We start from the raw sequence: 274,855 nt of genomic DNA on the forward strand, positions 1-274,855 counted from the left end.
GAGTTGATGAAAAGAAGCACCTGCGTAGTCACAGGTGGGCAGAGGGAGTGCTGCCGTTGCACTATGGTTTTGTAAGATCTTACCATCAGGAGAAACTGGGTAATGTATACATGGGCTTTCTCTGTATTATGTCTTACAACCGCATGTGAACCTAGCTCAAAATATTTTTCATTAAAAAAGAAAAGAATTTCCCACTTCTCTGTTTAACTTCTCTTGGGTCCTGGTAAGGTGTGAAGCTAAGTCATCTTGAGGCTGGTGGCGTAAGGCGTTAAGCATCTGCACTACGAAGCTATCGGCAGCTACTGCAGCAGGAGTTCGATCCCGGGCCAGGGAGCTACCAACATGGTGCAGCAGACCTCTCCTGTTTCACTTGCTGCTCCCCTCAGCAGTGTATTTTGGTAGACCTGCCTGTTCTGTTCCCCACTCTGTCTCTGGTGAATCCTCCCACCCTCCACACCTCTGGCCTGTACCCCAGTTCTTGTGTGCATAAATAAATAAATCTTTGAAAACAAAGAATAGAGAGGGGCTTTCATATCTCACTATTTTATACCTTTGTGTGCTGATAGAATTTTTCAACCATTGTTTCCCTTTCTTTTGGGGTGTTATTGGAGGCCAGCTGCCTGGCTATGTGCCTTTCCCTGTTTCACTGACCAGTCATTCAACTCAGGATGCTAGTGGCCTGGGAAGAAGGGCCAGGAACTCCGGCAGGAGGATAAGTAGTGAAGGAAATGAAATGACAGCGGGAGGTTGCTTGGGCAGCCAGCGTGACTCACTGATTCCAGACCAGGGGGTTGCTTCACGCCAGCTGCCTGGGCAAGGCGGCCAGAACAGCTGTCCAACAAGGAGGTAAAAATCCCACTTACTGTGCCAACCAAGGCTCCTCCTCCAGTGGGGTTGGTGTTTGCAGGGCTGGTGGTTGGGCGGAAGGTGTGTGTGGGCTTTGGACAGGCCTCGGGTAGGGGAAGTGCAGCTTGCTGGGATTTCTGACCCCGGAGGTAGCAGCTGTGGGGCCCCAGGAGCTTCACCCTCCAAGCTCCGCTAAGTGAAGTGTGAGTGACGAAGGGGTATGCTTTCTATTTCCTGGTGATTTTCACATTGAAGGTGTGACTGAGGAGAGGGAAAAGAAAATTCGATTCCTTCTCCTTCCTGAGTGCTGTCCTATCGCCGGGATCTGGAGGGCTAGGGAGCTGGAAAAGTGGAGGGAATCATTTTGGACTTTCACACAGCCGGAAGAGAGGAAGTGAAGGCATCTAACATCTTGCCACCTTCACTCACAGCGTCATTGGCACCATCGAACTCCAGTTTCCACTCAGGAAAGGGAAACTGAAGCACAGGCAAGACAAGCAGGCAGGCTGTGGAGGGGTGTTTGTTCTGAAACATTGCATGAAGTCTGTTTGCAAGCTCTTCTCATCACAGGGCAATCAGGCAGGTCCCCTGGGACCACACCTGGAGCCAAGTTTGTTAAGTTATTGGATTCTTAGCCTGCAAGTAAGAAACAGATGTTGGGGGTGGGGTGGACCCTGCTCTACCAACTGAGGCTATCCTCCATTCTCTTAGTGATAGCTAAGAGATAGCTGGCTCTGTTGACCTTTGGTTTCAGAATTTCATTTGGTCCCAGCCTCCCTGGGTTTTTGTGAGGGCTGAGATTCTGCAGGCCCTCTGGGCTGCCTAAATGAGTGGCTCCACAGAAACCTTAAGTCAGCTCTCCAGCTTAGCGTTCCAGGCTTTGTGAGCTGCCATTACGCCCAGGATGCTACCCTCAGCAGGGTCACGGGGATTCAGACGCTGAACTAAATCCTAAATCCACCACTTCTTTGCTAGTATTTACTGGGAACTTGGTCAGTGAGCCTTTACTTCCTAAGTAAACCAGGGTAGAGGGAAAAAGGAAAGGAATAAGACAAGGGGGAAGAGAGGAGAGACAGGGACTGAGAGGAACCTTCTGGAATGCTTTGCATCTGCTCAGAAGTGAGGGCGTGTCACCATTTCCAATTCCAGGTTCTAGTGATTACAGTTTTTCAAAAACCAGATGTTTAAAAGTCTTGGCAGGATTTTGAAGTCAGTCTTGAAGGTTTCCGGTGAATTTACCTTGGATGTTCTAGAATCACTGGGATTATTGGTTAGCACTGGGAAGATCAGATTCTCTCCAAAAGCTATAAAGGCATTTATCCAAGAACTTGGGGGGTGGGGGACAGTCACTTCAAGTGTTTGTATTCTCCCTTTTGTTGGGAGGAAGCAGCTGTGCCCTGTCACCTCTGGAAATCTGCCACACTGGCCTGTTATCCTAAAACTGTGCCCAATTTGCTTAGTAGCGGTCATCGCCATCCTGAAAGGTAAGTAATGGAATTTGCCCCCTTGGCATGCTTACAAAAAAATAGACACTTTTTTGGGGGGGAGGGAATGACACACCAGAGGGGGCCTCTTCCCCACACAGTAGATTCCTGAAGGGGTGAAGAGAGAACCCCCTAGGGCGCGGACTTGGCTGCGGACTGTGGCAGAACACGCCCATAAGGGCTCCCAGGAAGTGTGGAACACAGACCCCCTGGGAGTGGAGCATGGGAGTGAAGGGGGTGTGTGCAAGTTGCGGGGGTGAAGGAGGGGGTTCTGCAGGACTGATGGAGGGGTCCCGGGTGGACATATTTTCCAAAAGAAAATTCTGGCTGTGCATGAAGATATCTGCTTTCAATTTTAAGAATTAAAAAAAAATCAATTTCCCCAAAGAAGCTTTTTTTTTTTTTTTAGCCCCATCTTCTTATCCAGCTTCCATTCTATGCTAGGATTCTCTTTTACCTGTCTGTCATAAATGAGTGCCCTGGGGGGGCATGTGATCCTTTTCTGGTCAATGCCATTAACTCCAGATCCCATAAGAGGATGGAACTTCAAAGTTAACTGGGTAGTCTCTTCGCTGTCTATGACTGAGGCAGTGCTGTGGGCTATTGCGATAAATGCAAGAAATTTATCTGGCCTTCTAGAGATAGGATTTGTTCATTTGAAACACCCTGAGAACAATAAAGACAATATATACCACAAGGATAAATGACAGTAATAACAGTAATTCCTGTCAGCCATGGAAGCCTTCCTCAGGGAATGGCAGGTGCTGTGCACATTCTTTATATGTTATCTCTTCTGAACTCTCGTGACAATCATGTGGGGTAGTTTTAATTAATGTCTCTACTTTATTTAATTTTTTTTTTTTGCATTTTGGAAGAACAGGTTTCTTAGGAAAAAGAAAGATGCTTGCACAGACAGGAGCTGCAGCTGCTGCATTGCCAAAGGAAAAGGGTTGTGAAAAGAAACAAATACCTGCTTAGTGATAGGTGGGCAGGAGAGCAGCTAATGTCTCCACTTCAAAACAAAAGAAACTCACATCAGCAAGGAGTAACTTATCTGCCTCATAGTTGAAAAGGGCCTGCAAGGGCCAAGATTTTATCCCCGTTTATGCTTGAAAGTTCTTCAAAACTATAAGGAGGTTGAAGGGCCAGTATAATGAAGACCTAGATATGGATTCTTGAACTGTTAATTTCAATCTCTCTCTCTCTCTTTCTCTCTCTCTCTCTCTCTCTCTCTCTCTCTCTCTCTCTCTCTCACACACACACACATCCCAGCACATTTTTTTCCTGGCCTATTTGAGCATAAACTGCAGACATTGTTATATATCATCTCTAAATATTTCAGCACAGATGAGACTCAACAACAACAAAGAAAATAATCCAGTCAAAAAATGGGCAGAATAGCTAAAAAGAAACTTCTCTGAAGAGGAAATGCAAATGGCCAACATGCATATGAAAAAATGTTCAACATCACTTGCAATCAGGGAAATGCAAATCAAAACTACCATGAGATACCATCTTACACCAGTGAGAATGGCACATATTAAAAAAACTAGCAACAACAAATGTTGGCGAGGTTGTGGAGAAAAAGGAACTCTCCTGTGCTGTTGGTGGGAGTGCAAACTGGTCCAACCACTATGGAGAGCTGTGTGGAGATTTCTTGACCTACTAAACATAGAGCTTCCATAGGATCCAGCAATTCCACTCCTAGGGATTTACCCAAAGGACACAGAAACATTCATTCAAAAGGGCACCCGCACCCCTATGTTTATAGCAGCACTGTTTACAATAGCTAAGCTATGGAAACAACCCAAATGCCCAAAAATAGATGACTGGATCAAGAAGATGTGGTACATATACACCATGGAATATTACTCAGCATTCAAAAAAGATAAACACATGCAATTTGCAGCAACATGGATGGCGCTGGAAGGGATCATGCTCAGCGAAATAAGCCAGAAAGAAAAAGAAAAATACCAGATGGTCTCACTCATAGCAGGAATCTAGAAAACTTAAATAAGGGACCAGGAAAATGAATAACTATAAGAAAGTGAAAATCAAAATCAACAAAACACTATGAACCAGAGACACTCTATGGGGGGTAGAGGGCGGGAGGGGAGGGATTGGGGTCAAAATAAGGGTGTTGCAATTGTATGGGGAATATAAAAATAAAATTTATTATAAAAATAATAAAAAAATAAATATTTCAGCACAGATCTCCTAAGCACAAAGCCATTTTCCCATAAAGTCTCAATGTAGTTATCACACCCGGGAAACTTAACCAGAGTCAGGATTTGAACCCCCAGCTCTGATTCCAGAGCCAGGACCACAAGTGCTGTGATTTCAGAAGGAGCCAGAAGTGCAGCCTGGGAGTTCCAAGGATGAACTTTCTGTAGCAACTCTACACCTGATTATTCATAGTAATGGCAGAAGGGAGTTGGCCAAATAATCACAAAGCTCATAAAATTAAAACCCAAAATCTCATGGTTTGGAGAGTGTGTTCTATTTGGGTAGGAAGGGAATGATACATATTTACTTTCCTAATTCTTCTCTGGCCATTATTAAAAATGATCTTTCCTTAGTACCCACTGACATGATCAGTGGGGTAGCTACTCCAGAATCCACTAAGGGCCACAAACGAGAAATAGAGAGCTGACCACAAATTCTAGCTGGAAAAGAGTTCTAGCTAGAAATCTTAGCTACAGGTAAGGATTCATCATCTACAATATAAATCTCGTTCTTGATCAGGTACACTGCCCACCCTGCCCCCATTCAAGAAGAGTGGGTTCTGAGCATTGCCAGGACCCTGTGTACTCACCCTGCGAAATTCCAAAAGCAGGATGTATCTTATTGCAGACTAAAGTAGAAAGCAGGCCCTCAGCTACCAAGTTAGCAAAGGCTCCGTGGGGAGCCCCCACCTTGCCTTCTTTTTTTCTAATTTAGGAAAGCTGGATTTAGAAAGGCTGTGGTTTAGACCCAGTATTGGGGTGCCCTGGTGGAGACACACGGGAGAACTATTGCCCTTTTAAAATCTTTGATTTCTCTCTGTAATTAAAAAAAAATCCAAAAGCCTGCAGCTGCATTTGTTTTGCTTTTCACATTCTCACTAGACACCTCAAAAATAAAAACATTGTAAATCTCTGCAGCTGCAATGCTGACGGTCGGGTTGAAACCTACGGCTTTGCCCCCGTCTCTCGCTAACCCTCATGTTTTATAAACACCCTCCTCCCGCAGTTCTCCCATCTCCCCCTTGAGTCATTTCTCCCAACTCTGGCAAAGCCAAGGCTGCGGAGGCGCCCTACTGGATCTTCCAGGCGACCAGCATTAGGCCACATTTTTGCTAGTTCTCAGGTTTTTTTTTTTTTGGTTTCTGGAGATACGCTGATCAGCAGTCTCTAAGTATTGTAAACCACGTTATAACTGAATATACACACAATCTTGGTGGGGCCTTTCACTTGCGCTTGATATTTCACAACTTTTAGGACAATCTTGCATCTGTCTGTGTGTGTGTGTGTGTGTGTGCATTCACATGTGTGACACCAGACTTCCTTTAAATCGTTTATCTTAGGTCTGAACAAGAACCCCAAATAGCGTTCAGATTGAGGTGGGAATGCTTGTAGCCTGGCAATTTAAAATCCCTTCCCTTGAATCTGTATGTTGCTTTGAGTAAGATGGCAAGTGCCTGAAGGCGGAGATTCTACACCTCTAAAACACAAACACCGTGGTAAACCAATGTTATCTCAATGCAAAAAAACTAAGAAATTAAGCTGGAATAGGGCGATAACAGAGGGAGGGAAAGATTTCATTATGGGACGTCATAAAAAAATGGTCCTTTGTCAATTGCCTTGCAGCCTCCTATTCCCCTGTGTCCCTCCACCCCTCCGCCCCCGCCCCCCACCTCACCTCTCGCCAAGAATCTTAATTGCCTGGAAGGTACTTATTTACATTTTGTTTCCAAAGCCAAGTCCGGATAGTCTGTACTAACACCTTGGGGGGAGGGGGGTGCGGGGGGAGGGCGCTCCAAAGGACGGCTAGAGCTGGTTAGCCCGGCAGGCAAACCGGCTGCAGAAGCTGAGCGTCTGCTGTTGCATTCGAAGGCTGCTGGGGTCGCGGGGAAGCTGGGGGCAAAGGGAAAAGCGGAGAGAACAGTATGTAACCGCGTTAGGAACGGGCTCAGCCCATCTTGAACCAAGTTTAGAAGACAGAAAAACTGCATGTGTGACTGGCTGGGCCCGCGGGTTTGCGGCTGCGTGCGTGTGGGTGCTGGCCCCGCGGAGCTGCGAGCACGCCACAGCGCACCCCCAGGGCAGACCCGTGGGGCGGACCCGGCAGGTACAGCGCGTCCCCGACGGGCGGCTCCCTCGAAAGCGCCGTAGCTGGGTTTTACCGTTGCCTGAAGATTCCAGAGTAAGTGGCGGGCGCAGCAAGTGCTCCACCTAGACTCCGCAGACTGGAGGGGGGCAGAGCGCCAGCCGGCGGCGCAGGGCTTCTCCCACCCGAGCCGGCGTTCGCAGCCAAGAGCCGCTGCGCGTTGCGACCCTGAGCTGGGGGGCGGGGCGCGCGCCGTTTTGGGGCTCGAACTGGCGGAGTCGCGCCCGCGGATGGGGCGGTGAGCTCCTGGGAGAGGGCGCGCACGTGGCCCTGCTTGTGCGTGGGAAAACGGCGGCGGGAGAGGGGGTGCGGGCTTCCCCGGCCAGGTTTCCAGGACCCCGCCGACCTGTCACGGCTCAAGATTCGCAGGCTTCCTCCTTGCGGCCGTCACCCCTGCCTGACTCACCGGGCAGCCGGGGGCCGGCCGGCCTGGCGGGGCGTACTCCCGAGGCCGTTTGTGGACTAATTTCATTGTAGACTTTAGGAGGGAGACACTGAGCGCAAAGTTTCACCCAGCCACAGCGAGTGACGTGCGATAACCTCGATCTTCCCGGCGTTTCCCTTCATGCGCACGGTGATGCCCGACCTCTTGGTGCACGGGTGCTTTGTGGCACCTCCGCAGCCTTGGCTTTGCCAGAGTTGGGAGAAATGACTCAAGGGTCCGAGGTGGGAGAACTGCGGGTGGAGGGTGTTTATAAAACATGAGGGTTAGTGAGAGACTGGGGCAAAGCCGTCGGTGCCAACCTAGCCCACGTGGTTTAAAATAAAGCGCCCCGGGCCTCCCCGGTGGCGCAGCGGTTGAGCGCTGGGTTGCGAAGCTGCCCGCAGCCTCTGCAGCGCCGGTTCGATCCCCGGCTGCTCCCTGGCCGCCGAGCGAGGGTCCCACATGGCGCGCAGACCTCTCCTGCCGCCCGCTGCTCCCCTCAGCAGTGTACTTCGGTCCTTCTGCCTGCTCTGCTCCCCGCTCTGGTTCTGGTGAATTCTCTCACCCTCCCGCGCTTCTGACTGTACCCAGCGCTTGTATAAATAAATAAATCTTTAAAAAAATAAATAAATAAAACGCCCCATTTTAAAATAAAGCGCCCCACAATCCTGGATTTTGCAAGGCTAATTTTCATTGACCAGTAACACCATTAATGCCAGCAGTGACAGTTCAGTTAAATAATGTGCTTGATACACTGAGACATTTTGTTTTGACACCACTTAGCATGATTGCAAATAAACCGACTGGTGAGATATAAAGGGGAGAGGGGTGCTGGGGGCAAGAAATGGAAGGGACCCCAGAGGTAGTAGGGCAGAGGGTGGAAAGAGAGGGGAATTTGGATGAGTGGGAAAATTACCTTAAATATTCCAAATTCTCTTAATTTTCTAAATCTGTTCCAAGCGGCGCCATCTCCCAGTTCATTGATGTGGCATGAGTTCCAAATGGCTTCTCTTACTAAGGTATTAAGCAATGTGAGTCATATGGTTAATTAGTGGGTGTGTGAGTGCACATGATCATTTTCTATTGTCATTCATGAAGCTAACATCTGTACCTGGAATCACAGCCAGTCACTCACCCGGCTCTGCAGGTCTCCCACAGTTGTGGTTGCTTGCCTTCCCTTGCCCCCCCCACCCCAGCGCAGTTCTGTGCCCTCATGGAAGAGCATTGAATGGGCAGGGACTGGCAGCCTTTGGCCTGCAGGCCCAAAGTGTAATATTCCATGTACTTTTCAGTGGCACTTCCTTTGGAATGCTAAAGAGAGGTGGTTTAGGCATGGAGCTTTGGGTAGACTAGTTGTCCCTTCTGCTTCCTCACAATCCACAACATGCTGCCATTTTTCTGGTTGTAAAAATTATTTTATTACTACAGCTCCAGGAATCACCTCGCTGTTGTGCCCTCAACCTATGGCCTTGGGTGTATGTTGTAACTCATGGTAGCACCAGATGACAGAAGTTGATATTGACGACTTGGAGAGGAGAAAGATGGCATGAATGTTCGTTGAAGGAATGTTACTGCTTTCTTAGGTAGTGGCCTACCCAGTAAACAGCAGTTTGTGAGAGATCGGGGGAGGCATAAGCTCAGGAGGAGAGAATGTAGAGGGAAGGGAAGGAGCAGAAGGAGGACCTGGGGGGCAAGACATGGAAGAGAGACAGGAGGAAAGAGAGATATAGAGAGTGGAATTTGTGTGAGTGGAGAAAATCACCTTACGGTTTCTGCATTGCCTTGATTTTCTAAATTTGTTCCAAGCTGTATAATATGCTGCCTCCTCATTATTTGTTAGGGTCCCCTTCTCTGAGTTTTTTCCAGAGCTCTGGGGTTAGGGGGAGAGGAAGGCCAGAGGGAAATCAGGCTGCTCAAACATTTACTGCTCCTTATGTAAGTTTTTGGTTCTTTTCTACCCTCTGTCACCCCCCAATACCTTCCACCAGGGGGTATCTTAGAATCACAACTTGGCCATATAAGGTGGGTACAGCCTTTCAAGGAACCCCAGAAGGCCTTGCAAGTTGAATTTGGGTGAAAACACAGAATTGGTTCGATTCCCTCTCTAGATCACCACTGCATTTAGATCTTATAAATAGGAGTATACATTTATTAACTTTTAGAAGTGTTTGGCCAGTGGTGGCAATGGGTGTATTCAGAGCCACCTATGTCCTTATAGGCTTGACTCCATGCCATGAGCCTCCTGACACTTTGCTCTAACCGAGTTGCTAGGGCACCTGCTTTGGTGTTTAAATTCTGAACTGGTTCTCCTAGATATAGCTCTTGCTTAAGATACTAGCTATTAAGTTCCATTACTTTCATAGACATCAAATGACAAGCAAGTGACAGGACAATTATCAAAAGATCAGTGAATCTGCTCATTAGTAGAAGAGAGAAAATAGTAGTAACCCCAAGGCTAAATAGTGAGTTAAGGCACCTTTGTTTTTGGCCACCCCAATGTCTCCTGTTACACCCCTTTTTCCCATGTCAGTACCCCTTCCCCTCCAGGTGTTCTGGACCTGGACCATGACTTTCTCTGCAAGTCCACATTCTCTGACCTGGCTGCAGACCGTGGCGCCCCTGGCTAGCACATCACCATCCTGAAACCCAGGGGCCAGCTTTCTGCCAATTTGCTGGCCGGTGTCGATAGGCTAGGGGGCCCGAACCGATTACCACCCGGCAATGTGCATTCCGATAGGAACTGGATGCTTTTGTGTCGCTTTGCTGCTTGGCCATGTGAGGAAGCTTGCAGGTTGCTGGGTTCCTCACATCATGCTAGTCAGCGTCCCCCACTCTCAGAAGAGGATTTGGGAAGGTGAGGCTGAGAGCAGACCCGGCATGTTGAGTGGATAGGATGACAGGGACCTCCATCATTAGAAGGTCTTGTTACAGAGACATCTGCGTAAGAAGGAAGGTACCATGTTCCCTGCCCTTAGGAGAGTGGGGAGCTATATAACAAGGAGTCAGGGGCTCTGGGGAAGAAAGGGCTGTTCCTGTGGCTGACTGCACGCTGGTACTGCTATGAAGGAGGCAGGTGGAGGAGAGACAGGAAGAGCCACTTGGAAGAGATTTGGGTGAGAGAGATGGCAGCCCTTATCTTGACTTGTGTTTTGATTTTGCTCCTTTGTTTCCAAAATTGCCTGGCCCTGTCTGCCCCTTCCCTATGGTTCTAGAAGGTGCCTTAGACTTGTGGCAAGTTTTCAGGCCTGAGCTGCCCTGCTTCAGGCCACCTCTGTTTGGCTGGGTACTAGCCCACGAAGGGATGAGTCATTTTGGGAGTTTTATTGGGAAACTATTATTATTAAAATATTTTTTCTCCTCCTCTTTCTCTGTGCACACTAATTCTATTAAAGAACTTTCACATTAGGAGTCTTTGACTTTGTGCCCATGGGTGGCAGGATCCCTTTAGAGCATGCAAGTTTGGGGGTACTGGGGCATGCCTCTGGTGCACCCTAGTAGTCTTCAAAACACTGGAGATAAAGAGGACTCCTGGAGCTAGCCAAAAGATGAAGAATCAGAGCAGCATCCAATGCCAGTAATAATATATTTATCAAGATGATACAGATCGTCCTGATGTGTTGGAATGCAGCTGTCCTGGGAAGAACTGCTGTAAATGAATGAAGTACCAGCCTATTCTCCTGGACTGCAGAACTTCTGAGACTCAGCAACGTGGGCCGTTCTTTGAGAACTGGAGTCCACAAAGATGGACTTTTTGTGAGTTCCTCTTGCTGGTGGTCAGGGGAGGAGGAGATGCCTTCGCTCTAGGCCCCAGCTAGACCCCTGGCACCTGGAGGCTGGAGGACAGCCAACTGCACCTCTTCCTCCAGTGGCTGTCTCCCCATCTGCAACCAGTTCTCCCGAACCCCAGGCCAGTGTGCACTCAGGGAGCAGTGAGAAACACACAGCCTGGCTCTTTGTGAGCTGCCTTTTGGGGAAGGCGAATACAGGCTGGCAGAAAGCACCAGAAATGTGTAGCTGCAGCTACTCAGCTTGCCAGCTCAGACCCAACTTCCATCCCTCACTGTCATTAAATGTTGAATGTGGTCACTAAATATCCTTGTGGCAGTTCCCTTCCTTCTCTCCTTCCCTTCTTCCCTGTTTTCTTTGTATAAAACAAAATCCACTTAGGAGGGTATGGTTTTTAAAGCTCTAGTTTAGCGGCATTCTAAGCAGAGTTCCATTCCTTGAATTTTCTTCTAGTTTTATGAGAAAGGTGGTTAATGCCAGTTCCCTGGCAAGAGGCCGAGAGTGGGTACTGCATTTTACTAACTTGTGTGCACCCTGGGGGCATCTGCCCTGAGGTTTTCCTTTCATGAGAGGATTCAGAGCACCCAGGGACTAGTGGGGGGGAGGAGAATGGAGGGGGAGAGCAGGCAGGGAGGCTGTGGGGCGCTGTCCCAGGCCGTCAGACTCTCCTTCTGCAGGATGTGTGTGCGTTGGGGGGGCGGGGGGGCGCAGGGAAGGCTGGCAAGGTTTTGAATAAACTACTTGCCATATTTACCAGCTTACCAAAAGTTTATCTCTCAACTATTTCTTTGTATAAAACAAAATCCAGGGCCTCCCCGGTGGCGCAGCGGTTGAGCTCTGGGTTGTGAAGCTGCCCGCGGCCTCTGCGGCGCCGTTTCCATCCCCGGCTGCTCCCCGTCCACCAGAGGGGGGTCCCACATGGCGCGCAGACCTCTCCTGCCGCCCGCTGCTCCCCTCAGCAGTGTACTTCGGTCCTTCTGCCTGCTCTGCTCCCCGCTCTGGCTCTGGTGAATTCTCTCACCCTCCCGCGCTTCTGACTGTGCCCAGTGCATGTATAAACAAAAACAAAACAAACAAATAAATAAATAATATATGCCTCTTTAAAACAAAACAAAACAAAACAAAACAAAATCCATTTAGGAGGGTATGGTTTTTAAAGCTCTAGTTTAGCAGCATTCTAAGCAGAGTTCCATTCCTTGTAGGGCGGTTTTGTTCCCTGGGAAATATTTAAAATGTGGAAAAAGTATTATTTCATCCGTAACCAAAATGTCAGCACTTTATATGGGGAATGTTTGTTCTGGTTTCTTTTGACATCTTCAATAGTCCATTTTCTATTGCGTCAACTTTAGCATTTGGGGGATTCTTTCACCAATTTCTCAAGCAGCACAATTGTTTTGTTGTTATTTTTGGAAATTAGTAGCCAAAATATAGTGTGCAGTGTGGTTGTTCAATCCTCTTGTTTCCTAGTCGATCTGCTTTAACGTTCTTTTTATTTCTTAAAGCAATTCATTTGTTTACCCTTCCTTTGCCATTTCAGAGTTAGGCTGTGCATAGTCATCCTATGGTACACTGTAGTCATCCCTCAGTATCTTCATATCCTACCACTTAAATGGTTTTACCCCTTCAGCAAGTCTTCACTAGCTATGGACACCAGCCATTCAATGCATGTTGCTATAATGGGCTTCCTTGAACAGGCTCGCTTTTGGAAGGCCAGGCAGAGTTACTGAAAAGATCTGCCATTTGATTACTTCATGTACATATAGGGATGGGGAGCAGTTTTGCTCTTCAGGGGGTGTTCGGCCCTGTCTGGAAATATATTTAGTTGTCAGAACTAGGGGGAAGGTGCTTTACTGACATCTAGTGGATAGAACCCGGGCATACTACTCAGCATCATACAAGGCACAGGAAGAGTCCCCCACACAAAGAATTTTCCAGCCCCAAATGTCAGCAGTGTCAAATTGAGAAACCCTGCCTTAATCAAATAACATTTTACCGAAATAAAAATCTGAGGAAGACCACCGTAAGTGTTCAGACCAGTACTTGCCAATAGGAATTTCTGTGGTAATGGAAATTTCCATGGTGTTCTGTAAACATGCTGTCCAACATGAGAGCCACGAGGTACGCATGGCTATAGAGCACTTGCACTGCAGCTAATATGACTGAGAAACTGGGTTTTAATTTTATTTCATTTAAATTAACATAAAATTAAATACCCACACGGGGCTAGCTGCTTCCAATGTTTGAGGCCCTGTAGTCTAATAGAGCATGGTTCTGGGATCACAGCGTGCTAGCTTTGTGTCCATGGCCTTCTACTTCCTAGCTTTGGGATCTTGGGTGTGTCATCTAAGTCTTCTCAGCCTCAGCCTCCTCATCTATAAAATGGGGATAATAATGGGACCTAGTCCTCAGAGGATTGAGAATAGCTGAGCTAATGCAAGAGCAATAAAGCTTGTACCCAGTGCCCAGTACAGAAAGTAGAACCCTAGCTCTCAGCCCTCATAGCATCACTGTAAGCTTGTTGCCAGGTCTCTTTGAATCTTGGTTTTCTCAGCTATAAAATGGGAGTCATAAAAATGATGTAATTACATTCCCGGTACTTCCCTAACTGTATGTCAACAGAATTTGGGGGAGGACCTTTAATGAGTATGAAACTCTATGTGTGTAAGGTTATAGGGTAAGGTTTATGTTCTGAGTTTGCTTTTGTTTAGATTCTGTGCATAAGTTCTGCCTTGGGAAGGTTGTATTGGAAAGCAGCAGGGAGCCAGGAGCACCTGACAAAGTTGGGTCCTCCTCTGTTGTCACCTAGCCAGTAGTGTGGCTGTTGGCCCCGGGGGCCATTTTAAGGAGGCATGGAAGATGGTGCTGGGGTGGGAAACCCAAAGCAGTGTAGGGACCAGCCTGGCTCCCAGGCTTCTCATAAAGGAGGACGGTTCTTCTGGCCCAGGTGAGGGAGAAGAAGCCCATCATTGAAATGCACACGTGTTCCAGGGCTCCCTCACTCAGCATCGAGTCTGGCCTGAGAGGTCCCCACCCACACATGCTGAAAATGTTTGGCATCATAGAGGGGAGAGAACCTGGGGCTTTGGAGTCAGTCATAGGTTTGAATCCTCATGGTGCTACTTACTGAGTGGCCATGACTTGCCTTCCTGTGCCTTAGTTGTGACATCTGTGAAATGGACATGATTGGTTCCGTCAGGCACATAGGTCATCCTCAATAAGCATGAGTTGCCTTGTCACCAAAAGTGATAAACAAAGAACTTTTAACTGTTGGCTGAAAATGAAGTCTCAATGATAATTAGACAAAGAGATTATTAAATAATTAAAGCAAGGACACAAGGTTGGGAAGGAGTCCGAAGATTTTACCGTGAGAGCTATTCCATGAAACACAAGTTTGAATTTAGTTTATATAGATAGGAACAGTGAGTCATGGGCATTAAGAATGTAATTATTCTTGGCTAGGGTGGCTTCTGGCTCTAAGTTGTCCTGACTGAAGATACGCAGATGCTAGAGGAAGACAAGGCAGGATTTAGTTTCTTCCTTCCTAAGGAATGCACTGTGGAGGTACCATTGTTAAATTTTCTTTATGTGACTCCTGGCTTTAACTTTTGGGTCATAGAATCCCTACGTAAGCGACAGGATAGAACACATGCTTTAAGTCTATGAAGACAACTTTGTCTCTTTCCTGCTAGACTTGGGGGTGGGGGGAGCCAGTAAATTTTGCAATATGTTCACATAACCAATTAACTAGTCATAATCCCATTTCTGTTCATGGGAAAATGAAAACGAAAGTTTGTGCTGTTGGCATGGAACAAGAATGCTAAATAAGAGTCTTTTCGTGGGAGGAGAAAAGGGGAAAGGATTCTCCTTGCTCTGCCATCACTGTGTCCAGAAGGGTTGTCTGAACTGTTTTGATGGGCTAGGATGAAAGGTAAAACCTGGGGCTGAGTCACAAATGCAGTGTTAGTAAGGAGCCTCAGCAGCCTCATCCGGCCTGGGAGTTACCTGTAAGAAGTCACCGTGTGCCCATGTGTCCGGAGAGAAGCCTCCTGGGGCCAGTGGGTTTCCCAGGCCTCTGGAGTTGAAACTCAAGCCTTATCTGTGACCAGTTAATCCAGTGGCAGCTAATGGGCCCTGGACACAGGTTGAATCCCACACAGCCATGGGCCCCAGACCTCGAGGTTTGTGGATAACCACTTTACAAAGCTTTAGGCCACCGAAGGGTTACTGGAGACAGCGTGGAGAACTGTGGGAAATCTCATCCCCATGTTTGGGAAACAGATGAAGAGCAGGGAGCATAGGCCATTCACACCATGGGAAGGGAAGCCTTTCGGTCGAGGAGGGAGTGTAATAATGAAAATATCAACAGCTAACATGCGTATTATGTGTTATACTTCACATGAAGAGCATTATGAGTTGATTCACCCAATTTTCTAGAACAGCCCCCTTCTGTTTTTGGAACACAGTTCTCTTAGCACACAGTAGGCACTCAACAAACAGTTATCAACTGAGTGATAGTCTATGCTGAAGGTTCAACTCTTAGCCCTACTTAACAGCTAAGGAAATTGAGGTTATGAAAAGTTCAATGACTTGCTCATGAACATTGATAAGAGCCAGGATTCAAACCTAGATTTATTCAACTCCATAGCTTAACCTTTTTGCAGCTACATTATGCCTGCTTCTCGGAACCCAGATTTCTCTTTGTGCGATAAAGGAATGTCTGCTGAGAAAACAGTGGAAAAGATAATCAAGAACACTGCAAAAGACACGATGTTACGATGTCCTACCTACTCCCTCCATCTCCCAAATTCTGTCCCCAGACAAGGTCTTTTTCTGGAAAAGAAACTGAGGCATGAAGAGGTTGTATGACAAGCCCCAGGTCACACAGCTTGTCAGGATCCTCACTAGTTTTAGATTTTAATCCTCCAAAGAGTCAGAACCTGACAGGGGAGGGAGGAGTTTCATCCACTGGGGCAGAGGCACAATAGGAAATATCGAACAAAGAGCCCTATTTTCTTAAAGCAACTTGATTCTTTTTTTTTTAAGTAGAAACATAAAATATTTTATTCATCTAAGTTGAACATTTGGAATTTTCCTTGTTACAAACACAGCAAAGTATAACAATATAGTTTGGTTATCTACTCTAACGCGTAAGGAGATGTTCAGAATGAGGGCTGGGAACAAGAGTGGTGCAGAAAGAAGAGATACACACGTTGGGAAAGTGCAGATATGGGGAAGAAAAGAGCAACAAGAGGTGGGCCCTGCAGTTCACAGAAGTTTGCTGCTAAAGATGGATAAAGTCTTGTATTTTTATATCTGCAAGGTCATTATCCCTTTTCTCTTGTGCTGTGGACCTCTGGGGCCCCGGAGCAGCCTATCCCTTAAGTTGTGCATTTTGTTATTGGCCCTTTCTTTTTTGTTTTTTTAAGATTTATTTATTTATTTATACAAACACTGGGTACAGTCAGAAGCACGGGAGGGTGAGAGGACTCACCAGAGTCAGAGCGGGGAGCAGAACAGGCAGACTGACGAAATACACTGCTGAGGGAAGCAGCGGGCACGGCAGAAGAGGTCTGTGCGCCATGTGGGACCCTCGCTGGCAGCTGGGGATCGAACCAGCACTGCAGAGCCTGCGGGCAACTTCACAGCCCAGCGCTCAACTGCTGCGCCACCGGGGAGGCCCTGTTATTTGCCCTTTCTTACTGTACTCAGATCTCCCCTTAAGCCCAAATGTCCAGGAAAAATGGAGAGGAGGGTAAGTCAAAGGGTGACTTTTCTGAGACCCCTGTGGCTGAGGGAAGGACAGGGGCCTATTCACGTGATAGGCCAAAGCCAGTAGGTAAAGCAGGAAAAGAAAAGTCTGTTCTCCTGAGTTTGCATAAAGCACGCGGACAGAGGAGTCAGCGCTTGTTCCCTGCTCGCTGGGAGGGTATCTCTCGGCACCCATTCAGACAGTGAGGTGGGGAAAGTGCCCAGTAACCCCCAATAAGTCTCCTGTTTTTGAAGGACATATTTTCACTTTCACTGGTAAGAGGTATTTCTTCTGTGCCTATGACTCCAGAAACAAAAGACCAATGGCTCAAAGAATCGGAGGGAGGAGGGAGGAGCACAGGGGACTGAGGTGATGGAGCACGGGGGCACTGGGGAAGGAAACTCTAGGGGGACTACACCCGAGGGGGTGGGGGGAAGCAAATATTGTTTAAAAAGGAACAATGATGTAAAAAACTTAAAAAATAGATAAATAATTTTAAAAGACCTTATTTCCTATACAAACGGCTTCTGTTTGCTTATTCAGAGTTGGAGGAAGAAGGAAACGCTCTAGGATGAGGGGTACTTATCAGTAGTTCTCTGACAGGGATGAACTCCTGATCTGAATCTTTTTTAAAAGATTATTTGAAGGTAGAGAAAGAATGGGTGGGAATTGAAGTTAAATTTAACTCCAGCAACCCTATGCATTTTTTAAAAGGGAAAAATGCCTTAGGTTTCTAAAGAGGTTGGAGGGTTTTCTGAACATATGGGCGAGCTTCTGAAAGCTGGTTTTTTGGCCAAAGGCCTGTAGTGAATGGGCCTCTGCAAACTCAAGCCTCTCTAGGGATGAAATGGGCACTTTGAAGATGGCTCCATGACAGCTCTTATTTCTCGTCCTGGGCTGAAAGGAAACCCTAGGCCCCAAGTCCAGTTCAATCCCATGGTTCTTAGGTAAGGAAACTGAGGTCCAGAGAAAGGACTTGGTGTCCTCAAGACCTCACAGCTAATTTAGAGCAGAGCAGGAAGTGAGGAATAAATGAGAGAATGCTTGCTGTTTTGCAAGCATTATCTCAGTTATTCCTCACTTTGTGGAGGTGTGCCTCCCTCATACTCTCAGGTGGACAACAGAGCAGTGTCCAGTTGGGAAGGAGGCAGTCACCTCCCTACCACTCCTAGGGTGGTCTTTATTTTCCCAGGCCATTCTGACTAGGGCTTAACGTGCCTTCAAGTTTAAGGAAGCCCAATAGATATATGGGCTCTCCTGGTTCTTGCTGCCTCGTTTCCACCTTGAGGTAGTTACCCTCATGGGGTAACCCACGTCATTCTCATTTACTTCTTCAGAGTGGTAATGTCATTCCTCTCCCTGCTTGGGAATGGCGTGGCTTGAGGGGATGAGTGTGAGGATGCTTGAGTACTGCCTCTCAGGATCCTCTCTGCTTCTGCAGCTTGAAGTCCACACAGAAGAGGGAACCAGGGCTCTCCTTTGTGCCCTTGGCCCCCTGGGCCTTTCTCTCTTCCCCCATTAACTGCCATCTAGGCTAACCCAACTCCAGGCCCTCTTTCTTTTTTTTTTTTTTTAAAGATTTATCCATTCATTTATTTATTATTTATTTATTTTATTCTGGGTACAGTCAGAAGCGCAGGAGGGCGAGAGAATTCACCAGAGCCAGAGCGGAGAGCAGAACAGGCAGAGTGACAAAGTACACTGCTGAGGGGAGCAGCGGGCGGCAGGAGAGGTCTGCGCGCCATGTGGGACCCTCGCCGGGTGGCCGGGGATCGAACCGGCGCTGCAGAGGCCGCGGGCAGCTTCGCAGCCCAGCGCTCAACCGCTGCGCCACCAGGGGAGGCCCTCCAGGCCCTCTTTCATTTCATCTCTTTCTCTTGGTGTCTTATCTAATCCTAGACCCTGGGGCACTCCATTTTCCTGTCTGTCACTCTCTGGTGTCCCTGGTCCTAGAGCCACCTTCCTATGACCTGCCAGTATTGTTCCAGAAGTTTCTTTTCTGGGCACTGGGCCAAAGAAGTATGAGAGTCAGGTGTGAGAGCAGAGTTGACCCTGGGTGAAAGGGATGGCAAGTCTCATTTCCCCAAGCCCTTCACTCCAGAATCCTCAGGCTCTTCCTGGTTACCTAGGGTGTAGGGGTGTCATTTGTCCTCTCTGCCCCCATCCTCAACTCACCTGTGCTGACTCTTAGTGTCTTAAGTGCTCAAGCTGTCAACAGACTTGTTTGTCACACCAATGGGCCATCTTAAGGTAAGCTTCCTCTACCAGGCCTTTCCTGATTATGCCTGCCCACACCGACAGGACTCCTAGTTCCTTTCACTGCTGTAAATGGAGCTGCCACAAAAGCACCCTCTAAGACCTCCAGTGAGGAGACTGCCTCCTACGCCCATCCTCCCGCACTTCATGCTCCCCTTCCCTTGTTCTGGGACCTCATTTCCATCCAGATCTCAGTTCTCTAGACTTGCTTTTTGGTTTCTTGCCCAACTTGGTGTTGCAGTGTATTTTGGACACACTTCTCTGGCTTCATCTTTACTCCCCCACCTCATTTCTACCCTCTGACCCCCTGGATCCCAGGGATGAGGAATGCACACTCCAACTTCCTGTTCTAAAACTTGGGGCCCCTCCTATATATCCTATGTATAGTCAATACCTTAGGGTTTAGCCTTGGGTCTTTGTCGTAAAATGATTCCTTGCCGTAAAATATCATAAGAGAATACATAAGTTTTGTCTTAGCCCTCAATTTTGCAAAGGTGGGAACTGAGGCACAGCCAATAGCTAGGGGCAAGGCCATAAGGCTAATTTGTTGGAAGGGCGGAGTCAGAACCCAGGCCTTCTGATTCCCTGTCAAGCACTGTGGTACATTTTTAGTGTGTGTTGTTTTCATTGTCATCAGGGAGTGGACTGATTTCATGTAAAACTTAATGACTCTGGACTCAAATTGCCTTGGTTCGAATCTTGCCTTCTCCAGGCCCCTGTGTGACCCAGGAAGCCTTTCAGTTTCCTCATTCCTACAAAATGTGAGGGGTGAGGAGACACAGTTGCTGCGTCAGGATTGCTCTGAGGATTTGAAATGAGATGATGCAAAAACACTTCTCACGGCTTCTGCACATATGAAATGTCCAGTCAATATTAACAATTTTATTTTGTCACGGCCTCTGTAGCACCTAAAATAGGTCTGAGCATGAAGGTCTGCCCAATTAGTGGCTACCAGGAGAGGGTGATCAAAAAAAAGGGTGACGGATGTGGCCACGGATAGAATTGGACTTTTACTGGTGAACTTGAAGTAGTATAGATGCATGGTGATCCTCAACGGTGCACCCAGAATTTATATAATGTTGGAACGCAATGTCACTTCAACTAAAAAAAAAAAAAAAACAACAACAACAATAGACTTTTGGAAACTAAAGAGAGAGAGAAAAAAAGAGAGAGCCCATGGGAAATAATGTTCTGACTTTGTTTTCTGGTTCAAGGGGACTGATTATCATGGTGGATTTTTTAGACCTTGTAGAAAGAGGAGGCAGCATCGCAGCTGGGGTCAAGGGAGAGAATTGAGGACCAGAGAACCCTTGGTTAACTCCCCACAACTCCAAGCAGTCAGCTGCCTTTTTGTCTGCCCACAGGGCTCTCAATGAGAATAAAGGGACTGAAACCTGACATCTTTTTTTTTTAAAGGAAATTTCTCTTTTTTTTTTTTTTATAAAGAGGCATGTGTTTTTATTTATTTATTCGTTTGTTTTTGTTTATACAAGCACTGGGTACAGTCAGAAGCGCGGGAGGGTGAGAGAATTCACCAGAGCCAGAGCGGGGAGCAGAGCAGGCAGAAGGACCGAAGTACACTGCTGAGGGGAGCAGCGGGCGGCAGGAGAGGTCTGCGCACCATGTGGGACCCTCATCCGGTGGCCGGGGAGCAGCCGGGGATCGAACCGGCGCCTCAGAGGCTGCGGGCAGCTTCGCAACCCAGCGCTCAACCGCTGCGCCACCGGGGAGGCCCTGAAACCTGACGTCTTAAAGGCTCATATCTTTTTTAAAATAAATTTTATTTTTATATTCCCCATACAATTGCAACCCCCTTATTTTGACCCCAATCCCTCCCCTCCCCGCCCCCCACCCCCCATAGAGTGTCTCTGGTTCATAGTTGCTTGTTGATTTTGATTTTCACTTTCTTATAGTTATTCATTTTCCTGGTCCCTTATTTAAGTTTTCTAGATTCCTGCTATGAGTGAGACCATCCAGGCTCATATCTTGATTGAGCCACAGCCCTCACATCCTTGGAGGCATTCTTATCTCCCGGGCCTTTCAATCACCCCTCGTGCTGCCCTTTTCCTGTCCTGTTCAGACACAGTTCGCTCCAAGACCTCTGTTTCACCCCAGAACTGGGAGACCAAGGGCTGTTTATCATCACCTCAGGGTGATACAGAGGCTGCTTCTCCCACTTCCCCTGCGGTGGGCCCACAGATGAAACTGAAAAGCTACAAGTTGCGTTCACAAAAGCCACCAGCAGGTCAGCTTGGGGTGGGGATACATCCTTAAGGTCCAGAGCGCTTCCTCCGTTATCTTCCCTACCTCCTCCCTAGGGAATAACTACCGGTGACTCCTTTTCTAGAAGCATCTGGGTTGTCGTCCACAGACTTTAACAAGCCATGTGAAATTTACACCCTGCAGCACCCCCCCCCCCAACTCTTCTGCCTTTTCCCTGACCTTGGAGATGTTTCACCTCCACCCCAGAACAAATACATAATAAAAGAAAGCCTCAGATACACTCGCTTGGACTGTCCAACTTGGAGCCATTTTGACTAACTTTTAGGACTTCTGGAGCTCAGGGTGTGATGGGGGCAGCCGTCTCCATCCTGCAGCGCAAGGGTTGTATCGGGAGATCTGGCCGGCGACCCTTGGGTGCTCTCCTGTCAACCTCAGGCAAGGAAGTGAGGACGGGGGAGGCATCCCAGTTGCCTCTCCACTGGAGATTAGCCTGTTCTACTATTAGTAGGGGGCACAGCAACCCTTTTTGATATTTTCCACTCGGGGGCTCAGGTTCCTCAATGAGTTGGCATTTTGGCAACAGACACTACTTCCCGAACTAGCTGGGCAGTATCGAGGAGGAATGCACTCCTCATCCTTCTCTGCCCACACTGAGTCTTAGAATCGTCAAGCCTGGGGCTCTTCATCCACTGCTTGGTGGCACACACATGGAGTATGACAGAGCGTAATGCAGAGTCTAACAATACTTTCAGTGGGCTTGGAGACACTCTTGCTGGTAGGGACATCCGGGTCAAACACAATCAGCCTGCAGGGGGCTTTTGTGTGTGCTGAGATCTTGGCGGGGTCTAGCCTGTTCAGTGGACAACTCTCTTGAGAGAATAGCGACCTATATTCTTCATGAAGTGTTTGCAGTGGGCATGCTGGGGCGGGGAGCAGCCTGTCCCCCTGTGTTCACGGTTCTGTGTTACATCTTGCACGGCTCCAAACCTGCCCCACTTTTGATTTCTTCCTCGGTGAGAACTGGGGCCTGTAGGGATTGTAGTCATTTTCTGTTGCTGTGTAACAAATGACAGAAATTGCAGTGTCTTAGAACCACACCAAGTTCCTATCTCTCAGCTTCTTTGAGTCCAGCTGGTTTCTCTGCTCAGTGTCTCAAGGCCGTCATCAGCCTGTGAGCCTGGGCTGATGGAGCATCTGAGGTTTCAGGTTTTCCTCCAACTGACTGGTACTTGGCAGAATTCGGTTCTCTGAGGTTGTAGGTTTGAGGGTCTCTGCTCTTTTGATAGCTGTCAACCTGGGATTGTTTTCAGCTACTGGAGTTGCCTGCTGTCCCCTGCCACGAGGCCCTCACAGCATGGTTGTTTGTTCCTTCAGGGTCAGTGGGGAGGGCATTTGCCGTACGTTTGACCCTCTGATGTTGGTATGTGACCTCTAGATTCTTTTTCAAAAGTGCTCACCTGATTAGGTCAGGCCCACCACCACTCAAGGGGAGATTGACGGGCATACACACAGGGGAGGAGGGATGTGGGGGTGCAGTCTTGGGGGCTATTTCAGAATCTGCCTACCACACACTATGAAAAATATTTTATCCTTTTAGTTTTTTCTTTTTTAAATGAGGCCAGCTGCTTTCCATCGGCATTTCCCACTCTGGGAAGGCAACAAAGCCATCAAGCAAAGTCTCTTGAATCTTTGAAGCTGAACCAGACTTTGGTTAAAAAATTTCAACAGGGGCCTCCCTGGTGGTACAGGGATTAAAGTCTCAGCACTGTCAAGCTATCACCAACCACTGTGGCATTAGTTTGCTCCCCAGCCAGAGAGCTAACCCACATATGGTGCAGCAGACCTCTCCTGTCTCACCTGCTGCTCCCCTCAGCAGAGTATTTCTGCTCCCCACTCTGTCTCTGGTGAATCCTCTCACCCCCCCCCCCATAACTCTAGTGTACACCTCAGTTCTTTTTTTTTTTAAGATTTATTTATGCACACAAGAGCTGGGGTTCAGGCCAGAGATGTCGTGGGTTGAGGGAGGAGAGGATTCATCAGAGAGTGGGGAACGGAACAGGCAGACTGACTGAAGTACACTGCTGAGGGGAGCAGTGGGAGAGACAGGAGAGGTCTGCTGCACCATGTGGGTTTCTCCTTGGCTGGCCGGGGATCGAACTCGTGCTGCAGAGGCTGCGGATTGCTTCATAGTGCGGTGCTTAACCCCTTGCACCACCAGGGAGGCCCCACCCCAGTTCTTCTATGCATAAATAAAATCTTTAAAAGAAAAATAAATCCCCAAGAGTGGAATTGCAGGGTCATACAGTATTTCCTCTAAAAAAATTTTTTTCAGCAAACTCGGAAGACATGATTTTCCCCCTTGCTTTTTCTCTCTTCCTACTGGCCACCCTCTAGAGTCCTTGTTCAGCCCTCAAGTCCAGACAATCTGAGAAGGAAAAGGTGGCTCTGAGGCTTTCAGCATCAGTTTGGCCAAGACCAAGTAGGCATTTAAATAATGATTGATAATAAAACTTTATATCTCTGCTGGGCCAGGCCTCCTGATGACCCTTATTACACGACGTTATGCTGCTTGGATGTGAAACTTTATACTGAAGACTGAAAACTTTATCGATTTACTGGATGAAAACTTATACTATTTTCTCTTTCCTTACTCAGCCTGCCAGCTTTTTCATGGGACCTCTTGCAAAGGGGTCTTTTACTGAAAGTATCTTAAATTGTCCCCATAGGGGACATTACTACTGATTCTTGCCACTGCAAACACCCCCTGCCACCTCCCCCTGCACAACTGCTGCAGTCATCCATCAGTAAAAACAGAGCGACCCCCTTGTGTGCCTGGTATCACACAGGTGAGGCGCTGGTGAAATCCAGGTACGCAAAATGTGGTCCCTGTTTCAAGTCATAGCCGCCATGACAGAGGCATGTGCAAAAGGTCAAGGGTGGGGTGTGGGTGGAACCTTTGAAGTATGTTTCCAAGGATTTCAAGGACATGGGGGTTAGGGAGGTGGTGTTCCAGTCAAGCAGACAGCTCTGTGAAGAGTCCAGAGAACATGAAAGAACACAGTGTGTTTAGGGAGAGACTAGTGATTCTGAGGGACCATGACATGAGGGTGTAAACTCCTGGTAGAATGAAGGGGGTGGCAGGGAACACCAGATTTGGAGGGCCTTGACTATTGAGAACTTGGTTTTCACCCTGCAGGCAGCAGGAGGGATGTTGAACTAGTTAAGCAGGACAGGCTCCTGGTCAGATTGGTATATTAGAGAGAACATTACCAAGTAAGGTGACAGTTGTTCTAAATATCTAAATATCATGAAAAAAAGTGAAGACCAGGGGAGGCAATCCCCAGGCCACTATCAAAGATCCCCTGGTATAATTAAAGAACCAATTCACTATAAACTTATATTAGCCATAGGTGATACATGAAAGAAATATAGCCATTCCTCTATGAGGAGAAGCTTGGGGAGCCAAGTTCTATTTAATCAGTTCAGCCGGAGGGCAAAGAGAAAGAAGTTTTGTCTGTGGTGGTGGTTGTAAAGTAGGAAGGGCCAGGGCATCTGTTCCTAAAACCCCCTCCACGAGGGCCTAACCCAGCCATATGGACTCCACACCAAGGGTTCTTCATTGCCGGGACACCTGGGAATACAACAAGAGGGGCCCGAGACCTCAGTTCTACACAGGGGAATAACCTGGGGGTGGGGCCCACCTTGTTGGGAGGGAAATCACATCCTGCTAAGTTGGGAAGCAAGGAGGTTCCTCTTCCAGGACAAGTCTTCTCTGCCTCATAGCTTGCCTCCATTTCTAAGATGTTTCTAGGCTCCACCTTAGCCTCCCTGTTGTCCACTCAGTACCCACATCAGTCACATCAACCCTTGCTTACAACCCCTAGTGACTTGCCATCATGCTGAGCAAAATCCCAGAACCTTACCCTGGGCCTTATGGGATCTGGTCCCATTATTTTTATAATAATTATGACTTGAAATACTACTTTGTTCCTACTGAGTTTAATAAAATAGTGTTATAAGTAACTTGCTTCTTTTCGCTCTTTCAAATGTCGACAACTAGAACATTTAAAATTACTGTGTGGCCAAAAATCTACAAAGAGCTAGCGAGACTCAACAAAAACAAAGTAAATAACCCAGTCAAAAAATGGGCAGAAGAGCTAAAAAGAAACTTCTCCAAAGAGGAAATGCAAATGGTCAATAGGCATATGGAAGAAGGTTCAACATCACTGATAATCAGGGAAATGCAAATCAAAACTACCATGAGATACCATCTTACACCAGTGAGAGTGGCACATATTAAAAAAAACTAGCAACAACAAATGTTGGCAAGGATGTGGAGAAAAAGGAACTCTCCTGCACTGCTGGTGGGAGTGCAAAATGGTCCAACCACTATGGAGAGTTGTGTGGAGATTCCTCAGTCTGCTAAAGATGGAGCTTCCATATGTGATCCAGCATTTGACTCCTAGGTATTTACCCAAAGGACACAGAAACATTCATTCAAAGGGCACCTGCTCCCCTCTGTTTATCGCAGCACTATTTACAATAGGTAAGCTATGCAAACAACCCAAATGCCCCAAAATAGATGACTGGATCAAGAAGATGTGGTACATATACACCATGGAATATTACTCAGCAATCAAAAAAGATAAACTCATGCCATTTGCAGCAACATGGATGGAGCTGGAAGGGATCATGCTCAGTGAAACAAGCCAGAAAAAAAAAAAAAAAAAGAAAAGAAAAGAAAAATACCGGATGGTCTCACTCATAGCAGGAATTTAGAAAACCTAAATAAGGGACCAGGAAAAAGACTAATTATAATAAAGTAAAAATCAAAATCAACAAGCAACTATAAACCAGAGACACACTACAGTGGGGGAGAAGGGAGTAGGATCAAAATAAGGGTGGTGGGAATTATACGGGGACTATAACCAAGATGAAAATGCATACGTTGTACAAAAATGAAAAATGATGTACAAAATATACAAAATTTAAAACCCCTCCCCCAAAATGTGTGGTTTGCAACAGTGGCCCACGTCAACATTTTTCATTAGTGGCGCAGTTCTAGAAAACTTATAGATAAAGAAGAGGTCCAAGGACAGAGCCCTTGGGTGCTACAACATTGCAAATTCAAGCACAGGAGAAAGATCAAGCAAAGGAGACTGAGAAAGGATTGGCTGATGAGGGAGGAGAAAATTAGGGGGTGGGGGTGAGGCGATTTGAAAAGGCTGGCGACACAGTTATTCAAAGTGCAGGTAGTGATCGACTGTGTCAGATGCTGCTGGCAGGTCAAATCACCAACCATTGGATTTGACAAGACCAGTTTTGCTGGAGTGATTTGGAAGTAGTTGGTTTGGAAGCTTGACTGGCGAGGGGAGAAGGGAAGACATAAGGACAGTAAGTATCCGTCTACCTTTGATGTAGATGCTTTGAAGAGATGCAGAGAAAGGTGATGGTAACTGGAAGTGAATTTCGAGTCAAGGAGAGGTTTGTGTATTTTACTGCAGTTGTTGGTTTGTTTAGAGGGGGAGGCAGTTGTGCTGATGGTGCTGTTACCCTGGGGCTCTTAGGATTCCTTTGGGGAAGTGAGATGAGAGCGCCTGAAGGAATTTGAGCCAGTCTAAACTTGAGTTTGTTAAATTGAATGATTCTGTTGGTGCTCTGGGGAGGCAGATGCCACCATATACCGTCGTTCTTTATTGTCCTTTGAGTCTCTTGCATTTTTTTTCTCTTTGGTGGTGGTTTTCCTTTCTTCTACCCCTGGCAGTGGTGGGTCAAGGACGGTGTCTGCTTACTGTGGTCTGGTACTCTGGCACTTTTCTCTAAAGCTCAGAGAGCGTTTATTTCCCCAGTGTGCACAAAGCTGTCCTTCATTGCAGGGTGGGGGTGATGCCGTGTTTATTGCAGTGTGGGGTGCCGCCGTGTTTATTAAGAAGGTCCAGGAACTCCCCCGTGCCAGGCCCAAGGAATTTTACTGTTCTCCCCCTGAATTTCTGAGAAGTTCTTGCATCTCCCCACTTCCTTGCTCCTTCCAGAGCTCCAGATGGGTGGTGACGAATGAGCATTGTGTGGGTCTGCGGCTGAGTCATTTTTGAACAGAATTGTGATATTGACTCGTAGAGTTTGAGGGCTTGAACAATGTGTCGGTACCTGGTAGCCAAGCCCACATGAGAGTACACCTGTCGTCGAACAGTTTGGGTTTCTGCCTCATTGCACTGAGAAAGCACACAGGCTGTGGGGCTCCGGGGACTTCTCAGCAGGAGGGTCTAAAGCAATCTTGACATCAGGGCCCTCTCAGCCCTGCTGTCCTTTGGAAACTTATGCTTTCCAAGCCCTTGCCACTCTGACTGGGTGAGCTCTCAAGTTCTCTTTAACCTCACAGCCTATAGTCACCCCTCTTTGCCTTCACAAATGTATTAGGGGCTTACAGCTGGACAGCAGGACAGAATGGGCCTGGAGTCCATCCATGAAGCAACAATGGCAGCTTGATGATATCTGGGAGCAGAGCAGATGGGGGCAGGGGGATGGCTCTAGAATCTAGGCAACCCCATTTGATGGTACTTCAGTCACATCCAGACCCCAAGGGCAGTCTCTGCTGGTCTCTACAACACTCCTGCTGTGTGAGTATAGCCCCCTTCCTCTGGCTTATGGTGCTCATGAGATGCCCCTCACCTGCCACATGCAAATTCCCAGCCAGAATGTCAGCACTGATTTATAAAGGTTTGATCCTCCACTGACATGTGCCCCTAGACCTGTCACCCCTAGCTTTTGCTGGAAGGCTAGATTGAATGGAAAATTTACAGTTGGATCTCAGCTGAGCATCTGTACTGATGGAACAAAGCACAGGATGGATAACTCTCCCGTGACATAGGATCTGAGTCATGGGAGAGTGATCCTTTTGATGGTCACTTTTTTTTCCCCATTGGGAGCTATTTAAAATGATGCTGTGATAAATATTCTTGCATGTTTATTTTTGTGTACAAGTGTTGAGTGTATCTGCAGGGTAAAGTTCAGTGATGCTACTGGATCAAAAGGTATGTGCATTTAAAAATTTTTGAGATTGCAAAACTGTTGTTCAGAGAGCAATGTGCACTCTGAAATGAATGAATGTGTCTGTTTCCCATCCTATCAGCAATGGAATATCATCAAAATGAAATTTTTTGGACAACTGATACATGAAACTGTTGATATTTTGACTTGTATTTCTTTAATTATGAATGAGTCTGAACTCTTCTTGATGTGGTTATTAACTTTTTGTGTTTCTTTTCTATAAACAGCCTGTTGGATTTTTTGCACCATTTTATATCAGGTTAATTGTGTTTTATTGATTTGTAGGAGCTCTCGACAAATTAAGAAAATTGGTCCCAGTATCTTTATTGTGGCAAATATTCTTTCCTTGTTTCTTATTCTTCTGTTGACACTTAGGTATTTGGCCAAACGTCTTAAATTTTTATGTAATCAAATACCTCAATCTTTTCCTTAATGGCTCTGGCTGCTTATCAAGACAATGTTGCCTCTCTGGGAGTTATCATCAGTAAACCAATAGACCCCCAAAAGTAATGGACCCCAACACAAAGCAAATGACCAGATTTTTTTTTACACTTGTCTTCTTCAGTCATAGCTTTATGGAGATATAATTCACATATTATACAACACACCCATTTCAAGTGTACAGTTCAGTGATTTTTTATTATGTTCAAAGATTTCTATAACCATCGCCACAGTTAATTTTTGAACATTATCATTACTTAAAAAAAAGTGATCTTCACTTCCTCCATCCCTGAGCAAGATACTTTCCATGTCTATGTATTTGCCTGTTCTGGACATTTCACATAAATGGACTCGTCGTCTTGGTATATGTTTTCTTGGATCATTTAAGAATCTAACCCAAGGACGAGGGGTAGGGTAAAATGATTGTGTTATGCTGTGGATATCAACCAATGATCTTTTACTTTTCCACTCTATTTTATTTCAGTGATGCTGCTATGGCTGACCCACTAAGGGATGTTTCCCACGTGGACGTTCCAGAGACCAGTGATGAGGGTAAGTAGCCCAATAAAATCTCTATAACTATTGTAGAACAGGATTTGGTCACTATGCTTAACCTTTAGGAAGAGGAACCATGTCACAAGAGAACAAGTTCATTTTAAATTTGTAATAACATGAGCTTCAACCCACATGCACTTTTCAGTCTTCTAACCCCTTGTCTTTCATCTCCAAGTCTGATGGTCAAAGGCTTTTCTGAGACCCTGCTGTCTTCCTTGGTTATGGCTACCGGGTTCTCTTTACTAAGGCAGGAGAAGTATCTCCACTTAATCAGGAAAAAAATCAGAAAAGACTGTGCTCTGAGAAATTCAACTGAGGTTTTACTGTAGATAGTAACCCAGCTTTAACAGATAATTTTGTAATTTGAGGAGTATAGGAGGGATAGAGACAAAAGATGCTACCATAGGCCTCTGTGAAATAGGATTCAACTGACAAAAAAAAATTTCTTCTTGTAAAACTCAGCTGTGTATGCCATACTTAGTGTATCTATCATCTAAACTATGGTGCCACCCATGTGTGGTAGGTGACCATGAACAAAATAATAAAAAGGGAGACAAAATCAGTGCTTAACAATGATAAGCTAAATAATGATAATCTTTATTGACACCAAAAGAAAAAGAGAAAAAAGTAAGAAAAGGGACCTAAAAACATAAACTAAGACATTGAATTTAAAGACTGAGCTGAAATGAACAATTTACTGGTTGTTTTCCCATCTTTGCTGAGTTTTTGCAGTAGTGTATGGTGCTGCAGACTTGGCCTGGAAGGACACAGGGGAAGCTTTGTGTAGCTTCCTGGAGGCCTCACTGCACTGAAGATGTTGGAGAGGGGCATGCTGAGTGTGGTACACAGGTTTTTGAGGACAGAGCTTGGGTCTTTCTCTCTGCCTCACCATTGTTTATTATTAGGCCTCAGAGAGAGAGAATGATTACACTTTCAGGTAAATCTTGTGGATGAAAGACTAAATCACGAAGGGTTGGCCTCCTCACCAAGGCAGCCTCATTGATCAATCCAACTGTGCTATCTTTTTGGATATGAGCTAGACATAGGCCTGCAGAAGAAGGCGGCCATGAGGTACACCTTAATAAAGAGTGGAGTTAAGGAAATGTTTTTTCCTCTGTTCCCCAATTTTTTTTTGAAGCACCAAACATTCTTGTATGTTTTTAGAATTCATCATTGCTAGCCAGAGTGAGAATAAGGTGACTGGAGGCTGAAGGGAAGAAAGGCTTGTTAGCAATGCTTTCTTTTAAAGCAGCAAATGCAAGAGAACAAGGTCACCATTATGTGATGAATTTTCAATGTTCATTAAGTTCAACCTGGATGGGCTGCCTGTGCACACGGTGGATAACAAATATACAACCTAGAAGCAATGAATTCCTCGTTAGATTCAGCAGTGTTTTCTTCTGTGAGTGCAAACACAGACTTCCATGGGTGGTTTTCTGGCTTGGGACACACTGCAGTCCCTCAATGGAAGAGGATGTTGAAAGCTCGTGGCTGGGTAGGAATACACAGTCCTTGGGTTTGGACAGGGAGATCAATGGCTTTGTTATAGGAAAAATCCAGAAAGCTGCCAACTGGTCAGCTCACTGACCGCCATTGCTGTCCCTTGTGGGGGCGTAAATTACCCAGGGTATAGGTGACCTGCCCAAACATTGTTGGCTACCAATGGGAATTTTGACCCTAATCTGGTATCGATTTACCCTTGGCACTTTTAGCAGCTTTTGAAAGCCAGCCTGCCCAGGGCTTAGCTTCTGGCAATTTAAAAGCACTTCTTTATGAAGGAAAGCTTGAAAGGCCAATTTATGCACTTGAATATATGGCAAGTGTTTGGATTCATTTAGGGATTCAAAGTATTATCATAGCATGTGGACAGTTCCCAGATTTGTATCTTCTTCCCAGGGCTTGTCTGATGTGGCTGGGGGTTGGCATGATCTCCTAAGCCAAAGCAGGCTGAAGGTTTGGACTCTTGATATTGGATGTATGCCGATGCATTGCTTAATAAAGCTCTGTCCAGCTTCCAAGTCACTGCCCAAGACCACGAGCAGTGAACCAGCCATGGGTGGCAGTTACCATCTCTAGGTGCCTCCCTAAGTCCCCACCAGTGGAGCTATCCCACCACCACACTCAGCGACCCCCCAGGGAGGAATGCAAACATTCTTTTCCTTCCAGTGCCCATGGTTGAAAAAGAACATACATTGCTTAAGGTATTCTGCATCCTCATGGGAAAATAAGTTGTTCCTTTCCAAAAATGGCAAATTGGAGCAAAACTGGAATATAGAAACACACACATACATAACGTGTGTGTGTGTGTGTGTGTGTATACACACACACACACAGCATTTGTGACAGTTCTAAGGTCACTAGTCATGTTGTTAATTTAGGGTCAATGCATAATTTTGTCTGGTTCTACAATGATTATGTTTGCTGTATTCGGTTTCACAGCCTGAATGTTTTATTTACTAGAGATGTTTTTATTCTGTTATTGTTTGTAGATTGTGTCACAAATGGAGCTACCAGTGGGGGATTCTCCCCTCTCTTTTTGCTGCTTTGCTTGTTTATGAGAAGCAGGCTTGCAACTCCAAACCCTCTATCTTTGCCCTCCTCCCTTTCATGCTGGTGATTTGAGTCCAGAGGGGCAATAATCACTATATTTCCAAACACTCTGCAGATAAGGTTTTTCCCTTTTCACAAAGCCAGAAGGAGATATCCACCACAAGAACCTTAGTCCTTCTGTTTGAAAAATGGCAATGCCTACAAAAGCCAAAGTACAGTGTGGTCCTCCCTGTTTGTGAGAGGACACTTCCCAAGTCATCCTTACTGGGCAGGAATTATTTAGTGATAGGTGGGGCTGGCTCACACTGGCTTGGGAAACTGGACACATCTCTTCCCAAATATTGGTAGCTTGAAATTGACCCTGGTGGTAGTGGTTTACATTGTAGGAATGGGCAAATACTAAACATAAGGGCATTTCCCCCAGACATCCAGTTAGTAAATGTTTTTCCACCAAAAAGAATTGATTTTAGTAATAGTATTCTAATTAGGATCTTCAAAATCTCACTATTTCACAGAACTTAGAAATCACCTGGGAATGGGAGATTAAGAAAGAAAGCCAGGAACAAAATAAAGATAGAAATAGCCTGTCTTTCTCTCTCCAGGTAGAGAGATCTCTAGAGAGAGAGAAATAGATTGAGAGAGCTAATAGATCTGTTCTACAGGTAAGAAAGCCAGGGAACAAAATAAAGCCAATCTGCTTTGTGCTGTATGTTTTTCAGCACGCTCACATGAAATTTTCACAGTAGTTCAGGGTCAAGCTTCCTTTTAAGTAATTTAATTTATCATAGAAATTAGTTTACTTTTTCTGAAAATTAAAGACGGGATCTTGGAAAACTATATTTCCTGTTGTATCTTCATTTTTTAAATTCTGTCTTTAAGTAGAATTGCCACATTTGTCCCAACTGTGACCCTGTATAGGTGCTTCCTATATAGATGAGAAATTGTCCAAGTCACGCCAAACTGAAATTACTTAGGTGGTAATTATCAAGCAAGCAGTCCTATAGTTTTCTTCCATTGCCTTACCCCATGCTGGTATCTGCTCTTTTAGTCATGTATATTTTAGATCTAGTTCTTTCTTGAATTATAGTGACAGAGCTCCTTCCCCTTATCTACAGAGAGATAGATTAAATAGAGAGAATTGATAGATAACTTCTACAGGTAGAATTGGATCTGTTTTAATAAATAAGTAATTATTAATCCCCTATTACTAGCTCACATTTATTAGCACTTACATTCCAGTTTCTATGCTAAACTCTTTACCTACATTATTTATAAATTCAATCTGCCCTAGTAAGGGGACAACTTTTTTTCAGTGAACTCAAATTAATGGAAGTGACAAGCTGTGTTGGTATTCAATGGACTCCATTGTCCCTTGATTGTTACTGCTTATCTTGTACTGTGTTGGTTTCTAACAGAGATAAAAACGAGGTCCTTAGGGAGTAGGCATTGTAGTTAAGACATAGAACACTATCTTACTCTTTTCTCCTTGATACCCAGAATATAGTAAGTGTTTGATCTTAATAAATAGTTGTTGAATAACCAAATGAATGAACAAACGAATGAATGAGCAAGCAGACCAGAGAGCACTTAGATGCAAGCCAGCAGTCAAGTTATAGGTGTGCAAAGAAAACATGAATGTGGCCTTAAGGCCTTGAAGTTTAGAAACCTTTCTAATCAGCAGACCCAGGCGTGATCAACCTGGACATTTCAGAGCTAGCATTCCCCAAAGTATGTTGGTCAGACATTCTACTTAAATGCATTTGGGAGACAGTTTTGTCCAGTTTGTTCATTACACACTAGTGTAATGAAGTTTCAGAAAAATCTTGTTGGAAAGCAGATCCCTAAGCTTGGTCTAAATTAGTATTTTCCAGATTGATAGAACTGCAGATCCCTTTTTTATGTACTTGACTTATGAATAGCCTACAAGTGTCCCTCTGAACATGCTTTGGAAGTTGCTGATTAATGTGATCCCCTCATTTTCCTGCTGAGTTTGAGTGATTTACCAAAGGTCCCATAGCTAATTAATAATAGATTAAAGCCATGGATACCAGAATTTTCTGACTCTTAGGTGGTGCTTTCCATGACACTACTAAACCTTTCTAATGGCAGCTCCATTGGCAACAGCCTTGGCTGGCCCTTCACTGATGGTGCAGCATTGCTGAGCTGGCAAGAGGCCGTCCAGAGACCAGACTGTTGGGAATTCGAATGAGACACCTGAGTTGGTAAATTACTGCATGTGAAAACAGTAAGAGCTGATTCCCTCGGAAGAATGCAAGCACAAACTCCCCTCCCCACCTCCCCTCATCTACTGGACCCTCATAGAGATATATGTGCCCAAACAAGAGCATTTGTGTAGAACTGGGGTGTAAGCCAGAGGTGGAGGGAGGGTGAGAGTATTTACCAGAGACAGTGTGGGGAGCAGAACAGGCAGATCCACTGAAATATACTGACTGCTGAGGAGGGGAGCAGCGGGCGAGATAGGAGAGGTCTGCTGCGCCATATGTGGGTTAGCTCTCTGTCCAGTCATCAAACTCAGGCCATAGTGGTGATTGCACTGAAACTTAACCCCTAGGCCACCAGGGAGGCCCCCCAAATAAAAGCATTTAAAGCACACATCCTCACTGCTGCCCTGGTAGTTATTATTCTAGACAGAGTGAACTTTCAATTGTCCGCACATGCTCAGGACAACAACCCTGTAGATCATCTGGACTAATTGGCAGCCAGTTCAAGAACGCACACAACATAGACACACACACACACACACACACACACACCCTTTGCAAGACCTTTTGGATCTGATTTTGTCATGCCTTTTGCACAAGCTTCTCTGCCTGGCAGCCCTTACTTCTTTCTGATTTCCAGCCTGTCTTCTTCATAAATGTCTTCCTCAAGGAAGTCTTCCCTGACTATGCCAATCGACTGGTCTGCATCCTTTCAGCACACAGGCTGGGCTGTACCCACTCCCACATGGATTTCCAATGGTCCTAAAGTGGTTTTCACATGTGGAAGCCTGCCCCCACCCCCAACACTGACTTGACTCCAGTCATCGGTGTAGAGTCGGGAGGGTACCGGGTGCTTGTGCTGGCCCAGTACTTGCTGTCCATGAATGAAATTCTTCAGGTCAGAAAGAGGTGTGTGCAGTAGCTGGGGCCTGGGCTTCTGCTTTCACCAGAAACTCAGGACACTTTGTGACTGAGCTGTGAAGAAGAGGACAAACCAAGTGAAAGGTGGTGTGGGCATTGGGGGTGAGGGCCGATATCTGCACCTGAATTCTCAGTCCTCGTTCCAACACAAACACCCAGCTTCCTCTTCTGTCTTCCCTTCCACCATCACACTCTGCCTCGCTCTCATTTTTAACTTCCAGGAAAGAAGAAATCCAAATTTAAAGCCTTAAGGAGTTTTTTTGGCAAGAAGAAGAAAAAGGAGGCTAAAGATGTCCAGGGAGGGAGCATGTTGAAACCGAGTTTGTCCAGCAGCAATACTAACGTCACTCCTCCGAAGCCACTTCCAGAAGTCCAACAGATTAAGCCTCAGTAAGCTCATGTTGGGCGGAAGGGGATGGGGATGGGGTAAGGGACACACAACTGGATCCAGGTCACCCTTTGGCAACCAAATCCCAATGGGCCTTTGGTCCCAGGGACCCTTGGCCTCCCTTCCTATGGGGAACGGCTCTGCAGCCATTGCTGAAGCAGCCATGTTCTGGTGCCCTTTCTGCCCACCTGTATGCTTGTCTGGGCTGTGCAGCACAGTGGGCTGGGCATGACAAATGCACACTCCATGCCCCATGAGCACTGGGTGACAAAGTGCAGCTAGATCAGGGGACCTCTCTATCACAGCTACACTAACTTGAGGCCCGGGGCCTGCCACTGGTGACAGCTGGGTCCTTGTTTCATAAGGGAAGGAAGACCTACATCAACCAGGTCTGGTTTGCCTGCCCAGCCTTCAGATCTCATAACTCACAATTAAAACACTCAGGTAGGGCCTCCCCGGTGGCGCAGGCAGTTGAGCGCCGCACTGTGAAGCTGTCTGCAGCCTCTGCAGCATGGGTTTGATCCCGGCCGGCCGGCGAGAATCCCACATGGTGAAGCAGACCTCTCCTGTCTCTCCCGCTGCTCCCCTCAGCAGTGTATTTCATCAGTCTACCTGTTCTGTTGCCCACTCTGTCTCTGGTGAATCCTCTCACTCTCCCGTGCATCTGGCCTGTACTCTAGTTCTTGTATAAAAATAAATAAAATCTTAAAAAAAATAAAATAAAAGACTCAAATAGTGAAACTACCAAGCTGGGTTGGGGCATAAACATGAAACTTGATTGGAGCCAGCAGGCCACAGAGAAGCAATGACAGGAGCTCACAGTGACTGGGCTCCAGCAGCTAAGGTTTCTTCCCACTGGTTCCCACACAGCGTGCTTCCCTGGGGAGAGTAGGCTGGGCTTCTGGTGACACCAAGTACCTTTCTCTTCGGCTTCCTTTTTTTTCTGAGCATTTTCTTTCACATGTTTCAGGAAGCTACGTTGGCTCTTAGAATGCGTAATATGCTCGATTCAAGCATTAATTTTCTTGGCAAGCATCCTGCCCGTGTGTGTTTACAACAATGCTGAGTGCAGGCTGGGAGGCACTATAGACTCTTCCAGTCTAGCCATGGGGGTGCTCGTGGGGCGTTCCTGTGTGAATGGGATCCATCCCCTGGATGGCTACAATATCACCTTTTTTTGTAGATTCGCATATGCATGGCCAAAGGAACGACCCCAGGTTTTTGAAAAGGCCTAGAGAGCATATGGTGGGCGCCTCTCCCCTCTCCCTTCTTGTGGGTCATTTTGGAGACTTACTGGAAAATGGTGGTTCCAGATGAAAATTCTTTGATATATAAGATCATAACTGTGATTAGAGATAATGTCATGTCTTTCTGTCCAGTATGGATGCCTTTTTCACTTTCTTACCTAGTTTCCCTGGCTAGAACTCCTAGTGCAATATTGAGTAGAAGTAGTGAGAGGAGACATTCTTGTCTTGTTCACGATCTGAGGGAGGAAGCATCCTGTCTTAAATCACTAAATATGACCTTAGCTGTGGGTTTTTTGTTTTTTGTTTTTTGGTGGGACCCCCCGTGCCGGTGGCCAGGGAACGAACTGGCGCTGCAGAGGCTGCGGGCAGCCTTGCAGCCCAGCGTTCAACCGCTGCACCACCAGGGGAGGCCCCAGCTGTGGGTTTCTTATAGATGTAGTCTTTGTGAGTGCATTCATCAAGAGTGGGTGGTAGACTTTACAAATGCTTTTTCTGCATCTATTAAAGTGACTGTTGATTTTATTTTATTCTATTGATAGAGTGTATTACATTTATTGATGGTTGTATGTTAAAGTAAGTTTGTGTTGCTTGCAGACCATACTTGGTATACTGTAGAATTCTTTTTACATGTTGCTGGATTCAGATTAATATTTTATTGAGGATTGTTGGAACTCTATTCATAAGAGATAATGGTCTGTAGTTTTTTTTTCTTGTGATGTCTTTGGCTGAAGTTTCTTGGGGCCTCCCTGGTGGCACAAGAGGTTAAAACACAACACTATGAAGCAATCTGCAGCCACTGCAGTACGAGTTTGATCCCCAGCCAGGGAGGTGACCCACATGGTGCAGCAGACCTCTCCTCTCTTGCCTGCTGCTCCCCTCACCAGTGTATTTCAGTACATCTGTATGTTCTGCTCTCCACTCTGTCTCTGGTGAATTCTCTCACCCCCACATCTCTGGCCTGTACCCCAGCTCTTATATGAATAAATAAATGAATCATTAAAAAAATAAAGGCACATTTGTGTAATACATTGTGTTTATGTATGTAATAAGTATATATTAAATGAAACGAAGATAATATTTTTTTACTTACTGTGTCATGGATAATTTTCTGTGTCAGCGCAAATGCATCCCACCCTCCTTCTGAGGTATCTATGGTAGGCCATATTATGGGTTTACATGTGTTTTCAGTTCTTATGGACCTGGGATTGCTTTTACAAGACCTATTCCTTCTTGTCCAGGGTCAAGAGAACCCTGGGGAGCAAAGCTCTGTCCCACGACAGCATCTTCATGTTGGAGCCCAAGGTTGAAAAATCAGCAAGTAAATTACACTCCTCTCCAGTACCCCGCAGAGGCAGATCTATGCAGGTAATGTGAACTTCAGCATCAGTATCTAGTTGAACTACTCCACCTCTTCATTGCCCTAGTCCCACCCCACCAAAAATTAAGGATGAATATGGCCCTGCTTTTCAGCTGATTCTTACAGTGCTGTTGTAAACATTGAGAGAGTATAAATATAATGTGCTTACCTAATGCCCAGTGCACATTGTTGGCTGGTGTTACCATATGCACTTCTCTTGGTAAGAATATTGCCAGTAGTATGACGTAATATTTCACTGTCAGTGTGCACCCTCTACCCCCCATATATTTTCTTTCTTCCACAGAGGAGATATAACCTTTCCAGAACTCTACCTAGAACTGGGCCTGGTGGTACGCGTGGACATCTTTCTGGAGTTGTATTTGGAGATGTGACCCCAAGTACGCCCAGAAGTGAAATGTGGGTTGCAGGCTCCAAGATCACTGAGGTAATGGAGTGGAATTACTGAAAGCATAATAGCTGAATCAGACAGCCCTATGCTTGAATTTTGCTCTGCTTCTTACTGGCTCTGTGACCTTGGGCTAATTGCTTAACCTCTCTGGGCTTTCTTTTCCTCATTTACTGTGGTTATAATAGTAACATCTAGGTCAAAGTCCCAGCTATACTGTTCTGTTAGAAATGCCAAGGCTGAGCCAGAGCTTGTGACGGAAACAAGCATGTCACCTCCATGACTGGAAGACCTTGGTTTTGTTCCTTATTCTCGGCCTAGTGCTTGCAATGAAGTATGACCCATTGTAGATATTTACCCAGTATTTGTTAAAGGTAAAAAATCAGGGATTCTGATCCACATCAAGAGGACCAGGGCAGGAACTAGACTCAAATTCAAGTGTACCTCGAGCTTCAAATTAGAATCAACTAGTCTGCTGAAGCCCAAGGAAAACCCAAATGATCAATTTCATCCCTGTAGGGAAACTAGTAAAGCAAATCTAACCTGAGCTACTTCTGTAATTTTCTAAAAATCCCAGAAAATCAATCTTGACAGGATTGAGATAAGAATACTAACACAGTCAAGATCCAATCTAGACAATTTCTGAAATAAGAGCAAGGATTGTACTTTTGATGCCAAGCCCAGATCATAACCCCAAAACTCACCTCCATAACAACCAGACTTTCAAAGACATGGCCAAGGTCAAAACAGTGGTTGGAATCAAACAAGATTTATAGTTAGCTTTGGCAGAAAGATAAAACCAGAGTTCTGGTTTTGATCGAACAAGCAATTTGAAGTTTCTACTTTTTGTTTGGGGACTGGCAACCCAGAGTGTGAATCAAGGTTGTTGGTTTGGATTAAGTAAGTACTAGAAGTGAAGACACAGACATAGACAATTCTTTCCTGGGCTTGTTTTTTTTTTTTTTTTTTTTTTTTAACCTTGGGTTATCAATCCCTTGACCATTAAGCAAGACACCAGTAAGCGAAAGAATAGCCCACAAATTTAAAAAATATCCTTCTGTCCCAACCTTGACAGAGCCCACCACTGCGCCCAAGCCAGCCCAGCATCAGTCCAACTCTTAGCCGATCTGACATCATTGCCGAGGACCTTGAAGAAACCAATGAGTCACTTGAGAACCTACAAGGGAGGACTTCCCCACATAAGATCTTGAGTTTGAAGGAGGTGAGTGTTAGCCCCTTCCTGTGAAAGGGCACAAGAGACATAAATTCATCTCATATTCTCTTTTTCCTGCTCTAGTTCAATACTGGGTGTGGGGTAGGATTTGCCATTTCTGACTTTTGATTTGCATGGTGGTTTACATTTTCTTTGTAATTCTAAAAGCCGAATATCAGCACTTTAATTTATAAGCAACAGAAGACTGTATTTTGGTGGAAAAAATTTTTCCTGAGATAACATCTGTTTTTGGTTATTTCAGGAATAGAGATGCTTGTAGAAATCAAGGTTGTACAGGTTCAAATGCCAACATCACAAAGGTTAGGGCATATAGTATTGTTGGATAGATAATGTAGCCAGATGAAAAATCACTTGACATGTGAGAGGGAATATATTTGTATTTCATATGTCTAAGTTTATCAGCCAAATAAATAATATCCAGTGACAAGTGGCAAATTTTAGTAGACACATGCCCATGTCAACATTTTCATTCTCCAACTGATGTGTGGTTTGTTTAATTAGTTCTGATGAACTTGAGAGGGCTTGTAGAGTAAACCAGTATTTAGAACGGTAACTAAAAAGTCAACAAAAAGGTAATTTATGGGCTATCCTGGTAGCCTAGAGATTAAGTCTCTGTGCCATCACCACTACTGCCTGAGTTCAATCCCCGGCCAGGGAGGTGACCCACATATGACGCAGCAAACTTCTCCTGTCTCACCTGCTGCTCCCCTTAGTAGTGTATTTCAGTACATCTGCCTGTTCTGCTCCCCACTAGATCTCTGGTGAATCCTCTCACCTATTCCCCAGTTCTTCTACACCAAGAAAATAAAATAAAAATAAAAAGTTACTTATAATGGAGATAATTGGCCAGTTAGTACAAATCCCTGTTGATGTTTAAAGATCCTATGGAGGGAAGCAGCCTTTAGTTATATATATATATATATATATATATATATATATATATATATATATATATATATATCAACCACAACATCAGTAACGGCAAAGCAATTAGGTTAGGACCAAAGTTAAAGCCCAGGCTGGTGGTCATTAAAGGGATGCTCACTCATTTATGGATTTAAGTATTTTCTGCAGAATACCGCTAAAGGGATGCATCAGGATGGTCTAAATTGGTAGAAGGATTGAAGTAGGTAACATTCTTTATTGTGGTAAAATACATATAACATAATTTATCATGTTAAACTGTATAATGCAGCGGAGCTAAGCACATTCACAATGTTGTGCAACCATCACCGCCATTTAGCTGCAGAACACTTTTGGTTTCTCAAACAGAAACCCCATTCACATTAAGCAGTCATTCATCGTTCCTCCCTCCTCGCTGTACAAAGTGACTTTGCATACATATATATATTAGATTCTCTCAGTAACCCTGTAAGAAAGATGGGGAACATACTGTTATTCTCAGTTTAGTTGGAAAAATAAAACCCTGCAGTTCAGAGAAGTGAAGTGAGTTGGCTGAGGCTCCAGGACTCAAATCCAGGATTCCTCCCCGAGTCCATACCAGTTTTCACTGTGTGATGTGGACTCGAGACCTCTAAATTTGTACAACCAATGCCCAGCAACATCCCATTTTAGAGACATAGAAACTGAAGCTCAAAGAAGTTAGGTAATTTGTTCAAGGTCAAACAGTCAATAAATGACATGGCTATGACCTCCAATTCAGGTTAGTTCAGTTCCAGAGTTCATGTTCTTAATCTCCGTACTAATTAAGAAGTGGAAATGATTGTGATAGGAGGAGGGCTATAGGGAATATCGAAATTTAACCTTCTAGAACGTTTAGATTGGCAAATTGGTGGGCCACAACAGCTTTTATTTAACAAAGACTCTTGAGTGGAGCAGCAGTTGTACAATCATTCTCAGGCTTGGGCACAGGAGCACTTTGGCATTCCAGAAATTAAAATACTGACAGTGATATCGGGTATCACATCGGTACCAGTGTCTCTTGGTACAGGACCCTTCCATTGAAAACCTCTTTGTTTCAAGAAGCAACCAAATGGCTTTCTCTGCTTTAGTCAAGTTTTTCTCATCAACAGTTAAAGAAAAAGGGGGAAACCCTAGCATCATACACCAAAGAAACCACCAAAAGGATGAACCAAAAGTGTTGTATTATTGACACTGGGCCTAGAAACATGATGGAGGGGGGACAAGGAGGTAGAATGTGTTTGAATTTTCCAAAGAGCAGCTCTGACGCCCTGATTACCAGCAGAGGAATGTCTAGCACTGCTAGTGTAAAAGATCCCTTCTCATGACCCAAGGCCTGGCCCTGTCCTTCCCCAGGAAGAGTCTGGATTGGATAGGTGCCTGGCCTGGCAAAGCTCCAAGTTGTTGAAGTGAAAGGAACTCACTTCACTCCAGGTGTTCATTAGAAGCCGCCTGTGCTGGCCCCTCTCTACAGCACAGGAGAGGAAAGAAAGAAGCCGACCTTGCTGAATAATATGCACATTGGATACAGAGGGACATAAGGAAAGGAGTGTAGCTCAGGGGTAGAACATTTGACTGCAGAGAGGGACACAGAGTAGGGAGGGTAGGCTGCAGTTTCAGGAGACAGAGAGAAGAAGGAAAAGTAGAGAAAGGAGTCCCATTTCATTCCCTCACTCTTCCTTCAGAAGCCTGCCAGGAAGGGATTCAGTTCGCTTTCCCTCAAAAAGGCTCATAAAATCCTGTGTTTGGTTCCTGTGGTAAATTTTCTAGGTTTCTCCTAACCAATATGGCTGACGGAGAAGGTAGGGCCTAAGAAGGATTCCCACTTCCCAGAGCACATTCTGATATCCCTGGCTCCTGTTATAAAGCAACTTCTAGAATTATATAGCACCTTCTATGCTTCTCTTTGAAATTGGCAGCCTTTCTGTTCATACCAGAGGATTAGGCAGTGGTTCCCAATTCTGCCCCCTACCCCTGACTTAGAGAACCTGTTCAGCCTATGCTAAGGTCTCTCCCCCAATCAATACCATGTCTTGATATGTCCTTAAAATGTGCTTTGATATGGTGGGGGGAAGGAGGGTTCCCCAGACCAGAGTTCCAGAGAGTTGATTTGAATAGTTTATTTAATGAATAAACTATATGTGCATGAATAAATGATATATAAATCCATAATAGTTTATTTAATGAATAAACTATTCACTGGTGAGTTTAGAAGAAGTTACATGCACATACTCTATGTCCATACAACATGCTAGAATCCCAACAACAGAGATCCTCTTGAGGCTGCTTTGAGTTAACATGCTGAGCTTGAGAGCCATGGCAGCATAGGGATAATGCTTGATGGCTTTGCTTTCTAAATTTTAGCCTAGATATGAGGACAACTGTGGGCCTATGGTTAGATCGAATGCTCAGAGATTCCTTAATGATAGTCAATCAAGCCCACGGGGACTAGTAACTATTATTATGTTTAATGGACTCTTGGCTTAAGCTGTGACTGGGAACAGATAAGCTCTCTCCTGCCCACATTCAATCTAGAAACTGCCAGCATCTTGCAGAGCTCGATTTGTTATGTTGTAGAATGAATTCCACTAAGTGGTGCTTTTGTCTATAATGTTTATACTACAAGGTTTGGGATACCAACTGAATTGAAAACGTTTATTAAATGGGTATTACTGGCTACTGGATTTCATACAAAGGAAGTCCTGTGGTGTCCTTGTAGGGCTTCCAGAACCATAGACTCCCTTGCCTTTTCCATTATCTTTGACTGGAGCTAGTGAGGTCTCAGGAAGAATAATTGAAATGATACAGGGAAGAGAGGCACTTTTTCTGACAACTCAGAAAGACAATGTCTGATGGAAGGCTTCAGCATAATTCATTCACCAGCTCAACAAACATATATTGAGCAGTTCTGCAGACTAGGGATACACTAGTAGGTAAGCTAGATGGAACCCTTTCTTTGTAGAGTTTGTATTTGTAGTGGGGAGATGAGCACAATATACAATATTTCAGATCGTGATCAAAGTCCCAAGGAGAAAAACGAACAGTGCCGGGAAGAGGATTGTGAAGTGTCAGGGCAGAGTGCTAAATCATAGGCTGGGTTGGCCGGGAAAAGCCTCGCTGAGAAGGTGGCTTTTGTGTCAAAACCTGAACGGAAGTGAAGAAGTTAGCCACAGGGACACAGGGAAGCACATGCCCAGAAGAGGGAGGCAAGTGCAAATACCCTGACAGAGGGGCACACGTGGGAGATTGGGGCAACAGCGCACCCCGGCAGTGTGTCTGAAGTGGAGACAGGTAGGGAATGTGGTTGGAGAGGCAGTGAAAAGACAGGTCTTGTGAGGTTAGTGGGAGAATAGATGTCGTCATCTGGTAAAGACTACCCAGAAGTGTGAAAGAACTTAAGAATAATAAAACAAGGCACATTTCTGTACAATGAGTATTAAATTCACAATTATAAGAGCTAATACAAGTCAAATTTTCAATATCAGAAAGAGGTGTGCTATAAACTCGTGGATGACAGTTGCATAGAGAAGTTAGAGAGGAGTGCATATGTTCTTTGGGTAGTAGGTACCTAGGAGACGGATTGCTGGGTCATCGGGTAGCTCTACTTTTAATCTTTTGAGAAAACCTCCATACTGTTTTCCGCAGGGGCTGCACCAGCCCACATCCCCACCAACAGCGTGAGAGGGTGTGGTATGGTAACAACACCTGAAGGGGGTGATCCTACACCTGTAACTCATATGCAATGTTGTAAACCTTTGTTATCTGGCTAAAAAAAAAAAAAAAAAACATTTTAAAGAAAGGTTTTTGGGACAACTCCTAATTTTGTGTGGTGGTAGTCCTCCCTGTGTCCTGGAATCAAAAGCAGAATGTGCGCTAGATGGATCTTCAGCCTGACCCATTAGCACTAGTCCCTCAGGCATAAAAGAACCCTATTTGGGCCTCCCCCGTGGCGCAGCGGTTGAGCACTGGGTTGCGAAGCTGGCCGCAGCCTCTGCAGCTCCGGTTCGATCCCCGGCTGCTCCCCGGCCACCGGAGGAGGGTCCCGCATGGCGCGCAGACCTCTCCTGCCGCCCGCTGCTCCCCTCTGCAGTGTACTTCGGTCCTTCTGCCTGCTCTGCTCCCCGCTCTGGCTCTGGTGAATTCTCTCACCCTCCCGCGCTTCTGACTGTACCCAGTGCTTGTATAAATAAATAAACAATTTAAAAAAAAAAAAAAGAACCCTATTTGGAGTGAAGGTCATAGCTGGGTTGTCACCTGATCAGCACGCACCACTGAAGGGGTATAAAAACTGTAAAAACCAAAGGGCGTCCCCAGCACGGTGGAAAGCCAGTTTAGACTGAACTAGTGAGTGATCTCAAAGGGGAATTCTGTCCACCTGCTGAATGACATCATTTCCCACTGGTATCCTGGAGAGAGCGAGTCATCACCTGGCCTCTGAAGGGGCTTCTGCTAACATCCGAAGCTTCTTAGAAATAAAAGGTGCTCTGCAGCGTCTGAGGTGTGGAAATGCTGTGTCAGCAAGCCCAGAGGAGACTATTTCTGATTCCCATAGGGAAAGCCAACCAGGATCCCTAAGACCAGATAGTTTGCAGAGGTGCAGGGCAGCCACATGGAGAACAAAGTCCCAGAATTCACCCTGCTGGGGGTGGGAGCACGCAGCTTCACCAGCCTGGCACCACGGACAGTAAATACAAGTAAAGGCCTTGTACTGTCCACAGACGTAGCTTACACACAGGCCCTCATCCAGCCTGATTCTTCCCCTGCCACTCAGCACTGCTTTGGAGAAATCACAGAGCCCCTGGAGGGTTCTACTGACAGGGATTGTGCCTCTCACCCAGTCAGCCCCTCGTATTTATAAAAGGGGAATTTGGGACAAGAGAGCAGGCAAACCCTCTGACTTGTAAACTCCATTAAGTGGTTGGGTTCCTATCTTGAGGCCAAAAGGGAGGCTCTGAATGCTTTCTAAGCAGGGGGCCACCTGAACTTCCTGTTTCCTGCAATGGAACCTGCAGAAAGTGTGCACCTTGCCTCTGATGAACTTCTTTTTTTTTTTTTTTTAAATATGTTTCATTTTGTGTAGCTTGTTGGAGCTGCCCAATGCATGAATCATTTATTTATTTATTTATTTATTTATAAAGATTTATTTATTTATTTATACAAGCACTGGGTACAGTCAGAAGCGCGGGAGGGTGAGAGAATTCACCAGAGCAGGGAGCAGAGCAGGCAGAAGGACCGAAGTACACTGCTGAGGGGAGCAGCGGGCGGCAGGAGAGGTCTGCGCGCCATGCGGGACCCTCCTCCAGTAGCCGGGGAGCAGCCGGGGATCGAACCGGCGCTGCAGAGGCTGCGGGCAGCCTCGCAACCCAGCGCTCAACCGCTGCGCCACCGGGGAGGCCCTGATGAACTTCTTGACCAGAAGTTTCGATGTTGCTACAAAGAAAAAGGGCCAGTAGGAAGAGTTCTTCTTTAACAATCTCTAGCCAGAGGAATTTCTGACTTTTGAGAGTAGTAGCCGCATGTGGGCTGACCTGTTTCTTTTCTCTCCCTCTCTCCAGAGCTCCTCTGAGCAAACATCCAGACCACTCTCCATGGACACTATTGCTGAGCCTGACTCTCCCAGCAGTCCCCTGCCATCTGTTGGTTTTAGCACTGCAGCTAACACCCAGGGCTGTTTGAATACTTCAACTCCTCAACCCACGATGACTTCAAACTCCAGGAGACAAAAGAAACTGCAAGCAACTGTAAGTCCTTTGAGAGACCTGGGAATAACAAAAGACCAGTTCCAACTTTTGCAAACTGTCCTGGGAAGCAATTTGGTTTGCAGACCCATAGCCTAAAGAGGGGTGGTAAAGTCAGGGCAGTGTCTCATACTGGACACTCCCAGAGCAGTGAGCAAACTTGCAACTAGGATATCTGGTCCATGTGGAAGTTACATAAAAGGACCAAAGAAAACAGAAACAGTGACTTAAGCCCCCAGACACTGCTTATTGACTTAGCATCTGGGAACATCTGGGAAATCACTCCATCTTCTTTGTAGAGGATATTCAGTCATGGCGCCAATCAGGATTCCTTTACTTATTATTCAGATGAGACCCATGAGTTATAAAAGGAGCACTGGTCCATTCCTTTGGACTTCCAGCAACTCCAAGCATTCAGAACTCAGCTATTAACAGCTGTGCAAAGAGTTCTCTTGGTGTCACATAAATGTCACAAGTCTTGATTCTTGACTTTCTAGCAGGTAGAGCTATACTTAGGTGACCTGATTCTGTTAAAAACGTGGCCACAGATGAGACTCTGATCTGATAGCAAAGGGAAGTGACAGTTGATAGCAGAGAGAAATGACAGAAAGATGACAGAAAGTATAGAGGGTCAAAATACTTGCCCATCTCACTACGTCCCCCAGGGCCACGCTATATATCACAGTCCAATGTAGTAGATGATGTTTATTTAATCTGCCCAAGCAATCAAAAGAAGTTGAATTGTGTTCCCTGCTTTCTGTTTAGGAGGACAGGGCAGGAATGACTTTGGAAGGTTTTTAGTAAAAGCTAAGAATTAAAATAAGTCAGTGTTACAAAGTATGTGTCAGTGAGCTGGAAGATTCACTTTGATCAAACACCCAATTCTTCTGTGACTTGAGGCTATAAATAGAGGGCTGTAAATAAGACCTGGAAGAGACTAAAGTTTTGTAGCACAAGCATTTTACAGGGAAGCACATTAACACACCAATAGTTACCCAAAGTCAAACACCCAGGTAGTGGCAGAGCTCGGGCTAGAACCCAGTCTTGGCACTTCCAGTCTAGTACGCTGCACGCCACCATGTTGCCCCTGGCTTAATCATTTCAGCTTAGCTTTAGAAAGAGAATAAAGTCCAAGTTGAAGGTATAGTTGGCAGGATATCTGCCCCAAAGGGGCATTGCGGTGGCTACGAGATGATCTTCTTGCTCCAATGTTGAGCATTGAGCAGATGATGACCGGTTACTGTGAACCAAAGCTTAGTGTGTGTGCCTGGACACCTCACCATGGTCCTGAGAAGTATTGGCTTAGGGGAGCTTCGTGTCACCCTCTGACATTCTTCCTTCTGTACAGCCTAAGTGAGAAAAGGCTTGGGCAACACTCTTAAGAAGGCTGAGACCTCTGCTTCTTCCTCCTGACTCTTTCTCTGACACATGGGTGAATAGAGAAGGGTCCAGGGTCGCTTATGACACAGGCCACCAGCTTTGGAATCCCACAGGTGGTTTCCCTGCATCTGCAGTTCATAGATGTGGACGTGGAGGTTTAGACATAACTTACCCCAGGTCACACAGGAAATAAAGGATGGAGATTTGAACCAAGTCTATCTACCCTTTCTCACTCAGAAGTAAGTCATTTTGCGCCGAGTCAGTCTGCACAGACACTTTGGGAGCATAGTGTGTGTGTTTGCCTTTCCGTGCCTGTCACAGAGGCTTGTGCACGGTGCGTTTTGGATGTTGTTGTTCTGCTCTGGCGGCCCCCCAGCTGCATTGTAATTATCTTAAAACCTTGTTTCTGCTAAACCAATTTCCACCCCTTCGGTATGAGGGCCATGCCCTTCATCATTTCTCTTTTCTCCCAACAAAATCCAGTGCTCTTCTCTTGAGCTGGAAGAACATAACTCATACTTTCCAAAATTCCCTGAAAAGAAGCCAAACAGGATTTGGGTTTGGCTCCCAGGTGAAGCCGGCCTGGCACTTCAGTGTGCGTGGCTGTGGGCAGGCCCAGCAATCCTTTTCTCAGCTTTACAGCCTCTAGTACATGTCAGTGGTTTCTGGGTTTTTTCAAGAGGTCCCTGCAGTGTATTCCTCAAAGATCAGAAACTCCACATGTGGGTGAGCCATGCCTAGTAGTTGCAGCGATCACCAGTGACGAAGCCGTAGGAAACAGCTTCCACCTTTAGTGCTATTGTCACGCTCCCAGCAGGCCTGTGAGCATATCATGGACTTTTGTCCTGACCTTTTCTTTCCCCTTTGGCCACCCTGCAGGGGTGGGTAGAGAGCGCTTCAGTCTAATTTTTCTTTCTTTCCCTCTTTTAGGTAAAAACAAAGCAGGAGGACCCAAGTCTTCTGGTTTCTGAAGAGAAGAGCACAACCGTAAAAGAACCTGAGGCACAGAAGCTGAATAAAGACAGTGCAGGTTGGCACCTCTTCACCTCCACCCTCACCCTGAGTTTGACTGCATGTGTATTACGTGCTCTGTGACAGGAGCTCTGCAGTGAGAATGACCCTGGCCTGCTGTCCTTGACCCTCACACACGTTTCAGTTGAAGATACATTTTACTGTGGACCTGGTTTCTCCATCTAAACTGCCTAATTGATACAACCGCCCACGTGTAGGTTGTATCTAGATCCTTACATTATTTCAGTGAAGTCTCAGCCAGAGAGGTGTTTCGTGTGGATTTGTGGCAGCCTTTCTGACACTGATGTATATGCTGAGTTGCTCTATGAGCTCCGCTGTCCGAGGACTGCCAGTGATGCCCTCCCCCCCAGCAGCAGCATTGGAGGGTAATAACAAAATTGGCCCCCAGCTAGTTTTTTCTTTTCTCAAATTATATTGATTTGCCAGTAGCTTACACAACTGTATGATTTGGGGAGCACAGCTTCACCTCTCCATATGTGCACGTGCTTTCCATGCCTTCCACCTGAGCTCCAGTGCCGATGCCTTTTCCCTCTGCACAACCTCCACCCCCCCTCCCCCTGCCAGCCCGTCTGGTAACCACTGTGGTTTTCGCAGAGTCCTAAGAGTTATTTTTTGGTGGGTTTTACCAGTTGTTGAAACTAGTTTTTTAAAAAGTTGCTTAACTTTTCCAGTGGAGAGAAGTTATTGCGTTAGTTGTAAGACCAATTCCCATATCCATGCACAAAGATGCTTGGGCAACTGCAGAAAGATGTCTTTGACAGCCAACCCCCATCAATTCCACAAACAACAAACAGCACAGGAATGAAAATCTGTGTGTGTGTGTTGGGGGGTGGGGGGCAAGGGTATGTGGTTGCTAGCTGCATCTGATGGCAATTTAATTTCAAATAATGCTTGACAAAATTCCAGTTGCCCAAATTCAGTTTAGTGGTTATTTCATAGTTTTGCCACAAAGGATTTCACTTGTGGGTTCAAAGAGAGGATATCCCTAAACACATTTTCCCATGAAAATTAACAAAAGTGATCTGGAAAGAAAAGAAAGGTTCAATGAGCTATCCTTTCCTGCTTCCTTTTTAATTTTTTACATTTATTTTTTTAAAGATATATTTATTCATTTACACAAGAGCTGGGGTACAGGCCAGATGCGTGGGAGGGTGAGAGGATTCACCAGAGACAGAGTGGGGAGCAGAACAGGCAGATGGACCAAAATACACTGCTGAGGGGAACAGCGGGCGAGACAGGAGAGGTCTGCTGCGCCATGTGGGACCCTCACTGGCTGGCCGGGAATTGAACTGGCGCTGCCGAGGCTGCGTACAGCTTCACAGTGTGGCGGTCAACCACCTGCGCCACCAGGGGAGGCCCTACACTTATTTTTAACAGTGTCTCTTAATAGTGTCTCAGAGGATAAAATTGATTCAGGGTCCATGGAACAACTGCTCAAGTACTTTGATTGGTTTTCCTTATAATGCAAGTGGCTTGGAGTGTAGCCAGCAGTCCATATGAAACCACGAGACAGAGCTAGGGGTGCAGTGGGTAATGAGGGAAGGCAGGCAGGGAGGGATCTGAGTTCCTTGGTAAGAGTAGAGAGGACAGGAACATGCTGTATGCCGGCTGCCTTGTGCTTGACCTGAAGCCTGTGGGCAGATGCAGATAAGGCTCTCCAAGAATTGCTTTGCACGTGTATTAGTATCAAATTGTTTTCCTACAAGAGAGTACATACCTGAAGAAGAGGGGACCCGTAATCCTACCTCCCAGATAATCCCTGTTGACACCTTTCTAAACAATAAAGCAATACCTGCACGCGATATGAAAACTAAGTCAAATTAAGTAGAATATAAAATACGAATTAGAAAGTAAAATTTCCCTTTACCTTAGCCCAGTCAGTTTCCTAGAATGTCGGTAATCATTGTTAAAATTTCCACATGTGCCTTTTTATGTGTCTCATGGAACCTAATGATGGACCCAACTACTGCTAAGATGGTGATGAGGCCACCTTTGAATCACTTCATAAAACTGAGATTTCCCTTTAATTTAAACATTTCCAGTTGCTCTCTCTCTCCTGAACAGCTTCTTCATACTGGGGAATTCAATAGCAAATAGGTACCCACTCACTGGGTTAGGGCAGAGTATCCCTGTTTTAGGAAGTGAAAGCACACATCCCTTGTTTCTGTTTGGTACAGGTTCTTCAAACCAGGAACAGAGCAACAGAACCGAGATTTGGGATAAGAAGACAACAGAGCAGGCTGCAAACATAGATGCTGCTGGGAGTCTGGGCTACCCCTTGTCAGCCCCATTTGAAAGAAAATATGGGAGAAAAGGCTCAGAAACCAGTGAGAATGGATCCACAGGAAGAAACGTTAAGCTACCCAATCGAAGGCTGGGCCTAGGTGATAGAGCTGGCTCTCTACCTGCTATTATAGCTGCCAGCGATCTCCCTCTCTGGCCCCAATCCTTAGAGAAGCTGAGCGTGGAGCAACCCACAGTTTCACAAGCAGAAACTGCCACTCCTCAGGCATTGCCCTCAGACCCAGATGACACGGGAATGAGAAATGCTGGTACAGATACTGAAGCCAGAAAAGCATCAGCATCACAACCCATATCGGAAGACATGGCAGGGTCCCTGGTTAGTGGTCCACGACTGAACCATGAAGATGAGGCTTCTAGAACCAAGAAAACAGTAGGCAGGGTTTCTTATTTACCAGTAGTGGAAAGCCTGTCTACCACCCAGGAAGATGTTTTCTCAAGGGCAGTGGAGGCTCAGGTGTTTATGGATCCTTCTCATTTCCAGACAGAAGAGCAAGACAATTCCAACTTTGATTCACAAAATGCCCAATTTGAAATGGAGTCAGTTGAAGATATCCCAACTACCTGCAAAGAAAAGCCACCTGGAAATGTTCTCCAGGCCTTTACAAGCGTTTCAGGTGCCGTCAGTGCCGCAGCTAAGGGAGGCATTGCTGCTGCGATGCTGCCTCTCAGAAGGCTTTCCCAGTGCTTGGAGAGCGTCAAAGCTGAAGTCTCAGACTCAGACACAGACTCAGACTCAGAGTCAGGCTCAGGCTCAGACTCAGACTTAGACTCAGATAGTACTTCTGGGACTGAAGATGATTCTGACCAATCACTCACTTCCGAATGCTCTTTAGAGTCTTTGGAGATGCCTGACAATGAACATGAAGTTTCCATAGGATCAGAAAGTTTAGCTGTGAAAGCAAGTAATCCCAAGCAGCAGCTGGCTCCTAAACATTCTTCCCAGTCCTCGGGTACCCACCAAGCTGACAGCATCATCAATTCTGAGAGTGATTCAGCGGGGATTGATTTTGACCAGCAGCTGGCCTTGGGGAAGCCCAAAGATAACCAAGAAGCCGTCACAGAATCAGAGAGCTTTGTGGCGCAGTCAAGCAGTTCTGATAAGCAGGCTTTGGGGAAGTCTGAAAACAAAGCCCTCACAAAATCAAATAGTTGTGTTGAAAGGTACAACCGTTCTGGGGACTGGAGCAGCTCAGAGAGAGATCTGCTTCTCAGTCCCCCTTCTCACACCTTGGGGAACCCCAAACACCAACAAGTAGTCTCCTCAGTTTTAAAGGACATACCTGAGAAATACAGTGTTCCCATGAAGACACTTCCTCCCAGACACCCTTCTGAGCCCTTTGTGAGACAGAATGCACAGCAACATGTCTCCTCAGGTGCAGTGAGTGCGTCTACAAAATGGAATGTTCCAGTGCGGCCTCCCAAACAGCTTTTCCAGCCCTGGCTCAGACCCAAAGTTGAGAAGGAAGCCTCTGCAGATCCAGAGAGAGTTGCTGGTGACTGGGGCATTTGTATAGAGCCACTGCCTCCCAGAATCCTTTCCAAGCACCTGACGAGGCCTAAAATGGGTCACGGAGTCTCCTCAGATTCAAAAGGTCCAGAAGTTCCTATACCTGAAAGGATCACTTCTGTAGAGCTGCTGTCTCCAAAACATTCTTCTCAGCCTCCAATGAAGCCAAAAGCCGAGCAAAAGATCTCTGCAGGTCCAGAGAGCACAGCTGTTGGGGGTAGCATTTCTATGGAGATGCTGCTCCTGAGAGGTCCTTCCCAGCCCTTGGTGAGACCAGTAGTTGGACAAGTCCTGGAGGCAGACCATGCTGTGGTTGAGGAGAGGATTTCTATGGAGCAGTCACTTCCCAGACAGCCTTCTCAGACCCTGATGAAGTCTCTAGCCCAGCAACAAGTCTCTGTAGGTCCAGAGTGCTCTGCTGCTGGGGAGAACATTTCTATGGAGCCACTGCCTCCCAGACACCCTTTCCAACCAGGGGTGAACCCCAAATTTGGGCAAAAATCTTCATTGCCAGAGAGCACAGCTATTGAAGGGAGCATGTCTATGGAGCCTCTGCCTCTTAAAGTTCTGGCCCAGTCCTTGATGAACCCAGTAGGACAAAATGTGTTCTCAGGTTCAGAGGGTGTTGCTGCTGACAGGGTCATTATGGCAGAGTCCCTCCTCCCCCAGTATTCTCCCCAGTCCTTGGAAACTCCTCAAGCCCAGCATGTCTTCTCAGAGAATACTGCCATTGGTGGAAGATCGTTTGTGGGGCTACCACCTCTCACAGGCCCTCTCCAGCCCTTGGTGAAGCCTACCTTCCCGCCACATATCAGGACCCCCAATCCTGTGAGTGCTTCTGCAGAATGGTGCAGTCCTGTGGAGCCAACACCTCCAAGACACATTTTCCAACCATGGGAGAGCCCTAAATTTGACTCGCAGGGCTGTGCAGAGAGTGCTGCTATGGAGTGGGGCATTTCTGTGGAACCACTGCCTCCCAGAACGCCTTGTCAGCGCCTAATGAGACCAGTAGCTGAGCAAGAAGTCTCCTCAGGTTCAATGAGTGCTTCTTCAGAATGGGGCACTACTGAGAAGCCAATGCCTCCGAGGGGTACTTCCCAGCCCTGGATGAGCCCCAAGTTTGAGCAACAAGTCTCTGCAGGTGCAGAGAGCACTGGAACTGAGAGGAGTGTTTCTGTGGAGCAACTGAGTTCTAGAATGCCTTCTCAGTCTCTGATGAAACCAGCAGTGAAACAACCAACCTCTTCAGGTCTGCAGAGTGTTACTGTTGAGAGGGCTGTGGCTGCAGAACCGCTGCCTCCCAAACATTCCTGGTTCAGTATGAGACATAAAGTCTATCAGGCATCATCCAGTTTTCAGAGTGCTGCCACTGAGGGCGTTTCTAGAGCCTCAGTGACCTCAAAGTATCCCACCCAGATCACCATGAAGCCCAAAATTCAGCAAATATCACATCTGGAGAACATTGCTGCTGGAGGCATCTCTAAGCAATTGCTGACGCCCAGGCCTCCTCCCCAGTCGTTTGTAAAGTTTATGGCACAACAACTCTTTTCAGAGAGCCATGCTATTGAGGGGGGAATTTATGTGGATCCATTAGCTTCAAATCAGCCTTCCAAATCTGTGTGGAGGCCTAAAGTCGAGCCCCAAGTTTTCGCAGGTTGTGAGAGTGCTGCCATGAAGGAAGGCATTTCTCTGAAGCAACTTCCTACACAACATCCTTCACAGTCCTTCAGGAAGCCTGAAGACCCATGCCAAGTTTTCTCATATTCAGGGAGTGCCCCTGTGAAGCAGAGCAGTTCCGAAGAGCAGCTGCCTTCCAGACAACCTTTCCAAGCTGAGGAAGGGACTGAATTACAGTCACGGATTTTCTCAACAGGCTTGGCAAAATCATCTGTAGAATGTAGCCCTTTACAGCCTTTTGCAACCCCCAGCTATCAGAAACCAATTCATTCAAGTTCCATGAGTGCAATTCCTGAGGGAACCATTTTAGAGAGCAATTCTGGCAGCTCCACTCTACCAAAAGGTCCAGTATCTCCAAACAAAGCCAAGAAACACAGCTCTGAAGACCTCACTAAGGACATGCCAATTCCTGTCACCAGGCTTGAGAAATTCACCAGTGCCCCTGACTTGCAGTCATTTATTTCAGGGGGTACTTACTCTAAGGAGGAATTTCTTGAGAGTGAGGATCCAAGTAATAACCATCCAAAGTTACCCCCCCTTGGGACTGATGTTGAAAACCTATTTGGAGTCCGACTGAAAAAAGCTCCTTCCTTGCAGAAATACAAGAGTGAGAAACAAGGTGACTTTACCAAATTTTCTTCAGTCTCCTTGGACCCAATTTTATCATCCATAGGTAGAGAACAACAAATCAGAAGAAGCGCCTCCCAGGGGCACCTGGGCATTACAGAGAACCTCACCACAACACCCGAATTTGTGGAGAAGCAACAGAGAAGGCCCATTTCTGAAATAATGACCCACAAACAATCTGTTTACAAGATCCCAGGTGAGGAGGCACCAAGTAGAGGGAAGAATTGGAAATCCAAGTCCTGACTGGGAGGGAGCTAGGGCTGGCTTATGGACTTAGGGCTAGTATAGCGCCTTCTTCTAGATGAATGGATTTGGAGTTGGTTAATTTTGAACCTTTTATTTCCCAAAGGGGTCCTCTTAGAAAACTGTCCACATTGGTGATGGACATAAGACCTCCTTGTCCCTCTTCCCCACCCTCCGTACACCCTGTATTTGGATATAGGTTTTTGCTTTTCTCAAAAGACTTTTATATGTATTATGCTTCCCCCAACACCATGTGGATTTTGAAAGCCAACTAACTCATTGATAGGGCACTGGTTCAGAGTCTCAGCTTGAAACCTTAACTTACTGCCAATGTTTGTAATTCTACTGTTCCTTCACTCTTCACCTGAAATATCTAAGAATCCAGTGCTATGTGATCTTTTCAGTGTTAATCTCTCTCAAAGCCTTTGTGCCTTCACACACAGCAACATGTAGTCTTCTATTGGCCTTAGAACCACAATAATGGAACCTCACACCTGCTTGAGAGACTGTGAAGGAACAAGTGCCATAAGATTTTCCTTGAAGTAACAAATATAAGATTTTCCTTGAGGTAAAGGAATGATAGAAATGGCCTGAACCTCTAGCCTTCTAGGATTTTCCCAGCCCACCTGGCAACCATGGTCCTGCCTTGATTTGGGGATAAGCAGAGGATGGACAAAGGAGAGAAAGGGACCAATAAGAGGACAGCATGCAAACTTTCAAGCACAACTTATCTACCTAAGGAACGCCAGCCTTGCAGGGGCATGTGGCAGCACAAAGAAGGGGCCTCTTCTTTAGATGATTCCTTTTGATAATTAACAAGGATCCCTTTGGGGAGGTTGATGTGGATAGGCCGTACCAAGCTCAAGACTATTCTACCTGCCTCACTTCAGTGCTAATGCCTTTCATTCCTTTCACAGGAAGGTCTGACAGAACGTCAGATTATGCCTCCTCAGAGCCAAGTTGGATAGCCATGGTGAAGCAGAAGAGTTTCCTGGCTCACATTCCTATGAGTGAGTCAAAACTCAAAAGCAGATCTGGAGCCAGTGCTGAGACTAAGGAACACAGATGTGAGGTAGGACTCAGTCACCCCAGATAACATTCCAATTGGTTGCTGGAACCAATGATTCAATGTGCCTGGGGGACTGTGCTAGTCATGGGCTCCCTACCTCTCTGGGTGCATTCATCAAGGCGGCTGGGGTGGGGGGGTCTTTTCCCAGGAAAGACGTGCTTTGTACTTACCCAGTGTGCTCTTTAAGAGCTAAAGATTTGTGAAAAGTAAAGAATACGAGAAGATCCTATAAATCAAATCCTGTCCTAAATATTCTAGAACAGGATTCCATGAAGTGGCTTAGGATTAAGTCATAAAAAAACTCACCTCAAATCTAACCCTGGGGGTGATAATGATCCTTCCAATTATGCATATAGGTGTGTATATATTTAAAAAACTGTAAATGGAATCAAATAGTACATACTATTTTTCATTCGACATTTTATTTCTGGGTGCCTTTTTATGTATTCATTTGGTTTGGTATGGGACCTCCCTATAGGTTAAAGGAAAAAGTTAGATGATGAGCTAGACTACTGGTAGCACATGTAGATCAGGGTAGATGGGATGATGTCTTACTTCCAGTGTCCCATTGGCAGTATCTTTGGAAATGTCAAAATCCCTCCTGTCTAAACTGCAGAAAACTGACTCAGTAAAACATGTCAAACATACCTATGAAGAAATATGTCTAAGATTATTCCCAAGTTAAATAATTCACATGTTAACCTGCTTACACTATTTGTGTGATTAGAAAATCTTTTCTTCCAGATATCAAAGGTGATAAAGTTAAACCAGCGTAGGTTTTGTGAAGCTAAATCCTGAATCAAGGGGCTGTCAGCACTATTTCTCACTCTTTTTCAATACTTTGATCAATGTTGAACTCATAATATCCAGGACAAGGTTTACACCTTGTGGTCTTCTGAAGATGTAATTTGATGTTTTCATGTCAGGACTCATAAGCCATCTGTTTTCATTTTTGTATTAAAGGGAGCTGGCCTTGCATATACCCAATCAAAAATGATTTTCACTTCCAATATGAATCAACAGGAGAAGATGGCCTTGATGAAGCCACCTGTGTCTACCAAAGCAGATGAAAACACACCTGTGCCTGCCAAAGCAGGCAAAAACACACCTGTGCCTACCAAAGCAGGTGAACACACACCTGTGCCTACCAAAGCAGGTGAAAACACACATGTGTCTACCAAAGCAGGTAAAAACACACACACTAACCCCTTCCCCCCATATAGCCCTGGCAGAATGTTATAAAACTTGCAATTTCAGCTTAAACAATATATCTCTCCCCCTCCAAACTCCTCCACAAATCAACTTCCTGATTCTCTCATGGCTCTTCTGTTAGAGACAGATAATAGTTTGTTTTAGGGAAATTCAATTATTATGACTAATATAGGTCCACTGAGAAACTTTCAGAGGGGTTTGCAGTTTTTTGCCCCATTGGGAAAGCTGTATAGGCGCAAAGTTGTGATCACTCTTATTGAGACGTTCCTGAGACTGGTGTGCAAGAGCAAAGAACCCATATGCTTTCCAGTTCATAGCAAAGTAGTATTTTCTCACCTCTTACTTGTCAGTGAAACTGTTGGTATAATCCACTACAAGTACCCAATAGTATTGAATTGTTTGTAGCTATTAAGACGGCTTGTTTCAGCCCTCTGCAGTATAAGAGGTGGGAAAAATGCTGTACGCTGAAAAAACACTGTGCTGGGATAGGGTAAAACAGAATTTGGTCTTATTTGCAGTTGTATGCTGGAGGGATTTGCTTTGCAAAAGGAGCCAGGGGAAGGGAGGATGGATTTATACTGAGTCCTCCTTTGTTTGCTCCCTTAGTCCTCCTCAGGAAGAATTAGAAATCTAGGAACCACGAAATCGCAACAGCTGACCTTGCTCATAGCTAGTAGGGGCCTCCTGGGCACTGTACTGTCAAGTGGTTCTCAACTTTCACTGTGCATTCGAATCACTTGGGGGCTTTTCACAAATTACGGTTGGCTCTGGTTTCATTGATAGAGATTCTGATTCATTTGATTCAGGAAATGGCACAGGCAGTGATACTGATCTTTTCAAGGTAACTGGGTGATTCTAATTTGTAGCCAAAATTGAGAACCACCTGTTGAGTCTAAGCCACTGAGCCAGTCAACCGTAAAGCAAGATGAGGGGAAGGCTAGAATTGGAAATAGGAAGGCCGTCTGCTTGGTCAGGGAGTAGTCGATACAATATTTAGTGTGGACTTTTATTGGGTGGCTCTGTTGAGAAATGAGTCATTTCACATGACTATCATGGATTGGCAAAAGAAAAAAATATGATCATATTTGAAATTTTAAAACCTGAACATGCAATATATTTCCTCTCCGCTTTCAATTCAAAAGTGTGAGACAATCCAATAACCATCCAAAGATTGGCAGTTACGCATAGGTATTTTCTCACAGGCTTTCCCGAGTTCAGCCCTTATGGTCACAGTGATGATTGCTTTACCTTGACATACCAGCCATGCCATTGCCCATGCACTGACTTTTAGAAAGCAGAGGAAACCTGAAAGGAGGCAAAAATTGTATTGCACCCCGTAAACATACCTTTGTATTTCTAGGGCTTCCTGATGCTTGTGTGTGATTTGTTGTAGTTCCAGCAGGATGTGAAGATGAGATGGCATTTCAGGGGCCTGCTGTGGGTAAAGGAACTGGGCAGTCTTCAACTTTTCCAGCCCTGCCCCAAAAGCAAGTTGAGCCAGTCTGGTTCTCCATGGCCAAGAAGAAATCCAAAGCATGGAGCCAAAGAGCAGAAACCATGCAGTAAACAGTTCCTGTGGGGGGAGGGGAGCATGAGCATTTCAAATGGTAATTGCCAACAGGTGTATTAATGCCATGTAGTGACTTATTTACTGTAACTGCTTTTTATTAAGCAAGAGCATTAGAAATGAGAGTTAAAGTTAATTATTTGAATGAAGCAAATGCCACAAATGCCTAACCTTCAGATGTATAGTCACTGCCAGCATCTGAAAACCCAGCATTTCCTCTATATAAACTATGTAAAATGTTAGCACCACTGTAGAATTAGGAAGTCACTTTAGACAATGTGCTTCAAGAAGGGAGAAAACAAACACACTTCGTTGGAGCAGCCCAGAGGTGGTCATTTCCTTTGATCAAAGAAAAATTTTAGAGGTAACGTCCAGATGATTTGGCCCAAGGATTGGCTTTCAGGTTTTATGGGCCTAGTTAAATGCTTCAGTTCTTTGGTTGCTGCTCCAAGCTTTGCAAAGCCGCCCAGGAGAGGTGGTAGAAGTGAAAATTCTGGAATCTCCAAGAAAATTTTACGTAGTCAGTGGCTCCCCAGTCATCCTACTGCCCCTCTGAAACAGCTTCCTTGTACCCTGGAGGCCCCCACTACCTGCAGCTTGTAGAGCGGCTCTCTCTGCGCATGCGCATGCGCATCTCATCCTGTCACTGGTCTGACGGAAGTGCGCCCCTCCCTACCCAACAGAATGTTTCTGGGGGATTACTCTTCTCCTCTGGATGGTTAGCCTATCACTATTTGACCTCCTACACCAATGCCACTGTGACCGTCTTTACTTCTGCAGAAACGCTTTGGATCTCATAGCATACCCTTTTTGAAAAAGTACTTTAAGACCCTGTGGAAATTCAAAATTCTAAAGATGCCAAAAGCTGTATTTTCATCATGGTGACTGAAAACTCACCGCCATGATGGAAGTCTGGGGCCACTGGAGAGCTCTCTTACCCCTTGGCTGCACCCTTAAGGTGGAGACCCCCATGTAGCCAAGCTTCTAGTTCTTGCCTCTCAGCAGCCTCTCCTTCACGAGGTTTCAGCCCAAAGTGAGTCTGCAGGCCTGAAGCCATAGAATGAACTTTCTGCTCACAGAAAGCCTTAAGTGATACATCAGCCCCTCTCTGCCCTCATTCCTAGTGGCTCTGACCTCAGGAGTTACGAGACTGGACCGTTCCTCCTCCCCAGTGATCCACTCACTCTCCCCGCAGCGGGGGGGAAAAGAGGGAGGGCCAAAAGGGGGGAGCAAGAGAGGAGTCGGGATGAGAGGCAGGGGCTGCTGTGAGGGGCGGGGCACGCAGCCCGGCAGTCCCACCGCTCCCTTCCCCTCCCACCACAGGCTTTTCCTTTAGCGGCTTCCCCTTCCTTCAGAACGGCCAGGAGTGAGGATGCAGGCACCTTTCTGCCAGAGCCGGTGGCTCTTCGGCTGGTCTCCGAGGCACGCGCCGCCCTAAGATTTTCCTCCAGCTTCTCCAGAAGTTAGTAAATCTTCTTCTCCACGTCCTCCCCTTTAGTCCATGCTCAATCGACCAAACACTACGTGAGAACTTTCGGATGCCTAGACAGCACCTAGCTTATTTTCTTAGTAGACTCAGAAGTGTCTTCTTAGAATACTTTTCACTGTTTGTCGGTCACCTCGGGGCTACTTTGCTTCAAGAGAAAACAGGCCTGGACACCTAACTGTGCCTTTAAATTCTGAGTGGGCTGCTGCGTCGTGCAAAAGAAGAAAAATCTAGAGAAGCAGTGGGGTGCCAGAGCTAATTCAAACCCTTGGCGCTTAGTTTTGCTGCTGATGGTATCATGGAACATTGGCTAATAATATGCTGGATTTTGCATTTTCTCTGTAAGACATCTGTTTTTCCTGCTACTGCATCTTTGCCTTTTTTGATAATGCTGGCTTTTTGATTGGCTGGATTAGATTTGTAACCCCCTAGTGAACAGTACATTAAGGTCGAGGCCCTTCTCCCAGGTAATCATGCTACCTTAGTTGTTACAATTCTCCCCCTATTTTCAGGTTCGCCACTCTTAGGTTGTGCTGAGAACTCCCCATTAACAGTTTCTTTTCCCAGTTAACCTCTTTATTTAGAAAGTTTTCTTATTAAGTACTTTTAATGCTTGGAGGAACATTCCGACAAGTTCTCTGCTGCTTCTAGCGTTCTTGATTTTTGTAATATGCAAAGCAAATAAATCCAATAAAGCCTGTTCTGTAGTCCATCTCGGTCTGTCACATGGGGGGAATCAATAGGGTGTTGATAACTCAGACCCGAGGGTTTTCAGAGAAGCAAAGTGATCTTAGGAGGTTGTGGGAGGCAGAAAGGGCCTCCACACAGGGGTGTCTGACCAAGCCATGGCACCAGGTGGGTGTTTGTATGGGGAGAAATGGTATCGGAGAGGTTTTCATGTGTGGAAACACCTGGGGAGCAAAGAGACAGGTGGGAGAGGGGATGTAACTAGGGGTGAGGGGGCAAGATAATGGCGGTTATACTGCAGCCTGGTCCAGGGACTTGGTCTGAGTCCTATAGCAAGAAGAGCTATTGTAACAAGCCATTATCAAGCAGAAGGGACCCCACTGTACCCCAGTAACAAAGCATTCACACAGCATGAGCAAGTGGAAGGAATGATATATCAGGTGTTAGAGAGGGCCAGGTTATAAATATTTGTAGTATTTGCAGGGTTCAGGTAAAGGTTCAGTTATGAATCCACACACCTTATATCTAAAAATATTTGAAACATTTCTATCAACTAACATATATCAACTAGCCATTAAATAAAATTTATCTCCTTCCATGACAAATGTACCTTCACAACCACCTGAAAGGCCACGCTGGGACTTCGAATTCTCAGACTCCCCTAAGTTCTGCTCTAATGGTGTGGAAAGAGCTTCCCCACTCCCCACCGCAGCCCCTGCCTCCCTCACCCCTCAGGCCAGGCCCCATGCACTGTTCCTTAGGGCTGGGAGCACCTAACCAGCAGTGCAGCAGCCCTCCCAAGGACGCTTGCTCCAAGAGAATAACATAGGATCTGGGATGCCAGGTACCTGGAGCATGGGCTGGCAGGGGTATACCCCTTGTTCACACGGGCTGAGTTGTTGGCCTCACATGGAGGGGGGTGGTGGCGAGGGCCGATGTGGGTTTTCAAAGCACAAGCTCAGGATAGAGGTTCCTCTTCCCTGGGTCTAAAAGCAATGCTATAGTAGAACCAATATGAAGCCCCTCAAACCACACTACATGGAAAAACTAGTGGCCTGCCTTTTCATTTTAGGTAATGATGACAAGGGGCCTGCCTGTGCCTCTGTCTCGCCATGTGGTACTAGCCATAAGGAATGCATGATAGTGTATTTTAAAATGTTGGCATTGGTTTCAAGAAAGGTTTGCAGATGTGCTTTCACATTAACAGGCATAGGCAGAGCATCCATGCACACCCACCACCAGGCTGAAGGAATATTGCATTATAGATAGAGCTGAACAGCGCCCCCTCCCGCCGTCAAGGCCTCCCTTTCTTTCTGGGAGAGGTAACCACTAACCTAAATGAGATGTTTATTCCCTGCTCCCGCCTGTTCCACGTTGCTAAATTTGTATGCATCTCTCATGCACATGCTTTTTATTCCAGACTTTTGTATCCACAATCAATAATCAACATATGGTGGGGGATCATTCTGCATGTTCTTAAGACTTCCTATACATGGTATCATCTCTATCCTTCTGGAACCAGCTTTTACCCTAATGCATTTTTCTGCTGCGATCACCCAATTTTAGCACCTCTGTCACACACACACCCCACCCCCCGGTAAGTTCTAGTTTCTTTCTAAGCCCGGACCTTGCCATCTTGTTCAGTTTACCTGCAACAGTCCCAAAGGAGTGAAATTAAGGCTGGTCCTTCCTTGTAGGAGCTGAGGGGTGGGTGGAGGGTCTCAGCACCTTACCCTGTGGCTCTAAGTGCTTCTCAAACAGCTGCATCAGAACCCCCTGGAGGGCTTGTTAAAACACAGATTGCTGGGCCCCACTCCCAGAGTTTCTGATTCTCAGATCTTGGATGGGCCTGGGCATTTGCATTTCTAACAAGTTCTCAGGTGATGCTGACAACACTAGTCCAGAGTCTACATTTGGAGAACTATTGCTGTAAATCAAAGTCAAAGCCCAGGTTCAGAGCACTATCTGGCCTCCAGGCACACTGGCCATTCATGACATTTCCTTCAAAACTGCTCAGCAGTGCTGTCCAATACACACACAACGCGAGTCAAGTGTAATTTTAAATATTTTAGTAGCCACGATAAAAATGTAAAGAGAGACTGTTCAAAGTAATTTTTAATGCTTTATTTCATTTATTCCAATACACTATCATTTCAATATGTAATAAGTTATTAATATCTTTTAAAGTATTTTTTACATTCACAGAACACCTCAAACCAGACTTAGCCACATTTCAAACGTGTAGCAGCAACACGTGGCTAGCGACTAACAAAATACAGTGTAGCTCTAAAGGCTTGGCCTCCATTTCTCTCTTTACAAAAATTGTTTTACATTTGACACTGAACACTTGGGCTGTGATAAAGGAATGTAAGCTTCCCAAGTGGTGGAAAGTGATGCTTTAACAAATGGTAAAGTTGGCCAATACAAGAAGGTAAAACAGGTTTGAGTGTTATTTACCCTTTAAAAATCTGCCTATGTTTCAACTTATCTAAAACAAACTTAAAACGTGAACACATGCTATTAAATACATCTGTAAAAGGTTAGAGAACTATCACGTCAGTGGATGTCACTTTTCAGGTGATGAAGTGAAGAACAGATTCTTTCTTCTTTCTCCATCCTTTTCTACTCCTTAATAGGAAAATGAGAGAAAATCAGTTATACAGTAACCAGCATCAACTACTTTCTAAATGTAAGGAAATCATCCTATATAGATATATGTATCTGCTGCATTTGTGTGCTATGTCTCAGTAACCAGAGAACAACCCATTTTCCTCTTTCAATCTCACACCCTTGGATACCGAGTGCTCGTGTAACCAATGGCTTCAACCATGCAGCCATATCAACCTTGTCTCCCTCTTGTCTAACACCATAAATGCATTTTGTTTCCTGGGGTTTAAATAAATCTCTCCACCCTAAAAGCCTTTGCTTATTCCACAAATGGCTGTTTCTTACCCTCCCAGGCCCTCAGTTTCCAGATCTAGCACACGAGAAAGAGGCTGTTATTATGAAATACACAGCTGTGAAAATGCGAAGGAAAATGTTTATCATTTAAATATACTAAAAGAATTACCGATTCAGCGATAAACAATAATAACCAGAGTTTCCTCTGATTGTCACATAAAAGAGAAAAACCAACAGCTGAACAAATGTGTAGGTATTAACATTAAATGCGTTCCTACTTGAAATTCTTTTTTTTTTTTTTAATTTTTTTTTAATAGAGGCATGCTTTATTTATTTGTTTGTTTGTTTATTTGTTTGTTTGTTTTGATTATACATGCACTGGGTACAGTCAGAAGCACGGGAGGGTGAGAGAATTCACCAGAGCCAGAGCGGGGAGCAGAACAGGCAGAAGGACCGAAGTACACTGCTGAGGGGAGCAGCGGGCGGCAGGAGAGGTCTGCGCGCCATGTGGGACCCTCCTCTGGTGGCCAGGGAGCAGCCAGGGGATCGAACCGGCGCCGCAGACGCTGCGGGCAGCTTCGCAACCCAGCGCTCAACCACTGTGCCACCGGGGAGGCCCCCCTACTTGAAATTCTTAACTTTGTGCTTTTTGTAAGTAGTGAGGTTCCGAAGGGCACCGTCTCCCACTTAGCACAGGAACTGCTGTTCTGTGGCCAAGTAATGAAGGCCCAACTAGTGCACAGCAGCTGCTTCCAGTAACTGTTTTCTAAACAAATATTGGTCTTAAGTATTGACACCTTTTGTGCTTGTTTGTAGTCTTACAGAAGACAAAAATGAGTAGCCATCAAGTATACCGAGTTTTATTATACTGAGTATTCTATTAACATTCTAGGAAGCTAAAATTGAATTTTAAGCTAATTTTAAACACACTTGTTCTTAATTTACTGGGAGAATTAAAAAAAAAAAGTTGTTGCTAACAGGTGACTGCCAGGAACGGTTGGGTAGTACTCTAAGCCATAAACACGTACCTGGAATCCGGGCTTGCTCTCTTCCTGGTCCGGATCCTTTTCTGGTCCGCCTTGTTTTCTGTTAACTTTCTCTCTTTCCTCCTCAATCCCAGCATCTTGGGCCTCTGCACCACAGTTTTCATACTGATATTTCATTGTTTCTTTAGTAAGTAAAGAATAATACAGACTTTGGGACATTTATAGGAAAAAATACCCAATTTATAACCAACAGTGGCATCCAGTCTTCTGCCCTCAGGAGAGCAGCGGGATAGAAACAGCTAAGAAAAGAGTAGCCGGGCCCTTCCCTACTGGCCGACACTCCACTGCCACGGGCCTCACATTCCTGCGGCGGTCTCTTTCCACAGTGGCATCATTTCTCTCTCCAGTAAACCTGCCGCCCTGCGCAGCCCATTACTTCTGGCCCTTGGGACAAGGGGTGGGGATCATCGGGCCTAATGCAGCCTCTATGTGTGGTCAGAACATTTTGGAGAATTTATTTTTGCCTCAAGGACAACTTGTATGGTGTAGCTCCATGGTTCCCCAGCCCCCCGAAGACTTAATTTTTACCAAGGGTTCCTGTTTGGTATCAGCTTTCCAAGGATCTTGACTTTTTTTTAGTCACAAACCAAACACGAGGGATGGAGTTCTCTGGTTCTTCTCCTTCTGGCTTCCCTTGTGTTTCCTCCCCAGGCCCCTCCTGAGCACTCACCTCCCACCGACATTCCTCTGTGGCTCTCAAGCTGCCCCAAGGGTCTCAGATCTCTTATCTGAGGGCGAGGTTGGTAGAGGGCAGCCATTAAGTCTCAGGACCGCAGAGGTCATGATGGAATGGGCTCCCCGGGGCCCCACCCCCGCCCCGCCTGGGGGCTCTAGGGGCTGCTGGTGCCCCGGAGGAGGTCCCCCACCCCCACCCGATCCTGTCCAGCCTTCCTCCCGCCCCCCAGCCCGGCCCCCCTGCCGTCCTCACCCTCAGGGGCTGGGCCCATCGCCCCCAGCTCCTCCGCGGGCTCCAGGGCGGCGGGGCCCACAGCGGCTGCCCCGGCCAGACCCTGGGCCTCCGAGGCCTTGGGCCCCTCGGCCTGCGGCTCGGGCGCCTGCAGCGCGGGCAGCGGCTGGGAGGCCTCGGGCGTGCGAGGCCGGGGCCGCACCATGAGGCGGCCGCCGCGGGTGCGGATGAGGACGTGGTCGTTGTAGTAGATGCGGTACAGCAGCGAGTGGACCATGTCGAGGAACATGAAGCGGAAGCCGGCCATCGGGAAGTGGTACGAATCCACCACGGCGTCCAGGCCCTGCGGCAGCTGCTCCTCCTCGGCCGGGCCGAAGTCGGAGTCCTCGCTGCTCCAGCTCCCCGGCGAGGGCACCAGGGCCATCGCCGGCCCCTCAGCGAGATCCCCGAGACCGCCCGCCGCGCCGGCGGCGTCGGACCCCGCGCTCCCGCCCGCCACCTCGGGGCCGCCGCGCGCGGCCGCCACACAGACGCCCGGCTCCCCGGGGCCGCCCGCCACCCCACAGTCGGCGAATCTTCCCGGGGCCCCGGTCACCCCGAAGCTGCCCAGAGCCCCAGTGATCCCGGGCACCCCACAGACTGCGAATGCCCCGGGGAACCCAAGCCCCCCGGAGACACCGAATGCCCCGGCCACGCCGCACACTGCGGCCACCCCACCGACCGCGGCCTCCCCACCGACCGCGGCCGCCCCACTGACCGCGGGCTCCTCACCGACCGCGGCCTGCCCACCGACCAGGGCCTCCCCACCGACCGCGGCCTCCTCACCGATGACCGCGGCCTCCTCACGGATCACGGCCGTCCCACCGACCGCGGCCTCCTCACTGACCGTGGCCTCCTCACTGACCGCGGCCTCCTCACCGACCGCGGCCTCCCTACTGACCGCGGCCTCCCCACTGACTCCGGCCTCCCGGGCTGCTGACACCAAGTCGCTCTCGTGGGCCCCGGAGTCTCTGACCACCCAGTCACCAGCGCCCACCGATATGGCCCAAGTTCCCTCCGGTCCCACAGGGTGGTCCCGTCCACCTGAGTGCAGTTCTCTGTCCCCTGCGGCGGACATGGCACCAGGCACGACCTCAACCGGACCGGTTCTCGGGCTGTGGCGACGACAGCAAAGATGGCGGCCACCGAGGGGAGCCTGAGGGGAGTCTGAGGTGGGGAAGGGAAGCCTGAAGAGAGGTGAAATGGGGAGTCAGGGGTGGCAGAGGAGCCCGCGTCGAGGGGACAGTCGTCTGTGGAGGTGCCGGAGGGGGCACCAGGACAGGAAGGGCCAGGGACTACCCGCCGAGGCTGCTGCGCCACTCACCGCTGCCAACTAGCCTGGAAAGATCGCGCCTGGCGTGTGACGGGGGGCAGGGCGGGAAGCATCAAGAAAAGGCCGAGTCACCGCATCACGATCTCCATGCTCATTTGCTGAGACGTGAGGATTGACATGCCCTGTGTCCAATGAATGACCGAGGCTGTTGCGTTCTAGAATTGCTCGCAGTCGTCTCCAGTTGTTTGAGGCCTTAGAGCATTGTGTTACTTTTAGGTCCGCATGATTTCTGGCCTTTTATTATTTCCACTGTCCAGGTCCAATATTGGGGAAAATTTTGTAAATAGCAGAGCAAATATTTTGGTTTGGGGCGAACTCACTTGTAAAACAGACTATTGTGTATAAATTTCCACAAATATTTGTTGTTGAAGCTCAGAGAGTGATAATTTTATACAAAATTGATATGGGTTTATCAATGAGAAGACTGGAATTCGTTTGGAAGAATAATATTTGCTTAATTGACCTTCAAAGTTAGTGTTCTTGATCATCAAAATTCATTATTTGTGTTCATCTGGCCTGGAATGAAGTTTTACATAGTTCATCTTCACAAATGTCTTGCATATTAATCCATGAGAGAAGTATTTTCAAATACTGATATTAATTCATAAGCATATGATTTCAATCAAATATTCTAATCTCTTGTAAGGACAGAGTTCTGTTAGTCATTTCTTTCTCTTCTAGCGTGTCATTGCATTGCTGATTAATTAATTTCTTTATTTATTTCTTTATTTATTGATTTGTTTTGTTTGTTTATACAAGCACTGGGTACAGTCAGAAGCGTGGGAGGGTGAGAGAATTCACCAGAGCCAGAGTGAGGAGCAGAGCAGGCAGAAGGACCGAAGTACACTGCTGAGGGGAGCAGCGGTTGGCAGGAGAGGTCTGCGCACCATGTGGGACCCTCCTCTGGTGGCCGGGGAGCAGCCGGGGATCAAACCAGCGCCGCAGAGGCCGTGGGCAGCTTCGCAACCCAGCGCTCAACCCCTGCGCCACCGGGGAGGCCCTGATTAATTAATTTCAACTGAGTGCACTAAGAAATACTATGAAACTTACCACAAAAGTGAATTTCCAAAACCATTCAGTAATCAATAATAGAGTTTTTTTGATAAAAAATAATTTATAACATGAGCTAAAAAAACCTCTCCCTTTCTTTCACACACACACACATACAATCTTTTACCACTGTGAAGACATAGAAACATATAGCTCTCTTTAGGCCTAGAGTCTTCCTAATGTGCCCTCTCATTCTTTCCTATACAAGATGATCAACTGTATTCTGTAAATCACGCATTTACACCTAAAACATATTTTTGGGGTGCTATCTTAGCATGTACCAATGTTGTGTCACTTTGAAATTGTTATTTGTACCTGTCATTGTTTGACCCATGAAACCCAAAAAAGGCACAATTGTTTATGGTCTCCATCCTAGTGCCTCCTCCACCATCATTCCTGTGGGACATTTGGCCAAAAGCCAGGTCCTCCAGCTGCATATGGTGTCAGTGTTCTGATAGATTTTTTTTTATTATTAAAAATATACATATATGTAAAGTATGTATTTGCCAAAACACTGTTTATAGTGAATCATTTCCTCTGCCATTGCCCTTCTCTACTTATCAGTGGGGCTGAAATACAACATGATGACACCTGTTAATCATGAAGTCTCCGGTGAAGAAGTGTGCACCTGGAGCCTCTTCTCTGTGCAGGGAGGAAGGTCTGAGCACTGTGTTTGCCAAGGAGAAAGTTACTGTCCTGCAGCAAGTTGTTGGGGAGTGAAGAGGACCCTGGAGGAGGAGCTGTCCTTTTGTAGCTGTGGCAAGCTGGTTAGAGAGATGGTTCCAAGTCCCTGGGACAAGCACAAAAGAGAAAAGAAAATACTGAATGGGTGTGTCTTTCAGAAACACCTGAGGGAAACCAGAGGAGAATTTTCTGCCAGCTCTGACATTACAGACTTCTGAATGTCAAATACATAGTCCAGAAATCCATGGGACAGTCTCCAGGGCCTCAGTCACCTGCTTGAGCCTTCCTGGGAAAGCAAACCCATCTGGGAGGTCACACGGCTGATCTCCTGTGGATTTGGTCTGTGTCCTCCAGCTCCAGCCTTCCTGCTGATGACTTCTTATCTTCTCCAAGACAGGAAATGGGCACAATCCACGATTTCCAATTTCCTTAGGGAAAGGTGCTCTCTTTCCCACCCCACTGTCTCTGTGGCCAGTTGTTCTTTTCTTCTGTTAGGACGTCAGAGTGGGGCAGGGGGAGGGACCCACAACCACAACAACCTGAGAAGTTTCTAGTTAACATCAGACATTCTGTGGGGCGCTCCTGGAAGTCCAATCCAAAGCTCTCCTTTACAGCCTGGCTCAAAACTCACAGCCTCCAGGAAGCCTTCTTTTCTGTATCTGCTCCCCCTCCATCCTCATCAGCGCCAGAGGCTCTCCTAAATTACATGTGGACATTTTCTGCTCCCCTATGAAAGCACAGGCCTTTGAAGGGGACTGTCCCATCCAGAGCTTCCTCAAGTGGGAAACACCCACGGTGTCTTTGCACAAGGCAGATGTTTGTTGACTGAGTCACGAGGGCTTTGGAATCATGATCCCCATCACTGGTTTTTCTCTTCTGCTCTAGGTTTCTGCTCATGTGGCCAGGTGTGATGCTGGTGGTGCTGTGGTGCTGGGTACCATAAGAGACTGCACCCCAGATGACACCCTGTCCCCTTCACCCCCAGGGAGTGACATGGCTGTTGCTAACCTCCTAGTTCACCGTGTCACAGCCAGACAGGGGTAAACGGCCTGGGGTGTTCAGGCCCAGCACTTTCTGCTGTCCAAGGAAGCCATGGGAGGGCAGGGACTTGACCTTGCCTCCTATATCTCAAGGGGGTGGAAGCCCTGTGACCCAGAGTCCAGTCCCTGGAGTGGGGTTGAATGTCGGGGCACCATCCTTTCTTTTGAGCAGCCCTGCTGGGCCCTGGGCCTGGGTGAGTTGGCATCGCCAAAGACCCATATTCTCTCATAGGCTCGCCTCGCTTGTGGGGTTTGAAAGGAGAATAATATTGCCACCCTACCCTCTGCTTGTGCAGGGCCTTGCCATCCACAGAGACAATTCATCATCTCGTTGATGCCTCAGGGTAAGCATAATTTTTATAATTTATTTATATATATATATTTTAATCATTGTTCATTTTTGTACAGTGTTTGCTTTCTCCTCTCATGTGTAGTCCCTTAAAATTGATTTCACTTATAGGAGGAGTATAGGGGAACCAAATAAGGGATCAAGAAAAAAATAATAATAAATAAAAAACCAAAATTAACAGTCAACTATAAATCAGAGATATTCTGCAGGGGAGAGGGAGGGAGAGGGAAGGATAAACATATTAATTGGATTTTCCCTAAACTGTAAATTCACCTTATTCTCCCTTCATTTTTCCTCTTCAGAACCCCTTGGGCCCAGCACCAGGGTCAGGCTGTGCTGAGAGGACTCCCACGGGGCTTGCACAATGAACCCTGACTTGGCCTACAAGCTGGAGTCACATACGCTAGCCCTCTGCCCCTGGAGCTTGCTGCTCAGGCCTGCCCAGAGACCAGCTGATGGTTTCAATCAGGATAAAACAAGAGTGCAAGAAACTGGACCCTGCTTCCCTGTCAAGAAGTGCCAGGCTTTGAGCCCTGTGCTCTGCCAAGCTGAACTGCTCACAATATTCCATATGACTGGCCACAGAGCACCAGATGGTTTCAAGTGTTGCGTCTGGAATGTTCTGCAATCTTTGGAGTGTTCTTTGATCCTTTCACTTGGGATCCTGGCCTGGCCCTGAGACTGCATGGCTACAGTAGGATAGTTGATCATCATAGGATATGAAGAAGCCAAGAAACATAGAAGGTTGGGTGCTGAATGGTGAAGCTGTCAAAGATTTGAGGCAAACAAGTGGTTGCGAGGTTGCCAGGCAGTGTTGTGTGTGCTCAAGATCACAAATTTGTTGTGAATCCAGTCAGAAATATTTTCGAAACTGAAATAATTTTCAAAATAATTTTTCCAAATATCAATATTTTCAGCTGCTTCAATTAAGGGCAAGTACAAGGAATACTGTTGTTTCCACTAGGGCTGAGTTTGGCTTCGTGTGTATGATAGACAGTGAGAAGGAGAAGGGGGGTGGTGGAGTGACTTTGACAATTGTGTATTGATTTCCTATGGCAGTTATAACAAATGACTGCAAATAGAGTGGCTAAAAATACTGTGAATTCATCATCTTATAATTCTGGAGGTCAGATGTCCAAAATGGGTCTTAATGATTAAAATCAAGGTATGGAAAGGAGAGACTCTGAGGGAGGATCTGTTTCCTTGCCTTTTCTGGCTTCCAGAGGCTGGCCACGTTCCTCGGCTCAGAGTCCCTGTCCACACTCCAATCCAGCAGTATAGGCCTGAGTTTTCTTCATGCTGCCTGCCAACTTTTGGTTCTCTCTTCTAATCCCCTCTTCCACTTTTAAGGACCCTTGTGATTGCATGGAGCTCATTAGGTCAGTTGTTTAATAACTCTAATTCCACCCACAGCCTTCATTCCCCTTTGTCATGTAACCGAACTAGGGATTAAGGTGTGGACATGTTGGTAGGTATTTTTCTGCCTTCCATAGTGTGACTGTAACATTATGGTTATAACTAAGTAAGGAGGGAAATGGAGAAAACAGTGAACAACCCAATAATTTGATAGGCTCAAAGAACTATAGCACTAGAGTAGAAAATTTTAAAATGGCGGTTTCTTTTATTTTTTGAAATGACCATTATTGAATTAGGTTTTTTGTAGGATATATAGAACACCAATTTGTGAGGGTAAATTCCATTTGTTAAAGCAAACACAGACTTTTCTTAATGGAAATATTTATCACTCTCATAAAATATCTCAATTTCAGGCATTCCAGATTCTGACCACTACCTTTTATTTTTCCCAGGTTGGTTCTCTTGTTCTCATTATGGTACCCAGTAACCACTATGTGGTCGAAGACAGAGGTCACTTTATTTTCATCATCCTTGATCCTTCTTGAAAACACGTCCTTTCAGAACTTCTGTGGCATCACAGTCTAATGGATTTTCTCCAGTTTGGTCATTCTCTACCTCATTCCCCCAATCTGGAGGTTCTCTGGGCACTGTTTTAGGACCTCACCTCCCTGCATCATTCCCTTTCCCTCAGTGATTGGATCCTTTTTAATGGTCTTAAAAGTAACCCAAATAATGATACTTTCCAAACTGATATCGCTGAACCAAATCTTACCTCTGAGCTATAGTGTCGGAACAGACTCCTTGTTATCTCCACTTAACTATCTTACATATATCTCCAACCTGAAATGGCCAAAACAGAGTTCTTGATTTACTCCACCTCCCAACTTGTTCTTCAAAGGAAGATTCGGAAAGTTTCCCTCAAAGTTCCAGGACTTTTCCAAAGGGAACTTGCACCAGAGTCGGTGGCTTGATGCAGGGAAGGTGAGGGACGAGGCCAAGGGGAACATGGCCTTGAAAGTAGATACCCTGACCACAGAACAGGCTGCGGCCTGCTCTCCCGGCCTTATGGGGCATACTGGGACATGGTGAATTTCACCAGAAGGACTTTTCAGGACAGGAGAGTATCACTCACTGTCACAGATATGGCCTTGGTCACTGGCATTCTGTGACCCACACGTGAAGGAAAGTTCTTTCCACCCTGCGTTGGCTCATTTGTGAGTCCAATAGCAGAGGGAAGAACTGGTGAAGGAGAGCGCTCACTACTCCCTTGGAAAGAGCAAGGCAGGCGCCCAGGGGTTCCTTGCTCCTTGAGAACAGAGAACTTGTTGTCCTGTGCAATGTAGTTTCCCCGGCACCTAATACGCAATCACCCACTGAGAAGTGGCAGTTGATGAGAAAAAAAAAAAAAAAAAAGAAACTCCTCAGGAAAGAATGCAAAAAGCAAAAAGAGGGAGGCTCTAAGTTTAATTCTTGCCCCAGTGCCTCCTGCCAGCCTGACTGGCGTCGGAAGAAGTCTCTATGTCATAGGGAAAGCAAAAGTTTGGCCAGCAAGTCTCAAGTACGGCAGCACATCAGAACCTGCTGGGCATTAAAAAGAACAGAGCCACCCCCCCCCCCCCATTTCTTCAGGGTTCCAGGCAGTGTGAGCGCCTCCTGGAAACTCAGTGCACTATCTAGACACTGCCATTGGGTGGAGCAGCATGACTGTTTTGGAGCAGAGATGGGCCTTTGCAGAGGAGACAAATTACATGATTTTATGCTTTGTGGTGTGTGTGTGTGTGTGTGTGTGTGTGTGTGTGTGTGTGGCAGACCTTAAATCTTCTCATTCTAAGAGCATTGGCTGGGCAGTGCCTTCAGGACAGTTCTAGTCCTTTTTCTTTCCCTATTGAGTTGTACGAGTTTCTCACATATTTGCATATTAAATCAAATATGTTCTCACATTCTGCAGGTTGTCTTTATTTTGTTGATAGTTTCTTTTGCTGCACAGAAGCTTTTTGGTTTGAGGTAACAAACTAAATGTCACATACTTGTTTATCTTTGCTTTTCTTGCCTGTTTCTGGTGTTAGAGCAAAAAACACACTGCCAAGACCAATGTCAAACAGCTTTCCCCCTGTATTATCTTCCATAATTTTTACCATTTCAGGTCTTAATTTTAGTCTTTAATTAATTTTGAGTTCATTTTTGTTAGTGGTGTAAGACAAGGTTTGTTCAACTTTTCTCTTTTGCATGTGAATATCCAGTTGCCCAAGTACATTTCTTTTTTTTTTATAAGTGATTTATTTATTATTTATACAAGCACTGGGCACGGTCAGAAGCGCGGGAGGGTGAGAGAATTCACCAGAGCCAGAGCGGGGAGCAGAGCAGGCAGAAGGACCGAAGTACACTGCTGAGGGGAGCAGCGGGCGGCAGGCGAGGTCTGCGCGCCATGTGGGACCCTCCTCCAGTGGCCGGGGAGCAGCCGGAGATTGAACTGGTGCTGCAGAGGCTGCGGGCAGCTTCGCAACCCAGCGCTCAACTGCTGCGCCACCGGGGAGGCCCCCAACTACATTTCTTTTAAGAGACTATCCTTTCCCCACTGAATGTTCTCGGACCCCTTATTTGACAAGGGCAATGCAGTGGTGGCAAGGGAATGCTTTCTTCCAGGCAAAAAAAAAGCCTGGGGGCTGAGTGGGGCAGATCTGGCTTATTTGAAGCACAATTAAAGAAGCCCCTGGTACATGAGCTGCTAAAACACTGAACAGAGGAGGGAAAGGCACGTCCTAACATCCAGGAGCTAGCCTGATGCTCAGTTCTGGTGTTCCTAAGAGCTAGGGCGTGGCATTCTGCAGAACATAACCAGTTTCACAGGACATCAATAGCACACAAGGCAATTCTGTGACTGTGATGGATGGAGACAAAAACAAAAACACTCCATAATGTCTGAACTCAGACAAAATGTGGACATTGTCCAAACCACAGAAATGGCCGGATCTCTCGCCCAGCTACTATGCGAGATCACTGCTTCTTAACCCATTACAGCTTTAACTTTACACTAGTCAGCAACTCCCTAGATAAAATTTATTGACCCAATCACAGAACTCTCCTGTTTGTTTATTTTATTGTGGTAATATTAGTTCACAACACTGTCCATGTGCCAGGGGTACATTCTCTCACCACGCCCACCACACAATGTCCAGTCACCGTGAACCCTGAATCGCTCTGGCTTTTGAAAACACCCACAGAGAAGGCACCATAGCTTCCTTTGACTGTCCCCCGGGTCACATAACCAAAGCTCCACTCCTGTAAGTCTTTCTAACACTCTCTTCTCAAGACACCTAGAAGCCCTCCCTCCATGGTTCCCCGTGAGCTCAGTAAGTGATAAACCCCGCTTGTGCTACGTGTGTGTTCCCGGTAATCTTCTTTGGCGAGAGGACACTGACTTTATCACTAAAATGATTGCAGGCTGAGGACGCAGACCTCCCACCGAGCTTCATTTCAAGAATCTTAGAAGCAATTCAAATGTCTGGAACAAGCAGCCCCGCCGCATACAAAACAGGAAATGAACCACTAGAGCAATCATGGCGCTGGAGAGCCAGAAGATGGATGTCTTTCAGCAAAAAACCTTGATCCCGTGATGCACTGCGCAGAGTCTTTCTGGGTCACGACCCAGGTAGGGAGGTGACTTGGCTCTCACCTGCTGCTTCCCTTACACCCGCACCTAAACAGTATTTTCCACTTCCACCAAGACTTCAGGGGTGATTTTTCTCTGAAAATTCTGTTTTGGCCCCAGGAAGTGGGAGTTGAGCTTTAGGCCCATTAAGTACAGAAACTAACATAATTTGCTTACAGCCTTAGCATCAGTGGAAAATTGCAACTGATGCTTTTGCAGAAATCCTGTTGCGGCTCTTTTAAAAATGCTTTATAGGGCCTCCCCCATGGCGCAGCGGGTTGAGCGCAGCGTTGTGGAGCTGTTCGCAGCCTCTGCAGTGCGGGTTCGATCCTGGCCAGCCAGGGAGATACCCACATGGTGCAGCAGACCTCTCCTGCCTCGCCCTCTGCTCCCCTTAGCAGTGTGTTTCGGTTGTCTGCCTTTTCTGCTCCCCACTCTGCTCTCTCTCTGATGAATCCTCTCACCCTCCCGCACCTCTGGCTTGTACCCCAGCTTTTGTATAAAAATAAATACATCATTTAAAAAACAGTTATAAAAATCCTTTATAGGGACATAAACTACGTTCATGGCTTCCCCCAGTGCAGTCCCAATTTTAAAAAATTAATTATTTAACTTCCTTCATAGTTAATTTTTATATATTATTTGATTTCTCCCCTCAAGTGTCATCTCCAAGTTCTCCCACCAGCACAGCACCCATGAACGGTTACCACAGTCCCTTGTGCTCTTCCCTCTCTTGTTTTGACCCCTCTCACTCCCCCTCCCCTGCTGTGTGTCTCAGATCTATGGTCAGTTGCAAGTTTTGTCTTTTTCCTGACCCTTTGTTCGGCTTCTCTATTTTCCACCTATAAGTGAAACCATCCGATGTTTATCTTTTTCCATCGGATGCATTCTCAATTTTTTGAACATTCATTCACTTCCAAATGAGGGGTGGAAGACGTGGCATAATAACTAAAGTACCTGACACTGCTCTTATTCTCAAGGAACACACTACCTGACTGGGGAGACAGCAAATCATTGACAAACAGGACAAACACAGGGACAGAGAATGTGCTAATAGCATGGCTCTTGAGTCCCACCTGAGCTGGCCCTGTACGTGTAGGAGAATTCCCACCGTAAGAGCTTGCTGTGGGCCCGCTGTGAATAGGAAGGCTCATGGAGGAAGAAGGTAGGATAAAATAAACTTGAACTCAAAGGGGCTTTTTTTTGGTGAGGAAGGAGGCATTGCATGTTTTCATTTATCTTTAGCATAAAGTGAGTTGGGGTCATTAATTAATTTTGAGAGGATTTTGCAGTGTTCCTTTAAGATCATTGGAACTAAAGCACCTTTCCCCAAAACAGTGCTTGAGATGGTCACTTTTTACTGCCATCCCAGCTCTCCTGGGGAATGTTGCCAAGCAGCTGACTGCACATTTCATCAAATACAAATTTTCCCACATGTGGAAAAATAATAAAATCTGAAGTATATAAGGACCTGCAACTTCTAACGTGAGGGATTGAATTCCTGTGTTACCAACATCTACAAACCCCCATCGGTCACACGTGGCTGATAGTCATCCTCACTGACATTCTTTGTTGTCATTTTATTTGAATTTATTAATTTCAGATAGAAATTGTCCTCAAGTTTCACTGATATTATGACATATTACACAATTTCCTTCTTGTAGTCTTTTTTATTGAGGTGACATTGGTTTATAACACTATATCTGACTCAGAGGTAGAGGGGCATACCTCTTCATATGCTGTTAGCACACCACACCCACCACCGACAATTTCCTTCTTTTTAAAGGCTGAGTAGTGTTCCATTGTAGGTATGGACCATAGTCTCATTACACTCTAGTATCCCCCTCTCTCTCTTTACCGGTAACATCATTCTTTTTTTTTTAGGATTTATTTATTTATGCATACAAGAACTGGGGTATAGGCCAGAGGTGTGGGGGCTGAGAGGATTCACCAGAGACAGAGTTGGGAGCAGAACAGGTGGATCTACTGAAGTTCACTGCTGAGGGGAGCAGTAGGGGAGACAGGAGAGGTCTGCTGTGCCATGTGGGTCACCTCCTTGCCCGGGGATCGAACGCGTGCTGCAGTGGCTATGGATAGCCTCATAGTTCTGTGTCTTAACCTGTTGTGCCACCAGAGAGGCCCCCAGTAACATCATTCTTGATCTATGTTTTGATCCTCTTTTTTTTGGGTTACAGTCCTTGTGAAAGAGAAAGGAAAAGACGTGTGTTTGTCATCTTTATTATAAATGTCTGATTTCCCCTAAATATTTGAACTGCTTAACATGTCCACCAACTGTAAAAATGAGCTCCTGTTTTGGCTATATGGGTAACAAGATTTACTGACTTGTAAAACATATTGCTGACAGGTGCATTAATTCCTGTTATTTTCTTTTTCTTTTTCCTAGTTATAGGTCACTTAGATTTATGTATTCCGCAGGACTCCCATTTTATTTCTAAAATAATGTAAATATATATGCATAGAAGGAAAACTAAGAAATACAATGGTGGCTTCTTGGTAATAGGAATGTAGGTAACTTTAATTTCCTTTGTAACTTTCTAAATTGAATTTTCTATAATGAGTATATTTTATGTTTAAAATAATAAAGATATTATTATGGGAAACCCAATAAGATGAATGGGGGAAAGTATATCACATACTAAGTATAAATAAATGTTTTTTGAATCTAAAAGATAAACATTTTGCATGTTTTACAGATTTTCATTTTGTTTGTTGTAAAATATAGTGCTAACTTCTTTCAATTTCTGTAGATTCTATATTTGACTTTTAAATTTAATTGTATATTATTTATTTTCAATATAATAGGAGCAATGGTTTGGGTTGGATTTCACTTTTTATTATTGTCCCATTGGGTTTTCCCTCATGTTTAGCAAAGTCACAAGTCACTTTTCATCAATGTCACTAGCATCAGCACCATATATGGAACAGAAAGTCACAACTATGAAATAACCACATATTGACTAGGTAATTATGCATAGAAATATTTTAGTTTTTTTTAATTTATTTATTTGTACAAGCACTGGGTACAGTCAGAAGCCCGGGAGGATGAGAGAATTCACCAGAGCCAGAGGGGAGAGCAGAGCAGGCAGGCTGACGAAGTACACTGCTGAGGGGAGCAGCGGGCGGCAGGAGAGGTCTGCGTGCCATGTGGGATCCTCGCCTGATGGCCGGGGATTGAACCAGAGTTGCAGAGGCTGCGGGCAGCTTCGCAACCCAGCGCTCAACCGCTGCGCCACCGGGGAGGCCCGAAATATTTTAGTTTTATTTCATGTTCCTACTCTACAGTGAAGGAACTTGCTTACATAATAAATATTTGAGTCATTTAAAAATACCCATTAAAATATTATTTGTAGAAGAAGCAGTTAAACTTTTACTCTATATTTTAAAAGGTAATAATCTCAAATATTTGAACTACATTTAATGGTATGAAATGGAAAGAATATTTCAGTATACGAACTGGAATTTCTGTATTTATGATTTAAAATACTCAATTTTAGCTGTGACACATTTAATAGTTTCAAAGCAAGTTAACTCTCATTACAGCTATTAAACATTTTCTTTTCAAAAATGTTCTTTAACATTTTGATACATCATCTTTTCAATTAATAACATGTTGACATTTTTTCTAAAACTGGGTATAATATTTCCTTAGTTATAAATAAATCACAGACCTGCAATAACAAATTCCAATTCCTACTCCTGCACCAATTATCTCTGAAACTTTAAATTTAGATCTGTACTTGAACAAGAGCTACCCACTCACTCACACAAAGTTGAGAGGGTCTGTGTGCCATATTTTTGGAAAACTCTTGAAATATATGAAATGTCCTTTAAAAAATGTTCAGATCTATTATGTTAATCTCACAGAGGTATGGGAAAACCATTTCTGAAGGATGCCAGTCTATACAATAGGCAACATTTTTGGTTACTTGACTTGCTTTTCCGTGTTTTCTCCCCTCCTAGATTTCTCTCTTGATGAGTCACTCTGGGAGACACAATATAGGTGGGGAAGTTATCACCTGGTAAAATGTACCAATTCCTATTCCCTTAAATCCAGACTTTCATTCCAAACTGAAATGCCAAGCAGTAGAGATCCGGTGGCTTTAGAAGTACAGTAAATCCTCACTGAATGTCAGTGAGAGGTTTTTGGAAACTACGTTAAGTGAAACAGCTTGTAAAGAAACTAGGTTCTTGAATAATGTGATTTGTTTAATGAAGGCTGGGATTCTTTATTCCTCAGTATATAAAAAATAGAGTATTGGACTAAACCATGTGACTTGCACCACCCCAATGAGCATGCCCATTCCACTGGTACTGGTTTCTAATAGAAAGAACCAGGGTTCCTTAGAGAAATGACTGACTCTAGGACTGGGGCAGAGAGTGTACAGGATGAGCCTACAGCATTTGTAGTGACAGTATTCACTACAGCATTTTTAGTGAAGTACTAAAAATAAAAAATCCCCAAATGCTGGGGTTATGTCAACAGGACATGGGAGTTGATCTGAAAGAGGTTTCAGTGAACAAAGATGATATCAGTTGAATTACAAACTATATAATGATAATATTGGCTTATACCCCAATGTATATCATGAATATCCATGTGCCTGTGTTGATATAAATAAATGATTGAATAAATAAATGTAGGAGGAGACAAATCTATGCAGAAAAATTCCAAATACTTCATGTAGATACTCTTCCCTGAAACTCCCCACTCTGTAAGTGTGGGCTGGGGGTCATGACTTCCTTCTGGAGGGTGCAGCTAGGAAAGGCGGTTGAAGAGTAATGGTGCAGTGGAGAAAGCTAACAAACACCACATCCAGCCAGGTGACCCAGTCAATATCAGCAGAGATAAGCTATTGATACATTGGTAATAAGTACCCTTGATATGATGTGATGCCACTTGACCTCTGTGGTCCTCCTTCCCCAAAGCCCATAATCTCATGTTAAAATCATCCAATTTGTCCTAATGAGGGGGAGTTCTACAAAATGTCTGGCTATACACCTCAAAACTCTTAAGGATGAAGAATGTCTGCGAAACCGTCACAGCTAAGAGGCATCTGAGAGACATGACAAGTATATGTAATGTAGTATCTTAGTGAGATCCTAAAACAGAAGACAGCAGTAAACATTAAGGAAATCTGAATAAACCATGGATTGTAGTTAATAATGTCAATTTTGTTCTCTGATTGTAACAAATGCATCATACTACTGTAAAATGTTAAGAATAGCAGAATCTGGGTGGAAATACATGGGAATTCTATTTGTAACTATTTTCCTAGCTCTAAAACTATTCCAAAATAAAAAGTTTATTTAGATAATTAACTGCATGTTTAGTATGTTTGAAGTTTTGATTGTAGTTTAGGAAGTGGGATTGTTGTGAATAATACAGAAAAAATGAAAAAAATCATGTAATACATTAGATGGTGACAAATGATATGGAGGAAAATAGAGGGAAGTATAGGAAATGTAAAGGTGAGATTTTTAAAAAAAGATTTATTTATTTTATGCATGCAAGAGCTGGGGTACAGGCCAGAGATGCAGGGGGTGGGAGGATTCACCGGAGACAGAGTGGGGAACAGAACAGGCAGATTGACTGAAATACACTGCTGAGGGGAGCAGCGGGAGAGACAGGAGAGGTCTGCTGTGCCATGTGGGTTGCTCCCTGGCTGCCTGGGGATGGAACTCGTGCTGCAGAGGCTGTGGATTGCTTCATAGTGCGGTGCTTAACCCCTTGCACCACCAGGGAGGCCCTAGAGGTGAGATTTTTAAACAAGAGATCCAGGGAAGGCCTGTCTGAGAAGAGCACCAATATTTGGACAAGGGAAGGCAAAATGGATTTACACATTTAGGGGAGGGTTTTTTAAAATTAATTTATTTATATTTTACATCATTGTTCAATTTTAAACAATGTTTGCTTTCCCCTGCCCCCTCAGGTGTAGTCCCCATAGAATTTCCTCCACCAATGCACCCGTGCACCATCACCTCAGTCCCCTGCGCTCCTCCCTCCCTCCCTCTGATCCTTCTCCCTCTAGGGGAGGTTTTTTTTTTTTTTGCTTTATTTTATTATTATTACTATTTTTTAAATTTTATATATTTTTTACATCATTTTTCATTTTTGCACAATGTATGCATTTTCATCTTGGTTATAGTCCCAGTAAAATTCCCACCCCTCTAGGGGAGATTTTTAAGGCCCGAACATCGTAAAGTACACATCCTGTCTAAACCTCTGGTAATCAGCATAGACATCCACAGGCATTTCAGTGATTGGATTCCCAGCACTGTGCAAAGATGGGGTGTTTGCCTTTTGATGGGTGCCCCAACACTGTATCTTTTACCTATCTGCATGCTCTTTCCCAAACATTTGTGTTAGTACCAAGTAAAGCAAAAGAGAGTTGCAAGAATATAAGGGAAGCTCTGGTTACTCCAAATTATTTTAGGATTTTCTCACCTTTTATTTATGATATGTTTAGAAAAGCAAGTAAATGTGACTTTAATAGAAGTAAATACTGGATAACGCCTAAGTTAGGAAATCTATGGTTTGTCCCCTATAATCCCTAGAACATCTGTGGCCTATATTCAACTATAATTTCTACCTTCAGTTGGTAGAAACATTCTTAAGCCTGATCAGATGAAGCCAGTGATAATCAAATGGGCATTTTCTATTTCTGCATGTTATGAGTGAAATGAAGTATAATTTGAGTAGAATGCTAGAGCTCATGTGTTGTAAATAAAGAAATTATTGGTGGTACTGGATGCACTATGGTAATAGCATAGGAAGTCAGGATAGTATATTCCCCCAAATACAAACAGTGATATAAACTAACATTACCTCAATTAAATTTATTTATTTATTTATTTATTAAAGATTTATTTATTTATACAAGCACTGGGTACAGTCAGAAGCACGGGAGGGTGAGAGAATTCACCAGAGCCAGAGCCGGGAGCAGAACAGGCAGAAGGACCTAAGTACACTGCTGAGGGGAGCAGCGGGCGGCGGGAGAGGTCTGCGTGCTATGTGGGACCCTCCCCGGTGGCGGGGGATCAAACCGGTGCTGCAGAGGCTGCGGGCAGCTTCGCAGCCCAGCGCTCAACCGCTGCGCCACCAAGGGAGGCCCAATTAATTTTTTTTTTTTAAATCACTGGCTTCAACACATCAGTTTTGAAATTTTAGAAAAGGGACAACAGAAAGTCATGTTACTAATTCCTAAACATAGTGGTAAATGTCAATGAGAACTTTCCAGAAATAGACCTGTAAGTGTTAATGCAGGAAATGATGTCTCAGGATAAAAATAAACAAATGTACATAAAATTCTGACATTCTGCCTTATAACTTCTGGTCAGTTTAAAAATCTCCTCTAGTGTGACTACTCTTCTTGTTGGATTGGCTTGGTCACTTTAATTAGTAAATTAAATATTAAGAATTGTGTGGTGTGATGTGTAACCTTGGCTCAGTTACTTGATCTCTCTAAGCCTCCATCTCTTCATCTATTAGGTAGGGAAAATACAAGTCCTTACCGCTTGACATTGTTTTGTAGATTGACTCCAATAATGCATCTAAATGCTTAGCACAATTCCTGGCGTGCAAGCAGTGGTCAACGAGTATTAGCTGTTATTAATTAAGGTAAAGCAAACACCATTACAATAAAAACTAGCACGTTTTCCTGGAAAAAACATTTCACTGGATGTCAAGTGTGCTGGATTCTAGCTCTGATTTGACCACAAAGACCTTGGGTAGATGATAAAATCTCTCTGGAGCTTCGTTTATTCCCTTGTAAAAAACGGGAACTTTGGGGGATATGGTTTTGAAGATCCCATTTGTAAGGGCAGGACAGGCCACAGTGCAGGTTTTCTGATCCAGCAGACCGGGTAAAGGAGGAGTGAAAGTCCTCAGTGGCTTTTGCAGGTCTTTTATTGGGATTTAGCGGTTTACATGACAGGCAGGAGTGCTGGGGGGGCCGGGAGGCTGGCAGGCCTCCCAGCCCTCAGCCAATCTTCACTCTGTCTGGGCTCTCTAGTGATCTCGGCTTCTGCTTCTTTGCTTTTCTCTCAGCTTCTCTTTCGGCTTCTCCTGCTTCTTTCTCAGCTTCTACTGGCGTCCCCGTGATGCCGCCCCTAAAAGCCGAGTCTCAGACCAGGTGAATCCCATCTACCTATGCCCACACCCTACTCCAGGTGCCCGCCATCAGGCATGCATTCAGGACCGCAAGGATCCATCATCTATCCTGATGGCGGGAGGGCAGAAAAGCCTGACATTTTCCTTACCCTACAGTCCACCCCCTCAGGGTTTTCTGCCGCATAGTCTTCATATATACAATTTTCTTAGCAAACATAAACAATGCAGCCATGGACCACAAAAGCAAATACATCACAATATTACAACAAAATACAACAGAACACAAATAAATCCAGGCAGTGCCCCAACCTAGTGCTCCTAGTGCCCCCTAGGGCCCCAACCAGCAGATGAGCCACCAAATCTGCTGCCAAGGCACTGCTCATACGAGGGAGGGGAATCACTCACGGCATCTAGTGTAACACGTCAGGAGCTGTCAGGCTTCCTGGCCTTCTCTGGCTGTAGTCTCGGCTACAAGGCACACACCGCATCCACCCCCAGGATGCACTCACTCTGGGATTGGCGATTCTATTCTGTTGGGGGTAATCGCCAACCCTCAGGGTTTCTGTCTGCAGTCGCTCCAACACTCGGCCTTCACAGCCACCATGCGACTCACAGACCCCTGCACTCAGGCCAACCCACTGCACAAGCACATGGGTCGGGGATCCAAACTCTACATTCGGCTTGGGCTCCACCCCAAGCCACGTTCCCCACCCATCCCCCAAGGATGGGTTCCTCAGCTCCTCACCCTCACTCAAGAATGAGCAGGGCATCACCCACAGGTGATTTAAAAAGACTCACTGGTCTTCAGCATACCCAGGCTGCTTAACAGCCACTCAGGGCTTCTCAACTTAGCATCAGCACCAGCTTTTGCCTTCTCAGTTGACTTTTCTCCTCTACCTAGCTGCTGGCCACCCCCAGATTCTCAAAAATAAACATAACCTGCCAAGGTCCTCCGCCTTCTGGAGGGATTGTCAGTCCAAGTCCATTAGGCCTCTCCCTGCATCAGCACTGGTAAACTCCAAATCATGGTCCTCTCTACTCTGATGATTCTTGCTGCCTCAGGGGTCGTAGGCTGGTCCTCTCAGGCGTCTCCTCCTCCAGGTGTGGTCTTGTCCTGTAGATCCTGGACCTTGTCCATCTCCTGGGTCGCCATGACGCCTCCAGCGTCGCACAGGCAGTCTTTTACTCCTTAGTCCCTCCAGGTCTTCGGAGGGCTCCATACCGGTCTGCATGGATCATCCTGCTGATTACACCAATTGTAAGGGCAGGACATGGGCACAGTGTAGATTTTCTGATCCAGCAGACCGGGTAAAGGAGGAGTGAAAGTCCTCAGTGGCTTTTGCAGGTCTATTTATTGGGATTTAGCGGGTACATGGCAGGCAGGAGTGCTGGGGGGCCGGGAGGCTGGCAGGCCTCCCAGCGCTCAGCAAATCTTCACTCTGTCTGGGCTCTCTAGTGATCTCGGCTTCTGCTTCTTTGCTTCTCTCTCAGCTTCTCTTTTGGTTCTCCTGCTTCTTTCTCGGCGTCTACTGGCGTCCCCATGACCCCACCCCTAAAAGCCGAGTCTCAGCCCAGGTGAATCCCATCTACCTATGCCCACACCCTAGTCCAGGTGCCCGCCATCAGGCATGCATTCAGGACCACAAGGATCCATCATCTATCCTGATGGCAGGAGGGCAGAAAAGCCTGACTTTTTTTTTTTTTTTTTTTTTGCTCTTCGCTGTTGTTTTAGTCGCTGCACTCCTCCGTACACCATTCAATTTATTTTGTTTAATTTTTTAATTGAAGTACAGCTGGTTTACATCATTATTAGTATTTTGGAAGTATAGGATGCCCCCCTCAGGTGTAGTTACTGTAGCACTATCACCAACAAGGCACCCGTAGTCCTCCATCATAGTCCACTGTGCTCCTTCCCCACTGCTCTTTTCTCCCCTCCCCCCTCTGGGTGTCTCAGTTCCATAGTCAGATTTCAAGGGTTAGTTTTAAGTTTGTATCTGATCCTTTGCTTGGTTTCTCTACATTCCATATGTAAGTGACACTATCTGGTATTTATCTTTTTCCTTCTGAGTTATTCTGCTTAGGATAATCCCCCCCAGTTCCATCCATGCTACCACAAATGGCATGAATTTATGTTTTTGATGACTGAGTAGTATTCCATTGTGTATATATACCACATCTTGTTGATCCACTCAACTCTTTGTGGGCACTCAGGTTGTTTCTGTAGATTGGTTACTGTCAGTAGTGCTGCAATGAATATAGGAGCACATATTTCCCTTTGAATTAGCATCTTTGTATTCTTTGGGTAGATACCTAGGAGTGGAATTGTGACATCAAACGTGCTGAGTCCCTTGGTAGATCTATTTTTAATATTTTAAGATATTTCCATAGGGTTGGACCAGTCTACATTCCCATCGACAGTGTAGGAGTGTTCCTTTTTCGCCATATCTTCGCCAGTACTTGTTGTTTTTGGTCTTTTTGATGTGAGCCATTCTCACAGGTGTGTGATGGTATATCATTGTGGTTTTGATTTGCATTTTACAACAATTCCAGAACTCCCCTATTACAGAAAAGTGCACTCTGTTTCACACCTGTAGGGTAAGGAAAAAATGTCAGGCTTTTCTGCCCTCCCGCCATCAGGATAGATGATGGATCCCAGCGGTCCTGAATGCATGCCTGATGGCGGGCACCTGGAGTAGGGTGTGGGTGGATGTAGATGGGATTCACCTGGGCTAAGACTGGGCTTTTAAGGGCGGCGTCATGAGGACGCCAGTAGAAGCCTAAAGAGAAGCCGAGAGCAGAGAAGCAGAGAGAACGCCAGAGAGCCCAGATAGAGTGAGGATTTGCTGGGGGCTGGGAGAACTGCCAGCCTCCCGGCCCCCCAGCAACCTTGCCTGCCATATGCCTGGTAAATCATAATAAAAAACCTGCAAAACCACTGAGGACTCTGACTCCTCCTTTACCCGGTCTGCATGGGATCATAGAAAACCTGCTCCGTGTCCATTCCTGCCCCTACAACACCCCAAAGATTAGGAAAACTGAAATATGCACGTTACTGGACACCACAGCGGGCTGTCGATGTGGGCTGTCATCTGTGCTGAGGAGTGGAGGCCAGCAGAGCCCTGGGTAATCTGCTGGAGAGTCAGCACAGCCTGCGAGTGTGACACGAGCAGGCTGAATGAGGCCATTGAGCCCACGCCTTCTTGTTGCCATGTGTGTGCCTCTACTTTGTGCATTTGGAACACGTGGCAGTGCTTCAGAGGCGCCCACACAATAGTTCTTTGATGGCTGTGCCTACAACAATTGAATATCCACACTGATTTTGCCATTGGTTTGGTGTGTATGAACTATTACTGAGGTTTGATTCCCTGCCCAGAGTGGGGGGGGAGCTGCCTCTGGAGCCTGGAAACCCATGAATTTCTTGCGACCACAATCTGGGATGGAGAGGCTACGCAGAATTGGTCTTTATGAGTTTGAGGGTATGAAATGCACCCCCAGCCCTGACATGAACTCTGTGAACCTGCTGTGGAAAAAATAAAAAAGCCTCAGCAACACCTCATAGACCCTCACTTGCTGACTTTCTTTTCTTTGGAGGAAAAAACTAAACAAATAAATAGAATAAAGAAGTTGGGGAGGAAACATCTTGATGAATGGGCTGTTTCCAGAGAAAGAAATAAGCAACGTAGCCTTTAATTTGAGGAGTCATCAGTTCCATTGGTTGAATATGATGTCAGGGTACCCAAGAGACACCTTTAAGTGACATCAAATGTGCAAGGAACCTGGATGGCCAAGGGCAGTTTCCCCGATAGTGAGAAACAACATCGTTCTTCTATATGGGTTGGACAAACCATTCATTAGCATGAACACAGAGGACCCTGGGATATCTCCTCCCCCCAGCAGAAGTCTAACAGAAGGCAGTTACTACATAATCCACACCTCCTACACATAAGGGAGGAGCAGAGTGAAGGCTGGGTGCTGTTTTGTGGGGCCTGTGCCCTTTGATGGGGTCAACGTATGCTTCAAGTTGGTCCTTAGCTTTTAGGATGCAGAAGTTTGATCAGATCACTGCCCCCTCCTCTTGGGTGATGAGGTTCCAAGAAATGATTTTCACTAATCAAACTCATCATAAATGGTTTTCCAAAATAATTTGGGGGCATGACTTGATGATAATTCATACTCTTGAGTCCTTGCTATGTGACAGGGACACAAATTTTTTTTCCATGACCCAGCTCATCTAAACCTCATGATAATCCTGTGATGTACTATGAGGTACTATTTTATCCCCCTTAGACAGAGGAAGTAATCTACAGGAGGTAATGACAGATCGCTGTGGCCACAAATTAATTATGACATGCCATAATAACAATAGAAGTCAGGTCTCTTCCTCTGCCACCTGGGAAGAATGTGTGGAGTGGATGAGTAGGGGTGCCTATAAGCAGAGAACATGGCTTCTCTCGTTCTGTGTATGACTCAGTTACAACAGTGACTCACAGAGGACTGAAGATCCTCTCCAACGTTCGGAGTCACTTGTTGACGACCCTGGACTTTAGCCAATGCACGAATACTGCAGCTGTGGTCATTATCCCAAACTCACCTCTCTCACCAGCACTCCCGTAGTCAGACCTTCCTCAGACTTCCAGTCTACCTCATCTCAGACAATTGTGATCAAAATCACCACATAAGGCACCTGAGTGTGCTGTTGGGACCTGAGGAGGGCAGAGGTGGGTTCTGAGATACAATGGAGGTTGACAAAGAAGCAACTTCCAGGAACTGGGCAGCCTCCCAAACCAGACTCCCAGCATTTGTATGATTGGTGAAAATGGGGACTCTGCCCCCCTGATGTGGCTGATGTTGATCAGGTGATAGGATTTCCTGGCACAGGATGCTGAGAAATTAGCATGCGTCTCTCTCCTTCACTGTATGACCCAGACTGGAAACAAATTTGTCTCAAGTCAAACCCCTTTTCATCTGTAGGTGCAAAATAAAATAGCTGCCTTACATAATGCTCTGCAAGTCCTCCCATTAAATGAAAGTGGGTTGATGAATCTATTCACATCTGGTTTGCAGAGGTGTTGCTGAGATAAAAGAAACAAATGATGGTATTCATTCCCAGCCGTCTCTGTATTAATCATCAGTGTTTGACCTGACACTGGCAGTCATGATGGGAGTCTGTGGCTGGTGTCAAAGGTTCTGGGAGAGCGGTGGGGTGGGAGATGACTGCCAGGGGCGTGTCTGCCAGGAAATTTAGGCCTTTTAACATGGCAACCCCTCAGGTTCCCAAACCAAAGGCTCCCCCCCTTTTCATACTTGCCAACATGCCCATCCTGATCATCCTCTGTTTTCTCGCCCACATGTCGCTTTAATAGCCAGTAAAATCCAGCAGAGGTCAGCTCTCAACAACACCAGGCTTTTCAGACTTAATCATTAGGCTGCTTTTTTCAGGTTTTGTCCTTCCAGCCTTTAGGGCACTCCCCACCTCCACTCAGCTCCTGACAGCACACGCCAACAACCACCCACCACCCTGTCTGAAGGCCTCCTGACAATAGGGCAGAATGACGCAGCCTCGGGTTTTGTAGGTACCTACTTGTCTCCCTGACGATGGGCAGTAACCCTCACTTATTCCAGTTACATAACTGTTGGTCAGCCGGTGCCCATAAGGCTCATCTCTGACCTACTTGTACCTCGTAATTCAGTGACTTCATAGGTTACAAGAGGTGAGGCTGCCAGGTTGCTATAGAAACCTTTGCTCTACTGACCTTTTTTCCCCTAATAAAACTTTTTTTTTGGAGAAAGGTTAAATGAATGATTTGATGAGGGTTTGGGTATGTTGTAAGTATAATGTGCTCTTTCACACACGGGAACGCTCGAAACTTCTACTTCAGACAAGTTCCATTTGTCTCCTGGGTTTCAGGTTTTGTTTTGTATTTTTACATTTCTTTCATTTTCTTATTAAACGTGTCAGTCATTTACGTGCCTGTGTAACTCTGGCGTGTGCACATGCTTCACTCACCCTCTGCCAAACCTCCTGTGCCACTGTCCTATCTCCTACCTTCCCCCATTGCTCCCTTCTTTCCCTTTGGTAACCAGAATATTTTTCATGAAGTCTAAGGAATTGTTTCAGCTGTGCTATGGCAGTATATGGTTTTTCATTATTTTTTTAAGATTTATTTATTTATGCATACAAGAGCTGGGGTATAGACCAGAGGTGCGGGGGCCGGGGGGCGGTGAAAGGATTCACCAGAGACAGAGTACGGAACAGAACAGGTGGGTCTACTGAAATGCACTGCTGAGGGGAGCTGTGGGCAAGGCAGGAGAGGTCTGCCATGCCGTGTGGGTTGCTCCTGGCCGGCGGGAGCATTGAACTCATGCTGCAGTGGCTGTGATAGCTCGATAGTGCTGTCTTCAACCCCTGCGCCACCAGGGAGGCCCCTGGTTTTTCATTATTTATATTCCGCAGATGAGTGAAACTATCCAATATCTTTTACTTTCTGACTTATTTTGCTTAGCATAATCACTTCAGGTTCCATCCATTTAGTCTCAGAAGGCACTATATTTTTCATTTTCAATTAAATAATTCTATTAAGTTTTAAAAGAGTGCAATAATAACCTGGGAATTACCTCTGAGTTGTACCACTTGTGTCCAGAGTACTCACTTCATTGTCAGGCCTAGACTCTACAGGCTAGTGTGATGAGGGGAAGACTGGAGAATTGATAAGATGTGGCACAGGAGAGTTGGAGGGCCCAGAAGCTGGGCAAGCCTTAAGTCACAGTAAAAAAGATCAGCTAAGAACTATGTTCTAGACCCAAGCTGAAGGCCACAATAGCCCCAAATCCTGTGCTGGGGACAACAGTGATCCCCATTAGGTGCCGGGGTACCCAGCAGTCAGGCCCCAGGCTGGTGGCCAAGGCATAGCATGAGTCCCTAAGAGCAGAAATTGAACTTGGGACAGAATGACTGTCTACTCAGGTAACGTTGGGGAAACCTAGATGGCTCCTGTCCTGGAGTAGTGGCACTAAGGAGTAGCTTGGGGGAGCTGCAGAGATCCCCTTATCACCATCTGTTTCCCAAAGTCACCATCAAATTAAAATAATAAAAAATTCCTTAATAAGGAAACCTGTTTTGGTATTTAGAGACTTGTTATTTTCGCTTCTTTATCATGTACAATCTAAAGAGAAGTAGTATACTTGCTATGTAAACAGCTTTAAGACAGCATACTGGGGGCCTCCCCGGTGGCACAGCGGTTGAACGCTGGGTTGCGAAGCTGCCCGCAGCCTCTGCAGCACCAGTTCGATCCCCGGCTGCTCCCCGGCCACCGGAGGAGGGTCCCACATGGCGCGCAGACCTCTCCTGCCGCCCGCTGCTCCCCTCAGCAGTGTACTTCGTTCCTTCTGCCTGCTCTGCTCCCCGCTCTGGCTCTGGTGAATTCTCTCACCCTCCCGTGCTTCTGACTGTACCCAGTGCTTGTATAAATAAATAAAAAAATCTTTAAAAAAAAAAAAAAGACAGCATGCTGGCTACACACAGTGCTCCTTGCTCAATTCCACATCTCCTACTCCCAACCATTGACTATTTACCTACTTATCCATCTAGCAATCATTTATCTATCTCTGTGTCTGTCTATCATCTATGTATCTATGAATCTATATATCTATATATATGTATAGGTATGTATTGTATACATATGTATGTACCTGTGCATGTGTGTATTATATATGTATGTATCTATCCATCCAGATAGGGTGGTTTAAACAACAGAAATTTATTTTTTTCACAGTTCTGAAAGCTGGGAAGTCCAAGATCAAAGTATTGACAGCTCTAGTTTCTCCCAAGGCCCTTCCTCTTGCCTTGTAGATGGTCATCTTCTCACTGTGTGCTCCTGTGACTCTTCTTATGAGGACAGCAGTTAGGTGGGATTGGGGCTCAGTGTAACAACCTCATTCAAATTTACTCACCTCTTTAAAGAGGATTTATATCTCCAAACACAGTCACATTCTGTGGTACTAAAGGTTAGGGCTTCCACATAGGGATTTTGAAGGGATGCAATTCAGCCCACAACAGGGACAGATGGTTATTTCCCCACGTTTGCCACCCTGCCTTGGGCACTACTGCTTTGGGCTGGTTCGCAACTCCATTCCCTCTACCCTTGTAATAGTAAGCCAGGCTCGCCTTCCCTACCACAATCTAGCTACTTTTTTTTCTCAGTCCATTCTGCTTTGGGGTTGTACTTAACAAATCTAAAACATCTGGAGTTTCTCAACCCCCCTATGACAGATGATATTCTTCTAGACGAACTGCTGGATTTCAAATCAGCTCATCTAATGGCAGTGAGTTCCTGTATAAGTTTCTATTCATGTTCCAAGGCCCAAATGGATGGAAACACTTAGAAACACTATCATGTTTTTCAAGATAAACTCTAGGGAAATGATTCAGAATGTGGGCCTGCTGCCCTTGAAAAGACCACAGTGTATATACTCCACTATTAATCTTAAAAGGCAGGTACAAATGTCATGTTTTCATTATGAGAAATTTGCTACTCTTTTTTTCAATGTGCTTCTAGGTCACTGTGGAGCATTAATCCAAGAGTTTGTCTATCTAGCTCTCATTTTACACATTTCCATAATCCTATTTTGCAAATTGATAGTCATGTTGAAAAACAGTGAAATGAGGTTGCTTTATTGAGAAGCTCCCACACATACATCTCTGGGCTCAATCTGATGGCCTCTTTTCTTTGGCAAAATAGACAGGATGTTCTAGCTTTTCGCTCCACAGCTATGGGATAAGAGAGGTGGGAAGAGATATAATGCTGTTCCTGGAAAATGAGGGGTTTTGAATGGTGGAAGCCACTGGGGAATAGGATAGCCAGAAGTAGACTTTTTTTAAAAAATGTATCAATGTGGTTTCCTGAGTTGTGGATTTTGTTCTGCTTTTGGTTTTTGCAAAGCCAGAGTCCACGGAAATCATAATCAAAATGCAAATGTATGTGGAGAAGCCATAATGAAAGTCTTTAGGAGAAGGCAAAGCCCATTTATGGGAGATGCTGGGAACCATCAGCTGGACCAGGCAGAGGATGAGTAAGTGTGTAGAGTTTAGAGGCTACTGGGGGAAAAAGTGTAGCTGAGAGCAAATGTGCAGAACAGGATAATGCAAGCTCAAGAAAATAAGAGCTCAAGGAGCAAGAGAGGAAAGCCAGGTAGAAATAGGATTAAGGATCCAAGGTGGGGGAGCTCAAGTGTTGTGAGGCACAGAAAAAGCCTGCCAGATGAATAAAACAGGGATAAAACAGGAAATGAATGTTTAACTGACTTTCATCTAGATGCTAGAGTTGGAAAAGGACTATTTCCAAGTACAGCCTTGCTCAGAAACTAGAAAGCAAATCGAGCAGAAAGGTCCATCTATACACATCAGGAGGTGTCAGAGCCCCCCAAGTATATATGTCTGTGGACACAGCTTTTATTTTTTTTTTTTGTGGGACCCTTGCCGGGGGCTGGGGATCGAACCGGCACTGCAGAGGCTGCGGGCAGCCTCGCAACCCAGCGCTCGACCACTGCACCACCAGGGGAGGCCCTATGGACACAGTTTTTAGCAAATCTCAAAGGCAGAACATCTTATATAATTTGCTGTTCACACAGAGAGATTTGATGAATCCTTTTTCTTAATATTTGCTTGCTTAATGAGGCAATTCTAGGCTGTAGCCAAGTAGCCAGCATACTGGGGAAGCGAAGTTAGAGGGAGGTGTGGAAATCGGTCCCCAAACTTGTGAGACTGGGAAAGCTGGAAGTTCAGTTCAAGTGCACATGTATCAGGGCCTCCTGATATGCCTGTCACCAAATCACGGAAATATTATAGGGTTCTCATGATAACCTTGGTGGCCTCACATGATTATGGCTTTAGAATGTTCTACTAAAGGTTGTGCATGTTAGTGTGTATAGAATACTGTACATGACTGGACTTTTTTTTTTCTTAAAGATTCATTCATCTATCTTACAAGCACTGGGTACAGTCAGAAGCGCAGGAGGGTGAGAGGATTCACCAGAGCCAGAGCGGGGAGCAGAACAGGCAGATGGACTGAAATACACTGCTGAGGGGAGCAGCGGACATGGCAGGAGAGGTCCGCGCACCATGTGGGACCCTCGCCGGGGTGGCCGGGGATGGAACCGGTGCTGCAGAGGCTGCGGGCAGCTTTGCAGCCCAGCGCTCAACCGCTGCGCCACAAGAGGAGGCCCTACATGACTGGACTTTATTGGTTCATGGGAGGTCCGTAAACTGTATGCAGTGTCTGCAAAATAGCATGTGTGTGCAGATACATAATGTTCCACATCTGTGTGTGACACAATAATGGTGATAACCACTGAGGGTATATACGCAAAAAACAATGAAAAGGTCATATGCTCAGATGACCAAAAAGTCAGAACTTAGTAATGGTGACCTTGACCTGGAAGGACTTTCAGTGAGAGTCAGGGCTGTGAGCCATGTGCTTCCCCTTCACAGGAGTAGTACCCGACTAACTGCAAGGGCGTATATGAGTAAAAAATGGTACAATGATTGGGAAGTGAAAAGCTTTGAGTATTTATTACTTTTTAAAAAAATGTAATTTATTTAATTGTGAGATGACGGAACTAATTTCTATTAATAGCTTGTTTACAAACCAGCTTGTAATTTCTGAAATCTTAACAACAACTGGTTTTGTGAGCCAGTATGAGCCAGCTCCAGCATGCCCTGGCCAGGGACCTGATTTATGTTTGTTGAGCAAGGTAAAGAGATTTATCTGGGTTCACTGTCCCAAAGCCTTCAAATCTTAGCAAGCACAACCCTCTATTCTAGTCTTGTCCCCTCCACTTTTACTCCCCACTTCAGAATACCCCAGTCACTTACCAAAAATGTCCATCCCACCAATCCCCACTTCTCTGCCTCTGGTCCAAACCCTCCAGAATCCCTTGGGCCCAGCACCAGGGTCAGGCTGTGCTGAGAGGACTCCCACGGGGCTTGCACAATGAACCCTGACTTGGCCTACAAGCTGGAGTCACATACGCTAGCCCTCTGCCCCTGGAGCTTGCTGTTCAGGCCTGCCCAGAGACCAGCTGATGGTTTCAATCAGGATAAAACAAGAGTGCAAGAAACTGGACCCTGCTTCCCTGTCAAGAAGTGCCAGGCTTTGAGCCCTGTGCTCTGCCAAGCTGAACTGCTCACAATATTCCATATGACTGGCCACAGAGCACCAGATGGTTTCAAGTGTTGCGTCTGGAATGTTCTGCAATCTTTGGAGTGTTCTTTGATCCTTTCACCTGGAAAACTTCTCATCCTTCCAGATCTAGCTCCTATATCACCTTCTTCAGGAAGGCTTCCTTGACTGAATACCTTCCCAAGCAAAAGTATGTGTCTTTTCTCTGAGGTACCACCATGCTCCTTATAAGGTTTGGTGTTTTTCTCCTAGACTGTGAGTCTCTTAAGGTCACAGGCAATGTTGTACTCCTTTCTCTAGCTCAAGGCCTAGGATATGTGTTCTGTAAATAGTTGTTCCATTAATAAGTGAATGAATTGGAGGCGTTAATGCATGTGGGGCCCAGATTAAGAATTATCGCTTAACTGAGCCTCTATTTATCTGGCAGTTCCTACAGGTGGAAGCACCTCTGGTATACCCCCTTGCAACTGAACTTCAGGTAGACATGAGCAATAGAAAACCCCTTTGCCATTCTATTCACTTTTTAAACACATATCAAAGTTTTTATTAAACTCATTAACAGGTGAGGGAACCAGCAGGATGTTACAACTTGTCCCCACCACTTACTACCTATGTGACAGATCTTGTCTCTGTGAGCTTCATAAGCATCAGCTCATGTAATCCTTGAAATAATCCTATGGGGTAGAAACTCTTATTTCCATCCTACCATTGTGGAAACTGAGACAGACACAGAGACTGGAAATGTCAGAAACTGCAAGCTGGTTGGTAAACAAGCTACTAATAGAAGTTAGTTCCATAATCTCACAATTAAACAAACTACATTTTAAAAAAGTAATAAATACTCAAAGCTTTTCACTTCCCAATCATGGTACTACTTTTTACTCTCATCTACGCTCTTGCAGTTAGTTGGGTACTCCTCCCGTGCGGGGGAAGCGCATGGCCCTCACAGCCCTGGCTCTCCCTGTGACTCCCAGAGGAAAAGCACAGACTTGAAAGTCCTTCCAGGTCAAGGTCACCATTACTAAGTTCTGACTTTTTTTTTTAAGATTTATTTATTTATTTATACAAGCACTGGGTACAGTCAGAAGTGTGGGAGGGTGAGAGAATTCACCAGAGCCAGAGCAGGGAGCAGAACAGGCAGACCGACGAAATACACTGCTGAGGGGAGCAGTGGGTGGCAGGAGAGGTCTGCACGCCATGTGGCCGGTGGCCGGTGGCCGGGGATCGAACGGGCCCTGCAGAGGCTGCGGGCAGCTTCGCAGCCCAGCGCTCAACCACTGCGCCACCAGGGGAGGCCCTAAGTTCCTACTTTTTAGGCAGGATTACCTGAGTGACTGGGAGTAGAGAGGTACCTGCCTCAGATCCACTGAAATCAGACTTCTGTGAGTGGGGCAAAAGTTGCTCACAGGCAGCAGAGTATATGAGAGAAAATCTTTAATGGCGAATCAATCTAAAGAGAAAGGGCAAGGTGAGGAGACTCTGACAAAGACCCCAAAGCTCTTTCCAGACAGGCTGCAACTGCTTTAAAGAGATCCTTTGTTCTGCCCAATGAAAGGCCCCTCTCCAAGGCACCCTCATCAGAACAATCACGAGGTGAGGACATGTAGCCATAAGCATTCCTGCCGTGGAAAGTGTGCATCAAACGTGAGGCTCCCTCCCCCTGGTGGTCACTGCTTCCTATGAGGACCTTGGACACTGTTGTACAATCACAGTTGTCTTATCTACAACATGAGAATATACTGATCGGAAGCAGGAAGCCGGGCTAGATGATTACTTAAGGCCTCTTCCAGCTTTGAAATGTATGGCACCAGAACTACAGGGTGGCAGCATTGAATTTTCTTATTCATTTTCAGTTTTTGAATCTCCAAATCTGTACTCATTTTTTTTTTCTGTGACCCAGGAGTCTTTCAAGCAAACACAGAAGTGGGTGGGGGACGAGCAAGCTGGGCAAGCTGTGATGACAATGGTGGAACCCCTGAATTCGCAATCACTAGGAAGAGAGACACTCGTTTCTATAACATGGGACTAGCGATCTACTTCAAATTAAATGTTAAAAAACACCTCCACCTATGTTCTGCTCCCTGCTCTGTCTCTGGTGAATTCACTCACCCTCCTGCGCCTCTGGCCTCTAGCCCAGCTCTTGTATAAAAATAAATAAATCTTTAAAAAAATTAATTAAAAACCACCACCACCTAGAAAAGAACCTGGCAATAGTGAATACTCAGTGGAATTCATTTAGCCTTTGGATGCTTAAGGATATAAGAACATGACTCATATTCCTGAAGGCATAATGCAGATTTGGTGTGGGCCTAAGTGGCATCCTCAGTTGGGACAGAAGATCAAATCCAGTCAATGTGAGAAAAAGATGCATGACTTTGTGCCCAAATGGTGGTGAAAAGGTAACCACTTCAACTCTCACAATTAGCCATTCCCATGACACTTCTCTCTCCCTCCAATGGGAACTCACCCCTGTAGGCTGCCTAAGCTGAAGGGCATGCTTCCATTTGTGGACAAAATGCTCCTCAGCCCTCCCATTGGTCTTATGATAGTGCTCACTTGGGCTTGCAGGAGGAGCACGTGGTCCTGGAGAATGCAGTTGCCAGGATACTGGGAGTGGCAAAAGGCATCTTGATGGGCTAAATGGGTAATAATCTCCTGTTTCCATAACTGTGTTGAATATCTTCATAACCTACCCCTAAAATGCGAGGAAAGCTTTGTATAGTAAAACTGGTCTTAGGACAAGTGAACTGTCTCAGGACTTAATTTTGTTGCCCTTGGGGGGGGGCTCCAGAATTTGTTGATTGGACTTACTGGAAGGTAGGCAGTGTTCTGCAAGGGGGTTTAGGGGGCAGCACTTTGGTAAGTGAGGAAAGGGTTTTTCATGACTTTCTAATGCAGGTAGAAATGGGAAAACCATTCACAAAAAACTGGAAAGGATGGGATAAGGGGTCTTGCAGATAAAGAGGGAGGGTTTCTTGGAGCCTGCGGTTTTCTGCCTTGACCAGGGCATACCTCTCTGTTGGGCTGACCCAAGGCAAGTCTGGCTGGGATGTTTCTGCATTACCTGGAAGTCTATATGGGGAGCATTGACCCCAGTCCCATCCCTCTCCTTTAGTCTTTCCTGGGAGTGGAAGAAATCATGACACCACTGAGGAGGCTGTGGGTCTAGTGCAGTTTTCCTTCCCCTTCCTTGCTTACATCTCATTTTGACACTGGGAGTATCTTCTAAGGAGGCGCATTTGGCCCGGGAGTACACAAAGGGTGGATGGCAGAAAAGAGGAAGCTGAAAGTGTTGGCTCTGGTTTTGCTGAAGACCTGGGGGATAATTGTAAGTTAGATCTTCTTTTTAGATAATCTAACCCAGTTCTCCAGACAGAGTTCAGCAGCCATTCTGGGCAGAAGGGCTACCTTGGAGGGAAGATCATGCCTTTGACCATGTGTAGCCACAGAAGAGCAGGCTAGGTGCAGAGAGCAACGTCTAACAGAGCCAAGCTTTCCTTCTGGGGCCTAGTTGGTCTGAAGTTCTGATTTTTCTGTTACCCCAAAAGATCCTGTTATGAAGAACAATGTCAGGCCTAAGTGGGCTTTTCATTTCTTTAATTGTCCCGCCCCCACGTCTTTCTCCCTCCAGTGGTAAAGCAGAACTCATCTGAAGTCATCAATTGCACAAGACTAAAATCAGTACCATCCCAATGATGAGACTCTGAAGCTGTGCTGTGGAAAGTAGCTTGGCCACTAGCACTCATTTCCCATGCCATTTTATCAATCTCCTATCAAAAGGTTCACGCTTTGGCCTTGGGTTTAGCCAATTACTGAGAAATGATTTAATTGAAAGGAAAACATGCCATTTGCTTTCACAAATATTTTATAATGCCAAAGAAAACAGAGTAGGTAGTGTGTTCTGCTGTAAGCAAACCCAATATGTGAATGGATTGACAAACTAGGGGCAGATTATTGGCGAAATGCTTCAACATAATTCTTTAAATAACAAGCTTCTCTGGTACACTTTGTAGAACAATTTATGGTCAGGTTTTCAGAACACATCGATCACATTGATATTACAGATCACACCTGCCTCACTGTCACACCGACAAGAGCTTGTGTCTCGTCTATTTCTTTGAAAGCTCTTCTGCTCCAACTTATTACAACCAACAGGAACAAGAAGAAAACAGAAGTGTCTATAGCTTTCCTTCCTAGTCAACTTCCAACAAAATGAAACTGAAGTTATTTGTGTAATTCTTGCCCTAAGGTATGGGTAGAGTGTTGTTACATACAAAGTGAGACACTAGGAAACATTTCTTTAATGAACAAAAAGCTTTCACAGAGACTGTCTATATCACATTGTTATTACAATATAGATGAGCTGAGACTTTTTTTTTTGTACAGATTTGGAGCAAAGAAAACCCTAAAGAGAAATCAAACATATAGAGGTAGTTGAACAGCAGTATGTGGAGTGGGAGGGGGGAAGCATTTTCTTAAATTCTCTTTCCACTCATTACAATGCAAGCAGTAAACTGGCTGCTTAACAAACACATGGAATAACAAACACACACACACATTATTTGCCAGTGTTTAAATGGCTTGCTTGATATTTTAATCCTGGCATGTCTGAGAACTCCATAAAATGATGGAACTAGTTTATCTACGATAAGCCTATGATGCCACATTGACCTATTTGCTCTCCTTTTATCTTGTTTAATGTTGTTGCTTTGACAATAGATAAATGTTTAAGCAACTTCTACAATGATGCATAAGCTACAGTGTTGCTTTGTAAACTTCTGTTAATCACATTTGCTGCCACAGATTTTTAAACAGAGTCAAGAAGCAAGGACTTTAAAATGACACCAGGAAGAGATTACAGGCACTTCTCTCTCAATGTTAATTTAAACACATTTGAAAATACTCACTTGTAAGTGAAAATGTCTTCATTTCATCTCTGGATGTGTATAACTCAGATTATTAAATAGCTGAACAGTGGTTCCTTTTCCTTCTTCCTCTCTATACTGAAGAAGGACCACATACTGCAGCCCATACAGCAGGCTGCTATTCAGAACTGTCTTTAATCATGAATCAAAACCTCATTCCTCAAGCCTAAGAATGGGTTGAACATCTGTCCTTTTCCTTTATTAGGGTTGCCTTTCATTTGCATCCACATTATACTCTTCTACTATGATTCTGCCTTGGTAAACAGAGATGGATGCAAAGTCAGCAAGTGTGAACTCAAGGAATGAGTCCTACGAATCAAACTCCCATCTTGGAAATGGAGTTGGCATGGGGGGACAGTCCCCAGTGGATTCTAGTCCATCAACAGAATGCAATCATTGGCAGTAAGAGACCTTTGGGAGCTGTTAACCAATCTCAGGAATTCCACTGCTCCAATGGCCAGTTGGAGGGGATTATCTGAGCCCAAGTAGCTCCACAGGCAGAGCTGGAAGTGCCACATGGGCAGTGACTTGACCAGCCCTGTTTTGCCTCAGCACTGGGTCAAAAGCTGTCAGTCTTCAGAAGAGACTGTTGAAACAGTCAGTTCTCTGCCCTCTGAAATCAGGGGCAAACACTCTCTTCTCCAAGTTATCTATAGAAAATTAGTTCTGTTGTTTTTCACTTTCTACATGTTGCTGGTTATTAGCTAGCAGCAGTAGTAGTTCAGTACAAAGCAGAAAGGCATATTGTCTGCTTGGTACCTATTATACACACACACATATATACATATATATACATATATACATATACATATACATATACATATACAAACACAAACACAAACACACACATACACACACCAGAAAAACAACCTACTAGAAAAAGACTAGGTCAGTCACAATAGACAAGAAAACTAACCAAATAAATGGCACTACCTACCTAGGGGGGATGTCTTGTCCTTCTGACCTAGATTTAGCTTTATGTTTTTTCTCAGAATACTCGTCATTCCTAAGTTTTGCAACAAAATCAACTTACAAGTGCAGAAAATGGTCATGTCCATTTGATTACCCCATTTAAGTGCATTCCAAAGAAAGCCAAGGCTTAGCCTCACCTCTTGCCTGTTAGCACTACTGCAATAAAAACTTGCTGTAAAATAATCTCAATGTGTATCAGGGCTGCTGAGAGTCAACTGCAATTCTGCCACACCAAGATCTACACTTGCTGGAGTGAGGTAATCACTAGTCAATCAAGATGATACATTCTACAATGTGGACTTGTATAAAACACTCAAACTTCCCTTTCCACCTAGATTGATGAGAGATGGGTTTTCAGAGGGCTGACGTGAGAAATAAATGATTAATGAGCTTGTGTATGTGAAACCACATACCTGGCTCAGTACTTGGGAAGTAGTGAATTCTTGGTACCTTTTAGTTGGGACAGTGTAAAGACAGGCCATGAATTAAGCTTAAATGTCATAGACTATAAAATATGTTCTCCTTGACATGACTGAGACTCAATTCATTGTAGAGAGCAGGGAGTGATGGATTGGTTACTTGAATAGGGCTACTAGAGCTACTAAGTGGAAATTCAAGATCTCCAAATTAACACTATTTTTTTTAGTCCCACTGAAATAGGAAAAATGTGCTGGCACAGAATGCTCGCTTACCTCTGACCCTCATTTGTTTCCTAGTCTTCATTTTCCTAGACTTGACCCAGTAAGGAATTGCCTGTAAATTATCAAGTTACAGTCAGAAAAATCAATGGTACGGATTCCTCCAGCCAAGTTTCAAGGGGTTGGGAATAGGCATTGTGTGTAAAGGCAGTGTTTTCTGCAAATGTAGGCTCCTGATGATATTCAGTAACTATAAATAATCTAATAATAGTGATTACTTGTGGATGTCTGCTATGTGCTAGGTACAGAGGTAAGAGCTATACACATACTATCTCATGTAACATTCATCAAAACCTAGAGGTGGTATTCATCACTACCATTCGCTAGATGAGGAAACTGGGGCTCAGCAAGAGTGACATCACTTCCCAAAAGCAAGTGGAGAAACTTACGACTGAAAACCATTCCCACTAAAGGGTTAGGTGTTAGCCTACATAAAAAACCTCATTCCTAACTGCACAGGGAAGAAATGAGATATACTTAGAGATGGCTGAAATAAATGCCCACACTAGATTGCAGTCAAAGATTACTCCTTTGACTCATCTCTTCCTCCCCCAAAAATAATTTCTTTAGTCCCTCTCTGGACAGCACACTGAAAATCAATTATTTTAGTTTATACTGGCACATACCACAATCTAGGCCAAATCCCTTCACTATTTGATATGGTTGTATTCAAAGTGAAAACAAGATGGAGTCTGTGGCATAGATGATCTTAGCATGATTCTGAACTTCTTTGGTAAACATCCAATTGGACAAACACAAAAAATGGTTCAAGAACTGGAATGAGATGTAAAAAAAAAAACCACAGTTAAAGCAGAAACTGCACATTTTGAGTACTGTTACTTCCCCCTAGGTACATGGTAAGCCACATCAATAAATAAAGCAACTGACTTTCCAGTTATTTACACTTAAATAGTTATAAACATCCATGTAGAAAAAAGGATACAGTAGCGCAAAAAATAAATTATTAAAACAGAAAGAAGTATGAACACTATTTTACACAATGCTGTATAAAACCTAAACCATTGGAATGAGACCTCAAGTCAGTGAAATAAAGCAGCAACATTATTAGTGTCTTTGCTTCACATTTCAACCACACAATCATTCATCTATGAGAGAAAGGAAATTAAAGCAAAACCACTTTAAACTTTCAGAAAATTTTATGTCAAAATCAAATGAATTTTTTTTTCTTCTGGGCTCTTAAACAACCTCTGCTGTGCATGTAGTTGTGCAGCATGTCAAGAAGCATCTTAAGACAGAAAGTTTCAAACAGGTCCCATTCTTTTGGTCTTTCTACTCAATTTCTCGCTGTGATTAATAGCAGGGCAATGCCTCTGTTTGATACTTCCTTCTGTTAAGATGTTATTGCAATTAGATATATTTACAAGACAACTCCCCCAAGGGCAGCGGGGAGGGTGTGATTTCCTCTTCAGCAATTCACTCTCGCTAGTTTTGGTTTCGGGTTATAAAGGCCAGGACTCGCCGAATACCATTCAATCTATCCTTTAAGGACCTCATCGCTAGGAACGGGAGCTGAGCACGGCTTTCCAATGGAAGAACCGCTAATGTCCACCAGCACCAGGCTGGACCATTCGGGTTCATCTGCAACAGAGAAACACAATGGGTTTATCCTATTCCCCTGGAAGTGACTCTATCTGCAGATGCCTAAGCTTCCCGGTGGAGCTGCTTCTGTGTGTGGCAGAGACTGTGAAGTACCCTTAAACTATGCCCCCCCCCCTATATCTTAACTGGGCCTATAGTCACCCAGAAAAAAAAAAAAAAGACTACACGTCTCAGTCTCCCTGGCAGCTTGGGGAGGTCATGAGACAAAGTTCTAGCTAATGAGACATAAAGGGAAGTGATCTGTGTAACTTTAGGGTCATGCTCTGGGAAGATAACTTGTGCCCTCCATCCTCCTTTTGTTCTTACCCCTAGCTAGAATGTGGACGTGGTGATGACCTTCTTTGATCAGAAGGATGCAGGAAACATTCTAAGGAAGGCAGAGCTTTGTGAAGAAGGAACCTGGATCCCTGAATGAGCTCATGGAACAGAGCTGCCCTAGCCCTCCAGGACTTACGCCCTCTATCTTGTGTAAACTACAGTTATGTGGGGAAGTGGTTAGAGCTAACCAACCAGCATCCCAATGAATACACTCTACCCTCCAGCCAGTGTGATTTCACCAGCTGGACTCAGTCCTTTGGCTCGAAGATTCTGCTTGGGTCCTAAAGATTGATGCAAACAACAGGTGTGCCTGGGATCCAACTGACTTCCCACATCCCCCTAATTCCTTCATTTCCCTGCTTCTGAATGAAGGCAAGGTAGTTCCTTCATCTAGTAGACATATGCCATGTCACTCAACAGGGCCACAGCTCACTTCTCTCCTAAAGCCAAACCCTGGCATTCACAGCCCCAAAGCACAGCACTTCCACGTGGCAACAATTCCCATTAGAAAACACGTTCACCTCAGTATCCTTTTAATAAAGACCTTTCCCATTCCACACAAATCCTTCACCAAAATTCTGCTTGGAGCAGCTTCCCAGGCATACATTTTATTTTTTTATTTATTTATTTATTTTTTTTAATAGTATTTTTTTTTATAGAGGCATGCTTTATTTATTTGTTTGCTGGTTTGTTTGTTTGTTTTGTTTATACATGCACTGGGTACAGTCAGAAGCACGGGAGGGTGAGAGAATTCACCAGAGCCAGAGCAGGGAGCAGAGCAGGCAGAAGGACCGAAGTACACTGCTGAGGGGAGCAGCGGGCAGCAGGAGAGGTCTGCACGCCATGTGGGACCCTCCTCCGGTGGCCGGGGAGCAGCCGGGGATCGAACCGGCGCCGCAGAGGCCGCGGGCAGCTTCGCAACCCAGCGCTCAACCGCTGCGCCACCGGGGAGGCCCACCAGGCATACATTTTAGATTGCGGTGACATTTCCCACGAAGCCCAAAATGAGTTTTTGCTCCTCACCCGCAGAAGCTTGGTTTTAGGATCCCCAAGAATTGCATTCTGGTCAAACCACCTACCTGTGGGATTAATTGCGTGCAAATAAATTCACCAGTTTCTCCACCTGACATCACCCCCTCTTTGCTCCTGTGCCTCCAGCTTCACTTGCATTCATTTTTGTCCCTCACTCTGGTCTGTCACCTGCCCTCCCCCTAGGATCAGCTCTGAATATTAGGCGGGCACATTCTGACCTTTCTTCCTCAGGGCCGATGACCACGATGTTCAAGCTGATGTTAATACCAGTGGTGGCTCTGAGAAACCTCCTGGGGCTCAGAACATTCTTATTAATGGAATCACAGGGGCAGCTGCATTGACTGGACCAAACTAGAGGAGGTATTTTTTGTTGTAAGTTAGTTATTTTTTGTTCTCACTGTTGCCACCAAAGCAACATAATGACAGTCCTAAGAAGAAAAGAAATGAGACTCAAGATTTCAGCTTTCTGTGTCACTGAGTACTTATGAATCACTCAGTGACATCTGTGCTTTCTTTTGTGGAAGATGCTGTTATTAAGCATTAAGTGTGCCTAGAAGCTCTGCTGTAGTCTTGAGTCACAGCGGCCCAGAAAGCAGGAGTAGTGGGTCACTGGGAAGCACTAACTGGCCTCTCTCCCTCCATCATTCGGGATGACTTTGCCTGGGGAAGAGGAACCATAGTTGTGGTCTGAAGAAAGCAAGACATTTCAGCTCATTAGGGAATGTAGGGTAAGGAAAAATGTCAGGCTTTTCTGCTCTCCCACCATCAGGATAGATGATGATCCTTGCGGTCCTGAATTCATGCCTGATGGCGGGCACCTGGAATAGGGTGTGGGCATAAGTAGATGGGATTCACCTGGGCTAAGACTGTGCTTTTAAGGGCGGCATCACGGGGACGCCAGTAGAAGCCAAAAGAGAAGCCAAGAGAGAAGCATGAGAAGCTGAAGCTGAGAGAAGGCCGGAGAGCCCAGAGTGAAGCCCTGCTAGGGGCTGCGAGGCTGGCAGGCCCCCAGCACCCCAGCGCCCCTGCCTGCCTTGTATCTGGTAATCTAAATAAAAAGACCTGCAAAAAGCCACTTAGGACTCTGACTCCTCCTTTAGCCGGTCTACTGGATTAGAAAACCTGCACCGTGTCCATTCCTGCCCTTACAATTGGCGTAGTCAGCAGGATGATCCATGCAGACGGGTATGGAGCCCCCTGAAGACCTGGAGGGACTAAGGAGTAACAGACTGTGTGAGCCTGTGACAACGCTGGAGGCGTCATGGCGGCACAGGAGCTGGACGAGGTCCAGGAGCTGCGGACGAGACCTCGCATGGAGGAGACGCCCAAGAGGACCAGCCAATGACCCCTGAGGCAGCAAGAATTGTCGGGAAGAGAGGACCACGATTTGGAGCTTGCTGGTGCTGATGGCAGGGAAAGGCCTAATGGACTTGGACTGATGGACTTGAACTGACAATCCTGCCAGGGGGCGGAGGACCTTGGCAGGTTATGTCTTTTGGGAATCTGGGGGTGGCCAGTGGGATGGCCGAAAGCAGCCTTTGTATGCCCGGCAGCTAGGCGAAGGAGAAAAAGCCAACTGAGAAGGCAAAAGCTGGTGCTGATGCTAAGTTGAGAAGCCCTGAGTGGCTGTTAAGGAGCCTGAGTATGCTGAAGGCCAGTGAGTCTCTTAAAATCACCTGTGGGTGATGCCCTGCTCGTTCTTAAGTGAGGGTGAGAAGCTGAGGAACCCGTCCTTGGGGGACGGGTGGGGAACATGGCTTGGGGTGGAGCCCAAGCCAAATGTAGAGTTTGGATCCCCGACCCATGTGCTTGTGCAGTGGGTTGGCCTGAGTGCAGGGGTCTGCGAGTCGCATTGGTGGCTTTGAAGGCAGAATGTTGGAGCGACTGCAGACAGAAACCCTGAGGGTTGGCGATTACCCCCAACAGAATAGAATCGCCAATCCCAGAGTGAGTGCATCCTGGGGGTGGATGCCGTGTGTGGCTTGTAGCCGAGACTACAGCCAGAGAAGGCCAGGAAGCCTGACGGCTCCTGGTGTGTTACAGTAGATGCCATGAGTGATTCCCCTCCCTCGTATGAGCAGTGCCTTCGGCAGCAGATTTGGTGGCTCTTTTGCTGGTACCAATAATTGTCTTTTGCACTAGGTTGGGAACCTGCCTGGACTTATCTGTGTTCTGTTGTATTTTGTTATATTGTGATGTATTTGCTTTTGTGGGCCATGGCTGCATTGTTTATGTTTGCTAAGAAAATTGTATATATGAAGACCATATGGCAGAAAACCCTGAGGGGGTGGACTGTAGGGTAAGGAAAAATGTCAGGCTTTTCTGCCCTCCCGCCATCAGGATAGATGATGGATCCTTGAGGTCCTGAATGCATGCCTGATGGCGGGCACCTGGAATAGGGTGTGGGCATAAGTAGATGGGATTCACCTGGGCTAAGACTGTGCTTTTAAGGGCGGCGTCACCGGGACGCCAGTAGAAGCCAAGAGAGAAGCAAGAGAAGCTGAAGCTGAGAGAAGGCCGGAGAGCCCAGAGTGAAGACCTGCTGGGGGCTGGGAGGCTGGCAGGCCCCCAGCCCCCCAGCGCCCCTGCCTGCCTTGTACCTGGTAATCTAAATAAAAAGACCTGCAAAAAGCCACTAAGGACTCTGACTTCTCCTTCACCCGGTCTGCTGGATTAGAAAACCTGCACCGTGCCCATTCCTGCCCTTACAGAGAATATACTGGTGTTTCACAGCCTCAGAGGGCAAGAGGAAGAGGGGACTTTGGAGGCCTCCTCACCCACCTGCCTTATTTCAGAAATGGGAGAAAAGCTGAAAGGGGGGAAGGGGCTGACCCAAAGTCACACAGAGAGAGAGGCCAGCAGAACCAGCTTTTGGCAGGGAAGGCAAATATACATATTCGTTTCTATTGTGACAGTTGGGAAGGATTGTCAGCACAGAATCAAGGTAAGTGTGGAGGTGATGGTGTGGGCGGGCCAGCTCAGAATGTGAGAAAAGGCAGCAGTGGGGAACAAGTACCAGCCCTGTGCTAGAAAAAGAGGATTTGCTGATTTACAACAGACGTAACTATCTCCACTTTGCTGGGTTGCTAATGAGCTGCAGCTTGAGCTCGCACCCCAGGAAATAGACCCCACCCTGGGAAATAGACCCACCCGCTAGAACCTAATCAATTGCTTTTCACAGTCAGGGGTATATTTAAAGGCTCAGTCTGTTTTCTCAGGACCTTTCATCCCTGATGAGGACAACTACAGGGTCTAGAACTGCAAGGGTTAAGGGTGGAGGAGCCGGGTGGGGTGTGAAGTTTCTGTAGTCTTGGCAATTGGGCTGTCATAAAGTAGCCGATCCTGTCCCTAGCTCCTGCAGCAATGGGGGAGAAGTTTATAAAGCTCCCTGGCCATGGTAACCTTTAGCCTCACTCCCAAAACACCTTTCTCTCAGCCTGGCCTCTGCGTACATCTTGTCACCCTAACAGCTCACCGGGACCTGAGTCTGGTCTCCTGCTGAAGCTTCTTCTGTTGTTGGGGCCCGTGTTCCCGTTCTCTCCATCTGACTTCTCTCTCAAGACCTCAGATCCATGCTCCTGCTTTTAGTCTGATTCTGACTTGGGGTCCTTTAGTTCTTAACCATGGGCTCCACTACCCAGCCAAACAACAGCAAATTGGATCCATCTTCCTCTCCATGCTTGCTTTGCTGGAGGCCATCATGCACTCATTGACTCACAAACCCTAGGCCCTCATCTGGCGGGGAAACTGCTTCCCAAGAGACAATTGTATATACCTGGGGATCCGCATCTTTCTCCGGCATTGGACCAAAGTGATTGAGTATCCGATTCTTCAGAGATGACTTCAGCGAATGAAACCACGATGACGCTTGCTCATAGACACAGTTATGTAATCCCATGAGCTCAGCGCGATCCTCTCCTTGGACCTGAAAGCATCAGAGTGGGAGTGAAGCATTCTGTAGCTTCTCCATCACTCCAAGAGCTGCTTTTCACACCTGATTCTCTTTGAGCATCCACCCCACCTCCCTATGGGAAGGCTCACCCAGCCGGCTCTCTCCCGAGTGCTATGTGAAAGGCTCCTCAGCCAGATGATGGCCTGTGTGTAAACAATGCTGAGGGTGGAGGAAGGGTCAGCTGGGCAAATGAGCTGAAGCAGCAAGCCAGATAGAAAAGCAGAGATTCAGAGTGGCCTTCGTGAGGGCGTGCTGTTAAACTAGGTTAGGCCCTCTCCTTTCCTGTTTTTCACATTTGCTTTTCCACTGCTCACCCAGATGGGAGACAGGAAATGTCTGTGTCTCCAAGAGTAACTCTATCTTCCAAGTCAAATACATGTATTTGTTGATCAAATATTTATTAATCTTGTTCTATGTAGTGATCAGAAAATACAAAAAGCATGGGATTATTTACCTCCTCTTCTAGCCCAGAAAACCAGGGATTAACTGGACATGGCATCTTTCTGCCTCATGGGACAATGGATTATTGGGAAGGGCTCTCTGCCAGGTGGCACATTGAAAAATACAATGTGCATTTGAATCTACAATTGTCTCAAAAGAAAAAGGTTTAAATAGGAAAAAGTTGATAAATAAAATATACATATGAACACCCTGCTCCAGATCTATTCTTTGGAATCCCTTGCAGAGACCTATCTCCGAGGTCTCTCCGAGGCTAAGGGGTCCCCAGGATGGTCTGGCTGAGCGTTTCTTACACATGAATACAACCTAGCAAGCAAGCCAGCACAGGCAGGCAGCGGGCACCGTACTGCCATTCTACCATGGAATCCAGCACTGTTCCATGTTGCTGCAGCAATTTGGTGAGAAATTCCAGAGCCCCCAACAGTGCTAAGAAACGCTTTTGCAGCCATGTTTGTGTGGCACTGGGCACCCTCACCTTTTGGTCCTCAATGTATTCAATGTCGGCTGTATTGTAACCATCCCGCTGGCTCTGGTGGAGCACCTTGAAGCGCCTCTTGCCTATGCTGTCAACCACTGAGCGGCCATCAGCAAAGAACTGAACATTTCTGATCTCTAGGATGCAGCCATATTCTGCAAACCTGTTTATCGAGAAAGTAAATTCTTGATGAATTGTTGCCTGAGCCTGGACCCTAGCCACTTCTGTTACCCATGCTGTGCCTTGAGGGACATCTGCCTATTTGCCTGTTCCAGGACTTACAGTGGTGACTACCTAGCAGGTGGCACCCGTGTGGAGACTACTTAATACGCTAGGATAACTGCTACCACTGAGTGAGCACGGACTGTGTGCTAGACTATGCTCGGTGCTTTATGGACACTCACCAATTCGCCCGAAAACCCAGAGGTAGGTGCCACTGTTACACCCACTTTATAGACAAGGAAACTGAGTCACAGAAAGGTGAAATAATTTGCCCAACTCTGGGGCCAGAACCTGAAACCAGGCAGTTTAACTGTAGGGCCTGGATTCCTATAAAACACATTTTATAGGGCCTCCCTGGTGGCGCAGGTGGTTGAGCGCTGGGTTGCAGAGCTGCCCGCAGCCTCTGCAGGGCCCGTTCGATCCCCAGCCACCGGCCACATGGCGCGCAGACCTCTCCTGCCACCCACTGCTTCCCTCAGCAGTGTATTTTGTCAGTCTGCCTGTTCTGCTCCCCGTTCTGTCTCTGGTGAATCCTCTCACCCCCGACGCCTCTGGCCTATACCCCAGTTCTTGTATAAATAAATAAAAATCTTAAAACACATTTTATAGCACACACCACCCATTTAACAAAAGATGAACCCTGCGGTTCCTTTAGATAGGCAGCCTCTCACATGGTAAGGGAGGGCCGGAGGAACCCTGATCTTTACAAATTCTGTGGTTACAGTGGTTACAAGCCAGCTAAACCTTGGGAGCTGTGCCTCCCCATCTCCTGGGGGCTCTCCAGAGCGAAACAAACCCGCTTCTCAACCCAACCCCCCTTTCCTCACGTAGCTCCTCACTCACCCTTTGACGGGATCTCCAAGGCACATGCCAAACTGTCTTGTGCCTGTCTCAATGCACCTACGAATCATCAGACGGTAACAAGGCTCAAAGATGTGCAGCGGGCAAGGAACGGTGGGGTAGGCCATGGTACACACGAAAATGGGCACGTTCTTATTTAAGCTGTCGGGAAGAGCAAGCGGCATGCATATCAAGTCAGGCAGAGCACGGGAAGGTGAGCCCCACCTCGCCAGGGAGTTCCCCCGCAGGAAGGCAAGGAGACATCAAGTTTTGACGGTCGATAAAAAAACACTGAAATGCCACTGATGCTATGGGCTGGTCCTGTGAGCTGGTGCGGAGATTACTCTAAGGGCTAAGAGGTCAAAGTGGACGTGGCACATATTCCAATGCGGCTAAAGTAGCCCTCCAGCGCCTGCACACTGGTGAAAGCTAGAACACAGGTTTGGGGAGATGGGAGGGCAGCCATCTGAGAGACAGAATTTAGGGCACTGCCTCTAAGTGAGCTGTGATTCTAGCCAGGCAGAGAGCTGGGAGCCTCACTTCCATCTCCACGGCACCCCTACCCCTCTCACAACCCCTGTGCCTGGCAAGGGAAGCAGAGCAGGCAGCGGCCTTACTGTTTCCAGGGTTAGGTGTTTACAATGAACTGGCTCATTTGATCTTCATAACAAGACCATTAGGTAAGAACTATTATGAACCCCAAGCTACATATGAGGAAACTAAGGCCCGCAGAGGTTCAGTGACTTGCCTAGGGTCATGAAGTAGACTCATTTAGTGGGAGAAGTGGGACTTAGGCTGATACTAAAATTCTTAACCTTATAGTACCTCCTTCTGTATTTGAAAACAGTCTTCTGGACACTGTGCATTCTCCTAATTAAGCCACTCTGTTTACTCCTGCCAAGACGTAACCTGGTCAGTGGTTTGGCTCATGCATCTTCAGAGGTGGGCTGGAGACCGTCAAACAACTGACTCTGGAGGTAAAAGCCCTGTTGTATCTGTACATTTCCAGGGTCAATATGAAGCTAGCAGCACCAGCACCGGACAGGGAGTTAGGAAAATATGTTCCCATGGAGCTCTACGAGCTGACATGAGTGAAAGTGAAAAGAGAGCCAGTCATACACATACTTGGACAGCTCTTCCAGTTCTTCTTCATAAAGCCTCCTTCGTTCCTTCAGTTCTTCTGGGAGGAATTTAGCTATTAGCTCTTCCATGATTACATTTTTGCTGTATTTTCTTGATGCCAAGCACTATATGGGGAAGAAGGCAATTCGAGAGTACATAGTAGAGGAACATGAAGCATTTCTGGTGCAATTGGCAGAAGAGACAAATAATCCACATATTGGAGTAATCCAGACCCATACAGTGGCAGCTGATACTACATTCGTGCATGTAGTCTCCATGTGTTAGTTTAAGTTTTTAAAAGACACATGTGATTGCTTTTATAATTAGAAAAAAAAATAACAAGAGAGAAAGACTGCATGGAAATTTAAAAAACTTTATCACTTTCCTAAAGCACTGAAATTAAGATCATGTTCTTGTTTAAAAGGCGGAGGGATCCTTTCATTTCCTTTTTCTGATCACGGTCTTTATAAGCTCACAGAATGGTCGCCCTTTGGAACAGGCTACAAGTCATGGGTTAGAGGTTCAAGAAACTACAGAGCAATTTTCAATCACTGATCCTTTCCTGTTCTGCCCACCTCTCCTTCCCAAATGCTTGGTTTCTGGATATTGAAAATCTAAATATGTTTTTCATCTCTTGTTTTGGTTAAAAAAAAAAAAAGAGCCAAATACTAATGGTTTTGCTATTTGCTTCTTTAATATGCCATCTAGGCAACACTGAGATGCTATAACCCATGATTTCAGCAACGAATGCTCGGCCGTCACTATTACTCTCCTCCCAAACACCCCTACCCCATGTGTCCTCAGTGAGCTGTAAGCAGGGGGTAGTTAACCATGTGAACCAGACAATAAGAGTTAAAACATCTGCAGAGCACTGCTCGCTATGGAAACTACCGCTACAGACCCAGCAGGGGGTGCTCCTGAGTCTAAAACTGCGGGTTTGAGATAATTTTTCCTTTGCCAGTATGGGCTGTGCCTGTCTATTCTGCAGTGAACATGACTGGAATACGAGATTTCTTTCTCTGGAGAATGGTGTGTGAGTCTGTGTGTGTCTATAGAGATCGATGACAATATCTTTTAGCCCCTGAGTCCGGGATCCCACATCATCTGCGTCCAGGAAGCATCATCAGTCACAGTCACCCCTGGCTACAGGAGAATCAAATGCTTTGCCTAGTGCAGCTTTTCCGGGAAAAAGCAGTGACTCAGGAGGTAGCCAGTCCAAGAAGGAGGTGACTCCTCTGCTGATGCTAAAACAGAAAACCGGGAAAAGCACACACTAACATGTTAACAGTGATTTTCTGCAGGTGCTGAGCACGTATGCAGATACGTTTCTTCTTCCTGCCTATCTGAATGTTGCAGTGAAATCACAGCACACATGTACTATTTAAGTATAAGGCCCATGGGCTTCTCACCTACAATCAGGCCAGCAAATCGTATCCCTTGACCTAGGCAAGAGAGGACACAAACCTTCCTCCCAATCCAATACATGCCCTCAGGGTTACCCTCGATGCTTAGTTCACTCCATTTTCTTAAATGATGGAAAAGCTCAACCTGTGACTTCTCTGGATCTACATTCACCTAGAGATAGCCCAGTCTCCAACCTCTCCTCAGGGATGGTGGGGGTCAGGAACATTAAGACTGATGGTAAATGTGGCACACACGTCCCTGAGTGGGGGGAATAACATGGCTTTCGGAGGCTTCTTGGGTTATAAGAAAGTCATCAGGACCCCTTGAAAAACAAAGGTGGCAGTTTGTGTGATTCATTTCAGAGAACCTGGAAGCCCTAGAGCTTTGCAAATAGCCAATTATCTGTTGACATGTACAGTGGCTCCTGCCGGGTGGGCCAAGGACCACACTGAAGGTCTGTGAGGTTTTCCTGGGGACCTAGGAGTGGTTTCCTCAAACCACAGAATAAACATTGATGATCAGGGGCCATCAGGGTCCTCTAGTCCAAGTACAGAGAAGACAAAAGGTTCACCCAAGATTACAGGGAATCGGGTGTCACGATGGGGTTGGACGCACGATCCATGTTTAACATCAATTTAATACTTTTGTTTCCCACACAAGTTAATTTCACTAGCAACAGTTCATAAAAAGCTAGTCACCTCATTTTCCCGAAGGATTTTGTGGAGAAGGGAGGGGTAGCTATGCGACAGAAGCACACAGATGGTCTGAGGGGGTATTTTGCCCCAGCATACTGCAGTGGCTTGGCATCCAATCGGACACTGTTTTAGTACCCACCTCCAGATAAGCAAATCCAACCAAGAAGGAAATACTGTTTTACCTGTGAAAGGCCATCTTTGCACAGTGGACACTTGGCATTGTGATCCAGGCATCTTTCAAGGCATTTTAAGCAAAATGTGTGCCCACAAGGTGTTGTGACTGGCTCATAGAATAATCTGAAATGTAGGAATCAAAATGGAAGAAAACTGCAATAAGACCAAAAAATAAAAGAAAGAGCTACTCAATGTTAAGATTTTATAGTGTTATTTGGAAAAATCTGTGTGTGGGAGGGGAGGTTCTTTTTACACACACACACACACACACACACACACACACACACACACACACACAAAACCCTGACCATAAAGCATCTGCCTTTTACTTTCTGAGCTGGATTTAAAATAATGCATTCATTAAAGTTGAGGACACAGTTAGATCATTTTGTAATCATCAGTTCTAGTCAGCCTCTTCTAGAGCATTCAGAATCCCCCCACCCTGTCACATTCCAGAAAAATGGAGATGAATTCCCAGAGTGTCTGAACAGATTACATCCTGACATATTTAGCCAACCTGTTCACCTGGGTATATGTAAACACACAGCTAGAGAAACAAGCACACAGAAACATATATATATATATATATATATATATATATATATATATATATATATATATATATGTATACACACACACACAGTCACACTTAACCATTTAAGTATTTTACGTCACATTACAATGGAAAAAGACAGCCTATTCGCTAACCTTAATTCCATTTTTCACCTAAGCAATGTTTACTGCCTGAAGGATTTTGGGATTACATCTGTGATAAATATATTTCTGCCTTTTACATGGATGCATCATTTTTCTAGGCAGTAGAGAGTAATATTATAATATGGTTACAGGCAGACAGATGCACATACATATACATATATACATATATATGTATGCACACATGTACTTCAATGAGATCCTGTATTGATTGCTTTGCAGGAGCTAGATATTTTCAAAGCAATCTGGGAATCTTTTTAAAAGATATTATTCTGTACATTCAGAGATTCAAGGATTTTTTTTGCTTAAAAGAAAGGCTCACCTGCAGCAGGATCATTGGGTGGGGACAGCTGAAGATGAGGTTCAGAAACCGGGCTTGCATTCACCCAGAAGACGGAAAGAAGAGAAGGAGGCTGACCAGCCTATTTTGATCTCACAAGAGTGTTCAGTTGAGAGGAAGGAGCTGCCTGCTGCACAGCACCCTCGTGTGGCCAGGAGGTGCACCAGCAGCCTGGCCCACAAGCAGCGCTGAGCACAATCAACATGTCAGAGCTGAAAAGTACTTGAGAACAATATGAACCCACCTCCCAGAATGCAAGTGAGGTCCAGAGGGCATGAAGGCACTTGTCTACATGCACACAGCCAACTACTGGCAGATGAAAATCTATCCAACTTGCACTTCCATGAGGTGCCTCAACCATTGCTCTGTGTGAGAACCCCTTGGGAGCATTTGCTTTCAACAGCTTTATTGGGGTACACTGATAGACAATAAACTGCACATACTTCAAATGTACAATTTGATATGACTGACATATGTACACACACACCTATAAAGCCATCTCCACAGCCAAGAGAATGAACACGCCCACAACCCCCAACCCTGTCCTCATGCCCCGTGTATGTCCTCCCCTCTGCTCCTCCCTGTACCACCATCACCTGAGGAGTTTTTTAAAACTACTGGGGCCTGGGACTGCATGTGCAGATGCAGGTCAGTTGGTCTAAGCTAAGGACTAGGTATCGGGAGTTTTGAAAGTTCCTCAGGTGGTTTTATTCTTATTATTTATATAAAAAAAATCAGGTTTATTGGAAGAAAGGAAAGTAGAAGACACTTTCACAGACACAAGCAGGCATAAAGAGCTCCTCACAGGGTTTCAATGTGTCCCCAGGGGTGAGAATCACTGCATGACACAGCCCGACTGATCTCTGCACAGGCAGTGTTGGTCTCTAAACTGAATTACAGAGTCGCCAGTGGAGCCTTAAAAGCACACACATGGCAAAGCCCACCCCTCTCCCCCAATCAAGTGTTCAATTCAGCAGGTCAAGGGCAGGGGTGGAGATTTGCTACTTTTAACAAGACAGCAAAGATCTGGAGTAGGAGAGAGGTTTTATATAGATGTACTTCTTTCTACTTTTTGACTTTTATAATGCTGTTTTAAACTAATTTGTTTAATACCATTAAAACATTTTAGCTTTTATATTGGCCAAAAATCAAAATACATTTAAAAATATCCTTTATTACAGAGATCCTCAGCAGTGTACTAAGGCAAGGAAAAGAATATAAAGTGTGAGGATTAGAAATGAAAAAAAAATCACCATTATTCACAAACGGCACAATGGTAAACTTAGAACATCTAAAAGAATCTACAGAATTATTATTAGAGTTTATGAGAATTGATAGAATTAGCAGGGATGCTGGACAAATACACACACACACAATTGTAATTCTATATACCAGCAACAAACATTAGAAAATACATGGTAACAAAGATGACATTTCCCACTGTTTTTGCAAATCAAATACCCAGGAATAAATCTAACAAAAGTTGTGCAAGACCTCGATTGTAAAAACTATAAAACTATAAACACCTCATCGAAAGAAAGTAAAGAAGACTTAAATAAGTACCATTAAAAAAAAAAAACTTGGCAAGTTTAAGTCTAAACTTTGTAAGGCAAGGCAAAGGGCCAAGAAGAGCCACAGTAAGACCTGCTCCACCAGATGTCAGAACTCATTTTGAAGCTGTAGTGACTAAAAGAGTGGAGGACTAGCACGAGGATGGACAGACCTGGGGAACAGAATGGAAAGTCCAGAAATAGACCCAGACACAGATGCTTGGTCCAGGACAGATACAGCACTTCAAAGCAGAGGTTGGGGGGGGGGTGTTTCAAAACACAAATAGCACCTCAGCCCCTGCTATCTGGGATACTCGGCTATGCATCGGGGGAAAGGAAGACCATTTCTTGCACCATATAAAGAAAGCAATTCCATGTGAGCTTTAAAAATAAACATGAAAGACCAACAGTAAAGGTTTCAGAATGTAAAACAGGAGAATATGATTATGACTTCAAGGTAAAAAAAATTCTCTTAAGTAAGGTACACCAAAAAACCACTAAGTGAGTAATAAGATCAATAATTTTCATAGCATTAAAATGAAGAGCTTGGGGATCGCCCCAGTGGTGCAGCGGTTGAGCGCTGGGCTGCGAAGCTGCCCGCAGCCTCTGCAGCACCGGTTCGATCCCCAGCCGCTGGCGAGGGTCCCACATGGCATGCAGACCTCTCCTGCTGCCCTCGCTGCTCCCCTCAGCAGTGTACTTCGTCAGTCTGCCTGTTCTGCTTCCCGGCTCTGGCTCTGGTGAATTCTCTCACCCTCCCGCGCTTCTGACCCAGTGCTTGTATAAATAAATAAATAAATAAATAAATAAATAAATAAATAAATAAATAAATCTTTTTTTAAAAAAATGAAGAACTGGCTGCTCTGTGCAACATGATGAAAGATGTCTGTGCTCCAGAGAACTGCATCTAATACTTGTTTGGGGACCTTTGGGATCTAGAATCCAACCTCAAGAATTGGAAGTAAAAGTAACAGCAATGCAGCTGTGTAATAAAGGATTATTCTCTTTCTTCCCCTGGGATTGGAAGGTTATACTTGCTAAAACCCTCCATTTTCAAGAAGGGTTAAACTATCAGGTGTTTTGTGGATTACCACACCCCACTTTACTCTGTTTCACCACAAACCCTGGCGTGTTCATTAATATTTTCAGAAAGTTTGTTTTGTGTTTTGCTGCAAGTTGGTTTATAGTTGAAAAGTATAAATAAAGGAAATATCCATTTTGCAATAAAAAGGATTTAGGACTTGTAACTACATCAAAAGATGCCACTGAGAGAGCAAGAAGTCATGCCACAGGGTGGGAAAAGGTATCTGCAGCATGTATGACTGACAAAAGATTGGTTTCTAGAACATATATAGAATTCCTACAAGTCAGTGAGGAAAAGAGAGATAACTCAATAGAAAATGGGCTAAAACCGGGCCTCCCCTGGTGGCGCAGGTGGTTGAGTGTAGCACTGTGAAGCTGTTCGCAGCCTCTGCAGTGCCGGTTCGATACCGGCTGGCTGGCGAGGGTCCCACATGGTGGGGCGGACCTCTCCTGTCTCGCCCGCTGCTCCCTTCAACAGTGTATTTTGTATTTCATCAGTCTGCCTGTTCTGTTCCCCGCTCTGTCTCTGGTGAGTCCTCTCACCCTCCCGCACATCTGGCCTGTACCCCGGGTTCTTATATAAATAAATGAATAAATCGGAAAGGAAGGGAGGGAGGGGAGGGGAGGGAGGGAGGGAGGGAGGGAGGGAGGGAGGGAGGAAGGAAGGAAGGAAGGAAGGAAGGAAGGAAGGAAGAAGAAGTCTTCATAGCAGGGTTCTGCATCATAGCCCCAAACTGGAAACAGCCCCCAAGTACCCACCTGTAATAGAATTCACAGTCGGAGGCAGAGTTATAGAATGGGACCTCACCTTCATGCAGTAACATGGACAACTCAATACTGACAAGGAGAAGCCAGAGCAAAAGAATACTTGCTGGGTAATTCAATGGGTAGAAGTTTTGAAAAATAAGCAAAACTCCATTTTCATAGCCAAATTATGGAAACAACCTCAGCACCCAAATACACACAAATGTACCAGGAAGCTGTGGCGTGACACGTAATGGGATACTATTCAGTATTAAAACAAAGACTTGCCCTTTGTGGCAAAATGGATGGAGGGGATTCAGCTGAGTGCAGCAAGCCAGAAGGAGAAAGGCAAATACTGGATGGTGCTACTCATGTGGAGTAGAGAGACAGCAAACAAGGGTGGAGATAAAGTCAAACTAACAACAAATCCTAGAAAGCTGATTATAGAACTGGAACTACCAGAGGAGGCATGAGAACAAAGTGGCAAAGGAGCACAAGGGGCTGTGGGGCTGGACTGCGGGTGTTTTGGTGAGGGGTGTGGTACAGTAACAGTGCTTAGGAGGGGTGAAGACCCATTACCTCTAAAACACAAAAATGATGTAAACCAATGTTAATAAAGAGTTAAATAAATACAACTTTTTAAAATTTAGAAAAACGAAATCATAACATTTAGAGAAGCACACAGGCTACTAAAATTATTTTTTAAAACAGTCATGTAATGGCCTCCCTGGTGGCACAAGGGGTTAAGCACCGCACTATAAAGCAATCCACAGCCTCTGCAGCACAAGTTCGATCCCTGGCCAGGGAGGTGACCCACATGGCACAGCAGACCTCTCCTGACTCGCCCGCTGCTCCCTCAGCAGTGTATTTCAGTCGTCTGCCTGTTCTGCTTCCTACTCTGTCTCTGGTGAATCCTCTCACCCTCCCCCCCCCCATCTCTGACCTATACCCCAGCTCTTATATGCATAAATAAATAAATCTTAAAAATTTTTTTAAAAAATCATGTAATGTCGTAAGGCACAACCTGGTGTCGAGTGCGAACCCTGCTCTATGGCTATACAGGAAAGTTGTGAAGGAAATAAATCCTCAGCATTCTCACCACAAGGACAAAATGTTTTTCTGTATGCTGATCTTTTCTGTTGTCATCATTGCACAATACATGTAAATCAAACCATTAAAAAAGAGAGAAAGAAGGAAAAAAAGGAGAGGAGGAGGGAGGAGGGGAGGGAAGTAAAGAGGGAGGGAGGGAAGTTAAGAGGGAGAGGGGGAGGGAAGAGGGGGGAGGAAAGGAGGGGGAGGGAGGGGGAGGAAGGGAGGGAGGAATATAAAAGGAACAAGTCAATTTTTAAAAACAAAGACTAGATCAAACTCAAGATAATGATTTGGTGGGGGCAGATGGAGATTTGTAAGCGGTCTATGGGGGCTTCTGGGGCTTGGGCAATGTTTTATTTCTTGAACTGAGAGGGACTGTTGCCTGTGTATCATCCTTATAATATTTTAAGAGAACACATTTATATATATTTTTTAAAGATTTATTTATTTATTTATTTATACAAGAACCAGGGTACAGGCCAGATGTGCGGGAGGGTGAGAGGACTCACCAGAGACAGAGTGGGGAGCAGAACAGGCAGACTGACGAAATACACTGCTGAGGGGAGCAGCGGGCTCAACAGGAGAGGTCTGCCGCGCCATGTGGGACCCTCGCCGGCTGGCAAGGATGGAACCAGCGCTGCAGAGGCTGTGGACAGCTTCACAGCGCTGCGCTCAATCACCTGCGCCACCAGGGGAGGCCCGAACACATTTATATTTTATGTACTTGCCCACTCATGTATTTTTCACAATTTAAAATGTTTTTCAAAAGTGTGATCTGCAGGCTGATTTGGGAACTACTGCTGTGATCGAACTGTGAGAGCAGCAAACCAGAATAGCTCAAGTCCTCAGTAATTTCAGTCCGATGAATCGAAATGCTTTTTATACACAATTTGGTGACGCTAATGATGATGATGGACGAATCTGTATCTGCAAAACAATTTTTCCTGAGAATTTAAAAATTGGGCTTATTGTTCGTTTAAGAATGGAATCCACGTAAAATAGCACTGATAGAGCTGGCTAATTGCAAGAAATACTGACATTTAATGAGCAGATCAATGAAACAAGACACAAAAGAACACAGCAACTCTTAGCAAAAGCTAAGATTAAAATGCCCCTGGTCTGAATAGTCACGACCATGAATGCTGCCTAGGATGCTGCTATAATGAGTGCTTTGAAATAACTCAAGGTTTCACTGCTTTGACTAGATCACCTTTCGATTCTCTTCTGTATTCAGGGCTACTCTGCTGTGCCATGAGGGCTGACTGAGTAAAGTGGGAACAGGTAGCACATCGTTCTCTTGGGTGTACACAATACTGTTTTTTTTTTGACATAAATTAACTTTATTAACAGGTTGCAGTTATGATTAGCTCCATTTAACTACCGAGAAAATGAAGATGCAGATAGGTTAAGATGCCCAAGGTCACGCAAGCCTGGGATGTGACGTCACCTCTGATCTCCAAGCCCATTTTCCTTCTCTCCTGTATGACACAGTCAAGACTCTATCTACATCGAGAACAGACCTCATCCGTCTATGTATATATTCTCTCTCTCTCTCGCTCTCTCCCCCCCACACACACCCTTCACTCCCTCCCTGTCTTTCTCCATCCTCTCCTATGAGAAAGTAGAGAACTCAGACAGACAGACAGACAGATAGACCGACAGACAGGTAGATACACAGATACATAGACAGAACAAGCTAGAAATAGATACATACTTGAACTCTCTTCCCTTTTATTTTACCACTTTAGGTAATGATTTCAGAAAACACTTCAGGGAGGCATTTATAAATCAGAGCAGGACCAGATTTCCTCACAAGAAACTGTTTTACATTGTCACAGGGATGGACTAAACAATAGTAATAATAAATGCTTTCAGTTAGATGTCAGCCGGGATAAAACGTTTCGCTTATCTGGAAGTAGCTATCTTTTCCCACCAGTTACATCCTTGCATTGTGTTCTTTCGCTGCTATCCACTGCGAGCAAAGAGGGAAGGAGAAGGAGAAAGGGAGGTGGAAGGGAGGCAGGGAAAGAGAGAGGTGGACAGAACGAGCTGACTCCCTAACACCCAGCTAACCTGAATACTTAAAACTCAGATAAATATAAAGCTTTTCCTTTTTTTTTTCTTTATAGAGGCATGTTTTATTTATTTATTTTTTTAAATTTATTTATTTGTCTGTTTGTTTTTATACAAGCACTGGGTACAGACAGAAGCGCGGGAGGGTGAGAGAATTCACCATAGCCAGAGCGGGGAGCAGAGCAGGCAGAAGGACTGAAGTACACTGCTGAGGGGAGCAGCGGGCGGCAGGAGAGGTCTGTGCGCCATGTGGGACCCTCCTCTGGTGGCCGGGGAGCAGCCGGGTATCGAACCGGTGCCGCAGAGGCTGCGGGCAGCTTCGCAACCCAGTGCTCAACCGCTGCGCCACCGGGGAGGCCCCAAGCTTTTCCTTTCAATTGGCAAAGAGGTCAGCGGACCGTGAGGTAACTGGTTCAAATTATCAAACTTTCTTGCTCCACATCTCAAGATATCCCTGTCACCCCAAAAGTACTCCTCTTCAGCAGAGGTGGTCCCATGGCTAGAGAATGTGCAGCAGCAGGAGTTTCTGTCACTGAAGACAGAGGGGAGAGCTCTGAGCTGCAGGGAGGCGTCCGGGTGCAGCGGGGGCACTCGGGGATGGCCAAGTCCCTCACGCATACGCTGCAGTTACTGTCCCACTTGTTACTTCCACCTTTTCCCCTGAAGAATTTATAAGCAGCTTCTGCCTTTCTCTCTAGCCTCAGAATCCATCAGTTCACACTAACTTGCATGCTACGGGACTAGATTTTCTAGAAACTTGCATGGGAGGTACAAGTGTCCAGTTTCATGCCTGGCATTGTTTGAATGTCTTTCACCCTAACCCTCTTCCATGAAGACACACGGAGGTCGTAATAAAACTTCCTAATAATCCTAATAATAAGAAAGAGCAGAAAAGTACTAGAGGGGTCCAAACAGGAACTTTTTTCAAGACAGCAAGAAATCCAGGTAAAGCAGGCCTAAGAAATAGTCTCTGTCCTAGACACAAGCCCTGCCCAGGCTCTTAAAGCTGAAACCCTTGCTCAGAGGCATGCGGGCTCCCCTTGCAACAGTCTTCTTCTCACCCTGCAGCGGCCATGGGTGCCGCAGTGCTGACGGGCCCGCAGCCAGGCGGAGACCGGGTTTTGTTTTGAGGCATGACTTAGAACAGGAGGACGGGAGAGGAGGAGGATGGCTTTCATACAGGCGTCAGCCTCGAAAGGGGTCTTAACCTCTTGATGTTTATTTCCCGGACCAGATTTCTCACCTTTCTCTGAAACCCTCCGTTGAGATCACGGACAAGCAAAACGGAAGGAGAAAGGAGAGGAAAGGGAGCAAAAGAGCCTTGACCTGGGGATTCTCGGCCCTTCGGGAAAGCGGGACATCATGAGTGTGTGTGTGATTCCGCGTCCCCTGCACGCGGGCAGGAGTGCTGACGAGGATGAGCGCGCCAAAAACCCGTGCTTTCCGAGCCCACGGAATCAAGTCTGTCGAAGCGTGGTGTCTGGAAGGCCAGAGCTCACACTGCGGCCTCAGAGCCACCAGGGTGTTACCTGAAGAGCCCATTTCTCTGAGTGGAAGCAGAGAACCCTCATCTCCCACTTTGGGTCTGACGTGACCCAGCCGCCATTTTGTTTTGGGGGAAAGAAGAGGATGGTGATGGAGAACCGGCTGGAGAGCCAGCCCACCCTAGCCCGCTCCGCCAAAGCAGAACATGGAGGACGTGCTTCACTACCAAGTCTGCCCGAGCTGACGAGCAAATCTGACAACTCTAATCTTTTTTTGAGAGAGAAAAAGGGAAAGTAGAAGTTCAGGTAACACCTGCCTTACTCATTTTTATTCAGATAACAAGGAAAGTCATCGCAGATGTAAACCTATGTGATTGGCATGGAAGACCTATGCGCTTGTAGAGGGTAAGAAAAAATCTGAGGCGCCCCTGTTGGTTGGGTCCCCTGTGTGGTGAGCCAAAAGATTTTTTGATATCTCCTGGGGCTACCATCTTTTGTGAAAATATTTCAGCTCCCTTACCAAACAGAAACTCACTAGTAGAAGGTCCAGATACCCAGAAGCACAGCCCTCGGCTGGTCAGCCATAGCATCTATCACCTACCTCATACACAGGGAGCATTCAAGGTCAGAGGCGTCGAAAGATGTGAGTGGAACAGGGAGGGCAGGTTTGGCCTCCTGACCAGCGGGAGGATCTGTGATTCAGAAAGCAGTTAGTCAGAGCCCGAACCACCTTGACTTCCTGGTAGCATGCAATGAACCAGACTATTCTTTTTGGTTGCCACTCTCACCGCGTCCCAGAATTGATTTCATGGCCACCTGACCAATGACAATAGGATAGCCTGAAGCGGGCTCTGGTAGGTTCCTAGCACAAGGCAGGGAATGTCCAGGAGCCTTCATCCAACTGCAACAGGCACCTCGCTCCCCAGCAATCTGCTGCTGCTGCTTCACAGCCCGTGCCAGACCTTCAAAGCTGATGTTGAATCCTGGCACTGCCAACCTCTCTTGGAAAGATTGCAAGCTCCAGATGCTGCGTCTCGGATGCCTACCTATGGAGCATAACTGGGGATGAGCAGAGGGAGGCCTGATCACAATTCCTTGCTTTTACATTCCTGGCATGGGGGTGGGGTAGGCAGTGGTTGGCCTGGAAGGAAGGGATGCCATCGAGGGCCTCCAATAACACTGTCTGATATTCTCTTGATCTTATGCCTTGGCTTTCCACTATGATTATGGAACACTGGCAGGCTGCTAGGACCTGGGAACTGTGCAGGCTCTCACAGAAACCTTGCAGAAAGCCACACAGCAAAGTGGCAGAGCTGGGTGGTCCCCCCAGAGCCCAAGAAGCCCTCCTGTGGAGGCTGAGTAACTGGCACATGGTGTTGCGCCCAGGCATCTCCTCCAAGCCCTTTCCCCCTGGGTAGAGTTGGTACCTTGCTTAGAGACTTTATGAGGCACCTCTGGGTCTTGGGGTTCAATTTGACAATGTTTCCTTTTCTTTTCCTGGCATTTGCCAGTCTTGATGGAGGCAGTTTCTTGACAGGCAGTGTCCCGCTTCTCTTCCTCTTCTTCTCGGTCTTTCCTATTGCCTTCTTGCCCATCCACCTTTCCTTTAGCTGGGTTCACCAGGGAGTTGCAGTCTCCCCTGGCTGCTGCCTCCTCCTGACCAGAACAATGTGGGAGTGCCAGGTTTTCCTGGAGAAAACAAGAACCTAACATCAGCATCTATGTGGGACCAATATTATCCTTTGATATTCTTTACCCGCAAGGGACAAAGAGAAAATGGCAGGGCCCTGCTGGTGCAGCAGACACGCCGCTTAACTGGGGAGCAGACATAGCAGCAGGTGTGACAAAGGAGTGCCCACCCATGCGCAGGTAAGGAAGTTCCCTATACAAAAACAGGAAGCATGGAGGGGAGAGACACCTGGGGCACTGGCGAAGGGGAGAGACGAGGGCACCAGCCCCCTCTCCAATCCCGATCATTCCCCAGCTACCATTTCTGGGAAACCAAGGCAAGCAGCGAGGGTACATGGTGTGCTTCCTCTCTCTTTCACCGCCCGTCCAGGCCATCCATACTCCCCGGACCCTTCCCCCTCCCCCCCACCCCGCCCTGCCCACACCAGCTCCGTCAGGACTTTTGCCAAGGCGTCGGCACAGCTTCATCCCTAGGCCGGTGGATTTCCCTAGTATTCTAACCAGTTCCTTCTATAAGACAAACTACTCCTTTGCTAGACTGGACATGAAAAGTCCGAAAGAGAAAAACCCATGTGGCATAACAGTCACTCATGTCCCTAGCCTGGTACAGGATTTTTGTCCGGGAAAGGGATATTTGAATATTGATCTGCAATTCCAGCGCGTGGTAAGGTTGGTGTTTATGCAGATTCTCCCTGGAGAACCCCGCTCTCCTCAAAATCCATTCCTCCTCAGGTTAAGATGCCCATGTTGTTGTCGCCCTCTAACCTCAACCTTCCCCCCAAAGTTGGTAGACATGAAAAATGGGTGGTGTACAGTTAGGACGAAACAATGAAGTGAGGAGAAAAAGGGTCTTCTGAGTTTCGATCCTGGGGAGCTTTTTTCAACACCACAGCATGAAGTGTCCTCAAGTTTCCTTGAGCCCTAGGTGTTGTGCGCACCGGAGTACCCTGCTTTGCAAAGCCACGTTTGGGCAGACACCCAGTCCCTGTTCCCCAGCTGGCTTACCCTGGAAAGCCAGGGGTGCCATTTTTCTTCATTTTAGATTGAGCTGCCACAAGAAGTCATCGCAGGCACTTTGATTCAGCATTAATGCGCTCAGTCATGCGATCCTGAACTCCAACAATTACTGAAATGCACTAGGGGTTCTCTGATTTCAGGAGATACTCGAAGTTCTGCCCTGTGTATTTGAATCGGGCACACCTGCATTTTCGTCCTTCACTAGGGCAGGGAAGAAGCTGGGAAAATCTAAGCTTTCCAACTGTAGAGAATCCAAGTAGCCACCGAGATCGCAGGGCTGGCACACAGGTGGAGAATATAGGGAAAATAGAGGGAGGACAGCTGCCAGAAGAGGCCTGGGCAAGGAGGGGGGTGTTCAGGGAGAAACTCTACCTTCAGGGGTACACTCTGAGCCCCAGCCTCGCTCCCTCTGCAGGGAAAGCCAGGGCCTGGGGCCATCTCTCTGTGATTCTGTTCCATGGTTTGCAAAGAAAAAAACAAATACCTCTCTTCCTCCCAGGAACTTCAACTTAATGTTTCCTCAATCACTTCCCTCCTCTCGGCTACAAATGTGTACAGGAAGTCTACTCCTGTGTATGACACAGCACAGGGAGATAAAATAACTCCATTTGGGGAGTAGATGGAGTTGTCTGCATCCAAGGGTCTCGGGTGGCACTCAAAGCCCAGCAGCTTGAGCAAACAAGCCAGGAAAGAAGGGGCTGATAACCGCCCCCACCACCACCACCACTAACTGACTGGCTGCAGGGGAAGTGGGCCAGTCCCTTTCTGGTCTGGTCAAACCCCTCTCAGCTGAACCTGACCAAGAACTGAAAAATAAAGGCAATAAATCACAAACCCTGGGACCATGCCCAAAATCTAGTTTTATCTTTGAGAAATAACCTTCTAGCAAAGGACACATTCTCTGGAGCTCCATCTCTTATAAAGCGAAGGAGAGGTAGGGACTCACGCCCCATGTTTGCCCACAAAACAGCCAAACAAAGTGTCACGAAGAGCTGGGTGAGTTGAGTTTTACCTGTGACAACTCTGGTAGATTATGGCTGGTGCCTTCAGTAGCCATTGACTCTACGTGTTCCTTTAATCTAGGGTGAGGTGCCAACAGCTTCAGGATATCGGGAGAATGTTCCTGAGACTCCCCCAGGACTGATGGTGAAAAGAAACTAAGGAGAAGCTGTGACATAAAACAGAAGACTTCACTACTTCAGTTTCTACAGGTGCTGGGGCGAAGGGGAAGGGGCAGGAGGGCAGGGTTTGTGGCGCGGGGAACTCTGAGGAGGAAGGCTTGGATTACAAGCCCCAGCCGCCAGAGCAGAGGGCCTTGCTACCCCTGCATGAGACTCAAGGGCGGGGGGAGGGCAGGGAGCTCACAAAAACACTGTCCCTAGTTCCCACTCCTGGGTCCCCCAGATCAGCGGTGTGGCCCAGGAATCTGGATTTTGAAAAGGCACTGCAGATGCTTCCATAACCCTTGCCAAAGTTGAGAACCACCATTCCGGTCCTAGTACTGCACAGAAATCTTTGCAGTGGGATTTAGAAACCTGTCTAGCAGGGGAGAGACAGAGAGGTGAAGGCAGAAAAGAAATATCAGCTGGGGGTCCTGGAGTCATGTCCTCACCCCAGTGGGTGGATGTCTACATGTGTCTTCTAGGTGCCTTAAAATTTCTTTGCTCTGCCTCCCTCTTGCCCGATCCCCAACCCTGGATCTGTGACACCTTGCGTGAGGGAAAAGCAGAACCCAGCCCTCCTCCCTCTTCTCCCGGCCTCTCCTTCCTCATTCTGTCCCTGATTCTGGCCTTTGCTTTCCAGAGAACATCAGGCCACTTCAAGTGCTGGCAGCAGGCAGGTTCCAGTCGATAGCTGGTTGCCATTGCAAATGGATAATGGCGCGGAGGCAGGAAGAAGGCCCAGAAGGGACTGGGGAATCATAGACGTGTGCACGAGGGGAGCCTGCAGCTCTAGCTGTCCACATTCTTGCTTCAGTTTCCCCTGGTGCCAGCAGGAATCAGGAATACGTATGTGCATGTTGCATGTACCATGTAACTGAGGGGCAGCTCACTTGGTTTCTAAAACATCCCCAAGTGGGTACCACTGAGAGCTTCAACACCCACTAAAGGATGCTCTACCACCCCCTTCCTTGCTCAGGGTGCATGGTCAGGGTACTAATGGAGCAAGGGAGGTTACAGGCCACCAAACTCTCCACTTGGATTTGTTCCCTTGCTGGCCCCAAGAGTCCTTTAATGATGCTCCTGCAGAGGCCACACCTGCCATGTCGCCAAACCAAGGCCCTGCTCCAGTGCTGTCTTCCTCTACTACCCAGCCCCCGTCTCTAATAGCACCTTCGGCTACACCATCTTGTATTAACTTCAAGTTGTGTCGCAGATGAAGTCTTTCTAACCAGATGGCCCGCTTTTGGAGGGCACATGACAGATGTCCAATAAATATTCATCACACTACACGGAATTGAATTAAGACACTTATCCATCTCAGGCTCAGGGACGGGCCTAGTGTTCCAGTCCAAAGTCCTCACAGAGATCTCTATGTCATCTTCCAGCTCTGGGAAACCCACTTCCCAGGTCTAAGCCGACAAAGGCAACTAAGTTAACTTAGAGGGGGAGGCAATCAGTGCCCAGGGCCATATGTGCCAGCTTCCAGAGAGCCCTCCCCCACAGGAGCCAATGTGGGCCCTCAGAAGCCCTCCTGAGTGGCCAAGAGGACCAACCCACTTCTGAAGCAGTCTCTCCGGAATTCTCTCCAAAGAGTGTGAAGCTCTTCAGTGTCAGCCACACTGCACGGAACCCAAAGCAGAGACTCAAAGGGCAGAGGGTGGTGGGAAGGGAAGGGAGGGGAGACAGAGGGGAGATGTGGAAGGAAGCACAGCAGAAGGAAGAGCAGCACTGTGCTTCTCCCCGGAGAAGCTCTCACTCTGGGCTTTCTCAATGGCTTTGAAAAACAAAAATTAGGGTCACCTGTCAGTGAGAATACTCATTCCACATGAATGAAAGTCAATTCCACTTCAGTGTCAGCCTTAGAAAAGCCCAAATGGGTCAAGAAGGGGAAAAAAAAAATCTGAGATAAAAACTTTAAAAATGGGGAGATCCTGTACCTCTAAAACACAAAGTTATCAATCAATGTTACCTCCATAAAACAAATAAAGAAAACCACAACCGAGGCCTGTGAGCGTCTAAGGCAGCTAATCAATACCGAGTGAACCTACACTGTCTCTGTCAGATATTTAGTCCATGCACCCCGGAACTGGATAGTCCCCTTGTTACTCTCCACCCAGCCCCAGGGGTGAGTTCTGTGACCCCTTGCATGTCCTCCTAGGACCACAGGATGGTGGAGTGGCTAAGAAGGCAGACTAGGGAAGCAGACAGAGTTGGGTTTGACTGTTCCTCCACCAATCACTAGCTGAGTAGCCTCAGGAAAGTTACCAAGCTTCAGCCTCCTCATCTGTCTTGCGTACCATGGGGGTAAATTACAGTAAGTTCCCTCAGGGATGTCAGGGAAGTAAATGTATCTTCTACATTAAGCTCATGGCAGAGTGCCTGGTACAGAGGAGATGCTCCGTAAATGCTCCCTGTTTTCACCGCTACAGACCACACCTGAGGCTTAGGGAGGGGCTCGTGGCTTGGAGCAATTCTCCACCACCAGTGTTTCTCTCAGGAGCACCTTGCCCACATTCCCAAACCTGAGCCAGCAACCTCCCAGAAAAGAAATCTGTGACAGGCAGGACCTCCAGAGCTCAGCTCAGCTTCCCCTAGCTCACTGCTTTTGCCAACCCTTCCTTTTCTGGAGCCTTCAGACCAGTCTTGCCTCTTGCTCCCTTTCTTCATCTGCTGTTTTGCCAAAACACACTGCGTCATGCTGAAAAGGGGGCAGGGCACGAGGGGAGCAGAGGCCACCAAGATCCCACCAAGCCTACAACTGCCAGGTCCTTTAGCCAGCCGCCAGGAGCGTAAACTGCAGAATCGGAAGCCACAAAGTCTATGAATCGTGGATGCCTGAACCTTCACTAATGTTCTCAGTGTCTCGGGCCATTTTTTAAATAACCACCACATCCTCTGGGATCCACGAGTTGGAATAACTGTTTGGATTAATCCACAGGGGCTCCTGACTTACACTTGTGAGAGAGAGGATGTTTTCTCTTTCTAGCGAAGGTGATGATTGGAATTCTGCACGTGGCAGGGGACGGGAGGACCAACAGTGAGGGGGCTGCCATGCATGGCTGGTGAAGCTGTGACTCAGTCAAAGGAAAGTTCTCTACCTGCAGGCAGCCCCACACCCCTGACCTCTCCTCAACAGGCAGAATTTTCTTGGTGAGCCTCAAGCCCCATATTAACTGATTTGGTTTAATTTTTGCTTTGTATTCCATCCCATTGACGACCCAGATCCTAAATCAAAGCAGCAGCAACATTTCTCCCAGGCACCTACAAAGGCAGTGGCTGCTTGCTCCATCTGGTTGTACCCACCAAGAGGGCAGTGCTTCTGGGTGATCCACTGGTACTTGCGTCCCCATCCTGTCCCCTTAACCCAGGAAGCAGGACCCCAAATGCCAGGAAGGGCAGATCTCTCATCCCCCTTCTCTGGAGAACACAGAGGTGGGAGCCCATTGGGAAGCTGGACCTGATGTCATTTCCACTCACCTTTTGGGCTTCAGCTCTTGCTCTCTTGTTCTTTCCATCGAGAGACACACAATATAGAAACTCCCTTAGTGCTTCCTCCACCTTGCCCAGGGTGGCTAAGGCTTGTGCTTTTCTGAAGTGTGCCTGGAAGAAAGCATGAGCAATTCAATCCCATACTCATGTGCCTCATTGTGGCTGTTCCTAACAGAAACACCAGCTAAATACTTTGTGGGTGTTGTGTGAAGCGTTGCAAAAGGACAGTCTTGTCTACAGCCCTGGAATGCGGGCAACTCTTTGGAAGCCCATTTTGAGGAAGACAAAACTGAGACGCAGAAAAGTAATACGGCTGGTCAACTGTGGAATTGAGTTTGGGGTTGAATTTGGAGAGCAAAGCCCAAATTCCTAACCACGGTGCCGCACTACCTCCCCTCGCAACCTGCCATCACCAAATGTATCAATAGCAAGACCCTCTGTCAGGGCACATACTAGCCAGTGTTCAGGACCCGCCCACATACTCCTTCCTCTTAACCAGTCCTGTCAAGTAGAAACCTAGTCCACATAACTGGGCAAGTGACCACCTACATCTGGGATCGTTTTTCAGAAGCAGCCCAAGGGTAGGGGCATGGCCTCAACGGGGTCTCAAAGGTAACTAGTGGCACAGTGGAAGTAGAATTGTGCTCTTCGTCACCCGGCAGACAGGCTGGAGAGGAGGAGCCAAGGGTTGAGCAAATGCTTTTCCTCAGTTCACTGTTGATCTCTTGCCAAAAATGGATCAACTCCTGCCATTTCTCGCAAATTAGATGGAACAGAAGATAATGCTAAGTGAAATAAGTCAAAAGGCGAATGACAAATATTGGATGGTGTCACTTATGTGTGGACTACAGAGAAACCTAACAAAGGGTCAGACAAAACCAAACCAATAAACCCTTAACCTCTGACTATAAAACCGAGGCGCCCAGAGGAGGATGCTGGGGTAGGGGTGGGGGATGGAAGGGGCCCAATGGAGCATGGTGGAGGATTGTGGGGGCACCCTGGAGCAGATACAAAGATGTAAACCTACTTTACCTCAATGAACATAATTTGGGAATAAATGAAAGTTCTGTGACTCCTGGGAATACAAGCCCAAGGGTCCTGGGAGAAACTCCAGGGGGAACAGAGAAGCATCCTGGGGAAGAGGAAGAAAAGAGGTGGGAAGAGCACTCCCTCTCCCTGTGTCTTAGGACACATGGCTCTGGCAACTGGGCTGGGAGGACAGTCTTCTTTTGTCATCAGGGCTGCCCTGGGGGCGGGGCGGGAGGGGGGCTGCTCCATACCCTGTTGACTTCAAGGCTGACCTCGAGTGCAACTTAGTGAAGGAAGTTGATCCAGGTTGCTGCTGCTGGGCACTCCCCAGCCTCCCCTTCAAACATGCCTCTTGCAGCCTACACTGGCTGTCAGGGACCTACCTACCTTCTTGAGTGGTGGAGTGGTGGCCCCTGCTCCAAACCTCTTGAGGACCTTTCCCTATGCCCCCCTCCTTCTGCAGATTAATCGTAGCTGATAAGTGGACACCAATGACTTGCTGCTACTCCTCCCAGTAGTGGTTCCCAGGAGTGCCCTGGAGAAAGGCTCACATGACATTTCAGGGATAATGAAGGAGCCTCTGGGATCCCATGAATCACACCAAGTCATGACCCAGGCCAAGGCTGCAGCTCACCCCACTGAGAGCTCTATCACCTGTAGGAGATCTGAGTACTACTGAGCCTTGGTGGGTGACTGGAACAAGGCTGCATGAGATGAACCCCTGCCAGAGGGACATGGCACAGAGAAAGGAAGAGATATGCAAATCACCATGTGAGGTGGTTTTGATTTATATGCATCAGCTCAAGTCTTTTCTCAACCCTGGCAATACCTCTCTGCTTACACTAGTAGTTTGGGGGAGATGAAACAGGCATCAGCTCAAGTCTTTTCTCAACCCTGGCAATACCTCTCTGCTTACACTAGTAGTTTGGGGGAGATGAAACAGTTAAATACTTCCACTAACTCTTCCTTCACTGGGGAAGTCACTTTCCCCATTTCATCCCAATGAGTCTACTGCTTCTCAGTGGACTATACTAGCAAATCCCTAGGTTTAGAGGTGAGCGAAAGAGTTACAAGAAAAGTCCTCTTTCCCCCAGCTCCCTGACCTGTGCTGGTACAAGGCTGGAAGTGTTTCACTAAAGGCCCTTTGCATTAAGACATAGGTGACTTTTAGCAAACTGTAAATGTGTTCCTTGGGAAAGTGAACTTATTAATCTGCTACCACCCAAGAAAACCTTCTCATGAAAGAACATAGGAGATTCACTCTGACATGAATGGCCCTTTGTGCAAGACCACAGTGCTTTATCCGAAGTCCCCAACTCAAAAAGAAAAAAAAAAAGGTCTGATGATTGATGATTTAACATTTTCATCAGCTTGATATCAAAAGTCATCAGGTAGAAAAACCTAACCTAGAATGTTATAAAGTGTGCTACAGTCTTTATCCAATTTAGTGTGACTTCTTGTGTAATTTTCTGCACAAATATTAATATGTTTGATAACGGGGTGTTGACCAGAGCTCACTGAGAGTGTTACCTAATATATGGTATTTCTGAAATCGGAAACATTCTGGATTCTTCTTGTGCCATGGGATTCAGATAAGAGATCATGGACCTAGACTTGGATAAGTCAAGGAAGGCATCCTGGCGCTGTGTAGAGACAGCGCTGCAGTAAGATCCAGCTCACAGATGGCCTCTTGGCAGTGTTCACCTTTGACCCTTACTGTGAGGCAATCAGGGCAGGTAGCAACAGCTTTTGTTTTGCAAACCTTCACACTTGAGGGCCAGAGAGTGAAGCGACTTCCCCAAAGCCACTTGGCTGGCAAGTAGTAGTGCCCTGGCTCAAATATAATCTTTATCTAGACAAAATATTGACAGGTGGCTGAGGGTCAGACCTACAGCCAGAGATGCAGAAAGTGACACTTTGCATCCTGGCACCTGGGAGATGCTCGCCTTCTTTCTCCCCACCCCTCCATGTGACCCAGATGTTGAGGGATACTGGCAGGCTGACAAAGTCTACTAAGGACTTGAAATGGCACAGCCAGTTGGCAATAGTTATCTCACCCTCCTCTCTACTGACCCTGGGAAATGATGCTGATGATGATGCTGATGATGATGACAGCAGCAAACACGCCTATCTATGTACCAGGCATTGTTCTAGGCATCTTATATGAATTAGCTCATGTAATCCTCATATCAATCCTGTTAAGTAGGTGCTTTGAAAATCCCCATGTTACCAATAAGGTGAGACCCGGCGAGGTTAAGTCATTTGCCCAAAGCCACATAGCAAGTAAAAGAAGCAGAGCTGGGGCATAAACTCAGGAAGTCTGGTTCTCAAGTGCATTTTCTAGAATCACAAAGCCCAGGCTGCTCTGCAGGTCATCAGTTAGGGAAGAATCAAATTAGGGAAGAATCCAGTTCTCCTGCAGATGCCTGAGTCACCCTTTACGGAAGGACCTGACACCCAGCTCCTTTGCAAAGCCTTCTCCCTTTGCAAGTGCCTCTCACCCCAGGGAGGCAGCCCTTCCTGAAACTTCTTGCCTACTGTACACCCCCCTACCCATCCCTCCCTTCCCACACTCACCTTGAAACCCATTGGGCGGAGCTTACATGCTATTTCTGCATCATGTAGTGCGTCCTCGTGAGATTCCAAGGTGAAATAAATTTGAGACCGGTTGCTATAAAGCAAATGGTCATTTGGAGCTGCCAAATGAGAGGAAAAAAAAAAACCCTCATGAATGGCCCCCGGCACAGACAAGTCCTGTATGAGGATGGATCTTATGCAAATGGCAAGTTATCTAGGACTTTTCTACTGGGATCCAAAGGCTTAGGTTCCATTTCCAGCCCTAATATTGCCCTACCTACCACATCCACAAGCCACTCGGACTGTGTTTCCCCCACCGTAAAGGAGTCATTTCTGTCCCTCTCTCAAGCTGTTCTTTGGCGGGCTGCAGCAACTTGGCCCTGGCACCCTGCTTCATGGCTACACTAGCTCATGGCAGCCTGGCTCTAGAGAGAGGAATTACCCACAAGAAAACATGCCAGGGACGGGGGTAAGGGAGGTGACAAGAGGTGACCCCCACCCTCCTGACCACCAGGAAGACAAGTCCAAGTCAATCTTCCGGTGACATTAGTGACATCTCTGTCTACGAAGCCCAGCACATATGAAGTTTCTCTGAAAAAATGGAAATGCATTTGCCAGGATCCATTCTCTCATCACAGATGACCAAATACCAGCAAATCTGGACAAGGCTTCTGGAAGTAAAGTGAGGTTGGCTCTCACCAACTCTGAAGCCCTAGATGCCAGCGCTGGACAGGACTTTAGAGATCATCTGGCTCAACCAGCCCATTCTTCAGATGAGGAAAGTCAAACCCAGGGAAAGGCACCTGGTGAAAGTCACACAGTTAACAGGCCAGACTTCAAAACTGGGGTGGAGGCAGGTTTTTGTCTTTTAAGGGAATACAGTATTTAGACTAATGAGGCAACACTGCTACCTTCCTGCCCAAAGATTCAGTTGGGAGGCCCCTTTCCCTTGAAAGGGCGAAGCTGATCTTGACATTTTCATCCTGATTGCTCTGATGGGATTAAAAAATGCTAGGATGAGCCCCCAGAGAAAAGTGGTGGCAGCAAGCAAGGGGGAGGAGGAGGGCCTGCGGGAAACGGCCTGGCCCTTGGGGGATACCTGAAGGGCTTGGCACCTCCCTTGGAGATTTGGACTTAAGAGGCTACCACCTATATCTCCTTCACTCTGCGCTGGTCTTCTCCCTGGACTGGGCTCCAGCTTCTCCGGCTGCAACAGGCTTTGTCCATTTTTCTCACCCCAGGAGTGTGCGAAGGGTTTGCCTGGGTGCTCATTACTTGCTCTTAAGACAGGAGCAGAGTTGACAGTGTTTTCCATCCTGCTTTTCCATCCCTTTTCCCCAGCGTGTACCAGCCGGATGGAGACCTGTGTGCCCTGACTGGGCACCAACAGGGTGCTGGGGGTGGAGGGGGTCCCCCTCAGATGCCAGTTTTTTCCAGTTCGCTCTGCTCCTACCTTTCCCTTATTACCTGTTGCAAGCCTGAGAGGAGATTCAACACGTGGAGATTCCAGCCCAGCCCCTCCTGCACCCATCCGAAGCAGGCACGGGGCGCCCTCGGATCCCAGAGCCGTGTCTGCCCAGCCCTGCCCGGCCGCCTCCTCCCCGGCACGCTTCGCCAGACACCGCGCCGCTCCGCCTGGCCAACTCCTGGCTGCCAGCCCGAGCTGGGCAATACCGACCGGCGGCTCGGCGGCCACTTCCTGGGTCCAGATGTGGGGGGTGGCGGGGGCGGGATGGGGGAATGGCTCTCTGGGGGAACTCGAGCGCCCGCCGGGGCCCGGGGGCTGCTCACATTGCCCTTGAAGCCGCGAAGCCCGGCCGGCCCTGCTCAGGCAGCACGGCGAAGCAAGACAGAGGCGTGCCCCCTCTGCCGCCAGCCCAGCCGGCGGAGATCCCTGAGCGGTGGCCTGGCACGGTCGCCTGCCCGCCTCGCGGGTAGGGGTTCGCGGCCAGGGCACAGGTTGCGGGCGCGCGGAGCGGGGGGGGGGGGGGGGCATCTATTTCAGCTGAGGATCGTGTGATAGGAAGCGGTGACAATGAGTCACAGGGCAGCGGGGCGCTCCCCGCCCCCCGCACCAGCTCGCGGGATGGTTTCCGAGCCGAGCGTGGCCCACTTCGGTTACCTCAGCCGTTACACAATCCCGTCCGCCCGCCCGCGCGGAGGAGGGGCCGCCCGGCCCGGGCCGTTCGCCGCCCTTATGCAACCAGTGCTCTCCTGACCTAATTCCACGCCGGGCCCACCCCGCCCCGGCCGCGGCCGCAGAAGGGACAACTCCCGGCGGCGACGGCGGCCCCGGGCCAGGCGGGAGCGGCAGACGCCGGCGCCGCCCGAACGTCTCGGACCCGCCGGAACCCAGAGGGCCCGGCGCGCGGGCGGCAAGGGCGCGAAGTTGCTCTCCTGGCCGGGAAGGCGCGGCCAGGTGGCCGGGGGGCGGCGGGGAGAGGCCGCGGGAGAGACGGCGACCGCGAGCAAGAAAGCGCGAGCCAGAGGCGAAGAGCCAAGCAGAGGAAGAGCGGCCCCGACAGAAGCCGCCTGCGGGCCGCGAACCACGGACGCCGACGCAGAAGAGACAAAGAGCGAGCGAGACGGAGTTGCGAGAAGGAGAGGGGAGCGCCGGCGACGGGCGCAGAGGCGGCGGCCCCGCTCCAGGAACCGCTCTCCCCGCTCCGGCTGGGGCCAGCCCGCGGCCGCGGCGCCCCCTCTCCCGTGGGGTTCGCGGCCCCTCCCGGCGCCGGGTGCGCTCACCTAGCCTCACCGCCTCATTGTACTTGAGCAGCGCCGCCTCCACCTGGCGCTCGCGGTACAGCCGGTTGCCCTCGTGCCGGAGTTGCGACGCCCGGGCGGGGCCCGGGAACAACTTGCCGAGGAGGCCGCTGAGCACCACGTTGACCCGCAGCGGTGGCGGCGCCTGCTGCCCGGCCCGCCGGGCCCCGCGCACACGCCCCGGGGCCACCATCAACGCGGAGAGCTTGACCCCGCACAGCGCACAGCGCCGGTCGGCCGCCCGCCCGCGTTCCAGACACAGTTTGCAAAAGGTGTGGCCGCACGACAAGGACACGGGGTCTGAGAGAAACCCGTGGCACTTCCGGCACTTGAAGCCGTCCCACACCTCGGTGGCCTCGGCGGCCGTGGCCGCCCCTGCCTCTTCCGCCGCCACCGCGCGGCTGGCCGCGCTGCTCCTGTCCGCGGGCGCCGGCGCCTTGCCCGGCCGGACGTTCTCCGCCAGGCAGCGCACCAGCTGCTCCAGCTGCTCAGCCACCAGCTGCTGCCTCTCGGAGAGCTGTCGGTACACCTCGAGGGCTTCCCGCAGGCGCCCCCCGGACGCCAGGGCGTCGGCCTTTGTGAGCAGGACTTTGCACTCCGGCGTCGAGGCCCGCAGGGGCTGCTCGCGCTCCGGCTCCCGCGTTGCTAGAGGTGCGGGGCCTTCGGTAGCCGCCTCTGGGTGGGGGCCAGTGTCTACGCCGGCCTCCGCTGCCGCCGGTTCCTTCGGCTCCGCCAGCTCTAAGTTGTTGCTGCCGAGCTCCGCGAGCAAGCTCAGCATCTGTCCGCTCTGAAATGCATCCATAGGAGAGGGACGCGCGCGGGGAAGAGGCGTCTAGGGGCCAGGGAGCCGGAGCTGGGAGCGGCGGCTGGAGGGAGTCCGGGCTGCCACGGCCGCCGAGCCGCCGCGCGCCGATCCCCGCCGCGCCTCCGCGAGCTCCATGCCGGCCACCCCGCGCCGCCTAATAACTGTCTTGTCTCAGCAAAGTGTTATATAAAACGGCACCACGTGACGCGCCGCCACGCCGCTCATTGGCCGGCGGCGGGGAAATTGTTACAAAACCAGACAGTTTTGTAACAGTGTTGCGCTTGCTTCTTTTGGCTTCGCTTTTCTTGGCTTCTTTTTGAGGTTGTTTGTGTTTACACTCCGCCTTATTTCCCCCTCGCTCTGTGGTTCCTTTTCGGAAGAGGGGGAGGGAAAACAAAGCCGAAGTCTTCTCTCGGGCTTTTCCGTCTCCAAACACTACCCCATCCCATTCCAAACCCGCCAGCAAACAGGTCCCCTCTGCCAGCCGCTCGCTAGCGGTCTCCGCCCCCATTTCTCCCCCGAGAGGCCGGCACCTCCGGCGCGCAGTCCTCCAGGTCTTTGGGGACACCGAAGGCTCGCTCTCCTGGGGGCGACGGCTGCTGTCTGCCATGGGAAGAGGGTTGAGAGGGTCCCCAGCAACACTCCAGCTCTCGATCCCAGTCTCGCCCGCGAGCCCTGGGAGCTCCACCCGGGTTACTCACAATCGGGGTCCCTGATCACCTTCCCCAAAGGAATCCCCTAAAGGTAGTGAGTGCGGTTCCCCTCGGCCGCTGGGTCTCGTGCGCCGGGAGCGACTCGGAGCAGCGGGCCCGGCGGGCACAGAAGTTGGGTGGCGCTCGCTGAGTGGAGAGGGACGCGCCGGGAAGATGCGCTCGTCGGCTCGCGCACCGGGAGGCGCCTCGCGTGCTCCGCTCCTCAGCGCTCTCCCCCCAGCCACGAAACCTGCGCTGGGGCAGGCGGCCCACGCTGGGCTGGAGACGTGCCTGGCCCGGGGGCCATCGGCCTGATAGGCGCAGCAGCGAGAACTTGGCCGGCTGGGCTCAGTGGGAACTCGGGGAGGGTGTGTGTGTGGGAGAACCACGGACGGAAGATGGAGACCCAGAGCGCTACTCTGAAGAAAGTCCCCGAGTTCTGCCGCAGTTCAGGGCCCGGTGGAGCTGCCTCCAGGGTCCGGGACCCTGAGCACTCAATTCTGACAAAGGCGCACGCGTCACAGTGGGGGGCAGCGCGGGAGCGCTGAAACTGGACACGAGAGCTCTGCCTGACTCACAAAGGCTAGGGAGCCTCCGGGGTGCTCCTCACTCCACCAGAAGGCCAGTGTGATCCGCCCACACTGTCTCCCTTCCCCCCAAACTTCGGACGGGAATCACAGGCACAAATAAGCAGAGGCTTGGAGACATAAAGGATTCACGCAGTGCTCCCACGGTCACGCTCCTCCGAGCAGGGAGGCGGGCTCTGGGATTGCGTCGGGCTCGGTTGGCTTCCAGAGCCTGCAGGCTCTGGCCAGTGCCAGGAACAGTGCCCAAGGCAGAGCGCCACCCCAGGGAGCTGGAGACTTACACTTGGCTCATACTGTGGCCATTTCTTAGCTGAATGACCTTGGGCAAATGACCCAAACTCTGGGAGCTGTTCTTTGGCTTCTGAACAAACAAATGTCAGGGATGATCTTAGATGATATCCAGTCGGGTTTCAGAGCTTCAGATCACAGGTTCCATCTGACTCTGTCTCTTAGGTGGTTAATCATGCCTGGAGTTATCGCCAAGGCCCCAGCGAACCAGTACAACAAACGGATGCTTAGAGCCTCCTCTGGTGAGACAGCACAGGAAGAGAGGGTCAGAGGGGTGAGGGTAAGTTGGCTTACAGGGGACAGAGACCAGGAAAAAGAGACAGGAAGTCAGGATGTAGCCAGGGAGGTGTAAGGCACACACAGGAGAACTTGGCTGGCAGCCTTGGCTTTGTCATTACTTGCTGTGAGACCTTGGACAAGTCCTCCAAGCAGGCCCCAGTTTGTCCTGCTCTCCAAACCTCTCTCCAGTCCTAACCTTGAGTGACTTCCAAGACCAGATTTCATGACACCAACTCCACTAGGTAAATACAAAAGACTAGTCCAGATGCCGTGGGTGGACTTTGGACAGGGGTGAAGCCAGCAGTTGTAGTGGAAGGACAGGACCACCAGACAGCTGTCCTCTTCCTTGGGATCATGTCTGGGGTAGATTCTGAAGACAGGGAAGTCAGGGGATTGGCCAAGAGGTCGAGCAAATGCCTATGCCAGGCAGTCGAGGAAAAACTGGGACTTCTGCTGCCTAAGGGGAGCTTCTTTCACCCACAAGTTTCCCCTGCTGTTGAATGGTGTCTTAGCCCATTTGGGCTGCTGCAACAAAATACCACAGACTGGGCAGCTTATAAACAACAGAAATTAATTTCTCACAGTTCTGGAGGTTGGAAGTCCAAGATGAAGGCGCTGACAGGTGTTTGCTGAGTGTCAGATTCCTGGTTCACAGACAGGTGTCTTCTTGCTGTGTCCTCTGGTGGAGGGAGGAGCAAAGGGTCTCTTTTATACGGACAGTAATTCCACTCACCTCCCAAAGGTCCTCCCTCCAAGTACCATCACACTGGGGAGTAGCTTTCAACATATAAATGGGGGGGGCACACTGAGTCTTACAGCAGGGTCCCCAATATTAATTATCTGCCTGCCTCTTAAGGCATGTGTGAGGACTGATGATGTGTGGGGCAGATAAAGAAATTTATATGAAAGAATCATGAGATGTTTCACGATGAAAACATCTTAATTCAAGAACTTTATCCCTCTGACAAGTTTTAAAATAGAAGTCTGTCACCCCAACTTGTCCTCCAGATACAGGACTGGGATAAGCCTTGTTCCCAGGAATACCTGGAGGAGTAAGTACCCCCTGAGTTGGTTTCTCTCCCTTGCCCACTGGGGGACGGAGAAGCAAGGATAAGGCCAAGTCAGGCAGAAGGAGGGTCTTGTCCTGGTGGCATGGGATAGAGAGGTACCCAGAGCTGACCATGAACTTGGCTGAGAATGTTAACAGCTGCCGGGGTGATGCAGCACCACCTACGCACTGACCAGGCCCTACGAGAGTTTCACAACATATTTTCAAATCAGGACAGCCTTGTGGGATAACACCAAATTGGTTTCTATTGAATATGGACAACACTGCTGAAGTGGTTTGCTTTAGTTCTTTATTTTTTAAACTGCTTTAATTTTATGAAAAAAAAAAAAAAGGTTGCTTTTTTTTTTGAGGTAACTTTGGTTTACAATGTTGCATATGATTCAGAGATATAGGTTCATCCCTCTTCAGGTGTATGTTACCACCTCACACCCACTACCAAGGTACCATCGTATTCCACCTAAGTCCCTCCCCCTTTTGTTCTCTGCCCCCCACCCCCTTTCTGGTTACATTCAGATGTCCTGGCTTTGTTTTGGTTTAGTTTGTCTAATCCTCTGCTTTGTCTCTCTATGTTGCACATATGAGTGAAATCATCCAGTATTTGTCTTTCTCCTGACATTTTTCGCTTAGCATATGCCTTCCAGGACATTCCTATTTTCTCCATTGAAATTACAAACATTATATTCATATACATTTGTGGATCAAATCAGAACCCTCCTATGCAAAACTCCCCCCCACCCCCGCCCTTACTAGCAGGAGCTCCTGAGGAGTGGGGAGAGGTGGACATCCCCTTTTCAGATGCAGCTCCTCTTCACTTAAAAGGTGGATTCTTCAAAGCTCCATTTATTTTGCTGGAATCACTACTATGTGGCTAAGGTGACCCAGGAGGAAAGTGCAGAAGTTGATAAGCTTTCCAGTTGACTACAGCAAGTTTTCCCACTGGGCTCTGAGGAACCTCTCTGGGTCCAGAGGGGAGAGCAGGCAGGACTCAACCCTAGCTCCCCTCAACCAGGCACCGTTGCATCCATCTGTCTCACGTAGCAGGCTTCACGGGCACAATTTCACCGTCAAAAGACTTTCTGTTGTTTTAAAAAGTTTGGAAACCATGGCAATTTTCAGCTATGTTAACATATTTGTTGAGCATCTTCTATGTAGCAGGAACTGTTCTAGGCACTGCAGCTGTATCTAAGCAGCACTGAGCTCCTGGGGTTGCCCAACTTTTTCCCACATGTTCTTGTTCGGGCTTGCCAGGCAACCAGAATCTCTATGAGGGCAAAGACTAGTGTCCTGTATCCCTCGTTTCCTCCTCAGAGGACAGTATTTGGACAGAACTTAATAAATATGGCAGTGGACATTCTGTGCTGGATGGGAGCGTGCAGAGGGACAAGAGGAAACCCAGCTGGAATATCATACCCTTGCCCTGGGTCATTCACAGAGAGCGTGGGCATACTGGTAATCAAGGGCTAGTAGTCCCACAATTGGGAAGGGCTGTCCTGGGATGGAAGAATCCATGAAAGCCAGGAGCTTGGGATGCAGAGTGTGCAACTCTTGACACACACACCCTATGCATGGAAGCTTGGCAAAAGCATTTATTTGACCTATACTTGAATTTTTCATTTTATAAACTGGGAGTGACCCATCCATTATGCAGTCCTTACAAGAAAAAAAAAGGGTATTATGTGCATTGACGACATGGGCATGCAAAAAGCTGCCCCTTGCCATCTAGAGTAGGCAAAACCCAGAGCTAAAAACAAGACCGAAACACAACTTTGCAGATCAGCCCTGGTTTCACCAATGAGGGGCTTGAGGGCTAGAGAAGGCAAGTGACTTGCAGCGGGTCACAAAGGGAGTTTGTGGTACAGCCAGGATTGGAAGTGAGGGTGCTAGCTTATTTTAAAGTTCTTTCCACGTGATCAGAAAGGTGCCGAAAGACAGAGAACATGTCCCCCAAATGGGCCAAATTATTTCAGATTTCCTAATTATAAGATTTGCAATTCAACATGTATTGAACATATACTATGTGCTAATGGAGTTGGCATTTGTGGGACAATTAATAGAAGGGGATGACACAGTTCTTACCCTCCAGTAGCTGGCTGAGGAAACAAGAGGCAAAGATTTGAAATAGTTAAGTAAAAATAACAGGCAAGATGTGAGAAGTGCCAACATTGGGGGAACAGTGAGTCCAAGGGAAAGCTCCAAGTAAATAGCAGAGCTTCCCATCTCATGGAGAAGGTCCCTCTACACTAGGTTGGTGATGATTTAAATGGAGAAACCAAAGACCACCCGCCACTGAATTCCAGGGGCTCTCCTTCGCCTTGGAGGCCAAGTGGCAGGAAGAAAGGATGAGAAATGCAAGTAAGTGGGGCTGGTTAAGGCCCAGGAATTTGTATTTTGAAGGCTTCCCATGTGATTAAGATGCTCAGCCAGCTTTGGGGTTCACCCATGTAAAGGGTAATGCAGAATAGATTGGGAAAGTGCTCCCCAATAATCCCTATCTTCCTAGCTCATCTTCACTCTCTCTGGGGGTCAGTATCATCATTAATTCTTGCCTACATTTTACTCAAGGGAAAATGAGGGTCCAGAAACTTTCAATGACGACTTCGAGGTCATTCCGCAGGTAGTGGAACTGTGGTTTCTTGCCCCCCGACCTGTAGAAACCCAGAGATCACAAGATATCATTCCCATGAAGATTTTGCTTCATTTCTCTGCAAGACAAGTCAGACTCGCTTGGTGAGCCAGACAGTCTGCTGCCCAGAACACAAAAAGGAACGAGTGTCTGAGCTGCCAGGTGTGTGGGACAGAGCCCAGGGCGAGGCCAGTGGCTGGGAGCGCAGAGTTCTAACTTTGCTGTGTGACTCAGCCCAAGTCACTTCCCCTCTCTCTTTGTGTGCCCTTCAACTATTAATAATGATGCCCCATGTCACCAGTGGAATGAGCTACTAGTAATGGAAAACGCACAGCGCAGTTAGTCCCTAAGGGATTCCTGGGAACAGAAGGGACCTGCAGCCATCTGCCCACCATTGTGAGTAAAATATGTGCTGGCTGCCTGTAGAGTAGAGTCATTTTCTTCCCAGGAGAGTGAGCCTGAGGTTGGACCCTGCTCTAGAGACCTCGCAGAGGGGCAATCTGGTTTGAAGAGGAAAAGTAATAAAAGGCAGGTTAGCTGCAAGGAAAGCAAGAAACAATCATCAGAAGGAAATTATCTGACGACTTTGGCAGGCTGGGATGTTTTCTAAATTGTAGTATACAATTTAATACAAAAACATAAAATTGACCATTTTAATCATTCTTAAGCCTATGGTTCAGTGGTACTCAGTACATCCTTGTTATTTTGTAACCATTAACACCATCATCTCCAAAACTTTTGTCTCTTGCAAAACCAAAACTCTGTCCCCATTAAACAACAACTCTCCATTGCCCACCCTCCCCATACCCCACACCTATCCAGCCCCTGGCCACCCCCATTCTACTTCCTGTCTCTGTGAATTTGACTGCTCTAGCCGCTTCAAATAAATAGAATCATCTTGTGACCGGCATATTTCACTTAACATAATGTCCTCAACGTTCATTTATGTGTGGCAAGTGTCTGTATCACCTTCCTTTTTAAGGCTGAATAATGTTCCATTGTATGCATTTTCATTTTGTTTATCCACTCATTCTCTGATGGACATTCACGTTGCTCCCATACCCTGGCTATTGTGAATAATGCTGACATAGATGTGAGCATACAAATCTCTCTTCCAGACCCAGCTTTCACTTCTTTTGGATACATAACCAGAAGTGGAATTGCTAGGTCACATGGTAATTCTATTTTTTTTTTTTTGGAGGAACTGGCATACTGTTTTCCATAATGTGTAAGGGTTTCAATTTCTCCATATCCTCACCAATGCTTATTTTCTGCTGTTTTTATCATAACTATTCGAATGCATGTGCAGTGACATCTCATTGTGTCTTTGATTTGCATTCTCCTAATGATTAGAGCATCTTTTTCAGGGGCTTATTGGCCATTTGTATATCTAATTTGGAGATATGTCTATTCACATTTTAAGTTGGCTTGTTTTTGTTGTTGTTGCTGAGTTTTAAGAGTTCTCAATATTTACTAGACATTAACCCCTTATCAGATATGTACTTTGCAAATGTTTTCTGTTGATAATGTTCTTATCTGAAGACTTTAAGGAACTGGGAGATGGTTAGAATCAGGTTAGATCTTGAACCCAAAGCACCTGGATTCCCAATCTTGCTATTTAAGGTTGAGCAAGCTACTTAACCTCTTTGAGTCTGCCTTGTTTTTTTCATGTGAAAAATGGGAAAGATGCTTATAAAAGGATGTAGCTCATAAGGTTGCTATGATGACTAAATGAGATCATATATCTAAAATCTTAACCACAGAATCTAGCCCAGGCTAAATGCTCAATAATTGGTGGCCTTTATTAGTATTGGGCATAAAAAGGAACGGGAATGATGTAATTGAAATATGATATTAGTTATCAAATGGGCGATTTGGCCAACAATATTAAATAACCAACCTGAACAAAGTAATATTACATAATACTTAACACTTGTGTAGCAAGTTGCAGTTTACAAAGCATTTAAACAGTCATCATTCATTCAACGGGCTTTGCTGGCAACATAATGATGAGTAAGACACAGTCCTGCAGAACTGAGTGGGAGAAACCAACAAGGGAAAAGGATGATTAGTGCTAAAAAGGCAGAAGCATAGGGTGCTGGGGAGCTGGGTGCAGAGGAGCAGCAGTTCAGTTTGGGGGAGCGCTTCCCAGGCGGGTGGTATGGACACAGGATTCTGCAGGATGGCAGGGTTAGGGGAAGGAAAGGTGGTCCTGGCAGGGACTAAGTGTTTTCTGGTGCAGGAAAGAGCAATGGCAAAGGTTGGAGGTGACAAAGGCTGGCTCATTGGGGAACAGCTATCAGCTTGTTGTGGCAGGAGTCTAGGATTTAAGAGAGGAGTGGTGTGAGATGAGCAGTTAGGTGCCACACCAGGAAGCGCCTTGTAGATTAGGGTAAGAAGTTGGGACTTCATCCTGAGAGGAATAAGGAGCTGAAGGGATTTAAGTAGATTTGTGATGTGACCTGGTTTGCCTTTTAGAAAAATCTCTTTGGTTGCAATGCAGAGGGTGGAATGAAAAGGACAGCCTGGGGGGAGACCAAGTAGAGAGATGAAGTGAAGAAAAACAGTCAAGGTAGAGAGAAGTGAAATGGAGGGTTAGAGAGGAGAAAATGGAGTAGATGCGAAGATGTTGGATAACCTCAGCTGATTCTGGGAGTAACTCAGGTATTAGCACCTTTCCTTCCTTGGGGTGAGCAACAGAGGCTGAGGAAGGTTAAATGATTTGCACCAGGTCCCAGAGCTGAGGAGAATCTGAGCAGGCCTCTGGCTTTCTAGCTTGACATCTTCCTGTCACTCCTCCAGAATATGCTGTTAGACAAGTTTCTGCATCTGGATGTGGAGATCCCTTCTAAGGAACTCACTCAAATTCTATTTCCCTATGCACTGTGGGACAGCAGACAATCACTTTAGAGAGCTTTATCCGAGGCCTTAACCCTTAACTGGTTGTCAATGTACTACTACCAGGAGCATCAAGTCTGTTCCTTCCCTTCCACCTAGTGGCCTGTAAGTTGCCTGTAAACCCTTCCATCCAGGGAGGGTCAAATGTTCCCAGATTCCTAAAGAGTCAGTCCAAGTCCTAGACTTGGCCACTAATTATCTGTGAGATAGAACACGTCACTTCCTCTCTATAAATGCCTATTTGAAAACCCAGAGGAATAGCACAAACAAATAATCAAATTCAATGAATTTATGAATCTCCTTTAAAAGAAGTACACCGTCAAACTGTGACTAACTGCTCTCTCGTGAATCTGTTTGGTAAATTGGGTTTCTGGAGCCATACTACACTCACAGATGTTAGGGATTTTTCTTGAAACTCTCCTGTTTGCCCATCACATAGTATGTCCCTGCCTTATAATTGCAGGGTGTGTCCTTAACAGACTTAAATTGTCAACCAAGATGCATGGGTAGGTTTATTTATTTTTTTTCCCTTCAAACACTTGTACTAATAAGACTCTTTTTTGATTGGGTAAAGGGAGAACAATCCAGTTATAATACCAGCAGGGAGAGGAAAAACGAAGGGAAAAGAAGGTGAATTTACAGTGTAGGGAAAACCCAGTTAATATGCTTACCCTGAGGCATCAATGAGATGATGAATTGTCTCTGTGGATGGCAAGGCCCTGCACGAGCAGAGGTGGGGTGGCAATATTATTCTCCTTTCAAACCCCACAAGCGAGGCGAGCCTATGAGAGAATATGGGCCTTTGGCGATGCCAACTCACCCAGGCCCAGGACCCAGCAGGGCTGCTCAATAGAAAGGATGGTGCCCCGACATTCAACCCCACTCCAGGGACTGGACTCTGGGTCACAGGGCTTCCACCCCCTTGAGATATGGGGGGCAAGGTCAAGTCCCTGCCCTCCCATGGCTTCCTTGGACAGCAAAAAGTGCTGGGCTTGAAGACCCCTGGCCGTTTACGCTGTGGACTGGGAGGTTAGCAACAGCCATGTCACTCCTTGGGGTGAGGGGGACAGAGTGTCATCTGGAGTGCAGTCTCTTATGGTACCCAGCACCACAGCACCACCAGCATCACACCTGGCCACACGAGCAGAAACCTAGAGCAGAAGAGAAAAGCCAGTGATGGGGATCGTGATTCCAAAGCCCTCGTGACTCAGTCAACAAACATCTGCCTTGTGCAAAGACACCGTGGGTGTTTCCCACTTGAGGAAGCTCTGGATGGGACAGTCCCCTTCAAAGGCCTGTGCTTTCATAGGGGAGCAGAAAATGTCCACATGTAATTTAGGAGAGCCTCTGGCGCTGATGAGGATGGAGGGGGAGCAGATACAGAAAAGAAGGCTTCCTGGAGGCTGTGAGTTTTGAGCCAGGCTGTAAAGGAGAGCTTTGGATTGGACTTCCAGGAGCGCCCCACAGAATGTCTGATGTTAACTAGAAACTTCTCAGGTTGTTGTGGTTGTGGGTCCCTCCCCCTGCCCCACTCTGGCCCTGCTCACAGAAAGAAAGACCTGCCACGGTGGGAGTGGGGCAGGAAAGAGAGCGCCTTCCCTGTGGACATCAGTCATTGTTTCCCAGGGGTCTTCCCTGCTGGAACATGACCTAGCACCAACCATGAGTCAGGCACCTACAAACCCCCAGCCCCTAGAACAACGCCTGGCATACAGTAGGTCCTCAAACTCACTCAGTGAATGATTAAATGACTAGGCTCTGTCCTGCAACTTCAAGTGGACAATGTAGCTTTTCTCACCTGGGGAGTCACTTGTTTTCCTACCAAAAACAACAGCAGTCTACCTAGGAGCCTTTGCTTTTGCAGTAGGCAATGCCGGAGCAGTCACCCCTCACCACAAAAGGTTCATCAAATCCTCCAGGCCCATTGTCTGGCCAGGACAACCTCCTGTTCCTGTTCTTTCCGTGGCTTGGGCTATTCTTACAGCTCTGAGGCCTTGTGTGCATCTCCACAGGCCAGCCTTTACTGCACTCCCCAATCAGGGAATGCTGCCCATTTTTTTGAAATCCAAGTTCTCCCTCCTCTCAGAAGCGTTTCCTGAGAAAAGCCCACACACTCTGACCCCTCCTGCCTTTCCTGGCTGAACAGTGGAGTGAGTCATTACACTGCAGGTAAACACGCTTGCGTCACGGAGATGTTTTATGTGCAGCCCGTTCTGCCAAGTAGATGGTGAGTTTCTTGCTGCCAGAGGTGGCAGGTGGCACCTGCATCTCTGTCCCCAGGAATGGCCCCAAAAAGGCACTGCACGTTAGCTGTGCAGTAAATAGCTTCTGACTGAGGGCCAGGCAGAGAGCTGATCTGGACCTTTCAGCAACCCTCCAGTGGCAGACATTTACTTTGTCCCTGACTGGTTAATTCACCTGCCAGCAAGCTGCCTCAAAGCTGGACAGACAAGAAGCGATTCTGTTTCAACTTCAGATTAGAGATCAGAAAATCCTAGTGACAGCCCTGACACTGCCATTAACACGAACTTGGGCAACTCAATTAGCTGCTTTTGGCCTCAGTTTCCTCAATTGAAAAAATAGCCTCCCCCTCCCCCGCCAACTTCTGGCTAAGACAGACAACGTGAAGCAACAGTTCCCAAGACACTAGATGCTACACAACAGAGGACTGTGATCCCAGAGAGATCACAGTTTGGGCCCCAGGAATGCCCCAGATTATTTAACAGTTTCATTGTTTGAACTGTTTTACAGTCTTATTGTGCTATAATTCATGTCATAAAATTCACCTACTTAAAGTGTGCAATGCAATGTTTTTTACTATATCCATAGATATGTGCAACCATCACCAAATTTAGAGCATTTTCTTCATCTTACAAAGAAGTGGCATGCCCTTTAGCTATCTATTCCCTATTGTCTGCAGCCCCGAGCACATATCAAATAAATGGCATCATATAATATGTGCTCTTTTGGAACTGCACCTCTCACACAGCATACTATTTTCAAGGTTCACCCCATGATGTAGCACAAGCATGCTGTATCAGTAAGCCCTCCATTCCTTTTCATGGTCAAATAATATTCCATTGTATAGATAGAGCATGTTTTGTTTTTTCTCATTAGTTGATGGACATCTGGGTTGTTTTCACCTTTTAGTTATTATGAATAATTCTGCCATGTACAGGGTTTTTGTGGACATAATGTTTTCCTTTCTTCTGGGCATATGCCTCAGAAGAGAATTGCTGGGTCATATGGTAATTCTATGTTTAAACTTTTCAGGAAATACCAGACTGTTTTCCAACATGGATGTGTCATTTCCATTTCCTCCAGAACAAGGGATTTGATCTCTCCACAACCTTGCTCATACTTAGTATCCCACTTTTTTTTATTATAGTCATCTCAGTGGGTACGAAATGGTATAAAGTTCACCGTGGTTTTGATTTGCATTATCCTGATAACAAATATTGAGCAACTTTTCATGTGCTTATTGGCCATTTGTATATCTTCCTTGGGGGAATTTCTTTTCATATCCTTTGCCCATTTTTCAATTGGGTTATTTCTATTTATATTACTGAGTTTAAGAATATTTTACATAGTCTAGATGAATGTCCCATATTAATGATTTGAAAGTTTCTCCCATCCCAAGTGTCCACCGAAGCATGAAACTTTGTAACTTTGATGATGTCCAATTAATTTTTTTCTTCTGCTGTTCATCCTTTCAATGTAATATATAAAAGTCATTCGGCAAATCTGAGGTCATGAGAATTTACCCTATGCTTTCTTATAATAAGAGTTTTATAGTTTTAGCTCTTTAGGTTTTTGACCCATTTTGAGTTCATTTTTGTATATGGTGTGGGACATGGTCCAACGTCATTCCTTCACATGTGGCATTCAGTTGTCTCAGCACTATTTGTTGAAAAGACTATTCTTTTTGCCATTGAATGGTCTTGGCACTCTTGTCAAAAATCTGTTGACCACAGCCACATGGGTTTATTTCTGGACTCTCAATTTTATCCTATTGACTTATATATCTCTCCTCGTGCCAGTACTGCACTGCCTTGATTATCATTGCTTTGTAGTAAATTTTGAAGGCAGGAAGTGTGATGCCTACTTTGTTCTTCTTTTTCAAGACTGGTTTGGCTATTCTGGGTCACTTGCATAAGAAGTTTTAGAATCAGCATGCCAATTTCTAAAGAGAGGCCAGATGAGATTTTTTTTATAGGGATTGCATTAAATCCATCGACCAATCTGGGAAACATTCTGGCCTTAATATTCAGTCTTTTCATCCATAAGCATGGCATGAGTTCCCATGTATTAAATTTTTAACTCCTTTCAACTGTGTTGTATAGTTTTCAGAGTATAAATTTTGCACTCCTTTTCTTGACTTTATTCCTATTTTCTTCTTTTCGATGTCATTGTTTTCTTCATCTCATTTTTGGATTGTTCATTAATAATTGACTATTGCATAATGATCTTGTCTCCTACAACCTTTGTGAACTTTTTATTAGCTATACTAGTTGTTTAGATTTTTTTGTGGGTGCCTTAAGATTTTTCCACATGTAAGATCATGTCATCTGCAAACTGGGATGTTTACTTTTTCCTTTCCAGCCCGGATGGCTTTTCTTTTTCTTGCTTTCTTGCCCTGGGATGAACTGCAGTAAAATGTTGAGATGCAGACATTCCTGTTTTGTTCCTATTCTTAGGGGTAAAGCATCTATTCTTTCATCATTAAGTATTACAGAAGTGTCCTTCTAATGGTTGTCATTTGAGCTGAAGGAGTTCTCCTCTACCTCTAGATTACTAAATGCTTTTATCATAAAAGGGTATTATTGGATTTTGTCAAATGGGCTTTTTTGGCATCTATTGAGATGATCATGTGATTTCATTTCTTATGCAATTGTTATGATGTATTATATTAATTAATTTTCAGATGTTAAACCAACTTTATATTCCTAGGATAAATCCCTCCTTTCATGGTGCATAATTCTTTTTATATGTTGTAGGATTCAGTTTAGTAGCATTTTGTTGAGCATATTTGTACCCATATTCATAAGAGATAATGTTCTGTAGTTTTCTTGCAATGTCTTCGGTTTTGATATCAGGGTAATTTTCACCTCACAGAATGAATTAGGGGGTGTTCCATTCTCCTCCATTCTTGGAAGAGTTATTATTAGTTCTTTAAATGTTTGTTAGAATTCCTTGGAAACCATCTGGGCCTGGGGTTCTCTTTGTGGGTAGTTTTTTTTTTTTAATATTATTAATTTAGTCTCTTCCCTTGTTATAGGTCTATCCATTTTTTTGTTCTTCTTGAGTCAGTTTCAGTAATTTGTGTCTCTAGGAATTTGGTCATTGTCTCTAATCTGGTGGCATGTAATTGTTTAGAATATTCCTTTATAACCCTTTTTATTTCTGTAAGGTCAGTAGTAATCATCTCCTCTTTCCTTTCTGATTCTAGAAACTTGAGTCTTCTCTCTTTCTTTCTTGGTCAATCTAAGAAAAGGTTTGTCATTTTTGTTTTTTGTTTTTTTTTTTCCAGAGAACCAGCTTTTGATTCCATTGATTTTCTCTATTATTTTTTGATTATCTTTTCCACCAACTTCCACTTTGATCTTTATCATTTCTTTCTGGATTTTTTAGGTTTAGTTTGGTTTTCTATTTCCAGTGCCTTAAGGTGGAAAGTTTGGCTCAGCTTATCGCCTTCAGAAAGTTTCCAGGATTAGACGTGGGGAAGGGAAACTGAGGCAGAGCCTGGTGGACTTCCTGAGTTGAGGACACCAATCTGAGAGTTCAGGGAAATAAGTTAGGTAGAGTTCATATATTTTTGCCTGCTTTTTTTTTAAAAATCATTTTCAACTGAAAGGATAATTTCAGCCCCTATTACTTGACCAGAAGTGGAAATTGTGCACAGTCTTATAGAGTAGAAAGCTTTATTTAAATCCCAGAATGGCATCTCCAAAAAGAGAAAGTGAGAAGGGGAAAAGGAGAAAGAGAGAGAAGCATCTGTGGTGCTGGGCAACAGAGAGATGAGCTGGTACAACCAGGTGTTCGAAGCTGTCATATAAATAAGGTTCCAGGTCACAATAGGAAAAGGCGTGTTCTGTCCTTACTGAGCTAGAGTGTGCACATACATGAGACTATTTTCTTAGATTCCGAAAGTCACTGGTTCAGGTTAATGTGGTATGGTTGTTAATTTTCTCTCATTTTATCCCATAGTTTGGAGGAATAGAAAGAAAAAATGGAGAAAGAAAATATCTTTTCTACAGTCATTTTAAATTTTTTTAGAAGCCCCCCAGGATTTTTATTAACATTAATATCACTCCAAAGTTCATCACTCAGGAAATGATATTCACTAACATCTTTTATCTGACCTTTTATTCACACACACACACACACCAGCATTTATTCAAGTTAAAAATAAAAGTTTATTTTAAATGAGTAAGCTCTGGTGTGGACAGATTTCCTTTTAGGTAAATAACACAGCGAAGTCTTTCCTTACATTATTTGGTTTTGTTTTGGCCCATCTTACCTTCTGTGAAAGTCATTACTTCCTATCATGAGATAAGCCTATTTTGAGTTCCATTAGTATCTAAATTAAAATGTCAAGTTAAAACATTTTTTGTAAAGAAAGAGATGGGCACCCCACTCCAAATGCATAACATTTTACAATTTTGGTAAGGATTCATGAATTTCCTAGTGAAACTCAACCCCCAGCCTTTCAAAATATCAAATTAGGATACTGAGGGAACAAATCACCACTCATGGCTATTTTAAGGTTGAAGGACCAAAAAGGAGGGATAGCGATTGAGAAGTGGCAGCACTGCTGGGAAAGTGGCTGTAATTGGTGAATTTTTTCAATTTTAGAACGTTGACAAAGTTCCAGGTGAGGCTGGACTCTAGGCATCATTACCAGTGTCCAGAAGGATACTGATCATATACTTGCTCAGAACACATATTCTCTTCCCATTATTGATATATTTCATGTTTGCTGTACTCACGATCCATGTATAATAAAATCCCTTCCTTTAGGACAAACTGTTAATAGCCTTTGGGAGGAAATGAAGATGACAGCTGTGTGCTTGTTCTGTACAACTCAGAATGGTATCTTGCCCATTCCCAAAATAGTAATTACAAACTTGAAGCTAAAAATGCAGTTCAACTAGCAAACCTGAAAAAATGCCAAGTATAGCTTGTGGCTCCAGTGACCACTGCCTATTCTCTCTGCCTTCCTTAAGAAAATATGCCCACGGCTCCATCACAGATCTCTTCTGAAGAACTGGCCTTCTTTTGTGAAGGAGAAATCTTTCAATACACACTCCTCCCCCTGCTTACCCCTTGGGCCCAGAAGCACAGAACATGCCACACTGGAAGGGTTAGAGACTCTTGCTGTTTCTCTTTGCAAATTACTTTAATTCCCCCCAAATAATCTCTTGGTTTCTTTGAGCTTCTCAGAAGGGAAAATGAAAAGATGAGGAGGGGTCAGGAACACATAAATTACAACATTGTCTCATGCTATGCTTATTGCCTCAAGCCCATTTTCTTCACAAAGTGAAGCCTTTACAGAATTCATAAAGCAGGGCCTCCAACAGCCCTGAAAGAGTTTTGAAGTACTTCTTAAAAGTTCACAGAAATAGGATTTACCAAATGTTCAAAAATAATTATGATGAATCACAATCGTGAAGAAACAGTTTTCTGTCTTTATTACTAAGTTATTTTTAAAGTGTTTCTTCATGAATCATACAAAATAACTGATTGCAACATAAATTGTCATCTTCATAACTATTTCTGAAAGAGGGAAACTCTAGTTTAAAAAAGGCGACCAACATTTTAATTGAAAAAGCTCTGCACAGCAAAAGAAATGACACTGTACTAAACTAATATACTCCCTAAATGTAAATTATATTATCATTAAATATTATTATTCTTAAATTTTGATTAGATTTTAAACTATAGTAAAGTTCTAAATTATCTTGGAAAAATGGCAAACCTTTCTAGATATTCAATTCTTTCAGGATCAGAGAAGCAATGTTTCTTAGTTTTTGAAACTGGAACCCATATGCTTTTTTTTTAAAAGAGAGAGACACATTGAAAGAGCGAGTCTATGAATTCCCTGTCCAGACTGGCTTCTATTCAAAGTGAACTGAGGAACATTGACTACTGTCACAGACGTTAACACTACATACCATTCCTTTGTTTAAAAAGAAATGGAAGTATTTTTATAAAAGTGTCCCCTCTAGTGTCAGGTCCTTCTGTTCTCATCACACCATAGATATCAAGCATCTGGTTGTACTAACACTCATGTTCTCAGGATACAATGTTCTGAACTGAGTGGAGGGCATTTGGTGCCTATCAAACTGTACTAAGATGCTATGGCTACTAGAACTCTCTATAGAGCAGGTGTTTCTCCTACAATGACAGTTGGTATTTCCACAGGTGCCCATTAAGTTATACTGTGACAGAAGTTACATGTCTGTGTTTCCCATTAGATTGTGAACTCCCTGAGGGTAGGGACATGTCTTTTTTTGATTTTCATATGTTTAGTATTATCTAACATAGTATTTCAAACATCGCAATAATGATAAAGATAATGCTAATAATAACTCTTACTGAGCACTCACTAGCTATCGGGTCTGGTCTGATATATATATATATATATCGGTAAGCACTTTATGTGATTAACAGCCCTATTTATTCACACTTTACAAATGAGGAAACTGAGATACTAACAGGTTGAGTAACTTGTCCAGTGTGATCCAGTTAGTTTCAGAGCCAGAATTTGAATTCCAGTCCAGCTCCAGAGTAATGCCCTTAACCTCTAACTGTTATGCTCTGCTCCCTAGTGATTAAAACTTTTCCAGACAAATAGCCATTTGCTTGATTTTTGCTCTAAACACATATTGGACCTTAAGCAAATAAATGTATATAGTCTTTCAAAGATAATACCCATGGAAATTCTGTAATTCCCTCTTTGGAGTTGTTTTCAGTTAGTTTATGAATCACAGAAGAAAAAGTCAATACATTATGATCTCAGTTCATTTTTCTATACTTTCTTATTTAATATAATTTTATTGATTGACTACTTAGTTATAAAACTACATAAATTTTGGGGGGTACATCTACATCTATGTGTGTATAAGCCTCACCTCACCCACCACCAGAATTCTAGTGCCCTTTCCGTTTTACCAGGTTGATGGCCTCTACCCGTTCCTTTCCCCTTCCCCTCCGGTTACCACCATATTTTTCACAGAGTCAGAGTTGTTTTTGCTGCAATTTGTTCATTTGCTTTGGTTATTTATATTCACTTAGGAGAGAAACCATTCAATAATTTTCTTTCACTTTCTCACTTATTTTGTTTACCATCATCACTTCAAGTTCCACCCATGTTGTAAAAGACAAGATTTTATCCTTTTTTTTTAATAGCTGAATAGTGTTCAATTCGATACATATGTCCTAACTTCTTTATCCCATCATCATCTATGGGCATTCAGTTTGTTTCCACGTCTTAGCTAGAGTGAATAATGCTGCTGTGAACACAACAGCACACAAATGTTTTCCAATTAGTGTTTTCACATTCTCTGGATAAATAACTATGAGAGGTATTGCTGGATCACATGTAATTCCATTTTTAGATGTTTAAGGAATCTCCATACCCTTTTCCATAGGGGACTGCACCAATTTACAGTCCCACCGAGAGTAAACAAGTGTTCTTTTTTGCTGTGCCCTCACCAACATGTGTCATTTCCACTCTTTTTGATTAGGCCATTCGTACAGATGTGAGGTAATGCCTCATTGTGATTTTGACATACACTTCTCCGATAATAAGTAGATTTGAGCATTTTTCATGATAGTTCATTTCTAAACAGATAGTGTTATTCAGCATTTGAAGATAGGTATTTGAAGAATACCTTACTTGCTGAACATGGTTCTAAATGACATGTTTCCCCAAAGTCACATTCTCCATTAAAAGATCTGCTATCATTGACGACGGTCCAACAATAGGACGGGGACATCTTTAACAAACACTTACTGAGCAATAAGTCCTATACACGCCTGGCCCCAGTGACACAAAGCCAAAAAAGACAGCTTCCCTGCTTTTAGGGGGCACTCAGCCAAGTAAAGGGAGAGAGATGATCCAGTATGGCACGTGCTTTGACATATGTAAGCACAGGATGCCTGGGGAGCCTTTCAAGGAGGGGCAGCAAACCCAGAATTGGGAGAAGACAGGAAGAAGTGATGGCTCCATTTCAGTCCTAAGGAACTTTTGTGGCGGGCGAGCTGAGGCTTCTGCATGCAGGACTGTCAGGCTGGCCACACCACACGGAAGAGCACGACTTCGGATGTACATACAGCCTCGTGTTTATTTTCAGAGGGCAACATAGTATTTTAACTGTTGTTGCCTTTGAATAAAACCTGGAAATGGTTGTCAGTGGTAGTTTAAAAGCGGTCTAATTTTATTTTTAATATATTACAGACTTTATTTAAATGTTCACAAAGAAAACTAGTACCTAGGATGCACATGAGTTGGGTTTTTGTTATTTTAGAGAAGTATGAAGGTACTATTTTGATTTGATAAGAACTTCTAAAATACAGATAACGAAGCCAGGAAAATATTGGTATAGGAATGCTAGTGCCAGCGCAATTTTGTCCCAGGTCTGTGAAACCTCAGAAATATATAGTAGCTCTACTGTGGCAAGCGACCGAATTTTAAATATGTTTGAGTGTTGTTTTCTTTTGTATAGAACCAGTCACAATTCTTCAAGTTTCCCTGAAGAACTTTGCTGATGGAATATACAGAAAACAAACCCAGACAGACTCTAAGGACGTCATTTTTATGAGTATCTATGTGTGTGTGTGTGTGTGTGTGTGTGTGTGTGTGTGTGTATACAGCACCTATTGACCGTTTGTTTGATAAACAAAGGAAGGAGTAAATCCTTAATACAGAGTCTCTGTCATTTAAGCAAAGTAGTTTGTTTCCTTCATTTCCTGTGAGCTAAGGTAGCACAGGATCAGCCACATGTGGAAAGAAGGAGCTGTTTCAACAGAAGCTTGTACTTTTCTCAATATATCAAGATGGAGGATGGTATAACTTTGAAACATGATGGTAGAAGATAATGGTGTCCCAAGAAATGGTTACTCTATGCTTTTGTGGTTTACCTACCCTTAAAAAACAAGCAACCCCATCTTCTTGATCCAGTCATCTATTTTTGGGCATTTGGGTTGTTTCCATAGCTTAGCTATTATAAATAGTGCTGCTATAAACATATAAGGGACCAGGAAAAAACCTAATTATAATAAAGTAAAAATCAAAGTCAACAAGTAACTATAAACCAGAGACACACTATGGGGGTGGGGAAGAGGAGGGAGTAGGATCAAAACAAGGGGGGTAGGAATTGTATGGGGACTATAACCAAGATGAAAATGCATACAATTGTGCAAAAATGAAAAATGATGTAAAAATGTATAAAATAAAAAAAAAATCAAGCAACCCTTGGGTCTCCCTGGTGGTGCAGGGGCTAAAAGACAGCGCTATCAAGTTATCACCAGCCACTGCATATGAGTTCGATCCCTGGCCATGGAGATACCCACATGGTGCAGCAGACCTCTTCTGTCTCACCTGCTGCTCCCCTCAGCAGTGTATTTCAGTCGATCCACCTGCTGTGCTCCCCCACTCTGTCTCTGGTGAATCCTCTCACCCCCTGCACCTCTGGCCTACACCCCAGTTCTTGTACGTATAAATAAATCTTTAACAACAAAAAAAAATTGGGGTCATACAATACTGTCCTTAAAAAGTCGGGAGAGGTGGATATTACTCAACATGGCAGGACTCAGTGCTTAGAAATGAGGAGAGTTGGTGGGAGCTGCTATTACCTAGTCGCATGCTGAGGCAAGAGTCTTAAGACTCTTCTCTGTAACCCTCATCTCTTAAGTGGCCTGACCCTATCTCTATAGGACTGTTGCAGAGAGCAAGAAATAGGACAGGTGACAAGAAAACTTCGATGAGGATCAGAAGGGTTGAGGCAAGGGATGCCACCTAAGGAGAACAGGCTGTTCTGGGATTTAAGAGTGAAATGATCTTGGGTAGCAGGACACAGTGGGCATTTGGGAGAAAGGAAGACTTGATGGGCAAAGGGTACCAATGACAAAATTGATCTGCTTCGCAAGTCTGTCTAGAGCTGGGGCCAATGATCTCAAGCAGTTAGGGACAAGAGAGTAAGAAAGGAATGGCAATTCCCTGCTGTCTGCCTGCCTACTTTCTATTTACTCATTTAGCACATGGAATGTTTAAAGAACTGTGACGGGAAGCTGAAGGAACTATAGAAAAGAAAGTAATACAGTTCTTGCTCTCAAGCAGTTCATCATCCCCTATGACTCTGAGGCTGTATACACAAGTGATGTTGCTAAGATGTAGAACAGTGATAGAAATGGTAGAATGTCCTTCTCCAGACCCAGCACATCTCCTTACCCACACTTCCATCCCTGGGGGTAGAAGGTGAGATCAATCTCTGGAGAGTTAGTTCCATTTCAGTCTTACAGCTACTTCTTTGTAGAGGCTGCAGAATCATAGTTTTCAAGCATAGCCTGGGGAACCTGATTCTTGCATCAGTTCCAAGGACTAGAAGAACATTTCTGCAAATCTTGATATTGCACCTGTGGATTTTATAAAGAACCCACAAAAGCAGGAATATTATTTCAAAAGATCTCCCTATTTGTTCATGGTACATAGGAAAACAAAAAAAAAATCAAATTTGATATTCACATTTTTTAAAGATTTATTTATTTATGCATACAAGAACTGGGGTGTAGGCCAGAGGTGTGGGGGATGAGAGGATTCACCAGAGACAGAGTGGGGAGCAGAACAGGCAGACTGACTAAAATGCACTGCTGAGGGGAGCAGCAGGTGAAATAGGAGAGGTCTGCTGTGCCATCTGTGTTAGCTCCCTGGCGGGGGGATCGAACCCATGCCACCACCGCAGAAGGCGATAGCTTGATAGTACTGACCTCAATCCCTGCAACACCAGGGAGGCCTTGATATTCACATTTTTAGTAACATATGGTGATAGTTAACTTTATGTGTCAACTTGACTTAGATAAGGAGTGCCCAGATCAGGCATGATTTCTGGGTGCGTCTGAAGGGTGTTTCAGGGTGAGCTTAGCTTTAGGTCAGTGGATGCAGTGGACTGCCTCCCCAGTGTGGGTGGGCTTCATCCAACCCCTTCAGGGCCTGCATGGAACAAAAAAGAGGGAAGAAGGGGGGAATTCTCCACTTCCCCTTCCTGCTGGTTGAGCTGGAACATCAGTCTTTTGTCCTTGGACTGGAATTTATACCCTTGGCTCCTCTGGTTCTCAGACCCTCAGAAACAAACTAGAATAGACACTACTGGCCTCCATGTCCTCAGGCCTCAGACTTATACTGGATTTCACCACTGACTTTCCTGGGTCTTCAGTTTGCAGATGGCAGCTTGTGGGACTCCCTAGCCTCCAGAATCATGTGAGTGAATAATATATCGATACAGAGATAAAGACAGATATTTTATTGTTTCCCTGAAGAACCCTGACTAATATATTTACCTCCTGTATAAAGCAGTGTCATTCAAACATTTTTTTAGGAGTTGAATTCTTTTTTTAAAAAAAGATTTATTTTTATACAAGAACTGGGGTACAGGCCAGAGGCACAGGAGGGTGAGAGGATTCACTAGACACAGAGTGGGGAGAACAGGCAGACTGACCAAAATACACTGCTGAGGGGAGCAGTGGGCATGACAGGAGAGGTCTACTGCGCCATGTGGGCCGGTTGGGAATCGAACCCATGCTGCAGAGGCTGCGCACAGCTTCACAGTGCTGCGCTCAACCCGCCGCGCCACCGGGGAGGCCCAGGAGTTGAATTCTTTTTCAAACAAATTTCACAGACAATATCCACACATAAAACATAAAACAGCAATTCTAACATAGGCAAACAGCCAGAGCTGTGAGTACTCAGTTCTCTTTCATCCATTCTCAAAGGAGACTCGGGAAACACTTCATTCTGCAGAATGCAATCTTAAACCACCAATGTAAACATATTTTCAAAAGTATCACTGATTTATGAGATTAGCAGAAAACAAAATAGGAACCAAAAAAGCCCTGCTGCTCTCAGTAACATTTAAGAACATTTCCATGACATAGTCAGTCTTCAATTTTCCACCACAAAAAGAGGAAACACGGCACATGAAATCAAAAAATCAATAGTATTGAGCCCTGGGAAGCTTGGTATTAAGTTCTGAGGCAGCACAGCAGATTTACATTTCTCTTTGAGCCAGGATTAGGTAAGGGCTTCTCAATCTCAACATTACTGACATTTTAGAACATTCTTTGTTATGGAGGCCTACCCTGTACATTGTAGGATGTGTAGTAGCATCCCTCACTTCTACCCACTAGGAGCATCCTCCCCAGAGTTGAGACAAACAAACACACCTCCAGAGAGCTTCAGATGTTCTCAGGGAGATCAAACTGCCTCTACCTGAGAACTACTGATGAAATCCATGCGTTTGGCCGAGTGCACTAAACTACCAAAATAATGCAGGTGGGATTTAAATGGTGGTAAGGGTAATTTATGCCCAGATAATTAAAAATTTACCATATCAAGTACTAGCTTTGATGGTGGTTTTCGTGGCACCAAGAAAGCCAGTTTCCACAGCCTTCAGCTTGGCTCCATGCAGAGGTGGCAATTAGGCAGACTGGAGTAGACAGAAGTTGTCCTCCCCAACTAACACCGCCTTTACTGACCCTACCATGGTACCTAAAAATGTTAATTTGCGTTTTCTATTCAGGAACATACTCAACCACCATAAATCATTAACAATGAGCTTTGATTACTTTTTTTTTTTAAAGATTTATTTATTTATTTATACAAGCACTGGGTACAGTCAGAAACGCGGGAGGGTGAGAGAATTCACCAGAGCCACAACGGGGAGCAGAACAGGCAGACTGATGAAATACACTGCTGAGGGGAGCAGCGGGCGAGACAGGAGGGGTCTGTCGCACCATGTGGGACCCTCGCCAGTGACCAGGGATCGAACCGGCACTGCAGAGGCTGCAGGCAGCTTCGCAGCCCAGTGCTTTGATTACTTTTTAAGATAAACATTTGTGAAAAAGAGTCCAAGAAAAAGGGTCACAGCACTGTGTGGTATTGATGGGAGAGAGAGAAGGAAATGCTCTGGGAGGCTGTGTCTGACATGGAGGGATCTAAGTGCTTTGAGGATGATGCTGAAACAACGAATAAAATAACATACACTGAACTACTATGTGTCAGGTATTCTCATATAGCCTCACGAATCAACTGAAAAAATAGGTATTACCTTCCCCACTTTTACCTGGCAACTTTCTTACAATTAGAGATAGTAAATCATTTGCTTGTGCAGCCTGTAAGTGACAGTTGCATGCATATCATTAGGCACCCAGGCCAATTACCATGCTGCCTTGATGTAGAACTACCTGAATAAATGATCAGCCAGGGCCTGATCAGGACAACAAAACAACATGAGCTATTTGATCAGAGAGAATCTAGTATAAATAAATTACTGTCTGAGTCTACTTAAATGTGATGCTACAGTGGGCAAAATTAGAGAGATAGAAAGAAGAATTTCTGGTTGTTGCCAGAGGCTGGGGGAAGGAAGAATGAAGAGTTGTTTAATTGCTGGAGGACTTCAGTATTGCAGGATGCAAAAGGTTCTGGAGATGGATGGTTTTGATGGTTGCACAACAGTGTGAATGTACCCACTGCCACAAACTGTACACTTAAAGTGGTTTAGGTGACAGATTTTATGTTATATGTATTTTACTACAATTTAATAAAGCAAAATGAAGACATTTCAGACACACAAAAGGCTAAAAAGCCACCACCTGCAGACCTGAATTATAATAAATGTTGAAGGATATCGTTCAAGGAGAAGGAAAATGATACTAGGTAGAAACACAGATCTATGTAAACTAATAAAGAGTATTAGGAAAAAAGCTTCATGGGTAAATATACATTTTTCTTATTTCTTAAATCTCTTTGATGACTGTTTAAACAAAAATAATAAAAGTGTGTTGTCATCTTTATATTCATAGGCAGAAAAAACCTTGAATTTATACCTTGTATCATACACAAAATGAACTCGAATGGATTACAGAATTAAATATAGAAACTAAAGCTGGAAAGAACTCACCATCCATCAGCAAGTGAGTGGATAAACAGTTTGTTGTATACTCACACAGTGAACTACTAGTCAGCAGAAAAAAAAGGAATAAACTTTTTTTTAAAAAATAATAAATTTTATTTTTATATTCCCCCATACATTGCAAACGCCCCATTCTGACCCCAATCCTTCCCCTCCCACCCCACCCCCAAAAGTGTCTCTGGTTCATAGTTTTTTGTTGATTTTGATTTTCACTTTCTTATATTCATTTTCCTGGTCCCTTATTTAAGTTTTCTAGATTCCTGCTATGAGTGAGACCATCCGGTATTTTTCTTTTTCTTTTTGGCTTATTTCACTGAGCATGATCCCTTCCAGCGCCATCCATGTTGCTGCAAATTGCATGTGTTTATAAAAGGAATAAACTTTTATAGCACTGTTACATGACATACATACATAACAACATGAGTGAATTTTAAAACAATTATAATTATTATACTTCATCAAATGAAAAACTTTCACTCTGAAAGGCTCTTGGGAAAAAATAAGCTGTAGACTGGGAAAATATACTTGCAAATCACATTTCTAACAAACTCATAATATATAAAGAACCCTCAAAACTCAACTTAACCACCCAGTTTTTAACTGCAAAAGACTTGGACAGATACTTCACCAGAGATGATATACAAATAGCAAAAAACACACAAAGAGATATTCAACATCACTAGCCATTAAGCAAATAAAAGTTAGAACTACAATGAGATACTACTACATATCTATTTAGATACCTAAAATAAAAACCACTGATAATACCAAATGCTGATGAGGATGTGAACAAACTGGATCATTCAAATGTAAAGGGATATAGCCACTCTGAAAGTCATTCTGGCAGTTAAACATAGTTATCATATGACCCAGCCATCACACTCCTGGGGATTTATCCCAGAGAAATGAAAGCTATGCCCACACAAAAACCTGCTCATAGTAGCTCAAAAATTCATAGCAGCTTTTATTTGTAATAGCCAAAAATTGAAAGCCCAATGTCTTTTAATAAACAAACAGTAAAACACACTGTGATACATCCATACCATGGAATACTACTCACCAACAAAAAGGAACAAACATTGATACAATTTGGACAGATTTTAAGGGTATCATGCTGACTGAAAAAAGCCCATCTGAGAAGGTTATGTACTGAATGACTGATTTTGTTAGTTAAAGATTTATTTTATTAGTTCATTCATACAAGAACTGAGGTGTAGGCCAGAGGTGTGTGTGGAGGGGGGGATGAGAGGATTCACCAGAGACAGAGTGGGGAGCAGAACAGGAAGATTTACTGAAATACACTGCTGAGGGGAGCAGCAGGCAAGTCAGGAGAGGTCTGTGCCATGTCGATTAGCTCCCTGGCTGGGGATCGAACTCATGCTACAGTGGCTGGCGATAGCTTGATAGCGCTGAGACTGTAACCCCTGCGCCACCAGGGAGGCCCTGTATGATTGCATTTATATAATATTCTCCATATGACAAAATTACAGAGATGCAAACACGTAAGTGGTTGCCAGAGGTTAGGTGCAGGAAAGGTAGGAGGTAACAGTGAGTGGCAGCCTGAGGAACTCCATTGTCTTGGCGTTCTGTCTGCTGACTGTGGCGGTAGTGGCTATATGAATCTATACACGTGACAACATACCATAGAGGTGCAAGGACATACAGAAAAGCGTAAGTGCATGCAGAAACTGGTGAAATCTGAATAAGCTCCGTAGTCTAGATAATTGTATTGTGCCAATTAATTTTCCGGTTTTAACCATACATTGTAGTTATGGAAGATGTCACCAATGGAAGAAGATGTGTACTTGGAACTTGGAACCTCTCTGTAGTAGTTTTTGCAACTTCTTGTGAGTGTATAATTATTTCAGAATCAAAAGTTACAAATTTCTAATCAATTCAGTCAGGAAAAACTTAAGTATGCTTCAAACAACCTGAATATGTAAAATCTACATTTTCAACTGTAAATTTTATGAAATTTAAATGCAGATGAAAATTTGTTATCCAAATTGAAATATGCTGTAAGTGTAAACTACACAATGGATTTCAAACATTTCATGTAAAAACAGCTCATTAATAACTATAGAGGGATTATATGTTGAAATGAAAACAGATCAGATATATTGGGTTGAACAGAATATATTAAAATTAACTTCACCATTCCTGCTTTTATTGGTTACTAGAAGATAAAAAATTAGTATGGTATTCAAATGACATGTCTATTGGGCAGTGATGCTCTAATGTATCACAAAGGTGAAAGGAAGCAGCTATCACCCATGTTCTGGGGGGAAGGGGAGAGGTGGCAATTACTAAAACTTGGGGAAGGGGCTCCATGAAGCTAAAACTCAGACTTATGAAAAGGGGGCACTTGCCAGCTGGTGCTGAGATCTCGGAGCAGGGCCTGGGTGGTGCTGGGGACCCAGCCCTCTGAACATAGGGTCCAGACCATTGGTATTTTCTCAAGCAGGGCATAAGGCGGGTTCTCCCAAGTGATGGTCAAAGTGCAAACTGGATTCAACTTGTGCTACAGGAAGGCACTGTTCCCAGGACCAAGACTCAGGCTGGAGTGAAGCTCACAGGAACAACAAATGGGCAGGATGCTCCACAGTCAGCAGACAGGCAGGAGCAGATCTCTTCCCCTCCAGCCCTGCAGTCTCCCTTTACTGCTCCCTATTGGCAGACCCTAACAATGCAGAAATGTGGTTTGCCGCCTGTCACCTGCATAAAAAGCAGATGTAGGGCTGAGGCAATAACTGGCATAATACCCCCGTGCCAAAAATGCTGAGCTGGCCTCCAACATCTCACCATCGTAAATGATGTGGCTGGGAAGTGGCTTTCAGACAGGAGCTGCCATTTTTCATTCCCCTGTGTATGTAGGTGGGATCTTAGGACAAGTCCTCATCAGTTGAGTGTTACTGGAAGGGGCGTGCGTGGCATTCAGGACAATCTAAGACACTCATGTGCCTCCTCCGCGCATTCTCTTTTCCTATATGTTAGCTGGTTGTCAGAACCCAGGGTGACCTTCGATGCCATGTGTTGAAAATGACAGAGCTCATGGTACCTTCATGGAAACCTAACTCTGCAGACCCTATGTCCTGACCCCTAGGTGGAAGGGGGCATATAATCAAGAGATCACCAAGGAGGGTTTTTTTTTAATTCACTAGGAGCTCACAAATGCTCATCAAAACTCTAATCCCACATACATGCCACATTTTATATAAGAAAAAATATTCCTTTTACCTTTTGAACTTACAGGTTATTTAGCTGAGAAAATGTGGTTACTCTTAAGAGCTTTAGAGAATTTATTCATGCATTCTAAATTGAAGAGTACTTAGCTTTTGGTATAATATTGCAATTATGTTATAATAGCACAGAATTAAAGTTGTTAAGAAGATCTGTCTGTGATTTTATAATATGTAAAATACACATTCAGGAGTGGGGAATGAGCATCAATTCTAAGTCCTTTCTTTTCACCAGAACAAAAGTGGTTTGTTTTTTAAAATGTTTCATATGCCAAATTATTAAGAAGGGACCAGATTAACAAGGGACCGTGACCATCTCCAGACTGGGATTAAAGTCATATGTTAAACACACAAATTTGAACTTCCACCAACTCCATTTAAATAAAGGTATAAAAGGTGGGATTTGCTAAAGGAATAGGCCTTCAGCACCAGTGCTATCCAAATTATATTCAGAATTCTCTCAGACATGGGGGCTCCACTCAGGGAGATGCAGGAAAGGATCTTTTGGGGGATAGTTGCAGTGAACAGTTGCTTTAAAACATTCCATTTATTCACATACCAAAAAAAAAAAAAACGAAAACAAGCAACAACAAATGTTGTCGAGGATGTGGTGAAAAAGGAACTCTCCTGCACTGCTGGTGGGAGTGCAAACTGGTCCAACCACTATGGAAAGCTGTGTGGAGATTCCTCAATCTGCTAAAGATGGAGCTTCCATATGATTCCAACAATTCCACTCCTAGGTATTTACCCAAAGGACACAAAAACATTGATTCAAAAGAACACCTGTACCCCTGTTTATTGCAGCACTATTTACAATAGGTAATACCTGGAAACAACCCAAATGCCCCAAAACAGATGACTGGATCAAGAAGATGTGTCATATATACACAATGGAGTATTATTCAGCAATCAAAAAAGATAAACTCATGCCATTCGCAGCAACGTGGATGGAGCTAGAAGGAATGATGCTCAGTGAAATAAGCCAGAAGGAAAAAGAAAAATATCAGATGGTTTCACTTATAGCAGGAATATAGGGGAACCAAATAAGACATCAGTGTAAAAAAATAATAACAGTACAAAACACAACAAAGCAAAAACAGACAATTATAAATCAGAGACATATTACAGGGGAGGAGGCGGGAGAGGAATCAGAGGGATGGAGGGAGGAGCACAGGGGACTGAGGTGATGGTGCACGGGTGCCTTGGGGAAGGAAACTCTGTGGGGACTACACCTGAGGGGGTGGGGGGAAGCAAATACTGTTTAAAAATGAACAATGCTGTAAAATATAAAATAAAATTAATATAAAAATTTTTAAAAATAAAAAAAGCATTCCATTTATTACGAGAAGCCCAGAACCTCTGCATGAAAGTAATAAGATTCACTTAAATTCCCTTTGAGGTTGTTGTGAAGTTTTAAATTTTGAAATATTATGAAGAATCTGGTCAAATATATTTTTAGAAAGGTAACCAGCAACCTCTCATTCAGATTGTGCTGAGTGGCAGGTAAAGAGGCTAAAGAGAGTGGAGGCAAATGGCGGAGAGTTTTAGAGGGGCGGGCAGGTCTTCAGGGTGTTCACAGCTCTGCTTCCCTTGGGGAGAGGTGTTTGAGGAGACGTCTCTCTCTACTTGTCTCTCATTCTCTTTCTCTTTCTTGCCCCTTCTATCTCTGTCTCTATCTGTCCCTCTGTCTCTCTTGGCACCAGTGGCCCCTGACAGGCCTTTCAGATAAACCTGAACTCTCCTCACTGACCCTGACACAGTGCATTTCTCTGCCAAGCTCGCTTTCCTTTAGCTTGCTTTCTCCCTTTGGAGACCACACTACAGAAATATTTACTACTTTAAAGGGAAATTAATTTCCCTCTCAGTGTCAGCAAGTCCCAGTTCTCTAGTCCAAGTTAGGCTCAAAGGGAAGGACAGAGAGTTCACATATACTAGAAATCAGTGTGGATTCAAGTACACGGAGATTAAAGCTACTTCTACCTGAGACCAGCTGCCAACCTTCAAACTGTTCCCCTCAGTAGCTTTCCACTACCCAGAAATTCTCACCAAGAGAGTCACTCTTAAAGGGCCTTCCAAAGACATGCAAATACATTTCCAGGCTCTTGAAGCAAAGCAGTGACCGTAGTTCCCATTTGGCTTTGGCACAGTCCCTGCTCCACAACCGGGGAGTGATTTAAGCTCTCAGAATTTCAGTTTCTTCCTTTGTTTTAAAAAATCCTTTCTCTTCTTTGCACCTGGCACTCATTTCTTGGCATCCCTTAGCAACTGGCATTTGTTATCCAATAAGATACAAGCTGACATGGCATAATGGGGGTCTCTTTTCCAGTGGTAACTACATTTTAATAAAAGTATCTCAATAACATACCTGATGGATATTTGTAAGCCTTTACCTAATCTTCCTGCCAGCTCTGGGTGGTGGTCTGATCATTTGTCTGTCTTGAACTGACAAAGACATGGTCTGAGAGAGGTTTCTCTGTCCTGCCCACCATTATGGGACAAATTAGTGGCAGAACCAAGATCAGAGATCATATCTTGTCACTCCTGGCTCAGAGCTTTTTCCTAGAGGTATTCCAACCTCTGTGTTTCTGGATTTTCCAAGCTGTTTCTGACCAACTGGACCCAAAAAAGGAGGAGACGCCTGGTCTGGCCCTGTTCATAAAACCTTACACCTGGCCCCTCGTTTATCATGTGCACTGTGTGCTTCGACTCATGTCTGCTCCCTGTTCCTCAATTCTGGAGCCCCGCTGCCATCTAAAGTCTGCCTCTCCTACGCTGTCGGGCTAGAGACCTTCCCCAGGCAGCGGCTCCTGATCAAACCCTCACTACAGTCTTTATTAAAGTCCCTTCACACCTGAGAATACAAAAACCTCCACTAGTTAGAATTCTATGCGTATAGTGTGTGGTGGAGGTTGAGTTCTATACACCAGATTTTTAGGGGAATAAGAGAAAAATGACAACTTAAACTCCCAGAGGTTTAATCAAACTGCCAGGTTTTAGTCCGAGACCAGGATTAATGCAACTTCAGTTTCATTTCTTCTGCTTTGTCACTCTACTTGAAGTTCTGAAATGTGATCGCTGATGACAAGAGTTAGCCTAGAGAGGCTCTGCAAGATCCTCAGGGAAGAGAGAATTAGTGGTCACTGGGCTGAACTTTATGAAAGAAAATGGGTTCAGATATTGCAGAAAGATTGACCAGCTGAATTCAAACAAGGTTTTCCCTTAGCCCTGAGTTAACCAGAAAATTCTGCCTTAGGAGCTGTTATTCACATAGTATTCTAGGGGGTTGTCCTGCTCTCTGTATGTAATATGTATGTCTATCTCACTTTTCCAAATAGCATCTTCTGCTGCTCTTGGGTACAAAAAGATGAACACTTAACTGATGCCTGAGACATTTTTCCATCACAACAACACTACCTAAAGGTGACCTAGCCATGTCTAATAACTGTATTTTTCATCCATTTGACAAGTGAAATTTATAGCAGAGAGGATCAAAGCCCTGGGCTGCTGAGGAGGAAATTTGCATAGGAATTTCAGAACTAAAAAGGTCAATGATCCAATGAGAATGGATAGCCCTGAGGAGTTCTGAAGCTCTGTTCTAAGAAAAGGAAACTAAATGGGATTCTTTTTCATTTTGAAAGATGATGAGATGACTTAGGATAACAAGACTCACTTCAAAGTGATGAGCAATCCCATTTGAGTTTTGGCTACATTAAAATTGATGGCTGCAAAGACCAGAATGAAATGCTTATTAGTTATATGACTGGAGAGCTGCAGGGCTATCTACCCTTTGGAGGTAAAACTCCTATGGATTCCTGAGCAAACGGAGACAGCACATCTTACTTAACTAGAGAGGAAGTCTGAAGTCATATATACTGACATCTTTTAGCTATCTATACCAGTCTAAGGATTTCCATAATAGTTCAGTTTGAATTGTTCCCATATGTCTATTTTCTAGGCACTATACTAGTTGCTAGGGATGCAGAGATAATAACTAGTTGTAATAGTCAAGCATTTTCATGAGGTTTTTTATTATTATTATTATGTGAGACCTTCTGCCAAGTGCTTTACACACAGAGTCTCATCTCATTCTCTCTATTACCTGTGAGGTATTCTTAGCATCACTTTACAAATGAGGAAAAAGAGGCATAGAAAAGTTAAATAATGTACCTATGGTCACAAGCTGGTATGTAGCAGCAATGGGTGGTAACCTCAGTTGTGTCCAATTCCAAATTCAAAGTGCTTATCTATTATATCATACTGCCTCAGAGAATGTTAACCTTGTTATCAATTAATATTAAGAGACTCATGGTAGGGCAGCAGACATATACACAGAGACTGTCTTGAACTATTATGCTAAACGTGTAGAGGTGCCAGAGGTGCTGTGGAAATATGGAGAAAGGGTCCTACACACTAGCAGCATAGCGTGGAGATGAGAAGCACAGACTCTTAGAGCCAGACAGCCTGGGTTTGAAGTCTGGCTTTGCCACTTACCCATTATGTGAACTTGGACAAGTACCTTGGTTTTCTCATCTGAAAAATGGGATAATAATAGATCTGAACTCAGAGAGTTGCATGAAGATCAAATGTGCCCTTAGAATACTTCCTGGCACACAATGACCACTATACGAGGGTTAAAGAAACGGGCTTAACTCTGAATAGGGCTATAGGAAAGGCTTCTTGAAAGGGCTGATGCCTGAACTGAGTCATAAATGATGAGTAAGAGTTAGCCAGGTGAAGGAAGGTAGCCAGGCAATGAGAAGAGCATAGGCCCAAAACAGCCTCGTGAGTGGACACTAACTACAAGCAGCTTGGTAATCGTAGACGAGACTGTACAGTGCAAGAGAGAACGTGGTGAAGGCATAGATCTGAAAAGGCCCTGTATATCACTTGATGGAGTCTGGCCTTTATTTCCTAGGCAACGGGGTACCATGAGAGAGAATTTGTGCAGGACAACAATACCAACAGATGTACAGAGTAGATTTGTTAGGTGATCTGAAATTTACTTTAGAAATACTCAGCACATTGTGAGATACACACACCTACACCTATACACGTACTCTTGGGGCAGTTAGTATCTGAACTAGCACAATGAGGCAGCAGTTAGTTCGCAATTGAAAGACTCTATGAGTCCCATCTCCTGAGGCAGATACGGGAAATCTTCAATCTACCTAAATCTACACTAGCAGGATTTGCTCATTATTATAGTGGCTGTTAGAAATAAACTTTCACTTGGGAAATAAAAGGTAGTCCAGATTTACTGATCAACAGTTTTGTATTCCCCCGAATGAATGGGTCCTAAGAAATTGGTGATCCCAGAGTGACATCTGAGGTCTATGAAGATGTTGGTCTTGCATCCTGACAGTGGATGATTCTGCTGCCTGATCTGACCGACAATTTAAGGTAAAATACTATAACTGGGCCTCCCTGGTGGCACAAGGGGTTAAGTCTCAGCACTATGAAGCTATCCGCAGCCACTGCAGCACAAGTTGGATCCCTGGCCAGGGAGCTGCCCACATGGTGCAGCAGACCTCTCCTATCTCGCCTGCTGTTCCCCTCAGCAGTGTATTTCAGTCAGTCTGCCTGTTCTGCTCCCAGCTCTGTCTCTGGTGAATCCTCTTACCCCCTGCACCTCTGGCCTACATCCCAGTTCTTCTATGCAAAAAGAAATAAATCTTTAAAAAAAATATTACAACTGGAGGACAATGGCAGATGCTTCAAAAGAACCTTTCCTGCATGGGGCTTAATGGATCTTACGAGGACAGATTGAAAGATTATGTTTAACTGCTAGCAAATATAGAAACAAAGGGAGAACACTCCTCGACATCAGTCTTGGCAATGGTTTTTATATATTATATCAAAATCACAAACAACAAAAGCAAAAACCAACAGGTGGTGTTACATCAAATTAAGAAGCTTTGGCCTAGCAAAGGAAACTATCAACAAAATGAAAAGGCAGCCGATGAGATAGGAGAAACTATTTGCAAAATGTACATCTGATAAAGGTTTAATATCCAAAATATGTAAGGAACTCATACAACTCAATAGTGGGAAAAAATCTGATTTAAAAATGGGCAGAGGGGCCTCCCCGGTGGCACAGCGGTTGAGCGCTGGGTTGCGAAGCTGCCTGCGGCCTCTGCGGCACCGGTTCGATCCCCGGCTGCTCCCCGGCCACCGGAGGAGGGTCCCGCATGGCGCGCAGACCTCTCCTGCCGCCCGCTGCTCCCCTCAGCAGTGTACTTCCGTCCTTCTGCCTGCTCTGCTCCCTGCTCTGGCTCTGGTGAATTCTCTCACCCTCTCATGCTTCTGACTGTACCCAGTGCATGTATAAACAAACAAATAAATAAATAAAACATGCCTCTTAAAAAATAAATAAATAAATAAAAATGGGCAGAGGACTAAAATAGACATTTTTCTATACAAATAGCCAAGAAGTGCATGAAAAGATGCTCACTCTCACTAATCATCATGAAAATGCAAATCAAAATCACAATGAGACATTGTCTCATGCCTGTTAGAATGGCTAGCCTTAAAACACAAGAGAACAAATGCTGACAAGGATCTGGGGAAAGGAAGGCTGGCGCACTGTTGATGGGAATGTCAAGTTGATGGGAATGCCAAGTGGTGCAGCCACCATGGAAAACAGAATGGAAGTTCCTCAAAGAATTAAAACTAGAACTGCCATATGACCCAGCCCCCACCACGTCTGGATATATATCCGAAGAAGATGAAATCACTGTCTCAAAGAGATAGCAGCACTCCGTTTTTCACTGCAGCATTATTAACACAAGCTAAGACATGGACAAAACCTAATGTCCATTGATGGATAAATGGATAAAGAAAATGTGATATATAATACTTGTTGGAATGTCATTCCACAAAAAAGAAGGAAATCCTGCCATTTGTTTTGCTTAATTTAACATCGTTGTTCATTTTTGTATAATGTTTGATTTCTCCCCTCAGGTATAATCCCCATAAAATTCCCACCCCCAAACCATGCATGAACTGTCACCATGGTCCTTTATGCTCTTCCCTCACCCTTCTGACCCCTTTCCTTCCCCCTCCCCTGCAGTATATCTCAGTTCTATAGTTTGCCTGTGAAGTTCTGTCTTTTTTCCTGACCCCTTGCTCAGTTTCCCTATATTGCTCCTATAAGTGAAACCATCCAATATTTTTCTTTTTCCTTCTGACTTATTTCACTAAGCATTATTCCTTCCAGCACCATCCATGTTACTGCAAATGGCATGACTTTATCTTTTTTGATTGTCGAGTAGTATTCCATTGTGTATATATACCCCATCTTCTTGATCCAGTCATCTGTTTTTGGACATTTACATATCATACCTATTGTAAATAGTGCTGCAATGAACATAGGGGTGACTACATGAATGGAGCTTGAGGGCACTATGCTCAGTGAAATATATCAGTCAGACACTGTATGATCTCACTTGTATGTGAAGTTTAAAAAAGCCAAATTCACCGAAACAGAGAGTAGAATGACAGTTGCCAGGGGCTGAGGGATGGGAGAAATGGAGAGGTGGTGGTTGGCCCAAGGGTACAAACTTTCAGTTAGAAGATGAGTAACTTCAGACACCTATTGTATAGCATGGAGATCATAGTCAGTACTGTGTTTTATCTTGAAAGTTGCTATGAGAGTAAAACTTCAGTGTTTTCACCATAACAACAACAAAATGTCAATTACATGAGGTAAAGGATGTCTTAATTTACTTTAGTGTAGTAAATATTTCACAATATTTACATGTATCAAATCATTACATTGTATACCTCAAACGTATTAATGTTATATATCAATTATATCTCAATAGAACTGGGGGAAAAAAAGAAATAATAGGATCTGGAAAGCAGCCATATGCCAGGCCCTCAAAAATGTAAACAGAATTACCATATGATCCAGCAATTCTATTTCTGAGTATATACCCAAAAGAAGTGAAATCAGGGACTTGAACAGATATTTGTGCACTTGTGTTCAAAGCAGCATGTTCATAACAGCAAAAAAGGTGGTAACCACCCCAATGTCCATCGATGTGACTGGATAAACAAAATATGGTGTGTGTGTATGCGTGTACGTATACACATGCACAGACGGGTTTATACACATAATGGAATGTGAGTTAGCCTTACAAAGGAATGAAATTCTGATATATGTTACAATACAGATGAACCTGAAGACACGTTAAATGAGATAAGCCAGACACCAAAAGACAAAAATTGCATGATCACATTTATGTAATATATCTAGAATAGTCAACTATATAGAGATAGGAAGTAGCATAGTGGTTACCAGGGTCTGAGAGGAAAGAGGAGGGGGAGCTATTGTTTAATGGGTACAGGATTTCAGTTTGAGATGGTGGAAAGTTGTGGAGATGGGTGGTGGTGATGGTTGTACAACAGCGAATGTCCTCGGTGCCACTGACGTGTACACTTAAAAATAGCCCAAATGGTAAAATTTGTCCTATGTTTATTTTATCACAGTAATAAAAGTAAGAGATAGCAGGATAATCACAGTCTTTTAAATCACTGAGGTAAATGCCATAAGGAACATTTCAAGGAGTGACTGCTTCTGGGAAGCAGGAAAGGGGCGTCTGCTTATTGTTGGAAGCCTTGGGATTCTTATCTTAACTGCGTGCATGTATTATAAGATAGAAATGAAAGAATTTCAATTTTTTTTAAGTTGATGAAATCACTCAGAGAGTTTGAAGAGTTGGTGGAAGAAGAGGTGCCTTAGGGGAAAGGGTGCAGGAAAAAAATAACCCACTAAAATAAGTTACTAAAAAGAGGGTTATTACACAGAAACAGGGAAATAACACAGAAATGTACTTCAGGAAGCCAGCAGCACCTCACAGAAACTAGAAAATTATCTAGGTGCCCTCTCCTATGCTCTCTCATCACTCCTCTCTCCCTCTTATTCCTCCCACAACTTCGCCCTCTCTTCCTCCTCCAGCTGCTATTCTATCTCTCTCTGGCTCATGATCTCTTCCTTGCTTCTCTGGGAGTGTTGGATTTATTCACCCACCCCTTCCTCTGCTGAATAATGTCTTCTAATCACTCATTCATTCTCACAAGGTCAAAATGATGACTTCAGTCTCTCAGTCTGCATGACCTTACTCAGTCAACATCTTCCTTCTCACTAGTGCCTGGGAGAGAGAACGGACTCCTGACGTCAGGCTTCTGCCTCTGGTTAGACAGCCATCCCTGCTATTGGCTGGGCTCTGGGGCTTTACCTTCCCTTCTTGGGAGATGATAGGTTGGGAAGTATTGAAATAAAGGAGATTTAAATTGAACTTTAGTCTAGAAAATACTATCAAATAAGATCCTTGAGGACTGGAGGAGCAGGAGAATCAGAAGGAAAGCCAGGGAAGAGAGTTTTAAGCAGGTGAGTGGTAGGATAGCTCCAAGTACTGCAGAGCAAGATCACCTAATGATTAAAAGGTGTCTGGTAAGTGTGGCATTCAGCGAATGAAAAGGAAGGATACAGAATATCAAATATAGATCATTCTTAAAAGAGGCTTGACCAACAAAGGAGCAGCTGAGGGGGACACTGGGTAAAAAAGATTTTTGTTGTTTTTATTAAAACAAAACAGAGGTCTCAGTGTGGTTACAAATGTGGCTGAGTATAAGGGAAGAACAAAGAGTTTTTAAGAGATGGGCAGGTGAAACACTAAGGATTAGTATTGAACTAGAGAAAGGACACATTCTCTGAGATTGGCAGAAAATCTTAAGCACTGCAGTTATAGGTTTTCAATTCAGAATGAGTATTATATTTGCCACACATGCCAACCCTGACCACGGGGCTACTCTTAATGAATAAAAGAGGGTCAAGACATAATCCAGGAGAAGGCCAACACTTAACAATGCAAGTGAGTGTCGACGCCACATCCGATCATTCAGAATGAATGTTTAGTTTGGGTGTAGCTTTCCCTAGTATCATACGGCTCTGAATCCATTCCCCTCAACACCTAATTGGCTACATGCTCCAGGAATGCCAACTAACAACCTTTACAAAGTATAATTAGTAAAGTATATTAGTATTAGTATATAGCAATATTGGTAAAGTAAATAGCAATAAAGTTATATATCATTCTGGAAATAGGACAGGAATAGGACAGGCATCAAGAGATCTGCCACCTTCCCTCTCTGAGGCTGCCCCACTTGTGAAAGTGAGTGGTTGGCCTCAGTTGTTTCTCTGGCTCCTCCACTTGGAAAATGCCACGACTCCTGGACACCTGGCTTAGCTATGCTTTTCCTGTAGCTGTATCGCTGCTCTCCTGCACTCGTGCAGAGGAGCGGAAGCTGACCATATTCTCCCAAGCTCAAGATAACAGTAAGAAACTCCAAGACCCTGAACTAACACAAAAGAGTCAGTAAAAGAAGCCAGAGTCCAAGGAAGCAGTGACTGACCTCCTGCTATTAATGTCAGTGCTCAGCTGTACAACACTATGGCTGTGTAACCTTGAGATCAATTCAGTACCTCAAAAGTGAAAAAAAAAAAACCAACTCAAAGCTACTTCTTTTGGGGTGAAATCAAGATTTACTTCCCAACCCTGCTAACTGTTGAAGAGAGAGTGAATATTTTCTTCCTTCACAACTGCCATAAGCACCAAGAATATTTTAATATATGTAGAAAAAAGGGTGTTTATTATTCACAACTCACCAACTATTCTTACCAAACCTTCAAAGCTTCGCTGGGAGGAAATTAAATTAGGACCAGTGTGTCCTATCCACCTTCCTGCATGGTACTAGCGAGAACAATTTTCAGTGTTAACACCTGAAAGAGTTAACACTCCTGTTCTAAAGTTTAAAAATACTTGAAGAGTGGGATTGTGAATAAAGATCATGCTGTCCTTTCTACAAAAACATGGTAGAACAGATCTATGAGTAAGCCATATCTTCCTGTTCCTTTTCCAGGGCTGAGGATGTGCTTCATCTACACCCTATAACCCTGTTGCGACCACACAGTTTTGACTTGTGCTCAGGTGGCCAAGGGATAGATGTCAACAATAGTGGCCAAGGAAGGAACTCATTCTTTTATCAGACCCAGGATCACGAAACTGTCACCTGCTAGTACCCGCACATGCCTGGAACTTCACCTAAAAGTAGTTTGCTCAACTACTTTTACCAAATTGACCCAGTCATCTGGTCTACCACCTAGGCCCTGTGTAGACATGGTCTGAGTCCCCAGACTTCAGTTCTGAACACCACAGGCAAGGGCTCCATCTTGGAGGACTGGCCAAGTTCTCAGTCTCTGCTATAATCGGGGATGCTGGTTGGTCCCAAGCAGGGTAGAGGGACAATACACTGCCTCTCTGTTTCCCGTACATGGGCAGGTAGAGGCAGGCCCCACTTCGGGAAGAGTGTGACTGCTCAGCTGCCAGCTTTTTCAGCAGATGGTATCACCACCACGAGATAATTAGCATGCAGTCCCACAGGGGGGCTGGGGAAAGAGAATGAGCAGCTGACATGGAAAATTAGATGAACAAAAATGTAGGGGAGGTTGCTGCCCCAGTTGAAAATGTGCCTGCCTCGACTTGAAAGGCTCCCGACTGCTCTGGCTCTAAAGATACATTTCTTTCTCTTTCTCATTTGCGTCTCAGATGCCTTATAGCTTGCTAGGTGTGTTCTATTTCTGCTCCTCTTCAAAAACCTCTTTCTTTGAGACTCTTACTTTGCAAAGATTTGGAGTGTCTTAATGCTCAGTCCTCCCGCTTCCTGGGTCACAGTTTGCTACACCTGCAGCACAAGTGCTCCGGCCAGAGCCCTCGGGAATGCCGCTGTGCCTGCCTCAGTCTATGGGTTCCGCCAATCTGTTGCTTCACTTATTTAATCAAGTGCTGTTATCATTATACAGCTGGAATCTATTCAAAAGCAAGATGATAACTTGTGCTTTTGATTATTCTTTTGTTGTTTTATTTTGGTGTACTAAGAGCTTCACATAAGAATAAAATAAGCAGCCTTCTGTTTTATAAACCATTATGTTGAAAGTGTGTCGACGGAAACACAATCAATTTACTGACTGTTGGATATTGGCTAATTAACAAATTAGCTGCATTACTGGACATGCACACCATTCCCCATTAGTTGCATGTGTCTGTGATGAAGCAGGGGAGGTTATAAAGTAACAGTGGTGAAAAAAGACCAAGGTCTGGTTAACCCTGGGCAGAAGGGCAGCTCACCTTCTGGATGCAAGATGCAAGGTTTGTCCTATTGCCCTCAGTTCCAGGGTAAATCTGGCCACTGCAGTCTGAATCTTTCCCTTTTACTAACTGGCTCCATTCACATTCCACCTGAAGCCAGCTGCCGAGTTCCTTTTACAAGGAGCATTTCAGGAGTAGCCTGCCTTTGGGGAGGAGGGGCAAAGGCTGTTAAGTACAAAAAAAAAGGGAAAACTAAATAAAGAATAAAGCTATGCTGTGATCAAAAGGTGCCTTTCTCCTTAGCTCTGGCTAAATATGCTGGATTTATAAACACTTTTATTGAGTTGAGTTTCAAAGCTTTTACTAAGTGTTTACTTGGTACAGAGATAAGACAAGCAAACAAGGCATCTAGTCAACCAACTCAATAGCGGGGCCCACCAGGGCACGAATCGGTTCTATTTATGAAATAGGAAATGCTGGTTCTCAGCATGCCCCCGCTCGTCCTTGGACATATCCTCCACTTTCTAGCCCACCTCTCTGGGTCCCATTATCTCCCACTGCCTCTTGGCTATGCATGGTTGTTCCCTGTGCTGCCTCTAATTTAATGAAGCTGGGACTCCTATTTCTGAGCACTGGGCACCAGCCCCATCCGGCCTGTCCCACGCCTCCAATCAAAAGGTTTACTAATCTCTCAAGGCCCAAATTCATAATAGGATAACCTCACAAGTGACACATTTCCATTTTAACAAGGGGGCCTCTGGAATTCCTTTGCCTAAATGGGTGACTCTAAGGGTAGAGATCTCAGATTTGAGTAAACTTCAGTAAGACATTTTGGGGTACATGGGAGGGCAGTTTAAGAACTTCCAAGGCAGTTGCACTCATTCCTTTGTGTGCGATTGGCTGTAGGATCACACAGAGGCCCCTGGGCAAGAATCACATGTAGATTTTACACCTTTGCCAAAAATCAGTTGAAAAAATCCGTGGGGAATTATTTCTGGGTTCTCTATCTTATTAGCCTATTGATCTATGTGTCTACTCTCCACAAATACCACGTTGTCTTGATTACTGTAGCCATATAGTAAGCCTTTACATTGGAAGAGTGAATCCCCTCCCCAGTTTAACCCTCATAAAAATCATTTTAGCTACGCTCGGTGTCCCCCTCCGTGTGTGTGTGCGTGTATACACACACACACACACACACACATATATATATACACACACATATTTATGTATATATATCATAATAGGCTTATCGATGTCTGTGAAAATCCTTGCTGAGATTCTTGATTGGTATTTCATTAACTTATAAAGTAAGGTGGGAAGAAGTGACATCATCGCTATGTTGGGTCTTCTAATCCATGAACACAGTAAGTCTCTCAAATTATTAATGTCTTCTTTGAAGTCTTTCATCAGTGTTTTATAATTTTCAACTCACAGATCCTGTAAGTGTTTTAAGTTTATATCTAAGCATTCCATTTTCTTTGAAGCAATTATAAATGGTATTGTTTTTCATTTATATTTCCAGATGATTTATTTTTGTGTGTTGCTCTTATATCATGTAGACTTGCTGAATTCAATTATTAGTTCTAGAAGGGCTTTTTTGTTAGATTCCTTGAATTTGTTTGCAGGCCATCAAGACTCCTACAAATAGAGACAGTTTTACTTGATTCTTTCCAATCTGTATGTCTTTTATTTGTTTTTCTTGCCTTGCTGTGCTGGCTAGAACTTCCAGTGGAAGAACAATGTGGAATAGAAATGATAAAAGTAGACATGCTTGCCTTATCCTAATCTTCAGAAGAAAAGCATTCATTCTTTCACTATTAAGTATAATGTTAGCTGTAGATTTTGTAGATGTTCTTTGTGAGCTTATTTAAGGTAGATTCCCTCTATTTCTAATGTATTAAGAGTTTCTGTCATGAATAAATGTTGAATTTTGTCAAATACTTTTCCTGTGTCAATTCATACGATCATAAGATTTTTCTTTATTCTGCTGATACGGTGGACTACATTGATAGATTTTAAAATATTGAACCAAACTTGTATACGTTTAATAAATCCCAAGTCAGGGTTTACAATTCTTTTTTTAATTTTTACTTTATATATTTTTACATCATTTTTCATTTTTGCACAATATATGCATTTTCATCTTGGTTATAATTCCTTCATACATTGCTACATTATTAATTTTGCTAAGATTTTATTGAGGGTTTTTCTGTCTAAGTCATGAGAGATATTGGTATGTGGTTTTCTTTTGAACTGTCTTTCATTTTGGTATCCTTCTGGGAATCTTGATATCCATATTGGATGTTCTGCTATTTCCCACAGGCCTCTGAGCCACTATTTTTTTCCAGCCTATTTTCTCCCTGTTGTTTAAACTGATATTCTACTGATCTATCTTCACACTGATTGATTCTACCCTGTCTCCTCTACTATACTGTTAAGCCTACCCAGCAATCTTTAAAATTTTTCTGTTATTGTATTTTTCAGTTCTATCTTTTCCATTTTGCTTTTTAAATAAATTGTATTTCTTTGCTGAGATTTTCTACTTTTTCATTTGTTTCAAAAGACTTTGCAATTGCTTACTGAAGCATTTTGTGTGTGTGTGCTGGTTACATTAAAATCCTTGTCAGATCATTCTAACATCTGATTCATCTCAGGTATTGATATCAGTTGATTGAGTTGTGCTTTTCTAGTTCTTGGCATGATGGGTTATTTTTCATTACATTCTGGGCATTGCGTTAGAAGACTATTTAAATCTTTTAGCACATGTTTAGTTTAGCACATAGGTCCTAGCCTAATTTGTAGGCTGTGATTTCAATGACAATTTACATATCAGAGCCTCTATGGTGCTATTTGGGTCTGCTTGGTTAATATGGTGTTTATGGGGGCCCCAATGGTCCCTGGTGGTGCTGCCTGAAGGAGCAGAGGGTGTTTCATGGGATGGCTTGCCTGATGCCTCTCAGTAGAGGAAGTAAGTCTCTAATCTATGGAAACAACAAATCTTCCCTGGCTTTGCTTTTTCTGGTTGAACTCCCACTTTCCTGATATCTCTCATGGGGACAGGGGAACCTCAAGAGAGTAGGGACAAAGAAGCTTCCTGGGCCAACTACTTGTTGTGGTAGGATTTGCCCTTGATGGTTCCCTGGTTGCACAGTATCTTTTTGGGGAATCTCTGGCCTGGAAGGAAAGGATAATACTTCTCCTGGCTGCTAATCATCAGCAGTACTCCCTGCTAGATTACTTAGATGGAGTTGCCAGGCTCACCTGGTGTTAGCCACAGAACTTCCAGTCAATTCAGAGGAAGGAGTCATTTACCTGAGCTACCTTCTGTTGCTAGGTTCTGGGTTGGGAAACACTGGTCCTGGATGACCTTCTTCTGTTGGGTAGGGAGTCATAAGACAGACTGCTATTACTACAGTGTTCCTCTAGCCCCGTGGTTCTTAACCATTTTGCCTTCCTTTTTACACCTTTCCAAATTCTCCTTGGGTACCTGTTGAGTTATTTTTAGGGTTTATAGCTGTACTTAGCTGGAAGGAACAGGGACTCTTTCCTAGTCAAAGAGAAGCTCAGGAGGCTTTGGTGCATATATAATGGGGTTAAATATCAAGTATCAAGCAGCTAGTTTTCAGTGTGTGTGTGTTTTGTTTGTTTTTGAGAAGAAAGGCTGACAGCTCTGAAATAACTGATAGGACACTGAGTTAACTGTGGATTTGTCTTGCCTATAAGGTACTCCTATGCTCTTAAGCTCACAGGATCACATTTTGAGGAGTTGGAAGAACCAAAATTTCACATTTCCAGAGAGGATGGAGGCAGAAAATAAGATTTTAAAATATTTCCTCCCTTTGTATAAAAAAATTCAGGTTTTCAGTATGTGGCATAGTCTGTGCAGCACAGGTCCTCAAGCAAACAAACAAGATGCCACCAGAGAAGACTGCCTATTATGGTGCCACAATGCCCATGAACTAATCCTCGAGATCTGTGAATACGTTACCTTATGTGGTAAAACGGACTTTGTAGGTGTGATTAAGTTAAGGCCACTGAGATGGAAAGATGATCTTGAATTTTGCAGGTGGGTCTAATTTAATTACAGTCCATATAAGACAGAGGGTCAGAGCATTGGAGTCAGAGAAGGCAATGTGAGCATGGAGGCAGAGGTCAGAGGGTGAGAGAGACATTTGAAGATACTGTGCTGCTGGATTTGAAGACAGAGGGGGTGGCCACAAGTAAAGAATGCAGACAACCTCAAGAAGCTAGAAAATGTCTAAGTTTAGACATCTGGTCTCCAGAAATATAAGATAATAAATTTTGTATTATTTTAAGCCATAACATTTGCCATCATTTGTTATAGTAACAACAGGAAATTAATACACCAACAGAGGGAAAGTAACACGAAGGGGGGGAGGTCGGGTGTATTGCAGGAATATGTCTGCTGCATAAGGACATGCTAAAAACACAAGGCTCCAGTCCAGAAAGGTGAAGCCTGAGAGGAGACTGGCTCAAAGTCTAGACCACAGCTGTTCAAAAGATCTTTCTGTGATGATGGAAATATTCTATATCCACACTCTCCAATATGGTGGCCACTAGCCCCATGTGACTATATGAGAGGTCGAAATGTGGCTAGTACTAATGAGGAACTGAATTTTTTATTTGATCTGCTCAATTAATTTATATTTAAAAATTTTAAGTCACCATTAGTTAGTAGCTACTGTATAAGACAGAGTAGGTTTCTACCATTAAAACGAATATGAATAGGGTGAATACAGACTTACTAAATTCTTCAGTGCTAGGAAACTAGCTTGCCAAAAATAGCTTACATAAAATTAAAGAAGCACCACCACTTCTCCAGAGATCAAATTTTTCATAAGCCCTGTAATATAACCACAAACCTAGAAGAGAAAAAAGGATCAAAACAGCATGTAAAATTGCTATCATAAAACCCATGAACTTCATAGGAAATTCATGGAATCAGACCTTAGTCAAACAACTGTGCTTTAGAAGAACCCAGAATACACTGATCTCAGCCTCTGACACCAAAAAGAGGTGACAGAGACAGAATTTTAAAAGTACAGAAATCTGGGACCCATTTGATAGTGGAAAAACATAGTACCACATGCCAGAGTCTGGAGCAAAAGCAGGAGGTCACAATGACCACTGTGAGTCACAAAACAAGATTATGGGATGTTCTGACTCACCTATTTAAGAAGGTAAAGCAGCAAATAATGCAATATGAAAAAGGGGGGGAATTCAACAGAGGAAATGGATAAATGTAAAACAAAACAGAAACCTATCTTTCTGCTGTCATGTAAACCCCTTCTGTTAGGTTCCAACCACTATGCCACTGACCCCAGGTCCTTGCCACTTTCCCTGAGAAACTAGGATTGATATGCACCATTTTTGATAACTCACTTCATAACTCTCACCATTACCATCACCACTGTGGATCTCCACCTGATCCTCTGCCTCACCTGCTACACAACTTCCAAACCAGATCAATGCAATCATCCACCACTACTCTATTTCCAGGCTGCCGAGCCCTAGAGGAATAAGTCACCATGGTATGGACAGCAGCATCTTGAAAAGCATGGTCCCTGGAATATTACATAGTCGTTAAATATGCGAGAAAGTGGTATGTGCCAATATGGAAAAATAAAAAAGCAAATGATATTGTACCTTACTATGGCTATAATCAAAAGGGTAGATACTAGCAAGTGTTGGTGAGTATGTGCAGAAACTGGAAACCTCATAGGTTGCTGTGAGAATGTAAAATGGTGCAGCCACTTTGGAAAACAGTCTGACAGTCCCTTAAAATATCAAACATAGAGTTACCTATGACTGAAATTCCATTCCCAGGTATATACTCAAGAGACATGGAAATATATGTCCATAGAAAAATGTATAATTGAATCATAACAATCAACAAAATGTGATCTATGCATACAATAGAATGTTATTTAGCAATAAAAAGAATTAACTTCTAATTCATGCTACGGTATAGGCAAACCTTGAAAACATCATGCTAACTGAAATAAGTCAGCCATGAAAGATCGCATATTATATGCTTCTATTTATATGAAAGTCCAGAATAGTTAAGTCTATAGAGACAGAAAAGGGATTAGTGGTTGCTTAGGGTTGGGGGGGGCAGGGAGGTGGGGAATAAAAGGGTGAATAAGAGGGTAAAGGGTATAGGGTTTCTTTTTGAGGAGATGAAAATTGTTAAAAAGTTTGCTATGCTGGTGGTTCTACACATCTCTGAATATACTAAAAACCATTGGATCATATACTTTAAATGCATAATTGTATGGTATGTAAATTATAATGCAATAAAGCTGTTGTTTTTTTTAAACAAATGATAGAATAATGCATGTATTATGAGCTCATTTATATAAAAACCAAAGTACATATGCATGTAATATAAACATTTGTGAATGTGTGTAAATATATAGAAGATGATTTGGAAGGATACTCACCCATCTGTTAGCATGGGTTACTTCTGGAGAGGGAAATGGAATTGCCTTCTGTAACATCACACTTTCTGTTTCTCCTCCTACCACTCTGTTCCTTCAAGTTGCTTTTGTAGGCATCCTTCCCTTGCCGATCCCTTCAAATCTCATTTTCTCCTCAGGCTCTATTTGAAGTTACCTTAAGACCCTACATTTTCACAGCTTCAACAACCTCTATCCATATCCTGATTCATCCATTCAACAAATATTCATTGAGCATCTACTAGGTACTGTGCTGGATGTTAGCGTCTCAGCAGTGAAAAGGCAAGTAAAGTTGCCAAAGCATAGCTGGAAGCATAGAAAACAAGGAGAGTGGAAAGGGGTCAAAATCAGAGATTTAGGCAAGGGCTATGTCTTATTAGGTCAAAATGAGGAGCTTAGATGTTCTAGAAAGTGTAATTGGAAGCCTTCAGAGAATTTTGAAGCAGAGAGTGATGTCATTTGATCTACACATTTATATGCTGACACTAGCTATTATGTAGAGAATGGTCAATGGAAATGCAAAGTCAAAGAGAAGATGGCTGCAGTGATCTTAGAGAGATAAGAGCGCTGATTATGGGAGAGGCCAAGGAGACAGAGAGAGAAGCAGAGAGATACGGACATGTCTACTGGCAACAGGTCTTGTGAGATTGGTTGACAGGTGAGAAATGGAAGGTGAGAGAGAAGGAGGAATCAAAAATGACCCCCCCGTGTTTTTGGCCTAAGAAACTAGGTAGGTAGTAGGTGACATGTCCTGGTACTTCCCCCTGAGCTGTGGACTTGTAAATTTGGGATGTGCATTTGGAATCCAACTGGAGACCCTAAGTAGATGGCTGGCTATAGAAGTCTAGGCCCCGAGATAAATGATACACTGTAATTTGTGGGTGGGATGGTGTTTGAATGTGGGGTAGGATTTGAGCTCATGTGCTGCTTGTGAGTATGGTTCATCCTTTTGTTGTTGTTCCTTCTCAGTTTCTCTGTGATCCTGAGCTATTCTCTGTGATCCTGAGCTATTCAAAGAGACTTGGATCTGAAAGTTAATTTAAGACAATTTAAAATTAGGCTTCTGTGAATCTTTCAGGGTAAAGTTTATATTAGTGTGTAGCCCAGTGCCTTTTAGATTTTAGAGACTCTTGGACTTCCCAGGACTCTCTGACACTGTATACAAATTCATCTTCAGAATTATTGGATCAAAGTGTCTGCAGCGAGCAACAGATTTCTGTAATTTTAACAGGAATCTTTTGAGAACTTCTAACCTTGTTTCCAAGATTCCTTCAGTGGCAAATGAACTTAGATAAAAAGAAACAATAGTAATCCTTCTTCTCTGATTTGAACTGAAACAACAAATCAAATCTATCTTTTGGAGACTAGAAGAGTTAGTGTGCATCTGAGAGCTACAAGGGACCCCCCACACTTGTCTGTTGTAAAGGGATCCAGCCATCTGTGTGCACAAAAGTAAAGCACGCTCTTAGTGTAAAATAACTTTAATTGGGTTAGTGTATGTAGAAAGGGAGGAGAAAAAAATTCATAGTTTCCCAATAAAACACCCAAATTTACCCATCCTCTTGTGGGTAAATGCCCAGACAAACAGGGTTGGTCCAAAGTGGTGCCACAGGGCCTCCCTGGTGGCGCAAGGGGTTAAGCACTGCATTATTAAGCAATCCGTGGCCTCTGCAGCATGAGTTCGATCCCCGGCCGGCCAGGGAGCAACCCACATGGCACAGCAGACCTCTCCTGCCTCGATCACTGCTCCCCTCAGCAGTGTATTTCAGTCAGTCCGCTTGTTCTGCTCCCCACTCTGTCTCTGGTGAATCCTCTCACCCCTCCCCTGCCCCACATCTCTGGTATGTACCCCTGCTCTCATATGCATAAATAAATAAATCTTAAAAAAAAAAAAAGTCTAGGCCTCAGTGAGATGGTTACGGCTAGAGATGGCAGTTCAGAAATTCAGAAATTGAAATTTACCCACTTAAAGAGCATTTAAAGCCCAGGGAATAGATAAGCTAAGAAGAAAGTGGAATGAGAGAAGGGGTCGGAGGCTAATGCAGAGTTCTAATGTCTCCCAGCTTTGTATGTCCAGCTCAAACCTCTTTTCTTCCATGAGTTCCAGAACCACAAATCAAACTTCCTTACACAAATCCAACATGTGTCTCCATAGACTTTGTCTTCAAATATAGTCCTCCCTTTGTATTCTCTATCACCTATTCACGAATTGATTGGAATTCTTCAACTCTCTGATACCATTTCCCATGTTTCCATCCATCCCCATGATGGTAACTTTCGTTCATCAACTTTATCACCTCTTGCCTGAATCGCTACAATAACCTCCTGGCTGAAGTCACCAACTCTGGTCTTGCCCCCTACTGTTGCCAGTGGAGTCCTTCTAGAATGCCTTGGTCATGACACTTCCTCTTTAAAAATTCCTACATGTTTTCTCATTGTTCAAGATAAAGTACAAATTCTTAACTATAACTTTAAAAGTCTTTAAGGTCAGCAAGACTAGGTCAGCACCTCTCCAACCTTACCTTTCCCCTCTACTTTACATCCTAGACATACCAATTTATCGATTGCCTTTAGTTCTATGGACCAATCACCCCTGTTTGCTTGCAAACATACCTACAATGCACCCCATCACCACCTGTTCTCCAGCCCTATGAAACATTCCAGATTGTCCTCCCACCAAGTCAACTTGATCTCCCTTCTTGATATCCCCTCATTGTCCCAGGGATGGGTCTACCTTTCTCGTCTATAACACCTGATTGTATTTATATGCTCACATATCTATCTCTCTCTACTAGCCTAGAAAAGCTTAACAAGCTTCGATTCTCCAGCACCTAGTTTTCTACCTAGCATATACTGTAGTGATCACAATAGCCAATATTTATCAAGTGCTTATTAATATCAATTATCTCTCTAAGTGATTTACATGTATTTATACATTTAATTTTTACAACAAGACTATGAGGTGGGTACTAGTATTATGACCTATTGACGAATAAGGAAAGAGAGACATAGAAAAGTTAACTTACCCAACATCACACAGCTACTAATAATGGACACAAGCTTAGGCATTTTAGCTCCAGAGACTGTGCCTGTAGTCACCAGTCTCAGTAAAGAGTCAGTAAATGCCTGTTCATTGATTGGGATATTGAGAACGAGGGGAAAGTGATATTTTCATGTTATTATTTTGACCTTAACTATTTCATTTTTTCTTTCATTTTAAAATCTCATTTCTTTCAGCGCTCAGATGTAATAAAGTTGCAAAACCAAATAACAGATCATTTGCTATGGAGCTCAAAGGAGTCAATAAGGGCAAATGCCATTACCCTCGCACCTCTAGGCACCAGCAAGGTAAGCTCTTTTATTGGTGTTCTATGACTAGGGCCAAAGCACAAAAAAGAAAACACTGAATATCACAGCTTCTTAACATCAAAACATTTCAACAGTAACCACTTACACTGAGCGCGCCATAGATGCTAGGTGCTCGGTTAAGAGTTGATTATGTCATTTACCTTTCCAGCACCCTCTATGATGTTGGCACTGTTAAGTTCTCCATCTTACATATGGTAAAATGTGCTCAGTAAAGTTAGGGAACATGCCCAAGGTTGCAGAGTTAGTAAATGGCATGCCAGGATTGGCAGGAGGGCTGTTGACTACAGAGCCTGTGCATCAGGCCCTGTGCAGACCACCTCCACTTGCCTGCGTCAGCTGTGACTCCAGAGCTGCTGCTCCCATGGGGTAGCCAGGAGCCACCTGTGGTCAGCAAGATAATTAAGACAAAATACAAATTTGTCATTCAGACACACTAGTCATATTTCAAGTGCTCCCAAACCATATGTGGCTAGTGGCTATCAAGTGAGGGAGCAGCGACAAAGGATGTTTCCCTTATGAGAGCAAGGCCTCTAGGCCAGTGCTGCTATAACACATCGCAGGCCCTGCGAGCTTCTTCCAAGAGCCATGCCTGCTCTCCCTTCTACCAGCCTGATCCTACTCACGTCACAGCCTTGGGCAAACTTAGAGGCACAAGTCAATGTAATAACTTCCATTACTGTCCATCTATCATTCACCTTCTCAGCATTATCACCCTTCCTATCCACTGTCTGCAATTCATCCTCATTCCCTATCCCTATTGCCACCCACCTCTCTCCAGTTCTGGGAACACAGAGGTCCTGTTGTTACTTGTTCTTGTCCTGCCTCCAACTCGAATGACAGGGTACAGGAGAGATACTTTACAGCCACAAAAATGAAAGGTGCCCCAAAAGTCGGGATCTCTGACTGTTGTCTGCAAGCATGCACTGTCACCACCTGCTGCCTGCACAGCTCCCCAGAGGATGGGTTCACCCTAAGCCCAGCCCAGTTTGAGAGCAGCTGGCTGCAAAGGTGCAGTCTCTTGTGATCACTATGACTCCAGTATGACTTTGGAGCTGGCAAAAAGGATCTGGAACCTTTTTTTAAAAAAATAATTTATTTATATATGTTTTACATCATTGTTCATTTTTTTTTTTTTTTACAATGCTTCCTTTCTTTTCTCAGGTGTAGTCCCCCTAGAATTCCCACCACTAATTCACCTGTGCACCATTACCATAGTCCCTTGTGCTCTTTTTAAAACCCCATGTTAGCCGAGGTGAATGAAATTTGATAGGATGCTAGAAGGCAGGCTGGTTATAATCTGCTGTATACAGAGGGATGATTAGTAAAGAAAGGAGACATGGCATCTGGGGATAAGAAAGCTAAATCAAATGCACTCAATTACCCACAGTCATGGAGAACAGACAGGGCAGGTTATTAAAGGTGGTGGATAATACAAAGGGCACTCTGGAATACATGATATGACCCATCCAAACTCCGCCTCTAATCCTACCAGATTTATCCCTCTAATTTTCTTAGATTGACATTAAAATGAGTGTATTTTCCGGGGCCTCTCTGGTGGTGCAAGGGGTTAAAACACAACCTATGAAGCTGTCCACAGCCTCTGCAGCATGAGTTCAATCCCTGGCCAGGGAGCTACACACATGGTGCAGCAGACCTCTCCTGACTCGCCCGCTGCTCCCCTCAGCAGTGTGTTTTGATCAATCCGCCTGTTCTGTTCCCCGCTCTGTCTCTGGTGAATCCTCTCACCCCTCCCCCCACCCACACACACACACCTCTGGCCCGTACCCCAGTTCTTGTATGCATAAATATTTTTAAAAAATAAGCATATTTTCCAAGCTGACTGCAGCTGATGGCTACAGGAAGTGGGCAATAGCGTGCAGGCAGGGAAGGATAAGAATAGGCTAAAATGATGGATTTGCCACAGAAAAATCTGAGTGCAGGCATTTGAGAGTCACCTGTCTACGCTGTTTTAAAAGGGATCCTGCCTATCAAGGGAGCCGAAGAGTCCAGCACCTAAGACTTCCTGGTGACCCTCAGCAAAGCAGGATGGAGTCAAGTTGGCAGGCTCAAACTGGATATCTCCGAGTGCACAATGCTGCCCCATGGTCGGGGTGGCCTAAGTCAGACACCCTGTTGATTCCCAAAACTTCCTCCTGCAGTAGCCACTTCAGGCCAGCTCAGAGCACTTAACAGTGAGTAGTAAGGCACAGAAGGCCGGGAGTGGTCTGCCCCCAATCCTGTGGTGTGTGCAATATACGGCCTCTGAAAGCACAGCCATGAAATGGGGACAGTAGGCAACATTCGGGTTCAGTTCTGAAGTGATGGTAGCAGAATGATAATGGAGCAAGGAGAGGGCTGGGGACCAGAGGGTAGAATCAACGTTCCTGAAAGCTGAAGTCCTGGCTGGAGACATTTATTGGTTCTGCCTTCCCTCTGAAGGGGAGAAAGTAGGTCAACACACTCAAAGGACTGTGACCAGGAACAGTGGGCCTGAGAGGGAGTCATCGCTGAGTCCTGCCAAGATGAGGCAGTAAGAGACACGCCTTTCATTTTAGGGCATTTGGCTGAGGTCAGTAGGCTTTGGGAAAAACCCAGGCTGTTGATCCCTTAGTGCATATTCCCTACAGGCTCTAGGAGTTGGGCGCAAGGGGAGGCTCACATTTAAATCCAACATCAAATGCCTGGCTGGTGAGAGCTGGCAAGCGCAGGAATGTTTATGAGCAAACTGTGCGCCTACTTTGGCTTTCAGACAAAGTGGACAAGGCTCAGAGCAACTTGGCTAAATATAGAGAGCACAGAGGGGCCTAGGAAGCAGGAGAGCTAGCTTTCATTACCAGGTCTCTGAGTTAACCTTGAGGCAAACTCCCCAACCACCTTTCTTTCATTCAGTGATTGGCTCTTAGTAAGGCAGGAGTATTGAGTACATTTTCCCAGGCCTAGAGAAAGGTCCACACTGAATCTATTGTATTTTTCCCTCACCTTCCCTCAAAAGATCCAAGTTTATGGAAAAAACTGGTTGTGATCAGGTGGAAAGTGGAGTGACTGATATACTTATGGAAACTGCACAAAGCTATGAAGATCCTCGGGCAGCCATGAGTCCTCCTGGACTAACCAAGGTGGCTGCCCAACCAGAGCTCAAAGCAGGTACAACACTTGATTTGGAGACAGAGGTGACAGAGAAGCATAGCAGACACGCTAAGCCAGAACTCTTGCTGCTTAATGCACAGTGATGAGGTACAGTATGCAACGCAGGCATTTCAGTAGGCAATTGTTTAGGAAATTCAGAAGCAGGCAGTCTCTGCCCTTTGCCACTGCCTGGACGGCATTTCCTCCCTCCGCAAGATTCTCCTCGGGAAGAAGGAACCAAACCACAGCAGCTGCAATCCTAGTCTGTAGTTGGTTAGGTGGCACTGCTCTTAGGAAAAAGCTGGACAAGGCCTGGAGCAGGGAAAACCGAGCCCAAGGAAACTATTTAGTAGTTCTTCCTTCCAGAACCTGGGCCCTACCCGCATTCCTGGACACTTCCACCAGCAATCAAAGCATCCGTGTGTGGCAGGACTATCTAGGAGGAGCTACTCCTTTTTCTCTGATGATAAACTTAATTAGTGGTTATTATAAAATTAAGAACATAAAAAAGAAAATAAAAATCACAATAATCCCATCATCTAAAGATTACTACTGTTAACAGCCTTTATGTAAATTTGGAGTATTCAGGCCTGGATTCAAGAACTGGCTTTATTGTTTACTTACAATGTGACCTTGGACAAGATACTTAGCCTTTCAGAGCTTCAGTTTTCCTATCTGCAAAATGAGAATAATCATAGTACATTCCCCAACTTACAATGGTTTGACTTAGGGTTTTCTGTCTTCATGATGGTTGTGAAAGTGATACACATTCAGTAGAAACCATACTTTGAATTCTAAATTTTCATCTTTCCAGGCTAGAATATACAGTTCCATATCCTCTCCTGTGCTGGCCACTGGCAGGGAGCTACAGCTCCTCGACAGCCACTCCTTCACGAGGGTAAATAGCAGATACTCCAAAGCATACTATGGCCAGCATTTTTTGGACATTGTGTTCTCGAATCCCATCATGTCTACAAAATGTCCATCTCTTGCTTTGGGTGAGAAGAGGAAGGCAATGACTCTTGAGATAAAACCCAAGCTAATTGCCCAGTTGTGGGCTAATGTAAGTGTTCTGAGCACCTTAAAGATAGGCTAGGCTAAGCTATGATATTCAGTAGGTTAGGTGCATTAAATGCATTTTCCACTTAAGATATGTTTACATTATGTTGGGATTACAGGGATGTAGCACCATTGTAAATCAAGGAGCATCTGCACTCAACATAAAGTGTTGCTGCAAGGATGAGAGAATTTATGTAAAGAGCTTCAATAATTCCTGACAAGTAGTAAGTAGTCAATGAATGTTGGTCATCATCATCATTATTCTATGTGCTCATATTCAAAACCACCTATACCGACAGTTGTATAATATTTCACCACGTGATTATACTATTTCCAGAGTGTTAAACATTATGTTGTTTCCAAGATTTCATGATTAGAAAATTGCCACAGGGAATGTACCTGTACATATGTATCTTCTTGTATATCTCTGATCATTTCCTTAACATAAATTTCCTAGAATTGATTTTACTGGGTAAAAAGTATGAATTTTTTAGGCTCTTGTTACAAATTGCAAAATGACTTTCTAAGAAGGTTGTACTCACATATCTACCAGCAGGGCATTTCAAATCTCCTCATACTTCCAATATGTAATAACATGTTTTAAAGTCTTTGCCAATTTGACAGGTACAAATAATATATTGTTCTTATCTGAATGATTCTGATTATAGGGGACCATAGATATTTTAAGATAATTCTCTATTAAGCTCGCCCAGGAATCATGTGTTCACAGAGACAAACTACAAAGTTTGTCCAACAAAGTCTTGAGAGATCTTAAAATGACAGCACATGGAGGATGTTTGCATCAAATTAATTCACACTGAGTAATTGATAAACTTTGTTTTAACCATTTGTAATTGCAAAACATAGAAAATTATATCTTAATAGACTATTAAAAAGCAAATACCTTTAATTATCCACTAGGTCATGAAAGAGAACTTTGCCAGCTACCTCAGAAGTCTGATGTGTACCCCACCTCAACCCTAAAATTAACCGCTATGCTATTAATGGTGATCCTTCCTTGCTTTTCTTTATAGCTTTATCACCTAAATTGTAACCTTAAACACTATAGTTTAGTCTTCCCTTTTAAAATTATTTTAAGTCTTTTTTCACTTAGTAGCTGCTATACTTTTAAGAAAAATTACACTCAATTATAATAGCACATTTTTGAAATGTGCAAATGCTCATTTTTGAAAATCATGCTTCAGACACACATAAAAACATATAAAAGTCCCCCAGGCATATAAGGGAATAAACTACTCTGCCTCAAACCTGGCATGCCATGTGTATTGGTCTGGTTTTAAAGTCATGCCTGTGATGTCACTATAACTTTAACATTTTTCATGCAAGCTTAAATGTCAGTGCAAATCAAGATTTTGATTTTTTATATTTTTTTCCAACCTACTGGCTAGGGCAGATTTCTTTGTTGTAAATTAATAAATCCACTGACTAGGTTAAGCAGAAAGGAAATTTATTTAAAAATACTAGTGCACAGGATTTCTTGAGATCTATCAAGCCAGAGGCAGAGTTTGACCATATAATGGGTGCTGGTCTGGCAAAAAACCACCACTGCCACTACCTGGAAAAGACACCAACTCCCCAGGAAGGATTCTTGCCTTACATCTGGAATCTCCATGCTGCTGGTATCTCCCTTCCAACAACCCCTAAACTCCCATCGAAGAGATCACTGAGCTGGATAGATTCAGCTCCTTGAGGTGGCCCCTTTGTTGCTGGCTTCTGCTCTCTAGAACAGACATGTTGGATACCACCAAAAAAAGTATATGTTGCTTTTTTCTACTCAACTCTTCAGTAGAATGTAAATCTTTTAGGGCAGAAACCAGCTTATTACTTTTAAGTAATCAAATACTGATATATATTATCTATTACATTCACCAATAAACATTTCTTGAATGCCTACTCTGAATTTGCTAGCACTAGAGGCTGGGTAAATCACTGTAGACAAGAGGAAAAAGAGACTTCTCTTATGAGCTTACATTCTAGTCAGGGTTGAGAGACAACAGGAATATAAACAAATAATCATAATTTCAGATAAGGTAAGGGGTCAGGAGGTGTTAGGGTGGTCAGAGAAGGTCTCATGAGAGGCTGACACTGGAAGGAAAACAAGCATTTGAGAAGATCTGGGGAAAGAACAGTTTTAGAAGAGGGAATAGCATGGGAAGAGGAAACAGACTCTTACTGGATCTGAGGCTAGAGCACGATGAGTGAGCAGGGAAGTAAAATGCTTGCATTTTAATCCAAACCTGTTGAGAAACCATTGGAGGATGTGAATAGCACCACCCCAGGCACACAGAGTAGCAGAGAGTGAATAATCTGGCATATAAATTGCAGGATCACTCTCCGTGGTGAGTGGAGGACAGGCCATCAGGGAGACAAATAGAACCATTTAGAAGATGAATAATCCAGATGAAAGATGACAGTGGTTTAGACTAGGGTGGCTGAGAGATGATCACATTTGGGGTCAGTCTCAGAGTTAGAAGCACTAGGAATTACTGACTGATTATAGGGGGTGAAGGCAAGAAGAGAATCAAAGATAACACTCAGATTTGGGGGCTTGAGTAATAAGAGTAAAGATTCAGATGGTTACTAGAGATGGAGAAGAGCAGGGTAAGGGCTGGGGGGAACTTGAGTTCCTGTTTTGACATGCTGAGGCACCAATGTCTATGAGACATGGCAAGTAGATAGTGAAATAAACATGAGTTGAGCTCAAAGGAGAGTCTGATCTTGTGTTACTCCATGCCAAGCACACTGACAGGATACATAAAGAGAGAGTTAATATAGAAGGCCCGGTTAACAGTCTTGTATTTATCCAATGGAGTCTAAAATTATAACTGACCCTAGACCCTACCTCCTGGGCACATGGCCCTTATATTATAGAAGAAACTATTGCTGATTAATGATACTGTTATAGATGTCTAGAGCAATGAGGCATGTTGCACTAGTTTTGTTGCAGAAATAAATTCTAGCCTTTTACCCAGGCAGGGGAAGAACAAGCAGTACTTCAGGAATGGTGAGGTCGGGAGAAACTTTATTACCCATGCATGAGGTCCCAGACCTGGGTAGTGCCAAGGTCTGAGCCCTGGTCTAGAGATAAGAGTTTCTTTTATACACAACCACTTTACATTGATAACACTGGTTAGTTAGCACACAAAATCTTGACACAGGAAAAGGGGAAGGATGCAGATGTTTGAGGATGGCCTGGGAGATCAATCAGCCTAGCAGGCTGCCAGAGCTTGTTTAGATATGCTTATTAAGGAAGCAAACTTATTTACTTACATTTCCAGGTCTATGACTCTTTAACAGGGAAAGATTTCCTTTTCTTAGCAGTTCCCTTTTAGTTTAGCTGGACTTCTCAGGCTAATTTAACAAGATTCATGAGAAACCTGGTTCCAATGTTAGGGTCCCAAGCTTCATTTCATGGAAGTCTCAAATCCTGAGACTTGAACTGGCTTTCCTGGGCAGAAACACGCCACAGCTGTCCTTGCAGCTGGCTGCCAGCTGCCCCTGTGTGGCCCTGGATAGGAAAGGACTTGGAATTCTGTGCCTGACCACTGCTTCTATTTTCCCTACTGCTTTTTTTTTTTGTAATAAACCTTAGCTGTGAGGAAAACTTGTGGTGTGTCTTATGTGTCTTCTTAGCAAATCAAGCAACTTGGATGGTTGTGGGACTCCCAAAAACACAGCTTTTGCCCTCAAGGCACTTAAGTTTCATCTGGAAAGGAAACAGGAAGCAACAGTGACCAAAGCAGGACAACATAGGACAGCCAGCCTGAGGATAGGGCCTAAACCTTCATTCATCTTTGTATCCCCCCAAAGAGCAATGGGTAACTGGGAGGTCCACGATAAAAGTTTGCTGAATGTAATGAAAGAGGTGGAACTTAATGTTTGGGTAGGATTTAAAATAAACCAAGAGGAGAAGGAGGGCATGTCAATTGGAAAAAACAACTTGATGTAGGCCCAAAAGCAAAACGGGCAGGGTTTGTTTTTAAAAAGCTATCTTCTTTCATCTCTGCTCCACAATGCCTGGCTCAGTCATCGAACACTGGACATCTACTAAAGTCTGCCACTTTTCTAGTATCAGTGTCCAAGTTTGCTGCCACACCCTTTTCAGCCCCTCCCCTGCTTTTCTGGGAAATACTAAGGGTAAGAGTGAAGGCACAGTATATTCCTGCTGCACCCATTCAAGTACTTGCAAGAGAATAAACTGAGGCCAAAATGTCTAGATCCAAATCTCATTGCGTCACAGTGAGTTTGGCTGATCTCCTCATGATTCAGTGATTAAAATTCCAGATGGGACTACCATAACTCTATTAATCCTGAATTCCATGTGTCAGTTCCAAAATCAAAATTCCGAGAACTGATGTGTCTCTATTACAATCATTCCATATTCCCAGGGCAGCTTTCAAAAGAAGTAAATTACTATTCTTCACCTAAAAAGAGACTCAGGAAGATAGAGACAGGGATACTGAGAGAGAGAAGACAATCTTAAAAAAACAGACCAAAATCTATCTGTATGTCTAAACAAGAAAGAGAATGGGAGGGTTAGTGCTCAGATGTCAGAGATCACCTAACGCAACCGTCACCCACCCTCAAGAGAAGAATAAGAGAGTTGGCTAGGGTCACACTGCAGTTCACAGCTGATCCAGGACCAGAACCCCGTTTTTCTGATTCCCAGCCCAGGGGTCTACCAAATTTTAGGGCCATATTTAGTAGTTCTACTTTCATAAGGCTCATCCTCAAAGAAGATGGATGCAGTAAATTTCCCAACTAGCAAACATCCTTTGGTGAAGCATGCTAAGGGCCAGAACAGGGAAGGGCGGTGAAAGGCCGAGCCAAGGCATTACAATTACAAGGGCTAAGTGAGACATGTTTCTGACTGCTTTATAGGCTCTGCAGCCTCATTGCTTCCTTGCCTTGAGCCAAGTCAATCATACTCTGTGTCATGGGAATGGGGGAGGGGCGTCAGGGAAAGTGAACAAAACAGACCTTCCTGCTGGCGGAGGTACAAGGCCCAGCTGATTAATGAACCAGGAGAGGGAGGGAATCGCAGATGCAAATGAGAGCAGAGTGCCCTGGCCCAACCAGCATCACCTCCCTTCAAAGCCTGCCAGTTCACAGCAGCTGGTCAGAAAGCTCATGGCCACACCAACAGAAGAGGCTGCCAGAGCGAATCCACATGCCAGCCTTTGTGCTTGGCCCAGGATTCTGACTCAGAAGTGGTGACGAATAGGCTGGGCTGGCTCATTAGCACAGTGAACCCAGGCGACAACCTGGCAGTGACTTCTCTGAGGATTGAAGTCACTTCCTGTTTGGGACCCGAGCCCTGAGCTGCACCCCCACACAGCTCAGACTTCCTTTGAGGATCACAAGCAGCTCCTGGGCCAATGGAAGAAATGGGAGAAAAAGCCCATGGGCCCTTGAGGGAGCCTCTGCTCAAGTCTGAAATGTGACACCTCTATGAGGACAGAGTCAGAGAATGAATGAATTCAGCACTCAAATCACATTCTTACTCAATGCCTGAATCCCTCACAAAAAGTGTTAGTTTCAGCCTTTCTCGGGGCTTCAAATCCTTACTGTAAAAAAGCATTATATTGCCATGACAGGAAATACCTCATAATTGTAGTATTGGTGAGGGATGGCAGAATTAGAAATAACTGGATTTGTACAGACAAGGGAATCTCATCCTTTAAGCACCAAAATTTTTAGACAGTATTTTTGATGACATGAAATATGCATGTATGTATTACATGCTTCCTGGATTTCTTAATCCATACAAATCTTTTTCCAGCAAACCCAGGCTAATCAGAACCAACATCCTTTATTATGTTATGCTGCTTTGCTTTTTTCAGCCTCTCTTTAGTGTATGGGGCCTTCAGTGGGACTTCCCCTGTGGGTTTGTCTGAGCTTCTTCTCCCCAACCCCCACTAATATCTCTTCCTGTTGTTTCTAATCTGTGCGGCTAGGAAACCAGGTTACAAAAACTCTTTAGAGCTAGGTTATAAACAAGGCAAAAGAAAAGGCCTGAGGAATAACACTTGTGGCTTTAGGGAGATCTCTGTGTGTCTGAGGGAGTTTGCAGTTATTTCTTTCTTCCAGGTCTGTGGCAAATTTCCAGAGAACAGAAGTTGCCAGAAGCCTGGCTTGGGGTTAAGTTCTGTGCTACTGAATATCTGTCTGCGATCAGGCCATGCCTCAAAATCCCTTGTCTCCACACAACTCCCTGGCTCAAATGGCTCTGGGGGACAGAAAACTGAGAAGAATAAGTAAGGAAGCCATGCCAAATTCTCCTTTGAGAAGATGAAGCGCTGACAAAGCAGAGGCAACATTGGTGTGGGGAATCTGCTCTAAGCTCTAACAGAGAAGCATTTCTGTGTTGTTCCCACAATGGTGAAGCACAGAAGAAATCACAAAAGTGACTTCTCATGCTTAGGCAGATACTTAAGGAAACAAAAAGACATAAAAATGCACTGACCAATGTTTCAGAACACAATACCTTATTGTTAACTACAAGCAGCGCGCTGTGCAGCTCATCTCTGGGACTTACTGTCTTGTATAACTGTAACTTTATCCCCACTGAACTGCCCATACCCCTGTTCCCTCCATCCACCGTCCTATTTTCTACTCTTTCTATTTTAGATGTCTCATAGAAGACGAATCATGCAGTATTTGTCCTTCTGTGACTGACTTATTTCATTTAGTATAAAGTCTTCCAGGTCCATCCATGTGTCCAAACTCACCAAATTGCTTATACTATTATGTGCAACTTTTTTGTATGCCGAGGAAGGGGGGAAGATATGTAAACCATCTGCTCGACCTTCAAGCAAAAAAAAAAGGCATAAGAAGTAAATATGGTGAATTTTGAAGTATAATTGTGCCAATACTTGAGATGTTTGAGGTCCTCCTTAAAAATTGGGGGGCGGGAATCAACACATCTAGTTTTCAGTAGCAATAACCATCCTGTGCTTCATACCTTTACAACTCAGAAACCATGTCCATAGTTACTGCTTCATTTAAAAAGCTGCAAAGTGGGGAGGGGAGGGATTGGGGTCAAAATAAGGGGGTTGCAATTGTATGGGGAATATAAAAATAAAATTTATTTAAAAAAAATAAAGAATAGATTTTATTGCCCTTACAAAAATAAATAAATTAATTAATTAATTAAAAAAAAAAAAAGCTGCAAAGAAGCGCATTCTCCCTCCCATCCTCAGCCATCACTTGCTATTTTAAGAAGCAACACTTGAAAACAATTTCCATTATCTGTAACATTCTTGACAGCTAAATTCTCGCCTATGGAGGGCCCAAAGGCCCAGTTATATATAGGATATAAAAGGGGGACTGCCTAGCTACTGGGGTCCCTGCCTTCTAGAGAACTCTAATCACATAGTCCTGCCTCTGCCGGATCGTTAACCTTGACACAACACAGAGTGGTCTCCCTTGATCTGTCCCAGGGTCATTTCTGCCCAGGAAGGAGGTAATAATGCAGAATCCATAGGCCGCCATTGCATTATTTTGAACTGGACATCAAATAACCAACAGATGATGATGATGGAAAAGTCATTTATCATCTCTAAATCTGGATTTGACCATTCTTAATATAGGAGGGATAAAACTTGCCCTTACCTAGTTTCCAGATATTTGGAGATGATAAATGAAGTACTACAATGGAGTATTTTGGCTTTTTAAAGATGAATTACTTTGAATTCCTTAAAAGGATCAGTCTGAGATTCCCACTGGCTCAAAGTCAAATATCTTAAATCACTTAAAAATTTCACCAGAAACCACACACAACAATTTAACCAGAAGATATAGAAGAAAGGAAAGGAAAAAGCTTGGAATTTGAGGTAAGGGAGGAAGAGGAAACTTTGTAAGGAAAGTGGCAGCCAACAGCAGAGATATGAAATAGGAAGAGGAAGACATGAAAATATCAAAATTTTATTATTTGGAAGGAAAGGGGAAATGTAAACAATAATCATCGTAGGTTATTTCCCAGTAAGATTAAAAGATGATGTAAAGAAAATTTTACAAGCTATTCAATTTGGAATAACTGAGAAACCATTAACTAGGACCTAATACTTTCATGTGTGAAATAAACTTAAATGATGAACTCCAACCAAAACAAATGCTGTACCCGAGTCTTAAAAATCTTGTAACCATAATGATTTTGGCAGTGATTCTCTAAAAGAATGGAATTTATATTTAAGAACTGACTATTTGGGTGAGTTTCATCTACATTCAAAATAACAAGATCTTCACAGAGTATAACAATGAAGACAAAAGAGGCAAAGTATACACTAATCATCACAACCTTCTTTCAGATGCAGCCCTTCCTAACCCTTATCTCCTTCCATTTCTGACCCCACTTCCAAATCAACCAGCTAATCCATCAATAAGCCACTCTGTGGATGACTTACTTAAGTCTGGGTCAGCAACTAGCATTCACGAAGATATATAAGCAGAGGCAAGGAAGCAGAGCTGCAGTTCTGGAAGGTTTGTACTCCTCAGGTTCATCTATACTAGCTTATCCTATGAAAGACACTGAAAGGCCATAAGAGTAAATTATTTCCTTAGTTTGCTCATGCCTGAGAGTCAAAGGGTAAACAATCACAGAAGCAAAAATGTTGCAAGGGCCACCAAAGTGACCAAGTACCACAGGAGTCACACACACACACACACACACACACACACACACACACACACACACACACTGAGACAGACACATATACATATATCCCAACAGACTCTAGTAGTTATGGTTCAGTTCAACACTATGAGTCAGGGAGGAATAGCCAACCACTTCTTAGTTTCCAGACCCCTCTTGGGAACTTGGTCTTCACTTTTTGTGAGATTATCTAGAAACAGCCCACTGCCTATCTCCTCTTGGGAGGGCACAATCAACTAACCAGAATTCGGCTTTGATAGGGGAGTAAGTTTCCTCACTTGGTGATATCATGGACACTGGGGAATTCAGCTCACTCAGCTTCTCAGTCTTTTCCATAAATTAACTTACAGAGTATCATCCCTAAGGCAGTAGGTTCACAGACATGGAGAACCTTCCCGAAGCAAGTTGAGAGCAACATCAAAAAGAATAACTCTCACCCTTTTTATCAGATATTCCCACAGCTCCAGTCTGGGACTAGAGTGACAAAGGTGTTTGACCATGGGGCAATTCTTCTGCTCATAGGAGAAGCAGAAGGGAAAGGAAAATGAATATAACTGACGAATGGGTGAGTACAGCCTGTCCTGTCTCCTCTCACTAAATAAAACTGTCAGACTAAAGGTTATGTGTTCCAGATGACACTGCTGCAAGGTAGACGAGGGCCAACCAGTCTGCATCAAACTTAATGTGAGCATCAAAGAAGCATTTGTTGTTTATTTGTTACTGCATCAGAATCCAGCTTATCCTGACTAATACAGGAGCCAAAGCAGTGGCCCATCTGGATGCCAGAGACTTCAGTAAGAGAAATTAAACTGGTACCACTCACAGTCTACAAGGATTATCAGATTTCACTTTTCCTTACTTTCTTCCCAAAACACTGTCTCTGAGAAAGGATGTCTCATCCTAAAACAGTAACCTCAAGTGTAAAGGCCACTTCTCCTAAGCCATGTCTTCAGGATATAACAGAGCATCTAAAATTCACTCAATGGCTCATGAAATGTCTTCCAAGGCACCTATCACCTACTACTATTTTCTGTTTTGTTAACATCCTTGACAGAAATGTTGGCTGATAACCTCCATGTAAATCAAACTTCCTTATAAATTCAGGTTCCAATTGAGTACAAAGAGAAAAATGAAAAAGAAGATACAACTAAGTGTCTCTCTGTCAGGACCATCTGAATTTCTTGTGGGTCCTGGCTCAGTCCACTTTAAAAGTTTAGAAGGAAAAAAGAACATTCCCCATCCACTATCTCTAACCTGCCAGGATCGCTTTCAGGGAGGGATCAAGGCCAGCATACGCTAGGAGGCACAAGGCATTGAAGCTCACACCGAAAGAGCTAGGGACAGTTTCAGTTTGGTACTCATCACAAGGGGGCAGAGACTTCTTGGCTATTTTTCAGTATAAGCAGCTGAAAACCCTACCTTTCAGGGGATCTATTTACTGAGATGACAGGCAATCCATATATGACTGCTAACTGGATTGCAAAGGACCAAATATGACTTCAAAAAACATTTCTCTCAAAGGCAGGTCACTTTATCAGTATAAGTTTGAGAAAGTAAATGTACACCCTCACACATATTTCTCTCAGGCTAGGACTTAATGGAAATTTAGATGTACGCAGGCCTCACTGAGAAGGTCTCAGTGGCGGTTAGAGACTATACAAAAGTGATGTGCTGGGCTCTCCATATATGAGTTGGCCACGTATTCCACAGCCGCAGCCCAGCTCTGTTGGGAAGAGACATTCAGAGAAGTCCTTACTCTCTGACCTAGAAGGCCTCTTCAGAGCATTGCCCAATGCTCCTGTTATACAACATGCAAAATAAATAATCAACCTTAAAAGTCAGGCAGCCAAAGCTCTACTCAAATAATAAGTCCTTTTACAAGCTGCTTATCACCTGCCAAAATCAGCTCCAGAGGAACACCAGGAACTCTAAATTCTATTGTTCTCATTAACTACTTAGGGGAAATAGACAAGCTGCCATAGCTTTATTGGTTTTCTAAGAGACAGAAGACATCAAGGTTTTCATCTACCCGCATCCTCTCCTTGTTCTCAATGATGTAAATAGAGCTCCTGTCCCACCATCTCTGAGAAGTCTCTATTAAAAGTATGAGCCAGAAGGGGCCCTGACCTTTTCTTAGAAAACACTTCACTCTCTACTTTCCCTCTCACCTGATTGCTGGCGTGAGAAAGGGAAGAAGGCAAATGCCAGCCTTCCCAGAAAATTCACTGGGAGGGTAGGGGAAGGCAGGATGGGGGCATCTGAGAAGCAGTCTTCTGCCTGTGAGGTCTCTCTGGCTTAGTTACCAAAGAAAGAGGTGCTTGACTGGAAGAAGACTGTTCAAAACTGAAAACTGTTCAAAAACAAGTGTTTGATACACTTGTACAGTCTGCCAGTCCATTGCTGCTGGCCCAGAATATCTTCCTGGGTTTCAAAATATAGGATGGAACTTCACTAAAGAGCTCTTGTTAAGGAATTCTATTGGGAAAAGTCTGCTATAAAATTCATTTCTGGGCCTCCCTGGTGGCACAAGGGGTTAAGGTGCAACCTATGAAGCAATCGACAGCTTCTGCAGCACGAGTTCGATTCCCTGGCTGGCTAGGGAGCAGCCCACATGGCGCAGCAGACCTCTCCTGTCTCGCCCGCTCCTCCCCTCAGCAGTGTACTTTGGTCAGTCTACCTGTTCTGTTCCCCACTCTGTCTCTGGTGAGTCCTCTCACCCCACACACCTCTGGCCTGTACCCCAGTTCTCGTATGCATAAATAAATAAATCTTTAAAAAAATTTAAAAAATAAAATTCATTTCTGATAAGCCACAAAGGGGATTTTGATACTTATTTGACATTAATATCACGGGACCCTGATCCCACAGACACGAAGCTCAGAAAATACCTCCCTTATTAAACTTCTCTAGAATCCTCATGTAAAACCGGTCCCCTCCTCTGTGGGCTCTAGACATATTGATTTGTTCATACTTGCTTCCTTTGCTAACTTCTGGGTTTTTCTAAGAGCAAGGACTGTGACTTCTTCATCTCTGATGATACTGTGCACCACAGTCCCTGGAAAAGTGTAGGTGTTCATTAAATCATTTACTTAACACTAAGATTAATGATAATTATAGTTAATATTTGAATATTCAGTAACTCCATGTTTAACTCCCTATATTTCTTTCTAATTTTCCAGATGAGAAAGCTGATAAGTTAATAAGCTAAGAAGTGACAAAGCAATGATATAAATAAGAACCTTAAGTGCGCCGGTTAGAGGGCTATACACATATGAAACCATTCACCATGACCTTAAATGAATCTATTTTACAAGTCTGGCTATTCCCACAAAAATCTGGTAGGTACCTATTATTCTGTGCCAAATGCAGTGTGCAAAGAATTAGTGGTAAAATGATAAAGGTATGTATGGTTTTATTCCTCAAGAAGGAAAAAGAGAAATTATAAAAGCTGATGATTACTTGCTATGAGCTGGGCACTGTTCTATGTATTTCACAGGTAGTCACTTCCTTAAACTTTACAAAAGCCCTATAAAGACAGTACTATTATTGTTGTTACTATTGCTGCTATTGTTATTATTATTAAATTGAGATGATACAGGTGAGAAACTGAGGCACAAGGAAGTTAAGCACCTGGCAAAAACCACCATGTGAGCCCAAGCTGCCTGGCTCCAGGGCCATGTTTTCATCCACCACACTCTACAATGCACTCTGTGCTAGGGGACAGAAAAAGAAAAAAGTGCTATGGAAATGCAGAGAAGGAAATGATTGATTTTGCTTGCAAGGGGGCTCAAAGAAGTCTCTGTCGGATGGGTACCTTTTGAGCTGGGCCTTGAAGACCTGAAAAGGGGAAGCAAATTCAAACACAAACACTACATGGAGGGCAGTGAAACTTGTATCACTACTAAAACACAAAGCTAGGAAGCAAGCCCAACTCTACTCCAACTTGGAGGCTGAGGTTAGTTCTCATTAAAGAACAGGGAAATAATTAGTGAAACTGTGGCCTGAATCTTTCTGTCAGTTTTTCCATTTGGTTCAAACTTTACCTGAGGTTTGATCATACTCATAGTATTTGCATAAATTTCTTCTCCTCATCCTTCTATACAATAGACGTTTCTAGAAGGGGGCCTATAGGCTCCCTTTAGTGTAACAAAGGCCAAGGTTGACAAACGAGGCTGAACTTGCCATGTGGGCAAGCAAGACAGCCAGACCTCATGGTCCTAATTTTTTCCACACATGGAGATACTTTCTCTTGCTAACTTACAGAAGCTCTAAGTCCAGTTTTATGAAAGGCTGTCCATGAGTTTCCCTAGATTTTGTTTTACTTAAATCTGCTGGCAAATTCCCCTCTCTCAACATCTAGTTTCTCAGTGTATTACTGGCTAGCATGCCAAGAAACACATGTGAATAAGGACAAGCAAATTCCAGTAACTAATGAAAATTCCTGGGTCAAACTTGTGATTATTTCTCTCATTTTAAATATCTTCTCTTGACCTCACACACCATGGAAGTTACTGCCTTGTTTCTCTGCTCTGCTTTATAGCAAAACTCAAGAGACTTATTTATATTCCACATATACAACTTTCTTCCTCCCATTCTCTCTTGAACCCACTCTGATCAAGTGTGTGTTCACTGAACCAGCTTTTCTCAAGGCCACTGGTGATCTGCGTTGCCAAATTCTATCAAGAACTCTCAGTCCTCATCCTGCTCATCCAAGCAGAAATACTTTTTACAGTTGATCATTCCCTCCTCTTGAAGCATCATCTTCACTTGGCTTCCAGGACACCATACTCTTCTGGTTTTCCTTCTACCTCACTGGCCACTCCTTATCAGTCTTTACTTGTTCTTCATTGTCTTTTTAGCCTCTAAGTTTGGGAGTGTCCCAGAGCTGTGTCCTTGGTCCACTTCTCCACTAACTTCCACTCTCTGGGTGATTTCACCCATCTCATAGCTTTAAACACCTTTTAGACAGCTATGACTCAAAAAAAATTTATCTCCAACACTAACTCCTATGAATTCACTGCTATGAATGCCAGGCTCACATATCCCACAACTTACTCAACGTCTTTATTTAGATGTCTAGCTGGCATCTCAAATTCAATATCCCAAACTGAACTGCTGATACACACCCAACCCTGTTCTTTCAGCCTTTCCCATTGTAGTTACTTGTACCTCCATCCTTCCAGCTACTCCAGATGAAAACCTTGGCATCATCTTGAATAGAAATGTTGTGTTACACAACTCCAGAGGACATCTGCCACATTTTATTCAATGCTATTTGTATTATGCAACATGGTGACCCTGTTTTCCTCAATTACTTTTTTTTCTCACATCCCATATCTGATCTGTGAGCAAATCAGTTGACTCTACCTTCGTGATATATACAAAAATACAACCTCTCCCCAATTCTGCTGTTATCTGCCTGGCCCAAGCTTGTTTCAAAGAAAACAACCAGTGTAATCCTTTTTAAATGTCAGACCCCCTGGATGTTCCTCAGTCTACTAAAAATGGAGCTACCATATGACTCGGCAATTTTACTCCTAGGGATCTACCCAAAGGACACAGAAATATTGATTCAAAAGAACGCCTGTACCCCTATGTTTATTGCAGCACTATTTACAATAGGTAACACCCGGAAACAACCCAAATGCCCAAAAATTGATGACTGGATCAAGAAGATGTGACATATATACACAGTGGAATATTATTCTGCAATCTAAAAAGATAAACTCATGCCATTTGCAGCAACATGGATGGAACTAGAAGGAATTATGCTCAGTGAAATAAGTCAGAAGGAAAAAGAAAAATATCGGATGGTTTCACTTATAGCAGGAATATAGGGGAACCAAATTAAGACATCAGTGTAAAAAATAATAACAGTACAAAACACAACAAAGCAAAAACAGACAATTATAAATTAGAGACATCCTGCAGGGGAGGAGCAGGGAGAGGGATTAGAGGGAGGGAGGAGCACAGGGGACTGAGGTGATGGTGCACGGGTGCAATGGTGAAGGAAACTCTATGGGGACTATACCTGAGGGGGTGGGGAGAAGCAAATATTGTTTAAAAATGAACAATGATGTAAAAAATAAAAAAAATTAAAAAATAAAAATAAAATAAATGTCAGACCCCTTGTGAAAAATATGGTAGACAGAGGGCGTAACATGATAGAGTATTGGCACTGGAGCTTTGGTGGAGGGTGGGTGAAGCATGTGCACTTGTTCAGGTGTGAAGTTGTATGCTTTAAATTACGTAGCTATGTCAGTGAATAGCAAATCAATAAGATTTGAAAAAATTAAGTAGATTTGTCACTCTTCCACTCAAAATTTTCCAATGCTTCCATCTCTATCAGAATTGAAGTCAAAGTTCTCACAATGGCCTACAAGACTTTGCATTGCTTTATCTCTTTGGTATTTATCCCTATCTATGATACCGTGTATTTTATCTATCTCATTTATTGTTTGTTGCCCATGTGAATATAAGCTCCACGGGACTTTGTTGGTATGCTTTGTTCACAGATGTGACCTCAGCATCTATGACAATACCTGATCCAAAGCACATATTCAATATATATTTTGTCAATGAAATATATGAAGTACATTGGGAAGAGAGAAATCTTTACACATGGGCCAGAATCATGCCAAAACATAGTATCACAAATGAAAAGGCATTTGAGTGGCCAGCTAGTGCCGGAACCAAGTAAAGTCCTAGAAGAAGTTCGGTTCCTACTTTGTTTTTCCATTGCTTTGATATTTTACCTAATGAAGTCTCTTTTTCTTTTTCCTTCTAAAGAAAAAGAAATTGACATATATGTAGTAAAGAGCTCCCCCTGGTGGAAGCAACTCCATCAAAGCAACAGAAAAGAAAATCCCAGAACATCAGGCTTTAAATTGCAAAGATCGCCCAGGACAAAGTGACTCCAACATTTCACAGGAAAAGTTCCCAATAGAAATAAAGGGAACAAAAGATTAGATTCGAAGGACATGGGGGCGAAACTTTAGAACTTATTTTACTGTTGAACCTCTTGCATATGACAAGGACAAAAAGTAATTCATTTAACGCTGAACATAAGTACCTACCCTCAAGGAATTTAAAATCTGGTAAAGAGGATGTAAGCCATGAATACAAATAAGGATAAAGCAATAAGTATGACTCCGAATGAACAGATTCCAAATAAGAGGAATAAACTATGAGTAATAACTTACCAGGAAAGAGGAGAACATGTTTGAGCTGAACAAATCAGGAAAACAACTTGAAGAGGGTGGTTCTTGAGCTGAGCCTTGCAAGACAAAATTTTAATAACAGAATATTTCAGGTAAAGATCTAAATGTAAAGAAGGACACACAGGTGGAAAGCCAAGCAGGGCTTTGTAAAGGTCACAATTTGGGTGACAACACAGAACTCAAATCCCTCCTTGAAAAGAACAGAGAGGAATTTTTAAAAGTCCTTGGCAGGAAGGAACCAAAGAAAGCCCCTTGCTTTGCTTTTCCTTGAGTAAGAGTAATACTATTAAAAACAAGGGGGGAAAAAGGATAAAATGAAAATCCTATGATAAATTATAGTTGATCTTACATACTAACGAGTTCTAAATCCATATTATCTATAGAAAACACTTGTAGGCATGCAGGGTCTATTCTGTCATATATTTTATCCAAAGGAAATACCCAGAGAACCTCCATCAAATGAAGTTCTCTCTTCCTTTCCCTCCTGTACAATGTCCTTCCCATGACGATGCCAAAATGTACCCGGAAGCCATCCACCTCTCCCTACTGGCACTACCCGACTCCTAGTCTGAGCTGCCACCATCTCTCCCTTGGTCTAATGCAACAGCCTCCTGACTGGTCTCCCACTTACATAGACTCTGACCCCTCAATAAGTCAGATCACCCAGGGATAATTTGGGAAGAGGTAAATAACCCACATTTCATTTTCAACTTTCCATTTTTAAAGAATTACAGATTTACTGAAAAAAGGTACAAAAATAGAACAAAGAATCCCCAAATACCCTGCACCCAGCTTCTCCAAATAGTAACATCTTTCATAACCATGGTACCTTATAATAAATCAAGAAATCAACATTCATGAAATACCATAATCTAATCAATGAGTCATATTAAATTTTCTCTGATTGGTCCACTAATGTCCTTTTTCTGGTCCAGGTTCACACACGTCTCTTTCAGCTCCTTTAGTCTGGAACAGTTCCTCTCAGTGTTTTTTGTTTTTGCCTTTCATTACCATGACACTTTTGAAAAACACTGACCGGTTTCAATTCAGGGTTTATGTGACGGTTCATTATGACTCAATTTAGATTATGTTTTGGCAAAATTACTACAGATATGAGGTTGTGTCCTGTTTAGTGTATCCCATCAAGAGGCACATGATGTCAATTTGTTCAATCCCAGTGATGTTAACTTTGATCACTTGGTGAAGGGAGTGACTGCCAGGTTTCTCCCAGCAATTTCTATTTTACCAATTGTAATTAATAAGCATTTTGTAGGGAGGTACTTTGAGAAAATAGACTCTCTCACCATACTTGTCTGAAATAGTTATTACTGTGGTGCTTGTCAAGTGATAAGTTTCGATTTCCATTATTATTTCTACATTTATTAATTTGAATTCTGCTATAATCAAGTGCTTTCCCCTCCCCCTCATTTATTAATATTTATTCATTTATTTCTTTATATTAGTATGAACTCATGGATTCTTATTTGATTCTATGGATTATAATTTGTTACTATCATTAATTATTTTGTTGCTTAAATTGTCTCAGATTTCACCATTTGAAACCCCTTCAAATTGCTGCATGTCCTTGTATTCTCCCTGTCCCAGCCCTGGAGTCAGTCATTTTCTCTAAGAAGTCCGGGTTTCTTTTATTTGGACAATGGTATTTCAAACCAAATCTGAGTGCTAGGTGTGCTCACTGGTATTGGTGTGTTGCTCCTTCTAGGCTTCCTCAGCAGACAGAGCTAAGAAATAGATATGTGTGCACCAAAACTGTATCTATTTCTATCCCTTCCTCTGTGTGAGTGTGTGAGGCTGAGGGAGGGGCACATACAAAGCGATGCATTCACACCCATGCCCCTGGTCAGCACTGGTCCTGTATCTTTCCTTCCATGTGACTCCTTCCTCCAACAGAGTAAAATCTGGTTCTCATTTTTCACAACAAATTTACTTATTTTCTTAATGCTAGAGTATACATAAAGTAAATTCAGAATTGCAAACCCATACCCTGTGGAAAACAAACCTACTAACTAGACTATAGTATTTCTATACAGATTTTTCTTGTCTTATGCCTTAGAACCGTGGTTCTCAAAATATGGTTCCTGTACCAGCAGCATTAGCATCACCGGGGAACTTGGTAGAAATCCAAATTCTTGAGTTGCACCCCAGACCTACTGAATCAAATTCTGGAGGTGGGAACCAGCAACCAGAGTTCTAACAAACCCTCTAGGGGACGCTGATGCATACTGAAGTTTAGCAACCACTATTTTAGAGTATATTGTCAAAATGCTGTTTTCCAAAGTTACTTCTGTACTAGTCTGCTTGGGTTAACATAACTAAATACCACAGATAGGCAGGTTAAACAATAGGTATCTGTTTCTCCCATCTCTAGAGACTAGAAGTCCAAGATCAAGGTGTCAGCAGATTTACTTTCTCCTAAGGCCTGTCTCCTTGGTTTGCAGGTGGCCACCTTCTCACTTTGTCCTCACACAATCTTTTCTCTGTGCACACATATCTCTGGTCTCCCTTCCTTTTCCTAATGCACATTGGTCATACTGGATCAGGGCCTGATTCTTATGCCCTCATTTAACCTTAATTATGCCCTTAAAGTCCCTATTGCCAAATACAGTCGCATTGGGGATTAGGGCTTCAACATATGAATTTTGAGAAGACACAATTTGGCCTCTAAAATTTAGGTTACTTATTTTTCCTTACTCTTTTATTGTGGTTGTTATTCATTTGTAAGACAGTTAAATTCCTTTGTTTCTATTTATATTCTCTTTCTACTTTGGATCCCTCTCTTGTCCATATGACTTAAATTTCTTTTAGTAATGTAAAAACACTAACAAGATTCTAAAGATCAGAAGAATTATATACAAAAAATCAACTCAGAAGAGTCATTTTCCTGTCCCTTCTACCTCATTCCCATTCCCCTATTCTTTCCACGCAAGGAAAAAACTGATTACAAAACCTGCTCACAAGATTGCACCCTCCACTGGAGGGGTGAAGGAGCCTCATCATTACAAGCCCAGTACTGTGGCACCAGGTGAAATTAGACCTTATCAGTGGACACTGAACTTCTGCTTTGTAAACTTCTTTTCCAGAATCTGGTGTGAGAAATTGAGTGGGCAATGTAGGATTAAGTGCACTGCTGGTCTAAAAAGTGCAAGCAAAATAACCCCATGTTACTTTAGATACTACTAATGCAGGTTTTCACAACTCCCAAAACATTCCAAACAATTTCCTGTATGAATTCATTCATTCACCAAGTATTTACTGAATAGATGATACAATCAGTTAATCCTTACAACAACCCTATGAGGTAGCTACTATTACTACTCCCTCCCATTTCCTGATGATAAAACTGATGTTCAGAGTTGTGTAGCCAAGGATACAAACTAGCAAGGTACTAGGTGCTAAGCATTACGCCAGACTCAGGGGCTATGCCAGGGAATGAGTGAAGATGGTTCTAGTGGAGAGCCAGATAATGAACCAAGCTTACGGGACAGAGTGGTAAGTGTTGGGACAGAGTGGTAAGCGTTATGACAGAAGTCTGCTAAGGGTATCACAGGAGCACGAGCACTGGTCAGTAAAACCAGGTGAGGAGTCAGAAGAGGCTTCTGGGTGGAGAAAGCACTTGAACCAAATTTGAAGCATAAGTAGCCCTTGGTTAGATGAATGGGACACCAACTAGCTTGCACAGGCCATGATTTACCTTGATAGTTTTTCTATGTTTTTCCATTGGTCTGGCCTTTGCCTCGGCTTTGCAGGGTAAGAAATCCAATCTTCTAATTCACCTAAAGTCATCTGAAATAGGGAATACAGACACATGTTAATAAAACTCAGGAGAGAATGAAGTTTATAAACCAGAATGTCAATTGGTTAATTTAACTTGTAAAGTGGGCTTTCTCTCTCCACAGCCATACCTACAGACAGTTCTCTGGTGAGCCTAGAACACAGATCCACAAACTTTTTATTTAAAGGTCCAGATAGTAAATATTTTGGAGTCTGTGGGTCTTATGCAGTCTCTGTCACAACTACGTAGCCTGCCAGTGTAAACAATACATAAATAAATAAATATGGTTGTGTTCTAATAAGACCTTTTTTTAGGGCCTCCCCTGGTGGCACAGCAATTGAGCGCTGGGCTGTGAAGCTGCCTGCAGCCTCTGCAGCACTGGTTCATTCCCCGGCCGCCGGCAAGGGTCCCACATGCCGCGCAGACCTCTCCTGCCGCGCCCGCTGCTCCCCTCAGCAGTGTATTTCCTCAGTCTGCCTGTTCTGTTCCCTGCTCTGGCTCTGGTGAATTCTCTCACCCTCCCACACTTCTGACTGTACACAGTGCTTGTATAAATAACTAAATAAATCTTTCTAAAAAAATTTTAAAAAGACCTTTTTTTTTTTTACAAAAATAGATAGCAGGCCAGATTTGTCCCACAGTCCTTGGTGTGTGGACCCCTGGCCCTGAATGAGAATAAGAGTAGTTACATGATTCAAATGCTTAACCACACCAGGCTTTGATAGCCTGACGTGTCCATCGATGCAACAGAGAGAAACCTACCTCCAGCATCAGGTGAGGCATGTGATCTCCTGGACAGTGCTCAGGACTGCCAATGCTTGCCTCTCTAGCTTTCTTTACCCCATTCTAAAGCCTTGGGTATAAGAAAGCTCTACTTACCAGGGAAACTCTAAGGGAAATGCCAGCAGCATCAACTTATATTCTGCAGCCATTTCACAGAGACTAGGTGGTCCTCTTGTCACCTGCAGTGGGGAGGAGCACTCTGAATTCTTACATGTGATGCCCCAGGAAAAGTGACAGATTTGGCAATACTAATACTTACAACAGGCACTAGCATGTAAGCTCCATGAAAAGAGAAATTATTTTTTAAATTAGAATCTTTTATAAAAGTAGCATATGTTCATTGTAGAAAATTAGAAAACAAAAATAAGTAAATAGAATCATCATATTCACACCATCCAGAAATTACCACTGTTCACAGCTTAGTATATATCCTTTTGAATATTTTTCTGACTATATGTAATACATGTGTACAAAATAAGAGGATTACATCATACTATGCAACTGCCTTTTTTCAGTTAGTGACCTCTATTATTCTGTTAATAAGTTTTCATCTCATCTAATACCCATCCATATTCAAATTTTACTCAAAATGTCCTAAATAAAGCTGATCTGTTCAAACCCAAATCCTATCTTAGATCACACATTGTATCTTAATAATATAATGGAACAATATTCCTTTCAAGGATAGAAATTTTGCTCCTGTTCTATCTTCAATGCCTTTAGCAGTTCTTGGTACATAGTAGCAGTTCAATTAATATTTGCATAATTTATGAAAAACTTAGGAGATTGGAGGGTTTAACTCTGGAGTTTATCTCATCACCCCAGCACCCTTTATCCTCATTTTATAATGAAAATGAAGACCAGAAAAGAGAAGTTGCTTCCCAAGGTCACATAGCAAGTATGTGGCAATTACTTTCTGTTACTGTGTGTATTCTACTAAACCCGGAGTTGGCAAACTTTTTGTGTGAAGGTCAGATGCTTTATGAGCCAACAAGAAAAATCAAGAGTATTATGTAGGTATTTATATAATAAGAAAAATTTCCACAAAAATTTTAGAGATGAAATTCAAAATGTAAGAATTAGCTACAAGGTTTTGCAATACAGGTCTACTAATGAAAAAAAAAATGAAACAGAAGAATGACATTTTGTTTACATGGGGTTGAAAGTTAGTGTTCCCTACTATCAAACTGACTATAAAGGTTCATCTGAAAAAAGCACTCTTAGCTTGCAGGTGATAGTGTGCCAACCTCTGTTCTATACTACACTGCTTGTCTGTGATTTGACTTTTCCCTTGAATGTTTGAGTGAAAATAAGTCTTCTTAATTAATGGTTGCAATCAGGTGCTCCTTATTGAAGTTATGCGTCACTAAAGCACTAGTGAGGAAAAGAACTCCTTAGCCACTTCTTTAAACTGTGTATCTTGTCTTCAGTTATCCCAGTAACTGGTAGTAACACCTGTCTTCTTTGATTTAAATGCAAGAAGAGATGCTGCATTGTGAGTGACCTTCATAATTAACCATGTGTTAATATTTAATGGGGCTGACCAATTTAGACATCAGTGCAAGTGAGGATGGTGATTGGCCTACATCAGGGCTGATCGTTTTCGTTCTCAAATAAAAACATGCCGTGCTAATTAAAGATAGAGAGGTAAATATCTAAAGACTTATAAGATTAGAAAGTGATTTCTTTGGGGGGAGCAGGGAGTGGGGAGGAAATCTAGAGACTCCTTGTTTAAAATGGCAAACCTTGTAGAACTATTTGACTTTTTTAACTTATGTGTATGTATAATTTTGATAAAAATACAGGAAAGAGAAACAGAGTCACATTAAAATTCCTTTCAGAAATGGCTTCTTCAATTCTTTCCTCCATTTTCCCTCAAACCTAGGTTAGGTGTTCCCCTACTCCCCACAGCATCCCAAGCTCAACTCCATCAGAGCGCCAAACACACTGTACTGCAATTATCTGTCTCTGCCTGTCTCCCCAAAGGAATCGCGAACATCTTTCAAGGAGGGACCATGTATTATTCATTTCAGTTTCTAGATTTTGTAAGATTAAAAAGGATATTCACTAAAGTCAGTGGGAAAAAAATAAAGTGCAATGAAACTAGGTAAATACCACTAGGTCTAGGCATATTAACATCAATGAGATCCCAAACAAAAAGACAAAATACCTGTTGGTGAGGATGTGAAGAAATTGGAACCTTCAAACATTTACCAAGGAGAATATTAAATGGTGCAGCCACTTTGGATAAAACTTGGAACATTCCTGTAAAAAGTTAAGCATACAGTTACCATATGACCCAGAAATTTCATCCCTAGGCCAGAGAACAAGCGAACATGGTCCTTAGCCTCTCTAGCGGAGAGATGGAGATTGAATCCAAGCTCACGGGGCAGTGTTATGGTAGAGGTCAGCTAGGGGAGAACTGAGGCAGGGAGTGAAATTAAGAGAATTGAAAACGAATGTCCACACAAAGTTTAAGGTAGGGTTACTCAAAATAACCAAAAAGTGCAAACAACTCCCCTGTCCATCAACTGATAAATGGATAAACAAATGTGGTATATCCGTACCATGGAATACTATTAGGCCACAAAAAGGAAGTCCTGATACATGCTATAACATGGAAAAGAGCATGCTAGGTGAAAGAAGTCAAAAGACCACACACTGCATGATTCCATTCATATGAATTGCCCAGAAAGAGCAACTACATAGAGACAGAAAACAGATAGTGAAAAGTGGCTGTCAGGGCTTGAGATGGGAGAAGAGATTAACTGCCAACAGCTGGGTTTATGAGACTTATAGGGAGTGATGGAAATGTTCTAAAACTGGATTGTGGTGGTTGCACAACTCTGTAAATTTACTAAAAATAACTGTACACTTTAAATGAGTGGATTTTATGGTATGCAAATTGTAAGGTTATTCTAAAAACCCTCAATCTATTGCATTATTTAGTTTCTTAACTTTTTTTTTTTCCCCAGCAGGGCTTTCCCATTGCAAGACCTGCCAAGAATGGTGGTGAATAAAACTTCTGAGGTGAATAAAGCTTCTCAGGGCTCGAGGCTGTCGCAACAGAAACATCCAAGAAAGCGCCTCTCTCTGACACTGTCAGTTGTCTTGAGGTGTACAATGTGCTTCTGGCTGGGTGATTCCAATGTGTAATGTGGACACCCCCCCCCCCGGCCTGTCTGCCAAGTTGAGTGTGCCCAAGACTCCTACTCCAAGCAGCAAACCAGTCAGGTAATGACTTCATGCAACTCTTAGGTCCTGGTCACAACCAGATGAACTGTTCTATTTCGGCATATTCGTGAAAATGTTAATAGCGGTGGGGGGGGCGGGCAAAAGGGGTGCAACTTACTCTTCTGGCTTATTGAGTAAGGGAGTCCTGCCAGAACAGCAGAAAGATACAAACTCTACCCGCTGGGCCGGCTCCCATGGGGTATTCCTGGCCGGGGGGCACACCTCCGAAAAGATGGTGGGGAGGTGCAAGCGGATGGACAGCACCTCTCCAATCGGGGGACAGGCTGGGACCAAGTCCCTTCTTTGCATTGCACGAAGGGCGGGCATAAAAAAACTGCCACAAAATCGGGGTGAGGTGCCTCCTAGTGCCGGGAAACTCACGCGGCTGTTTGTCTGGGTGACCAGAAGGTTACGAGGCGAGTGCGCCCCGACTTCAGGCGCTCTCGCCGCTGCAGCCCCACCTTGTGGCCGGCGCAGAGCGAAAGAGGGTGGATGAAGGGAAGCCGCGGAAGCCGACCTGGGAGCCTCCCCGCGTGCCGCCTCCACCGCTCGCGCGCCGCTACCGCGGCACCGCCCCTGCCCGCACCGGCGAGGGGGTCGCGGCGCACCTCCCCCACTCCCGCAACCGGAAGCGGGCCCCGCAGGCGCGGAGGGCGCCAGCCAGCCGGAGCCTGCGCAGTCGGGTGGGCGGCTTCCGGCCGACGGGGTCGTCCAGGGCGAGGCCTCGGCCACCCCTTCGGAGATGGCTGCGCAGCCCGACCCCGGGTATCGCCGGGAGATCGAGCGGAGCCCACCTAGACCGAAACTGGAGTGTGTGGAGGCCTTCAGTTTCCACCCGCCCTCCCCTTCTCCCCAAAACACACAATGGTCAAATAATGTTGTGAACCAGAACCCCAGCATCCTTGTGCGAAAAAATCGGAATAGGACAGTTTTGTTAAAGGTGTTTTTTCTTGGTATTCCTGAAAAAAATGCATGTAAACTAATTTCCCTCCCTGAACCTCAGTTTTCTTCTCTATAAAGCAGAGGTAATAAGAGTGCCTACTTCACAAGGTGTTTGTGAGGATTAAATAAAATAATCCACCTAAAGGGTTTAGCAGACCGGTTATAGCTAGCTACATTTGTTCCTCAGGGTTTAGCAAACACCTAAACATCTTTCCTTGGAATTCAAGAAAATGAAAGGATTTTGACACCTCAAAATGTGAATAATGTGAATTTGATGCCTAATGTGAATAAGTCATAACAAATATGTAAATGAGAATTAAAGCAGTGTATCTTCATAGTCAGTCTGGGCACAGATACTACACTACACTACACTACACTACACTACACTACACTACACTACACTACACTACACTACTACATAGCTACATCAACATGACTTTGCTAGTCCACTGTCTTCATTGGCTTTACTTTAGTAGGACTGTCCTGGGTAGACAAATAGTTTCTTCATTACAGGAACTTCTTCCAAAGACCTATCAAATCTCCAAAGGAAAGCATCAACAGTTTGCACCCTAGAATTCTTTGAATCCTTGTCCTAAAAATTATCCTTTTGCAACTTTAACCCATCCTAGATTATTGGTATCTTGATTCTTACCCAATTCTAATCAAGTTTCTGTGTTGAGAGACCCTCTTGTCTTAAACCAAACTTTCATTTCTTAATAAATTCTAACCTTTCCTTTCCTTCCAGAAACACTGCCAAAACAGTGTAAGGGGGTGTTCTGTGCTCTACCTTACTGAGGGAAGCAATACATTCAACTTTTTCATATCAACAGGTCTTGATGTCTCGGTACTGTTTGGGAAGCCTGCATTTTATGGTTTTGAAGTCCCCACAGAGATCCTGTGGAAGCTGTGGTATGACAGCCAAGGGGCTGCCCAGAATATCATATGCAAGTGTACTGGAGCTGCCAAGGCTCTGGGCAAGGCCATCCCTTAGCTGAACGGGAAGCTGACTGGCATGGCCTTCCACGTCCCCATCTCCAACCTGTGGTTGCGGATCTAACCTGCTGCTTGGTGAAAGCCACCAAATACGATGACATTGAGACACTGGTGAAACAGGCATCACTGGACCCCCTCAAGGGCATCCTGAGCTACACTGAGGACCAGGTTGTCGCCTGTGTTTTTAACAGTAACATGCACTCCTCCATCTTTGATGCTATGGCTGTCTTTCTCCTCAGCGACCACTTAGCCAAGCTCATTTCCTAGCAGGACAATGAACTTAGCCATAGCAACAGGGTGGTGGACCTCGTGGTCCACATGGCCTCCAAGGACAAAGACTCCCCCGGACACCAGCTCCAGTAAGTGCCCAGAAAGAAGAGAGGCACCCTCAGCTTCTGAGAATCTCCTGACCTGTCACAGTTCCATCCAGACCCCCTGGAGAGGGGGAGGGCCCCAGGGAGCCCTGCCTTGTCATGTACCATCCATAAAGTACACTGTACCCAGCCAAAAAAGAAAGAAATATGCCAAAATGTTCAGTGTTGACCTACGGTTTATTTTTTCCTTTCTGTATACTTTTTGGCTATTTAAATACTAGTCATTTAAAATCTTATACATAGTTTTGTGACATTTTAAAATTATTTAATAAATTAAATGGTTTTACAAAATATTCTTGCAGACAGAGAAGGAAAAAGTTTGTCATTTCTTAAGTTTCACATATCAATTATACTAAACAGATTTTATTTTAATTGTTTTTCTGAGCCAAATTAGATCTTGGTTCATCCAGGGGCCCAAGGGAACATGGTGGGGGATTGTGGGGGCCCTAATGGTGGGCAGGGTGTGAAAGTACACATTTGTGGAGGTTTGAGCCTGTAACCTACTTTGCCTCAATAAACATAATTGGGGGAAAAAATTAAACTACATCATGTTCTTTCCTGCAAAAGTTCTCTTCCAACTTTTCAAGTCACTTTAATCTGCACTTGAGGAACAGGAAAACTGGTCAAATATTCACATCTGCTTATTACCTCCGCTCCAATAACTGGCCTTCCACTGTGATACCATTTTTCTCAGTAATTTCAATACTTGTACTTGACATTTAGAGTGGAAAGTTCACAGGCTTTGGTGCCAAACTTATTGTCTGTCCACTGTCTGAATAACCTTACTCCTGTTGCTATCTCTTCCTAAGACTCACTTCTCCTCTCTAAAATAGGATTAATAATTCTTACCATATTATTAACATGTTCAACAAGTACCCATTAAAAATAATAATCATTAGGGCCTCCCTGGTGGCGCAAGTGGTTAAGACGCAACCTATGAAGCTATCCGCAGCCTCTGCAGCACAAGTTCGATTCCCCCCGCCAGCCAGGGAGAAACCCACATGGCACAGCAAACCTCTCCTGACTCACCCGCTGCTCCCCTCAGCGGTGTACTTCGGTCAATCTGCCTGTTCTGTTCCCCGCTCTGTCTCTGGTGAATCCTCTCACTTCCACACCTCTAGCTTATACCCCAGCTCTCGTATGCATAAATAAATCTTAAAAAAATAAAATTAAAATAATAATCATTATTATTACTCTTGATTAGCCTTTTTTTAAAAAAAGATTTATTTATTTATTTTTACAAGCACTGGGTACAGTCAGAAGCGCAGGAGGGTAAGAGAATTCGCCAGAGCCAGAGCGGGGAGCAGAACAGGCAGACTGACGAAACACACTGATGAGGGGAGCAGTGGGGTATAGTTTGCTGTTTTCCTTCTATTAAAGGCTAATTAAGGGCCTCCCGGGTGGTACCACGGGTTGAGTGCAGTGCTGTGAAGATGTCTGCAGCCTCTGCACACCGGTTCTATTCCCAGCCGGCCGGGGAGAAACCCACATGGCACGGCAGACCTCTCCTGCCTCGCTCGCTGCTCCCCTCAGCAGTGTATTTCAGTAGATTTGCCTGTTCTGTTCCCCACTCTGTCTCTGGTGAGCGCCAACTTAGGTTCCAGGCAGTGTTCTAGGAGCTGGGGATGCACCAGTGAACTAAGTAGACTAAAATGTCTGCCCATGTTGAATTTATATTCTAGTGGGGAGAGACATGAATAAACAATATAATAAATCAGTAAATCATGTGGTATAGGAGAGACGCATGTGATGGAAAATAAAGCATGGAAGGGGAGATGGGAGTGCTGGTGACCATTTGTGCAGTTTTAACTGGGTTATTTAGGGCTGGCTTCATTGATAAGACACCATTGGAGCAAATACTTGAACATGGTGAGACAATCAAGTCACAGGGGCATTTAGAGGAAGAGTGACACTAGGCAGCACAAATTCCTGAGGTAAGAGTGTACCAAGATATCCAAACAACACTGCTCGGCACAGGGCATAGAAGCCTAGTAGGAAGACAGATAATCATACCAGCCATTATAGCCAAATGAGAAATGCTACCAAAGTAAGATATAGGGAATGGCCTTTAGTGGAGTCAGAGAGGGTTGGCCTGTGAGAGTGCCAGGGGAGATGATACTAGAAGTTTCACAAGGATTTTGCCAGCCAAAGGGGAGGACAAGGCTGATGGAACAGCATGTTGGAAGTCAAACATAATACAGATAATCTGGTGATTTTTTATGGCCTTTTCTAGAGGGGCCACACATCACCTCTCCAGGTAAGCCCAAAGACCTGAAGGCACACTCAGGGTTTTACATGAGTACCATTTGTCTGCAAGTGTGGAGCCTGATTTATTCAGCCAAACCCTATTCATGATCTTTCAAGTTGTTTCCGTTTGCCACTATTACAAGAAAAGCTAGTGTTAACATCTTTGTTTGTAAAAAATGTTTATACTTGTTCAGTTATTTTCCTAGCAGCAACTTCAGGAAGATAAATAGCTCAATTCAAGGGTTTCCATATCTCAACCTCTGATATATTTCCCAGTTGGCCTTCCAGAAAAAAATGTGTCAATTCTCAATCCTACCAGCAGTATGGGAGAGACACTGCCTACATCAATTTAACAGTTTGCTACTTTTAGTATTTTATCCCATAAATTGGATATAAAAATAAAAATAAATATGAGAAGATGGTTTCAGACTCTGGGAAAGGAGTTAATCTAACAGATCATTTTTCCTGTCTTGTGAGAAAAAAGAAATGATATCCTACCGTGCAGAATTTGGGGGTGACTTCAGAAATCCATACTCAGGATGCAGGCAAAGAGTGATCAGCTAATTTGCACCCATTACCTTAGGAATAACTTTACAGCACTATGGGAAAGACTTCTGGTTCTGAGGAGGGGCAGATGTGATGTTCAATTCCAGCCCCAACCCTTAAGGGTGTGTGATCTTAGGCAATTTACTGTAGTTGTGTACCTCAGTGTCCTGGCCTGCATTATGGGGATGATGAACGTGGTAAATAAATATCTGAGGGAGCAGTTGTGAGAGACCACAGTAAGATGAGATGCAGCAGCGGGGGCTCCAGATGTCTGGGTCTGGGTGTGCTGTAAGACCCAGTCCAGTCTCTCTGCCCCCTTTAATCTTGCCCTTGAGATCCCTAGCAGTGATAGGATTTGGGGGTTACCAGGATCTGTAAAGGACCCCATCCAACCTCAATTATGTCTACTTCCCATCACACACTGGGAAGCTGCTCTGTTACTCAGATCAGTTCCCCTCACCCCTCCTATTTATTGCAAGGGGGAGTGCCTTGGGTAAGGGAAGACAGCGCTAGTTGCAAGTCGTGAACCACCTGAGAGCACAAGGGTGTCTCTGGCGCAAAAGAGACATTCCCTGGGGACACACAAAACTAGGAAGACTCCACCTTGGCATTAAATAAGTGTTCCCTTATCAGCCCATCACCACCAGCACCAGCAGCAGCATCGCTAAATTCTCATTTAGCGATAAATTCTCATCGCTAAATTCAGCCTTTCTGGATCCACTCCTGTGCCTGTCAGAGGTCAGACTTGATGCAGCTCCTGGAGCTAGACTGTCACAAGCACTGCATGGCGTGAACAGCATTCATCCCTTCCTCCACCCCAGCCCCCCCACTCCCCCCAGCCCCCCCACCCTCTGTAGGGGAGCAGAGCTTTCTAGTGGAGGAACAAGCTGCCATTTCTTGAGGCACCTGCCCTGTGCTAATCACTCATACACAGCAATACCTGGGAAATGCAGGTCTTCTCGTCAATTTACATAGGCAGCTTCCTCATACGTTTCGTGCAGATAATAGCACCTCCATCATCTGCGGCCATGGACTCCTGAGAGCTGAGGCATGTAAGAAGCATAGGCCTCTCACTTGGAGTCTGACCTGTGTCTCCAGCACTAACTAGCTGTGTGATCTTAGGCAAGTTTCTTAACTTTCCAGCCAGCTTCTTCATCTGAAAGGTGAAGAAATACCTCTCTCATGAGGTTGAGATGAGGGTCAGAGTGTTATAGGACAGCCCTTTTCCCCCTAACAAGAGGAGCTAATGTATTTGATTAAAAAGGTTTTGATTAAATAAATGAAAATAAAGGACATGGGTCAGAGTGCTTGGCACAAGGTGAGCCCATAACAAATCACAGTTACAATGATTTTTGGTTTTATTCTTATTACTGTTATGGAAGAATCAGTAAAGGATTCTGAGAAATGGGCACCAAAAGAGTCCAGGAGGGGGGAATCTGAGAGAGGGGTGTCATGGAAACCAAGGGAAAAGAATGCCAGGAAGGAGGGGGATATCATGCAAAAGGGCACTCAGAGGCCAGTCTCTTCTGACAAGACAGAAGAGTGGTTTTCATCTCTTAGCGACCAATGAGAATGAAAGCAGAAGGGAAGAAAATAATCCGAGTTTTAAATGAAGCCTTTTTTTTAGGCCAACCCCATTAGTCTGGTCTGCATGCCCAGGTCTCTGTTCTGTGTCCTCTAATTAGGGAGAATACATATTTCTTGAGAAAGGAAAAGCCAATGTCAATGTGAAATATAAAGGAAATGTCAGGCTACAATAAAAATGTAGGCGGTCTCAAATTTACACAACAGGAGAAGAGGCTGGGGCTTGGGGGGAAAAGGGGATGAGTCATGGAACAGGGTTGCAAAGCTGTGGGCTAGACTGACTCTCCCAGCCTAACACCGGTGGACAGGAAGGTGTGGAATGGACAGAAGTTGTGTATGGTTTAATCTTTCTGCTCCGCCTGGTGCCAGAAAGAAATGATGGCAGCATAAAGTGTGCCTTTCGGCAAATACTCAATAAGTGGTAATAGGGGAACATTGAGGCCGCCTGACGAGCAGGAAGCAGAACGCTACTCTAATCATCATCTCCGCCTCCCAGGCTTTTCCTGCTCACAGAAACAGGGACTTGCACACCGACAGGAAGGACCACTGGAGTTTGAGCTCACACAGGTCTTTTCTTCCCCTCCAATATGAGATCAGGTGATGGGACAGGACAGATTCTTGGAAGGTCCCTTTCCCCGCTCCTTCCCCCGTGAACGCCCTGCGTGACTGGCATGGAGTATTGGGCTTTCTGACCGCCATGTTCCTTCATGTGCCTTGGCAAGCAGATCGCTCTTCCTCCCTTCCCAGCTACTCTGGATTCTAGGCTTGGGGTGGGGCTAGCCTGGAACCCGGGGCTATTTCTGTCCTCTAACTTGTAGCTTCCGGGCTTGGGGTTAGGGGAGGAGAACAGGTCTCTTGGCCCTGGGGCCCCTTGAGTAGCTGCTCTGGCCTTTCCTGAGCTGGGAAGTGGGGAGGGTGTGGTGTCAGCACCGAGGGGTAATGCCTGTGCTAAGAAGGGCAGTGTCAGCAGTGTAAAGAATCCATCCAGAGGAGGAAGTGCTACCCCTCCCAAGGTGACCAGAATGGAGGCCCTGCAGTCCTCATTTGGGGCTGTAGCCACATGTACCACACTCCCCTGCCACCAGACACCTCTGGATACTTGAGAGAAGAAAACAGTGGCGCTTTGTCAACTATTGGGTGCCTGAGTTTGGCTCAGAAGAGCTAAGAAGGATGAGATCAGTTGTGTTAAGGTGCTCTGTCCATTTATCTTTGGGAAATATTTCAGCCCGTTTTGTCTTTCCTTTTTCCCCATCTGCAAAAGGATGGTGCTAAAAACCCCTCCCCTTTATAGCTTTTTTTCCCTATATCTCTGATGTCTTTTTTTTCTTTACTTCTTCTTAAAATAATAGAATAGACACATTGAAATAGATGCTGATATATATTTATTGACATAGAAAGAAGCCCACAACGTATATTGTTTGGTGAAAAAATACAGACTATACAACAGCACTTATATTTGATCACTTCCATCTATACATACATCTATCTGGGTACATAAGTATAGGGAAATATCTAGAAGGACGTTCATCAATGGGTTGACAAAGGTTATATGAGGCTGGAGGTTTGGGGGTCATTAGCACTTTTTGTACTTTACTGTTTGAAGATTGAACGATGCATGATTTCACTTTCACAAAGAGAATAAAGCCATCAAGGAAATTGGGCACACACAGAAAACAGACACTCAGGCAGCAGGGAGAGGGGACAGGATAGGGGTCAGGCCCTCTCCCTCCACTGTGCTGGTATCGAAGACCCTTCCTCCTCCACCCCCCAAAAAAAGCCGCTGTGTGGATTCATTCATGCAATTAGAAGCGCCCCTACCCCAATGTCCCATTGCTGGACTCTGAATATGGGTTAGGGTTCATTTAAAGCTGGGGGCTAACACCTCACTGTGGCTCACAAGGGTCGTGGTGTTCGCCAGGGGCCTCTCTGGACCCCTCCTCCTCTGGATGTGTCAGATCCTGCAGGGTGATGATCAGATTCTCAAACACCTGGGTCTTGTTGCTCTCATTGCCGCAGGTTTCCTTCGAGTGCCCCTCCTCGCCACAATAGGAGCAGCGGATTGTGTATTTTCGCTTCCTGGCTCTACGCATCTCCCCAGGAGCATCGTTCTTATACCCAGAACCCCCACTGGTGGAAGGAGACGGAGCCCGCGAGCTGCTGGGCGAATCAATGACTAGCACGTGATCCTGAGGTCTGGGCCTGCGTCTGGGGGGAGGAGAGGCCGGGAACGAGAGCGGAGGGTCCTGAGGCTCCACCAGGATCACATCCTCATCTGAGTCATCGAGGGTGTCATCTATCTCTATCACGTTGCAGTCAGCACTGTCGATCACTATGGGTGGGGAGCCCTCAAAGGCCCCTGGGCTGGCTGCCCTCTCCGCCATGGACTCTGATCTTTTGGGCCGCTTCCGCTTACCGAAAGTGTCTTCCCAATCCTCTTCCTCCCTTATCATTCTGATTAACTCCAGGAAATTGGGAAGGCGCTCCTGCTCATTTGCATACAGCCTGAGAAGATGCTTCAGCCTGAAGCGCAGGTCCCTATTCAGCTCAGCCCCTAAAAGGAGCTGGTGCAGGCGCGTCTGGTTGGCGTCTTTTTCAGCTATGATCCCTGCCTGAATAGCGTTCTGGAGCTGCACCTCTAAACGGATCACATAAAGGGAGGCTTTCTCCCCTTGAGCTTGCAGGGTATTAAAAAATCTACCATGAGTGGTCACACTGCTTTCAGACTCCCCAAACACCAATTTCATGCCACGCAAGAAATCTGCCACGCTTAGGTTAGGGTTGGCGGCCTGGAGCAAACGCATGACCTCCCGGGCGGGGCCCCTCAGGGTTTTCATCAAGCGCTTGAGCTTTTCCTCCTCCGACATATTCCAATCTGGCAGGATCCCATTGACTTGGATCAGCCAGTTTTCAAAGGTTTCTTCCCCCTGAGCTGGCACCACCCTCCCGGAGAACAGCTTCATGTTTCTCTCTGCCATGTTGGCCATTAAGGGACCAAGACTCCTCCCCAAGGACCTCAGCATGGAATGGGCCCAAGGCGGCAAAGGCGCGTTCTGCCGCCGGCTACTACCCACGCGGGCCATGATGCTAGCCATGGCTGCCGTCTGATGGGGGGATCTGAACAGGACAGGACGCGCAGGCTTGGTGGAAAAGCCTAATCTGCAGGCGTGCTGGGGGACTCGGTCTTCCTCCGGTCTCAGTGGGGCCTGGAAAAAAGGAAAGAGGGGTTAACAAGGAGCAGTTGACGCGGTCTTCTCTCCCTTCCCGAACATCCTCGCCGGACATTTTTATCTGCCCACTGCCCTAAAAATACCCTCCAGGAGACTGGCATGTAGAGCCCCGCGGAGTCAGCCGGCGTCTCCCTGTCAGCAGGGTGCTTTTCACAGCCACACTCCCCCTCCCGCCAGCCCTTCCAGAGGGACGGCAACTGTTGCTTCTAATTCCAAGCGCGTAAGTGTATGGAGCTGAATGAACTTGGACTCTCGAAATAGAGCGCAGGGGTCACGGATTTGTGGGAATGACTAAGATCTCATTAACCTCAGGGTCTCGGGTCCCAGCCACATCCCCCTCTCCGTGTTTCCCCCCCGTCCAACCTCGCCCCCGTTATTTGTCAGATTCTCACACAAGCTCAGGAACCAGAGCGCGCCTTTATTTCACTTCCAGCCTCTGCAACCGGTGGCCTCGGGGAGCGAGCTCGTCTGCGGACTACAGCGGGTGTCCGTCCGCCGGGGGTCGCCGATCGAGGACCTCTGGGCTTCCAGACTGCGCCGCCGCAGAGGGTAGGGCAGGGCAGGGAAGGGTCTGAAGCCGCCTCTTCCCTCATCCGGCTCCCTCCACGCCTCCCTCCCTTGCTCCCCCCGCCCAACCCCGCCGCTGTTGCCAGGCGGAAAATTCCCTCTCCCACCTTCTGAATACAAGCCAGAACGACCCCCACCATTACATTTCCCCCGGGAAACCGCCGGCCTACCAGCTCTGCAATCAGGCGCACAGAACTCCGGCTGGGGCTGGGCTCTGATGGCCTGCCACGGAGAAAGGAATAGGAGTTGGACACGCACACCCACATAATCCTCCCCAGAAAGAGATGATCGAGATGTAAATGGGGTTCGAGGCAGACCGCTGGCGACCCCCCCTCGCCGTCTCTTATCAACCCGCCCCCCAAAAATGCCCTCCTTTCCATCCAGGCACATCCTACCCGTTCGGCTGTGTCCAGTTGAGCCCCGCCTCCTCCCTCAGAGCAGCCGGATGACCCGAGTCCTCGCAGGTCTGTTCCCCAAGCGGGGAGCCGCCCAGGACTGGCGGGGCTCCCCACCTCTTCTCTCGGCTCCGGACAATCGCACCCCCTTTCTTTACCTGTGCTCGACCGATGGGCACCGGACCCGCCCGCGTTGACAGCTGTGGACGCCGCCTTCCGGTCTCCGCGGCCCTGCGGGGGGGCGGGAAGAAAGACGCCTCCTCAGCTGCTGAGCGACCCGGGGCTGCCAGCCGGAGCTGCTCGGCGCGGCCGCCCAGCAAAGGGTAGCCGAGTCGAGGCAGCACGGTTCCCACGGCAGCCGCGGCAGCTTTTATCCTCTGCCCACTGAGACAAAAGAGAGTGACGAGCAAGCCGGCCCGGCCAATCAGCGGGGTGCGGGGGCGGGCTCCCCGCGCAGCCTCCGGCTGGATGCAAATAAACGCCTGGGTAGGGTAAGCGGGGCGGAGGGCGGTGAGCGGCAGGTCCGCGGAGCGTCAAGTGCAGCTAGGTTGCACACGCTGGAAGAGTTTGCGACGGTTGGCTTCTCCCTCTCCCTCGCTTCCACTCCGCTGTGCCTTGAAGCCAGGTGCACTACACACGAGGTGGGATGGAAATCCAATAAACAATAAAAGTTCTTCGTCGTTGCGTAGAGGGAAGGGAGAGGAAACAGCATTTGCGCTTTGTTTGTGCAAATAGGCTTGCACACACATCTATTTTACTGTGAAGGAGGTGGAAGTATGTCCATTTCACAATGGGAGGCGGGGGACTTAGGCACCCAGGTTCTTAATCAATATTCAATGGAGCATAGATGCAAAGTTTGGCTACATCAAAATCATTTGTAGGAGCTTGTTAGAAATGCAGGTTCCTCAGCCAGGCCTGTGGTGCAGATTCTGATTTACTAGGGCAAGGAGTGACTTTGTGTTTTGTATTTTTACCCAGCACTGTAGTTGATTCTGAGGTGTAAAGAAGATGGTGAGGAAGTAAATGGGCCTGCCTTCCATGTGTCTGTTTACGCATGTCTGTGATGAAATGCAATTCTACAGCAGAGGTCCCTATCTGGAGTACACAATCTCCTTGATTTGTAAGTAAAGGTTTTGGACTCCATAGGAAACCAAACAATGGCCACCCAAATATATTAAGTTCTAATTCCTGGAACCTGTAAACTTTATCTTATAAAGTAAGCATCTTTGTGGATGTGATCAAAGATCTTGATGTGGGGAGGTTATCCCGGATTATCTGGGCAGGTCTTAAATCCAATCACAAGTGTCCTTATAAGAGAAAGGAAAAGGAAGAACTGATCTACACAGAGGTGATTTGAAGACAGAGGCAAAGATTGAAGTGATGAGGCCACAAGCAAAGGAGTGCTAGCAGCTAGCAGAGACTGGAAGAGGCAAGGAACAGAGTACATCCTTGCCCAGAGAAACTGATGTTGAACTCCTGGCCTCCAGAACGATGCGGTCATTTCGTGGCAGCCATAGGACACTGATACAGACTCTGTATTTTTCACATCCACAGCTTTTGTAGATTTATTAACTGGATCCATCGCCCAGTCATGTTTGAAAATCATCCCCTATAATCTTTCCTTGTAAATATCTTCCTTCTCCAATATGTACTTGAGGAAGAAGTGTGAGAAAGAAAGGAAATTTAATTAGACCCCTGACTATAGCTCTGTGTCACTGACATAGCCCTTACATATCTCAACTCAAGGATAGGTTGCCAGGTGACCCTTCTGTGAGCTCTTGAGGGGACCTTTCCTTTCCTGGATTTGGCACCACTGGCCCCAGAGAAAGGGTGACTCCATGGAAATGATATGCTAGGCTATCTGGAGTGAAAAGCCAGTGGCTCCATGTCTTAGTCAGCTAGGGCTGTTGCAACAAAGCCTTAAATAACAGAAATGTATTCTCTCATATTTCTGGAGGCTAGAGGTCCAAGATTGAGGTGCTTATGGAATTAGTTGCTTCTAAGGCCTATCTCCTTAGCTTGCAGATGTCTGCCCTCTTGCTGCCTGTTCACAGGTTTGTCCCTCTATGTGCACCTGCCCCGATATCCAAATTTTCTCTCCCTGTAAGAACCCCAGTCTGAATTAGAACTCACCCAAACGGTCATTTTCAGTTATCACCTCTTTGAAGGCCCTACCCAAATACAGTCACATTGTAAGTTAGGTACAGGGATTAGGAATTCCACATATGAACTTTGGGGGGTTGGGGGACAATTTGGACATTAATACTCTATTTTCCCTTACTTCTGATTCTGGGAAAGCAGGTCTCCTTTTCCTCATTTAGAGTGTGACTTGGGGTGTCTCTGTGGGGCTTCAAGGGTCAGGGTGGTGGTGGCATACACTACACAAGTTGACCACCCAAGTACAAGTTGTCATTGTTGCTTGTTTTGACTGTTCTGAAGCCTGAAAGCAAGGGAATCATCTGAAGCCCTTCGGCTGTTGTTGGGTTCCTCTTGATCCTGCCAATGTTCTCCACCTGTTCCTTTCTGCTTTCTTATTTCCAAGTCCAATATTTAGAATTCCTTGGAGTAGATGACTTAAATTCGGAAACAGAGGACTTTCCATCTCAAGATTGTAGGCTTTCTCTTGTGAACAGAACAGCGGGGCGGTGGTGGAGGAGGCAGAGAGACGGTAGGCTGGTAACCGCAGAGTCAGGGTGGTGCTCTCTATAGCTTATGGGTTACTGTTAGACTTTTTGTCTGGCTCCCCAGTTCTACAAAATCTGAACCTGGCCTCTAAGCAAACTCTTGTTCTGAATTTAAATGGCCTCACCCCCAAATCCGCTGATCTGTATCACCAAATCAAGTGAGCCGCAGATCAGTCCTGGTGGCATCAAGAAAGACAAAGACTAGACCTCAGAGCTCTTGCAAAAATGCTGAAGAAAATGGACTGTGTACCAGGCTTGGCTCATTAGAACAAAGAGAGGACCTTTCCATGCAGGTCTTGGAGGAGCATTTGCTAAGCTGGCTCCAGTTGGATAGTGAGTATCCCTTATCTCTGGCTTCATGTTTCAGGGTGTGGGGGGGCCTGAAAAAGATTCAGACTCTGGTGGTTCTAAGAAGGCCACGTTTTATTTACTGATAGCAAAAAATGTAAACTGTAAAAACCTGAAGGTTAGGTGCTAAAGCTTTCAGTTAAAACAATAATAGATACCTTTGACTGCCTTCCTTCTCTGCACCAGGAATTTTCCATCCATTATCTCATCCAAGCATCTCCAGGAGCCTTGTTCATATAGACATTGTTCTCCCACTGAAAGAGCTGAGGGCACCCGGGCCTTCACACTGGGACTTTGGAGCATCAGAAGTCACAGTCTGGATGGGGATTCTTATGCCAGACCTTGCCCACACTAAGCTGGGGCCCTGAGGGTGGCATCTTTCATCCCTTGTGAAAGAGAAAATATTCAACATGAGGGTAAAACAAAGATATTTTTAGTCAAACGAAAACTAAGAGTTTTTTTTTACCAGCAGGCTACACTAATGGAAATTCTAAAGGATGTACTTCAAGAGGAAAATGATCTTAGAAGAACAAAATACAGGAAGGCATGAAGAGCAAGGAAAGTGACAGTACTTGGGCAATGTACATGAACTTTGGTGGAAAAACCAGAAACAGTCTATTCTGCTTTTTTAAAAAAATGTAAAGTACTCCACAATAAGAAAAGACGTCAGAAGGGACAGAAATGGTTTCTAAGGGCCTTGTATCACATTGGATGTGATTTAGGTTTATCAAATGTATAACTTTGTAAAGTAATTACATATGTAGGAATTAATAAAATGCAAATTAAAAATTCTATTTATAATAGCATCAAAATGTAAATATTTATGAATACATTTAAGAAATATGATACTTCAACACTGAAAACCACAAAACATTGTTGAATAAAAATAAAAGTTGTTTTTTTGGTTTTTTTTTGTGGGACCCTTGCCGGTGGCCAGGGATTGAACTAGCGCTGCAGAGGCTGCGGGCAGCCTCGCAACCCAGCGCTCAACTGCTGCGCCACCAGGGGAGGCCCGTAAAAATAAAAGTTCTAAATAAATGGAAAGATATTTCACGTGCATGGACTGCAAGGCTTAATATTGTTAAAGTGGTGATCTATGAATTCGGTGTAATCCCTATTATAATCCCAATTGGCTTCTTGGTATAAATTGACAAGCTGGGCTCTCTGCTCCTCCCCATTCAGCAGACAGCTGCTTCTTCTCAGGCAGTGCCAGCAGAGTCCCAAAGACACCTGATCCCACCAACATCAAATAAGTTGATGCTGGTGTCGAATATGTTGTGGACTCCTGGTGTCTTCACTACCTTGGAGAAGGCACTTGAAGTATGGGGCCACAAGGGTTCATACATCTGCTGATGTCCCCATGTTTGTGATGGGTGTGAACCATGAGAAGAATGAAAAAACTCCCTCAAGATCAGCAATGCCTCCTGCACCACCAACTGTTTGGCCACCCTGGCCAAGGTCATCCAAGACAACGTTGGCATCATCGAGGGACTCATGACACCAGAATACAACAATGGACAGCCCTTCTGAGAAGTGGTGACATGATGGCTGAAGGGCTGTCCAGAATATAATCCCCGAGTCTACTGGCACTGCCAAAGTTTGGGTAAGGTTGCCCAGGAGCTGAGGAAGTAGCTCACTGGCATGGTCTTCCATGTCCCCACCCCACTGTGTCAGTGATGATATACCTTCTGCCTGGAGAAAGCCTCCAAATACAATATCATCAAGAAGGTGGTGAACCAGGCATCTCAGGGTCCTCTCAAGGGCAGCTCAGTTACACTGAGGACCAGGTTGTCTCCTGTAATTTTAACCGTGACACCCCTTCCACTATTGACCCTGGGGTTGACAATAACTTCAGTGACTACTTTTGTCAAGCTCATTTCCTATGACAATGAATTTCCTCATAGCAACAGGATGGTGGACCCCATGGTCCAGATGGCCTCCCAGGAATAAGAGCCCCTTAGACTATCAGCCCCAGAGAGAGTACAAGAGAAAGAGAAAGACTTTCAGCTGCTGAGGAGTCCATCTCCCATTCATCCAACACACTGAGAATTTCCTTACCTAGACAGTTTCCATCTAAGACACCCTGAGGAAGGGGAGGGGCTTAGGGATCCCTAGTTTGTCATGTACCATCAATAAAGTAAACTGTACACAGCCAAAAAAAAAAAAGGAAACTGACAAACTTGTTGTAAAATTTATATGGAAATGCAGGGGACTCAGAATAGCCAAACCCATTTAAAAAAAAAAAAAACTGTTTTGAAGATTCACATGTCCCAATTTCAAAACTCATAAAAAACTACAGTAATCAAAACTATGTGGTTCTAGCATAAGAATAGATAAATAGATCAGTAGAATAGAGATTTCAGAACTAGACATATACATTTATAGCCAATTGATTTTTGACAAAGATGACAAGACCATTTAATAGAGGAAAAAGAATCATCTATTGAGAAATGGTGTAGGGACAACTGGATATCCACATACAAAAGAAATGAAGTTGGACTCCCTACCTCAAACCATGTGTAAAAATTAACAAAGAATGGGTCATAGTCCTAAATATAAGAACTAAAATTATTAAAATCTTAGAAGAAAACATAGATCTTTGGTATTTTCAGTTAGGCAAAGCCTTCTAAAGCATAAATTTGTTTCATCAAAATTCAAAACTTTTGTGCCACAAAGAACAACATTGGAAAAGGGAAAAGACAATCGACAGAATGAGAGAAAAGATGTGCAATTCATATCTTTTCTGATAAGGAATTTGAATCTAGACTATATAAACTATTTTACAAAGGCAACCCAGTGAAACAATCATAACCCAATTAAACAATGGACAAAGGACACTTCAGAGAAGACACACAGATGGTCAATAGGCACATGAAAAGGTATTCAACATCGTTAGCCATCAGGGACGTGCAAGTCAAAACCACACTGATATACCACTTTATACCTACTAGTATGTTGATAATAAAAAAAAAGAGAGAATAGCAAATGTTGGCAAAGATATAGAGAAACTTGAATCCTCCAGTATGTAAAATGGTGCTACCACTTTGGAAAACAATCAAGAATTCCCTTCAAAGATTGAATACAGGATCACCGTATTTGCAACATTTCTACTCCTAGGTGAATACCCAAATGAAATGAAAATATATGTCCACACAAAAGCTTGTACACAAAATGTTCGTAGCAGCATTATTAATATTATCCAAAGGCGAAACTAACCCAAATGCCCATCTACTGATGAATGGGTAAAAGGAGTAAAGTACTGATATATGCTATAACACAAATGAATCTTGGAAACATTATGCTATGTGAAAGAAACCAGTCACGAGAGGTCACGTATGGTATGATTGTGTTTATATGAAATGTTCTGACTCCAAAGAGTCAGAAAGACTCTTAGACTAATGGTTGCTGGGACTGGGGAGAGAAGAGAAAAGGGGATAATTTTTGAGGTACTGAAAATATGCTACAATTGATTGTGATAATTGTACAGCTCTGAATATATTTTTATTTTTTTAATTTTTAAAAGATTTATTATTTATTTATTTATGCATAGAAGAACTGGGGTATAGGCCAGAAGTGTGGGGGTGAGAGGATTCACCAGAGACAGCAGGGAGCAGAACAGGCAGCTTGACTAAAATACACTGCTGAGGGGAGCAGTGGATAAGACAGGAGAGGACTGCTGTGCCATGTGGGTCACCTTCCTGTCCCGGGATCGGACTTGTGCTGCTGTGGCTGCCGATAGCTTCATAATGCTGCAACTTAACCCCTTGCACCACCAGGGAGGCCCATAGGGTCAAATTCTGCACCTATCAGTTGGTTCTTAGTTTCTTAATCCCCATTGCCTCAGTTTGCATATCTGTAACTGGAGTTTATAATTGCATCTAGCTCAAATGTTTAGGGAAAAATAAAGGAGATAAGCCTTGTAAAGTCTTAAGAATGGTTTTTGACACGTAAGTGCTCAATAGCTACCATTTGTCATTATTCCTAAAACTCTCTAGAAGGTGCATGAAATGAATTTGGAATCCTGCTGTGTGTCTAGTATTGCCCTGTTTTCCATTTGCTATAGATACATAAACATTAAAATTGCATTTAAAAACATCTACAATTTTCACATTTCACTCTTTCAGACTATTTCTGCCTCCGTAGTTAGCTGGAAGGAAGTTGAAAGAAATATTTATTAAATGTTCCAATGTGCCAGGCATTGCGTGAGGTGCTTTACATATGTCGACTTCCTTAATCCTCAGGTGGCTCCTGTGGATTGGCACATTTAATAGAAAGGGACACTCACAGAGGTTAAGAAGTCCAAGGTAATGTGGTTTGTAAGAGGCGGGGTAGAGCTTTGAAAGTATGTCCGTCTAGCTCCCAAGCCCTTGCTCTTTTCCCAGCACCGTGTTGCCATGGCGTTGAAAATAACCACTCATCAAGAGGGGATTCAAATAATTTTGAAGACAAGCTTCCTGCGTTAAGCAGTGTGTATGTCTTAATATGTAGAACGCATTTCAAAGAGCCTGTGTGCTTTGTCTACTGCCGAAGTTCAGAGAGTGCAAGGGCACCATTTCAGAGCAGACCTAAATCTCCTGTGTTCTAGTAATAGGTATTCCTACAAGTTGCTTAAATTGCAATGATCTAGCAGGTTTTCAAAGTCTGGTCAAGCCCCGGGAATTGAGAAGTAGGATTTCCAGATCAGAAGGAGTGTATTACCAGCAGGAGAGCACCGTGTCTGATGAGGGGCCTGCATCCCAAACTGACATTGCTCTGCCCCAGGTCTGCAAACAGAGGAGCACACCCACCCAGATCTCAGCACGGAGAGGTCCATAGAGGTGTCCAGCCAAATCCCCACAGCTCCACCTTGACAAATGGAGACCAGCCCCTCCCTGAGGCCCAAGTGGCCCTTTGGGAAGTGCGGGGCACTTGAAGAATCCCCGCTGATTGATGGACTGGACTGCTGTGTAGATGAGAGGAAGGAGGGTTTTGTGCAGGAGCAGGAGGCAGGCTGGAGAGCCACGGATGCCTGCTGGCAAAGAAAGGCTGGTGAGTAGATCAGGCTGGCAGATATTCTGTATGTGTGTCACAAAAAGAACACAAAATGGGACCTCCCTGGTGGCGCAGGTGGTTGAGCGCAGCGCTGTGAGGCTGTCCAAGGTCTTTGCTGAGTGAGTTCGATCCTTGGCCAGCTGGGGAGCAACCCACATGGTGCAGCAGACATCTCCTGTCTCGCCAGCTGCTCCCCCTCAGCAATGTATTCTGGTACATCTGTTCTGCTCCCCACTCTGTCTCTAGTGAATCTTCTCACCCCCTGCAACTCTGGCCTGTACCCCACTTCTTAAAAAAAGAAAAAGAACACAAATTGCAGCCTGGAAGCCTGGAGGCCTGGGCTCAAATGCCAGTTCTGCCACTTTCCGGAAAACTAATCATTCTTCGGGTGCATCAGTTTCCTCATCAATATAATGGGGACAACAACAATCATACCTATCTCACTGGATGGTCGTGGGGATCGAATAAAATTCCCTTAATGTGGAGAAATATGACGTTATGGGTTTACTTGCTTTCTTTTCTTGTGGGTCCCGGTCACATGAGGCAGTTTTTGACACTCTGCAAGAATTCAAGAAACACTCACTGAATGAATGAATAGTATATACTAGATTACTCGTATTGACTATTTAGAACAGTACTCATGAGAAGCAAAACTGATATAGGCAGAAGTGAGTTTTTGCACCTTTCCATTTGGAACCATGTTCCCTGTCTCTTGACAGAGAGGTACCCTGAAAGAATTTAATTTCCAGGGTCTTCTGCTACCACATTTTCCTCATGCAGTCCACTCGATAGCAGCATCAGAATAATGACAGCTGTCATTCATTGAGGGCTTCTTATATTCTAGGCACAGCTGTATTTTCAAATCCATCTCTATGTATAATGACTATTTTTCTTAGGGAAAAAAATTATATGCTAGTGGCTCTAAAGCTTAAGTATTCTTATCAAGGCTGTAAGGGCATGGTTACTGTTGGAGTTTCCAATCCCAGGACTCTCCTGGACCCGACTCAAGCCTAAGCTGGAAATTGTGTATCAAGAACCCCATACTGTCATAGTTCTGCCATTAGGCATGGTGGTGATAGATGGGGGCAAGAGCAGGAGCAGGGAGAAACTGGGGTTCTGATTCCTGAGGTAATCCCCAACGTTCTGAGGAGACAGCTAAAAAACTCCTACTGTTGATTGGTTCTAACCTGCACCAAGGCACTGAAGCTATTTCTTTCATAATTCCATTGCTGGGACACAACAGCTGTCATTCAAATCCAGGTCATCTCTTTTCAACACTGTGACATTTATAGGAGCAGATGGAACAACTTGTCAAATGCTCGTCTACAGCTGCTCACCTGGGTCTAAAATCCTTCCCCTTGGCCAACAGACTGACTGTAAAACAACCTATCAAGGTATCCCATCTACTTTTGCTCCCCAAAGTATCCCCAGTACTTAGTTCATTGTGGCCACTCAGTAAATGTTAATTGAATTAATGAATGAAAAGATGAAAATCCAGTTCTACCCCAAAGAAAAAGGTTGACAAAAGAAAACATCAATGAATAAATGGCTCCCTTGGAGGTAAAAGGTAGGAAAATTCTAGTATCAAAACTCAGCCAGACAATGACTCAGTCAAAATGAGGGATTTGGTTGGTCCAGCAGGGATTTCAGTCCAGGCCAGAACTTCGGTCAGTAGCTACAGGACAACAGCAGCAACACGACAGACTTCAATTCAACAGTAGGATGGATCCCCTCGCTGACATGGGTAGTCTGAAGTCAAGAGTTAAACTCTTCTGCAAAGGAAGAATGCTACAGAACATGTGCCTCCATGATTTGCTCCATTGGAGACAGAGAAATAGAGCTAGGCTAAAAAGAGTTTGAAAACTAGACGTGGCTTTAGGGAGGAGGGATCTATCTTGCTGGCTCCAAGATAATGTCCCTTCCCACAGAGAGGGTTTCACCAAGTTGCCATTACAATTTCTACATGCAGCCCCCAGATGGCAGCAGTGTGTTGTTGTTGAGCTAAGTTCCTGTCAAGCCTTGCCATCTCACTGGCCATCCTAAGACTGTCCTGCGGCAAGCTTAGATTTGGTAGTTCTTCCCCTCATGCTGAGTCAGTGTGCAATGTGTCCTCTTCTAACAGTGACCGCTTTAGTCTTTCCCTGGTGGCCAGCTCCCACAACCCTGACTCCTGGAAGTTGCCACTCCTGATTGCCTCCCCCTCACCCACCCTGTTGGAAATCACAACCCAATGATTCCCTCCAACAATCATGATCACCATGTCCAAAGCAGGCCTCATATTTCTTATCCATCTATCATGACCCCAACCCCACTCAATCCTTCACTTCTCTCTGTCATCTTGAGCCGTTCCCTTTCATTCATCATTGCATTTTAAAGTGGTGAATCCACTCTAAAATACATTATTAGATCTGCACCCTTCTCTCCAATTTGCCTGTACAGGAGAGCCTCACCACCTGTTGATGATCTCTTAACTCATCTGCTTTATCTCCATCACCTTCCACAATCCATTCTGCCACCACAATCTGTCTTTACACAAACTCCTGCAAGGACAAAAATGTCCCCTTTTGTTAATCTATACAGATTCTACTCACACTCCAAGATCAAATAGCACCTTCTTCAAGAAATTGTATTGGGGGCCTCCCCTGGTGGCGCAGCAGTTGAGCGCTGGGGTGCGAAGCTGCCCGCAGCCTCTGCAGCTCTGGTTCGATCCCCCGCCGCTGGCAAGGGTCCCACATGGTGCGACAGACCTCTCCTGCTGCACCCGCTGCTCCCCTCAGCAGTGTATTTCGTCAATCTGCCTGTTCTGCTCCCTGCTCTGGCTCTGGTGAATTCTCTAACCCTCCTGTGCTTCTGACTGTACCCAGTGCTTGTATAAATAAATAAATCTTTAAAAAAAAAAAAAGAAATTGTATTGGGTCGCCACCTGATCCTGATCCTCCCATCATTCTTTCTACGGTCTACAGCACTTTATTTGGATCTCCTTTGATAGTTCTAATTTTCAACACGCTGCTTTGTAAATTATTCAGTGTATACATAAATAGCTCAGCCCAGGAATGTCAATTATGAGGCATAAATACTTCAACTCATGTCCCCACCAGTGCCCAAGGAATGTCATCTCTAATAGATCTTAGCTGTCTTCTCACTAAGTCCAAATTCAATCTCAAAATCCTTCTCAAAACAGTACTCCAGGCAGAACCAACCCATAAGATGAAATAAATTTCCCATCCCTGCTCTGGACTATAAGAAATATGACAGAAAGCATGTTCTGTTTCTTCTTTGAATCCACCAGAGCATCTTGCACAAAATCTATACCCATTTAAATGTTTCTTGAATGAATAAATTAAAAAGTTAAATGGAATAGAGCAGACCCTGGCAGCAGGATTGCTGCTCCCAGACTCCACGGTTCAATTTAATCAGGTTTTTTCACTCCAATATATCTTGCTGGTGATAGTCACATGGTCTGTATCAATATTCCCCAATGGTATCCAAGGCAGCGACTTACTGAAAATTACATAACCAAGCATACACTCAGCAGGTTTAAGGAGCACCTACTTAACCACACATAATTTCTCTCAACCTAACATTCAAATTCATAAGCCTATTTTTCCACCCAGCTTTCAAATTTTCAGTGCATTTAAAAATATCATAAAGGAGTTGCACCACATTAGTCTTAATTAAACCATGCTGAAGTGCTCTCTCAATATCACATTTCCAGCAAGCTTCCATTTGTCCTAATCCTGGCTGGGGGGTGGAGGGGCAGAGATGAAACAACACAGGTATGCTTTGTACTGTTATTTGCAAAACATTCCCTATACATATTAAAAGTTGGCATTTGGCTGTGCAGGATTGTTTTTGACTTTTTAAAAGGAAAACTATGTGTTGGTTGTATAAGAACTTTGGAGTTTCAAGGTCAAATTTGAGCTTCCACTTCTTTCACAGATGTCTTACCGTACTTATAAAGACTTTCCTGAGTCTAATAGAATACTAAGCCAATGTTTAGTCACAGAAATCTGAAAGGGGTAAAAGAGCTACTTTGTGGTGACAGAGCCATATTACTTACTGAAAGCCAGCATGGTATGGTTTTGAGGGTCATTTTTTCCCGAATCCTTGTCCCTCTGTGTCACACAGCATGGCTCTCCAAAAGTCCACCTTGTGCCTTGTTGGATACTGATTCAAACAAATGATAGAAAAAAAAACATTTATGAGGCATTTGGGGATATGCGAACACTAATTGGATATTTGATAATATGAAACAATAATTGTTAATTTTTTAATGTGATAATGGTATTTTTATGTATTTTTTTATTACAAAAGTCCATTGTTTTTAGAGGTGTATTCTGGAGTTTTCACAGACTAAGTGATATGGTGTCCGGGATTTATTTCAAAACAACTGCTTGTTTGGGGAGTAGAATGTGAATGGGGGTGCAGACGAGACAAGATGGAGCACATTGACAAGTGTTGAAGCTGGATCATAGAGACCATCATTCATAAGTAACACTCTCCACTTTTGTGTTTGAACTTTTTCATGATAAAAAAAAAAATTTTTTAGGGCCTCCCTGGTGACACAAGGGGTTAAGTCGCAGCACTATGAAGCTAACCGCAGCCACCTGCAGCACAAATTCCATCTCTGGTCAGGGAGCTACCCACATGGCACAGCAGACCTCTCCTGCCTCGCCCGCTGCTCCCCTCAGCAGTGCATTTCAGTCAATCTGCCTGTTCTGCTCCCCACTCTGTCTCTGGTGAATCCTCTCACTTTCCGCACCTCTGGCCTGTACCCCAACTCTTGTTTACACAAATAAATCATCAAAAAAAAAAAAAGAAAGAAAGAAATTGTTTTAATCCAGCATAAAAGCAAAGAATGGTTTGAGAAAGGCTATTTGTAATATGAATCTTATTCAAGAATAGCAATCCACAAAGGTCTTTGCTGTCCTTGACCACATGAGCTGATCAAGTGTCTCATAAGGAGGCACAGGCCACAAGAAACAGGAAATGAGGCAGGGCAAGTTTGAAAAGTGAGGAAGTTAGGAAAGACCTAGAACTTGGACTCTTGCCAGAGGGCGTGAGCCATTGCCAGTCACTGAAAGAATTTGGGGGTGGTTTCAGCTGGACAGAAAATGCTGTAAAAAAGTAGTAGACTCAGAAGGGGATGATGTGTATGTTGCATATGTATGTTGATGGAGGCCCGTGGGCTGCAGCTTGAATGTCAAGCTGTACAACAAACTCACCTTTTGGATAGAGCTCTCTTTGTTCCCTTCAAGTGACTTTAGAAACATCATGGAGATAAGACATTTAGAATTCATTCCTAGTCCAATTGTCAACAAAAACAATAACTCATAGAATCATTTTTTGGTTTTGTCCACATTTTCAAATCTAGTAGTCTTGGACCAGCTGTTTTTTTTTTTTTTTTCTATATTTGTTTCTGTTATTTTCCTTTAAATGGTCAAAACGTAACCATTTTGTTGATTTTCAAGCTTTATTGATTTGCCACAAGTTTATAAAATTGTATAATTTGGAGAATACAACCTCACCCCTCCCTATGTGCACCTGCCTCACTCACCCTCCACCCAAGCTCCTGTGCCACAACCCTGTCTCCTCCCCACTACCCCTCCTACTACTATCACCTCTGGTAACTAGAATATTATTCATAGAGTCTAGGAATTATTCCTGTTGTTTTGCCAGGTTGTTCTCTTTGGTTGCTTATATTCTGTAAATCAGTGACATGGTCTAACTGTCTCCCCCTTTCTGACTTATTTCACTTAGTAATATCACTTCAAGCTCCACCTATTTGGTCCCAAAAGGTGAGTGTTAGATGTGAAATGGTCCTTGTAAATCACTAACTCCTTTTTTTTTTTAACAGATGAGACAACTAAAGGGGGACTTGCCCAGACTCTTAGTGACTTCACAGTGGGGACTCATGGTAGTGTGACCCTACCAAGTCATCCCAGCTGGCATCAGATCAGATTGGTTGGCACCCATGTCAAAAAAAGTGAGAGAATAAAAGCAGAAAGCAAAGTTAGATTGATTCTTACTTACAGACCTTCTTCCTCTGTTATTCTAGCTCTGGTCTCTACTGGACCCCTTACATACAGACATGATGGCTCTTTGATGTGGAGTTCATGGTTAATCCAGACCTCTTCTTAGGGCTTGAGGTTTGCCACTTGTCTGTCAGCCTCCTTGGTGCCCAAAAGTACTGGCCAGCCTTGTTTTGGCCTGCATGACAGAATGTACATTAGTCCTTGTATGTTAAAAGTTTGTAACACACTCCTATATTGAAAAAAAATGGTTAGTTACTGTCAAGGAGCAACTATCCAACATTGTTTTTCCAGTTTTCATGTACCTCAAGGTTCAGGGGACAGAGTGCATCTGTGCATCTGTGGACGCTTTTCTTTTCTTTTCTTTTTTTTTTTAGAGATTTATTTATTTATTCATACAAGCACTGGGTACATTCAGAAGTGAGGGATGGTGAGAGAATTCACCAGAGCCAGAGTGGGGAACAAAACAGGCACACTGAGGAAATACACTGCTGAGGGGAGCAGTGGGCGTGGCAGGAGAGGTCTGTGTGCCATGTGGGACTCTTGCCAGCAGCCCGGGATCCAACTGGTGCTGCAGAGGCTGTGGGCAGCTTCACAGGCCAGTGCTTAACCGCTGCACCACCAGGGAGGCCCTGTGGATGCTTTTCTTGACAAGAATTTTAAAAAAGGGAGGGTAAAAAATTTTACTTTAGATTTCAAGCATTTTTTTTGTTTTAATTTTTTTATTATTTTTTACATCATTGTTCATTTTTTAAAATAAATTTTATTTTTATATTCCCCATACAATTGCAATCCCCTTATTTTGACCTCAATCCCTCCCCTCCCCACCCTCCACCCCCCATAGAGTGTCTCTGGTTCATAGTTTTTTGTTGATTTTGATTTTCACTTTCTTATAGTTATTCATTTTCCTGGTCCCTTATTTAAGTTTTCTAGATTCCTGCTATGAGTGAGACCATCTGGTATTTTTCTTTTTTCTTTCTGGCTTATTTCGCTGAGCATGATCCCTTCCAGCGCCATCCATGTCGCTGCAAATTGCATGTGTTTATCTTTTTTGAATGCTGAGTAATATTCCATGGTGTATATGTACATTTTCTTGATCCAGTCATCTATTTTTGGGCATTTGGGTTGTTTCCAAAGCTTAGCTATTGTAAACAGTGCTGTGTGAATAAGAGTTAAGCTTCTAATTCTCTTATTGCTAACTGGATTTATACTATAGAATTGTTTTTCTATAAACAGTGCAAGTAGAAAATGTTATGACATTACAAATTTAGTACAATGAAGGTAAATAATATGATCTGGTATATTGCTGATACCAGAATTGTCATTTTCGCATAAGAAGAAGAAACTGGTTCCAGAATAACAATATGTTCAATCACATCTACTGTTTATTGAAGTTCACTGTCCATGTTTTATTTCATCAACACCTCACAAAAACCCTTTGAAAACTGAGACTCAGATCAAATTAAGGAGACCTCCCCAAAAGTACAACCAAAAAACAATTAAATGGAACATGAGGGAAAGATATGAAAATTACAGAATCAGCCCAGGATATCAAATAACCTACTAATAGGAGTTCGAGAAAATAGAAAGGAAGATATTATGTGAGAAAGAAGATAAAATAATGTCTCAAAAGTGAAGGATGAGCTTTTAGATTGAAAGGCCTCACAAAGGCTCAGCCAGGTAGATGGGCAAAGATGCATCGGACGGCATATCATTATTAAATTTTAAAACATCCGGGACCAAGTGAAAACCTTTAAAACTTGCAGAGAATAAAAAGTTACACACAGAAAATTAGAGATCAATAGGAATCAGACTTTTCAAAATCAACATTAGAAGCAAGAACATATTGGAATAAAAATTTCAAAATCTGGAAAGGAAATTGTTTCCAATTAGGAATTATTCACCTAGTAAAAAAATTTAATCATGTGTGAAGATATATTCAAACATAGACAGGTTTTGTTCAAATTACGTCCCATATGAATCTTTCTAAGACCAGCAAAACGAGAGTAGAAAGCAAGAAACAGAAATTAACAGAGGTCAAAAAGCAAAGGGAATTCCCAAGATGACAGCTAGATGGCAGACCTAGAGGACAACCATTCCAGAATGGACTGAAGGGTAGCAAACACAGCCGAGGTTGTTGCCATGAAAAAGAAATGGCACTCACAGAATACCTAACATATTTGACCATAAAGGGTGGAGTTTTATGGTGCTGTCAAAAAGTTTGTGGCTGAACTTGACAGGCACATAGGAATACAAAACAAAAGAGACAGGGCCTCCCCTGGTGGCGCAGCGGTTAAGCACTGGGCTGTGAAGCTGCCCGCAGCCTCTGCAGTGCAGGTTCAATCCCCAGCCACCGGCGAGGGTCCCACATGGCACAACAGACCTCTCCTGTTGTGCCCGCTGCTCCCCTCAGCAGTGTATTTCGTCAGTCTGCCTGTTCTGCTCCCTACTCTGGCTCTGGTGAATTCTCTCACCCTCCCGTGCTTCTGACTGTACCCAATATTTGCATATATAAATAAATAAATAAATAAATAAATAAATAAATAAAAAACAACAACAACAACAAAAAGAGACAACTGGGGAAAAACAAAATAAAGTACAATTAATGGTACTCTGCATGAAGCAACTATGAATAATAATCAGATGGTTTAATGCAAATATTGAATATTTTAACCACAATTTTTTTGTATTTGTGGAAAAGAAGTGTGAGTGCATGTATAGTGTTAGTGTGTGTGTGTTAGTGTGTGTGTGTGTGTGTGTGTGTTTATAGGGGGGCATATAAGAAAGGAAGTTTTTCATCTACTGGAGCGGAAATTTAGAAATACATCATTTCTAAACCTAAAAAAAAAAAATTAAGTAGCCTTAAGTATTAAGGTATTATTCAGAAGTAAAGAGTTGCATGCAAAATGAAATAGCTAAAATATGATAAAAATGATTGATAAGACACCCTTCTGCAGGACAGAAGTCCAGCTTGATATCACTGAATTCTGTCTCACAAGGTCAAAATCAAGGGTCAGTCAGCCCAGCTCTTATCTGGAAGCTCTGAGGGAGAATCTTCTACTAAGCTCATTCAGGTTGTTGGCAGCACTGTATCCAGTTCCATCTAGACCTTTCTACATGCCTTCTTCCATCCGCAAACCAGTGACAGCACTTCAGAGTCTTTCCTGTGCCTTGAATCTCTCCTCTTCTGCTTCCAGCCAGGGAAATCTCTCTGCTTTTAAAAGGCTCACGTGAGCCCACTCTGATAATCCAGGATGATCTCCCCATGAAATGTTAATTACTTCTCAAAGGCCTTTTTGCCATGTAAAGTAATATTTTCACAGGTTTCAGGAATTACAGTGTGAGCATCTTTTCTGGGAGCTGGAGTCAGGTAGGGGTAAGGGCAGGTGGGGCAGGGAACTGACTTTTTTTTTTTTTTTTCACAATAAACCCATTTACAATTATGTACATATTTTACTTTGATCAAATAAAAACCAACAAGTTAAACTCAATGACCAAATTTTCAGGAATTGAATTTTAATTCCTTTTTAGGTGATGTATCAAATGCAGTTGTTAATAAGCAATCTATATTATACAAAGTCCATTTTTATGTTTCTAGGGAAAATGATCTATGATCTGCAAAATGTTACAAAATGTTAGGCATGACCATGACTGAATCCTTGTGAAAATTCTAATTTGGAGGACACAGGGCTCATCCAAAGTATTGATTCCTTTGTTCTTACCATTGCATTAAAGAGCCTCTGGCTATTTCCCACAGTTATTGCTAATAGCTAGCTACATTCTGTAGCAAGAGTAGGAGGTGACCATAAACACTGTTTCTTGATATGTAAAACAAGTCATCTCAGTTTTTATTGAACAGAATGTCAGAATTAGTACAATTAATCTAGTCCGAGCTCCTCATTTTACAGATGAGGAGTCTGACGTGCAGACAACCATGGTGCCCGTGGTTGTCAACATTCGTAGCAAAGTTTATGGCCACCGTTATGAATCTTAAATGGGATGATACATCACTAAGTCTAATATCTTCACTTTATTGATGGGGCACCAGTCGCAGACAGGGAGAACTACCTACCCAAACTTCTAATGGAGCTTTGCTTCCCTTGTGCAAAATAGCCTCCCCCTTATCTAACCACCTGATGCTAAGCCAAATCTTAGCCACTTCTAAATTCCTAGTATCTAGCACACAGATGAATGAATACACAAATGAATCTTAAGACACTCTAAAAAGCTCACTTTGCAATTAGGTGATTGAAATTCTCGGTCTTCCAGTTGATAAGCAATTTAGCAATAATTTTAAATGAGATGTTTCTTCTTTAGGTAGCTGTCTCCTTAGAAAAGATAAATACATCACTGGTTGTATTATACAGGCTTTCAAGTCAGGCATACTTATGTGTGACCTTGCACACATAACACAATCATTTTATGTTTCTGTATCTGTAAAACGAAAATAATAATAGAACCTATCTATGGGATTCACATGGGAATGTAGTGAAATAATACAAGTAACTTGCACACAGCAGCCACTCAATAACTATTCACTTTGTCTTCTTATGTAATGGTCTACCTAATAAATGCTGGAAACTAGCAGTGAAATATTTTCCTGTTGCTAATGGTAAACGACAGATGTGATTATTAAAAAAGACAGTTAAAAGCCAAAGAACATTCAGGAAGAAATCATCTTGGGGATTTTGTCAAAAATATCTAGCATGTCCAACTCCTCCCTTACTTAAAGTAAAACCACCAAAATTTAGCTATAATATCTACATAAAATTTCTTGCCTGATCTAATCATTAGGGTTGAAAAAAACTGAAATAAATGTTGTTGTTTCCTTGTTTTCTTCTAAAATGACTATTATTTAACTTGTATAATATTCTTCTCACATGAGCACTAACTTGTGCTTGTGAAAAAAAAAAAGCAGGATTTCATGGAAATGGCAAAATAGATTATTTTTCTGGAAAGCAAATGTGCTTACATCATTCTGGCTCCTCTCTAAGATGAGGTGAACATTATTTATGACTACAGGAATTTGTTTTGCATAGATCACATACAAATATACAACCTCTTCAGTTAAGTGTTTTTTTGTCCTAATACTCAGTGTTAATGTATGCATCAAATGTAGTTGTTATATGACTTGATATATAAAACAAGTCATGAGAGTTTTTATTGAACAGAATGCCAGAACTAGTAATCTAGTCCAAGCTCCTCATTTTACAGATGAGGACTCCGATGTTTTACATACCAAGTGTTAATGTATTAAGCTTCCTAGTTAAAAATAAAACAAAACTATACTTACCTGGAGATGGGTTACAAGACTCTTCTTGCATCATTCTAGATTGTGACAAAAGTAACCTGATGAAGATCAGCACACCCTGCCCACACCCAGGGGTTTGGATCCTGAAAAGATTTAGGGTAATTAACAAATGTGGTCTTTGTCATGATTTTCAAATTTTCCTGTGGTTATAGAAAATATAAAACCATAACAACACCATCTCTTAAGGGGAGAGCTAGAGGCTGATTTTCTTAGTCACAGATCTAATCTGGTGATATGATTAATTTGTAACTAGAGTTCCCCCAACATGTATCCCAGGACAATCTCCTTAAGTGTATTGTGTTCTGTCTTAACCTTAATATTAGAAAGGACCAGTTTCTCCATTTCCATTATTATAACTAATTTATCAAATACATAGGTCCCTTTAGTTACTACTTACAAAGTTTGTGCTAATATTCAAAGCAAGTTCATGACCTTACCAGAAAACATAGCTATACTGAGAAAAGAAGGGAAGCGAGTAAGAAACTAGATAAAATAGCTATTTTGAAAAATTTCCACAATATCTATTCTTTTAACTCCATTTTTCTTCCTGCACCCTCTCCTCACAACATTTTTCCCAAAATAAGACCAAAGGAAAACACTTGGTGACATACAAAAAGACAATATTTATTTTATTCAAGCTTTTTTATAAGAAATTAAACAATATGATCCTTAGTTGAAGACTTTATTACCAAAAATGTTATTAACATGTTTCATGGATCCCTTCAGTGCCCAGAGGAAAAAACTTATATGAAGACAGACTAAGAATGACCATCCTTAGAGTGGGTTTACTTAGGTATGGGGGGGGTAGGGGAATCCATGTAGGTTAGATATAAAATAGTAAATAAATGTACTCGTTTCCTACAGGTGAACAGGAGACCCACAGGTGTATTAAAAAGTATTGATGAGTTCCCCAGACCTGTGGATCACTTCTCAGCAATTATAAAACAGCCACAAACACCCTCATAATTCACTGCCCCCTTTTATCTCAACTATTTTACTGCTAAGAGAGGAAGATGAAAACAAAATACAATTTCCCCATCCCTTGGCTGCATGACTGTCAGCATCAACGATTCTTTGGGAAGTGGAATACCAAACTACCCCCTCGTTGCACTCTAAATAGGTTAACAGTAAAAATGGTTTTGGGTGAGGCATTTAGTTGTTTTGTTTCCCTGCATTATAAAAGACCTGGTTAGGAAGTAATCTTATTCCCACATAGGGAAACCAAATGTTCTTTCTAGCAAACAGTAGAACAAAGTGGAAAATCCACTATGCCTGTGTCCTAGTCTCAGTGCAGCCTCAAAAATTAAAGCACAAAGAAGAAACACCTTTACATCTACCATTGCTACACCCCATATTTCCTCAGAAAAACCAGGGCACAGTGCTCCCCTGCCATGGTGCACGCAAGTCGCCATTTTTGCCCCAACCTGTGGAGAGCGGGGACCTCTGCTCTCCATTCCTGAGAGCAAGAATTGCAAGTAGCTTCATCTCATTAATGCGAAAGGGTGAATGTTTGGAGTACTTGTGATATAATGTTGTCAAGTTCCTACAAGGAATCTGAGTCTCTGTGTGTGTGTGTGTGTGTCTAAAGAAATGCTGGGAGAGACTTCTCATTCTCATATTTCCTTAAATTTGGAGGAAGCAGTAGTAGAGAACATGGATATGTTGTGGCGTTTGATAAAAATGTAATCTTAACATATGCAGGGAATAAAAAATGCCAACACTGGAGCCTTGAATGCTGGCTTTCAAGACAAACATGAAACCTACTAAGAACCATTTGTGGACTGAAGGAAGAGGTCTCCTCAGCTGCTCCTGGTTCAGTGTGAACTGTGTCCCTGAATGTAGCTCTGATGAAGCATAAAGGGGCAGCACACGCATCTGAATGAGAATGCTACCTGTGGATGACCTGTGATCTGAGCCTGCTGGCCAGCTCTTCAGAGCAAAGCAGAAGAGCCACAGGAAGTACACAATCCTAGCTTTGCACGGCCAAACAATTTTTGATGCTTCTGTCCAGAGTGAACAACAATGGGTGATACCACCTCCACTGGAAGCTGTGAAAGACTGAGTGATGCTGGCAGTCTGGCCCACCTTTCAGGAGACCTGAGCTAGGCTGAGGGGGCTGACATGCAGGGAGTTTTGGACAGTGGTATCGAGGACCTAGGAGTGAGCCACACTAGATCTTTTGTGACTCTGTGCCATTTGATATCTTTCCCAGCTCAGCTTCCAGAGTCCTCTATGTGTTTCTAGGAGCAACAATGAATAAGTCTCTGGGAGTACTGACATTTCAGGATATGGTTGTGAACTTCACCTGGGAAGAGTGGCAGGACACAGGTGATGCTAGGAAGACCCTGAACAGGGACGTGATGCTGGAGACCTACATAGCCTGGTGTCACTATGCATTGCCAAACCTGAGGGGAGCAAGGAGCAGAGCCATGGATGGTGGAAAGAACCTTCAAACAAGAGCCTTCAGATGTCCCAACTGAGATGCGGATGACCTGATTGAGACCAACCAGAAAATCCGGGCAGATATTTGTGGAAAGTTAAACATCAACTCATTGACAGAACTGATTTCGGAAAAACATTTAGTTTAACCTCGATCCCTATTTTGAAACTTATTTTACATAATGAGAATTATTTAGGAATGATGCCTGAGAACTTTAATATATGTAAGAGCATGTTACAGACTAAAAAGAACTCTAGGGTTCATGCTCTAAAGAATGGAAAAGAATATAAATATTCTTTTGTCTCCTAAAGCAAACAAAAAAAAATTCTAAGTGAAGATAATACCTTCTTTCTGTTTGGAAAATGCTTAGAAAAATCTATAAAAGCTGAACCTTTTCAAACAAATGCAGATGCACACAGAAGTTATAAAGTATGCAAGAATTAGTCATTGTTTCTCAGTCTATTCACACTTTTCCTGAGATGCAAATTACCCCCTGCTCTCCGAGGTGTTCTAAGCAGATTTCTATTTATTTTATTATCTAATGAAAGGTGAAAAGTCACAATACACTGTCAAAGGTGAAGGGCAAAGGGCAGGGAGAAAGGTGTGAGTACTGGGGAGTTGAAAGGTCTGAAAAATGATCCATGGGAAGATAAAGAAAATGGTAAGAACTTCGGAGGCCCACCTAGATTTCAACCCTTTTGAAAGAATCCCCACCTCACACCTGCGGGCCTAGCACAATCTAGACACATAGTAAATACTCAGTTTGAGGAGCAGAGGCTGAAGAAAGAGATTAGAGACTGCGTGCTTCCAGCTCTAATACCCGAAGAGCCATTCTGTTGAGAAAAGCCTGCACTGGCCTTGGAAGGCCCAGACGAGGCAGAAGCTGCCTCTGTTTTTTCTGTTGTCATCACCATCGGACACAGATGCCTGTTCCTTTCAAAGCACGGGGAAATGTTGCTGAGAGCAATGATGACTCCAGACTGCTAAGAGTTTTAACAGCCACAGACTTCGCTCAATGGGACCCCAAACAACAGATAACAGTTTGCTAGATGTTCTCTGTGACTCAAGGTTCATGTTAAGCATTTGTGCCCAAAATGAATTCCTCCACAAAGAAAATTGTCACATATTCTGACACAAAGAATACAAAGCAGGCATAGACCCTCGGGAAACTGTCAGAAGTCTTGATGAGAGTAACTCTACTGCCATCATCACTTTTTGCTTTGTGCTCTAGTTTGAGCCTAGGCAAGGCATGCCTGCTTTTATAATTTAAAGAGACTATAACACAGCTCTCTTCTCCAAAGGGCCCATTATGTTTAGTTCCTTGTACTCAAAGACCCTTGGCTCTTAAGAGCTGCCTGTTTTTAAATGGTCCAGTAGTTTCAGTTTCCATTTAACCAGTTGCCAGATAACAAATGGAGAATGGTACGAATCTTCACAAGGTCACATTGAAGGTTAAAATAAATTATCCTCAATCACTGAGAGGCTCTCTTCAAGTTTTCTATCAGCACTACTGAGTCAGTCTCTTCTTTGGTTTGCTTCTCATAGATGTCATACTTCTTCCAGTGCTGGAAGGGAGGAAAAAACACAAACACTGTCAGTGTTTCTCTGAGTACGCACAGTCAATGTTTATTTTTAGGTTGGGGGGAAAGGAACCATGAGTGTATGGCGTATGTTTTCCTGTTACGTTTTATGTTTTTTTGGTCTTTGTTTTTTTTTTTTTCCTTTTTCTAACCTAAGAATCTTCATCTATTTTAACATTTAGTGCAACAAAACAATCAGAAATTAACATTAAAGAGGGGAAAGCATGAAATTGTTATATGATGTTTAATGGCTCTCTCAAGAGATAAACACATTGGGACACCTCCAAAATTGGAATCAAAGACTTTCAAAGAAGAATAAAAGGTTGGCATGCTTCTCTAACTTCAACAGTTTCTACCTCTATTTCCTTACCACTAAGATGTCACCATTGCTCCAGAGATGCAGAATCAAAAAGTCAACTAGCATCCAGGTAGAATGGCAACCGATAAAAGAATCTAAAACTCTTAATGCAGTTCAGAGTTTTGAAAGACCCTATATTAACAGCTTCTTGTAATATCATTTGCTAAAACCGGGAATTATACATAAGGTAAGTACATCTTGAACGCAATTAAATGAGCTTAGTTTACTTATAAATCAAGGGAAAGAGTGAAATCTGAGCTCAGTCTCCTGATCTGTAAAATAAAATGGTTAGGCTAAACCAGGGGTCAGCAAATGGTGGTCTAAAGTCCAAATCCAGCAAGCCACCTGATTTTGTAAATAAAGTTTTATTGTCATGCAGCCACACCCATTTGTTTGTATATTGTTTACTGCTGTTTTCAATGCTACAACAGCAGAGCTGAGTTGCTTTGATGGAGGCCCAGTAGCTTGCTAAGTCAAAAGTATTTACTATCTAGCCCTTTACAGAAAAAGTATGGCAAACTCTGCACTAGATTATTTCTAAACTCCTTAACTCCTCTGATGTTTTATGGTTCCACAAGCATAGGAAGGGACGCTAGAAGAAGAAAAACAGAAACAAGAACAGTGGCTAATCATCTGCCTCAGGTTGTGCAACAGGAGAGGGACTAGGAAAGTCAGGAGCATCTGGTCGTAGAGATGTGTGGAGGGATGAGCTGGGAAACACTGCTTAAAATATGCAACTTATGCTAAGTTATCAGGTTCTATGTGAGAAACCAGGATGTTTAACAGCATATGCATTTTTATTTTTATTATTATTTTTTAAAGATTTATTTATTTATTTATATAAGCACTGGGTACAGTCAGAAGCGCGGGAGGGTGAGAGAATTCACCAGAGCCAGAGCAGGGAGCAGAGTAGGCAGAAGGACCAAAGTACACTGCTGAGGGGAGCAGCAGGCGGCAGGAGAGGTCTGTGCACTATGTGGGACCCTCACCAGTGGCCGGGGATCAAACTGGCACTGCAGAGGCTGCGGGCAGCTTCGCAACCCAGCGCTCAACCGCTGCGCCACCGGGGAGGCCCTACATATACATTTTTAATACCAGTAAAATAGAGCATTTTTCTTTAATCTCTGCAAAATAGTTCATTGCATGGACATACCATAACTTATTTAACCTGCATCCTATTAGTAGATCTTTAACCTGTATATCCTTTGTGGATGCCAATTTGTCTATAGCAATCAAAGACTTTAAAAATGTATAAAATCTCCTTTTATCCAGCAATCTTACTTGTAACAATTTATCCCAATAAAATAATTAAGCATATATTCTGATATTGATAGTGAAATCATGCCCATAATAATGAAACTCAGAGTTCATCTAAGTGCCCAATAATAAGGACTTGATTAAGTACATTATGCTATATCCACATAATCAAACACTGCTGCCATTCAGAAGTATATTACAGGACCAGAGTTGGCAAATTTTTTCTATAAATGGTCAAATAATAAACATTTTCAACTTTAAAGACTACATTGTCTCTGTCTCAATAACTAAGCTCTGCTGTTATAACATAAAACAACCCACAGATAATATATAAATAGGCATGGATGTGTTCCAACACAACTTTATGTATGGACACTGAAATTGAAATTCCTTATAATTTTCATGTGCCAAGACATAGCACTTTTCTTTACATTTTTTTTCAACTACTTAAAAGTACAAAACCATTTTTAGCTACAGGCTGTACACAAACAAGTAGAGAAAGCAAGATTTGGCCTGTAGTCTGTAGAAAAAGCTTTTGACAGCCAGGGAAAAGAGAGCCGAAGTGTTTTTGGTTTTGATTTTACATTTCAAAAGGATAGGTTCATTAGGACAAGGAGAAAGAAAAAAAAAAAGAGATGCCTGTATAGTCAGAGATGGGCAGTCTTGGGAGAGTTGCTGCTGCTGCTTGACAAAGGGAGAAGGTTCGTGAAAAGAAATGCCTGCATAGGCACAGGTGGGCAGAAGAGCTGCCCCAAGTGTTTTAATACAGAAAGAAAATCATATTGTCAGAAGACTCGGACAACATTTTATGCCACAAGAAAATGACATATTTAAGATATCCAAGGCAACAATGTGAGGCATGGATTTTATGTCTCACTAAAATGATTTTTTCAATTATTAATGTAACTCCATCAATGTGTATATAAGTCAAGCAATGCTGGTCCCAAGATTCCTTCCTGAGAAAACTTTCAGAGCTCCAAACAACACAAATAACTGGCCAAGACATCAACATAAAGACTAAATGAGGACCAGCAGGGAGGAAATTGAGCATACTGACAATGTAGGCACTGGACAGTTTTAAAAATGGGGAGGAACTAGGGAGATCATTGTTCTTTTCAATAATCATTAAAAAATATTTTATAATTTTTCAAATAAAAACTAGAATTTAAATATAATTATTATTTATATAATAAATATAACTATTTACTATATTTACATAATAAATATAACTAGAGTATATATAATAAAACTATTACATTTAAATAATGATGTGATTAAATTAAAAATTAAATTATAGTTATAATTTGTCAAAATTTCAGAAATTCCTTTAGCTCCTCTATTTGTATTGTTGTCATCTGTTAAATTCAAATAAATTTGAGAATTCTGTAGGTTTAAAATGTGGACAGGAGAATCTGATGCCTGGGTTGGGATCTGAGCTCTTGTTAGTTACGTTTGGATCCTAAGTTCTGCTATGTACCAGGCAGTGTAACTGGTGCCTCATTTTCTTCATCTGTATCATGAAGTTAATACCTTTTGCAGGATGGGGACAAACGAATGAGGGATGTGCTTAGAAAACTGACTAACACATAGCAGAAGTTCAGTAAGTATGAACTATCATTATTATTGCTGTTGCTGCTATTATTCCATTTACCAATAAAAGTATTTCCAACTCTCTATGTTGTTCATGTAACATAACAATGGTTATGTTGGATGATGGGATGAAGAGTGATTTTCTTTGCATTATCTATATATTTCATTTTGCTACAAAGATACACATTACCTTTGAAAGAAAAAAGATTTTAATTTTTAAAATGCACCCTACACATTACATTTTCATTGGGTTCTGGCCATCAGACCCCATGCTTAGGCTGTGTTTTAATGAGGTGGATGCCGCCACAGAGAGGCTTCTGAGAATACATTAATCTTTCAATTGCCTTTTTTCCCATTCCTGAAACTTGGATTACTCTCATTTTCACCCTTCATCAGTATCGTGACCTTTTCCTGAGCTCTATAAATATGTCCATATAAGGGAAAAGGAAGAAATGCAAAGGCTCTGACCTATTACTCAATTTTGTGAATTATACATCAGTCAAATTTTAAAATGACTTGTAGAAAAAGATAAATCCACAAAATGACCAGCCTAATTCAATTCTCACACTGCCAATTTTTTAAAACAAGGTAATCAGCAATAGAATAATGTCTAAGGATGAAAAAACATCACAGATGAAAAAAAATCAATGCTTAGAGGCTAACACAACTGGCGTTTGGTTGTTTTTTCATCTAATCCTGAAAAACAGTATGTTATATAGGTTTCTGCATGCTAAAGAAATAAAAACAAATTTCATAGTATAATGGAACATCAAATTTCAATTTAAGAGTATTTTCAAGATTTGGTTATTTCTCATAGCGCATTTTCCATAGAAGTGAACTGGGTCTCACGCACCTAAACACCACACATAACACTGACATTTTGTATATAAGTCAACTAATTACACGCCCTGACTTCTTGTAGTTGTACAAGATGAATTGTAGATCCCCAAGCCTTAAAAATCATTGCAGCTTAAAAAGAACAGGTTGAATGTGGTATGGAGGACTCATTTGGTATTCTTTGGAGTGGCTATTCATTCAACTCCTCATGTTAAAATTTAATAATTCAAGAGGAATAATTAAGCATGTATCCGGGCTTTCTAGCAGAAACTGAATTGCAGAACAAATTGATAACTGAAAGAAGCGCTTTCTAGAAAAGCATACATTAAATGATAGATGAGGAAAAAAATCATCTTTTCACAACCCCTGAGGAAATTATTGATTCAAGGGAGAATACCAACTGGCATAAAAAGCAATAGTTAGAGTTGACAGGATGCCAATGAAATGCCATACAGATTATCTTCAGGTGGTAAGGGAGGAAATAAGTGTAGATGGCAGGAGGGGACATGTTATCACCTTAAATACAGTGCTCAATCTTAGCCTCACTAAGAGATGGGAGAACAGGATAAATAATATCTGTCTCCTGACAATTAGGACAGCTGGAAAGATCCAAATATGAACTGGGTATTTGATGATAAGAAATTAATATAAGAAATTAATAGTTTTAGAGAACTATGGGACTATACCTGAGGGGAGAAATCAAATACTGTACAAAAACAACAATGTAAAAAAAATATATTAATTTAAAAAATTAGTAGTCTTAAAAGTCGTGCTATTTTGGCTATGTAGGACAGCATTCTTACTTTTTAAAAATACAAACTGGAAATTTAAAATAAAGTAAAAAAAATACAAACTGAGGGCCTCCCTGGTGGCACAGGCAGTTGAGCACCACACTGGGAAGCTGTCTGCAACCTCTGCAGTGGGGTTTGGATCCTGGCCAGCCCAGCAAGAATCCCACATGGTGTGGCAGACCTCTCCTGTCTTACCCTCTGCTCCCCTCAGCAGTGTACTTCGGTCATTCTGCCTATTCTGTTCTCCACTCTGTCTGTGGTGAATCCTCTCACCCTCCTGCGCATCTGGCCTGTACCCCGGCTCTTGTATAAATAAATAAATAAATAAATAAATAAATCTTTATAAAAAAGAAACTAAACTTCTGAAAAAAATACAAACTGAAGTTAAAAATATTACATAATTTCTTCTAGCTCCACCCATGTTGCTGCGAATGGCATGAGTTTATCTTTTGTGATGCCTGAATAGTATTCCATTGTGTATATATACCACATGTTCTTGATCCAGTCATCTATTTTTGGGCATTTGGGTTGTTTCCAGGTTTTACCTATTGTAAATAGTGCTGCAATAAACATAGGGGTACAGGTATTCTTTTGAATCAATGTTTTTGTGTCCTTTGAGTAGATCCCTAGGAGTGGAATTGCCAGGTCACATGGTAGCTCTATTTTTAGTAGACTGAGGAACCTCCAGACAGCTTTCCACAGTGGTTGGACCAGTTTGCACTCCCACCAGCAAAGTAGGAGAGTTCCTTTTTCACCACATCCTCGCCAACATTTGCTGTTTGCTTGTTTTTTTGATATGTGCCATTCTCACTGGTGTAAGGTGGTGTCTCAGTGCGCTTTTGATTGGCATTTCCCTGCTTAGTGAAATAAGCCAGGAGGAAAAAGAAAAATATTGGATGGTTTCACTTATAGCAGGAATATAAGGGAACCAAATAAGGCATCAGTGTAAAGAAAATATTAACAGTACAAAAGACAACCAAGCAAAGACAATTATAAACCAGAGATACCAGGGGAGGAGGAGGGAGAGGGATGAGAGGGAGGAGGGAGGAGCACAGAGGACTGTGGTGATGGTGCATGGGTGCCTTGGGGAAGGAAATTCTATGGGGACTCAATCTGAGGGGGTGGGGAGAAGCAAATATTGTTTAAAAAGAAAAAAATTAAAAATAAATAAAAAAATTTAAAATTACATAATTTGGGGAAAAAAATCAACAGGTTTTGGACGTCAACTCCAAGCTAAAAAACTGCTTTCCAACCAGGAATGCAAAATTGGCACAGTACAGAAAATGTAATTGGTTTCCAAGAATCAAGGGATGAATAAATTATTTTTTATTTTTTTATTTTTTTACGGATGAAAAAGAAATGCAGATGCAGAGGAGAAGCAGTTCCCTCCGCACTGCTCCCCTGCCAGCATCACCACCACCATGGCCAGCAGCCCAATTAGTCACAAAGAAAAGGCAAACAGCAAAATGTTACTACAAAATGTTACTACAGCGATGAACAAAACAGTGTCAAAACACTAGAAACCTTAAGGAAAACTATACAGAAGATTAATTTATTAGTGTCCACACCTAAATATGTTTTTCTAAAGAACTACTATTGATGGGGCAGTGTGGCAGAAACAAGCTTTTAAAACGGCATGGATTATTTCCTTGGATTAGGAATCAGTAACTTTGTGCTACAATGTGTTGTGGTTCAGGCTCCACAATTACTTCTCTATGTGATTGTCCTCGAGAAATTTCTCTTTGGTCCCCAGTCTCCTCATCTCCCCAGTGAGGAGGTAGCACTAGAATCTAGAGTTCTGAAAATGTATAATTAAACATAAATAAACATGAACGCATCTGTCTCATTAGTTGACCTCTGGGGCCAGGTTTATTCGATAAATTAATGATTCTAGAAGTAAAAGGTTAGTCTTGTTGCTGCATATGCACTTCGATTTGTAAGGATGGTTGCCACATACAGAAAGTAGATTCTTCATTTGGTTAAAAAAACAAACATGAAAATTTGTTCTGTTACCCTTTCCCCTGTCTGGCATTTTATTATATTTTCAGTTTTGGAGACTGATTTTATTTAATGGTCTGCAACCACCACAAACAAAAACATTTAATGCTTTTAGTGGTCCATCTTGTCAGTGTATCCACCTGACTAAATTATAGAATTATCTGACTCATCGGGACAACCTATTATCCTCTAGACAGCAAATTGGAAAAAAGCAATTTCCCCATCTGTGAGAAAGATAATTGATCTGATTTCGCTGTCAATGTCACCATCATTCACGCTATCACCCAGGCTTGAAATCTTGAGCTTATTTTTGACTCCTTCCCACCTTTCACTGCCCACAAAGACAGCAAGTCCTAATGAGTTTCCCTTAATAATGTCTCTTGCATCAATCTGTGCAAACACCTAAGTTCAAGTCCCTATTATCTCTCAGACCTACATGTCTACAGGATTCTCTTTTCCCTTAATGACTTGTAAGGGGTTTCTTTTTATTATAGAAGTAATACATGCTTGTTAAAGGCAATCTGGAAATTTTTCAGCACGGTAGAGAGAGCATCAATTATCCATAATCCCTTTGCTCAGAGATGATCATTTTGACACATTTCCTTTCCCTTGCTGTGCTATGTATGTTTTAATGCATTTTTAGAAAATCAGGATTGCAATATACTACACATTTATCTTTTTTTTTTTTTTTTACTTTTCTATCATGAGTATTTTGCCTTGACATAAAATGATTTGAAAACCCAACTTTCTAAAAACTAACATCTTGATTGTTGTTTCATTAGTTTCTAATTTTCATGTAGAAACAAATGCTTTATTGGTCATTCTTGTTCTATTGTTGGATTATTTCCTTAAAATAATTTTCTAAAAGTATAATTATAGGGTTAAAGATTCTTGTTACATTTTATCAAGTTGCCTTCCAGAAAGAGTATACATCATTTTACAGGCCCTCCAGCAGTGCATGAAGTGCAGTTCCCGACCCACCTGTTAACACTGGACTCTTACTGTTGAGAAATTTACTTGCTTGAAGATATATACCTCATTAATCCTTTGGTTGGCATGTCTTAAATATATTAGTGAGTCCAAATGTGTTTTCACAGATACTGGGCATTTGTGTCATAGTATTCTGACTAGTCTTCATTCTGCTAAGTGGGGTAGCAAGCTCAAATGTTTTTCAGGGGTCTGGCAAACCAGGTCAGTGTGTGAAACTACATCTCAGGGCCTGAGATGAATTGGGCTATATTGTGCTCTGCTTAATATTTCAAATGGGAAACTTCTAAATACACCACCCTGACCAAACGAAATATCTATGGGACAAATTCAGGACTAGGTTCCCACTTTACCACCAGGCTCGTGCCTCTCCTCTCTATTCCATTCCCTCCAGATGACTGTCAGAATGATATTCCTAATACCTCTGCAGGTAAGCCATGATGTGACTTCAACTGCACTCCCCTATCCAAACCTTCTACTTCTATCATATAGAGCTCTGAGACGGTGGTGAGGTTCTTGAGGACATTCTGTCTTATAAGGGGCCATGTAGCGTAGTGGAAAGAGAGACAAACTCTGACATCAGACAGTTATAGGTCAAATCCCACCTTACTGCCTACTAGCTGTGTGACCTCAGTAAAGTTACCTAACTTCACTGAGGGTCCATTTCCTCACCCATACAATGGTACTAACATCACCTGCATCACAGAGTGGTTATGAAGATTCAATAAGGAAATACAAAGAAAACACTTAGATACTGTTAGGAACACGGTGGACTTTCAATAACTGATTAGAATTGTTGGTAGAGTACTAGCACGATCCCCAGCCTCTAGCATCCACCGCAGTAGCTGGTGAAATGAAGAAAGAGATGGGGTAATCCTAAGAAAATATCTAAAATGGTGATTTCAAAGTGTGGTGCACAGACTGTCTTGTCAGGATAGGAAACATCTGTGGGCTCCTTAAGTATGCAGTTTCCTGAAACTCATCCCAGTCAGAATTTCTGGAAGTAGTGTCTAGGAATCTACATTCTTACAGGCATTCCAGCTGACTGTGACTCAACCAAACTTGAGGAACCACGAGGTGCCATATTCACCTCAGTCACAGCATATAATATTCACACTAGGCAACTGCCTAAAACCCCCACAAGCTCTGGCAGAGTTATCACTGTCTGTGATCATGGCTTACTGAAGAAGTAACCCAGTACAAACTCTAGAAAGCTGACTGCAGAACTGAGGCTAAGAGAGAGGGAGGGGAAGAAGTGAGAACCAAATGGGGAGGGAGCACAGTGGACTATGGTGGAGGACTATGAGTGCTTTGGTGGTGGGTGTGGTGTGGTAACAACACCTGAAGGGGGAGATCCTATACCTGTAAATCACAGACAACATTGTAAACCAGTATCACCTCAATTCAAAATAAATATATAAATAAATAATGTGCTAGCATACTAAGTGGTTTCTAGGTGTTAATTTAAACCAAATGACAAAACTATGAGGCCATTGCTATCATTATATCCACTTTACATATGGGAAAACTGAGGTACAGAGAGATCAGGAAGTTACCTCAGGTCAAACACATGGTGAGCAACACAGAGATGTGAACCCAGACAATCTGACTCCAGAGCCCAGGCTATTATCTACTATGCTGTACTACTGTCCTAAATTAACTGCCCTATAACTATTTTTTTAACTAATTTTAAGATATATACAATAATATTGATATTTATTTCATTTAGAGTAGATTACTTTATTTGAGTGAATGTATTTAGCACCAAGCCTCATACTCTTCTGTTCCCATAAAATCTTCTGTTTTCTAGCCACAAATTCGAGTATGAGACTCTGCAGCAAACTAGCTATGACAGTTGGGATGTTTTTGCTCTAATTCCATGACTTTGGAGGCCAGCTTTCCAGGCAATAGCATAAACAAAATCTATTTCAATTATTTACCCTATCTTTATATTTCCCCAAATCAAATTTTAAAAATTATCCACGAGTTGGAAGCCCTGCCTATTGGGCTCATTTCAGAAAGGCAGCTCCTCTCCCTGCACATTTGTGTGAAACATGCTCCCTACCTCAGAGAGAGAAGGAAGCCCAGTGACACAAGACAAGGAAGGTATTCTAGGACTTCTTCAATGGTCTGCTTGGTCTGAACACAACATTGAAAAGATTTATTTAATCTTTTAAATAAATTGTATTTTAAAATAACCAACTTTGAAATGAAATTCTGATCCATGCTACAACATGGATGGACCTTGAAAACATTATGTTAAGTGAAAGCGAGACACAAAAGGATGCATATAGTGGGATTCCTCTTTTATGAGGTACCCGGAATAGGCAAATTCATATAGACAGAAAATTGGAGACAGGTTACCAGGAGTTATGGGTACAGGAGAAGGTAAATTTGTTGTTTTGTGGACACAGTTTCTGCTAGAGACAATAAAAAAGTTCTGGAATTAGTGATATAGCTGCACGACACTATAAATGTACTTAAAGCCATTGAACTGTACACTTAAAAATGGTTAAAATGGTAAATTTTCTGTTTTATATATATATTTTGCCAAAATTTTAAAAAATCCAAAAGCCCTCCTCCCCCAAACCAAACCAATTTTGAACCCTCTGGAGTCAGTACTCACCAGGGTATCATCATTTTGGTCTCCAAACATTTCTTTAAAAATCTTGCCAGGATCAGGAATTGGAGGGAATATAATTATTTTGAGCCTTCAAGAAAATAGAGACAATTTTAATCAAATCTTCTAGCCCACAGGAGCCTCCCCCTTAAATATAGTCATGTTTAAAGGAAGCTTGGACAAGACAAGACACATGAGCCATTTTTACTGATGAAGCAAGTTGTGAGGACATTTCTAAAACAAGCTGACAAATTGATGCCCTTTGAGCATCAAGCGTGGGTGTAGTAAAGGGGCTGCCAGGAAAGCAGACTATTTATACCCTGTCATTTACTTTTTTTCTAGCTTGTTGATGTGTTTGACCAAAAACAAATGTACATATTTAAGGTGTACAAGTGATATTTTGGTATATGTATACACTGTGAAATGATCACCACAATCAAGTTAATTAACACATCCATCCCTTCACATAGTTATGAGATGTGTGTGTGTGATACCTTATCATTTAAATAATAATGGTGCTTTAATTTTTTGTTTTTGAAGAGAATAACAAAGGGAAAATTTTAATAGGAATAAACATCTTTGTGCTCCCAAAAATTAGTTTAAAATTTAATGAGAAAAATGTGATTGACTGTGCTCATTTGTTTAAATTGCACTTTAACACTTTGGAAATAGCCATCTGAAGACCTGGGGTTTTCTTTATTTATTTTTAGTTTTAGCTGCTTTTTATTCTAAACATTTATTTTATTTATACAAGAACTAGGGTACAGGCCTGAGGCGTCAGAGGGTGAGAGGATTCACCAGAGACAGAGCGGGGAACAGAACAGGCAGACGACCGAAAACACTGCTGAGGGGAGCAGCGGGCGAGACAGGAGAGGTCTGCCGCACCATGTGGGTATCTCCCTGGCTGGCCAGGAATCAAACCCGCGCCACAGAGGCTGCGAATAGCTTCACAAGGTTGCGCGCAACCTGCGGCACCACCAGGGAGGCCATATTTTTAGGTGCTTTACTTATAATAGACAAAGATAGGAGCTTACTGTTTATAATTTTGAAAAAAATTCTCATATATTAATATATATATATAGGTATATATGAGATATATTTCTCTTTATCTTTCTTTTTTGTTACTCTCCGTCGAGTCTTTGGTGGACCTACATTGTTTTTCAGGATTTAAATACTGGTGTGCTTCAGTCCTCTTCTTTATCTCCCTCACTTTATGAGTATGCTCTTCCAAATTTAGGGTTTTAATGCATTTACATGCAGAGGACTCTCAAAATCCTATCTCCAACCCAGACCTCTCCCTTCAACTCCAGATCCATGTACACAGCTACCCATGAAGCATCTGTACTTGGATATCTGGTAGGCAGCTCCAACTTATCATATTCAAAATTAAAGTGCTCACCTTTCCCCTAAAGCCAGTTTACCTCACAGTCTTCTCCATTGCTGTAATGGCCCCAGCATTCCTTCAGTAACTGCAGCTAAAAATCTGAGTTATCCCTGAATCTTCAATTTCGCTCATAGCTCCACAGACAAGCAGCCATTCATTCTACCGCCAAATATATCCCACATCTCATCACGTGTTCCTACCTCCACTGCTAACATGCTAGCTGAGGCTCCCCTCATTGTTCCCCACACATACCGCAGTGCCTCCTACCTCGTCTACCTGCTCTTATTCTTACCCAAGTCAATTCTTGACTCGGCAACTCCAGTGATCTTTCAAAACAATAAGTCACGGGGGCCTCCCTGATGGTGCAAGGGGTTAAATCTCAGCACTATGAAGCTATTGGCAGTCACTGCAGCACGGGAGTTAGATCCCCAGCCAGGGAGCTACCCACATGGCATAGCAAACCTCTCCTGTCTCGTCTGCTGCTCCCCTCAGCAGTGTATTTCAGTAGATATGCCTGTTCTGCTCCCCACTCTGTCTCTGGTGAGTCCTCTCACTTCCCCCAAAATCTCTGGCCTACACCCCAGTTCTTGGATGCATAAATAAAATAAATCTTTAAAAAAATAAAACAATAAATCACATCCTTTCCTGTGTAAAACTCTCCAGTACTTCCCCATCATGCTTAGGATAAAATCTCGGTTCCCTGCCATGGCCTGCATAATCAGGCCTCACCCACCTCTGCTGACTCATTGCCTGTGACTCTCGAGCTTTCACACGGTACTCCAACACGACACACAAAGCTCAGGCCAGCTTTGGGGAATTTGCACCTGCTTTTCTCTTGGCCTGAATGCTCTTTCTTCAAATATCTGAATGGCTCACTCCTTTACTGTGAGTCTCTCCTCAAATGTCACTTTCTCAGAGAGATCGTCCCTGGCCACCCGACGTAAAACGAGTCTACCACTTCCTAGCCTTCCTCCTCAACTCTCAACCCTCCTTATTTTCCTCAACTTTACTACTAATTATGTGAAATCATAGTATTTATTATTTAGGAGATAGATAGGGACTTTTTCCTGATCACTGCAGTAACCCCACAATTAATGTCTGGCCTATAAACAGGTACACAATAAACAAGTGTTGAACAAATGCAGAAACAATAAACTATTGGTTCTGAACTCAGCTTAATAATCTTATTCCAACCTTAGATATTTACTGCAAGAGCAAATAAAAGCATCAAAGAAGGCCCTGTGGTGAGATAAAGTAAAATATACTCAAGGAAGAGTACCATCTAGTTGAGACAACTTGAAATCCTCTTTGCTATAGCTTTAGGAAGCAATGTGCTTTGCGTTGATACTAGAGAAGTCATTTCATTAATAATGGTATTCATTTCTAAAACCTCATTCCAAGAGCTACCAACTGTTGCTATGTTAGGCATCTGGAAGAAGAGTGACCGTTGGGCCTATCAACAACTGTAGACATATGCAAAGAGAGCAATACCTCCGAGGAGCACTGGGCGACAAATCCAACCCTTTCCCTACCAGAAAATAGCACAGTATTACTTCTTTGCCAAAAGAAGTACACCAAAAGCCATTTATAGGCAAAATGCTTCTAATATACTGGGTAAACATCAAACGCCAGCACAAAGAGTAATACCACAGCAAGTGGGCCAGCCACGTCCAGAAAGCCTGCCTGAGCAGTAGCCTTACCTTTTTAGATAAAGCAGAAGGACAATGATTGCACCTGCAACGATGACCGGAATGATGAGTAACATGGCTGTGTATAATGTAGAATCGGTCTTTTTACCTGAAAAATCAGAAGCATATAGAAAGACATGAGAAATCAAGCCCTTTTAGAAATAAACCAAACAATAGTTGCATGAGACTAGTAAGATCACAGATATTTTTGCTCTCTATCCCAAACTATTTTCCAAAACTCTCAGTGATATTATCTTCTGTAATCTTTTTTATTTTTTTTGTCTTTTTACAGTTTTTTTTTTTTAAGATTTATTTATTTATACAAGCACTGGGTACAGTCAGAAGTGCAGGAGGGTGAGAGAATTCACCAGAGACAGAGGGGAGAGCAGAACAGGCAGACTGACGAGGTACACTGCTGAGGGGAGCAGCAGGCAGCAGGAGAGGTCTGTGTGCCACGCGGACCCTCGCCAGCGGCCGGGGATCGAACCAGCGCTGCAGAGGCTGCGGGCAGCTCTACAACCCAGCACTCAATCACTGCGCCACTGAGGAGGCCCTCTTCTGTTATCTTAATAGTGAAAAAAAAAAGTCCTTTCTGGTGCTTAAAATGGCAAGGATGAGTAAATACATTAAGGGTTATCTCAAATTGGGATATCTTAACTAGTTTCAGATACTATCAACAAAGATGTTATAACTGTTAAATATATCAGCTCATTAGGAGTCACTATCTTTTCTTACTGGTCACTTACCAGTCTTTGAAAACCTAAAATAAGCTTAGTGATAACTACCACCACTATTACCCTTAATCAATCAACTACTATATGGCTAATACCATACTAGCTGCTTTACATGTTATATCTATGCTACAGAAATAGAAAATGTTATCTCCCATTATACAGATGAGAAGGACAAGGTTCCAAGAGGTTTAGTGGCTCATCCAGAAGCGTTTATAAGTGATGGAATCGAGCCTCAAATGCAGCACTGTCCAATTCCAAAGGCTGTCCTTAACTGCCTTGCTACACCCAATGCAAAGAATGTCCTATGTCTATTAATACTCATTGTTTTCACTATGGTATAAACATCTAGAAAGCATCATCAGGGCCTAGCACCATCATGTTAGGCAACTTCTAAGGTGATGCCAAATGATCCCTGGTTTCTGGTATTCACGCCCTAATGTAATCTCTTCTTAGATTAACTGACTCGTTTGTAAAGAACTGAACAGCAGCAGCGATGAGATGTCCTTTCTGAGGTTAGGCTATACAAGACTGTGACTTCCATAATGGGTGTCCTCTCATTCACTCTTTCTTGCTTAGATCCCTCTCATTTGGGGACGCCAGCTGCCCTGTGGAGAGGCAGCCCTGTGGGGAGGACCAAGTGGCAAGGAACCGAGGGAGGCCTCTGAATTAGTTTCCTAGAGCAGTTGAAACAAATGACCGCACACAGGTTGGTTTAAAACAACAGAAATGTAAACTCCCACAGTTCTGGAGGCTAAAAGTCCAAAATCAAGGTATCTGGTGGACATGATCCCCCAGACAGCTCCAGAGAGAGTTCCTCCTTGCCCCTCCCCTCTTCTCATGGGTCTCAGAAATCTGTGGTATTCCTTGCTTTGCAGCTGCACCTCTAATCTCTGCCTCCATCTTCACCCAGTGTGTATGTGGGTCTCTGTGTATCCTCTATTCTTCTTGTAAGAATGCTAGTCATTGGAAGTGGAGCCTACTCTAAGCCAGTATGACCTCAGCATAACTTGATTACCATTGCAAAACTCTATTTCCACATAAGGTCACATTCACAGGGACCAGGTGTTGGGGCTTGAACATGTCTTTTGGGGGGATATGATTCAACCTGTTATAGACAGAGAAGAATTAAGGCTTTCTAACAAGCCATTAATGAGCCTGCAAGTGGATTCTCCAGTTGTAGTTAAGACTTCAGGTAAGACTGCAATTTTGGTTGAGAGTTTGCCTATAATCTCATCAGAGAACTTGAACTAGAGGTTCCTAGCTAAACCATGCCCAGACTCCTCATCAATAGAAACTGTGAGATGGTAAGTGTATTTTTTAAGTCACTAAATTTTGGAGTAATTTGTTATGCAACAATAGGTAATGACTACAATCATGCCTGGCACACAGTTTATTCACTCTCTTAATAGGAAATTAAATACCTGAACAGCCCGTCTCTCTGACGGTTAGATAGCTGTTAGAAAGTTCTTAAGTTGGCCTGATTTGCCCTATGGACCCACAAAAAAAGGATAGTCTATTCCTTCTTCTATCTAACACTATCACAAATATTAGAACTCTGCAATTATGATTTCCCAGGCTTACTTCATCAGCTGTTCCTTTCTAAATTCTGAGATTCTTCAACATCCTGTTACCCCTTCAAGGAATGATTCCAGTCTGGCAGTGGTCTCCCTACAGTGTAGTACCCAGAATGGAATGCCTCACACTTCTGATGTGGCCAGACCACTGTGAAGCACCCCACAGCATTCCCTTGTTCGGGGTGCTGCATTATCACTGCTGCCAAAGACTGCCTATGCCTTTTGGGAATATTTAAATTCAATATTGAGTCACTTTGAGTTAGTCAAATAGAACTCATCCATACACATTCATAAAGCACAGGTTTTACAGTTTTGTACTTGAAGCTGGGACAAAGCTTATTCAGACTCTCAGTTAATAAATGAAAATGATTTTTTTCAATCCTAGATGCAGGCTGATATCTATTAAATGCTATCAAGGTCACTGTACCACTCTTGATTCTGTCACCATCACATAGGGCAGCCTTCTTGCACTAGGCAATCTGAAAATTTAACTATGCCAGCAGTTTCGATCTTTTTCCACCCCTATTGTGTTTATTGAGGTAAAGTAGATTTACTTCTTCACATCTGCTCCAGGGGTTAAAATGCAAACCTCTACAAATATATACTTTCACGCCTTGCCCATCACCAGTACCCCAACAATCCTCTACCATATTCCATTTGGCCCTTCCCTCCCCCACTCCCACCCTACCATTTTCTCCCTCTGGGTGCCTCAGTTTGGAGATCAGATGTTAAGATTTTTAATAAAGGCATAGACAGGACAGAAGAGGATAACATTATTTGGATTACAGATATTCAAAGAGCTGAATCCTGAATCCTGAATCCTCGGTGATTTGACAGTAATTAAATAGAAAAGAAATTTCTATTGTGAGTATTCTCTGGTTGACATCAAGAATATAGAAGAGTCTTTTCCTCCCATCTTTTTTTTTTTTTTAAAGATTTATTTATTTATTTATTTATACAAGCACTGGGTACAGTCAGAAGCGCGGGAGGGTGAGAGAATTCACCAGAGCCAGAGCGGGGAGCAGAGCAGGTAGAAAGACCGAAGTACACTGCTGAGGGGAGCAGCGGGCGGCAGGAGAGGTCTGCGCGCCAGGAGCAGCCGGGGAGCTTCGCAACCCAGCGCTCAATCACTACGCCACCGGGGAGGCCCATCCTCCCATCTATTTTTTGCATCAGTTTAGTTTCCATGCATTAAATTTTAATGAAACACTTTTCTCTTACCAATACTCTTCTCTTCACTCCAATTACTCCAGAATAGGTCATCCTCATAGCATAACTTACTTGCTTTGACTCTTACTCTGACTGTATTCAAAGCATTCGGAAGAACACCAGCGACCATGAAACAAATTGTTTCCTTAGATAGAAAATAAAAAATACACAAAGACTATTATTACCAGTTTATTCTCATTCTCTGCTTTTGAATCCTACTATAATTATTGTCCACATTTTTATGTATGAGTAAGACTTGTATTGTGATCCAAATGATCTGATTTTAACTCCTGAAAAAAACAGTTGGCAATAACCTACATGACAAAATAGTTTATTTTCCTGAGAGCAGTTCAAATTTAAGCTATGCTCACCCTGCCCCACCCCTAATTGCTCTATGAGTTTAAGCCCAAATAGCTTAAGTTGAATTTACTGACCTTCTTGTCTCCCTCAAATTCTGAATTCTGACACTTGGCCTCTGATTCTTTCTTGAAAATAGAGAAAAAAGAATGACTTCAAAATGTATAGAAGACCACATTTAATAGCACTTAACCATTCATTTCTAACAGTTTCCTTTTGTCCCATTAAAAGAGAGCCAGGTACAACAACAACAACAAAAAGCAGGTTGTTTTGTTAAACAGTTGGTTCTGAGTCAATTACATATCCATAATATTCATACAGGAAAGAAACACAATCTTCAACAGTAAATAGTGTGACCCCTACCTCACATTATTCACAAAATCAATTCCAGATGAACTGCAGATCTTCATGTGAAAGTTAAAATAAATGAACAAATAGAAGCATAAATACAGCAAACTTTTAGATGAAAATGTAGAACAGCTTTCAATCTTGAAGCAGGAATAGATTTCTTAAACAGGGCCAAGAAAACATTTATCATAAGGGAAAATTTTTTTATAAAGTAATCTGTATTAAAATTAAAAACATCTGGGCCTCCCTGGTGGTGCAAGGGTTAGTTAAGTCTTAGCACAATGAAGCCACTGCAGCATGAGTTCGATCCCTGGCCAGGGAGCTAACCCACATGGCACAGCAGACCTCTCCTGTCTCGCCCACTGCTCCCCTCAGCAGTGTATTTCAGTCAATCTGCCTGTTCTGCTCCCTACTCTTTCTCTGGTGAATCCTCTCACCCTCTCCCACACCTCTGGCCTATAACCCAGTTCCTGGATGCATAAATAAAATAAATCTTTAAATAACACAATCAAATCAAATTAAATTTAAAACATCTTCTGTTCACAAAAGACATTCTATTAAGAAAATACAAAGGTAATACATAGAATGGGAGAAGATATTTGCAATTTCTGACATAAAATTTGCATATCTGTATTACAGATTTATATTTAATATACATATACATATACATATAGGCTACCAATTAAAGAAAAGACAACCTAATAGAAAAATTGGCTAAATAGTTGAACAGGCATTTCACAGGAGGATATTCAAGTTGCCAATAAACATATGAAAATGTGCCTCCACTTCAGCAGTTGCCAGGGAATTGTAAACTAAGTCCACAAGATAACAATGCACATACCTACCAAACAATACCAAATATTCACAAGGACATTAAACATCTACAACTCTCAACGTATGCTCCCAGGCATGTAAACTGGCACAACCCTTTGGGAAAGCTGTTATTATCTACCAGAGATAATCATATGTAACTTTATAACCCATGTATCCCCAACAGAAAGGTATACACATGTGCACCAAGGGACAAGTATGCAAATGTTAATAAAAATTCTATTTATAAAACTCCAAACTGGAAACTAACCAATGATGGACATTTTATCAAGGGTATGAATGAATGGAATGGAATGCAAAGAAAATAAACCATCTATAACTACAGCAATGATAACAGCAAATCTCATAAACATAACATTGAATAAAAGAAGGCAGACACCCAAAAAGTGCATTCTGTTTAATTCCATTTATATAAAGTCCAAAAAGAGGCCACACACACACAAAAAAAAAAACAACTATGACATTAGAAGTCAGGGCAGTAGTTGCTCTTGGGAAGGATAGTGACCAAAAGGGGCCATGAGGGAGCTCCCAGCAGTCTACATACGTAAAAAAAGGTATTTGTGAAAATCATTTGTGAAAAATCATTGAGCTGCACATTATGAGATGTACAATTTTTCTGTATTATATTACACATTAAAAATATTTAAAAGGGCCTCCCCGGTGGTGCAGTGGTTGAGCGCTGGGCTGCGAAGCTGCCCATATACTCTGCAGCATGGGTTCGATCCCAGGCCGCTGGCGAGGGTCCCTTATGGTGCAGCAGACCTCTCCTGCCATGACCGCCGCTCCCCTCAGCAGTGTACTTCATCAGTCTGCCTGTTCTGCTCCCTGCTCTGGCTCTGGTGAATTCTCTCACCCTCCCGTACTTCTGACTGTACCCAGTGCTTGTAGAAATAAATAAATCTTTTAAAAAAATACTTTCTTAAAAAAATATTAAAAGGAAAAAGCAGAGACTAATCTCCCTTGTTGAGTGTAACATATCAAAAATGAACAAGGTTAGAGAAAAAATACGCAAAATTCAGTTTAAGTCACTTGTTATCTGAGGTAAAGGGAATAATCAATTCCTAAAAGGCAAAAAGCTCAAAACTGAAGCAAAAATTAATAAGTGAAAATGTGTGGCTTAGTTTAAAAAATCAACCTCTGACCAAAGGTATAAAAAAAGATGCTCAATATCACTAATCATCAGGGAAATGTGAATCAAAACCACAATGAAATATCACTTTGTACCTGTTAGAATAGCTAATATCTAATGCATGAAAGATAACAAATGCTGGCAAGGATGTGAAGAAAAGGGAAATCTTGCACACTGTGGGATTATAAAATGGTGTGGCCAATATGAAAAACAATATGGAGGTTCCTCAAAAAATTAAAAATAGCTCTACCATGTGATCCAGCAATTCCACTTCTTTTTATATATCCAAAGGAAATGAAATCAGGATCTTAAGGTGAGCTCTGCAACCCCACGTTCATAGTAGCATCATTCACCACAGTCAAGATATGGAAATAATCCAAGCATCCATCCACAGGTAAATGGATGAAGAAAATGAGATATATATACACACTGGATTATGATTCAGCTGTAAAAAATAAAGAAGAAAATCCTGCCATTTGTAAAAACATGGATGAACATGGAGGGTATTATGCTAAGTAAAATAAGCCAGACAGAGAAAGACCAGTACTATATGATATCCTTTATATGTGGATTCTAAAAAATAGAATTCATATACACAGAGAATAGAATGGTGGTTGTCAAAGGCTGGGACTGGGGGATGCAGAAAATGGGAAGATATTGGTAAAAAGGTACAAATTTTCTATTAGAAGTTCTGGGGATCTAATATACAGCATGGTGACATAGTTAGTAATTCTGTATGGTATGTACATGAAATTTGCTAAGAGACTAGACCTTAAGCATTTTCACCATAAGAAAGGGGGTAACTGCTGCTTGAAGTGATGGATGTGTTGACTAACTTGATTATGGTAATCTTTAACAATATATGTAAGTGAAATCATCATGCTATACACCTTAAAAACAATTATAAATACATACAATCTTAACTTGCCAATCATATCTCAATAAAAAGTCAGACAGCTTTAAACATGGGATAAAGACTAGAGCAGATAGCTATGATTTTTGGCAGATAATGCATTCATTAAATGGTTTCTACCAACATGTGTGAAGAGCTGAAAGGTCTACTAAATGGTGAAGGGCCATCTCTCAATAGTTCATATAGAGGCAGAGAAAAAAACCAATTGGGGGACTACTATACCCCATTGCTGGCCATCTGGAATCAGAGAACCTCTAGGGAATCACAAGTGTCACTACCATTTGCTGGATCAGGTTGAGGCTGAATTTCCTCCTCCCTTAGAGTCTCTCCCAGAGAGATTTACACAAATCATTGTATAAATTTAAGGTTCTGGGAACTCTTGCCCAAATGCAAATCCCCTTGCACATTTAATCATCTGCTAGGATACCTTCCTCTGGGAGTAAAGGAAAACAAAGTCACAGGAGACCAAGTAGATATTTAGCAGAGATGGGGAATGGGCAAAGACAAGTCATTCCCCTTTGATTCTGTCACAGGCTACCTCTGACCACAGGCCCCATGTGATGGTCCCAGTTCACTTTCCATCATACTTCCCCCTCTTAAGTGGAATAGCAGGCAAAATAGTTGCTCAAAAAGTTTTGCAAAAAAATAAATAAATAAAAGGGAAAAGGGTAACCAGCAAAGCTCAAAATCAACAGCATACAAAAAGTTGATGTCATTCTAGGGGAGGAAGCAGCTGGTGAACATCTGTTAGGAGAGAGAATATGAAACTTAAGTGTATAAACAGACTTAAGCCTGAAGAGACTATCGTTCTGATTCAGGTAGATCAGTTTCATAGTATGTGTGTTCTCTTGAGTTCAGAAGTTTGTTAAAAAAAATGTATGCATACGTAACTCAATTCATCAAGAATTCATTAATTGATGACTATGCACAAAATATTATACCAACTATTCTTTTTTTTAAATTTTCTTTTTAAAATTTTTTTAAGATTTATTTATTTATACAAGAACTGGGGTACAGGCCAAGGGCACGGGAGGGTGAGAGGATTCACCAGAGACAGAGTGGGGAGCAGAACAGGCAGATGGACTGAAAGCACGGCTAAGGGGAGCAGCAGGTGAGACAGGAGAGGTCTGCTGCTCCATGTGGGTATCTCCCTGGCTGGCCGGGAATCGAACCCACGCTGCAGAGGCTGCAGACAGCTTCACAGTGCTGCGCTCAACCCCCTGCACCACCAGGGAGGCCCTATACCAACTATTTTTGGTCAAAGTTTAATATATGGAGAACACCCTTTATAGTTCTACTTATTAGTTATTCAATCTCTCTGAGCTTTAGTTTCTCAAAATAAGTTAAAATAGCATCTATTTCTTATATTATTATGAGCTACTATATAAGAAGTACATAGAAGAGTATCTTTGTAGCCTATCATAGAAGTTAGTAGACTTTCGTTGAAATCTTGACTTATGAGCGATGTGACCTGAGAGCACCGGGTGAGACTGAGTTTTACCAGCTGTAAAGTAGGGGGAAAATAACAGGAGGACATAGATACTTGGGATTACCTTGAGGACTAGTTGAGACAATTCAAATGCAGTGCTTGTTATAAGATCTGTTATATAACTGCTTGATACATGTTAGCTGCTAGTAGTAGCAGAAACAACACAAAGTGAACACCATCTCACTCCTCCCTACCAGAGTTTGTGTTTTCAGTGGAAAGAAAAGGCCTACACGTACATGATCAGGGTAAATAGCAGGATATAATTCAGTGCCAAATGAGTAACACAGCAGAGCATGTCTCAGGATTTCAGACAGGCGGGCAGAGGACAGGCAAGAGCAGTCAAGTACATTTCCAGTTTCTGACAACTCATTTCCTTGCATATCCAAGTCTTACCACCTCCACACTTGGAAGCCCTTTGCTTTTTTCCCTTTGCAGTATTGTATAGGGACAGCAGTTTCTGCTGCAGATAACGATTATTCTATGTCAGCAAAGGGATTCGTCTGTAAATGCCCAGAACTCTGTTCAGCTATGGACCTGGTCACTCCCTCTGGAGTTACAGCTTGTCGACACTGCTTATTTTAGTAAGTATTTTGAAACTCACATGATGAACTAAAACAACTGGACTGAGGAATTTGCCCAAATGCAAGATGCTTGGTTCCCTTAAAAGCCAATATTAAACACTTGATCTCTATGTTCAAAAGTCAAAAGCACACAAGGCCCAGGCAGGTGGCACGCAAGAGAGTGGCACACAAAAGAATGGCGCGGTGTTCGCAGTTTTGAAGCTCCACCCTATGGAAACTACATTCCTCTGGTAACAAAAAATTGGGGCCAAAAAAAAAAAACCATCAAATATAATAAACAAAAATCAAATATAATAAACAAACAAATATAATAAACAAACTTTGTTTGTGGTCTGAACAAAAATATCTGTGACCTCTACTCTACAGCAGAACAATAAGACAGATGCCCTGAGGTTGTACCACATTCTACTCCATGTTACAGGGACCTCTAATCAGCATGTTTGGAATCAGATTCCAAATTGCATAAACTTGCAGAAACCAACAAACACTGGCTACTCAAATGTGACTTCCTCAGTAGCCATTAACTGCAAGAAAACTGAATAGCCAGACCAAAGTCTCCAAGTACCTACTGATCTCATCCCTGCCACCTACTTAGACATCTTTTCCTACTACAGTTTGGCCACACCAGTCTCCTTTGTTTCCCCAACATGCCAAGCTTATTCCTATTTCAGAGTCTTTGCAGAGTCTTGTTGTCCCCTCCACCCTTAGACTTTCCAACTGCCAGCCTCTGTTCATCATTCTATCTCATTTCACCTCAAATGTCATCACTTCAGATGATTTCCTCTACCCAATATTCCCTCAGGCCCTCCATCACTCTGTCCATTACCTCATTTGATTTCCTTCAGAGCATTCATTCTCTGAAATTAGCTCATTCATTTCCATACTTATTTTCTAGTGGGTAGGCTTCCTGGGGAAAAAAAATTGTTTATCAAGTATCATATACACATTAAAAGAGTGCTTGGCACATGGTAGATATGAAATAAAAACTTTTTGAGAGATGAATTAATGAATCCTTGAGTGTTCCAGCCACTGCTACCATAAACACTCAAATCTTCCACCAAGCCTTATTTCAGACAAGAAGCTTCATCATCATCATTATCATCATCATCTATCATCGTGTGACAAATCGAGCTACATTTCATTTCTATTTCTACTTATTATACTGTAAGAAATTCACCTGAGAGGAAAAAATCCAAATGAAAACAACTATCTAGAAAAACTTACATGGAAAGTATAATAACGTGTTTCAGTTTGGCTGTTGTTGACTTCTACTTCATAAAGTAAGCATTTGCTTAAAAATTTCTGAGGATTCGTCCATTGTACATATAAATCTCCATTATGGAAGAAGAGCTTTTTAATATGTGGAGGGCCAGGTTTCACTGAAAGATGGAAACGGAAGAGTACAAATGAACTTGCAGAGTTAATTTTGATGAAATACATATGCAGATAGGGATAATGAAGGTCACCGTTAAGTTAAAATAGGGCTGATGCTTGTAATGGCCTTACATGGTCAGACACAAAGTTCTAGAATTTTAAATAGTCCCGGTTAATGTAGGAAGTTTATTTTAAACTGCCTAGTAAAACGGATCTACGGAAGATTTTGGGGGTACTGGCATGAATTCTGTCTTGTACCTGCTTAGAAATGGCCAGGGTAAAATCAAGATATCCAACTGCAACATAGAAAATAAAGGAAAGAAGTACTTGAGTCCAAGATAGGTCTCCACCAGATGGACAAACCAGTACAGGGGTTTCCCCAGCTGTCCCTTACTTGTGTCACTCACAATGAAAACATTAACCTACTCTCTGCCGCAAGCTACAACATGGACAAACCTTGGGGACATTATGCTAAGTGAATAAACCTGCCCCAAATGGACAAATGCAATAGGATTCCACTCATCTGAGGTATCTAAAGCAGTCAAATCTCAGAAACAGAAAGGAGAAAGATGGTTACTAAGGGCTAGGGGAGGGTGGAGTAGGAATTAATGATTAATGGGCATAGAGTTTCAGTTTTACAAGATGACAAAGGTCTACAGATCTGTTCCACAACATATGTAAATATACTTGACTGAATGGTACACTTAAAAATGGTTAAATGGGTAATTTTTTTTTGTTTGTTTGTTTTAAAGATTTTATTTATTTATTTATTTATACAAGCACTGGGTACAGTCAGAAGTGCGGGAGGGTGAGAGAATTCACCAAAGACAGAGGGGAGAGCAGAGCAGGCAGAATGACGAAGTACACTGCTGAGGGGAGCAGCGGGCGGCAGAAGTCTGTGCGCCATGTGGGAACCTCGCCTGGTGGCTGGGGATCGAACCGGCGCTGCAGAGGCTGCGAGCAGCTTCGCAGCCCCGCGCTCAACCGCTGCGCCACCGGGGAGGCCCCAAGTGGATAAATTTAATGCTACATGGTTATAACCACAATTTAAGAAACATCGAAAAAATTTAGCCTAGTCAATTTAGTTTTTCAGGAGTCAACTGTGCTTAACACTGAGCAACAGAAGACAATGAATAATTAAGAGAAAATGACTTGAAGAAGGGATCTCCTTTCATGTTGCCATAACCATCCAGGAAGAATAGCAAGATGAGCTTTATAAGGTCTGTTGAAGACAATCAGCCAGGTCAGAAGGAAGGCAGAGAAAGGCTTTGCTTTGGGTTACCCTCTTTGGAAAGTTACCATAACTTGACTCCCCTGGCCTACAAATTAAACTGCCTTTGGTCCACTAGCAGAATGCACTTCTATGACTATCTGAAGGGATGGTGACATAGAGTTGCGTTCACAAACTTGGGGACCTTCATCAATCCATAGTTATTAGCCTATAAATCACCTATAGTCAGAATCACTTAGTCAGAATCTGAACTCTCTGCTGGGTTATTTCAACAAATAAATAAACATGATGCTTGTAGTCTGCTACAAAATTATTTTATACCCCTTACATCATCCGGACCTGATGACAATCCTTTGAGGTGAAGAGGGACTATGTATCCTATTT

General features: G+C 44.1%; 5 protein-coding genes and 2 long non-coding RNA genes across 17 annotated transcripts in view; 1 reads left to right on the forward strand and 6 right to left on the reverse strand.

Annotated features, from left to right (window-relative positions):
* The first annotated feature begins 6,654 nt into the window (after positions 1-6,654).
* On the forward strand, positions 6,655-61,138 carry KIAA1210 (KIAA1210 ortholog). 5 transcript variants are annotated; one of them, XM_054695589.1, is made up of 12 exons: positions 6,655-6,734; positions 29,109-29,176; positions 35,094-35,262; positions 37,746-37,872; positions 38,169-38,309; positions 39,346-39,492; positions 45,981-46,166; positions 48,474-48,573; positions 50,753-54,886; positions 55,851-56,005; positions 56,966-57,188; positions 58,608-61,138. In XM_054695589.1, exons 2-12 carry the CDS (start codon positions 29,119-29,121, stop codon positions 58,778-58,780), a joined length of 5,613 nt encoding a protein of 1,870 aa, XP_054551564.1. In that variant the 5' UTR covers positions 6,655-6,734; positions 29,109-29,118; the 3' UTR covers positions 58,781-61,138. The 5 variants fall into 5 exon arrangements, with proteins under 5 accessions (XP_054551564.1, XP_054551563.1, XP_054551566.1 ...); XM_054695588.1 differs by lacking the exon at positions 6,655-6,734 and adding an exon at positions 26,278-26,530; XM_054695591.1 differs by lacking the exons at positions 6,655-6,734; positions 35,094-35,262 and adding an exon at positions 33,839-33,974 and having other exon boundaries at positions 29,137-29,176.
* A 1,923-nt stretch (positions 61,139-63,061) lies between these two features.
* Positions 63,062-65,919, reverse strand: LOC119246556 (uncharacterized). Of its 2 annotated transcripts, XR_005125524.2 has the most exons (4): positions 65,830-65,919; positions 65,572-65,629; positions 64,884-65,023; positions 63,062-63,582 (listed from the first exon to the last, which is right to left on the reverse strand). It is a non-coding gene; the product is annotated as an uncharacterized LOC119246556 (long non-coding RNA). The 2 variants fall into 2 exon arrangements; XR_005125525.2 differs by lacking the exon at positions 65,572-65,629 and having other exon boundaries at positions 65,830-65,915.
* Positions 65,920-66,242: 323 nt separating this feature from the next.
* On the reverse strand, positions 66,243-67,287 carry LOC119245535 (uncharacterized). The gene is made up of 3 exons (XM_037511601.1): positions 67,172-67,287; positions 66,530-67,034; positions 66,243-66,410 (listed from the first exon to the last, which is right to left on the reverse strand). Exons 1-3 carry the CDS (start codon positions 67,231-67,233, stop codon positions 66,243-66,245), a joined length of 735 nt encoding a protein of 244 aa, XP_037367498.1. The 5' UTR covers positions 67,234-67,287.
* Positions 67,288-98,421: 31,134 nt separating this feature from the next.
* On the reverse strand, positions 98,422-137,207 carry LONRF3 (LON peptidase N-terminal domain and ring finger 3). Of its 3 annotated transcripts, XM_037512030.2 has the most exons (12): positions 136,314-137,207; positions 133,569-133,687; positions 129,951-130,073; positions 126,323-126,478; positions 124,032-124,293; positions 123,206-123,296; positions 113,533-113,647; positions 111,255-111,376; positions 110,133-110,291; positions 109,068-109,230; positions 107,957-108,106; positions 98,422-102,810 (listed from the first exon to the last, which is right to left on the reverse strand). In XM_037512030.2, the coding sequence occupies exons 1-12, from the start codon at positions 137,131-137,133 to the stop codon at positions 102,655-102,657; spliced, it is 2,436 nt and encodes an 811-aa protein (XP_037367927.1). In that variant the 5' UTR covers positions 137,134-137,207; the 3' UTR covers positions 98,422-102,654. The 3 variants fall into 3 exon arrangements, with proteins under 3 accessions (XP_037367927.1, XP_037367925.1, XP_037367926.1); XM_037512028.2 differs by lacking the exon at positions 126,323-126,478 and having other exon boundaries at positions 98,423-102,810; XM_037512029.2 differs by lacking the exons at positions 98,422-102,810; positions 126,323-126,478 and adding an exon at positions 104,084-104,228.
* Positions 137,208-139,567: 2,360 nt separating this feature from the next.
* Positions 139,568-215,392, reverse strand: LOC129145860 (uncharacterized). Of its 2 annotated transcripts, none has more exons than XR_008551977.1 (6): positions 215,272-215,392; positions 213,827-213,921; positions 211,753-211,835; positions 210,793-210,884; positions 207,063-207,136; positions 139,568-139,661 (listed from the first exon to the last, which is right to left on the reverse strand). It is a non-coding gene; the product is annotated as an uncharacterized LOC129145860 (long non-coding RNA). The 2 variants fall into 2 exon arrangements; XR_008551978.1 differs by lacking the exon at positions 139,568-139,661 and adding an exon at positions 146,699-146,723.
* Positions 215,393-222,949: 7,557 nt separating this feature from the next.
* Positions 222,950-226,106, reverse strand: ZCCHC12 (zinc finger CCHC-type containing 12). Of its 3 annotated transcripts, none has more exons than XM_054695926.1 (4): positions 225,924-226,106; positions 225,541-225,592; positions 225,196-225,335; positions 222,950-224,779 (listed from the first exon to the last, which is right to left on the reverse strand). In XM_054695926.1, exon 4 carries the CDS (start codon positions 224,666-224,668, stop codon positions 223,460-223,462), a length of 1,209 nt encoding a protein of 402 aa, XP_054551901.1. In that variant the 5' UTR covers positions 224,669-224,779; positions 225,196-225,335; positions 225,541-225,592; positions 225,924-226,106; the 3' UTR covers positions 222,950-223,459. The 3 variants fall into 3 exon arrangements, with proteins under 3 accessions (XP_054551901.1, XP_054551902.1, XP_037368813.1); XM_054695927.1 differs by having other exon boundaries at positions 225,766-226,106; XM_037512916.1 differs by lacking the exons at positions 225,541-225,592; positions 225,924-226,106 and adding an exon at positions 225,508-225,520.
* Positions 226,107-245,977: 19,871 nt separating this feature from the next.
* IL13RA1 (interleukin 13 receptor subunit alpha 1) overlaps positions 245,978-274,855 on the reverse strand; it is a 50,632-nt gene continuing 21,754 nt past the window's right edge. The window contains exons 6-11 of the mRNA XM_037511602.2: positions 273,091-273,245; positions 266,653-266,703; positions 266,231-266,363; positions 262,714-262,810; positions 259,636-259,720; positions 245,978-249,176 (exon numbers count right to left, since the gene is read on the reverse strand). Coding sequence (XP_037367499.1) covers positions 249,084-249,176; positions 259,636-259,720; positions 262,714-262,810; positions 266,231-266,363; positions 266,653-266,703; positions 273,091-273,245 — 614 coding nt within the window. The 3' untranslated portion in view covers positions 245,978-249,083. The remainder of the gene's footprint in view (positions 249,177-259,635; positions 259,721-262,713; positions 262,811-266,230; positions 266,364-266,652; positions 266,704-273,090; positions 273,246-274,855) is intronic.

This window comes from Talpa occidentalis, unplaced genomic scaffold (assembly GCF_014898055.3).
Source record: "Talpa occidentalis isolate TD23 unplaced genomic scaffold, MPIMG_talOcc4v2.1 talOcc4.15, whole genome shotgun sequence".
Lineage (NCBI taxonomy): Eukaryota > Metazoa > Chordata > Mammalia > Eulipotyphla > Talpidae > Talpa > Talpa occidentalis.

Coding starts and splice junctions, on each gene's coding strand:
- KIAA1210 (XM_054695589.1), top strand. CDS start 29,119: ATGGCTGACCCACTAAGGGATGTTTCCCACGTGGACGTTCCAGAGACC. Junction 38,310..39,345: donor CAGGCTCCAAGATCACTGAG/GTAATGGAGTGG, acceptor CAACCTTGACAG/AGCCCACCACTGCGCCCAAG. Junction 46,167..48,473: donor AAAAGAAACTGCAAGCAACT/GTAAGTCCTTTG, acceptor TCCCTCTTTTAG/GTAAAAACAAAGCAGGAGGA.
- LOC119245535 (XM_037511601.1), bottom strand. CDS start 67,233: ATGCTTCCCGCCCTGCCCCCCGTCACACGCCAGGCGCGATCTTTCCAG. Junction 67,035..67,171: donor TTCCAGGCTAGTTGGCAGCG/GTGAGTGGCGCA, acceptor ACCTCTCTTCAG/GCTTCCCTTCCCCACCTCAG. Junction 66,411..66,529: donor CGGTCGGTGGGGAGGCCGCG/GTCGGTGGGGTG, acceptor GGCTCTGGGCAG/CTTCGGGGTGACCGGGGCCC.
- LONRF3 (XM_037512030.2), bottom strand. CDS start 137,133: ATGGATGCATTTCAGAGCGGACAGATGCTGAGCTTGCTCGCGGAGCTC. Junction 110,292..111,254: donor GAACTGGAAGAGCTGTCCAA/GTATGTGTATGA, acceptor TCTTCCCGACAG/CTTAAATAAGAACGTGCCCA. Junction 108,107..109,067: donor AATACATTGAGGACCAAAAG/GTGAGGGTGCCC, acceptor TGATGCTTTCAG/GTCCAAGGAGAGGATCGCGC.
- ZCCHC12 (XM_054695926.1), bottom strand. CDS start 224,668: ATGGCTAGCATCATGGCCCGCGTGGGTAGTAGCCGGCGGCAGAACGCG.